The sequence below is a fragment of the Lithobates pipiens genome, unplaced genomic scaffold, assembly GCF_037356315.1.
Source record: "Lithobates pipiens isolate NorthernLeopardFrog02 unplaced genomic scaffold, aLitPip1_a1.2 Scaffold_23, whole genome shotgun sequence".
Taxonomy (NCBI): Eukaryota; Metazoa; Chordata; class Amphibia; order Anura; family Ranidae; genus Lithobates; species Lithobates pipiens.
Window position 1 is genome coordinate 186,130,950 of NW_027507785.1, and position 240,665 is coordinate 186,371,614.

At 43.6% G+C, this 240,665-nt stretch overlaps 1 protein-coding gene across 2 annotated transcripts; it reads left to right on the plus strand.

Annotated features, from left to right (window-relative positions):
• The first annotated feature begins 122,184 nt into the window (after positions 1-122,184).
• Positions 122,185-226,954, plus strand: LOC143928070 (beta-1,3-galactosyltransferase 2-like). Of its 2 annotated transcripts, XM_077452681.1 has the most exons (3): positions 122,185-122,402; positions 175,413-175,591; positions 225,574-226,954. In XM_077452681.1, the coding sequence occupies exon 3, from the start codon at positions 225,671-225,673 to the stop codon at positions 226,766-226,768; it is 1,098 nt and encodes a 365-aa protein (XP_077308807.1). In that variant the 5' UTR covers positions 122,185-122,402; positions 175,413-175,591; positions 225,574-225,670; the 3' UTR covers positions 226,769-226,954. The 2 variants fall into 2 exon arrangements, with proteins under 2 accessions (XP_077308807.1, XP_077308806.1); XM_077452680.1 differs by lacking the exon at positions 175,413-175,591 and having other exon boundaries at positions 122,186-122,402.
• The last annotated feature ends 13,711 nt before the right edge of the window (positions 226,955-240,665 follow it).

A 240,665-nucleotide genomic window follows, 5' to 3' on the forward strand; every position in this document is an offset into this window, starting at 1 on the left:
CCAGTGATGTCCTTATATAAGTCGCCACGCGCATTGTCCCCGTCATTGTGAGCAGAGAGAGCGACGAGGCAACATCTGAAGAGAAGAACAGAAGGTGGCGACAGCGGCGACAGAAGACCGGGCCACCGCCTGTAAAAGAGCTAGAAGAAGGCGTGGTGGCCCAGCAAGAAGAACCAAAGAGGGGGACAAGACCCCCGAAGAGGGGGACAAAACCCCCGAAGTCGGAAGAGGAGGGGGGCGGTGAGGAAGAAAGCCGGGCTCCTCCGCTAGTAAAAGAGCTAGAAGAAGATAGCGGAGGAGTCCGGCGAGAAGACCCCCGAAGACGGAAGACCCCAGGAGCTTTGCAATAAACTATTTTAACCCTTGTGTGTTGTGGACCCACCAGGGCGAGCGCACATCTGCCAATCGGGAGAGCACAACAGGGGACCCAAATACAGACCTACCCTGCCACCGAGGGTGGATGAATCTCCTTTACAGCAACACTGTTAAAAATACAAAAATAATTCATAGTTATAAGGCTAACAACGTATGGGGATAACTCCTACTTAGACATCACTCACAACATAAGGAGTGATATTTGTTCTATCGATTTACTAAAACTGCATAGGATAACCATTTAATTACAAAATAAAAAAGGAGAAAAAGAGGGGGGGGAGTGAGGGATGGGGGGAAAGGAAGGTGGGGGAAAAAAGGGGGAGGGGATAGAGGGAGGGGAGGGAGGGGAAAGAAAGGGGAAGGAGGGAAAAACAGCAGAAAATGTAAAAGGAGAACAAGGGAAGAAACAAGGAGAGTAGTGAACAAAACAATCACTGGAAGAAAACTCAGTCATTATAGAAATGGTTTGTAAGAATTAATTTAGTTGAGGCCCGGAGAGAGGGTGACATTCAGCTGCTCAATCCACAGGGACACCCTCTGTAGGATTGCTCGGTCCAAATCACCCCCCCTAGGATTTGGGTGTACCACCTCTAGAACACAAAATCGTACAACTGATGTATCATAACGATGAAAAAATCCGATACAGCTGCCAATGGCGGTAAATTTGCCACTTTCAGAGTAATAGAGGTGGTCACCAATCCTTTGTCTAAGTTCATGAACAGTTTTACCCACATAAAAAGCCTTACAGCTGCAAGTCATCAGATATATGACTCCCCTGGTTGTTGCAATCTGCAAATGCACGTGGGATAAACATTTACCTGTTGGGTAAAATAAACTGTTTTCCCTAAAGAATACAGGGACATTGGGGACACTCCCCGAATTTGAATGTCTCATATAGTCTGGTTCTTGATGGGTTAACAGACATATAATGACTGCGGGTCAATTGATCCCATAGAGAGCAAGCCCTCCAGAAAACCAATTCAGGCACAGATCGTACATGTTTATTTATAATATGATGTTCTGTCAACAAATGTCATTTTTTTGATAGAATGTTTCTAAGTGTATTGTGGTGGGCAGAGTAAGTAGTAATGAATCTTACAGATTGATTTACAGAAGGTGGTTTGGGACGGCTGTATACCAAGGAGCTCCTGGGTTGTGAAAGGGCTTTGTTGAATGCCTTTCTCAAAGTGGTAGAGGAGTAACCTCTTGATAAGAGTCGTTCTCGAAGAGCATTGGCCTGGGTCCTAAAATCTCTTCCAAGTGTGCAATTTCTACGCAAGCGTAAATATTGCGCAAAAGGTATACTGCACACCAGTGGTTCAGGATGAGCACTGGTGGCATATAACAATGTATTCCCAGAGGTGGGCTTTCGGTAGAGATTGGTGCCCAGGCTACCATCTTCTTGTTTGATAATGGTCAGATCCAAAAATGGGATCTGGCCAGTATCAAACTTGAAGGTAAGCGTTAGTTTAAAATCATTGTCATCCAACTTCTGAATAAACGTCCACCCTCAGTGGCAGGGTAGGTTTGTATTTGGGTCCCCTGTTCTGCTCTCCTGATTGGCAGATGTGCGTTCTCCCTGGAGGGTCCTTGTTTATCAGGGTCCTACTTGCGCTGGATGCGCCTGGATCCTTTGGGTCTATGGACTCCTCCGGCGCACACATGCGCTATGGCGCATGCCCATGTGCCTGCACGATGCATGCACGATGATCTATTGTTCTTTGGCGCATGCGTGTGAGGCAGCGCGGGACTGTGCGCATGCGCAGTGCAGATGAGTGGACCCTCCATGATGTCAGACGCCACCGCTTGGCAGCGTGCACTGATGCCGGAAGGGTTGGGGAGCTGCTTCAGACCACTTTTGAGCAGTTTCCAGGACTTCATATGCTGGGCTGTGCTGGTGGACACCTTTGGATACAGGTTAGTGTATGGCTCATTTAGCACCTTGGGACTAGGACTTCCAGTACCAAATGTCCCTTAGTCTGGCTTTACTATATACTCTTTTTTTTCTATGTTTTGATGGTGATTACTTTACTTGTATTACCACAGATTGTAAAGTTATCCAGGTTCATCTCTGCATCCTGGTTACCTACCAGGATTGCTTTGTTTGCTAATTTGCCACACACCTGCAGTGTCCACTTGCAATATCTGCCCTTGCATATATGCCTACCAGTCTATTTGGTGAGTGTTCTGTATATAGACTAGGTTATACTGGTCTGTCTCACCTCTTTATTCAATAGCATGTTTCTATGTGCACTGGATATTGTAGATTAAATAGCATGTTTGATTCATAGTTTCACCCTCTGCTCCATCCATACCTCTTCACTCTTTCTACTGTGGTGGTTTACCTCCTTCGCGTTTTTCTCTTGCTCATATTTTCTAAACCCTTGTCTTTTCACATCCCTTCCTTTTGCCATGTTTCCTTCTCATTTTTCACCTCTTGGGGACACTTGGATCCACAATTAGGATCTTTTCTCTGGGCTGTTTTTTCCAGTCCTTATGCACTCAGTTCACCTTTAGTTTCCCTCCATTACTATGTCACACTTTTAGGTGTGCATTGATTATTATTATTTTTCCCTAATTATAATTCCCATATTATCATTTTATTTTTATTTTAAGAGTCCTTTACAATCTGCCGCATCTGCCGTGGGGGGAAATCGATGGGTCCTGTGATCTACTGCCTCCATCTTTGTGGGTGAGCTGATCCCCTCGTTGTTTGATTTATTGTAAATTTCCTGCTGTATCACTGTACTATTCGCTGTGGTTATTTGATCATATGTAAACATCTTATTTACCCTATAGACTGTCCTCCTGAAGAAGCGGTTCGCCGTGAAACCGGTAGAGGAAATTTTCCTATAACTCTCTTCAACTGAGACCTCACGGGGTAATCTGTCAGTAGTTTGTTAAACTGCGGTGTATATGATTTTAATATTGTGAATGTTTTGTTGTATAATTTTTTGTCTTTATTAAATCACCTGTAATTTTTTAAACTTTTTCTGTGTATTTTCTACCAAGTACCGAGATAGTCCATATAACAATACGTTTTTGGGTGTGGATGCAAAGGGAGCAGCCTCAGCAACTGCCCCGGCATTCCTAGAACCTTTATTTCTTGACAATCAGTAATTGGGATGATGGTATGTGTATTGTGTCTACTATTTACTTGAGGTTATACTCAGTCTATGGCTATCTTTTATGTTTAAATTAGCTCTGAAAATTGAGACCTATTTATCTAGAATGTCTCAGAATCATTTTGTTGCACACATGCCTTCTCACTTGTAGAACACATGTATGCCTCATTTCTGTATGATCATACCAGCATTTGACTTTACAGTTCTGCAGTTTTTTCTCTGCCTATTGCACACATGGCTCATGTTTCTTTGCCCTTTGTAAATGTTCAGACTTTGTTCTTCATTTGTTTGAAATTGTGAAACGGGCCCCAATGTGTTTGCTGTGCAGTTGTTTGATATGGTCTAGAAAAGCACAAACTACATTTAATTTGACCAATATATATACTTTTTTCCAGCTCCAAACATCCAACATTGAGGCAAAGTTTCCATCAATAGCATAGAGATAGATACAGTTGCGCTCATACGTTTACAAACCCTGGCACAACTTATGATTTCTTGGCCATTTTTCAATGATAACGCAATAACTTTTTCGTTCACTCATGGTTAGTGTTTGGATGAAGCCATTTATTATCAATCAACTGTGTTTATTCTTTTTAAATCATAATGACAAAATAAACTACCCAAATGAGCCTGATCAAAAGGTTACATACCCCAGTTCTTAATTCTGTGTATTGCCCCCTTTAACGTCAATGACATCTTGAATTATTTTGCGGTATTTGTGGATGAGGCTCTTTATCTTCTCAGATGGTAAAGCTGCCCATTCCTCTTGGCAAAAAGCCTCCAGTTCCTGTAAATTCTTGGACTGTCTTGCATGAACTGTATGTTTGAGATCTCCCCAGAGTGGCTCAAAGATATTGAGGTCAGGAGACTGGGATGGTCACTCCAGAACCTTCACTTTATTCCACTGTAGCCAAGGTCGACTTGGCCTTGTGTTTTGGATCTTTTTAATGTTGGAATGTCCAAGTACATCCCATGTGGAGCTTCCTAGCTGATGAATGCAAATGTTCCTCCAACTTTTTTTGATAACATACTGCATTCATCTTGCCATCAATTTTGACCAAATTTCCTGTACCTTTGTAGCTCACACATCCTCAAAACATCAGCCATCCACCTCTGTGTTTCACAGTAGGAATGGTGTACCTTTCATCATAGGCCTTGTTGACTCCTCTCCAAATGTAGCATTTATGGTTGTTGCCAAAAAGCAAAATTTTGGTCTTATCACTCCAAACGACTTTGTGCCAGAAGGTTTGAAGCTTGTCTCTGTGCTGTTTGGCGTAAGCAGGATACTTTGTGGTATTTGCATAGTAATGGCTTTTTTTCTGGCGACTCTACCATGCAGCCCATCTTTCTTCAAGTGCCTCCTTATTGTGCATTTTGAAAGAGCCACACTGCATGTTTTCAGAGAATCCTGAATTTTAACCTGAAATTATTTGTAGGTTTCTCCTTGCATCCCAAACAATTTTCCTGGCAGTTGTGGCTGAGATCTTGGTTGGTCTACCTGACCGTGGTTTGGTTTCAACAGAACCCCTAATTTCCCACTTCTTGATTGAAGTTTGAACACTGCTGATTGGCATTCTCAATTCCTTGGATATCTTTTTATATGCCTTTCCTGTTTTGTACAGTTCAACTACCTTTCTCTGCAGATCCTTTGACAATTCTTTTGCTTTCCCCATGACTCAGAATCCAGAAACGTCAGTGCAGCACTGGTTGAAAGATGCAAGGGTCTGTCAGGAGTCCAAAAACTAATTTACCTTTTATACACACACACTAATTACAAGTAAGCAGTTCACAAGTGAGGATGGCCTTTAATAGCTATTCAAACCCCTTTGTGTCAACTTGTGTGCATGTTATCAGGCCAAAATCACCGGGGTATGTAAACTTTTGATCAGGGTCATTTGTGTAGTTTCTGTTGTCATTATGATTTAAACATAGTTGATTGATAATAAATGGCTTCAGCCAAACACTAACCACGAGTAAAAGAAACGTTTTTGTGTTATTAATTTTCTCTGAAAAATTGCCAAGAAATCATAAAGACTGCCAGGTATGTACATACTTTTACAGTAAGGTGACCAGGCTTTTTAAAATTAAATCTGGGGAAATTTTTTATTGGCAAATGGCACAGAACTACATAATGCACAGAGCACTGGGCACAGGCTATATAATATACAGAGCGCTTGGTTCAGGACTGCATAATAAACAGAGGGCTGAGTTCAGGACTGCATAATACACAGTGTGCGCTGGGCACAGGACTACATAATACACAGAGTGCTGGGCACAGGACTGCATAATAAACAGAGTACTTGGCGCAGGACAACATAATGCACAGAGCTCTAGGTTTCAGGACAGCATAATACACAGAGCGCTGGGCAAAGGACTGCATAATACACAGAGTGCTGGGCCCAGGGCTACACAATACACAGAGCTGTGGGTACAGGACTGCATAATACACAGAGCAATGGGCACAGGACTACATAATACACAGGAGGGTTCTAGGCATAGGGTGCAGGGTTCAGAGGTTCAGAGGACACTTCTGCCCCCACATCAATAGCTCACCTCTGCACTAGGGATGAGCTGAACACCCCCCACTTCAGATGACTTCAGAACATGCAAATAGACCAAAAATTTGTGTGAACACGTGAACCCTGTTAAAGTCTATGGGACTTGAAGGTGAAAAATCAAAAGTGCTAATTTTAAAGGCTAATATGCAAGTTATTGTCATAAAAAATGTTTGAGGACCCAGGTCCTGCCCCAGGGGACATGATTCAATGCAACAAAAAGTTTTAAAAATGGCCGTTTTTTCAGGAGCAGTGATTTTTTTTTTAAATTGTATTTTTTATTGAAAATAGAAAGACAACAAGAATACAGTATCTTACACTTGCATAAGTGTACATAGAAACAGTAAGTTTGACATATGAGACCAATCAAAAACAAGGGAAGGGGGGGGAGAAGGGAGGAAGGGAGAAGAGAAAAAAAAAGGTGGGGAGGCGGGAAGAAGGGTGGGGGTCATAATACTTCAGCATATTTAGTATGTCATCAAAAGATTATCAGTTATTTGCGGTACAGATCAGTTAATGCCACAATCAAATAGCCAAGTCTCAGTGAGCCGGGGGCGTGGAAATTTCTTCCTTTCAGAATTATATGACCTGGTTTGGTCAATCAATTTGAGCATTTAAACTCATCGTAAGAGGGCGTAGAGTAGTAATCTGAATTACACAGCAGTATTCAGTTTGGAGCGGTTCCACAGATCCCAAATCTTAGAGAACTGGAGCATAGTATCGTGGACTATGGCTGTAAGCTTTTCCATACGGCTGATATGTTCTAAGTTCTGCAAAACCTGGGTGAGATCGGGCGGAATATGAGATAACCACCGTGTAGGGATGGCTCTTTTAGCCGCTAATAAAATGAAGGTGGTGAGCTTCTGAGCATGCTTAGAAAGTCCAGGAATCGGTAACCCTTATAGGAAGTACAGAGGATCCAGTGGGAGGGAAATCTCAAACAAGTCTTGGATGAAAGACTGTATTGTTAGCCAGAATGGGTTAATCAATGGGCATTCCCAGAAAATATGAAAATGGGAACCTGTATCTCCTCGGCATCTCCAACAAACCACAGGGGCCATGGGGTCATATTTATGTAGAATTTCAGGCGTTCTATACCAGAAAAGCAATATCTTATAAGCCGTTTCCTTCTGTTCTACACAACGTGATGTCTGAGAGACGGCTGCCCATATTCTCTGCCACTGTGGGAGCAATATGGGGTGTTTTAGCATTTGTGACCACTTCCGCATATATAATGGGTACCGATTCCTGGAGTATTCGGTATATGTCAGAGATTAAATGGGCCTGGTAGGGGCCTTGAGCGCATAAAAGTTCAAATGGGGTTGGCTTGTCGAGACTTAAGGTGGGGGATTTAGAAGCGAAATAATGTCTGATTTGTAGATAGGAGTGGAAAAGTTGTTTGGGAATCTGGTGCTGTGTCTGCAATTCCACGAACGGTAGAAGTTTCCTGGTGGGAGGATGCACTATGTTGCGGAGCTGAAACATACCAGCTTGGGACCAAGGAATCATCCTGGCTGTCCGGGATATCTGGGTTAAACAATATGTTTATCAAAGGAGGGCATTGGGAGGCTAGAGAGAACAACTTTAAGCATTTCCTCCAGACATCCAGGGAGAATAACATCAGGGCTAGACAAATGCTTCGAAGTGGGCCCATGGAGGTTTTAAGGTCCATCCAGAGCATGGCACAAATGTGTGCAGGTCTGGTGATGCTCATCTCAATTTCTGCCCACACTGTAGGGGCTTTCCTGGATGACCAGGTAATAATTGGTTTAAGGTGTGTAGCGTAATAATATTTAATCAGATCTGGGGCACCCAGACCTCCGCGCCATCTTGGAGCTAACATCACCGGACCTGCAACCCTATGCGCTCGATAATGCCATATAAAATTAAGAAAAGTTCTCTGAACCTCTTTTAGTTGGGACATAGCTCGGGAGAGTGTCAAAAAAGTAGAGGAGTCCAGGCATCACCGACATCTTCAGGACATTAATACGGCCCAGAAGTGAGAGGGGAAGCGAATCCCATTGCTTCAATAGCCTATCAATGTCGCGAAACAGTGGAGGGTAATTAGCCAAGTATAAGGTTGAATAGGAGGGCGTGATATTAATCCTTAAGTATTTAATGGAATCTGTACACCAGTGAAAGGTATAATTATCTTGCAGTAAATTGAGAGCAGAAGAGTGAATATGTATGGGTAAAGCTTCAGTTTTACTTGTGTTAATCTTGTACCCTGATATGGAGCTAAAGTCTTTCAGCAGGGATAAGAGGTTCAGAAGTGAGATGTGAGGACTAGTCAGTGTCAAGAGGATGTCGTCTGTGAACAGGGACAGTTTATACTCCCTGTGGCGTAGACAAACCCCTCTAATGTCTGGGTGTATGCGGATGGCCTCTGCTAGGGGTTACAGGCATAGAATAAAAAGAAGAGGCGACAAGGAACAGCCCTCTCTGGTGCCGTTACTCAAAGGGAAGGAGGAAGATAAATAGGATGCCAATTTGACCTGAGAAGAGGGGCGGGAATAGAGGGCTTCAAGGGCTGCTACAAAAGGACCTGCAAAACCATATCTAGAAAGAGTGGTCAACATATATGGCCAACTAAGCCTGTCAAAGGCCTTTTGTTCAGTAGATCAATCAGGTCTATCGTGCATCTGGTATTATCTCCTGCATGACAGGTTTGTACAAAGCCCACTTGGTCTCTATGGATGAGTGTAGGGATTATATGGGTCACCCTGTTAGCCAGGATCTTCGTAAAAATGTTATAATCTGAGTTTAACAACGCTATGGGCCTATAATTGTCCGGTAGGGAGGGGTCCTTACCAGGCTTTGGAATGAACGATATGTGGGCATGGAGGAATTAGGCGTGTGGAGTAGAACCTTTAAGTAGGGAGGCATAGAGTGAGATTATGTGGGGGCTCAGGATAGGTAGGAAGGTCTTGTAATAGGGTAGCCCATCTGGGCCTGGAGCTTTTTGGCTAGGGAGCTGCATGATTACTTCAAGTTCATCGGGTGATATGGCTGAGTTCAGGGTTGCAAGATGATCAGGAAGAAGTTTAGGTAATTTCAAGTGCTTAAAGAAGAGATCGAATCTCTCTTGTGTAAAGTCATAATTTGGGTCCGTCTGTAGGCAGTTATATAAGTTATGGTAGAAGTCTCCGAATATCCGTGACATAGTCAGGGGGCAATATGTAAGTGAGCCAGCAGCTTATGAGCTTTATTAGAGAATTCATAAAACTTCTGTTTGGACCACAGAAGAGACTTGTCTATTTTGCTCATGGCTAAGGATTTGAGCCGATTGCGCAGGGAGACGACCTTCCGGAGCCTGTCCACCGTGGGGGAGGCCAACAGCAATCTCTCTGCCAGGCGCAAGTCAGTCATAATGGCAGAACGCTGCGATGCCGCGTCTCTTTTCAGGCGGGACCCCAGCGCTATACACTGTCCACGGAAAACAGCCTTGTGGGCCTCCCAGAGGGTGGAGGGCTCCGTGACCGAGCCAGTATTAAGTTGGAAATATTCCGTGAGACCATTTGTTAAAAGACTCTTAGGCCGCGTACACACGGGCGGACTATCCATCCAACTAAGTCCGTAAGACAATCCGATAGACAGTCCATCCTACTTTCGAATGAACGGACTTGACCACACACGATGAACAGACAGTCCCCCGAAAGCTTGCGCGATGACGTGTACAGCACGTACGATGGGACTAGAAATACGACGTCCAATACACTGCAATGCAACCTTTCGCCGTGTAAATCCTTTCTGAGCATGCGCCATACTTAGTCCGTCGAACTAGCCTACTCACGAGCGGACTGTCCGCTGAAACCAAGTTTGGACGGACAATATAAGGCCGCGTACACACAGGCGGACTGTTCGCCCAACTTTGTCCGCTGAACAGTGTTTCAGCGGACAGTCCGCTCGTGTGTGGGCTTCAGCGGACAGTTTCAGCGGACAGTCTGACGAACAAAGTTTTTCGGAATTTCCGTAAGACTGTCCGCTGAAACTTGGTTTGAGCGGACAGTCCGCTCGTGTGTAGGCTTGTTCGATAAACTAAGTCTCGCGCATGCTCAGAAAGAATTTACACGGCGAAGGTTGCATTGCAGTGTATTGGACTTCGAATTTCTCGTCCCATCGTACGTGCCGTTCACGTCATCGCGCAAGTTTTCAGCGGACTGTTCGTTCGTCGTGTGTGGTCAAGTCCGTTCATGCTAATTTTGAACGGACTGTTTGTCAAACTGTTTGACGAACCTAGTTGGGCGGACAGTCCGCCCGTGTGTACGCGGCCTAACGGAAAATCCTGAAAGACTTAGTCCGCCAGACTGTCCGCCGAAAAAGTCTGCTGAAGCCCACACACGAGCGGATTGTCCGCTGAAACACGTTTCAGCGGACCAAGTCCGTCAGACAGTCCGCCCGTGTGTACGCGGCCTTAGTCTCTGGAGAATGGAGGAAAGTCTCATTCAGTCTCCAATGACAGGTCTTAGGAAAGGTAGATGAAAGGTGGATATCCAATTCGACTGAAGAGTGGTCGGACCATGTGATAGGGTTGATTTCAGAGGAGACCGCTGATGTTAATAGGGGCGAGGAGATAAAGAAATTATCTAATCTGGAATAAAGCTTGTGGGGATGTGAGAAAAAGGTGTACTGTTTATGAGTAGGATGTTTTATCCTCCAGATGTCTAACAATTGCCTAGATCTTATCAGCTTACGGAACGATTTGGATAGGCGAGTGGCTCGGGGTGGGGAAGCTGAGGGAAATAGAGTGCATCTATCTCTGTCTGACGATATTGTCATATTAAAGTCTCCTCCTAATATCATAAACGGTTGGGAAAAGCGGTCGAGAGTGTCAAAGACTGAGGACAAAAAATTAAGCTGACCCGAGTTAGGAGCATAAATGTTAACTATGGTGAGGGATTTAGCAATTTAGGGATCATTTCAGGATGATAAACCTTCCATGAGGGTCTAAATGGGATGATGTGAGCTTTAACGGGCAATGCTGACTAATTAGTATAGCAACACCCGCCTTACCCGACGGGTCAGATGCCAGAAAGGAGGTTGGGAAATGTTTGCTAGCAAACTTAAGTGAACCTCCAACACGGAAGTGGGTCTCTTGGTCCAATATCACGTCCGCCCTGGAGGCTTTAAACTCCTTCAGAGCCAGCCATCTCTTTTGAATGGAATTTAATCCTTTAACGTTATATTTTAGGAGTTTTAAAGCCATAATAAGTCAACCAAAGGCCAGAGCATGGCAGAAAACCTCACAAGTGCAACAAGTAGGGTATAACAGTGAACCCAAAACAAATCTATATTACATAACAAAGCAATGTGCATGACATAAATATCGGTGCAATTGTTCAAGAAAATCTGTACCAGAGGCAAGTATAACCAGTGGAAGACAGGGAAAGATCCCAGTGTCCCACCCAGAGTGGAAAAAACGTTCCAGAAAAGAAAAAGTGGAAGGGGAGAAAACGGGGGTAAAATTAGGGGTCGGAATTTAACGACCAACCAATAGAAACCTGGATGGCTCGGCGCCACCAGGGAGCCCAGGTCAAAGCCATGGGTCAGAAGTGGAGATTTGTACATCTCCTAAACACGCAAAAAGAAAAAAGAAAAAGGAGGAACAGGGATGGGGGGGGTCCCCCATCTCTCTCCGAAATAAACAGGGTGCCCCCAGTGTGAACAGGAGACCTCGGTTGTGTAAGGGAGAAGAAAAAAAAAAAGGGGGGAGCTATACACATACATGTACAGACCCCCATAAGTGCGCAACCATACACAAAAATACACGAACAAAACATATTAATACTATAGTTTCTATCAGACAAAAATATCACAATCTGTTGAGGGAAGAGGAATAAAATTTAGTTAATCTGGAGGCAGCGTCAGATAAGTCCGGCCACCTACCCCATGGGCCAGGGGGTAGATCTACCCATTAGGGGGCGTTGACTACCCATAATAGCACTTGGGTGTCAAGGTAAATAAGGTATCCAAAGTGAGTCAGAAGGGGACAGTTCAGGTTGGGAGCCTGGAGGCACGACCTTTCCGGGGGGGAAAAGTTGGATTTGGATGTCTTCTGTCGCACTGGGGTCCAGATGCGGCTTGGGGCCAGCGGATGCTTGGGCGTAGCTGGAAGAGGCTGAGAATCTTCTTCTGGAAGAGGTAGAAGCCCCAAGTTGCGTAGGAAAGAGTCACATTCTTGCAGATCACGTAGGGAATATTGGATGCCGTCTTTAGAAGCGGAAAGGCGAAAAGGGAAGCCCCACCGGTAGGCCATTTTGTGAAACTGTAAATGCAAAGTCAATGGTCGAAGGGTTCTCCTCCTCGCCAGGGTAATGGGTGACAGATCACTGAAGATTTGGAGCTTGGAGCCTTTAAATTCAACTCTGGACTGGTTGCGAGATGCTAGAGTCAGGGCTTCTTTGCTGTCATAGTAGTGAAAACGCACAATCACATCTCTCGGGTTGGCCCCCAAAGGAGGTTTCGGAGCCAGCGACCAATGTGCTCTGTCTAGGTGCCAGTCTATGTCTGGGACATTTGGGGCTATAAAGTTGAAAAGGCTTAGGAGGTAGTTGCGCAGGTCCTTGTCTTCCACCGTTTCGGGAATGCCTCTGAACCTAAGGTTCTGTCTACGCTCTCTGTTTTCCAGATCTTCCTGCTGGGCTTGTAATTGAGTCACAGTATTTTTAATGGTGGCATTGTCTTCCTCGAGAACCTGGACATATTGCACCATTTCGTCAAATTTATATTTCAAGGAGTCTGTGCGTTCACGCAGCTGATCAATCTCCCCTCTCAATTCCTTGGCTACTTTCCCTATCTCCTGTGCAATGGTATGGGTGATTGCTTGTAAGAGGGAGTGTAGTTTAGTGTCCAGTAGCTCTGCCGTTAGGGGGCGAGATAGGGAGGATGAGAGCGAGGAGGTGTCATTGAAGAGCATGTTGGTGCACATGTCAGGCTGTTCCGGTGGGAACTGTGAGCCTTCGGGAGCCCCCGAGGCATTTTGAGAGGGTTTGCTCAAGTAGCGGTCCATCGCCGTGGAGGGCTGTGATTTTATAGAAGAGGAATAGGTGCGTCATTGGTCCCCAATTTTGCCCATGGGGCATGTGGCCGGTTGAAATGAGTCAAAAAGAAAACACCCGTGTCTGTATAAGCTCACATGAAAGAAAGACGGGAGTCACGGAGAGATGACGGGGGAGCCAGGTCCCGGCCCTAGTAGTCTATCACATTTGTAGACCTTATGTGGCTAGTATGAGCTGTTCTGGTTTTTTTTCCCCCTTCTTTTGGGGGGGGGGGAGTAGGTGTATAGGTCCGGATGAGGTGTCAAGCTTCCTCAAAACTGTAAAGGGGGGGAGGAGGAGGAGAGGGTGTAGTGTCACCAAGTTATAACGTCTTTGATAGCCAAATGTCTGGATTTAGTAAATGAGGGGCTCGGAGCACAACACTGTAAAGCCTCACAGATACTTTTGTTGAGAGCAGGAACAGGCCCTGCTGTGAAATATTAGATCAAAAATTGTAATTACGCTCCCCTGATAAACAGGGGCAGAAAAATTGGGCCCCAGGCAGTGGTGGTGGTGCCGTGAACCGCAAATATTCCTAGAAGCTATCATCAATAAGATTGAGGAGGAATAGGATAGTCACTCAGCATAATAGAATAGTCACTGTCAGAGAAGCTCTCGGAATGGAATGCTGGGCGCTCTAGGGTGCACCGGTGTGCGCCAGTGTGCCTGTGTGAGTGCCTATGCGGGTGCAGGCACATGCGGGTGTGCGTGTGTGCACCCTGCCTGTGACCTGGACTCTGAACCTGCCTGCTCCTCTGTACTGGGCTGCCCGCCTGTTGCCAACTCTGCCTGTGACCTGACCTGCCTGCTCTACTCCTACTCTGCATCTGCTGCCTATGTTCCAGCTGACTAGTGATCACCAATCCACTTGCACCAGGATCCTGGGCCTCTACTTCCGCAGTCACCCGCCAGGCTCTGATACCACTCTGTGCTCCCGTGCCTCCTATTCATACTACCAGGGGCCTGCAAACCAGACAGGTAAGGGAGACCTTCCCCTGCTATATCGGGCTCATTGGTCAGGTACGTGGAAGTCTGAAGTCACTCAGCATATGCAGTATTCAAGGGATCCCACATCCATTGAAAAATCAATCGGTTACATCAACATCAGGTGCTTGGTAGCTGGTGATCCAAGACTGATTCATTTTTATGAATGTGAGCTATCAACTGAGTCTGTGGACAGTCTGTGATCAGTTACAAAGCCTCCAGCAGCACTGAATGTGCATTCAGAAATAATGCTGGATGCAGGACATGCCAGTAGCTCAATTGCATATTGAGCAAGCTCTGGCCAGTGGTCCATCCTCAAGATCCAGTGACCCAGTGGATGCTCTGTTGGAAAGGTCTCCAAGTCTGATCTTGCCCCTATGTATTCCTGCACCATGTAGTTCAGACACTAATGATGGTTGCCGGAACCGATCAGACCTGGGCGCTGAAGACTGAAGAATTGTCTGAAGGCATCAGTCAACCAGCTACCTTCTCCACTGCTCTTTCTGTGACTGCACGAAGCTTTAGCAACACGTTGTCCAGCACCAGGAAATTGTAAGCTCCCAGGCTCTGGAAACGCATTGCACAAACCTTTCTGCAAGGCCTCCCGAAGATGTTTCATCCTCTGCTCCCTCTGCGAAGGCTGGATAAGTTCTGCAACCTTACCCTTGTAACATGGATCAAGAAAGGTTGCCGGCCAGTAATGAAGCCTCTCCTTGATACCACAAATCCTAGGGTCCTTTCACAGGCTTTGCAGGATCAGGGAGGCCATACAGCATAGGTTTGCATAGGCACTTGATCCTGAGTCCTCTGGGTCACTAAGGATCACATGATCCTCAACCACCTTCTGCTAGCCACATACAACTCCATGGGTTTCTGGGTACTGAAAACAATCCCTTGAAGACTGCTGCTGATGATGAGTGTTATCCTCCACCTCCATGCTGACACAATCCTCCTCCTCATCCTCCTCTTCTTCTTCCTGTGTGATCAGCGGGCCAGCAGGAATATTAGTATCTGGATAAAGGGAGACTTGAGAGGTAAGGAAGTCCTCCTCTTCCCCCCACTTTTCTGCCTCAAGTGCCCTGTCCATTATTCCACAAAGCGTGTGCTCCAACAGGAAGACAAGAGGGACAGTAAATGATGCATGCACTGTCACTGCTCACCATCCTCGTGGCCTCCTCAAATGGTGACAGGACAGTATAGGCATCCTTAATCAGTAGCTACTTGCATAGTGAAAAAAAAAAAAACAAGCTCCCCTGACCTTGTCCTGGTGCCATACTCACACAGGTACTCATTGATGGCCCTCTGCTGCATGTGCAGCCACTGCAGCATTGTCAACGTTGAGTTCCACCTGGTGGGCATGTCACAAATAGGCGGTTCTTGGGCATGTTGCATTCTCTTTGAATGTCAGCCAGCCATGCACTGGCATTATATGACCAATGAGCACAGAGTTTCCTGGCCTGCCTCAGGGGGTCCTGTAAGCCTGGGTACCTGCTCAAGAACCGTCGCACCACCAAATTCAGGACGTGAGCCAAACAGGGAACATGGGTCAAGTTATAGCTCATGTCAAAGACAATATCTGTGTCAAAAACTGCAACCATTAACAGACAAACATATAACCATAATGGGGGATAAATTTACTTCAGGACCCAACCTAGGTGGGACCCCCACTCGATATTAAATGTGGGGGGTAGACCAGGTGAACCAGTAAGTTTAACCCATAGGGCTCCAGTGCAGAGATCTTTAGCCAGTTCTATGAGCTAGTATTTCCCTCAAAGTAGTGTACTGCAGAGATTCCCGCTTCTGGAGGCCAAAGGAGATCTGTCAAACAAATATAGAACTGATGAAGGAGTGTCGGAGGAACACAGGATAGATAACTCCATGTTAAAGGATTTAATCGAATCCAAATGGTTAGTGGTCTAATGTTGAGAAAAACAGATGAAAGAGTTCGGTACTTTGCGGAAGAAGTTTATTCGGGGGGGCATTGTTCGTAGATCTTCTTGACTTTGCCTTGCTCCAGAGGGGGTCAATTGGCTTGGAGTGGTGGTCTTTTGGAGGATCCTGAAGTGGAGGTTGATGTTTCCATATCTGTTTCTTGGGGGATTTTTTTCAGGCTTAGTACAAGTTTTTCTCCTGTTGAGAAGCTGGAGAAGGCCTGATTTTGGCCTTTACATGAGAACTTTACTGAAAAAGGGAAAGACCATTTGTAATTGATGTCCTTCTGGGCTAGAGCAGACAGTAGTGGTTTCGTGGTTCATCTGTGCTGGATAGTAGAGGGTGATAGATCCGCAAAAATCTGCACCAGTTGTCCTTGGCATGTCACCTGGGTCATGGCTCGAGATTGTTTCATGACCGCTTCTTTTTTTTGTAAATTATGTATTTATTAAAAAAATTTTATACAGATACAGAGTAATAAACAAGCAGGTAAACAAGTCCAATTCAAGAAACGTATGTAGAAAGAAAATACAATCATCAATAGTGTACAGATCATATAGAATTAACATAAGAAAGAAAGGGGGAGTACAATGCTGCCTATAGCTGCAACTGCATGGTAAGGCAGCCTGTCTAGTCAGGAGGGGGTAATGGGGAAGGGATAGAGGACCGAGAGAGCAGGCAGCATAAACAAAGTATGGTATTTCACACAAGGACAGTATGGTGCTCTCCAGGTCAGTATTTAGTGGGACCGTCTGGATGTCCGAACAAAAAGAGAGGATACTGCACGGGGGTCCCATCAAGGGAGTAGATAGAAGGGAGGGAGGGAGGGAGGAACTCCATGGTTACATAAAATGAGGAGGGTTAAGGGGGATCAGGATAGGCTTGGGTCAGAGTTTAGTCCAAGTAATCAATTGGGAGCAGAATCTGCAGAGTGAAGTAGTATGGCCCCAGGGTTGAGCTCCGCATGGTCCCACGTGTCCCATATTTTGGAGAACTGAGGGAGGGTGTTGTGTATAGTTGCGGTGAGATGCTCCATTCTACGAATCTGATCCAATAGCTGTAAAACCTGTGGGAGTGAGGGAGGCGAGGTAGAAAGCCATCTCAGAGGTATAGCTCTTTTTGCTGCCAGAAGGACATAGGCAGCCAGTCTCTGAGCGTGCTTGGAGATGCTGGGGAATGGCAAGCCCAATAGGTAATGGATCGGATCTGGGGGAGGGATATTTCTAGAAGGTCTTGAATAAAAGGTTGAATAGTGGGGCAGTCCCAGAATATGTGGATGTGTGAGCCAACGTCACCCAGACACCTCCAGCACACCCTCGAGACCTTATGGTCAAAAGGTTGCTAAAGGTAGCAGTACAAATGTAAATTAAATAGGTCAATCATAAACATTAACATGCAAAAAATTGCTAGTAACAACGTTATGTTAATGCTATGAAGTGTATAGATCGTGACAACCAGATTATTAGTGATATCAAAATGCAAAGTGCCAAAAATAAATGACGAAAAACACTGGGATATATAAATACTAGGTGCATAATAGTGCAAATGGGCCAATCAGTGAAAATAAACAAATAGACTGTGCAGAATTGCAAACAAACAAATAAAAACAATCACCATGCAAAAAGAATGTGCAAAATCAGCAATACATTTTTTTTCTGTGCAAAGTGCAAGTCGCCTGCAAGAATACATATAACTTGTGCATAATGCAAAAAAAAACTGTGCAAAATACAAATAACTTGTGCAAAATGAAATACAGTGTGCAAAATACACGAAATAGTCCAATAGTGCCAAATCCAGTACACAAAAGCTGATCCAAACAAATCCACAATGTGCACAATATAATCAAATTGTGAAGTGCTGGAGGAATACAATACCTGACCAGTGCGATCCCATTGCTCTGATTCTTAGCGACAGGTTACTGTATATCTCGCGCAGGCTGCAATAGGAAAATGTCACATTTTTCTATTGCAGCGAGCCTGAGAAAGAAGCGACAATGTCGCCTCTCTAATAATAAAAATGGCATGGGTTCCCCTCCAGGTGCATACCAGGCCCTTATGTCTGTAATGGATTTTAAGGGGAACCCCCAACGCCAAACAAATGGCGTGGGGGTCCCCCCAGAATCCATACCAAACCCTTATCCGAGCACAGCCGGTCAGGAAAACGGGTGGGGATGAGGGAGCGCCCCCCCTCCTGAACCGTACCAGGCTGCATGCCCTCAACATGGGGGATGGGTGCTTTGGGGAAGGGGGGTGCCCTGCGGCCCCCCCACCCCAAAGCACCTTGTCCCCATGTTGATGAGTACAAGGGCCTCTTCCCAACAACCCTGGCCGTTGGTTGTCAGGGTCTGCAGGCGGGGGTTTATCGGGAGCCCCCTTTAATACCCCCCACCCTATGTGAATGGGTATGGGGTACATCGTATTCATTCACCTACCCATTCACCTAGGGAAAAAAGTGTCAATAAAAAACAAACTAGACAGGTTTTTAAAGTAATTTATTAGGCAGCTTCGTGGGTCTTCTTCTGACTTTGGGGGTCTCTTCCGACTCCTTCACGCTCTTCAGGCTCTTGTCCTGCTCTCCGGTTCTTCTCCCACTCTCCGGACTCTTCTCCCACTCTCTGGCTTCTTCTCCTGGTCTCTGATTCTTGTCCTGCTCTCCAGTTCTTCTGCTGGGCTCCTCCGCTATCTTTTTCCAGCTTTTATTTTTTGCTAGCGGTGGCCCGGTCTTCTCTGTCCTTCTTTCCTCTTCTCTTCTTCCGATGTTGACACAACACTCTCTCCCGCTGTAATGCTGTGTGTGAGGTCTGCTACGACTTATATAGGCATGGGGCTTGGTCACCGGGTGATGTCACACGGTGACCCCACCCCTTATGACGTCAAGTTCCGGGGAATGCTGGGAAGGTGATGTCATAAGGGGCAGGGTCACTGTGTGACATCACCCATTGACCACGCCCCATGCCTATATAGGTCGTTGCAGACCTCGCACACAGCATTACAACGGGAGAGAGCATCGTGTCAACATCAGAAGAAGAGAAGAGGGACAGAGAAGACCAGGCCACCGCTAGTAAAAGATCTGAAAGAAGATAGCGGAGAAGCCCGGCAGAAGAACCGTACAAGAACCATAAACCGGGAGAAGAGGCCAGAGAACGGGAGAAGAACCGAAGAGTGGGAAAAGAGGCCGGAGAGCGCAAAGGAGTCAGAAGAGAGCCCCGGAGCTGATCAGCTAATCCTATTCTTTGAAAATAAAAATATGAACGATAGGAATATAAAACTATCTTGGGATATCTGCGAGAAGAATGTAACGTTCCTGAATTTGGAAATTATACAAGAAGACTCTGAACTTAGGTCACAAACGCACTTTAAAAACGTGGACAGGAAGAGTTATAGGATAGAGACCTGTCACCATAAAAATTGGATTTTCAATGTCCCCAAAGGAGAATTAATGCGGTTAAGACGTAATTGCACTAATTTAGACACTTTTTTGGATCAGGCAGAAGAAATGGGACACAGATTCACCAGGAAAGGATATGACCATCTGTTCATAAAAAAAAAGATAGTAGAAGTGAAAGAAATGGACCGTAACAAATGAATTAAAGATAAAAATAAAATTATACAGGAGTCGGCAATTACAGTAGCTTCCATCATTTTAGACTACAATGTACAGCATAAGAAGATAGAAAGAATAATTAAACAACATTGGCACATACTTCTGGCAGATAAAGAATTACCAGATACTCTACTAATTACCCCTAGATTCATATACAAAAGAGCACCGACCATTTGGGATACAGTTGTGAAGAATGTACTAGATCCACCAAAGAGAGGTTTTACTTTTTTACTGGAAAAGGATTTTATCCTTGCAAAAGATGCTTTGCATGTACAAGAACTAAACACCCGAATGAAAAGAAATTACATTTCTTGATCATACATCACGGGACACAGGAGCTTCATTGCATAGTGGGTTATATAGGCACCTCTGGGGATTGCACACTGGTTAACCCCCAATTAAGGAGAATTCCTCCCCTATATAACCCCTCCCATATGGGAGGCACCTCAGTTTTTTCACCAGTGTCTAAGGTGGTTGGTCACGTAACACATGTGCTCTGAAAATAGCTCTGTGCAAGTCCCTGCGGAGATCTAAGGGCTACGATAACCGGATCCATACCTCGGGCCGATATTTGACTTCCAAGATGATATGGTACCCGGGCCTCGTCATCCGAAGAAACTAGGTTTTGCCTGTAAGTCCTCTCCTGTTGGAAGACTGGGCTCTGGGAAAACCAGACTTGGTGTACTATTTACATAGTGGCACGAAAGTTTCTGGCAGAGTCTTTTACAAGGTCAAGGTAAGAGGTTCCTCTGAGAAGGAACCCAAAAAATCCTGAAGGTTGGCACAACTCCACCCGCCGTGATGGGTGAAGGCTGGAATCTGTCTGTTTTCAGCAATTCCTGCGGCAGGGACAGGTAAGAGAAGTTAATCCTATATAAATCATATATTATGGATTTCTTCATGTGAGTAGTTGTATGTCTTACCTGGTTTCCACCACTAGAGGGAGGCTGATGCATACTTACATGCCTTTCAGATACACATGCTCAGTGAAGCCTGGTTTTTCCAGATGGCTCACGTCTCCACTGCAGACTCTGCCACAATACAGGTAAAAGAGGGGTCCCACGTAGTCTAGGGGTCCCGTGCGGCTCCGTAGGTGGTTATCTCCCCCCTTGGACAACCGGCAGTGCTCGTGCATGCGCGCTGAGCGAGCTCCCATACTTATGGAAGGAGGGGGGGGGTGGTTGCGGGCCGTGCACCCCTGTGTGCATGGCGCTTTACTGTGCAGGCGCCAAAGCGGCAATTTTAAAAAGCCCAGAGCGCCAGGGGGCTGTAAGTGGAAGACACAGGAGCTGTGGGCAGTAAGCATCCCAGGGGATTGGATCCAGGCAAACCTAAGACACCTACTCAGCATCAGGTTGTGCAATTTAAGCATATATATTTATTGTGAGACTTGGAGCACAACAGTGATTGCACTTTTGTACTAGTACCTCTGCTTTGTAGCTTAGGACTATGTCTCCTCGTAAGAGGGTCTCAGGGGGAGGTAACAAGGGCACTGGTAAATCACCGCCTAGGTCTAGGGGTCCTAAAAATGCCTGTAGTTTACCATCCCCCCCTGCAAGACTGGAGCCAGCCTCACAAGATGAGTCAGTGCCCCTGTCAGGTTTTGCAGCCTCTCCTAATGTTTCAGCCCCGGTGTATGTCACTGAAGACTCCCTTAAGGCTACATTGGAGGGTTTTGAAGGGAGAATCATGAATTTTATTTCAGCTTCCCTAAAAGATAGAAGAAAAAGGGGCAGATCCCCTTCCTCTGCTGAGATTCCTCTTTCAGATGACACCTCTGACAATGAGGAGAGATCCCTATCATGGGATAGGGATCAAGAGCAGTTGGATGAGACAGAGGAAGAGGAGAGAGTCCCCTCCTCCCAGGCACTCAGAAAACAGGTTCAATATTATACTGAGTTGGTGTGTACCACATTCAGAATGCCCGCTACTGAGGCCGCCACATCCTCTGTTTCTTCCCTGGGGGTCAGAAAAATCCCACAGACTGCCTTTTCCTTTCCAATTTATCCCTTAATGGATAAATTGTTGTATGAGTATTGGGGACATCCCGATAAACTGTTTGCTCCTCCTAAAAGGTTTTCTATGCTTTATCCTCTGGAGGAAAGTTTCACCAAGAAATGGGGGGTCCCATCTGTCGATGCGGCTGTCTCTTGTGTGAATATAAACCTGACCTGTCCTTTGGATAATGCTCAGGTATTTAAGGATCCAACTGATAAGAAGCTGGAAACGTTATTGAAAGCCTCCTTTTCCATAGCCGGCGCTGTAGTGCAGCCTACAGTCGCAACTGTGCGGTTGTGTCAGTTCCTCAAGGAACAGGTTAAGCAGATTCTTGGCCTCTTTCCCAGTGAGGAAGTGGAGAATTATGCAGAAATTCCTCAAATTCTGTGTTTTATGATTGATGCGATTTTGGATTCGGTCCAACAAGCATCTCGTTTGTCTCTCCTGTTGGTACACATGCGAAGGGCCCTATGGCTAAAAAATTGGGCAGTTGAGCTGTCATGTAAGAAGTATTTGATTGGGTTCCCGTTTAAGGGGGAACGCTTATTTGGAGAAGAATTAGATAAATTTGTCCAAAAAATTACAGGGGGTAAATCTACTCTCCTTCCAATCAAAAAGAGCAAACGTCCATCATTTAGGCGTTTTCTGAAGGATCTGAACCAGTTTTTGCACATCCGGTCTTTCCGAATGCAGTCAATGCGTTCTGTGGTCTCCTCCTTGCTAGGGGGAGAGTTTATGGCTTCAATAGATATCAAGGATGCATATCTTCATGTGCCAATTCTTTCCGCACACCAAAAATATTTAAGGTTCGCAGTAGATCAGCGCCATTTTCAATTTGTGGCCTTGCCGTTCGGTCTCGTTACGGCTCCTCGAGTCTTCACAAAAATTCTAGACCCTCTCTTGGCAAACCTAAGGGCTCAGGGTATAACTGTGATGGCTTATCTAGACGATTTACTTCTCATAGAGAAAACAGTAGCGCTCTTGAACCACAGTGTTACCAGAACGTTAGAACACCTGGAACACCTAGGTTAGATTATAAACCTATAAAAGTCGTTCCCACAGCCTGCTACCAGGTTTGGGTATCTGGGCATGGTCATTGACACCGCTCAGGGTGGGGTGTTTCTACCAAGGCCAAAAGCCATGGCTATAGGGGATCTGGTGCGCCTAATTCTGGGCAGAAGATCTTCCCCCATTCGGATGTGTATGAGACTGTTAGGGAAAATGGTCGCCCCCTTTGAGGCCATTCCATTCGCCCAGTTTCACTCAAGGCCTTTGCAAAGATGCATCCTTGCAGCTTGGAACAGGAAGCCCCAGGCCTTGGACCTTCCTATGTGTCTATCCCCAGGGACACGCAAGAGTCTCGTTTGGTGGTCACAGACCAAGAATCTGCTGAAAGGCAAAACTTTTCTTCCTCTTCCATGGAAGATTATAACTACAGATGCCAGCCTGACAGGCTGGGAGCAGTGTTGGAGGAGATGTGCTCACAGGGGAAATGGTCTGCGATCGAGAAGCTATTGCCCATAAATGTTTTGGAGATCCGGGTGGTTTACATGGCTCTCATAAACTGGTTTTACAGACTACGAGGTCTCCCTGTTTGGGTTCAGTCCGACAATGCCACAGCTGTGGCCTATATCAATCACCAGGGTGGCACCAGGAGTCTGGTTGCGCAAAGAGAGGTGAATCGCATACTTGCTTGGGCAGAAAGGCATGTTCCATTGTTCCATTGCCATGTTCCAAATCTGTCGGACAAAATCTGACGGATTGTGTCCGAAACTGTTGCATACACACGGTCGGACTAAGTTGTCGAAAAATCTGATCTTTCAGAACATGATGACGTAATTTCGTTACGATGGGACTAGATTCAGGCTAGTAGCCAATAGCTTTGATGTAGGAATTTGATCTGAGCATGCGTGGTACTTGGTCCTATCAAAATTCTCTACACATGATCGGATTACGTCCGACCAGCCCAGTTGGTCGGGAAATATTTCCAACATGTTGGAAAATTGGGTCAGACGGAGATTCTGACAGAATCAGTCTGATGCATACCACACACAGTCGGATTATCTGACGACACGGTCCGATAAGACGCATTCCGACGGATTCTCCGACCGTGTGAACGCGGCATAAGACTGCCAAGTTTGCCAGCCAATCATGGTCTGATGAAGAAGCTGTAGCTTCGAAATGCATTACCATTCCTTGCCACTGTGAATAATCACATTTCCTGTTCCTGTGAAATCATGACCAGCTGCTTCTTGTTTCCAGCCTCCTGGTTCCCAGCATTCTCTGGATCCCTGTAAGATCACACCAGTGTCCCAGGCTGCAAAGGGAAGACATTTATGAGACTCCAGGACTGGTGATTTTCACCACATACTGAACTCATCTAATTTAACTTGTGAGTTACTACTTGTTTTTATTAAATATATGATTTATACTGCACTCAGTCTGGCGCCCCTCTGTTCCCATTTCTACACAGTAGACATGTGCAGAGTAAAATATTTTGTTTCGGAATTTCGTTTTCGTCCGAAAACTTAATTTATTTAGTTACTCCCGAAATTCGTTTTTATTTATTTCGTTTTTCGTTCAAAAATTGCATTCGTCTGAAAATCCACATGAATTATGGTCGAATCTGTCTTTGAAGGCTTATGGTGTCTGTCGAATGTATAAAGAAGATTCGACGGAGCTAGTATATAGCATACTTTAGAACCCTATTAAAGTCTATGGGACTCCAACGTTCAAAATCTAAAGTGCTAATTTTAAAGGCTAATTTGCAAGTTACTGTCCTAAAAAGTGTTTGGGGACCCGGGTCCTGCCCCAGGGGACATGTATCAATGCAAAAAAAAGTTTTAAAAACTGCAGTTTTTTCGGGAGCAGTGATTTTAATAATGATTAAAGTGAAACAATAAAAGTGTAATATTCCTTTAAATTTCGTAGGGGGGGGGTTGTCTATAGTATGCCTGTGAAGGGGCGCATGCACAAAGTGTCATTTATGCAGGAAAAAAAAGTCCTTTAAAATCACTCGCAGCTATTATGAATTGTCGGCTCCGTAATACAGAGAACACTCATTGAAAGTCATTCATTGATAAAAAAAATAAATAAATAAATAAATAAAAAAGCGTGGGGGTCCCCCAAATTCAATTACCAGGCCCTTCAGGTCTGGTATGGATATTAAGGGGAACCCTGCCTCAAATTTAAGAAAAAATTTGACGTGGGGTTCCCCCTAAATATCCATAACCAGACCCTTCAGGTCTGGTATGGATATTAAGGGGAACCCCGCGTCAAATTAAAAAAAAAAATTGACGTGGGGTTCCCCCTAAAAATCCATACCAGACCCTTTATCCGAGCACGCAACCTGGCAGGCTGCAGGAAAAGAGGGGGGGACGAGAGAGCGCCCCCCCCTCCCTCCTGAACCGTACCAGGCCACATACCCTCAACATTGGGAGGATGCTTTGGGGGTCTGTGACCCCTCAAAGCACCTTGTCTCCATGTTGATGAAGACAAGGGCCTCATCCCCACAACCGTGGCCGGTGGTTGTGGAGGTCTGCGGGCGGGGGGCTTATCAGAATCTGGAAGCCCTCTTTAACAAGGGGACCCCCAGATCCCGGCCCCCCCCCCCTGTTTGAAATGGTAAGGGGGTACAAAAGTACCCCTACCATTTCACAAAGAAAGTGTAAAAAATGGTTAAATAAAACAAACACACTTTTGAAAAATTCCTTTATTAAAAATAAAAAAAAGATTCCAGCAGCGGTAATCCACTCTTGCTATCCAGCGACGGACGGCCATCTCTCCAGCGATGGCTCATCTCATCCAGCGCAGCGAATACATCCTTCTTCTGTCTCCGTGGAGGAGACACTGCAGGCAACCCGGGGTTCCCCGTGACGTATGGGTGACCCCGCCCCCCTCTGATGTAACGGAAACCTGCCTGTGTTACATCAGAGGGGTGCGGGGTCACCCATACATCACAGGGAACTCCGGGTTTCCCCTTGCGTCAGAGGGGGGCGGGGTCAGGTGACGGGTGGCACGTTTCATATATACGGAGGGCGGGGCCACCCGTCACCTGACCCCGCCCCCCCTCTGACGCAAGGGGAAACCCGGGGTTCCCTGTGACGTATGGGTGACCCTGCACCCCTCTGATGTAACACAGGCAGGTTTCCGTTACATCAGAGGGGGGCGGGGTCACCCATACGTCACGGGGAACCCCGGGTTTCCCCTTGTGTCAGAGGGGGCGGGGTCAGGTGACGGGTGGCCCCGCCCTCCGTATATAAGAAACGTCAGCCGCCGGAATGCCTGCAGTGTCTCCTCCACGGAGACAGAAGAAGGATGTATTCGCTGCGCTGGATGAGATGAGCCATCGCTGGAGAGATGACCGTCCGTCGCTGGATAGCAAGAGTGGATTACCGCCGCTGGAATCTTTTTTTTATTTTTTTATTTTTAATAAAGGAATTTTTCAAAAGTGTGTTTGTTTTATTTAACCATTTTTTACACTTTCTTTGGGAAATGGTAGGGGTACTTTTGTACCCCCTTACCATTTCAAACAGGGGGGGGCCGGGATCTGGGGGTCCCCTTGTTAAAGGGGGCTTCCAGATTCTGATAAGCCCCCCGCCCGCAGACCTCCACAACCACCGGCCACGGTTGTGGGGATGAGGCCCTTGTCTCCTTGTCACAGACCCCCAAAGCATCCTCCCAATGTTGAGGGTATGTGGCCTGGTACGGTTCAGGAGGGAGGGGGGGGCGCTCTCTCGTCCCCCCCTCTTTTCCTGCGGCCTGCCAGGTTGCGTGCTCGGATAAAGGGTCTGGTATGGATTTTTAGGGGGAACCCCACGTCAATTTTTTTTTTTATTTGACGCGGGGTTCCCCTTAATATCCATACCAGACCTGAAGGGTCTGGTTATGGATATTTAGGGGGAACCCCACGTCAAATTTTTTCTTAAATTTGAGGCAGGGTTCCCCTTAATATCCATACCAGACCTGAAGGGCCTGGTAATTGAATTTGGGGGACCCCCACGCTTTTTTATTTATTTATTTATTTATTTATTTTTATCAATGAATGACTTTCAATGAGTGTTCTCTGTATTACGGAGCCGACAATTCATAATAGCTGCGAGTGATTTTAAAGGACTTTTTTTCCTGCATAAATGACACTTTGTGCAGGGACAGTTCTAAGCACCAGAAACATGAGCCCCTTCACAGGCATACTATAGACAAGCCCCCCCCCCCCCTACGAAATTTAAAGGGATATTACACTTTTATTGTTTCACTTTAATCATTATTAAAATCACTGCTCCCGAAAAAACGGCCGTTTTTAAAACTTTTTTTTGCATTGATCCATGTCCCCTGGGGCAGGACCCGGGTCCCCAAACACTTTTTAGGACAGTAACTTGCAGAATCTTTTCTCTCTGTCAAATCTTTTTTCTCTGTCGAATATTTTCTCTATATAATCTTGGACTAATAGAGGTAAGGTTAGGCACATTCGACCACAGGTTCTATAGACAGATTGTTATCCTATTCTATATCGAACTGCTGAAAACGAAAATAAAGCATTTATTTATGTCGGATCTTTCGCTTTTCGGATTTTGTGCTTTCGTTATCGTTTGTCAAAACGAAAACGAAAATAGCTGAAATTCGGACGAAAACGAATGCACATGTCTACTACACAGAGCTCATTGCTTCACTCTAAGGGAGCTGCCTCCAGGTGCTAATCATACAAGATCTCGGATCATTTATGGACATTATGTTTTAAACAAATGTTTTAATATTATGTGTGCTTATTCACACACATTTTATGTATACCTATATTCCAGTTGCTATATAATTTTATGTTATCACCATATCCAGCGCCGCTGTTGACCCCTGTTTTTAATGGAGAAATTGTGAGTGAGGTTCAGTGCCTTTGAGTAGCGAAGTGTATAATGACAAGTGTGGGCTAAGGATTGGGAGGAAAGTTTTGTAATAGGAATAGAGGAGGCCATCTATGCCAGGGGATTTGTGGGTGGGGAGATGTTTGATCACTTCAGCAAGTTCATTGGGGGTAATTGCAGAGTTTAAGGAACAAAGGTGTTCAGTGGTAAGCTTAGGTAAGTGTAGGGATTCAAAGAAAGAGTCAAATTTTTCTGGTGTAAATTGGCAGTTGGGGTCTGTTCGTAGGCAGATGTACAATTTATGATAGAAGTCCCCAAATACTTTGGACATAGTATGAGGACAGTAGGTAGGGGTACCATAGGTCGGCATAAGAGAGTCTGAGATGGAGTGGAAGGGGCAGGGCTTTAATTTATTAAATAAAAATCTGTGTGGTTTATTGGAGAATTAGTAAAATTTCTGTTTAGACCATAGAAGTGATTTGTCAATTTTTTTCTTTTTTTTATAACTTCAAAGTTTATTAATTTTCCAAGTTATACATATGAAGGTTACAGAGGTAGTAATACAGCGGCACATTCTTTGATACTAATGGTATGTATATATCTCGATATATAGGTGTATAAATCATATGTGTGTTGGTGTAATTTTTATAACATACAGTTATGTTAATTAAAGTGGATAACAACCGGAGCAAGAGAAAAAGAAAACGTCAACTTTCAGAGTCAGCGGCTCCTTTAACTTTAAGTCTTGTTATTTGATAGGAGTGTATAAACTGGATAGTTGATAGACAATCACACTTGTAGATTTAGGTAGTTGCGTCATAAACTGAGTGCACAATGCTGTGACTTGTGTGTGCCTGTATATCATTTATAAGGTAAAATAAAGAACATGAGATGAAGAACATAACGGATATTATGAGACTTTTTATGGGTTAAGGAATGTTCAAGACTTATTCAAGCTGTGTACTTCTAGGGTCTTTGATCCAAGGGTCCCAGTTTATAAGGAAGTTCTTTGTGGTGAGATGGGCTTTGGAGAAGCTGTATTCCAGTTTGAAGTTGGTGCTCAAGATAGTGATTACATCTCGGATATCGGGGGGTTGAGTGTTTTTCCACTTCCTTGTGAGTGCCAGCCTTGTGGCGATAAGGATATGGGTAGCTACGGTTTGACATTTTTTTGGCCAGGAGGGGATCATCAGACCCAGGAGGAGGTCTATGGGCCATAAGGTAGTTGTTATGCGGGTGGTTGATTGGAGCGTGTTCCGTATTTGGATCCAAAAGTCTTTAAGACTTGAGCAGTCCCACCAGATATGGAAAAGAGTTCAATGGAAAACTGCACCCTCTCCGACATAAATAAGATACATTAGGGGTAGATTTTGGCAAGTTTTCTGGGAGTATAGTACCAGTGTTGGAAGAGTTTTTGCAGGGATTCCCAGCGTGCTGTGCAATGCGATAACTTTGATGGCAAGGATAGGGCATTGTACCACAGACTATTTGGTGGGGCTGAGGGGATGTGCTTGGCCCATTTCATGATTTGAGATTGGATTGGGTCTTCTGCAGGTAGAGAGAGTATGTTGTAGATGTACAAAATGCCTTTACGTGCGTGTTCCTCTATGGTAAAATGCGTAAGCGTGCTATGCAGCATTCTGTCTTGGTTTGTCCACTGTATTTTGTTGAGTAAGGACCTGACCCTTAAGAAGATATAGAAGGTTTTTGAAGAGATCCCGTAAGAGTTTTGGAGATTTTCAAAAGATTTTAAGTTGGATGTGGAGAAGATTTTTCCGAGATCTGTGAGTACCTGCATCGAACCATGGCTGTAGCTGGAGATCTGGGAGAATGAGTGAGAGGGCTTGAGTTGGGATATATTACAGTATGGAGTGGGATATTCCTTTCGACATTTGAGGTAATGAGGTCCATACTTTGAGAGAGGCAGAAATTGTATCCAATGGGAAATGTTTGGTGGTGGGTGTGAGAAGAGAAGCACCAAGGAGTAATTTTGGTTCTGCGGTCAGTGCTACTGCTTCAATCTGTGCCCAGTTGGAAGGAGTAGTTGTGTTCCACCAGGTTTTAATTTGATCCAGAATGACTGCCTTGTAATAGAGGTTTAGATTAAGAGCCATCAGTCCTCCCATAAAGTACGTGTTGGGGTCATCAAATTTTGTTTTTTGACTCTGGCCCTTTTGTTCTACCAGATAAATCAGTTGACAGGGGATTAGAGAGTTCGTAGGTGCATTGGAAGGAACGGTATTGGAAGAGCATGAATGACATATAAGATATGCGGCAGCATAAACATTTTGGCCAAGGCAATCCTGCCTGCCCATGACACAAAGGGGTGGTTAATTTCACTAGATATTTTATTAAGCTTTTCTACTAGGGCTGCTATGTTTATGCGCAGAAGATTTCTACTGGGTGTGGTTAGGCGAATTCCTAAATAAGTTAGGGATGCATCTTTTGATCATGAGAATGGGGAGTGTTGAGAGATGTGTAGTATAGTTGGCTTGTCTAAACCCGATGCAAGCATAAAGGACTTGCTGTGGTTTACTTTGTATAGAGATATCATGCTAAATTGGTCAAGAATATGTTGTACTTCATCTAAGGATTGTTGTGGGTCAGTGACTGCGATTAGCACGTCATCTGAATATAGGCCAATTTTATGTTCTATAGGGCTGATTTTGATACCTTTGATTTTGGATTCAGATTGAATTTGTTGGGTGAAAGGTTCCATGACCATGGCAAAAATTAAGGGCGATAGGGGGCAGCCGTGTCGTGTGCCATTGGTGATACTGAAAGGGTCAGATATTACACCCGAGGTCCAAACTCGTATGCTTGGGTCTGTGTAGAGGCAAAGGATGGTGTGCAGAAGTGTGCCTGATATGCCAAACTTTTGCAGGACTGATTCTAGGTATGTCCAATGTACTCTATCGAATGCCTTCTCAGCGTCCAAAGAGAGGAGCAGAGAAGGCATTCGGGTATGCTCTGTCCATTGGATGATGTCAATGAATCGTCGGGTTCCATCTGAAGTTTGTCTTCCTGCTATGAAGCCAACTTGATCGATGTGGATCAGTTGGTTCATGACCATGGAGATGTGGAGAGCTAGCAATTTGGCATATAATTTGGTATCTGTATTTAACAGTGAGATGGGCCTGTAGTTTCCTGGGATGTCCGATAGTCTACCTGGCTTGAGGAGAGTCACTATGAGAGCCTTGAGACATTCACTTGGCATTTTGCCCGTAGATGCATATTGGTTAAATGTGGTGCATAAATGGGGCGAGAGGACGTAGTAAAAGTGTTTATAGTACTCCTTAGCAAACATGTCCGGACCTGGTGCTTTGTGTAGGGGGAGGGATTTGGGACTTGATGGCATTATAAATTTCGTTTTGCGACAATGGGGCAGACAGTTCGCTTAATTGTGCATGTGTCAGCGAGTATAGTTGTACGGATGAGAGAAACGTGTCAATTTCCTCTGTCCAAAACATCCCTTACCCTTCATTTTTTGCAATGGGCCATCAGATGGGGTGAGAAATCTGTTAAGGGGACCTTATACTTTTGGCTTTAAATACTCATTTCCAAAAATGTTATACTGATGTTGGCCAAAAATGTTTGTGTCTAATCTGCTTGCAATGTTGATGTGCAAAATGACTAATTTTTTTTTTCTTGTTTGATTCCACAGTTTCCTTCAACGCCATAGGAATGGTAGACTGTGGCCTCCCACTTTGCCACCCGTTGGGACTTTCCCAATTGTGAAGGTGCAACTCATGGGAAACACGTCCGCATTGTCCCAGCCCCCAACTCGGGGTCCTACTATTATAATTACAAGGCTTATAATAGTATTGTGATGCTGGCCATGGTGTCAGCTACTTACGAGTTCCTGTATGTGGACATGGAGAAAAATGGCCAAATGTCAGATGGTGGAGTGAATGCACAGACGGAGTTCTACTGGCATCTCCATAGTGGCAGTTTGGGCTTGCCACCTCCAGAGGAGAATGTGGAAGGACTCCCCTTCGACTTTGTCGTGGATGAAGAGTTTGCCCTGGTGGACCATCTTATGCGGCCATTCCAGATGAGGACCCTCACCCAGGACCAGAGTGTTTTTAATTACCAGCTGGCCAGAGGCAGAAGAGTGGTGGAGAACGCTTTTGGGATAATGGCCAGCCGGTTCTGCCTATTTTTGACACCCATCCACATGGCAGAATATAAACTGAACCATATAGTGCTTTGCTGCTTCATTTTTCACAACTTTTTAAAAAAATACTCACCAAACTATGTGGCCTTAGTTGAGCCTGAGGAAGGCTTTCCAGAACTTGCCAACCTGATGGCACTTGAAGCTGGCCGTCCTGGCTTGCCCCCCAAAGCGACCGCAAGGTCAGAAACCAATACAGGGAGTACTTTGCGGGTAGGGGGCCATTGATATGCCAGACAATGTCTGAGAGGCCTTTTTTTAATAAATGTATCTTTCAAACTGCAATAATAGTTGTTTTCATTTTTTGGGCCTTTTTCTTCAACAGTAGTGATGGACGAACTTCCGACGGGACGTTTCGCGAACGCGAAATGCGAACGGACCCAAACGTTCGCGAAACCGACCGTTCGCCGCGGGCCCCATTGACTTCAATGGGAGGCGAACTTTGCAAACCTTCATGTCGAATTTGCGGCCACGTGGTAATTATTAGGGGGTAAAACGTAGTCCCACCATCTGGACAATGACATAATACATGTATGAGGTGAATTTGGGATCGATAACTACAAGCATTTTTATTTTATTTGGGAAATTGTTCTAACAATTCAGGACTATGGAGCTAATGAAGGCAATGGAGGAGAGGGAAGGTCAGGGACCAGGGTAGGCAAAGAAGAGGGTGCAGGAGATGATCACCAGCAGCGTGACATACCGGAATGACACATGCACCGTGATAGAGGCATCTGACAGCAGCACCGTAATACAGAGCACTGACAGCAGCACCGTGACATACAGCGCTGACAGCAGCACCGTGACATACAGCGCTGACAGCAGCACCGTGACATACAGCGCTGACAGCAGCACCGTGACATACAGCGCTGACAGCAGCACCGTGACATACAGCGCTGACAGCAGCACCGTGACATACAGCGCTGACAGCAGCACCGTGACATACAGCGCTGACAGCAGCACCGTGACATACAGCGCTGACAGCAGCACCGTGACATACAGCGCTGACAGCAGCACCGTGACATACAGCGCTGACAGCAGCACCGTGACATACAGCGCTGACAGCAGCACCGTGACATACAGCACTGACAGCAGCACCGTAAGCAGCCCCAGGAGGAAGTCAGCACAGCACAGGGATGGTGTGATCCCCTCATAATAAGAACCCCCAGGAGGAAGTCAGCACAGCACAGGGATAGTGTGATCCCTTCATAATAAGAACCCCCAGGAGGAAGTCAGCACAGCACAGGGATATCATAAGCAGCCCCAGTAGAAATATGACACCGCTCAACCTCTTCAAAGAGGAGGGTAGGGGCATATAGTACGGTGTGCTTTTTTGGGTCAAGGAAGTGAGCCAAATGAATTAAGAAGGTCTGTGTGCTTGATTAAAAAAATAGTTTATAGACATATACATGGTCTACTGGTCACATGTGTTGAATTCCTCCGAGATCCATGCCTCATTCATTTTTAGAAATGTGAGGTAGTTAACACTGTGGTGAGCTAGGCGAGTACGCTTATCGGTCACAATCCCCCCTGCTGCGCTGAACGTCCTTTCGGACAGGACACTGGATGAGGGGCAAGCCAACAGTTCGATTGCAAATTGGGCAAGCTCTGGCCAGAGGTCAAGCCTGCCCACCCAGTAGTCTAGGGGTTCATCACTCCTCAGAGCGTCCACATCGGCCGTTAACCCAATGTAGTCGGACACCTGACGGTCTAGGCGTTCCCTGATGCTGGATCCGGATGACACCTGTCGATGGGTCGGCTGAAAGAATGACCTCATATCCGAAGTCACCAACACATCTTCAAACCGGCCTCTTCTTGCAGGCGCTGTTGGATTGGTACCCGCAAATCCTTCTCTGGGAGTGGGAATTGCTCCTCTGCCAGCGCACGCAAAAGCAGAATGCAGCATTTCTCGAAGCAAGGCCTGGAAGTGCTGCATTCTGACAGCCCTCTGCGACGGCGGTAACATTTCCGCCATTTTGTGTTTGTACCGGGGGTCTAAGTACGTTGCCACCCAGTACTGGTCCTTGACCCTCATGCTTTTTATACGGGGGTCCCTATTAAAACACTGGAGCATGAAGGCCCCCATTTGCACTAAAGTGGAAGCGGTGTGGTGGCCTGGCTCCTGCTCATCATCCAGGATAATGTCGTCCTCTTCATTCTCCTCTCCCCATCCTCGCACAACAGGGATCCCAGAAAGGTTTAAAGCATGCTCTTCTTGCTCCTGCTCATCCGCCCCGGCACCATCCTCCTCTGACTCCTCATCAGACTCCTGTTGTTGACTTGTCTCAGATAGAGTAGCCCCCCCTGGGAATTCATCCAGCATTGCGACTTCCTCATCTTCCCGCTCCTGCTCCTCCACAGCCTGATCAATGACACGACGCAATGCACGCTCCAGAAAGAAGGCATAAGGTACCATGTCACTGATGGCGCCATGGCTGCGACTGACCAGTTTGGTGATCTCCTCAAATGGCCGCAGAAGTCTGCATGTGTCGCGCATGAGCAGCCACTGGCGCGGTGAAAAAAAACCCAGCTCCCCAGAACCGTTTCTTTCGCAGAGTTCATACAGGTAGACGTTAACTGCACGTTTCTGCTGGAGCAGCCTATCAAGCATATAGAAGGTTGAGTTCCATCGCGTCGGGCAATCGCAAATAAGACGTCTGACCGGCAGATGGTGTCGCCGCTGAATGTCAGCAAGGCGAGCCATGGCCGTGTAAGATCTTCTGAAATGGGCCGAGATTTTCCTTGCCTGCCGCAAGATGTCCTGGACCCCAGGGTATTTGACAAGGAATCGCTGCACGACCAAGTTTAAGACGTGTGCCATGCACGGCACGTGCGTGATTTTGCCCTGTTTCAATGCGCTAAGCAGATTGGCACCGTTGTCACACACCACTTTACCAACTGTCAAATTGAGCGGTGTTAGCCACTCATCTGCCTGTGAACGCAAAGCTGAAAGGAGTGCCGGGCCAGTGTGGCTCTTTGCTTCCAGGCACAACAGACGCAGCACGGCATGGCAACGTCTCACCTGGCATGTGGAATAGGTTCTGGGGAGCTTGGGCGGTGCAGTGGAAGAGACGCTAGCAGCGGAAAAGGAGGAGGCAGCTGAGGAGGAGAGGGAGGAGGATGGAGTAGGAGGAGGAGAAGAAGAGTCAGGCCTGCATGCAATCCGTGGCGGTAAAACCAAATCTACACGGGTGCCACGGGTTACATGCTTGACGGCCGTCAGAAGGTTCACCCAGTGGGCAGTAAAACTGATATACCTTCCCTGCCCGTGTTTGCTAGACCACGTGTCTGTGGTCAGATGTATCTTGGCACCGACACTGTGTGCCAGAGATACATTCACTTGCCGCTGAACATGGCCATATAGCTCTGGGATGCCCTTCTCTGAGAAATACTTCCTTCCTGGGACCTTCCATTGTGGTGTTCCAATGGCCACAAATTTGCGAAAGGCCTCCGAGTCCACCAGTTTATATGGCAGTAGTTGGCGGGCTATGAGTTCTGACAAGCCAGCCGCCAACCGTTGGGCAAGAGGGTTATCCGGCATCATCATTTTTTTACGCTCAAACATTAGGCCCACGGAAGCCTGCCTTTTTGCAGAAAAATGTGAGCTTGGCGTGATGGAAGGTGGAGTGGAGGACAATTGTGAGGAGAGAGGAGAAGGAGAAGTAGAAGACGAGGCTGGACGGTGAGAGCCTGCAGTGTGGCTTTGTGTGTTCCGTTGCTCCCACTGGGCTCGGTGATGGCTGCTCATGTGCCTTCTTAAGGCGGTCGTCCCTAGGTGAGTATTGGGCTTACCGCGACTAACGCGTTGACTGCAAAGATTGCAGATGGCAACGCTATTGTCAGCAGCGGACACGTTAAAAAAAGCCCACACTGCGGAGCCATGTGCCGGTGTCCTGGGAGCGCCAGATGTGACCGTACATGGTCGATGACTCGCTCCTGATACATTTGCAGTCTGCTTTGTCCCTGCTGTGCAATGTAAGTCATTGCTGCTTCTCCTCCCTATCTGCTGGTCCATATCTCCCTCTGAACTCCCCTCCTCTTCCTCTCTTGTGGGCACCCACGTGACATCACTAGACACGTCATCATCAACGTCACCTTCCCCACCGCTATAAGTAGAGATCTCGGAGTAGGCAGCAACACCGGGGACCAACCTCCTCCTTGGGCTGATCTGGGTACTGGCGTCAGACTGCTGAGTAGCGCTTGTTGCTACCTCCTCTTCCTGATCCAATACCAAGAGTGGCTGCGCATCAGAAATGTCCTCTTGATATGGATCGGAAAATAATTCCAGTGACTCAAGCGGAAGGTATGTGGTGGTGGTGGTGGTGGTCGTGTTGTTGGTGGTAGTGTCTTTGGGGGTGCACATAGCAGAGAGTGAAGAAGAGGGTGCAGATCGAGAGGATGAGGAGGGTGCAGAAGAGTAAGGCTGAGCGAGCCACTCAACCAAGTCTGGTGCATCCTTTAAAGTAATTGAACGCACCTTCTGCAACTTCCCACTTTGGCTCAAGCCTGTTGCTCCTGCCCTACCCCTACCACCCCTGCGGAAGGGCCTGCCTCTTCCTCTGCATGTCATTTTTTAAATGACCCTGTGACAAAACTCTTAGTCCCTATACCGCTGAAGGACTGCTGCAGTATAGGTGAGCGGTCAGCAGTGGTGCACGTCAACCCTATCTATTGTGGACCTATAGCGGTCCTTACAGAACAGCAGACTGTACCGCACTCAAGCCTATGTACCGTAGCACCCTATACCAAGTTACCAGTCCTTATAAGAACTTTTGTGGACCAAGCAGGTTGTGTATTAGTGTTTAGCAGACTGTACGTCAGTCCCTATACCGCTGAAGGACTGCTGCAGTATAGGGCAGCGGTCAGCAGTGGTGCACGTCAACCCTATCTATTGTGGACCGATAGCGGTCCTTACAGAACAGCAGACTGTACCGCACTCAAGCCTATGTACCGTAGCACCCTATACCAAGTTACCAGTCCTTATAAGAACTTTTGTGGAACAAGCAGGTTGTGTGTTAGTGATTAGCAGACTGTACGTCAGTCCCTATACCGCTGAAGGACTGCTGCAGTATAGGTGAGCGGTCAGCAGTGGTGCACGTCAACCCTATCTATTGTGGACCGATAGCGGTCCTTACAGAACAGCAGACTGTACCGCACTCAAGCCTATGTACCGTAGCACCCTATACCAAGTTACCAGTCCTTATAAGAACTTTTGTGGACCAAGCAGGTTGTGTATTAGTGTTTAGCAGACTGTACGTCAGTCCCTATACCGCTGAAGGACTGCTGCAGTATAGGGCAGCGGTCAGCAGTGGTGCACGTCAACCCTATCTATTGTGGACCGATAGCGGTCCTTACAGAACAGCAGACTGTACCGCACTCAAGCCTATGTACCGTAGCACCCTATACCAAGTTACCAGTCCTTATAAGAACTTTTGTGGAACAAGCAGGTTGTGTATTAGTGTTTAGCAGACTGTACGTCAGTCCCTATACCGCTGAAGGACTGCTGCAGTATAGGTGAGCGGTCAGCAGTGGTGCACGTCAACCCTATCTATTGTGGACCGATAGCGGTCCTTACAGAACAGCAGACTGTACCGCACTCAAGCCTATGTACCGTAGCACCCTATACCAAGTTACCAGTCCTTATAAGAACTTTTGTGGACCAAGCAGGTTGTGTGTTAGTGATTAGCAGACTGTACGTCAGTCCCTATACCGCTGAAGGACTGCTGCAGTATAGGTGAGCGGTCAGCAGTGGTGCACGTCAACCCTATCTATTGTGGACCGATAGCGGTCCTTACAGAACAGCAGACTGTACCGCACTCAAGCCTATGTACCGTAGCACCCTATACCAAGTTACCAGTCCTTATAAGAACTTTTGTGGAACAAGCAGGTTGTGTGTTAGTGATTAGCAGACTGTACGTCAGTCCCTATACCGCTGAAGGACTGCTGCAGTATAGGTGAGCGGTCAGCAGTGGTGCACGTCAACCCTATCTATTGTGGACCGATAGCGGTCCTTACAGAACAGCAGACTGTACCGCACTCAAGCCTATGTACCGTAGCACCCTATACCAAGTTACCAGTCCTTATAAGAACTTTTGTGGACCAAGCAGGTTGTGTATTAGTGTTTAGCAGACTGTACGTCAGTCCCTATACCGCTGAAGGACTGCTGCAGTATAGGGCAGCGGTCAGCAGTGGTGCACGTCAACCCTATCTATTGTGGACCGATAGCGGTCCTTACAGAACAGCAGACTGTACCGCACTCAAGCCTATGTACCGTAGCACCCTATACCAAGTTACCAGTCCTTATAAGAACTTTTGTGGACCAAGCAGGTTGTGTATTAGTGTTTAGCAGACTGTACGTCAGTCCCTATACCGCTGAAGGACTGCTGCAGTATAGGGCAGCGGTCAGCAGTGGTGCACGTCAACCCTATCTATTGTGGACCGATAGCGGTCCTTACAGAACAGCAGACTGTACCGCACTCAAGCCTATGTACCGTAGCACCCTATACCAAGTTACCAGTCCTTATAAGAACTTTTGTGGAACAAGCAGGTTGTGTGTTAGTGATTAGCAGACTGTACGTCAGTCCCTATACCGCTGAAGGACTGCTGCAGTATAGGTGAGCGGTCAGCAGTGGTGCACGTCAACCCTATCTATTGTGGACCGATAGCGGTCCTTACAGAACAGCAGACTGTACCGCACTCAAGCCTATGTACCGTAGCACCCTATACCAAGTTACCAGTCCTTATAAGAACTTTTGTGGAACAAGTGAGTTGTGAATGTTTAGCAGACTGCAGCAGAAGGGCAGCAGTCAAGTATAATATCCTTTCTATATTTGGAAGAAAGAATATTATACATGTACAAGCCTATTACTGTACCACTGATACCAGTCCTGAAAAGAACCTATGTGGAACTAATAATAACAGCAAGTCTTTAAAATTACCCTCACTGCCTGACAACACTGCTTCCTTCCTGTCCCTATACAAATTGGCAAAAAAAGAGAACGATTAGTGGTTACTGGAACAGCTCTTTTGTGGACCTTGATAGTAACAGCTAATGATGATGATGATGATGATGATGATGAAAGACTAATCTGGCTGTCCCTGTAGCATACACCGTCCTTTCCCTTTCTCTAAACTAACAAAAGACACTCAGGCTGCTGCAAGAATCAGCAGCACAGCAAACCTATCAACACCTAACACCTATACCAGTCCTGAAAAGAACTTTTGTGTACCAAATAGCTAGTGGTTTATCTCTCCCTACTCCACACAGGAACCTGTCCCTATCTTAACAGAAGAAAGAATGTAAAATGGCCACCGGATCGGGTGTATTTATAGGTTAGGGGGAATGTACAAGTGTCCATGTGCTGTCATGTCTCAATTGGCTGTCCTGTATCACATGATAAACGTGTCACCAAAGGTTAAAGTTCTTGTATACATTAAACACGTAAGTCCGCCGCGGCGAACGACGGAAAAAGGCGTTCGAACGTGCGGACCGCGAATGTCGGAAATTCGCCGCGAAACGACCGCCGGGCGAACCGTTCGGCCATCACTATTCAACAGTGCAAACCAAATTTCTGGGCGAGAGGAGGTGAAAGTCTCTTCTTCAGATAATATTATTATGTTGCGGGTCTGCTACACACACCTTGTTTTTGTTGTTAATGTATGTAAGTGCATTACTGGCAAAATATTCCTCATTTTCAGCACCATGACAGAAATGTGTGGAGTCTTGAAAATGGCATGATTGGGGCAAAATAAAAAGCACTGTGGATGTTATTTACTAAAGGCAAATCCACTATGCACTACAAGTGCACTGCAAAAGTACACTTGAAACTGCACTCGGAGTGCAAAGTTGATTTGCCTTTAGTAAATAACACCCATTGTCACAGAAAACAACAACTTTACTACAAATACTGCTTTTGCACATTGAAAAAGGAAGCCACACATTGTTGATAATTAAACTTTTTACTCAAAGCACATTCACATGTGTGTTTATAAAAGGGTTTTACAACAAACCAACATATTTGGTGTATATAACATTATTTTTGGTAACATTAATATAACTTTCCGTTTTTGAGGAAACAGGCATGTATCAAAGCATAACATACAGAATTAAGGAACTTACAAAGTTCAACTTTGAAAAGTGAAGACAATATTAGATATGAGTATGTCCAAACTGTGTTGATCTTGCCTTCATCACATGGGGCGTCACCCCTGTAAAAGACAAATTTGAAAGATGCACACAAATTGTGATTCAAACTGGGCATTTTCCTTCTGATCTCATGCCTAATGTCAACATGTGCCTTCTCCCATCATGGGGGATTAATGTACGTGTTTTGGGGGTGCAACCCCTTCATCTCAGCCACTTTAGTAGCAAGGAAGGGGTTGCAACCACAAAATTTGTACATTGATCTCCCATGATGGGAGATAGCACATGTTGATACACTGTGTGCATCTTCCAAATTTGGCTATTGTCAAAATATAAAACTGTTTTTTAAAAGATAAAATCAATGCTAGATAGTTTTGGGTGTTTCAGATTCTCCATAAAACATCAATAATGTTCTTGATTTTTTGTTGAACCTCATTGATGTTTTTCTTGAGATTATCTAATCACTGGTAAAATGCGATTCTTCTTCCACAACATCCACATCACCTAAAAATATACCAAAAAAACACACCATGCATTATAAAAATGCAGGCATACATCTATTACCTGAAGCTTTGGTCTCAGACACTCATCTATTGTTGTGACAATTTTGGCAATTTCAATAACCTCTCCTTCCTCCTCCTCCTCTATTTCTGGTTCTTGGATTTCCCCTTCTTTGGGAGCTGTGGGGTCCATGGTGTCTTCAGACATTCCGAGTCTTCTCCCCTATGAGAATGTAAAAAATGAATACTTTTAGCACACAGATTTTTGAGGACAGAAATATGAATATGAAACATTGCTTGAAAGTGTCGTACAATTGCCTTTTTTGGCAGAGTTCAAAGCTGAAATCATTATTTTAGAGACTTTCTAAAGCTGGAATACTTACCTGTTTTGTGTAAGTTTGACAGATGGAGACACCCCTATAGTATCCACTGGAGCATGTGTGCGGGACACCCTAATAAGAAAGGTGTCCTGGTGTCCCACACTAGTGCTCCTGAGTTCAGATGTGTAAACAGCTACTGAGTCCTCTCCTTTACACTGAATCAAGTTTGCATTTCATTCTAGTTACAAACCCCTCTAGACAACAAACTTCCTTTGACTAGAATTGAACAAATGTAGTTAACTGCAACTTTCAAAAACATCATATTTTAAGTGGGCGAACAAACGATATTTACTACAAATGATTGTTGAACCCATGAACATGGTTCATTTAAAACTGTGCAACAGTAAAGAAAAGCACATAATAATAATATGAACTAGGACCAATACTTACTTTTTTGAAGAACTCGCTTGATCTTTCTGTACTGATCGTGCTCCCTCAGTTTCAGGTCTGACCAGTGTTTCCTTAGTTGATCCTTGGATCGTCGTACCACAAAATTCTTCTGCAGACTCTTTACAACTTTAGTCATGATCTTGGCCTTTCTGATATTTGGGTTTGGGTAAGGTCCATACTTCCCATCATAGTCGTTCCTCTTCAATATGTCCACCATCTCCAACATCTCTACAAAGGACATATTTGAGGCCTTAAATCTTCTCCTCCGGGATAGGGTCGTTTCTGGCTCTGGGCTTTCATCATCCTCCTCCTCGTTACTGGAATAATTAGCGCGCACCTGCTGTGTCTCCGCCATGTGCTCGCCCCACTACATCGAAAGAGAAGGGGCGGGGAATAGACTAGAAAGAATGTCGGGGCGGACAGAGTTTCACACATGCGCACTGTATATCAAACGTAACGCGTGTGCATCGTACGTATGATCGGTGAGCGGAAGGACTAGCGGAAGCACTGAATATTCGAACGAAGGTACAACTTTAACATGGTACATCACTGGCCTATACTGATTCTAGATTAAGGCTTACAGTATATTGGGACAAGATTAGAAGAGTTTAGCCTGACATGGGTTTGTCTTGTGTTGTGTCTTGCAGAGAATATGGATCCCTTCAAGGACTCAGATTTGCCCTGAACCACCCCTTTTATAAGGACCTAAGAAAGAGGAAGGCAGCGCTGAAGAAACTGTTTGCTTTGATGAAGACGATGGTCTCCACGGCTGACATCACATATGTGAAGGCCAAATGGCCTGAGGAGTACATATCTGAGGGTGTGCATGAAGGTCCAGGTTTCCCTGAGATCAGGAGATGCAGATGACATTTATGTACCCTGGCTGTTGTACTATGACAGGCTGCATTTTCTAGCAGACCAGAGGGAACCCAGGCCAACACTCTACAGTCTTCCTTCAAGGCTTCCTTCCCCCCCAGCTGAAGCTTCCGATGTCCAACCGGGGCCTTCCAGGCAGCAACATGTGGAGGAGCCCAGCTTTAGTCAGGTATAGCGTTGTTCAATATATTTCTTGTCATATATTTAATTATCTTACTAGATGTTATTATTGATCAGTAAGTTATGATTTAACAAAGTGTTTTACATATCAATAGACAGTAGTGACCAAAAATTATTGGGACAAGAAGGAAACATGCTGGGGTCAGAATGATAGTCTATTCTATTTATTAACATTCAATTTGCAACAGTCATGAGCTGCAAATTGTGTGTAATTGATGAACAAAAAACTAAAACTATGTCCCATTTTCATACAAAGGAAGACCTCAGCCGGGAGGAGCCTGTGACAAGTGGCAGTCGAGAGGAGGCTGTGGCAAGTGGCAGCCGGGAGGTAGACCATCACCCTCCTCCTCCTCCGCCTCCTGCCACAACTACAACAGTAGAGCCACAGCCTGGAAGTAAGCCTGGAGGAAAGTGTCTAAGGAAGACCAGAGAGTGATGGCCTGGGTTCAGTCTGGTCTGACAGAAGATGCAGGCTGTTATATGACCACAGCGTGAGGTATTTGGACATTACTGTGGTTTCATACTAGAGCCATCTAGCGACCAAATATGGGTAACACACCTGTTTATCATTACCTCAGAACAATCTAAAGACTTGTACAGGAAGTGATTTTTTGTTTGGATATGGAAGGTTGACCTTGTTACCCAGGAGTCCGTGTGACCTACCCATGAACGCTCTCTTACGCAGTGCATGCTGGGTAGGGAATAAAAGGGACTGGAACAGCCATTTTAGGTCTCTTGGGACCTAGTTACCTGCCTGTGCAGATCTGTGGAGGGGTGTCCCGAGAGACAGAGTGTCATGGTCGTTCCCGAGTTCCAGCGGCCCATGGAAGACCTATCCACAGAATTGGTCCGTTGAGCGCTAATAGGCCTTCCCGGGCGCGCGTTAGCGCGAACGGACGCACGCGGGTGCGAGCAGGTACGATCGGGCGCACGCGGGTGCACGAGGTTGCGAACGTGCGCACGCGGGTGCGCGGGGTCACGAACGGTTGCACGGTTTCACGTGGGCGCGCGCGGGCACGCCGTGCGACCGTTCTTGGCGCCCAGAGGGCTTCTTAAGAGATCCGTTCTAGTGGCCCGGTGCTGTTCTGTCTACAGCGTTCCTGTGAGTTACCTCTGCTAAACCTGATTGTTCCTGTCTCTGATCTACCCGGCTTGTTCCTGATTACCCCTGCCTGCTGCCAGCCTTGACCCTCGGACTTCCTGACCACGCTTCTGCCTTCTCCTTCGGTACTTCTGCTGCCTGCCCGTTGACGACCCGGCCTGTGTTTGACCCTGCTGTTGCCTGCTGATCCAGTTTGTCTTCTGTGACCGCTGCTGCCTGTTGCCCGCCTGCCAGCCGTTCCTGTGTAACCTCCTGCACCTGCTGCCAGCCGCTGACTGCTCTCCAGCTGTTCCAGAACCACCTGCCTGCACCCGCTGCTGTCTGACACCAGCTCCAGGACCAAGCCTACCTACACGGACTTGGCACTTGTGCCCTCTGACCTCCAGAGTCCCTGTTCCCACTCTCAGGGGTTCTCGAGCCAGAGGCTTACGAGAGGCCGCTCCCTGCACTCCGGGCTCCTTCCACCAGGTACGTGACACAGAGGCCGATAGCTATCGAGGAGCACCAGCCTGTTTGTTCTTGTGAGGTGACCTGACGGAGCCTGAGAGACGGTGGCCAGATTAAGAAAGTCCAAAGACACTCAGCGGAGAATCAGAGAACTGGATCGATTCAGCGGAGCGATACAGAGCATCTGGCCCAGCTGACGGAAAGACAAGCTACAGTCACCAGACCAAAGTGATCACGTGGAACTCTGATCCAGTTGGTGAGCATGTTACGGCCCACCGTTTGTTAACTTTTGTACGCAGTTAGACTCACATAGAGGCCTCATTGGAATCTGCAGTTCCACGGAGACGTAGCAGAGCCACTGACACTGAGCAGGCTTAAGGCCTATTTACTTTGGCGCCTCAGCGCATTTAAATTAGTTAATGGAGGTACACCAGGAGCATTTAAGCTTCATCCTCCATGAACTTTGGATTACAAATACAAAGGAGTGACTTTAGCTAGCGAGGCCTCACGTATAGCCCTTAAAGCAGGGGAGCTCCCAGGTTCATACAAATATATTTACATACATCTCTTATATTCTGTTATATTGAAATATATTGTGCTGTTGTCCTATGTTGGGATGACAGCACAATTACTGTAACCACCTGTCGAAATATTTTACAGTAAACAACATTTCTGGTTAAGTATCCAGTTGTCTGCCATATTGTTTTTCCACACCAGGTGGAGTCAGTGGATCATGAGGGTACAATACAGGTACTTTGCATTGTTTTATATTGTACTGTATTACATTGCACCACAGCTGTGCCAAGGGGAGTGAGTCAAGTTAGTGGAGTTTCTAGGCAGAGTGCAGGCCCAATAAAAACCAGCAGCTCCTTTGGGGGTCAGTGCTACACTTAAAAAAAGACAGTTTATTTGGGAGTAGGCAGGTAAATTTCAAAAATACAAAGTCAAATTAACAAGGGGCACCAACAGCAAACAACCTCCTTGAGATTAAAAAATAAAACAATAAAATAAAATGAAAATAATGGTGTTGGGGTAAGTTGACACACAAAACACACAAAAAAATTATGAAGATGACCAGTATTTTAAAAAAAGGAGATCTTGATTAAAAAAGCAGCCACAAAATGTATCATAAATATTAAAAGATAAAAATCCAAAATGATTTGGGAGATCTGACGAATAAAGATATTCTATTCATAAAATCAGGAGAAAGAATAAAGAAATACGTTTCGGAGAAGTCTGTGTGAATATGAGCAGCAAAACAAATTCATTCTTCTAGCATTATAAAGAAAAAGAGAATGAGCTGCATTAAACAATTTTTAATATTGCAGCATGACGAATGTGCTATATCCTTTATGAAAGCTAGTTTTACCAGACTGTGCATCGGACTAGGCTACACACGATTGGAATTGACGCAATCAGATTTTGTTGTCAGACAATTTGAGATCCAGCTCTAAAACTTTTTGTGTCAAAAATTCCGACGGAAAAAGTCCGATGGAGCCCACACATGGTCGGATTTTCTGACAACATGATCCAATCGCACATTTTCCATCGGAAATTCCGACCATGTGTACAGGGCATAATACACGAATGACTCATTCATTGGCTATTGAACACAATACTATCACAACAACAGCAGCCCGCAAGTAAAGTTAAATCTTTTCGCTGACATTGTCATAATGCACAGAACTGCTTCCAGATGGACAGGTCAGTATGCCTTGTATGCCTTACATCAGATGCATTTACTACGCTGCTATATGCTCATTGTTGCTTCAACCTTACTGTCCTGAAAAAATAAATAGCTATGATCAGTGGCTGATAAGGTGCTGACTATAGCTATTCATTCAAAAAGTGCCACCGCCTCCCTGCTGCTATTGACACCACCCAACAAGGCCTGCTACTCTACTGACATGAATTTTCTCCACAGGGAAAATTAAAGTTATGGTCTTGGGCTGGGATGCCTGGGGTAGATTTGCGCCAGCAAATAAATAAATGCTGTGTCCCCTGCAAAACCCAATCCCGCCCACCATCGAGTCTTCCAACCCCCCATCTCCCACCCCCCTGCAACAAGAGAGAAGCAGCTGATCTCCAGCAGGGAGGATATAATAATAAGCAGACATTGGTGAACAACCTCATTCAATATCTCCTGCACAGCTTGTAGTCTCCTGCACTTGCAGCAGTAGAGACAGTGGGTGGTGAAGGAAAGAGAAGTGCTGGATGTTCAGAATAGCTGAACGGCAGAACCATAAATATCACCAGGGTTCATAGGTTAGTGTTCATTCATAAATACTAAATGACCATAAATTTTTACTATATACTCTATTTTTACAATATTTTCTTTTGTGAATGAACAGGAAGTGCACTGTACAGAGTACTTTCTGTTCAAGTGTTACTGAGTGCAGCTGCAGCTGCAATAGAGAAAGTGATTGAGGACTCTAAGATATGTTCAGTCTACTGATATTTCACTAAAGCACCCCCCACACACACACACACAACGGGGCCCCAGATCCTGCCCCCCTCATGTGAATGAGTTTGGGATACATTGTACCCCTACTGATTCACCAAAAAAATAAAAATAAAGACAGGAGGCAGTTTTTTTTTTTAATTCCTTTATTAAAGAGATAAAACAATGTCCCCCAATGTAAATCCATTGGCAATCACAGCGTCCGCCACACCGCTGGTCCTAAAAGGGAAAATTCTGACTGCGACAAAGGCTAACACTAAATGCCTGTTCTGCCGATTGACAGTTCCTAAATAGTTGAGGGGTGGGGCCATCTGGTGACATCACCTGGTGGCACGGCCCCTTGTGATGTCACCGACCCAGCATGCACCCTCTCATGTTGAGGGCATGTGGCCTGGTATGGTTCAGGGCGGGGGGGAGCGCTCTGCCAGGCTTAATGCTCAGATAAGGGTCTGGAATGGATTTTAAGGGGACCCCACACCATTTTATTTTTTACATTTTGGCGTGAGGTTCCCCTAAAATCCATATCAGACCCAAAGGGCCTGATATGCATTGGGATGGCTCCCCCACACCATTTTTATTTTTTTACATTTTTGGTATCGTATTGACAGCAATTTAAATGTCATTTTTTTTCATTATAAAGTTTTTCTGCAGCAGATTCTATACACGGTACAGATGCACCACTTTACAGGCAGACTAAGGGGGCCCCCTAGGCACTACAGTAGGTGACCACGATATTGTTTCCATCTCGCCGCTGTTATCAGCGAGATTGACACCTGCGAGGCACATCATGGGAGCCAATGCCGAGCTGGCTCACTCATCGAGAAAGGAAAATATGTTTGTATGGCATGGGGGTCCCCCCAAAATCCATACCAGACCCTTATCCGAGCACGCCCCCTCCTGAACTGTACCAGGCCGCATGCCCTCAACATGGGGACAAGGTACTTTGGGGTGGGGGGCAGCAGGGCACCCCTTCCCCAAAGCAACCACCCCCCATGGAATTTGGGGGGACCCCCATGCCACACAAACACATGTCTCCTTTCTCGATGAGCGAGCCAGCTCGGCACTGGCCCCCGTGATGCGGCTCGCAGGTGTCAATATCGCCGATAACAGCAGCGAGATTTAAACAATACCCCCTTTCCTGACCGGCCAGGCGGCATGCTTGGTGTAGGGGGTTCCTTTTAGAAATCCATACAAGACCTAAGGGCCCGGTATGCTCTTGGAGAGGAACCCATGCCGTTTTTTTTATTAGAGAGGGGGCATTTTCGCTTCTTTCTCGCGCTCGCTGCAATAGGAAAGCACTGACTCATTAATGATGGAAATAGTCCCACTGGATTGGCGCAGGGCAAACGTGGTGCCTATATTTAAAAAGGGATCAAAGTCTTTACCAAGTAACTATAGACCTGTTAGCTTAACTTCTATAGCTGGGAAGATACTGGAGCGTTTAATAAAAGACCACATTGACGAGTTCTTGCTGAAAAAAAACACTTTAAGCAACAGACAGCATGGATTCATGAAAGACAGAAGTTGTCAGACAAATCAGATTTATTTTTATGAAGAGGTAAGTAAAACCTTGGACAGAGGGGTGGCGGTGGACGTGGTAAACTTGGATTTTGCAAAAGTGTTCGATACAGTTCCCCACACACGGCTCATGTGTAAGGTAAAGTCTACAGGTTTGGAAATATCAGTTTGTAAATGGATAGAAAATTGGATAAAAGACAGAATTCAGAGAGTACTGATTAATGATTCTTACGTTGAATGGTCTGAGGTTATCAGTGGTGTACCCCAAGATTCAGTGCTGGGACCCTTACTTTTTAAAATCTTTATAAATGATATTGGGTCTGGGATCAAGAGTAACATTTCTGTCTTTGCAGATGACACCAAGCTATGCAGTGGAATAACGTCCTTACAGGACGTCTCCAATTTACAAGCCGACCACAATACACTGTCTAATTGGGCGACTATGTGGCAGATGAGGTTTAATGTTGATAAATGTAAAGTTATGTACTTGGGGGCTAAGAATATGCATGCATCATACATGCTAGGGGGAGTAAAACTGGGGGAATCCCTAGTGGAGAAGGATCTGGGAGTTTTGGTAGATCATAAGCTCAATAACAACATGCAATGCTGTTTCCAAAGCGAGCAAAGTCCTTTCTTGTATTAAGAGAGGTATGGACTCCAGAGAGAGAGATATAATTTTGCCCCTGTTCAAATCATTAGTAAGACCTCACCTGGAATATGCAGTTGAGTTTTGGGCACCAGTTCTCAAAAAGGATATCGGGGAACTGGAGAAAGTGCAGAGAAGGGCAACCAAACTGATAAGAGGCATGGAGGAGCTCAGCTATGAGGAAAGATTAGAGGAACTAAATGTATTCACTCTTGAGAAGAGGAGAATAAGGGATATGATCAATATGTTCAAATATATAAGGGGTCCATATAGTGAACTTGGTGTTGAGTTATTCTCTGTACGGTCAACCCAGAGGACACGGGGCACTCTTTACGTCTAGAGGAAAAGAGATTTCATCTTCAAATACGGAAAGGTTTCTTCACAGTAAGAGCTGTGAAAATGTGGAATAGACTCCCTGCAGAGGTGGTTCTGGCCAGCTCAGTAGATTGCTTTAAGAAAGGCTGGATACTTTCCTGAATGTACATAATATAACTGGGTACTAACATTTATAGGTAAAGTTGATCCAGGGAAAATCCGATTGCCTCTTGGGGGATCAGGAAGGAATTTTTTTCCCCTGCTGTAGCAAATTGGAGCATGCTCCGCTGGGGTTTTTTTTTGCCTTTCTCTGGATCAATTGTGGGCATAAAATTGGGTATATTGGATTGTACGATTATTTTTTATTTTATTTATTTGTTTTTAAGGTTTAACTGTATGGACTTGTGTCTTTTTTCAACCTGACTAACTATGTAACTATTGAAGCGAGCGTGAGATGTACAGTACCTTGTCACCAAGAACCAGCACAATGGGATTGTGCTAGAAACACATTCTCGTGGGCAGGTACTGTATATTTAAATACATTTTTCATTTTTATTGTTTCACTTCATGCATCATTAAAATCACTGCTACTGTAAAAACTTAAAAAAAAAAAATTGCATTGATACATGTCCCCCATGGCAGTACCCAGGCCCCCAATATCCCTTTTATCGCCAATAACTTGATATAAGCATTCAAAATGGACTTTTGATTTTTCAAGTTTGGGTCCCATAGACTTTAATAGGGATTGGGTTCAAACTTTTGGGATGTTTGAGAGTTCATTTGAGAACCGAACCAGGGGGTGTTCGGCCCAACTCTAAATTGCAATTATGGGAAAAAAATAAGAAAAAGCATCCTAACATACATTGCCCTGTACTTCCCAAATTTATACATTGGTATAGTGTAAGATTAATTTTACCTATACCAGGTATGGTGTTTCTAGCTAGAAGTCTGGTGTATGGTGGCCTGAATTTACGGGAGGAGCCCGGAGGGGTATTTAATCAGCCCGTCGGCTGTGTTCCTTGTCAGTTCCTGTGCACGATATCTGTTACGTCAGAGATCTAGGGCCGACCATTCAAACCTATATGTTGTGAGGGGGTGTGGCGACCGCGCAACAGGATGGCCGCGTTCTCAGAGAGCTCCGCTCTGCACTCGGGGATTAACACCTCATTCGTCCGCTACACATCGGATACAACCGCGGGAATAACCGATCCGGTCTCTGGAGACACCCGCCGTCCGAAACAATATGCCGCGGAAGTCTCAGAAACCACCGACCGAGATGAAATTGCCGGATTTTTACCCGGCCATCGACTGCGGGCCACGGAAAGATGGCGGAGGGAGACAACACACGTCGCAACTCCCACAGCCTCTAGTATCCACAGAACTACAGGCAAGAGCGGAAGACGCAGCGCAAATGGAGGAAGACGCTGATACTCAGACCTCTGACTCTGATTCCCCGAACTCATCACCATCAACCAGAAGCCCTGTGAAGTCAAAGCCCAGGATGGAACCTTCCACACACCCGCAGGCCTGTATAACGGACCGGGATACGGAGGTGAGTGGACCACTTAGTGGCCGATCAGCCCCTCACTATGCACAGGACCCTATTGCACAGTTCCCAACTACAGGGCAGCCCATATCTGACACCACGCTTAAAGAGCTGTTAATGTTGCTGAGGTCCTCCTTACAAACAGACATGATGACATGCCTACGACAATGCAAAGCAGAAATAAATGAATTAGGTGAGAGAGTGCAACAAGTGGAGTCCAAAATGGGGGATTTCACCTCGTCATTCAATACACTAGTGGACTCACATTCGGTGCATCACGAAGCGATCGATAAACTCCAAAAGAAAATGGCGGACCTTGAGGATCGTTCTCGTAGGAACAATTTAAAACTGCGTGGGGTCCCCGAGGTGATAGCAGCACAACAACTCCTACCCTACGCCCAAGACCTCTTCCGCACCCTAGTTCCATCACTAACTCCACTGGATCTGACGATTGACAGAATCCACAGGGTCCCAAAACCATCCTTCCTACCTCAAGAGATACCCCGAGACGTTCTACTTCGACTCCACTTCTTTACCACCAAAGAAAAAATATTGGAGACACTACGTAAAGGAGACAATGTCCCAGAAGCAATTTCTAACCTCAAGATTCTGCCTGACTTGTCACAATATACCTTACAACTACGCCGCAACATGGCCACGTTAACAAAAGCCATGAGAAACCACAAGATTTTATACAAGTGGAAATATCCCGCCACCTTGCAAACATCCTACAATGGTTCCACACACATTATTCGCTCTCTGGAAGAAGGGCTCATCCTCTTGAGACAATGGCAGATAGTGATTCCTGATTCAACCATTTCTGCTCATCAACAGACGGGACGCCTACCAACCAAGCTTCAAGATGAATGGCAAGTAGTTCAGCCAAGGAGATCGAAAACTCGTCGTACTTGAAGGCTCACAAAGTCTCTCTCTACCATAAGATTTCATCATGACTCCCCGAGTGTATCTGGTACCTGTCATCGTACCATTACCCCCTCACATTGGGCATCTCGATGCCCGGCCTATGGAGGCCTAACTTTTTACTACAGCTTTACTGTTTTGCTTTTTGTTTTTTTAAGTTTTTTTTTTCTTGTTCTTTGCCAAGCTTTACGCTTACAAATCACTGTCTCTTGCGTAACCTCGTGTGACCACTCGCAGCAGAAACTATTTCTATGCATGTTGTCCCCATCTGCTCATTTCATTAAGGGAACTTTACACGTGTCCACCATTTTTTTGGTCGTTGATGTATGTTTTCTGAGCACCTGCTCGGAACTTGTGTTAACATGCTACGTACTGTACACCCCTAGTCCTGTTCTCAGATCTGAACTTCTCCAACGCTCTTCCTTAGAAATGAATGCTCATCCGAGCCCTTGGGAAATCAATCACATCCTGACATTACAGATTCCCTCAAGCGACAAATCACATCACTTTCAACTACAGGGCTATGAATATTAATATCCTGTCACTTAATGCAAGGGGTCTCAACCATCCCGCTAAGAGGAGATCTCTATGGCAAGAAGCGACGAGATTGAAAGTGGACATATTAGCGGTACAGGAAACGCATTTTCAGAAACTGGCCACGCCTATTTGTACCCACAAGAGCTTTCCATTTATAGTGCACTCTTCCATTGCAGCAAAAAAGAGAGGAGTAATGGTCGCTGTAAGAGACTCCGTCGATTTTGAACTCAATGACTCATTTATAGATTCTGATGGTAGGTTTATTATTCTTGTATGCAAGGTGAACAAAATTCCTATTACTTTTGTCTGTATCTATGCCCCTAACTCGCACCAGCTACGGTTCATGAAGAAAGTTTTTAAACGAATAGAGCTGATGCGAGTTGGTAGCATTCTATTATGCGGGGACTTTAATATGATCTTGGATAAGGACGTAGACACATCCTCTGGAGCTAGGAATCATATCCCCAAATTCAGAGAGCTCCTCATAAAGGAAGAGATGTATGATGTTTGGCGTTGCCTCCATGCCAGCGAAAGATCTTACACGTATTACTCCCCCAGATATAATTCCTACTCTAGACTAGATATGTTTGTTGCTGACAAAAATTTACTACATAGAGTTACACAAGCTTCCATTCTTGACATCACGTGGTCTGACCATGCCCCTGTCTTAGTCCATATTGAAGGTGGTAGAACCCATGTCCCAGCCTGTATCTGGAGAAACGATGAAACCATTTTACAAGACCCAAAATTCCACAAGGAAATTGCCCAACAACTTGAGGAATATTTCAAATTTAATGACCCTAACTGCACTAGTCCTTTTACTAACTGGAATGCTCATAAAGTGTTCGTACGGGGGGTCTTAATCAAACTTAAATCCAAGATCCAAAAAATTAGAACTTCCAAACTAAACGATTTATTAACTGAACTACGCACATTAGAGCATCGCAACCAATCAGACCCATCAAGTGACCTTGCGAACCAATTACTATGCGTACGAAGCAAAATCAGAGAGTGGTACTGCGACATACACGACCGTGCTATGAAAAGGCTCCGTCTTAACTATTACGGAAATAACAACCGAGGGGGTAGGTTCCTGGCCAACCGTTTAAAAGATAGACGCACCAAAACATCAATTCCGTACCTGCTCCACCCCAAAACTGCAAATAGATTAGAACACCCCCAAGCAATTGCAGATGCATTCGCAGACTACTATGAATCTCTATATAACCTGCACACAGATCCTGACACATTCAACCCACCTAAAGAACAAATAAATTCTTTCTTAGACAAGATACGCTTGCCCTCATTATCAGGCGCCCAACTTGAAGACCTCAATAACCCATTCACGCTTAGTGAGTTGGGGACAGCCATACACTCATTGCCCTCAGGTAAATCCCCTGGCCCTGACGGACTCTCAAATGCATATTACAAAAATGTCTCCGATATATTGTCCCCTCATCTTCTCTCTATATTTAATTTAGCCAAAACAACGGGTTCATTCCCAGCAGAAATGCTCAAGGCATATGTGATTACTCTACCCAAACCTGGAAAATCTCCCGATGCACCAGCCAACTTCCGTCCCATTTCTCTCCTTAATGGAGACATCAAACTATATGCCAAGATTATAGCCAACAGAATCTTTGATCTTATGCCAAATTTAATATCTCCAGATCAAACCGGCTTCACAAAAGGGAGACAGGCGTCAGACGCCACACAACGCTTGCTGAACATTTTGCATCAAGCGGAGACTCGGAGAACGCCTTCTCTGCTTCTTTCTATAGATGCGGAGAAGGCGTTCGACAGAGTCCAATGGGACTACATGGACGCGGTACTGAAGAAGTTTGGCTTTAGGGGGGAAGCTCTCTCAGCTATACTTGCATTATATTCCAACCCCTCAGCTCAGGTGTTCACCATGGGACTTTTGTCTAAATCGTTCCACATTTCGAATGGCACCCGCCAGGGGTGTCCTTTATCACCCCTTATTTTTAATCTGATGATAGAACCCCTGGCGGAGGCCATTCGCTCGCATCCACATATATCTGGACTTAAAGTCAAGCACAAAAACCATATAGTTAATTTATTTGCAGACGACATCATTCTCTACTTAACAAACCCAGCTGTATCGTTACCATTCGCACACGAAATTTTAGAATCATTTGGACAGATCTCTTATTACAAAGTGAATTTTACTAAATCCCTAATATTAAACCTAGGCACAAACCACCACACGAGTTTGTATCTTAAAAAAGCGTATCCATACGTATGGACCTCCAAAAAGATCCCATATCTAGGTATCCATCTGACGACGACCCTATCCCAAATAGCAGACGTTAATATCAAAAACCTCCTTCAAGAAGTGCAAAAAGCCACGTCTAAATATTCCAAAACAGAGGTATCGTGGGCAGGGAGAATAGCGTCCTACAAAATGATGATCCTACCGAAAATACTATACCTATTAAGAACCCTCCCTATAGTATACAAATCATCTCATTTCCAGGAACTGAATAAAATCCTTAAGCATTATATATGGCAAGGCAAAAGAGCGCGCTGCCCATCAAACAAACTCATACTACATAGAAATGCGGGAGGTATGGGCCTCCCCGATATTAAAGATTACTATTGGGCAGCTGTTTTAGCACAAACTAAACACTGGTTCCTACAAAACCCTGATCCCCTGTGGGCGAAACTAGAAGCACATATAGCGGAAACTCCACACTTGGGTCTCCTTCTTTTGGCAGACTCTTGGAAGCCTAGAAACATAACGCATTTCTCCCCAACGATTACCGCATCTATTCTAGCCTGGAGACACTTAAGCCAGCAGCAACTGAAAAAAAACCTCAGTACTGTAGTCAGAATCCCTATCCAAACACTAGAAGTTCTGCTCCCGTACAGTAAAATAGCTGCATGGAAGGAGAATGGGTTGGAATGGGTTGATGAACTATACTCCGATGCAAAATTATTGCCATTCCACTCCTTACAAACTACCCATAACATTCCCCAATCAAGCGCATTTCTCTATAACCAAGTTTCATCCTTTCTCCTGAAGTTCCCCCCACCACATATTGAAATGGATAGCTCTGTGTGGAAATACTTTTTCGATTCCAACACGGTGGGTAAAGGTATTTCTTTAATTTACAACATACTCCAATACAAACGTGCAGTGGTAAAAACCCCCTCCATGCTCACATGGGAAAGAGATTTGGGCAGATCATATGATGTCATTCAATGGAGCAAAGCCTTTAGATACAACTATAGGGCCACTCGTTGCGTCACTCACTGGGAAATTACCCAAAAGATACTACACAAGTGGTATAGGACGCCCCATCAATTAGCCAAGATGTTCAACACACAATCTCCTCTTTATTGGAGAGAATGTGGCAATGTGGGCACTATTTTACACATATTCTGGCACTGCAAGAGTGTTTCCAGTTACTGGAGGAAATTATTCAGCATCCTAGCTGAAATTACAGGTATATTACAAACCCCAGATCCTGCCCTAGCAATTTTACACCTTGGTATAGATAACTATCCGATTCAATTCCGTACAGTAGTAATCCAAATCTTAAATACAGCCAAACTGATCATTGCTCGCCATTGGAAAAACACACTGTCCCCCAACCCATCGGAAGTTTTAATCCAAGTAAACCTTAACTATCAATATGAAAGGTTGTTGGCCCTTAGGAACTCTTGTGGCAATAATATAGACGCGAGGTGGCAATGTTGGACAGAGTGGTACAAGAAATAACAGATCCCTCTCTATCTAGTGATAGTTAGCTAGAACTCTACTTGGCGGGGCCCTGGGTGGCTCCTCTGTCACAGTGTGATCCCAGTAGGGGTGCGGAGGAGCCACGCAGATGTCCATGCTACACAGCTGTTGACGTCGCATGAGGGTTCGCTCTTTACTTTAGAGCTTAGTTAATTCTAATGTCATAGAGGTAAATGTTGGAAATAAACATAGAGTACTATGATACGATTCTGAAACAAGTGAGAAGAATTGGTTTCATACGTTCAAGCGAAAAGCAACATCTTGGATTTGATCGCATTTTTTACACGGTTATTTTATGTTTTTCTTTCTGTTTCTTTTTTCTTTGTTTGAGATGTAGACCATATAACTGTTTTACCATACTGTTTGAACAAATTGCATTGTCTCAGTTAATGTATGCAAAATTTTGTCAATAAAAATCATTTAAAAAAAAAAAAAAAAACCTATATGTTGTGAGTCCCGTCTCCGTGAGTCTGTGTTACGAGTCTGTCTCCGTGTTCGTAAGTTGAGCGTTCGTGTGTTGTTGTCGTGCGAGTGTCGCAATACTCGAATCATCATTGTCGTACAACGCATCTGGTCCGGCTGTCGCAGGTAGGGCTTCGGCTCCCATTTCTCATTTCATGCTTTTACTATGCCACTAAACCACGATATCCTGAACTCACGAATCACTCACAAACATTTCACTAACGTGTTCCGATCATGTTGCACGCATTCTTTACCTAAACATCGGTTGCTCCTTAGCTTCTCGAAGGAGTCGTTGTTACTCATTCGTGACACATCGGTTATGCCACATCAGGCATTCATTTCGCAAATATTTCATTCATTCGGACAAGTCCCTAGTCATTTCTAAACATTTCGAATCGTTCAAATCATTTCTAAAGTTGTAGGTTGTTGCTTATCATGTCAGAATGTTCTAAACAGTCCGGATCATTTCAAATCATTTCTAAATCATTTCATTCATTTCTGTCACGTACCGCGCTCTGATTGGAATCTAGTCGCATCTCCGATTCGCTTCGGTGCGCCCCAGTTTTCGGCCTCATTTCAGTACATGCTTCAGAGACAGAGTCACTCGCAGGTTCTGGTTCAGTTTCTGATTCTTGTCTTTGTCATGGCATATCTTTTCTTGTCACGTATTACGCTCCGATACGAATCCAGTCGCATTTCAGGAATGCACTGAGTCGCTCCGGTGTGCCCAGTTGTTTGGCCTCATTTCTGTACATGCTCCAGAGACGGATTCTTTGTCAAATTCGTTGGTTCAGTCGCTGATTCTTGTCTCTGTCATGGCATATCATTTCTGGTCACTTATTACGCTCCAATTCGAATCCTGTCGCATTTACAGATGCACCGATTCATTCCCGTGTGCCCAGTTGTTTGGCCTCATTTCGGTACATGCTCCAGAGACAGGATTCATTTGTCAATCATGGGCTTACTCTCTGATTCTTGTCTTTGTCATGGGTATAATTTCGTTGTCACCTATCACGCTCCGATATGAATATAGTCACACCTATGCACTAAATTCGTCCCGGCGTGCCCCAGGACAAACCTCATTTCAATACATGCTCCAGAGTCCGTTTCGTGCTCAGTCGCAAGCTACGGCATGGCGATCCGGGCCTCTGTCATGGCAGAATCATTAATTTCATTGTCACGTACTGCACCCCGGTTCGAATTCAGTTGTTTTGCAATGTTCCGATTCATTCCTGGGGGCCTTGCTCATTGGCCTCATTTCACTTATTGCCTCATTTAAGTACATGCTCCAGAGGGCGGGTTCGTTGTCAGTTGCGTATGCAACACGACCGAGTCGCGCCTCTGTCATGGCAGATGTTTCATTTTAAGGCAATGTTTCATTGTGTTTGTTTGTCTCATTTCATTTCATTTCAAACTCACCACCCCCCATTAAAGTCACCATTTTAGCCAGTTGTCTGTGACAGGTATGGAACTCTCAACAAAGTTTTGCCTTCATATTTGCAGGTCAGTCGAGTCCAGTAGCATCCGCCATGCACTGATTTGTCCAGGCATGTCCCAGTTGTCTTGACCTCGTTTCATTCTGGGCTACACAGTCTAAACTCATCATTAATCACAACATACCAATTCTTGCCTATATCACGGCATACATTTCATTTATTTCATTCCACATACTCAATGCTTTATCAACTCGAATCCACTCAAACCAGCAACGCATTGATCCGCACCCGTCATTTCAGCCTTACGGGTATAACTCAACAATTCATATCAGATTCATTTCATACACTCCACGATCGCTTTGTATCAGATTTATCGCATACAACGAATTTATAGGATTCATTTCATACCTACATCCGATTCATGTCGGATTCATTTCAGACACATCCAAGTACAACTTCGTGCAATTGTTGCTAGCACGCATCCAATCACAAACGTCCTGCAATCACCGCAAGCACACACCCAAGCATAACTCCCTGCAATCATGGCAGACTCACACCCAAGCATAACTTCTTGCAACCGTTGCAGGTACGCATCCAAGCATAGACTTCTTGTAATGGTTGCTAGCACACATCCTAGCATAAACTTTGCAGTTGTCGCTAGCAAGTCCCAGGCACAAACTTATTGCTTCCTTGCTGGTAAGCAGTTCTGGCTGGCTCAGTGCATTGCTCTGGGTAAGGTCTGGATACTTTCCTAAAGTACGTAATATAAATATACTATATTATAGGTAGGTTGATCCGGGGAGAAATCTGATTGCCTCTCGGGGGATCAGGAAGGAATTTTTTCCCCTGCTGCAGCTAATTGGAGCATGCTCTGCGTTTTTTTTTTGCCTTCCTCTGGATAAGCTGTGGGTGTAGCATTGGGTGTGTCGGGTTGTGCAATGTTTTGTTTGTTTAATCATTGATTTATTGTTGTGGGCTGGGTGGACTTTTGTCTTTTTAACCTAGCTAACTGTGCATCCTAGCATAACTTCTTGCAATCGTAGCAAGCACGCATCCTGGCATAACTTCTTCAGTCTTCACAAGCACATGCAGTCATACTGCTCACAGCCACTACAATCACATCTCCAGTGACATTAACTCCCTTGCAATCATTGCAAGCACATGTTTCAGCACAACACTTGCTATCGTGGCTAGGCGCGCAACTTAGCTTAACTTGTAATCGTTGCAAGCACTTTCGGTGGCACTCACACATCATTTTCAGCGGTACTCATTTTGCCTCTTGGCCCCAGTGGCATTTTCATACGAGCCGCTCGCCGTTTCTGTCGGTAATTTCTCCCTTAGGACCCTTGAGTTCAGCTTCCGTTCTACACCAGATGTCAAGTTGCCACACGCAGCTGGCTTCTTGTCGTAACACTATCAGGCTATATCTAGCTAGCATCCAGCATTTCTACCCTTACAGGACCCCGGTGAGCTGTCTCTGTTTACGGCCCATACAGTAAGATCCCCTCTACCTGGCATCCATAAGCGTCAGCCCTTAGCTAACACCAAACGCTTTCCCATCACAACTGCCATGTTTAGGGACATGTAAAATGTCCTTGCACGCCATTTTCCCCCTTGACAAGCTGACCCTATCAGGTCAGTTTTTCAATGATTCACCCATACACAGGAGTGTACCAGGAAGCAGTCTACAGTCTATTTTGAGAATGCTGAGTTTTGCAACATGGTCATTCCCCAGGGTTGATCTTTATGTCATGCTTCCTGGTCTTCCCCTCCCAGACACAGGACCCCTGTCAGATCCTTAATCTGGACACCACAGACCTTTCAATGTCAGAGGTTCCGTACTACATAGATCAGTATATCAATGTTCATACCGTCAGTCCCGCACCTATGACCCCAGGTAGTGACAGATGTAGCAACCATCACAGGCTTCGCTGTAATTTTTGGCCACCATTGGTATACAGGACCATGGCCTCCAGAAATATTCCTAAACCCGGGTTTACCCAGATTTCCTCCCTCTTTAGCTACACCCCGTCATGGCAGCTCTGTTCCATAGTAACAGCCGCACACCTCTGGGGTCATTGCTGTACAGGGCAAACTATGGCCTTCACCACCGACAACCAGCAGAGATTATTGCAAAGACAGGTCTAAATCCCTCACAGTCATGTCCTTCCTGTGTAGGCCGGTACAGCTGTCATTATAAATTCAGTTTAAAGTTGACTGTACATTGTTCCCGGGCAAGAGCAATCTCGCAGCAGATGCGCTATCGTGTTTAACTACACCTGCTTTGCACAGGTGTCAGGAGCCGATCCAGTATCAGCCATTATCCTTGGTCAATCTCAGCTAAACCCCTGTTTAGCACATCTGCAAACTGCGACCAAGCTCATCAACGTCTCACTTTCTCGAAGCACCCTCAACCTACCAGACGGCCTGGAGGGCCTTAAAAAATTCCTGACACACCACTCCTGTGAAACTCCTAACATCAAGCAGATACTGCCCTTTATCTCATACTGTCATACCCAGATAGCCCTATCCCATAACACTATTCGGCTATACCTAGCCGGCATGCAACATTTCTTGCCCTTGCGGGACCCCGCTAACCTTCCTTATTCATGTCCCACGCTATTTAAGGCAAGCTACGTGAAGTCCAGGAACTCCAACCGGTGGTCAGTGCCAAATGCTTACCCAAACGGGTGACATCCTTAAGGGTATACCGACCATCCTGACTACCTCTTCATTTGGTCTCCCCCCTAGCATGGTCCTACAAGCAGCCAGGTGTTTGGCCTACTACGGGTCCCTGCGACCTGGAAAGTTCACCTGCAGCAATCCAGCAGGCCAAGAGCTACGTTGACACCACTTAGTCTGCTACAAAGATCACTTCGTACTTCACCTAGCGGTTTCTAAAGAGCAGCAAGTAGGCTCCAGGGTAGACATCCACTTTATAAAACCGATAATAGCGGGTGTCCAGTTGCCACACTCAACCAACTGTCGACACTACTCCCCCAACAGTCGGACTCCAGTCCCCTTCTTCCTTTCTCGTCAAGCCCTTGAGTACTGGTCAGTTTATGAAACACATGAGGGTACTTATACGCAACTTTCACCTAAACCCTACCCGGTACTCCTGTCACTCTTTCCGCATTGGGGCAGCCTCAGCAGCATCCCATCACGGGGTCCCAGATCATGTCGTTGAAAGGCTAGGCAGGTGGGAGTCTGCCTGCTTTGCCCAGTACAGCCACGAGCCGCAAGTGGAAATGGCTCAGGCATTTATTAAACTCACTCAATGATCAAACTCAATTAATAAAGAACTATCCCCTACCGGAATGTTTTTTCCCCCTTATTTTGGTATACCTTAGACCAAGGCACACTTTCAGGTCCATTTCAAGTGGTAAGTTTGTGTTAACCCTGTTTATCATGCTTATCCGTACCGGCCATAGGGTTCTGAACCATAAATAAGAAGGCCAGTATGGTGGCCTGAATTTATGGGAGGAGCCCGGAGGGGTATTTAATCAGCCCGTTCGGCTGTGTTCCTTGACGGTTCCTGTGCACGATACCCACCCTCTCATCCCCTTTTTAGGGCATTTCTCTTTTTTTTTTTTTTTTTTTTTTTTACTTTCAAAGATTTTTATTTGTTTCAAAAAATAAAATCCATACAATAGACAGCGACAACATGTCGCCTCACATATATATGAAGAACGTGGTGAACATGTCAAACAGTACAGGCAAACAGCATAAACCAGCGAGGTCACATTGCGAACTGTATGGCCTCTGTATTATTAAAAGCAAATGAAGATGACAGGAAAAGGAGCTCACAATGTCTGGTATGGATTGACATGACAATTGGGAGTGATATAAAAAATATAGACGGGATGCCACCTAGCACCCCCAACACCCCAAATGGGATCACACTGTGTCGGGGTAATAGGCGCCCACACATTAGGAACAAAAAAGGAGATAAGTGAAAGGAAATGGTCCATCACATACCAGAGAACTCCTGTTTTACCAGCCGGTCAGCCCATGGGCCGCTCTGAGGCTCCTCTGCTGGGAGAAGCAAACTAAGGCAAATCGCAAAAGATTCTTTGTGCCAACCAACGAACATTGCCTGAGAGACATTTACAAATATTTTTATACCTTTCCGGACTAGCCTTAGTCTACAGTATGGAAACCAAGAGAAAACATGCGAACAAGAGGAAAGAAAAGGGAAAGATAAAGAAAGAGAAAGAAGAGGGAGACAGAGGGGGGTAGGGGTGGGGAGAGCGTCACTACTTGCATCAGGTTTAGTAAGAGAAGTTCATACATATGGAAAGTTGGTCAGGCCCATTACTCGGGCCCAGGGCTCCCAGGTGGCTACGAACCTATCAGACGTGTCTTTAGGGCATTTCTCAAGGCATCATACTCCTCACATGAGTACTCATTTCACTTCATTTCATGTTCATTTCATTTAATCCTCATTTCTTATCTAGGGTATGCCCCCTTATTTTGGTATACCGTACGTTAGACCAAGGCACACTTTCAGGTCCATTTCAAGTGGTAAGTTTGTGTTAACCCTGTTTGTCATTCTTATCCGTACCGGCCATAGGGCTCTGAACCATAAATATATATATATATATATATATATATATATATATATATATATATATATATATATATATATATAAAACCATATATATATATATATATATATATATATATATATATAACCATATATACATATATATATATATATATATATATGTATATATATATATGTATATATATATATATATATATATATATATATATATATATATAGTATGTGTGTCTGTGCATATACAGTACATAAAGTATATGCTGCATAGAGAGAGAAAACTAAAAAAAAGAGAGCGTTAAAGAAATTACATTTTAAGCAGGAATAAAGGTGGTGATAAAAACATGCCTATCCTATTTGTTAAACATCATTTTCTTTAAATGTTAGCTACTCCCCTAAGCAGACTTAACCTTAATCCCCACTTTGTGCTGACTCAGATCAACATTGCTCTCAGTCCCTGCCCTAAACTAATCCCCACTGTATTTTAATTATCTTACTGATAAATACCTCCGATTCAATTTTGAATGTTCTTTTACAGTCATTACACTTAGAAATATTCATTAATTAAGTGAAAAGGCTTTCCAAATCTGAAAATTCAGTGTGAATAGAATTTAATGAAAAAAATATCACCTAAGTAAGCAAAAAACAAACATACATATACAGTACTGGCACTCCATTTTAAAATACAACTTTATTTAAAAAAGTCTACCCTACCTAGCCTCCTAACAGAACTTTAACCTCCCATTAAAAATATGTGCTGCAATACTTAATTTTTATGTGCATATCTCCCATGCAAAGTTCCGCAAATACATATGGATCTGTTAATGAAATCCACCTAATGAAGCTTTCTGTGATGGTGTGGCAAGAATAGAAAACTGTATTCGGGGCATGGTCACTGTGAAGCTGAACAGCGCTAATTTTTACTGTGAGTTACTACGTTATTATAATACATTTTATTTGAATACTACACCATGGATCCCTCTTTTTATTACATGTGAATTGAATATGATGGGAAGGAAGAACCTGTAAAGGAATTTACATCATTAGCGCAAACTGTTGTTATCCATCTGACTGGGTTACCCTGGAAAAAAGCCTAGTCCACCGTGGAACCAGGAGTTAAATTTATACAGAGGTTTGACTCAATCTGTAGGGGTCTCTGTCCCAGGTGAGAGGCTGGGGCCAGAGGCATAGCTTGAAGCTTGTGGACCCTGATGCAAAAATTTACCTAGACCCCCCAACCCCTACTTCCACTGGGCGTGCTGATACACCCACCACACACCAAGATACTCAAAGTGGCTTAAGAGTTTTGAATTCCCAGAGTTAATCCTTACATCAGAGGACAGGAATCACCCCGGAGAATTAGAGGACATAGACCCCCTGGCAGGTCACTTGGCAGAGCTCCTTTCCCATCCCAGCAATGTATACAGCTCCTCCCCCCACACTGCACAGAGCTGAAATCAAATTTCTTTACACACAGTCTTCTTCTTCTTCATCCTTCACAGGGTGTATCTAGCTTTTATGTTGCCGTTCAGACCTGTGAAATTCTCTGATCAGAACCGCAGTTTAGTTGCATTAGGCAGATACACCCTGTGCTGATCGTGGCTGAATGGCTGTGCTGTAAAGAATGTGATTTCAGCGGAGGGGCAGCAGTATAGAGTGCTGCAATGGGAAAGGAGCTCAGCAGCCAGGCATAGCACCCAGGGCTTATAAAGCCATGTGACACAAAATCTGGAGCCTGCAGACCCTCGGGAGGTGTTAAGGGATTTGGTTTAGCAATTTCTGAAGGTTTCTCTGTCAGTGTTGGCAGGTGTTGGGGGAGGTCACTTACCAGAGATGTGTGTATTTTCCCCAGCTGTCAGGGAAGTGGGGTAAGCAGACATCTCTGAGTGGGGGGGGGTACAGAGTAATGGCGGCTGGTGTTCACGGCTCTAATCACGGCTCTAATCAGGCACTTCCAAAAAAAACCCTGCCACTGTAATTCAGGTGCCTGGCACCAAGGGGGTGGCAGTGCCGACCATAGATAGATTCATGCAATGCGTGAATCTATCTATGGTGAGAGAGAGGTGACAGGAGAGAGGGGGCAGCATGCCCTTTATGAATGCACTGCCACTGAAAGCCCCGTACACATGGTCGGACATTCCGGCAGCCAAATCCGTCGGATTAATTCCGACGGATTTAGTCCGGAAGAGGTCCGGAAGTGATGTTGCATACACACGGTTGGACTAAGTTGTCTGAATTTCCGGTTGCCAAGAACACGGTGACGTAAACAGCCGCGTACGACGGGACTAGAAAAAGGAAGTTCAGCACCACGTCCAGCACCCTTTGGGCTCCTTCTGCTGATCTTGTGTTTATCGCGTGTTAGTACAAGTTTGGTGAGAGACGATTCACGCTTTTCAGATTTGTGCTTCAGTTTGGTAGTGCTCTTCAGTTTGTGCTTGTCTTTGCGTATCTGATTATCAGTGCGTGTAGTCAGTAAGCATTTGTTTCTCATTGTGGACTATATCTTGGTATAGTATGCTTTGATTTGCATTGCTTCTGCTTTTCAGGTCGTTCTTTCAGGCATTGCTGTTTATCGGTGCTTTCTGTTGTCCGTTCTGACCAGCCGACCGTTTTAAACCATGTTTCGTGTACGTACTCGTCGTAGAGTTTGTACTGTGCAGGGGCTTGGTGTTGGGCTTTTAGCTTTCCCACAAGCCCGGTCCATGAACAGGGCGAGGAGGCGTTTGTGGACCAAGAATTGGTTGCGCCAGCGTGACCAGTTCTCGCACATGCCTTTGCTCCATGAGATCCGGGAGAATAATCCTGATGATTTCAGGAATTATCTCCGGATGATGGACCCCGTTTTTTGGCTTTGCTGTCCCCTTATATCACCAGGCAGGATACCTGCATGCGGCAAGCCATCACTCCAGAGCAGAGGCTCATCGCCACATTGCGCTACTTGGCGACAGGGAGAAGCCTTCAGGACCTAAAGTTTTCCATAGGCATCTCCCCCCAGGCTCTGGGGATCATTATTCCAGAGACCTATTCTGCCATCATTCAGGTCCTGCAGAAGGACTATATGAAGGTAAGTTTTCTCCTTTAACATCACATTCTATGTATTTAACCACTTTCAGACCGGACCATTTTGCTGGTAAATGACCAGAGGTCTTTTTACAATTTGGCACTGCGCTGCTTTAACTGGTAATTGCGCGGTCATGCAATGTTGTACCCAAATGAAATTTGCGTCCTTTTCTTCCCACAAATAGAGCTTTCTTTTAAAGGTATTTGACTGACTCTGCGATTTTTATTTTTTGCGATATAAACGTAAAAAGACCGCAAATTTTGAAAAAAAATGATATTTTCTACTTTTTGTTATTAGAAAAATCCAATAAACTCAATTTTAGTCATACATTTAGGCCAAAATGTATTCAGCCACATGTCTTTGGTAAAAAAAAAGTCAATAACTGTATATTTATTGGTTTGCGCAAAAGTTGTCACATCTACAAACTAAGGTACGTTTTCTGGAATTTACGCAGCTTTTAGTTTACGACTGCCTATCTCATTTCTTGAGGTGCTAAAATGGCAGGGCAGTACAAAACCCCCCAAATGACCCCATTTTGGAAAGTAGACACCCTAAGGAAATTGATAAGAGGCATGTTGAGCCCATTGAATATTTTATTTTTTTGCCGCAAGTGATTGAATAATGACAAAAAAAATTATTTTTTTTTTTTTACACAAAGTTGTTACTAAATGATATATTGCTCACACATGCCATGGTTATATGTGGAATTGTACCCCAAAATACATTTTGCTGCTTCTTCTGAGTACGGGGATACCACATATGTGGGACTTTTTGGGAGCCTAGCCGCGTACGGGGCCCCGAAAACCAAGCACCGCCTTCAGGCTTTCTAAGGGCGTAAATTTTTGATTTCACTACTCACTACCTATTACAGTTTTGAAGGCCATAAAATGCCAAGATGGCACAAAACCCCCACAAATGACCCCATTTTAGAAAGTAGACACCCCAAGCTATTTGCTGAGAGGCATGTTGAGTCCATGGAATATTTTATATTTTGCCACAAGTTGCGGGAAAATTACAAACTTAAATTTTATTTTTTTCACAAAGTTGTCACTAAATGATATATTGCTCACACATGCCATGGGCATATGTGAAATGACACCCCAAAATAAATTCTGCTGCTTCTTCTGAGTACGGGGATACCACATGTGTGCGATTTTTTGGGAGCCTAGCCGCGTACGGGGCCCCGAAAGCCAAGAACCGCCTTCAGGTTTTCTAAGGGCGTAAATATTTGACTTCACTCCTCACTACCTATTACAGTTTTGAAGGCCATAAAATGCCAAGATGGCACAAAACCCCCACAAATGACCCCATTTTAGAAAGTAAACACCCCAAGCTATTTGCTGAGAGGCATGTTGAGTCCATGGAATATTTTATATTTTGCCACAAGTTGCGGGAAAATTACAAACTTTTTTTTTTTTTTTTTTTTTTCACAAAGTTGTCACTAAATGATATATTGCTCACGCATGCCATGGGCATATGTGAAATGACACCCCAAAATAAATTCTGCTGCTTCTCCTGAGTACGGGGATACCACATATGTGGGACTTTTTGGGAGCCTAGCCGCGTACGGGGCCCCGAAAACCAAGCACCGCCCTCAGGCTTTCTAAGGGCGTTACAGTTTTGAAGGCCATAAAATGCCAAGATGGCACAAACCCCCCCCCCCAAATGACCCCATTTTGGAAAGTAGACACCCCTAAATTTAGGGGTACACTAGTGAGACTAGGTAATAAATGGCGGGTGCCCTGAAACTATAAAAAAATAACTAACCAACCAGCGTCACCTGTAACAGTTATATGGTGATCACTGGTGAAAGGGTTAACTAGGGGGCAATCAGGGGGCTTTATGCGGTAGTATATGGGGGTCCCTGGCGCTATAAAAAGCTGCGGCGAACCTAAATACCTACCTGCCTAACTAGCGTCACCTGTGACACTAATACAGCGATCAGAAAAACGATCGCTTATTAGGCTGGGTTCACACTGGAGCGATGCGGGAACGCCACGAATCCGCGGCGGGTTCCCGCATCGCATGCCTCCCGGCGGCAGTTCACACTGCCCTATGCGAACTGCTGGGAGTGTCAGTGAAATGTTAATGACACCCCCAGATCAGTTCGCATATCGCAGTGCGATCTGCAAACTCGGATCGCATGGTGTGAACACCCATGCGATCCGATTCTGCTGCGGACCAAAAAAAGGGTCCCGTGCGAATTTGCGGCGGGTGCGGCGGGTGCGGTCGAATTCAGCCATACTATCTGTATGGCTGAACTCGAATGGCACAGAGATCGGATGTGATTTGCACTGCAGTGCGGTGCGAATCACATCCGTTCTCATAAACCGCTGAAATGTGAACCCAGCCTTAGTGACACTGGCGACGGGGGGTGATCACGGGGTTAAACCTTTATTGGGGGGGTTAGGGGGGTACCTTAGAACTAAAGGGGGCTAACCCTAACTGCCCTAACAGTTATTACAGTCACAAATGACACCCGCTGGGTGATCAGGGGGTTAAACCTTTATTAGGTAATAAATGGCGGGTGCCCTGAAACAAAAAAATAACTAACCAGTGCGCATGCGCGAGGCTTCCAAGATGGCCGCGATCATCTAAAGCTCCGCTGCCTCGCGGAACGACGGAACCCCTACCGCACGACACGGCTACCCTTCCGCTTCCCGAGCTGTAGGGACGGACTCCCGAAGAGTTGGGGCACATTACCGAATGACCGGTGGACTGGCTAAACGCAATCTGGGCCCGCTGTTCGCTTCATTGGACGGGTGGGAGAAATCCAAGATGGCCACCGCAGCACAGCTCCTATCTCAGGACCACAGATCCGCAGGCACAGTGGATTTCAGGTCAGATACAGACTTTCCTCCTCTCCACGCCACCCCAGGCAACCTCAGGGGTCCTCCCAAGGAAGCCACACCGTCCCCGGCCTCCACGGTCTCTCTGCTGGAACGCACCCTCCAGGAGTTCTCCCCCTCCCCGGCGGGGACATACAGGGCTACCCAGGCCGCCATGGCCTCCCATGAGGCTGCTCATGCAGACCCAGTCTCCCACATGGATGCCCTGTTTGGCAAATTCTCTGAACTATTGGAAAGGGGCCTCTCCCAAACTGCCTTGCAAATCACGGGGGAATTGAAAGCTGACTTTATTAACCTAGGCTCCCGGATCGAAACGATCGAACATAAAATGGAGGATACCATTGCCATATCCATCCAAAACTCCAGGCACATTTACTCAGTACAGGAGCAATTAGACCTAGCCATGGCCCGTATCGATGACCTCGAAAATAGGTCACGCAGATATAACATCAGAATTCGCGGGCTTCCAGAATCAATAACTGATGTGTCCAGGGCGGTGCAAGACCTCATTACACAGCTAATCCCTGACATCCCAGCTCCTAAGCTTGAACTTGACCGGGTCCATAGAACCCTCGGCCCCCCTAGGAAGGATGGCACTCCGCGTGATGTTCTGGCCAAGCCACATCACTTTTCGGTGAAAGAAGAAGTTATGAAGAGAGCCAGATCCCTGCAACACGTCACATACCAGGGCCACCAGGTTCAGATCTTTGCGGACCTCTCCCCCTCCACCATACAGAGACGGAGAGCTCTGAAACCCCTCTTGCTTGCAATGTCACAAAAAGACATAAAATACAAATGGGCATTCCCATTTGCGGTCAGGTTCACGGACAAAGGGTAGTCTTTTGCTTTCTCCACTTTCCCCGAGGGGGAAAAGCTCCTCACCAGGCTGAAAATCATTTCTCAAGAAGCTGATATGGACACTTCCAACCCTGGCCAGAGCTCCAACAAACGGCCCACTCCTAACAGCCCACAATCCCCATTGTGGACCTCCGGAAGAGCCAAGAAGGTCAAGGATAATGCACCCACCTGAGCAACATTCAGACCCCTTTTCAGACTCTCCATTCTGTGTCTGACCGTCCGAGGTCCTGGAGAGGGCCGGAGGACTTCTCCCCAAACATTGAAAGTTTGGCCCTCCACCCTTTTTTGCCCTCCCCTTGCCTAGGACTTGTGCTACCCTCTTCCCCATCGCCTTCAATATCCCGGGACGCTATGCAGTACTTCGTCCATCTACTGGACTGCCCGTAACCCCTCATATTATTTGTGCCCCCTCGAAATGGGCCCTAAGGGCTGCTTTAAGGACTCTTTAGGGGGCTGCAGTCCCCAGCACCCTCCCTGGATATACCATCGTACTTTTTGCTTAATGACCAGCATTCATTGTTTAGCCCCAGTGTCTTCTAATCATTATGTTTAGCCGTGCCTTAAGTTTTTTATTGCTGCTTATCTTCTATTGTTATTTAATGTTGAATCAACAGATCGGGTTGTTACCCGACTAGGGGTCCCCAGTTCCGCGAGGGACCACATGTGTAACTCCCCCTCCCTCGGCCTCTCCCGGGCGCCTGAGGGTCGGGACTTCTGACCTTATGGGTCGGTTGTTTACATTGTTCTTTCTTGGGATTTCGGGGGGTGTCTCCTGCCCTGATCTCCTCTTTCTCTTCTCAGGAACGCTTTCTTTCCTTGCCCTTTCTCCTTCTCTCTCCCCTCTAGGTGGTAAGCTACTCCTGTTGAATGTTTACATGACACTATTTTTTTTCTCCTCAGGTCTGGCTGAGCTAACCCAGTCGGCAATGTATTCTGGGAGAAAACCACGGACCGCCGATCCCAATGCTCTTGCCGAGAACCCCGCTATGGACTGGGTAAGTGAGGTCGCTTTCAGATGCTGGGCTCCCCCTCTGCTCCATGGCTGATCCACAGGCTGCTAGGCTTAAGATAGCCACCCACAACATTCAGGGCCTTAATTCCCCCATCAAACGGAGAAAAGCCCTTGATTACTACAAATCTCTGAAACTAGATATAATTCTACTTCAGGAAACGCACCTTCCTATCCGGTACAGTCCCAAGTTCCTACATGCCCACTTCCCTCAGTTCTATTTAGCCAACGCGGAATCCAAAACCAAGGGGGTGGCCATTTTGATTGCCAAAACGTGCAAATTCAATAAAAGTTTTGAAAAGGCGGATCCGGAGGGCAGGTTTTTACTTGTAAAGGGCACTGTGGGGGACCACCTTTATTCCTTGGTCTCCTACTACGCCCCGAACACGGGTCAGGCCAAATTCTTCGAATCCCTGCTGCGCACCCTTGCGCCTCTTTTGGAGGGAACGGTTATTGTCGGAGGGGACTCTAACGTCGCCTTTGATCAAGGCCTTGATAAATCCTCCCCCTCACATGCCCGGTTAACCAGGCCCACGAAGGCAAGCCTGCGGATCGCCAAATTGCTTCACGCTCATGGGTTATCCGATGTTTGGCGGGAATTAAACCCCACAAAGAGAGACTACACTCACTACTCAGCACCACACCAATCATATGCACGGATAGACCACATACTTGTCCCCTCCTCGCTCCTACCCAGGGTGCTCAAAGCCTCCATCACTGACACAGTGATCTCGGATCACTCGCTGGTAATTGTGACGGCCCTCGGGGGTTCGAGTGGGAGACACCCCAGGCATTGGAGGTTGAATGAATCTCTCCTATCAGAGCCATCACGAGTTATGGATCTCGACAAAGCACTGCAGGAATATTTCTCTATTAATGCGACTCCTGATGTCTCCCCCGAAACCCTGTGGGTGGCGCACAAGGCGTTTATTAGGGGAAAACTCATTCAATTAGGTACTCAAATAAAACGGGAAAGGCAATCAACCATCCTGAAGCTAGAAGAGGAATACTCTAAACTCAGAGCTCTTCACAAAAAGGACCCCCTCCGCACCCCCACCTCCCTGCTTGACAAGATTCGCTTAGAACTTAATCTCGCCCTCACCACGAAAGCAGAAAAATCGGTTAGGTGGTCTGGCCACAAGTTTTACTCACAGGCGGATAAGATAGGCACACTCCTGGCTAATAGACTCTCCCCTAGAACCAAGCTAAGCACCCTCCCTCGGATCAGAAGTGCAGGACACCCGCCCATGTCTAATCCGGTCACAGTTCTGAATGCCTTTCAGAACTTTTACACATCTCTTTACAGCAGCCCCCCATCTCCCAAAGCTAACCTCCTTCCAAAGTTTTTGGAGGGACTCCCCATCCCTGTCTTATCGGACGTTCACAAACAAGTCATGGAATGCCCCTTCCAGGTAGAGGAGATATTGGGAGTCATAAAGGAACTTAAAAAAAGCTCCGCCCCTGGCCCCGACGGTCTTTCGATCCCTTACTATAAAGCCTTTGCCAACACGCTTGCCCCCCACCTGGCCAATCTCGGTAATCATAAAGCTAATGGAAGCCCCCTGGATCCCCACCTTAACACGGCGTATATCACGGTCATCCCCAAACCTGGCAAGAACTTGGAGGATGTCAGCAACTACAGACCGATTTCCCTCATTAATAATGATCTCAAAATTCTCACGAAAGTTATGGCCAATAGGCTGGCCTCCTTTATCGGACGCTACGTACACAAGGACCAAGTTGGTTTTATCCCTGGCAGAGAGGGACCTGATCAAATTCGGAGGGCGATCGATATTATCTCCATTCTGCAGTCTAATTGGGAAGGGGGACCCAAACAATCTGGCTTCCTCCTTTCCTTAGATATTCAGAAGGCTTTCGACTCGGTCTCCTGGCAGTACATCTTCCAGCTCTTTGACAGGTGGGGATTTGGGGCTCGTTTCCTTGGCTTATTACGGGCCTTATACTCCCAGCCGAGGGCCCAAATTCGAATTCAGGGATACCTTTCCACTCCAATTCCCATCACCAGGGGGACCAGACAAGGGTGCCCCCTATCTCCCCTCATATTTGCAATAGCCATTGAAACACTAGCGATCGCAGTCCGCCACAACATAGACATTGGAGGTGTCCAGTGCGGTAGTCAAACGCACAAATGCGGACTCTTCGCGGACGACATACTGTTATTCCTTACTTCCCCCCTCACAACCCTGCCCAACTTATCCCGAGTACTAGACGACTTTGCCAAGGTCTCAGGCTTGCGGGTTAATTACTCCAAGTCTGTGGCTTTGAATATTTCTCTCCCCACCCACCAAGTTCTCTCACTCAAACAATCCTTTCCGTTCCAATGGAGTGACACTGCCATCCAACCCTTACACCTAAAATGGAGATGTTGTATACCCACAATTACCCCAAATTATACAGACAGCTGGAAACTGATCTCTCCTCATGGTCTAAACACGAACTCTCCTGGCTTGGCCGGATTAACTCCATAAAAATTACCCTTCTTCCCAAAATCCTCTACTATTTCCGAGCCCTTCCAATACCAGTCCGGAAGGACCACCTCTGCTCTCTGCAAAGCAAAATACTGAAATATATTTGGAGCAATAAGGGGTACCGTCTATCGTAAAACACGCTCTTCCTGCACAGACGCAGGGGGGGGTTGGGCTTACCTAACCTTCACAAATACTACCTTGCAGCTCGCCTAGCCCAACTCTCCACGATCTACTCCAAATACGAGAAACCGGATTGGCAGTCCATAGAACGCTGTTCCGTACCCTCTTTTACACTAGATTTTCTATTGTGGTGCCCGCCCAAAGCCAGGCCGCCCATCATGTCCCCATCCCTCTCTCACTCCTGCGCCCTATGGGACGGTCTTCGCAAAGAGCCTTCCCTAGTCTCCACTTTAAGACCCCTCGCTCACATGTTCCGTAATCATGACTTCCCCCCTGGTCTGGACATTGAGGCCTTCAGATGGTGGTTGGACAAGGGACTATACCGGATAGGTCACTTTTTCAATTCAAGGGGTCCGATTTCCCTGGCTTATTGTATTGAACACTTAGAGCTACCAGACTCAGAGAGGTTCCGCTTCCAACAAATATCTCACTTCTTAAACTCGCTTTGGAAAAACAAACCCCTTCCTCCTCCCTTTACTGAATATGAAGCCTGGTGTGGTAAGATCGAGGAGCAGAGGGGTGGTATTCAGTAATCTATGCGGCTCTCACTTCCCCAACGGGCAAATCCCCTTATATGACGGCATGGGAATCTGATCTCCAGACCTCTGGCAGTCTTGTAACCTGGCAGCTGGCCCTAGCCAGATCCTTTCATGGGATCCAAAACACCTCACTAATGGAGGCTAGCATCAAATTGATAACCAGGTGGTACCTCACTCCAGCCAGGCTAGCCAAAATATACCCCACGGCTAACCCCTTATGTTTTAGGGGGTGCCAGCTGCGTGGCTCCATGATCCACATCTGGTGGGAATGCCCTAGGCTTCGATCGTTCTGGACTAAAATCTTTAACTTGATTTACATAGTCACAGGCTGCCGGGTTCCAAGAACTCCAGAGGTTGCGTTACTCAATGCCCCTGTTCCTTTGCTGCCTGGTAACACTCAGAAACTAACTTATTTTATCCTATTAGGAGCCAAAATTGCGATTGCCTCCGCCTGGAAGCAACCCAGACCCTCCTTCCTCGCAGTTAAGAGGAAGATATCTTGGATAATGTCCCAAGAAAAACTGTCAGGTATTCTGTCAGATACCACGCCTAAATTCCGAAAGGTGTGGGACACTTGGGCCCATTACATGGGAATTTCTCTGCTGCCTGGGGTACCCCCAGGCTCTACTTTAGTGACCAGACCTCACCCCTAAAGCGCCCCCTCTTACATTGAATGCTAAACATTCTCCCACTGTACCCTTCCACCCTTTTAGGACATAGCTTACCTCCCCTTACCCCTCTGTCCTCCTCTTCTCCTCCTCTCTTCTCTCCTCTGTCCCTCTAGACGTTCTATGTTTATGGTTTGCTCAACAGAGCTATAATTGACAGGTTCACCGTACAGTCCAATTTAGTGTTGCGGTGCCCACTGTGGACGGCCCATCAACTTCTTTATCCCTCTGAGAGGGGAGGTCCCGGGAGGATACTCCCCCATCCTGGCACAGCAAGTTCCCTATTAGGGGTGTCGGGGTGGGGGCTCCTGGTTGCTACCCCTTACGGTTCTATTGGGTGGGCTCTCCTTGGGGGGTTACCCTTTGTTTTTCTCTCTTTTTGTTTAGCCCCTCGCTGAGGAGGGGCATGATGACTGTACCCTTTTGATATTGTTTGTCTTTCACTACTGTCTCCTGTTTTCAATACTTACATTGTGTCAGCGGGCCCTCCCTGCTGCAGATTGTTTATATTCTGGTGTGTGTTTGTAAGTGCCTCTATCGTAAAATAAAGTCTTTTGAAAGTAAAAAAATAACTAACCAACCAGCGTCACCTGTAACAGTTATATGGTGATCACTGGTGAAAGGGTTAACTAGGGGGCAATCAGGGGGCTTTATGCGGTAGTATATGGGGGTCCCTGTCGCTATAAAAAGCTGCAGCGAACCTAAATACCTACCTGCCTAACTAGCGTCACCTGTGACACTAATACAGCGATCAGAAAAATGATCGCTTATTAGGCTGGGTTCACACTGGAGCGATGCGGGAACGCCACGAATCCGCGGCGGGTTCCCGCATCGCATGCCTCCCGGCGGCAGTTCACACTGCCCTATACGAACTGCTGGGAGTGTCAGTGAAATGTTAATGACACCCCCAGATCAGTTCGCATATCGCAGTGCGATCTGCAAACTCGGATCGCATGGTGTGAACACCCATGCGATCCGATTCTGCTGCGGACCAAAAAAAGGGTCCCGTGCGAATTTTCGGGCGGGTGCGGCACTAATTCAGCCATACTATCTGTATGGCTGAACTCGAATCGCACAGAGATCGGATGTGATTTGCACTGCAGTGCGGTGCGAATCACATTCGTTCTCATAAACCGCTGCAATGTGAACCCAGCCTTAGCGACACTGGCGACGGGGGGTGATCACGGGGTTAAACCTTTATTGGGGGGGTTAGGGGGGTACATTAGAACTAAAGGGGGCTAACCCTAACTGCCCTAACAGTTATTACAGTCACAAATGACACCAATGCAAAAAAAAATAAAAAATATGACATTGGTGTCACTGTGACTGGGGGGCAGGGGTAATTGGGGGGGTGATCGGGGGGTGTGAGTGTGCCTGGCATGTTCTACTGTGTAGTGTCGTGTTGGTGCAACTCACCGATCCTCTCTCCTCGGTGTCGGAACGAAAAATACCGACACGGAGGAGAGATTACATCACTTCCTCTCCTGTGTTTACATTACAGGAGAGGAAGTGATGTCACGGAGCATTTTCATTCGTCGGGAGCAATCGCGAGGGGGTGGCCATGAATGAATGGCCGCCCCCTCATCCCGGATCGCTCCCGAACGAATACCGACCGCCGCAGGCACCGGGGGGGGGCCCGATCGGGCCCCCCACCCGCGGGAAGGCAGGGACGTACAGGTACGCCCATATGCCTGCCCGTGCCATTCTGTTGACGTACATCGTCGTGCGGCGGTCGGCAAGTGGTTAATGATTGCTAATGTATTGGATTTCTTTCCTCATTCCCTAATTACCATGATTGCAATATGCTCTAATTGATATGCTCTGCCCCTTTGTCCTCATGCATGCTGGAAGCTTTTCAAGTTCCTTTTTTGTCCTTCATGCATATTTGCCTTCACTAACTTCCCCACCATGCTCTTCTGGGCCCATAAAACTATAGTCTAGTCACTTAGCAATGTCTTTTGTCAGCTCCATAGTATTGCTTTCCCCTAAACACCCCTAAAATGTCTACACATTTTCTATGTGTGCTTGAATTCATGCAGAGTGCCATTTTTTGTTTTGGTTGGGCCAAACTCATTAGGAACCCTCCTCTCCCCAACTGCTAGGTCAGCTGATAGCAATCCTCTATCTGCTGACTTTACCAAATCCAATACACACTCTACCTACCTTTTTTCTGGTCACATTTATGGTCGAATTCCCCAAAGCATGTAGTGCAAGGGCCTGCCTCAATACTTTCAAATGCTATATTTTTTTTCTCCTATTATTATCTTGATAGGTAATAGCAGAATATCAAAATGTGCTTCCTTTTTTTAAAATTTTTGGTATTATGACACTTCTTACCTGTCCGGTGGGCTGCCAATAGTGTAAGTAAGGAGGGGCTGGCCAAAGTATGACACATTATTTATGCATTCAGCTCTCAATGAAGTGGAGAGGGTTACCTGTCCAAAACATCCCCCCTCATTTTTTGCAAGGGCCCATCAGATGGGGGGATGAGGGGGTGATGACTCTGATAAGGGGACCTTATACTTTAGGCTTAAAATACTCTTTTCCCAAAATGTTATACTGATCTTGGCCAAAAATGTTTGTGTCTAATCTGCTTGCAATGTTGATGTGCCAAATTACTATTTTTTTGTCTTGTTTCACTCCACAGTTACCTTCAAAGCCACAGGAATGGCAGACTGTGGCCTCCCACTTTGCCAGCCATTGGGACTTTCCCAATTGTGGAGGTGCAATTGATGGGAAACACGTCCGCATCGTCCCACCCCCCAACTCGGGGTCGTACTATTATAATTACAAGGGGTTTAATAGTATTGTGATGTTGGCGGTAGTGTCAGCAACCTATGACTTCCTTTATGTGGACATGGGGCAAAATGGCCGGATGTCGGATGGTGGAGTGTTCTCACGGACGGAATTCTACTGGCATCTCCAGAGTGGCAGTCTGGGCTTGCCACCCCCAGAGGAGAATCAGGAAGGACTCCTGTTTGTATTCGTCGTGGATGAGGCGTTTGCCCTGGCAAACCATCTGATGCGGCCTTTCCTGATAAGGACCCTCACCCCAGATCAGAGGATGTTTAATTTCCGACTGGCCAGAGCCAGAAGAGTCGTGTAGAACACCTTTGGAATACTGGCCAGCCAGTTTCCACCTTTTTTAAACACCAATACACATGGCTGAATATAAACTCAATCAGGGCTTGCCTGCTGTGTTCTGCACAATTTCTTGAAAAGACATTCAGCAAACTATGTGGTCTCAGTTGGCCAAGATGCAGACTTGCCAGAAAAAGAAAATCTCACGGCCCTTGAAGCTGCTCGTCCTGGCTTGCCTCCCCAAAGCGCCCGCGAGGTCAGAACCCAATACCTGGAGTACTTTTTGAGTAGGGGGGCCATTGATATGCCAGACATTGTCTGAGAGGCATTTTATAATACATTTTTGTTTGAAACTACAATAATCTTTGTTTTCATGTACTGCTTGGCTTGGTTTTAGGTGTCTCCTAGGTATTTTTGCATTTTTTTGTTGGGCCTTTTTCTACAACAGTGCAAACCCAAGTTCTGAGGGAGATGACACCCATTGTCAACGAAAACAACAATTTTACTCCAAATACTGCTTTTGCGCATTGAAAAAGGAAGCCACTCATTGTTGATAATTTAAGTTTTTAATCAAAGCACATTCACATGTGCGTTTAGAAAAGGGGTTTACAACAAACCAACATATTGGGTGTATCAAAAACATTCTTTTAGGTAACTTTTTTGTAACTTGGCATTTTTGTGTAAACAGGAATGTATTAAAGCGTAACATACAGAACACAGGAACTTACAAAGTTCAACTTTGAAAAGTGAAGACAATATCAGACATGAGTATGTACAAACTGGGCTGATATTGCCTTCATCACATGGGGTGTCACCCCTGGAAAAGCCAAAATTGGAAGATGCACACAGTGTGTCAACATGTGCTATCTCCCATCATGGAGGATCAATGTACATGTTTTGGGGCTGCAACCCCTTCATCTCAGCCACTTTCCACAAAACATGTACATTGATCCCCCATGATGGGAGATAGGGCATGTTGACACACTGTGTGCATCTTCCAATTTTGGCTTTTTGTAAAATACAAAAGTTGTTTTTTCAAAACACAAAAATAAAACCCTAGCTATTTTGGGGTGTTTCAGACTCTCCCCAAAACATCAATGATCTTCTTCATTTTATTTTGAACATCATTGATGTTTTTCTGTATATTTTCTAAATTGCAATTGCACCCTATTATCTCCCCAATCAGGATATTGGCACTTTCACTGGTAAAATATGATTCTTCTTCCACATCACCTAAAAAAAAAAAATATGTATTATAAATATGACGACAGACATTGATTAGCTTACCGGAAGCTGTGGTCTCCGACACTCACCTGTTGTGGTGACAATTTGTCCAACTTCAACGATCTCGACTTCCTCCTCCTCCTGCTCCTCTGTTTCTGGTGTTAGAATTTCACCTTCTTTGGGAGGTGTGGGGTTCCTGGTGTCCTCAGACTTCCCGAGTCTTCTCTCCCCTAGGAGAATGTAAAAAAGGAATACTTGGCACACAGAGGGCAGAATTAGGAATATGAAACATTGCTTGGAAGTGTCGTACAATTGTGTTATTTGGCCGAGTTCAAAGGTGAGAACATTATTTTGGACACTTTGTAAAGCTGGAATACTTACCTGCAGTGTGAAGAAATGTAGTGAAGTGTAATTTGTGAAAACATTGTGTTGAGAGTGGGCTAACGAATGATGTTTCTTACGAACGATTGAACCCATGAACTTGAAAGTTACCATTTTAAACTGTACAACATTAAATCAAAGCACATGGAGCAGTATGCAAGCAAGAATAATCATATGAACACCCGACAACTACTTACTTTTTTGAAGAACACGCTTTATCCTTCTGTACTGATCGTGCTCCCTCAGTCTTAGGTCTGACCAGCGTTTTCTCAGTTGATCCTTGGATCGTCGTACCACAAAATTCTTCTGAAGACTCTTCACAATTTTAGTCATGATCTTTGCCTTTCTGATATTTGGGTTTGGGTAAGGTCCATACTTCCCTTCATAGTCGGTCCTCTTCAATATGTCTACCATCTCCAACATCTCTCCAAAAGACATATTTGAGGCCTTAAATCTTATCCTCCAGGATCGGGACGTTTCAGGCTCCGGGCTTTCCTCGCCCTCCTCCTCATTAGTGGAACTCTGATTGCGCACCTGTGTTCTCTCTGCCATGTGCTCTCCCCATTGCGCCAAAAGAGAAGGGGCGGGGAATAGTCTAGAAAGAACGTCAGGGGTGGGTGGAGTTTCACGCATGTGCACTGTATATAAAACGCAACATGTGTGTGTCGTACGTACGATCTTTGAACAGAGTGAGGAGCTGACGCGCCAATTGTGCAAATGATGGTACAAATTTTAACTTGGTACATCACTAGCCTAGACTGCTTCTATATAGGCCTATGTTGGGACAAGATTAGGAGTGTTAAGCATGGCATTATTCGTATTTTAGGGTTTGTCTTGAGTTGTGTCTTGGAGACAAGATGGATGCCTTCCAAAACGCAAATTTTATGGGGCTATTCATTGAACTGTTCAGGGAGTTGCCCTGCCTGTGGCATATGAACAACCCATTTTATAATGACAGAAGAAAGAGGAAGGCAGCGCTGGAGAAACTTCTTGCTTTGGTGCAGATCATGGTCCCCACGGCAGACATGACCTATGTGATGGCCAAAATTGGTGCCATGAAGAGTACATATCTCAGGGAGAGAAAGAAGCACCTGGATTCCCTGAGATCAGGAGATCCAGATGCAATTTATTACCTCAGGATGTTGTACTTCGAGAGGCTGCATTTTCTGGTAGACCAAGGGGAAGCCAGACCACCACTTTACCGTCTTCCTTCAAGGCTTCCTTCACCCCCAGCTGAGGCTTCCAACGTCCAACCTGGGGCTTCCAGGCAACAACATGTGGAGGAGCCCAGGTGGAGTCAGGTATAGCATTGTTGAACATATTTCTTGTTGTACATTTAATGATGTTAACTAGATGTTATTATTGATCAGTAAGTTGTTATTTAACAAAGTGGTTTACATCTCAATAGACAGTAGTGATCAAAAATGTTTGGGACAAGAATGAAAAATGCTGGGCTCAGAATGATAGTCTGTTCTATTTGGTAACATTCGATTTGCAACAGTCATGAACACAAAATGGTGTGATTGATAAGCAAAAAACTAAAACTATGTCCCATTGCCATACACAGGAAGACCTCAGCCGGGGGGGAGGCTGTGGCAAGTGGCAGCCAGGAGGTCGACCATCGCCCTCCTTCCCCTCTTCCTGCCATAACTACAGGAGCCGAGCCACAACCTGGAAGGAAGCCTGGAGGGAAGTGCCCAAGGAAGATGAGAGAGTGATGGCCTGGGTTCAGTCTGGTCTGACAGAAGATGCAGCCTCTTGTAGAACCACATCCTGGGGACATAGATGGCATCTGCTCTTCCTGACCTCTAGGACTTCTGGACCAGACTTCTCTCCCTGAGATATGTACTCCTCAGGCCACCAATTTGGAATTTTTGAATTAGTTCATGTCTGCCCTGGGGGCCAAAGGTTTTGCCAAATTGACAAGTTTCTTCAGCGCTGCTTCTCTCTTTAGTTGTTTGACACCTAAATAAAGGTTTTTTTTTTGTTTGAAGAAATACTTGCGTATGTGTTTTACTTCAAAAAGGACAGTTTATTTGTGAGCAGGCAGGTACATTTCAAAAAACAAAGTGAAATGAATAACAAGGGGCACCAACACCAAACAACCTCCTTTAGATTAAAAAAGAAAAACAAAATACAAAAAAGATAATAATGGTGTTGTTGTAAGTTGACACACAAAACACACCCAAAAAAATGCAAACATGAGCAAACTGTCAAAAAAGGAGATGTTGATTAAAAAAAACAACCACAAAAAAAAACAACAAAAAAAGATTTTGTAGATGTGGCAATTTAAAATATTGTATTGTTGAAATGAGTAAAAAGACTAAAGAAATACGTTCGGGAGAAGTGTGTGTGAATATGAGCATCAAAACAAGTTCATTCTTGCAGCATTGTAAAGAACAAGAGAATGCGCTGCATGAAAGTATTTTTAACATTGCAGCATGACGAATGTACTATATCGATTACGAGCAGTAGTTTTACCTGAGCGAGCGCTTCCATGTCCGAATTTGATTGTGAGCATGCGTGGCACCTTGTCCGTCAGAGTAGGCTACACATGATCGGACTACGTCCGATTGGAGCATGTTGTTGGAAAATTTTATAGACAAGTTGGAAAACTCAGACGGAAAACAGTCCGATGGAGATCACACACTGTCGGATTATCCGTCAACACGGTCCTATCGGACATTGTCCATCAGAATGTCCGACCGTGTGTACAAGGGCATACAGAGAATCCCAGCTGGTGACTAGGAGACACTGAGCAGTGTCTTACCTCACCAGTGACATTGGTTGTATCATGGCTACAGGACGGCATTCTCCTCCTCTTAACTGTCAGAAACCATGAATCAGACTGAGACAGAAGTACAATTAAATCACACTTGTTTATTAATAAAAATAAAAAGGTAAATAGAAAAAACATAGTCAAAGCATAGCCAGAGTCCAGTAACCGGATAGAGTAGTCAGCCAGGCCAGAGTTCAATAACCAGATCGGGTAATCAGCCAGTCCAGACGTCAGGGATCCAAGGAGAGCAACTGCAAGCAGGATAGAAGCCAGGAGGGATGTCAGCAAGCCAATATAGAAACAAACAGCAGGAGATGGTTCCTAGTGATGTGACCAACGCGGAGGCAAAGGAGAAGTGAGTTGGAAGGCTTTAACCAGTTGCCGACCGCCGCACGCCGATGTACGTCGGTACAATGGCACGGGCAGGCATAAGGACATACATGTACGTCCCTTGCCTCCCGCGGGTCGGGGGCCCGATCGGGCCCCCGCCCGGTGCCTGCGGCGGTCGGTATTCGTTCGGGAGCGATCCCGGACGAGGGGACGGCCATTCATTCATGGCCACCCCCTCGCGATCGCTCCCGACGAATAGAAATCCCCGGTGACATCACTTCCTCTCCTGTAATGTAAACACAGGAGAGGAAGTGATGTATTCTCTCCTCCGTGTCGGTATTTTTCGTTCCGACACGGAGGAGAGCGGATCAGTAAGTTGCACCAACACTCACACACACAGTAGAACATGCCAGGCACACTCACACCCCCCCTTTACCCCCCGATCACCCCCCCAATTACCCCTGCCCCCCAGTCACAGTGACACCAATGTCATTTTTTTTTTTTTTTTTGCATTGGTGTCATTTGTGACTGTAATAACTGTTAGGGCAGTTAGAGTTAGCCCCCTTTAGTTCTAATGTACCCCCCTAACCCCCCCAATAAAGGTTTAACCCCGTGATCACCCCCCGTCGCCAGTGTCACTAAGGCTGGGTTCACATTGCAGCGGTTTATGAGAACGAATGTGATTCGCACCGCACTGCAGTGCAAATCACATCCGATCTCTGTGCGATTCGAGTTCAGCCATTCGCCGCACCCGCCGCACCCGCCACACCCGCCGCACCCGCCGCAAATTCGCACGGGACCCTTTTTTTGGCCCGCAGCAGAATCGGATCGCATGGGTGTTCACACCATGCGATCCGAGTTTGCAGATCGCACTGCGATATGCGAACTGATCTGGGGGTGTCAGTAACATTTCACTGACACTCCCAGCAGTTCGCATAGGGCAGTGTGAACTGCCGCCGGGAGGCATGCGATGCGGGAACCCGCCGCGGATTCGCGGCGTTTCCGCATCGCTCCAGTGTGAACCCAGCCTAATAAGCGATCATTTTTCTGATCGCCGTATTAGTGTCACAGGTGACGCTAGTTAGGCAGGTAGGTATTTAGGTTCGCCGCAGCTTTTTATAGCGCCAGGGACCCCCATATACTACCGCATAAAGCCCCCTGATTGCCCCCTAGTTAACCCTTTCACCAGTGATCACCATATAACTGTTACAGGTGACGCTGGTTGGTTAGTTATTTTTTTATAGTTTCAGGGCACCCGCCATTTATTACCTAATAAAGGTTTAACCCCCTGATCACCCGGCGGGTGTCATTTGTGACTAATAACTGTTAGGGCAGTTAGGGTTAGCCCCCTTTAGTTCTAAGGTACCCCCCTAACCCCCCCAATAAAGGTTTAACCCCGTGATCACCCCCCGTCGCCAGTGTCACTAAGGCTGGGTTCACATTGCAGCGGTTTATGAGAACGGATGTGATTCGCACCGCACTGCAGTGCAAATCACATCCGATCTCTGTGCGATTCGAGTTCAGCCATTCGCCGCACCCGCCGCACCCGCCGCAAATTCGCACGGGACCCTTTTTTTGGCCCGCAGCAGAATCGGATCGCATGGGTGTTCACACCATGCGATCCGAGTTTGCAGATCGCACTGCGATATGCGAACTGATCTGGGGGTGTCAGTAACATTTCACTGACACTCCCAGCAGTTCGCATAGGGCAGTGTGAACTGCCGCCGGGAGGCATGCGATGCGGGAACCCGCCGCGCATTCGTGGCGTTCCCGCATCGCTCCAGTGTGAACCCAGCCTAATAAGCGATCGTTTTTCTGATCGCTGTATTAGTGTCACAGGTGACGCTAGTTAGGCAGGTAGGTATTTAGGTTCGCTGCAGCTTTTTATAGCGCCAGGGAGCCCCATATACTACCGCATAAAGCCCCCTAATTGCCCCCTAGTTAACCCTTTCACCAGTGATCACCATATAACTGTTACAGGTGACGCTGGTTGGTTAGTTATTTTTTTATAGTTTCAGGGCACCCGCCATTTATTACCTAGTCTCACTAGTGTACCCCTAAATTTAGGGGTGTCTACTTTCCAAAATGGGGTCATTTGGGGGGGGTTTGTGCCATCTTGGCATTTTATGGCCTTCAAAACTGTAACGCCCTTAGAAAGCCTGAAGGCGGTGCTTGGTTTTCGGGGCCCCGTACGCGGCTAGGCTCCCAAAAAGTCCCACATATGTGGTATCCCCATACTCAGGAGAAGCAGCAGAATTTATTTTGGGGTGTCATTTCACATATGCCCATGGCATGCGTGAGCAATATATCATTTAGTGACAACTTTGTGAAAAAAAAAAAAAAAAAAAAAGTTTGTAATTTTCCCGCAACTTGTGGCAAAATATAAAATATTCCATGGACTCAACATGCCTCTCAGCAAATAGCTTGGGGTGTCTACTTTCTAAAATGGGGTCATTTGTGGGGGTTTTGTGCCATCTTGGCATTTTATGGCCTTCAAAACTGTAATAGGTAGTGAGGAGTGAAATCAAAAAATTACGCCCTTAGAAAGCCTGAAGGCGGTGCTTGGTTTTCGGGGCCCCGTACGCGGCTAGGCTCCCAAAAAGTCCCACATATGTGGTATCCCCGTACTCAGGAGAAGCAGCAGAATTTATTTTGGGGTGTCATTTCACATATGCCCATGGCATGCATGAGCAATATATCATTTAGTGACAACTTTGTTAAAAAAAAAAAAAAAAAAAAAGTTTGTAATTTTCCCGCAACTTGTGGCAAAATATAAAATATTCCATGAACTCAACATGCCTCTCAGCAAATAGCTTGGGGTGTCTACTTTCTAAAATGGGGTCATTTGTGGGGGTTTTGTGCCATCTTGGCATTTTATGGCCTTCAAAACTGTAATAGGTAGTGAGAAGTGAACTCAAAAATTTACGCCCTTAGAAAGCCTGAAGGCGGTGCTTGGTTTTCGGGGCCCCGTACGCGGCTAGGCTCCCAAAAAGTCCCACATATGTGGTATCCCCATACTCAGGAGAAGCAGCAGAATTTATTTTGGGGTGTCATTTCACATACGCCCATAGCATGTGTGAGCAATATATCATTTAGTGACAACTTTGTGTAAAAAAAAAAAAATTTTTTTTTTTGTCATTATTCAATCGCTTGAGGCAAAAAAATAAAATATTCAATGGGCTCAACATGCCTCTTATCAATTTCCTTAGGGGGTCTACTTTCCAAAATGGGGTCATTTGGGGGGGTTTTGTACTGCCCTGCCATTTTAGCACCTCAAGAAATGAGATAGGCAGTCGTAAACTAAAAGCTGCGTAAATTCCAGAAAACGTACCTTAGTTTGTAGATGTGACAACTTTTGCGCAAACCAATAAATATACAATTATTGACTTTTTTTTTACCAAAGACATGTGGCTGAATACATTTTGGCCTAAATGTATGACTAAAATTGAGTTTATTGGATTTTTCTAATAACAAAAAGTAGAAAATATCATTTTTTTTCAAAATTTGCGGTCTTTTTACGTTTATATCGCAAAAAATAAAAATCGCAGAGGCAATCAAATACCATCAAAAGAAAGCTCTATTTGTGGGAAGAAAAGGACGCAAATTTTGTTTGGGTACAACATTGCATGACCACGCAATTACCAGTTAAAGCAGCGCAGTGCCAAAGTGTAAAAAGACCTCTGGTCATTTACCAGCAAAATGGTCCGGTCTGAAAGTGGTTAAATAGGCAGGTCAGACGAGCATCATTGGGAACAGCTGGTAACTGTGAAAAGAGAAGAGAGCTGGCATCTAGCCAACAGCTAAGCAGCCAGCCCATAGGAGGAAGGGTTAAGCCAGCCCTGACAGTACCCCCTCCTCAATGACCCCTCTCCCTTGGAGGGCCACCGAGCTGAGGGGAAACTGTCTATGGAACTCGCGGAGGAGGACCGGGGCATGTACGTCAGAGGATAAAACCCAGGAGTGTTCCTCCGGACCGTACCCCTTCCAATGCACCAGGTACTGTATGTGCCCACGTCACCTACGGGAGGTCAACAATGGATTGTACCTCATACTCCCCATACTCCCTCATACTTTCTTCTTCGTCGTCGCCGCCGTCCGGGGGTCTTCTTCCAACTTCGGGGTCTTGTCCGGCTCTTCAGGTCTTCTTGCCGGGCCTCCACTATCTTCTTATAGCTCTTTTACTAGCATTGGTCCGGTCTTCTGTCGCTGTCGCCTCCTTCTTTTCTTCTTCTCTTCTTCTTTTCAATGTTGACACGACGCTCTCTCTGGCCGCAATGGCAGGGATGTGTTGTGCGGCGACTTATATAGGTATAAGAGGTGGGGTCACCGGGTGATGTCATGTATGAATAGTTTGCACTTAAATTATATATTTAATATTTAATTAAATTATACACATAAATTATGTATTTATAGCCTGCAAAAGTCAAACATAAAGCAAGCGCTAAAATAAAATGCAAAACCACAACAGAGGAAGAATATACAAACCTCTAGCCAGGTATTGGGATTTGAACCAATCAACCACAGTGCTGCTAAGCAGAAGGGCTAGAAAGTTAGCCATTGGGCTTCCACAAGGAAGGAGGCTGCATCTCTGTGGTGTCAAACAGTCCTAAGTTCCAGGGGTGCCACCTGTTCTGAAGGCTGGTTATGGCTGATTACTGTCAGCATGTTGCTAACTGCTAATTTATAATTGTGTTGCTTTTTGCTTGCTAAGAGGCTTCAATTGAATAAAAGAGAGGTGAGAATTGAAAAACACTTATATGACCATATGACATGGAAATAAAGTGGACATGTGCATAAAAGTGCAACAAATATACTTTGCAACAAGGATTAAGGTGAACTTGTGCATGTAGTGCATTATATAAACTTATATATAGTAAAAAAAGATCAAAAGTTCATTAAGGAATTCCTTCACCGTATGTCTAAGCCCTTGTACACACGGTTGGAGATTCCGACGGAATGTGTCCTGTCGGACCGTTTTGACGGATATTCCGACTGTGTGTGGTCTGCATCGGACTGTTTCCGTCGGAATATCCGACAGACCAAGTTTTCCAACTTGCCGGTAAAATTTTCTTTTAGTCCCGTCGTAACTAAATAACGTCATCATGTTATGTACAATCGGATTTTCCGACAATTTAGTCCGACCGAGTGTATGCAACATCACTTCCGGACCTCTTCCGGAATTAATCTGTTGGAATTACTCCGACGGATTTGGTTGTCGGAATCTCCGACCGCATGTACAAGGGCTTAGGGACCACGCAATGCTCTCAGAATTAAGAACTGCTCACCAGATGTCTGCGACCTCTTTAATTAGAAAAAGGTCTAATGTGCTTTTGGGAAATCCTGGAATTGGATACCCTAGGTTATCAGATGGGTCTTCAGTAGTAGGACCTCCTCTCCACCAATGTGGAAAGACAAAGGCTATTACATATACACTACAATACTGCGTTTTATTTTGAAAACTGCATGTACATAAAAGGTGTCTGCTTACATTTGTAGGTGTCTAACCTGGCATTGAGATTAGCTTGCCAAATTGTATGAGGGAACCTCTTGCCACTGGTCTCATGCCCTGTGCTGGTGTGCATTCCACTCAAGGATAAGGAGAAACTGGAAGCTGGGATCTTGAATTGACATGACCAGAAGCACCTTGACACACGTTTCGTAGTTAATACATCATCAGGAAGTGCATAGCGGCTCTATGATATTATGGTCCAGCAACTGCGGTGCCCAGAGAAGGTGCGAAACCTTGTCTGCATGCTCGTCAAACCACTATTTGACAACATCAGCTGTGTGAATCAGAGCATCATTAAATTGCTAAATGGCACTGTCTTCGGGAAACAATGTTTGCACATGAGGTGCACATGATTGGCCAAAATTTGTACATAGTCACGACTCACTAGCAGTGACTCTACCTTTCAAGGTGATGATGGGGCCTGCAGAATACCAATATATGGCTGCCCAAACCACAATTGTGCCACCACCATGCTTTACCATTCACACAAGATAGTCCTGGTTGCAAGCTTGGGACGGTGTTCGGGTATCTTTCTTCATAAATTTTGGGCAAAAATTTATACCGCAACATTTATTTGGTAAAAGTAACCCAAATCAGTGTATATTATTTAGTTTGTAGAACAATTATAGAGTCCACAAACTATGGTATATATATTTGAAAAAAATCTATTAATCCTGATGTACTGATGGCCAGGACAGTACATATACTCCCAAATTACCCCTTTTTAGAAAGTACTGTAGACATTTTTTGTCAAAATTTTTTGCAAAAATAAGAAATCAAAACTATTTGTTGTTTTTTTATGATGTTTTTAATACATACTGTCACAAGCACAGTACAGCATCATCATATAACTGTGATCAATGTGACCAATCACAGAAAACAACAACTTCTTCCTATGCCATGACCTCTAGTCTGATCAGGAATACAGACATTACAAATGAAAATGTCTGGATTTATGGATGAGCACAAGAAAAGTAAGTGACTGTATATTTAATGGAAAGCTTTGATATTTTTGCAAAAAAAAATGCATGAATGCTATTATTGGTGCATAGGGGAGCTGGAATTTAGAAAAAAAGTATACAAAGGTGAACTTACCTTTTAACCCTCCTCCAATAGGAGGAGATGACTAATCCCATCACTCTATATACATCACTATGAGTTTTCTGATGGACTGATGGACAGTTTTAGTAGATGTTGCATTTCTTCATTTTTGTTTAAATAAGCAAGATACAAGGGTATTTGACTATACTTTGCACTATATGAGATATTATATTAGTGTATAATAGCGCCTGAAAGTGCAGTTAATTTTGTCCCATTTGAGAGCTGGGTTCAGGACTACTTGTTATTTCTGATTGGCATTTGTTAGTAAAGTTAGCCCAATTTTTTTTTATGATGTTACGCAGAGAAAATAGATACCTAACATGTCATGCTTTGAAATTGCGCACAATCATGTAATAGCGATGAATTACGGTACCTAAAAACCTCCATATGCGATGCTTTCAAAAAATGTAACAATTACCAGGTTAGAGTTACAGAGAAGGTCTTTTGCTAGAATTATTGCTCCCACTCTGATTATAGTGTCGATACTACACATGTGTGATTTGAACATTGTTTACATTCGCGTTTTCTTTGCTGCACGAGCATTCACTTAAAAGTATTTAGATCGCCAAAATCTGCGATTCTGAATACTGTCATGCAGAAGGTGGAGGGGGGGGGGGGGTGTCCTCTCTTGCTCCTTTAGGATAACAGCCGAGCGGCTTTTAGCCGCATCGGTTGTTATCACTAAAAAGTCAACTGCTGGCTCTAAAAAATGGTACAGGGGTGATGCCTGCAGCTGCAGGCATTACCCCAGTTTACCCTTTCAAGCCATGAATTAAAATTTGTGTATGGTCAGTGTGACAGGGTTAAAATGAAACAATAAAAATTAAAAGTTCATTTAAATATAGTGCCTGGGGGGGATCCCCTTAATCTGCCTGTAAAGTGTTGCATCTGTACCTTGTATAGAACCTGCTGCAGCAAAACTGACATATAAAAAAGAAAAGAAAATTAGATTTGAGTTGATTTTCCTGGCTGCAAGCTTTCTTGAAAAAAAAACATTGCCGGCAATTCAAAAATATATATATAAAAAAAAAAAAAAGTGTGGGGATCCCCCCCAATCCATACCACGTCCTTTAAGTCTGGTATAGTTTTTGACGGAAATCCCATGCCAATTTTTTTTTTTTAAAAGGCATGGGGCCCCCTCCAAATTTCATACCAGACTCTTAGGTCTTGTATTGATTTTGAAGAGAAACCCCACGCCAAAATTGTTTTAAAAAATGGCATGGATTCCCCACAAAATGCATACCAGACCCTTATCTGAGCATGGTAGGTGGGTTATAGAGCACTCTGGATAAGGTAGACTTTTGGAAGGCATGGGTATAAGATGCAGTCATGGACTGAAGATTGGGTGGGCAGGTAGTGTCAGGTACATCACCTCAGCAGCACTCCAGGAGAGAGAAGAATACTCTAAAGCCCCATACACACTATACGATTTTCTGCTGATTTTTGTCTTCGGATTTACCAAAATCATGTCGTGCAAGGACCTGCCTGATTGCATACAAATTGAAACTCATAAGGTTTGACCTCATATTATATGGTTTTGGTAAATCTGAAGGAAAAAATCTGCAGAAAATGTGATAGTGTGTATGGGGCTTAATAGAAATAAAGCAAAAGAGAAGGAGCTTCTAAGTACAGTAAACACTATCTTTAATAGCCCAAACAAGATTAAAATCATTTACAAGATACACAAGTAAAATGCTCATCAATGTGTAATGGCGTCCAATGGGAGGAATCCTTCTAGGATATGACAGCTGCAAATTGTGTCTAGACCAGCCAGCAGTGGAGAGCTGTGTTGGGTGATCCAGGGAGGGCAGCCACCCTGCCGGGACCAGCATGGAAAGCAGGGACCCGGACATGACATCAGAGTGGGCGGGACCCATTTTGAGCATGTCAAATTCGCTCCTTCTTCAAGACCATGAATGTTAGGCCTGGGAAGATGGCTTATGTACTACCTTAGTAGTTTAAAAAGCAAATGAAAATACAGATGCCAGATGAAATATACAAGTAGGAGACAGAATACAGAGGAATGGAGGGACCATATATATATATATATATATATATATATATATATATATATATATATATATATATATATATATATATATATATATATATAAATATATATATATATGTATATATATATATATATATATATATATATATATATATATATATATATATATATATATATGTATATATATATATATATATATATATATATATATATATATATATATATATATATATATATATATATATATATATATATATATATTACACATATACGCATGTATGTACTAAAGTAAAATTAGTATAAGAATATGTATAGGAAATGCATGTGTATATATTACTGGAGAAATATTTTCTAGCATGAATTTGATTGCCAATGTGGTAGAAACTGCACAATGCTAATAACAGCCGGTAATTCATTTTTACATTATAAAACCTGTTATCATCCCCTATGGCTGAACAACATCCCTAAAAGCCAATTCTGTAGGCTCAGAAACAACTGCACCAGAACATCTGACTAATGATGCCTTAAGTGAAGATGCTTAATGCTTGGCCCGAACCGTTTGCCCATCACGATACCCTAGACGTACATAGAGAAAACAGAAAGAAGTACTGTATATTACAACATTTGCATGAAAGTTTAAGTGATTCTACAAGCAAACATTTCATACTAATATTTCATACTTACCTGTTTTGTGTAATGGTTTTTCACAGAGAAGCCCCGATCCTCCTCCTTCTCGGGTCCCCTGCTAGGGCTCCTGACTCCTCCCCTCTTCCTAGTGCCCCCATAGCAAACTGCTTGCTATGGAGGTATTTGTGTAAGCTTGCTCTCAAGCTAGGTATGTGTGTTTGTCCCTCCCTCCTACTCCTTCACCGCTGGCTGTGATTGACAGCAGCGAGAGCCAATAGCTCCCACTGCTGTGTTTGAGCCTACGGGGAGGGAGAGAGTTGAGATAGTCACGCTCTTGTGCACATTGCTGGACTGAGATTGGGCTTAGGTAAGTATAACAGGGGGGGCTGGGGGAGAGCTGAGTGCAGAAGTTTTTTTTTTAACCTTAATGCACAACCTTCTGCCTTTACAACCACTTTAAAAAGTATCTCTATAGCAATTTTGTTTGCTTGTTTTGGAGATACAGATATACTTTGCATTTTTATTTAACTCCAATTGTTATGTATTGTTTCTTAACTTTGAGGTAACACACACTATTTTTCATTCCCCTTTGTGTTTACCCTAATGCTTAAACTTTTTATTAACTATAACAGTCAGCGATATAGTCGTTTGTCCCAAGCTAACTCTATTACAGAGTTGAGAGTACTTCACAATATGAGTCACTCTAATGCTCTGTACACACGGTCGGACATTCCGATGACAAAATCCATCTGATTTTTTCCGACGGATTTTGGCCCAAACTTGTCTTGCATACACACGGTCGCACAAAGTTGTCGGTCAGAACGTGGTGACGTAGAACACGTACGATGGGACTATAAAGAGGGCAGTAGCCAATAGCTTTTGTCTCATAATTTATTCTGAGCATGCATGGCACTTTGTCCGTCGGAATTGCCTACACACGATCGGAATTTAAACGATCGGATTTTGTTGTCGGAAAATTTTAGCTCCATCTCTCAAACTTTGTGTGTCAGAAATTCTGACGGAAAAAGTCTGAGCCCACACATGATTTGATTTTACGACAACAAGATCCGATCGCACATTTTCCGTCAGAAAGTCCGACCGTGTGTATAGGGCATAATTCACAGCCATTCAATTAACATTTTTTTTCCTGTTTTTAGCACTTTTTATTGCTCATTCTTTTAGCTACCCAAAAAAAATGTAATCATCATGTTCAGGAAGCTGTTGTGTCTGTGACAGTAACATGGCCTACTCCTGCTCAACCTAAATATATAATGATGTCTTCCTGCACATCTTCCTCTGTGTTTTTTTTTTTTAACAAAATTTTAGCAGTGAAATGGACATTGCAGTTGGTACTCTTCCTTGTATGACATCATTGATAGGATTGCTGTGATGGAATTACTGTATTGTTGATGATGCTGTTCTCCCTGCTAAAGCTAAATCTTCTCCAGTTCTTCAAAGGACTTCAGCATTCCTTAAAGAGCAGCCAGTACTCAAAGTAACACACGTACCCCTTTTCACTGTTATCTTTAGTGAAGCAATAGTCTTTGCAAAAAATGTTAGGATGTTTTAAATATACCGACTTGGATGTAGACTCTCCTCCTCTCCTCACTGTCTTCAAAACATCTTCCAGGCTTTTAGAAAATGTCACAGCAGAATCCTTAGGAAATAAGCACAGTAGGGAGCATAGATCAGTTTTTTAAAGCACAATCCAATAGCAGCATGACCTGCATCTAGAAACAGAGCAGGAACAGTGCTACAATACATAATCTTGTGTTTTTTAGTGCTAAGAAGGTAGTTGCTGAATACAAGTGGCTCCTGCTGGCTGCTAGCTTGCCTCTGGCTTTATGTTATTCTTTTCAGCTTTGTTTAAAAAAGAGGTCCTGGTTGGCTGTCTCTTCCTAAGCAGCCAACCAGCGATTCTGCCTCACACAAAGCAGTAAGTTGTAGGCCAGCGACCAGAGGGAGCTCTGCATCTCATTCAGCCTCCTTTCTTGGTAAAGCTGAGATCTGTATCAGCCAGCCACAAGAGAACTAAATTAATATCAATGAATTGGTAAAACTGTAGACTTGGACTGCAAAAGGGAGCAGTAAAGTGCAATCATTGTTTAGTTGGTGTTCAGGCTTACTTTCACTTTAAATTCTTCCAAAAGGAATATTTACTTTGCTTCTCCTCATTCACCGAATAAATCACTTTGAAAGTGAACGTTCCCCTTAGCAAAATAAATGGCTACTTTTGCAAATATATATAAAAGCAGGTAATATTATTCTGGTATAATAATATATATTTTTAAGTATATTTGATTGAATTTTCTTCAAAAAGAAAAATACAGTCAATATGGATGGGCGAACGGTTCATCCCTAGCATAAGTTTGGGCTGAACTTTGGTTGTTTGGATGTTCTGCAGAACACCGAACAATATGCTGTGTTCGGGGGAAAATTTGAAAGCCTGCCGAAACACTGTTAAAGTGTATGAGACATTAACATGAAAAATTAAAAGTGCTAATTTTAATGGCTTATATGCAAGTTATTATCATAAAAAGTTTGGGGACCTTGCTCCTGCCCTAGGGGACATGTATCAATGCAAAAAAAAGTACCTGGGGGGTGTCTACAGTATGCCTGTAAAGGGGCGCATGTTTCCCCTGTTTAGAACAGTCCGATAGCAAAATTACATTTCTAAAGGAAAAAAAATAATTTAAAACTACTCGCAACTGTAATGAATTGTCAGTCCACAATACACATAAAAGTTCATTGATATAAACGGCCTGGTATTCCCCCACAGGGGAACCCCGACCCAATATGTAAAAGAAAATGCGTGGGGGCCCCCCCCAAATTCCATACCAGGCCCTTCAGGTCCTGTGGGGGAATCCCATGCCGTTTTTATCAATTAACTTTTATGTGTATTGCAGGACTGACAAATTAAATGACTTTTTTTCCTTTAGAAATGTAATTTTGCTGTCAGACTGTTCTAAACATGAATATTACACTTTTGTTGTTCCACTTCAAGCATTATTAAAATCACTGCTCCCAAAATAATGTCTGTTTTTAAAACTTTTTTTGCATTGATACTTGTCCCCGGGGCAGGACCCAGGCCCTCAAACACTTTTTAAGCCAATACCATGCATATAAGCCTTTAAAATTAGCACTTTTGACTTTTCATGTTTGTGTCCCATAGACTTTAACTGTGTTCGCATGTTCGAACAAATGTTTTGCCTGTTCGCATGTACTGGTGCGAACCGAACGGGGGGGGGGGGGGGGGTGTTCGGCCCATCCCTAACAGTCAAAATCAATGTTCAGAATGGGTAAATCACCAAGAAGAAGTACATATGCAATAATGAATATATGTAGTACACATAGTGGTTGGTTTACTAAATCTGGAGAATTCAAAATCTGGTGCAGCTGTGCATGGTAGCCAATCAGCTTCTAAGTTCAGCTTGTTCAATTAAGCTTAGACAAAAGAAACTGGAAGCTGATTGGTTTCTATGCAGTACTGCACCAGATTTGGCACTCTCTAGTTTTAGTAAATCAACCCCACAGAATGTCTGATGCAGTGGCAGCTGATGCTACATTGGTCAGGGGGGCAGCAAACAAACCTGATACATCTACACCCCCATCACTCCAGCCTGCCACCCCATGCCCCCCGTTGCTGGCTCACTGATCAATTGGCACTTACCCCATCTAGGTTGTGGCTGCAGCCTCCCCCCTCTGTCTCCTCCATGTCCCAGCGGTCGCTGCTTCTCCTCCCGGCAAATAAGGTCTTTGGACTCCCGACCAATGGGGTCTTAGGACTCCTGGACAATCGGGTCACAGAAACTGCTTCCTGATTGGCTGGGAGCATAAACAGGGAGACATTAGCAAATATTAATTTGCTAATGTCATACAACTGGGTGGGCTCAGGGTGCAGTGCTCTGCGCCCCATGCCCACCCCTTTTTTAAGACATGTAGAGCCGCAGGCTCTAATCATGTGCTTAAAAAAACCCACTGAAATTCACGCATTTAGATTAGGGGCCTGGGCGCATGGATTAGGGGGGCCAGGCCCCTGCACTCCTAATGGATGTGCCACCACTGGTCTGATGTGACACACAGAAGTTGAAAAAGATATATAACTGATATAGCTGATAACAAGTTCATGAAATAACTTCAAGGTCAGATACAATGACAATATTCTTGTGAAGGCATGGATGGAAATCAATTTGAACTACATACATAATCCTAATGACCAATTGTAGAAATGCCTAAACAAACTAGTTGACCTTTTTTAAGGTAATCAAACTATGCAAACAATATAAAGAAAAGTGTAATAAAACCAAAGGAAAGGAGGAGGGGGAGGTTAGGGGGTGGGAGTACTCCTTTAGGCACAATGTGATAAAATGGCATCTAAAATCAAATGCGGATGGCTGCTATCATCGGAAATAAGTTGACAAGTAGTTTTGATGCAGAACCCTTATTTACAGTGGTGTGAAAAAGTGTTTGCCCCCTTCCTCATTTCCTGTTGCTTTGCATGTTTGTCACACTTAAGTGTTTCGGAACATCAAACCAATTTAAACAATAGTCAAGGACAACACAAGTAAACACAAAATGCAATTTGTAAATGAAGGTGTTTATTATTAAAGGTGAAAAAAAATCCAAACCATCATGGCCCTGTGTGAAAAAGTGATTGCCCCCTAAACCTAATAACTGGTTGGGCCACCCTTAGCAGCAACAACTGCAACCAAGCGTTTGCGATAACGTGCAATGAGGCTTTTACAGCGTCCTGGAGGAATTTTGGCCCACTCATCTTTGCAGAATTGTCCTAATTCAGTTACATTAGAGGGTTTTCGAGCATGAACGGCCTTTTTAAGGTCATACCACAACATCTCAATAGGAATCAGGTCAGGACTTTGGCTAGGCCACTCCAAAGTCTTCATTTTGTTTTTCTTCAGCCATTCGGTGGTGGACTTGCTGGTGTGTTTAGGATCATTGTCCTGCTGCAGAACCCAAGTTCGTTTCAGCTTGAGTACACGAACAGATGGTCGGACATTCTCCTTCAGGATCTCTTGGTAGACAGCAGAATTCATAGTTCCTTTTATCACGGCAAGTCTTCCAGGTCCTGAAGCAGCAAAACAGCCCCAGACCATCACACTACCACCACCATATTTTACTGTTGGTATAATGTTCTTTTTATGAAATGCAGTGTTCCTTCTACGCCAGATATACTTGGACACACACCTTCCAAAGAGTTCCACTTTTGTCTCATCGGTCCACAGAATGTTGTCCCAAAAGTCTTGGGGATCATCAAGATGTGTTGTGGAGAAATTGATGTTCTTTTTGCTCAGCAGTGGTTTTCTCCTTGGAACTCTGCCATGCAGGTCATTTTTGCCCAGTCTTTTCCTGATGGTGGAGGCATGAACGCTGACCTTAACTGAGGCAAGTGAGGCCTGCAGTTCCTTGGACGTTGTTGTGGGGTCTTTTGTGACCTCTTGGATGAGTCGTCGCTGCGCTCTTGGGGTAATTTTGGGCGGCCGGCCACTCCTGGGAAGGTTCACCACTGTTCCATGTCTTCGTCATTTGTGGATAATGGCTCTCACTGTGGTTCGCTGGATTCCCAAAGCTTTGGAAATGGCTTTATAACCCTTTCCAGACTGATAGATCTCAATTACTTTCTTTCTCAATTGTTCCTGAATTTCTTTGGGTCTCGGCATGATGTGTAGCTTTTAGGCTGGGTTCACACTGCTGCGGGGGGAGATCCGGATGTGATTTGCACCACACTGCAGTGCAAATCACATCCGATCTCCGTAGCGATGAGAGTTCAGCCATACAGATAGTATGGCTGAATTCGCATCGCTCCCGCAGCAAACTCGCACGGGACCCTTTTTTTGGTCCGCAGCAGAATCGGATCGCATGGGTGTTCACACCATGCGATCCGATTCCTGTGCGAGTGTGCAGATCGCACTGCGATATGCGGACGGATCTGGGGGTGTCATTAACATATGATTGACACTCCCAGCCGTCCGCATAGGGCAGTGTGAACTGCCGGCGGGAGGTATGTGATGCGGGAAAACGCAGCGGATTCGCGGCGTTCCCGCATCGCTATAGTGTGAACCTAGCCTCAAGGATCTTCTGGTGGACCTTACTGTGTCAAGCAGCTCCTATTTAAGTGATGCCTTGATTATGAACAGGTGTGGCAATAATCAGGCCAGGGTGTGGCTAGAGAAATTGAACTCAGGTGTGGACAACCACAGTTATAGTATGTTTTAACAAGAGGGGCAATCACTTTTTCACACAGGGCCATGATGGTTTGGATTTTTTTTCACCTTTAATAATAAACACCTTCATTTACAAATTGCATTTTGTGTTTACTTGTGTTGTCCTTGACTATTGTTTAAATTGGTTTGATGTTCCGAAACACTTAAGTGTGACAAACATGCAAAGGAACAGGAAATGAGGAAGGGGGCAAACACTTTTTCACACCACTGTAGGAGATGAGTATCAGCCTCGTTGATGTGGTGATAGTCTATATGCTGAAACAGGGAGGCGATGGAAATTTTATTTATTTTTTTTGGACAATGTTAAAGCACCATTGATAAATATTATAGAAGCTTTAGATATTTGTGCAATGAGACAGCTCCATGTCAAAATTTTCTCTGTAAAACAATAGTGTCAACTTGTTTTTAATGTCAGTTGGAGGCCGAACGGTGTGACTCCTGGGTGGCATGGGGTGCCAAAGAGCTGTGTGCAAACGTCAAAACTTGGTCCCAATAAGTAAAGATAATTGGACAGGTTCAGAAATTATGTAAAAGTGTCGGTTGGGCACTGTGGCACAGAGGGCACAAATACTGGTGTCGAGAGTTTGCAGACCACAAGTAAGAGATATAATGTTTTTAAAATATGCAGAACAAATGTTACATTTTCCCCCTGATATTGTCAGTGAGTGTAAGGTGGAAGATCGATATCAGTGTTAACTGTGTAAACAAAAAGCATGAAAACAGCTATGTATGGAATGGAATTTTGCTAAACACACTTCCAGATAGGAAAAAATTCACAGAGAAAATAAAATGTCTCTGTGCACAAATACTCCAATATGATGAAGGAAACATCATAGGGATTGAATCATATATATATATATATATATATATATATATATATATATATATATATATATATATATCAGTAAAATATTCACACAAAAAAGTTAAAATGTTTCCTCTGGTACTCAGCAAAATGTAAACAGTTAATGATTTGCATTTGTGTTAGCTGGGCAAAAGCGCAGACAATATTTGTATAGACCATTATAGTTTACCTTAAAAGTCATGCACATGATTTTTACATTGTGAAGTGAAATGTCAAGGTCAAATATTTTTATTGAATGGATTTTATTAGGAGCATATATTTGTAAATAAATGTATTTATAAAAGAAATGTCAGCAGATATTTTCTTTGAAGTTTCCTTTGCCAACATTCTTCTCAGAGCACTGAGCAGTGTACTATGGTCCAAATATAAAAAAAAAAAGTGATGAAAGATGTTCAAATTCCAGAAACTGATAATTTAAAATGATAGCAATTTGAGCAGAAACCAGATATATGTAATAGGTTGTGGAATATCTTCTGTACAATAATAAAAATATATTAAATAGGTAGCTAATATTGGGGATTGGCTATGCCCAACCCCTGGCTATATTACTTGGCAGCTCAGCTAAAACACATTGCTTGGGCTTTGCCCATGGAATCGGCAAATCTGGCAGGGGGTCGGACCCAACACGACTCTGCTACGTCACAGGAGTAAACAGTGTTGCAATGGGGTTAGAGTCGCTGTCCTACGCTAAGTCTAATAAACTCTTTCCCACCTATGTGTTAATGCAGAAGGTATGGAATAAGGCCAGACAGCTGCAAAACATCAATGGATTTATGGGTTATAGCCCTATATGGGATAATGGCCATTATGAGGAACTTTGATCATTGCCGTGTGGACCAAGATGGAAGCAGTGTGATATTACACCTATGGCTCACATCTTTTCGAGCGGCAAATTGAACTCCTTTGCATCCTTACAGGCTAAATTCAACCTTCCCCAGTCTATGTATTTCCCATATATGCAATTGCACCATGCAGTTAGGGCCCAGTCAGAGGGAACTGTGTAGATACAATCCCATGCCCCCATTTTCCATTACACGATGGAGGTCTCTCATCTTAAGGGATTCATATCACAGTGCTAGATAACGGCCCTATGGGAAAGTGATGTGGGTGCATTTGAGGAAGATCAGTGGGAGGAGACCCTGCAGGGGGTTCAGATGTGTTCTCTAAATGTGGTGCAACTCCTATGCCAACTGTACATTGTAATGTGGGTACATCTTACTCCTGCAAGACTGCACAGGATTGGTCTCAGAGAAAACGCAGAATCCACTAGATGCTCCAGAGACCATGGCGACCTTATCCACCTACTGTGGCGCTGCCCCAAGCTACAACTTTATTGGGTGGAGGTTGTTGCTACCATCAATAAAGCATTTCAGGTAACAGTGCCAATGGACCCTAAGCCATGCAACTTTGGAATTTTAGACGATCTCTCAATTGAGCATATTCCTAAGCAAGCCAGAGCACTGTTTCAAGCATGTAAGCTTTTCCTCAGAAACTGGAAGGGATTGGAGCCCCCCAAGCAGAAATAATTGATAATGCAAATGGGGGACTCCCTGCGGGTAGAAAAGTATATCTTCCAGCACTGGGGTCAACCTGAAAAATTCAACATGTATGGTCCCAATGGCTGGAAAATCCCGGCCTTAGCCCAGTGGAGTTGGTGCTAGACAGACTGTTTAATGTATGAATGTTACTTTTGCTCTTAGCGTACACTACTACTTATGTATAAATAGCAGGAATAGGGGATCAGTGGCGCTACCTATGTTCGAAAAACATTTCACTACCTCAGTAGTGAAAGTGACAATAGACCAAAAATTGAGCACCTATCATCCACACCTAGGGTGCTTGGCTTCAAAAAGCCCCTATGGGGGTAGCACCTCAAAAAAAAAAAAAAGAAGTAGCGGATAGACAGGTGTGCAGCACAAAGGGGCACATGTACAGTTTGCCCACTATGCAGTTGACACCGCCCTGCTTCCTAGTATGACCTATTACAATATTACCAATCAATCTATATGTGGATTGATCTAGTATAACCAGATAGTGGTGACTAAAGGAATGTGTGTATACCTCATAAGTGAGTCACCCATAAAGACTATATAAGCCATTAACTTTAAACACAAAAAGCAAACGTGCAGTGCAAAAATCACATATTAATAAATATAAAGTGTCCAGACCCTTGCAGGTAATAATAAAAGTCCATAACATGCATCAGTTCAGTCATGCAATTATTGTGCACTAGTGTTGCATCAAAATAAAAAATGTAATAATGATGTAATAGTAATAATGAAAGTGTCCAAATAGCAAGGATCCAAAACTCAAAAAAACGTCAAAATTCAGACCCACACTATAGAAAAGGATATATATATATATATATATATATATATATATATACACATACATACATATATATATATATATATATATATATATATATATATATATATATATATATATATATATATATATATATATATATATATATATATATATATATATATATGTAGGTAAAATTATATAACAGTTCCAATGTAGTTGATAGTCGTGTTGTGCATACAAGTGTAAAAGACACAATCACAGGTGACTTTTGTGCTCGCGGTATCTCCAGGTGACTTCTGTGCTCCACCTCAAGGGTCCCCACTCACTGAATCCTATCACCCCTACAGGGGTAATATGCATGTAATTCCACTCTTTTTAGCCAGTTCAGCCAGGTGTTCCGCTTATGCAGGCTCTGAGGCGTTCCTAAAAGCCTGTAGACACAATCAGACTTTTTGACAACAAACATGCAAATTAGCTGTTTTGGAGCAACATCCGACTGTGTATACGCTCCATCGGACAAACTTTTTCGGTTTTCATCTGACTTTTGTTGGCTGTGTGAACGGACAAACTTTTTGACAACATAAGTCCGATGGAGCAAAGTCTGATCATGTTTACACAAAACCATCAGACTTTTGTACAAAGTACAAACACGCATGCTCAGAACCAGTGCAAAAGATCAGACAACAATACAGAAGTTGACCAAAGGTGACACTGGAGTAATTGAACGTCCTCTTTTGAAGTGTCATCAGTATGTTGAAACGTCACTATGTTCGTGTTTGTTGCCTAAAAAGTCAGATTGTGTGTATGCAATACAAACTTACGGCCAATGCCCTTTGTACAAAAGCCAACGGGAAAGTTTGTACAAAGTCCGATCGTGTGTATGGGGCTTTAAGTGCACTAGTATAATCCTCGTGGAAAAAAGAGATTGGCTCCCATAGTGTAGTTATAAAAACAATACACATAAAACCAAGCAGTATGAGTATCTCCAAACAAATGCCACTATAACTATTAAGTGGCCAAAAACTGATGGTGAGAGCCCGAGCTGGGGATCATCAGCGTGCGGTTCAACTGCGTTCCAGCCGCTCGAGTTCCCGGAAGTGACATATTGTGCATGGCTCCATCGTATGCATTTTGTTATAGACATCTTCAGCAGGGGTGCCACATTGATGCACGCTACTTCATAAATGGGAGAGCGTCTATGTCTGTCCAGATCCCATCACTACAAAGGGCTAATCCAAACCGAAGGAGAGGGTCAAGCCTCCGGACTAACCGAATACATTAGCAGCGAAAGTTTTTTACGGGGCAAAGTATATAAACCATAATAAAAGCATAAGAATTAAAAGTTGGTTAGCTAGGACACCATAGCTAAGCTCTCCCATACTACCTTTAAGATCTACAGCCAGAGGATGATAATAAGTAACACAGATGAAATATGTGTGTTCCAAAACCCAGTGTAACTATATTATACATAAAGGAAGTATACACACCCAGTGCTCACAGGCTCCCCCTATCTGCAGAGAAGTGTAAGCCCAGTTGCCCTGGAGGGTAGTCATCCCATAAGCCATACCAGATATTATCAGGTAAAGCTAATCTGACCGCGCAGTAGACGTGCATTTGTTTTCGTCCGAATGCATTTTCATCCGAATTTCAGGTATTTTCATTATCGTTTTGACAAACGATAACGATAACGAAAGCACAGATTCCGAAAAACGAAAGATCCAACATAAATAAATGCTTTATTTTCGTTTTCGTTTTGACACAGTTTGATACAGATAGGAGATTCGACGTGACTCTGACAATAACAATCTGTGTCTATTGAACTTGTATCATAACAGTCCATTCATTCACACAGGGGCAACTTCCAGCAGCAGTCTTCTGCCTTCTTCCTTTCTTCATCCTTCGGTTTCTTCCTCCATCTTCTTCTTCCCCCGATCCTCTTCTTCCTCCGATCTGCTTCTTCTTTCTCCGGTGTTCTCGTCCGGCATCTTCCTCCACCGTGTCTCTTCTTCGTTCTCGGGCCGCTCCGCTCAATGGGAGGCTCCTGCTGTGTGACGCTTCTCTTCTTCTGACAGTTCTTTTATAACAGAGGGCAGGGCCACCCGGTGACTCCGGCCCCCTCTGATGCACGGTTCCATGCATCAGAGTGGGCGGAGTCACAGCGGGAGCCTCCCATTGCACAGAGCGGCCCGAGAACCAAGAAGAGATGCTGTGGAGGGAAAATGCTGGACTAGAACTCCGGAGCAAGAAGAAGCGGATTGGAGGAAGAAGAAGATGGAGGAAGAAATCGAAGGATGAAGAAAGGAAGAAGACCAGAAGAAAGAAGATGAAAGAAGACTTTAATAAAGGAATTGTCAAAGACTGTCTCCTGTCACTTTTTTGTCACTTTTTTGTGAAATGGTACCCCCTTACCATTTCACACAGGGGGGGAGGCCAGGATCTGGGGGTCCTCTTGTTAAAGGGGGCTTCCAGATTCTGATAAGCCCCCCGCCCGCAGACCCCCACAACCACCGGGCAGGGTTTTGTGGGGATGAGGCCCTTGTCTTCATCAACATGGGGACAAGGTGCTTTAAGGGGCTACCTCAAAGCACCCTCCCAATGTTGAGGGCATGTGGCCTGGTATGCTTCGGGGGGCGCTCTCTCGTCCCCCCTCATTTCCTGCAGCCTGCCAGGTTGCGTGCTCGGATAAGGGTCTGGTATGGACTTTGAGGGAGACCCCGATGCCATTTTTTTTTTGGCGCGGTGGGTTCCTCTTAAAATCCATGCCAGACCTGAAGGGCCTGGTATGGATTTTGAGGGGGACCCCCACGTCATTTTTTTTTTGGAGCGGGGGTTCCCCTTAAAATCCATGCCAGACCCGAAGGGTGACATGTAATCAGTTCTCTTATGCAATACTCTATGATTAGTTCTGGACTTGAAGGTTTGCCTTTTTCGAGGTTAATTTTTACTGACCCTACACGGTAAGCATCTCTGGCATCTGTAAAAACCTTTCATTTCTGAGACTATCTTAATGGTCTTAGGTGGATTGATTACGTTATGAACTAAATCATTCCGGAGGGTAGGGGCTCTCCTATACACAAACTTTGGTTTGTTGGGCAATATTTTTGATAAGACACGGTCCTCTTTCAGGATGGGCCAGTATTTTTTCAGGATATGCTGAAAAGCTTTATATTGGGTGTTAAACCCTGTAATGAAGGCCATCTCCATTTTGTTTTTCTTTTGGATTTGCTGAACACATTTCTTCTATCCGTGCTTGCTATATCTGTTTTCAGTTTTGATAGTTGATCTAGAGTGTAACCTTTTTCCTAAAACTGCTCAATTAGAATATCGGCCTGCATTTGGAAGTCTTTGATTGTGTCACAGTTTCTGCGTAGTCTTAGCAGCTGACCCTTAGAGATATTCCCTTTCCACTTAGGATGATGACAGCTCGATGTTGGAATATAGCCATTAGACATGTGCAATTCGTTTAGTTACAAATTCGTTATTCGTCAAAATTTGCTATATTCGTTAATTCGTAAACATACGAATGAATGAACGGTTTACTAAAATTACCAATGAACAACATATGGAAAAGAACGAAAATACGAAATTATTAAATTAAATTAAATTAAATTAAAAACAGCTAAAATACGAAAGAGTGAAAAAACGAAAACATGGAAACAATGAAAATACCGAACAAATATTCTAAATAATGAAAATTAAAATGAACAAAAACTCAAAAATCTGAAAACGGAAAACAAAACAATGAAAATAACGAACAAAGATTCAAAATAACGAAAATCAAAATGAATGAAAAAAAAATACCGAAATTATGAATATTCGTAAAACGGAAATCAAAACCACGAAATACAAAATAACGAAAATTCAAATGTGTTAGTTCTGAAATATTTCTGGAGGATGGCCAATAAGCTTGTCCCTTCCCCTGAAGAGGTTGTCCCTTCCCCCAATGAACTTGTTTCTTATTCCCTTGTGTGTTTTTCTGTGTTAGACTGCAGTGCATTCCATCCAGAGTCCAGACAGGGTGTGGTTGGGTAGGTGGCACTGTTTTGGTGGATTTGTGAAGTTGTGACTTAAGCTTGTTTCTTAAGCATACTCTGTCTAGATTCTAATTTCTATATTTGTATGTTGTAATATCTCTGACATCTTTTTGTTTTCTCCTATGTCAGAATACATTCTAGACAGAGGGGTGGTGCTGGATTTCCGATTCACTCTCTTGTGACACAGAGAGTGATAGAGAAATTATACATTTCTACTTAGGCATACTATTTATTATTCCTCAGATTTTCTGCAGTTATTTTTTTTTCACATTTTGTGAGACAGTGTGGGACTGTGTTTAATTATCTTGCTGTCTGTCTGCCCTACATAATTTTTTTTTGTTGTGTTAGCCAGTGCCACTACTAGGCCAGCCCAGGCAGCATCTACTAGATATTGATGGTGGTAGAAGTAGATTAGTAGATCTTTGTTGCATGTTAATTCCGACCAATTGTAAGGACCGGTAAATTAATAATACTCCCCAATCCCTTTATTTTCCTGAACCAATTTTTATTTTTATTTTTTTGATAAAAAAAAAAAGAATTAAATACTAATACTATTTAAAAATAGAAATATTGCATAACGGGCTCCACCTCTCCCACTCATCACATTCTCACACAGCAACAACTTCAGAAAAGAGGCCAACTGTAACATCGCCTCTTTTTTACTGTTGCTAGTGTCCATAATTTTAGGCAGCCAAAAATTAAAAATTTACAGCTTGAGGAGGAGGGAATTGCTCAGCCTCCAAATGTAAAAATAGCAGACAATATCACAACAGATAGCAGCAGCTGTTTTGATAGTACTTCAGTATATACAAGTAGGTACCAGGCAGAACAGGCTGCTGAAGTAGAATTACCTGGGAGTCCGACCCTTGAAGGTCTTGACCTAGAAGGTATTGATTTTAATATAGAGGATGAGGCACTACAAGTACACCAATATCAGGATGATATGATTTCTATGAGTCCTTACTCCCCTCTGTTATTTACAGAGTCCTCCTCACCCTGTGTCAGCACCATTACAATCCTCTTCCGACTTTGTTGTTTTGCCTAACTCTCTCTCACATTCAAGTAATGCCACTGCCACCATTGTTAGGCCACCAAGTTCTTCAGAAGCCACGGAAGCTGCACATACCCATCAGCCAGAAGAAATTGTACAACATTCTTCACCGGCCACTAGCAACCGCCGATCGAAAATCTGGGAACGTTTCAGTTGGTGACGGGCACCTAGTGAAATGCAAATTTTGTGGCAGGGAAGTGAGCCGTGGGAGAGACTTTGGGCATTTAACCAATGCAGGAATTAATTTCCATTTCCGTACATACCATACAACAGTGCTGCTGAGTAGGGATGAGCTTCGTGTTCGAGTCGAACGCATGTTCGACTCGAACATCGGTCGTTCGTGCGTTCGCCGAATTCCGAACGTTTGGGCCGTTCGCGGCAAAATTCGTGTGGCCCACAATGCACTGCGATGGCGCAATGCATTGCTGTCTCACGATTGGCCAAGCATGCACTGTGACCCCGCATGCTTGGCCAATCGCAGCGCCAGTAGCGGGAAGAGCAATGGTTGGCCACAGGCATCTTGCCTGTGGCCAATCATAGCTCAGACTGTGTAGTGCACGCCCCACACTATATAAAGCTGCCTTTCAGGCGGCCTCGTGTAGTGTTTGTTAGCATCTGAAGCAGTGGGTGTTCTGTGTACCTTCAACACAGTTACACACCAATCGTTTTTGGCTGATTTACTATTTTGCTCTTGTGTAGTGGTTACTGTCTGTGCCCTGACCGCAGTATACACCACTATATTCACCTCACCTATATAGCTAGTGATCTAGCTTTAATAATAGAGCTTGCAGTCAGTAGTGTTAGTGCGTGCTGTCTGCGTGCTCTGTACCCAGTACATACCACTATATACACCTACATAGCTGTTCTCTATTTGAGCCAGATTGTCATTTGCTGGAGTTATTGGAAGTTGTGTGTGCCTCCAGCACAGCACAGTATACATCTGTATATACCCCTTTAACTCTGCTGTTTTCTTGTTATTGTCTGCGTGCCCTGACCGCAGTATACACCGTGATATTCACCTCACCTATATAGCTAGTGGTCCATCTTTAACAATAGAGCTGTCAGTCAGCAGTGTCACTCAGGAGATAGTGCGTGCTGTGTGCGTGCTCTGTACCCAGTACATACCGCTATTATCCACCTACATAGCTGTTCTCTATTTGGGCCCGATTGGCATCTGCTGGAGTTATTGGAAGTTGTGTGTGCTTCCAGCACAGCACAGTATACATCTGTATATACCCCTTTAACTCTGCTGTTTTCTTGTTATTGTCTGCGTGCCCTGACCGCAGTATACACCGTGATATTCACCTCACCTATATAGCTAGTGGTCCATCTTTAACAATAGAGCTTGCAGTCAGTAGTGTCACTCAGGAGATAGTGCGTGCTGTTTGCCTGCTCTGTACCCAGTACATACCGCTATTATCCACCTACATAGCTGTTCTCTATTTGGGCCCGATTGACATCTGCTGGAGTTATTGGAAGTTGTGTGTGCTTCCAGCACAGCACAGTATACATCTGTATATACCCCTTTAACTCTGCTGTTTTCTTGTTATTGTCTGCGTGCCCTGACCGCAGTATACACCGTGATATTCACCTCACCTATATAGCTAGTGGTCCATCTTTAACAATAGAGCTTGCAGTCAGTAGTGTCACTCAGGAGATAGTGCGTGCTGTGTGCCTGCTCTGTACCCAGTACATACCGCTATTATCCACCTACATAGCTGTTCTCTATTTGGGCCCGATTGACATCTGCTGGAGTTATTGGAAGTTGTGTGTGCTTCCAGCACAGCACAGTATACATCTGTATATACCCCTTTAACTCTGCTGTTCTATAAAAAAGGCATCTGCAGGAGTTAGTGGGTGTTGTGTGCCTCCAGCACAATATAAACTACCCAACTACTGTTTTACCCAACTCCCTTCAGGCCATTACCATGTCTGGAAGGCCAGCAAGGAGAGGCAGACAGGCGCGAGCCGATAAAAGAGGGCAAGCAGGCTCTGTGTCTAGAGACAACAGTGCTGGTCGGGGACGCGGTGCATTGTCATCAGCACGTGGCCATGGGACATGCTTGTCCTTCTTTTCTGCAGCTGGACATGTTGAACCGCAACATGCCAACGACTAGAGTGGATGACCAAGCCCTCTTCATCTTCCTCATCCTCTCTCACCCAGTCTCAGGGTAGTAGAAAAGCAGCTGCCAACACATCGTCGTCCCTCCTCTCAATGTCATCATCAGTGACTCCTTCCCTAGACCCACCACGTCCTCCTGAGGAGTCTCCTGAACTCTTTGAGCACAGTGTTGGGTACATGCTCCAGGAGGATGCCCAGTGTTTGGTGGGCTCTGATGATGACACTCAGCTAGAGGAAGGCAGTAGCGTGAGCACAGAGAGAGGGGATGCTCAAGAAGGACAGCAATCTGGCAGTCATGTTCCACAAGCTGCAGCATACTGCCAGGTTTGCTACAGCGATGAAGAGGGAGGGGATGATGAGGGCACTGACTCCACGTGGGTGCCTGGAAGGAGGGAGGAGGAGGAGGAGGAGGAGGAGGAGGAGGAGGCACATGTCCAACGAGGCAGGATGCCCTCCGGGGGCCAGCTTAGGGGCAGCACACCGACTGAATCACACCGCAGAGCTCCGCCTGCGCAGAGCGCTTCCTCTGCGCAGAGCGCTTCCTCTGCGCGTTATTCTAAAAGTTCTTTGGTGTGGGCCTTTTTTGAGACGAGTGCATCAGATCGCACCGCTGCTATTTGCAACATATGTCTCAAGCGTATCTCACGTGGCCAAAACATCAGCCGCTTGGGCACCACATGCTTGACCAGACATATGTTGACCTGCCATGCAGCTCGTTGGCAAGCATACCTCAAAGACCCACACCAAAGAACAAAGCGGGCCTCTCCTTGCTCCTCATCAGCTGGCATCTCCAACCCCACTAGACCTTCAGTCCTCTCTGAAACCTGCTCTGAGAGGAATGAAGGTGTAGAATTAGGTGTGTCACAGCCAAGTGCTTCCGGGAACTCTGCTAGTGGTACATCCACGTCCGATTATAGCAGACAAATGTCCCTGCCCCAGCTGCTGGACCGGCGGAAGAAATTTACTCCCAGCCATCCACATGCCCAGCGGTTGACTGCTAGCTTGGCTAAATTGCTAGCACTTCAACTGCTGCCTTTTCAGTTGGTAGACTCGGCCCCCTTCCGTGAGTTTGTACAATGTGCGGTTCCTCAGTGGCAGGTCCCCAAACGCCACTTTTTCTCACGGAAGGCAATTCCGGCTCTCTACCGGCATGTGGAAGGCAATGTCCTTGCCTCGCTGGACAAGGCGGTCAGCGGTAAGGTGCATATTACCGCTGACTCATGGTCCAGCAGGCATGGACAGGGACGTTACCTGTCTTTCACGGCCCATTGGGTCACTCTTCTGGCTGCTGGGAAGGATGCAGTACAAGGTGCAGTAGTATTGGAGGTTGTTCCGCCACCACGCCTCCAAAATGCTACTATTGGTTGTGACACACCTCTCTCCTCCACCCCCTCCTCTTCTTCTTCCTCCATGGCCTCTTCCAGTGCTCTGTCCTCAGAACCAGCGGTGCTCCGTAAGCGTTGCAGGGGCTACGCAAGTACGCAGGCAAAACGATGCCATGCCGTGCTTGCGCTGGTTTGTTTGGGGGACAGGAGCCACACTGGGGCGGATGTTTTGTCAGCTCTGCAGGGGCAGGCCGAGAGGTGGTTGACGCCACGCCAGCTTAAGCCAGGAATGGTGGTTTGCGACAATGGCACCAACCTCCTCTCCGCCCTCCGACAGGGACAACTGACCCATGTGCCCTGTGTAGCTCACGTCCTTAACCTGGTGGTGCAGCGGTTCTTGGGCAGGTACCCCGGCTTACAGGATGTCCTGAAACAGGCCAGGAGAGTATGTGTGCATTTCCGCCGATCATTTAATGCCTGTGCTCGGCTGGCTGAGCTCCAAAAGGAGTTGAACCTGCCCAAGAACCGCCTTATATGTGACATGCCCACCAGATGGAACTCAACATTGGCCATGCTGCAGCGGCTGCACACGCAGCAGAGGGCCATCAATGAGTACCTGTGCGACTACGGCACCAGGACAGGGTCAGGAGAGCTTGGTTTTTTCTCACCACGCCAGTGGGGCATGATCAGGGATGCATGCACTGTCCTGTCACCGTTTGAGGAGGCCACAAGGATGGTGAGCAGTGACAGTGCATGCATCAGTGACACTATACCTCTTGTCCACCTCTTGGAGCATACGCTGCGTGGAATAATGGACAGGGCACTTGAGGCAGAACAGAGGCAGGAAGAGGAGGACTTCCTTGCCTCTCAAGGCCCCCTTTATCCAGACAGTGTTCCTGCTGTGCCACCCATCACACAGGAAGAGGGTGAGGAGGAGGAAGAGGAGGAGGAGGATGATTGTGTCAGCATGGAGGTGGAGGCTGGCACTCAGCATCAGCAGCAGCAGTCTTATAGGGATGATTTACAGTCCCAAGAAACACGTGGACTTGTACGTGGCTGGGAGGAGGTAGCTGCGGATCATGTTGTCCTTAGTGACCCAGAGGACTCCGGACCGAATGCCTCAGCTAACCTACGCTGCATGGCCTCCCTGATCCTGCAAAGCCTGCGGAAGGATCCTCGTATTCTTCGGATCAAGGAGAGGGACCATTACTGGCTGGCCACTCTCCTTGATCCACGGTACAAGGGTAAGGTTGCCGACCTTATCTTGCCATCGCAGAGGGAGCAGAGGATGAGACATCTCCGGGAGGCCTTGCAGAAAGCTCTGTGCAACGCGTTCCCAGAGACTGGGAGGTCACAAACTCCTGGTCCTGGACAACGTGTTGCTGAGGCATCAGTCAGAAGGAGCGGTGGAGAAGGTGGCCGTCTGACTGATGCTTTCAGACAATTTTTTAGTCCGCAGCCCCAAGGTATGATTGGTTCCAGCACCCATCGCCAGCGTCTAATTTACATGGTGCAGGAATACCTAGGGGCAAGGTCAGACTTGGACACCTTTCCCACTGAAAATCCTCTGGCTTACTGGGTCTTGAGGATGGATCACTGGCCAGAGCTTGCACAGTATGCAATTGAGCTACTGGCCTGTCCTGCATCCAGCGTTCTTTCGCAACGCACCTTCAGTGCTGCTGGTGGCTTCGTTACCGATCACAGGGTGCGCCTGTCCACCGAATCAGTTGATCGACTGACCTTCATCAAGATGAATCAGTCTTGGATCACCCACAGCTACCAAGCACCTGAAGCTGATGTAACCGAATAATTTTTTTTGAAATACCACATCCCTTCAAGACTGCCTATGCTGATGCTGAGTGACTGTCCTGTTATGTTGATTGTCTATCCTCTTCCTCCTCCGCTGATATGTTGGAAGAACATTTTTGGTTCTGGGTGATGCCAACAGCCCAATTTTTCTGCCCCTGTTTAACAGGGGCGTTTAAGTACAATTTTTGATGCAATGCTTTGCAGCAGGGCTAATTCCTGCAAAAAAACTAGAGTGTATGGCAGAGGTTGCAGTGTGATGGCACCAGTGCCTAAGGCCCAATTTTTCTGCCCCTGTTTAACAGGGGCGTTTAAGTAAAATTTTTGATGCAATGCTTTGCAGCAGGGCTAATTCCTGCAATAAAACTAGAGTGTATGGCAGAGGTTGCAGTGTGATGGCACCAGTGCCTAAGGCCCAATTTTTCTGCCCCTGTTTAACAGGGGCGTTTAAGTACAATTTTTGATGCAATGCTTTGCAGCAGGGCTAATTCCTGCAATAAAACTAGAGTGTATGGCAGAGGTTGCAGTGTGATGGCACCAGTGCCTAAGGCCCAATTTTTCTGCCCCTGTTTAACAGGGGCGTTTAAGTACAATTTTTGATGCAATGCTTTGCAGCAGGGCTAATTCCTGCAATAAAACTAGAGTATATGGCAGAGGTTGCAGTGTGATGGCACCAGTGCCTAAGGCCCAATTTTTCTGCCCCTGTTTAACAGGGGCGTTTAAGTACAATTTTTGATGCAATGCTTTGCAGCAGGGCTAATTCCTGCAATAAAACTAGAGTGTATGGCAGAGGTTGCAGTGTGATGGCACCAGTGCCTAAGGCCCAATTTTTCTGCCCCTGTTTAGCAGGGGCGTTTAAGTACAATTTTTGATGCAATGCTTTGCAGCAGGGCTAATTCCTGCAATAAAACTAGAGTGTATGGCAGAGGTTGCAGTGTGATGGCACCAGTGCCTAAGGCCCAATTTTTCTGCCCCTGTTTAACAGGGGCGTTTAAGTACAATTTTTGATGCAATGCTTTGCAGCAGGGCTAATTCCTGCAATAAAACTAGAGTGTATGGCAGAGGTTGCAGTGTGATGGCACCAGTGCCTAAGGCCCAATTTTTCTGCCCCTGTTTAACAGGGACATGTAATTACAATTCTTGATATAATATTTCACAGGAGGGCCCCTTCCTGTGCCCACCCAGAGTAACTGTGAGGACTTATAGTGTTGTGGCACCAGCACCACAACCACCAAAGGTCAATTTTTCTACCACTGTTCAACAATGGCATGTAATTACAATTCTTGATATAATCGTTCACAGCAGGGCGCTCCAGCGGCCACCAAGAGTCACTTTGAGGGCTTACAATGTTGTTGCAAAACCAACACCTTGTTCCGCCATTTCTGCAGAGCATATAGGGCAGGCCCCTACTTGCAAACATCCAACTTACAAACATCTCCTACTTGCAAACGGAAGGAGACAACAGCAAGTGAGATGAAAAAAGATGGACGACAAAACAAATTATACAGGGGTGATAACCCTTCCCTATGTTTTCCAAAAAGCTTAAAGATATTTTTTTTGACTGGAGCTACACTTTAAAAATGTACCGGTTGAAAATGACAAACAGATTCAACTTAACACAACAAACCTACACAGTCCCTGTATTGTTTGCACCGCCTGTATACTGCTGTTCTGAGTATATAGGGCCTGGGGGCCACACGCATTTCCTTTTTTTTAATATGGGTACGGGGTTCCCCTTAATATGCGTACAAGACCCAAATAGGCTGGTAATGGGCAGGGAGGGCTACCCATGCCATTTTTCTGAATGATTTTCAACCATATTGCAGGAACCAGATATAACATTAAAACCGCAAGCAGTTTTAAATGGTGTTATTTCCGTTTAATGTCATTTTGTGCAGGGACTGTTCTAAACACGGGAAACACGTGGCACTTCACAGGCATACTATAGACACCCCTCAGGCACCATATTTAAAGGAATATTTCACTTTTTTTTTTCACTTTAATCGTCATTAAAATCAGTGCTCCCGCCAAAACGGTAGTTTTTAAAACTTTCTTTTGCAGTGACCCATGTCCCCTGAGGCAGGAGGCAGATCGCCAAACCCTTTTTAGCACACTATCTTGCATATTAGCCGTTAAAATTAGCACTTTCCAATTCGAACGTTCGAGTCCCATAGACTTCAATGGGGTTCTAACGTTCGTACCGAACGCGGGGGTCGTTCGCAAGTTCTGGTGCGAACCGAACCGGGGGGTGTTCGGCTCATCCCTACTGCTGAGAGAAGAAAGTGGAGTTGCAGCTCCACCTAGTAAAAAGAGTGCAAGCAGCAGCACTACTGCTGCCATTAACACCAAAAGACTGAACAAGGGACAGGGAGATCAATGGATTTCTTGTGTAGCTGACACGAGGCATCCCATTATTTTACTGCAACAATTTAGCAGCTTTCAATCAAGGAGGATGTCTCGCCAATAGTCCCATAAAATTACCCGTCTTGTAGGGCAACTAATAGCAGTTGGAGGAGCACCCTTTAATATAGTTAGTTTAAACATTATTAAAATCCCTGTTCTGGAAAAAAATGCTGTTTTTAAAACTTTTGTTTGCATTGATACATGTCCCCTGGGGCAGGACCCGGGTCCCCAAACACTTTTTTATGACAATACCATGCATATAAGCCTTTAAAATTAGCAATTTTGATTTCTCCCATAGATTTTTAAAAGGGTGTTCCGCGGCTTTCGAATTTGCAGTGAACACCCAAAAGTGTTCTCTATTCGGTGGACTGGCACACAGCCAATGTTCAAGTCGAACATGAGTTTGACTTGAACGTAAAGCTCATCCCTGCTTTCACCCTGTCGTCAGTGAGATGTCTTGTCCCATGGGACAAGCAATGACCGAGAAAAAAATGACATATTATGCACCATCGAAGTTTCGGCTTGGAGGCCTTGCACCCAATGATGTGCCAGGTAGCACAGTAGACTTTCAGAGGTGGTTTCAGCAGTAGTTAAATAATCTGCACAGAGTAGGAGTTTGTCTACATACTGGAGGAGAGCTGCTATGCTAGCCATGGCCTTTGCAAACTGGCTCGAGGAATTTTGTGCCCCTTGTGGCATAACTGTCCAGGTATGTTGCTGTTTTACATGGCTGAATGCAAAAGGTACCACTGTAAAGTATGTCATTTTCAGAGGCACCCCCGCAAGTAGAGTGTGAGGGATAGGCACAATTGGTGTTCCTAAGACTGTAACTTCATTAACTGCTTGGAGGTCCTGGACCATTCTGTACTTGTCTGGTTCTCTTTTAGGGGTTCTCTTCTTCCCAGAGAACAGAAGTGTATTGCATGGAGATGTACAGGGTATCAGGGCTCCATTTTACATGGGGGCCTTGACATGCTTCCAAATAGCTGCAGATTGGGCTAACTTTAGAGGGTATTGTGGATTGCGTGGCAGGGGAACTCCAGGTTTCAACTGCACCATGACTGGTGGCACCTATAAGTGTCCTACATCCTCAGCTCCTGTGGACCATAGACAATCTGGAATTCTGTCCATCACATCCGGTGGAATTGCAGTAGTAGGTGATTCTTCTATGGACATTAGCAGAGAGATGGAACACAGTGCATAAGTGTCCTTAATGCCCAGTGGAGAACAGACAGTAACAGATCCATCTTCAGAGAAGACAATGGAAACTTGAAGTCTAGACAGTACATTGGCTCCCAAGAGATTAAGTGGACAGGTGGAAGAGACATCTTGGATACTAGTGGCTTGGTCGGCCAGCCTTTCCCCTGCCCATTCACGCAATTGTTCACAGAACTCCACACCTGAAGTAAAGATATTGTCATTGACAATACTTGCATCCTTTTAACACTTCTCCATGATTGGTCAGTAAGCGTCTCGTGCCTTTATTTCATATAGGCTAACTAGATCTAAGTACGTTTTTTGGATCTGGGCCAACCTTCGGTAAAAGGACATGGGCTGTTTTTTCTGGGTCTGGCAGGGTAGTCACTAGGGCAGATGCTTGGAATGGGGTGAAAGTGACATACATCACCGGTGTATCACCTACCAGCCTAGGAATTATTGTTGATGTTCATGGCATTAGGTGGGATGATGGTTCGTTGTTCCAAGTGATCAACTGCCCCTCATCAGAAAGGGGAGGAAAGCAGTCTGAATGGGATTTCGGACAGTTCACATATGAATGCATACTCCCGTCTGGTCTTGCTGCTGTGTCAGCGAGCACCAGGACTCCCCCAGCTGGGCCGGTGGTGTTGGGGGTTTGGGTCATTGGGGGAGGTATGTAGTAAGTACCAAAATGTGGAAAGTGGGGGAAAAGACTGCGCTAAAACTAGTGCAACAGCTTCTAACACTCAAACAAAGTACAAACAGAATTCGAAAAATTTGTGTAGCGCTACAATCTGTGCACTCTATGGTCGTGCATAACCAAAAAAGTGATAATCACAGAAAAATTCTAAAAGTAAAAACATATATCACTCTTAAAGCGGTAGTAAACCCTACTATATGTTTTAAACAAAGACCATATTTCTAATTAGCGAGACGATTTAAATCTATTTATCTAGACGGTTTTATCTAAAATGTTCTGTTAACTTTATATTCGGAGTTGTTTCAATATCGTTTTTCTAGCACTAAGTCAGTGCCATCTCTGTTGTGGGTCTTCCCTGTTTTCTCCTATTATCATTTCCGCCCACAGTTCGCGCTGCGCTCTGTAATCCCGCGCGTGCGCATCACGGGCACTATATCAAAGCCTCATTTTCGTTTCCTCTGTTAGAAAAAAAAGATGAGCAATAATCGCGGGATGTCGGGGCTGACGTCTACAACAGGAAATGACGCAGCCCCGACATAAACAAGAATCTTTCCAGCCGGGGCTCGGGCTGCCGGATTTCTGAGCTATTACTGCGCATGCGCATTGACGTCACTACTCGTAAATACAGCGATAGTACAGGAAGGAAGCAGGTAGGAAAAAAATTATTACTGCAAATCGATTGGGGATGATTGGAGGAAAATATTACTAGAAAGTTACATTTTTGATTATACAACCACTTTAAAAGTGTATACTCATAGTATTTGAATGTGCATAAATAAGCACACAAATAAAGTGATTGAAACAAAGTGACATTATCCTATAACAAGATAATAATAAACGCTAATATTGAAACAATATAACAGTGTCCAATTAGAAATCAAATAATAGAGTCCAATGAATATCTGAGGTTGCTTGTATGATATCCACAAAATCTCAGTGGGTTTAAAAGCTTCACAGGTGATATTCAAATGAAGAGATCAGGCTGTTACCAGATTTGTTGGACACATCAACCGTACGGCGGTGTGTCATACAAGCTTACAACACTTGACCTTTTGCGCTTAGGAAGAACCAATCAAGCCAGATCCAGGAAAAGCAGCTGCAAAGGGATCCTGTAATCGATCCAGTAGTGCGACAAGCTTACAAAGAAGCACCATCCATCCTGATTGTACTCGCGGTGAAATGGCCCAGCAGGAATCCAAATGAATAAACACAAATTTTGTGCAAAAATGAAACGGAAAAAACACTCCAATGGTGCAGGTCAAAAATGATTTCATAATTTATTCACATCTTGTATGAATAAAAACAGATGAAACATTAAAATGTGATTACTCGACAATATAAAAAACAGCAATGTTACAAGCACATGATAAGCAATCCCTACGCATTTCAACTTAATGAGTTTTCAACTGGGGCATATCTGGATCAGATATCAGATATGTCCTAGTTGAAGACCCATCAAGTCGAAACGCGTGGGGCTTGCTTATCCTGTGCCTGTCAAATGGCTGTTTTTTATATTGTCGAGTAATCAAATTTTAATGTTGCATCTGTTTTTTTCATACAAGATGTAAATAAATTCCGAAATAATTTTTGACCAGCACCATTGGAGTGTTTTTTCCTTTTCCTTTTTGTACAACATTTTGTGTTTATTGATTTGGATTCCTGCTGGGCCATTTCACCGCGAGTACAATGAGGATGGATGGTGCTTCTTTGTAAGCTTGTCGCACTATTGGGTCAATTACAGGATCCCTTCGCAGCTGCTTTTTCGGGATCTGGCTTGATTGGTTCCTCCTAAGCACAGAAGGTCAAGCGCTGTAAGCTTGTATGACATACCATCGTACGGTTGATGTGTCCAACAAATCTGGTAAGAGTCTGATCTCTTCATTTGAATATCACCTGTGAAGCTTTTAAACCCACTGAGATTTTGTGGATGCCATACAAGCAACCTCAGATATTCATTGGACTCTATGATTTGATTTCTAATTGGACACTGTTATATTGTTTCAATGTTAGAGTTTAATATTATCTTGTTATAGGATAATGTCACTTTGTTTCAATCACTTTATTTGTGTGTTTATTTATGCACATTCAAATATTATGAGTATACACTTTTAAGAGTGATATATGTTTTTACTTTTATAATTTTTCTGTGATTATCACTTTTTTGGTTATGCACGACCATAGAGTGCACAGATTGTAGCGCTACACTAATTTTTCGTATGTAGTACCGTTCGCTGTCAGGACCGGGTAGAGGGGGGTTACAGGGCCTGTATTAATTCTGGTGCTCTGACTAGGTGTACTAAGATGGCTGCTGGAAGAGGTCATAGGGAGTCTTCCCAGAATCTTGACTGGGTGTACTAAGATGGCCACTTGGCGAAAGTGCACTGGGCTGGGCAGGAAGTGAAGGTATGGGTGCACCAAAATGGCTGCCACAGGAAGTTGTCACAGTGGTTTGTGCTTGGGCTGAGTGATGAGTAGGAAGTGGGCGTTAGGCAGAGGGCAGGGTTGTCCTCTCCTCCTTTGTTCCAGGCTCCATCATAGGATAGTATATAATCCTATGTTATTCCATGTCAAAATCTATATCATCAGTATAAGGGATGCAGGGAGCCTGATTAAATGATGGCACCAAACATTCAGATAAATCCCAAATGGGGCTTAAAAAAATGCCAAATACAAAGGTAGAAAAATTGGTACGTTTGAGCATGAATAAACAAGCTTGCCTTGCCCAATGATGTAATTAAAGCCAGACAGAGAGTTTACCTGTGCACAAAAGAACTTACCTGATCTGTTAAGGATCCACAGTCAATCACATCAATAGATGAACAGGGCTAAGAAGGAAGAAATGGAGAAAGGCAAACCAACACCTCTAACAAAGAGAGGAGTGTGAGCCACCCCAACCTATAAAAAGACATAGAGTACCAAGTCAATGGGGCAAACGCCCCAAACATCATAAAGTGGTTACATTTACATCCCATGTTAATAGATGATGATGGAGTGCTCCATACATACTCTCACTCAACCACTGCTTTCAGGCTTCCTGGACTTCCACAAAATTGCCGTGACCATGTGGGCCCTTATATACCCCTCCCCATCCTGCCGCAGCTTATAATGTCACGGCATGATGCGGATGAAAGGGGGAGGGGAAACGCCTGCAGGGCCATCCCAGGTCAGCCCCACACAGTGTAACCACCAATCTGCAGGTCACACCGGCATATGGGTGTATTGCCCACAGTTCGGACAACCCACGGGGCAGATCAAAATACCGGGGAAGCATCCCCAGTCCCGACGGTGATCATAATACGGAGGGTAGTGACACCCAGAGGACACACTAAAAGACAATGCCCTGCAAAGCATGAACCCCTCCACCCTCAGGCATTTATACGGGGACCCATTGGCCACAGGGCAGTTCCGACATCTAGTCCAATTAGGCTAATTGGGACAAGACTCCTGTAAAATTATTGAGGAAAAAAAATGATGTTAAAAATAACTGAGAGGAAAGGGAGGAAGGAAAGACCTACCAGAATATACCTTCATCCACATTATATTATGTAACCTGTGATGATAACATGATGGTAGCCTGTGAAAATGTTTAAAGCATCACCTATGGAGATTTTTAAGTTAGTATAAGTTTAATATTTGATACATCAGCCACATGAACCAAAATGTAGGTTTCACATGGTGTAATAAAAGCTGTTTCTTGCTACAGAAATGCAATCCAAAAAATTATTTCTGGAACATGCTCTAAAGGGTAGGAGAATGGTTTCTGCCTGGATATTTTTGTGGAGAGTTAGGAGCATTGATTTCAGAAGGTGCTCAGAAACTGGGTTATTAATAGCTGGTATAGCGGCCAGGGAGCCCAGGTCATCCTCCTCCTGACCAGCAATGGATTTATCATCCCCAATTTTTTTTTTTTTACTCACTGGAACCTTGAGAAGAGATTGAGCTGGTGAGTTAGCACCTCTCATGTGCCTGTCAGTAGCATGAGGAGAGAAATAGAACCGTTCTTCTAGTGAGGCTGCCTATATCAAGTCTTGTGGATTGCAGTCAGGCAGCAGGATAGGGAGCTCACTCTGTATACTTTTTACACTGTACCTTACATTTTTTTAAATCACTTTTATTTCTATAACAATCAATGTAAATGTCACATGTAGGGGACAGATTTGAAGACCAGTTGCTATAGCAGTGGCAGAACTACCACTGACCAGCAGGATAGGTACACAGGCAGTCACCCTGGTGAATGATGATCACTTCAGGCTCACCTGAGGTGCAGAGTCTAAGTGCTATCCAGTGTTCACCAGAGCTCCTGATGGTGGAGATGGATCTTGCTGCATGTTAGAACCAGGTCACGGTCTTCAGGATCGCCCCACCAGGAGATGAGCAGTAGCGGATAAGCAGGTAGGAATCAAACAGAAGGGAAGACAGGATCAAGGTGCTGGCTGGAGAGAGCACAATAACCTGACAAACAGGAAGTGCAGAGACATGGCTTAGATCGTGATGTTCATGGGAGGAGCAATGAGTTCAGGGTTTCAGACAAACAAGGTTCAAGTCAGGATCATTTAAGGAATTGTTCCGGCAGCAAGAAGAGACATTGCTTGACACAGCAGAGGTTACGGGTTCAAATCAAGGCCCTGACAATAAACATCCCTTGTGATAGAAATAAAGGATGACAGGTCCTCTTTATAGAGAGATTTGGTGTCTATAAGACCCCAAAGCTATCCTCTATCTTTGAAAGCATCAGATAAAAAAAAGATTGATCTTATGCTTTAAAAAAAATAGTTTACTTCTGGTACTAGACCGTAAGTGACATCATGACATCGTTCTGGTCCTGCTAGACCATAGAGGTGTGGAGAGATAATTTGATCTTTCCTTACCTCTGCGACCAGCCATGCCAGACACCGGATTGTTTCCCAGGCTCACTGGTAAGCTTGAGAAACACTGTTGTGCACTTCTAAAAGTGATCCAGTGAGTATTCAGCAGCTCAGATCATTTTAATGAAAAAGCGAATCGTCTGCTTGAAAAAAAAACAGGGGTTATGGCCGATAGCTTGTGTTACAACCCCCAGTGAATCACTTCAAAGCAGAAATGTATATATACATATTGCAGTCCTCAAGTGGTTACTTGAATAGCTAGTAAAGCTTATGTAGACCCCTGCTAGTTAGGTTTCAAGGGGAATTTAGTTTTAGCTCACTTTGTAGCCAGAGGAGCTGGATTATTTGCTTTAGCGGCTCCACAGGCTGTGGAATTGATTGTTTCCTCTGGCTTTGTTGAGAAATTTCCAGTGCGTGGGACAGGAAAATGTAGATCCCCAGCCTGAATATTTTATAATCCCTGACCAATCCCTGGGAGGTGTGGCCAGTAGATAGATTACTCCAGTCTGCTACATTTGCTCTAAACTTCATTGTTCATGGCCATCAGTTGTGAACCTAGATACTGTGCTACTGCTGTAGAGAGAAGTGTCCTCAGTCTAATTTGTTACTCAAACATTTTGGAGTATCTAATTCTCCATTGTTTTCAAACTGTTCAAGTTCATCAGCAAAATAATACTCAAAAATACATCCCCTACACTGTTTCTGAGCTGATGTAAGTGAACTGTTTGCTGCATGCCTGGCTCCCTCTGCATTACTTAGGAGAGAACCTGTGCTAAAATCCAGCAGCCCTTTCAGGGGCAGTGCTACACTTAAGTTATATTTTTATTATATAAGAGTTTTCACACTAGGTGCATTGTCTACAATAATATTTCTCAACTCCAGTCCTCAAGTACCCCCAACAGATCATGTTTTCAGGTTTTCATTATTTTGCACAGGTGATTTGATCAGTTTCACTCCCTTAGTAATTACCACAGCCTTTTCATATGAGGGAAATCCTGAAAACATGACCTGTTGATGGTACTTGAGGACTTGAGTTGAGAAACATTGGTCTAAATCAGTGGTTCTCAACCCTGTCCTCAAGTACCCCCAACAGGCCATGTTTGCAGGTTTTCCTTTATCTTGTACAGGTGCTTTAAATCAGAATCAATGGTTTAGTATTTTGTACAGCTTTTTTTATCTAAGAGTATTTCCCAAAACATGGCCTGTTGGGGGTACTTGAGGACAGGGTTAAGAACCACTGATCTACATCTACATTTTTCCCAATGCAGAAGAGACGTTACCTGGATAAATGAAACTGTGTAAATTGTCTACTATTTTTCTACTTACTGTCAAACTTGGAGAGGAAAGGACAGCTCCACAATCCAACAAGCTGCTGTTGCATGCACATGTGCTGACAAGGAATTTACTGAAAGGAGGAGAAAGCAGTTTGAGAAGAGGAATGACATTATACTTACATTTAAAATGGCTATCTCCTATTCAGCCCATCATGAATGCTGCTGCCAATCTCTACCCTACCAACCACATAGCGTCTGCAGCCCTTTCCTGCCAATCACCCTATTGGCTGCCACTCACCCAACAAATTAAATTCAAAATACTAACAATAACTTACAAAAGTCATCCACAACTTGGCCCCAGTTACATCACCAACCTAGTCTCAAAATACCAACCAAATCATTTTCTTTGTTCCCCCCCAAGTCCCCCTGCTCTCTAGTTCCCTTATCACTTCCTCTCATGGTTGCCTCCAGGACTTCTCCTGAGCCTACCCCATCCTTTGGAATTCTCTACTCCCTAATCTGTTTGACTATAGCCTACTCTTTACACGTTTAGGCAATCCCTGAAAACGTTTCTCTTCAGAGAAGCCTATCGTGCCTCCACCGAACAACTGTACTTTAATTTCCCCATCAGCTCATCCCCCACAGTTATTACCTTTTGTATCACTTGACCCTTCCTTTAGATTGAAGCTCTAACAAGCAGGGCCCTGATTCCACACAGGCAGAATGTCGGGAGACATTTGTCGGTTCAAAAAAAAAGGCTGACCTTCTGCTTGTGTGTATGCTGGTCTGTCGGACGTGCATGCTGGCCGTCCCCCTGTCAGAACATCAGAATACAACAACTCAGCTGGGGAGATTGGTAGACTAATCTTGCATGGTTCGTACAGTGGCTCCCACCAGAGCTGCCAGGTTTTTTTCAGGCAATCCCCTGGCATTACTGTACTTTTAGCCCTAACGTTGTAAAGCGCTGGGCAAACTGTTAGCGCTATATAAATCCTGTATAATAATAATAATCATCGGTCTACTGATCCTTTATTGTCCATTCATCAGAAAGGGGTGTCTTCTTGATTAAGCTGTTTGGGCAACTGTATTGGAGGTTGCAGGTTTGGCTGTGCTTAGATTACAAAACCGGCAGCATAATGTTACACATTCTTCTGAGAATAACACACTTTGTTGTATATGTATTTTAGCTGATTGATGGAGTTTAGCTTGAAATATCAAATATGCCTATATAAATAATTATTAATTATGTACTTTTTTTAACTCCTTTTTTGAAAGATGATTAACACGTACACCCATATAAAAAAAAAAATAACAAAGACACATGCCAATTTGTAAAGTAGCAAAATTTGTTACATGACTAAAATATGAAGTTTTCCGCCCTGCCCAGTGTTCTAAAAATAAGTAAGATTGATATGACAAATGTCACACTGAAAAAGAGAAGTACTGTAAAGGCTTGCAAAATGATACTTTTCCATCCTATTGCAAGACTACAATATACTTGTGTGAAGTAACAGTAAGTGTTTTGAAATGTTCCTCCAGTGTCACAGCACAATGCAGGAAAGGTGTGGTTAACAGGTACATTACTAGGACATGTAACCTTCGTGAGATGCTATTCACATGCCGTTTTAAGAGAAGGTGACCAGACACTCCTAAGACTCTTCAAAGAAAATACTTACAGAAGATACAGGTAGGATACAAATACTATACTTTTTGGTACTCTGGTTAAGAATATATTTGATTATAATGTCCGATCTACTGAGGAATCAAATTATTTTTCATGTATATATAACAAGTGTTGTTACATTTTTACACAAAAGGTTAACTTGATACGTCTGTGCTCTCTATTTCCGCAACACTTTGACCTGGCCTTATAGATAAGCAATTGCAGGAGGTCCCACTGAATGTGTCATACTGACTACCAGCTGTACAGGGACATGTTTCATATTTCTAAGAAGGACAATACACTTAAAAAATAGATAATGCAGTCCAGATATCTATCAGAAAATGAATAAAAATGTAAAGCTTAAAAGTGGTAACTGTGAACTCATAGTAAAAATCCCTATTCTTATAAAAGCAGAGAAACTTTTAATCAAAATACCAGTAATTATTGTAATATACATGGGAGGTACAGTTTTACTACAGGAGTTTACATTCTTTATTCATAATATTTTTTTCTAGATTTTATTTGAGAGTTTATTTGCATATAGTCAAGAAAATCTAACCATATATTACAGTATTTACACCTAAGTGTGCAAATAATTATATTCTATAGGCAAGTCTGTAGTTTTCCAATACATAATGGACTCTTGATCAGCTTTAAGTTTGTAAATGATTTAAAATGTATTAATAGTGAGAAATAAATAATAAAAAATCTGCTTCACCAGCACTACACCAAGTTTTTTTTTTTTTTACCATTTTCATGTTTTAGTGTCATTGTGAGCCATATGACATATGGACATATTAGAATTACACACAGACGTCCTCCTATTCTAGCAACCTTTCCTTCTACCATATGGCCTTAAGCATTGTGTGTGTGTGATTCAAAAATATCGGGGTCCTTTGGAAAACATCCATGTAAAAATATTCAGTGCTTGTATTCTGGAGTGCACCACTGTTGGAGCGTTTACATAGGTTACCATCTAACCTCTTATGCTGGTGATTTTATCTGCACTCCTTACTCATTCACTAAACTGACAATAAAATAAATAAATAAATAAAACAAACGATTAACATTATAAATCACTCCCTTAAAAATTCACACCCTTGCTCCCTAATTTTAGAAAAGCCCTCTATAATTCAGAGCACGGGAAATTCTGAGTATTTCAGCATTTATTTATTTATGTATTTGTTTATTTATTTTTTATGATGAATCCATTCTGTCACTAGAAGTTATATAAAAACTAGGTGGAGACATTTTTATTTATCATAGTTAAATCTAGGTGGGGTTTTTGACAAATGATGAAGCATTTACTTATTGTTTAAATACTTTTTAAAGACAATTTGAGAATGGACATGACTATTAAAATGTTACTTTGATACAAGTTTTATTCATAATATTGATATATATATATTAGTACTGGTATCCTTTCGTATAATTGTGTCCTAGTAAATGAGTAAGGGGTCTAACAAACTCCATTTAGGAGTTTATGTGGAAGCGTGTAGCTCAAATTCTTCCTAAAAACCTTTTTCCTGGGGAGCAGAGATGCAAAAAAGACCAAGATCTAAAAGCACAGGACGGTTATTTTAACCACTTCAGCCCCGGAAGAATTTACCCCCTTCCCAACCAGAACACTTTTTGTGATTCGCCACTGCGTTGCTTACAATTACGTGGTCATGCGACGTGGCACCCAAACAAAATTGACGTTCTTTTTTTCCCACAAATAGAGATTTCTTTTGGTAGTATTTGATCACCCCTGTGGTTTTTATTTTTTGCGCTATAAACAAAAAAAGGCCGACAATTTTTAAAAAAACACATTATTTTTTACTTTTTGCTATAATAAATATCCCCCACAAATATATAAAAAAAAACATTTTTCCTTAGTTTAGGCCAATACGTATTCTTCTTCATATTTTTGGTAAAAAAATCACAATAAGCGATTATTGATTGGTTTGCGCAAAAGTTATAGCGTTTACAAAATAGGGGATAGTTTTATGGCATTTTTATTAATAATCATTTTTTTTTAAATGATGGCGATCAGCGATTTTTATCATGACTGAGACATTATGGCGGACACATCAGACATTTTTGACACATTTTTGGGACCATTGTCATGTATACAGCAATCGGTGCTATACAAATGCACTGATTCCTGTGTAAATTACACTGGCAGTGAAGGGGTTAACCACTAGGTGGCAGTGTAGGGGTTAAGTGTGTCCTAGGGGCGTGTTTCTAACTGTGGGGGGGGCGTGGCTGTGTATGACACGTCAATGATCTCTGCTCCGATCACTCGGAGCAGAGATCAGTGACACTGTTACTAGACAGAACGGGGAGATGCTTGTTTATATTAGCATCTCCCCTGTCTTCCTCCCCGTGCAGGACCCGCAAGCCGACTCACAGAGCTTGCCATGGGCGCGCAACACGCCCACTGGCCGCCTCTTAAAGAGCCAGGTACAAGTACGTGATTCTGCCTGCACGAGCCCTTCTGCCGACCTATATCGGTGCGAGGCGGTCGGCAAGCAGTTAAGAGAGAGGCTTATTTTTGCCCCTACCTTACTCAAGCACCCTGAAATTGCAAAGAGTGTATAATGTGTGGTGAAGAGAGCAGAGGAGCTTTCTGCCCCTCTTTGCAATAAGATATGTTCTTGCATGACTAATGCACTGAACTGTAAAACACATTTTTATTTATTTAATTTGAAGAGTTAGCTCACCTTTTTGGCAAAAAATGAAAAGGCGAATTAACACCCTCACCACCCTCTGGTCCTTGCTAGACTAAAACAGACTTGTTGGTATCCTGGAGTGTGTCCTTGTGGAAACAGTTAAATTGTTAAAACCTACCCTCTTATGCTGGTAATGGGTTTCTCTGCACTTCTTACTCATTTCCTAAAGGGCCAGTTCACACCAGTTCACATATACCATGCGATCCGGTTGCTCTGTGTTTTTGTAAAGTCAAATGAATGGGCTGTAATTGCAATACACCCGAATCACATGTGAATAGCACTGGAATGCACAGCTTGTACCTGTGCAATTCAAGATGTAAAATTACGCAAACTGAATGTAAAAAAATGAATAACAGTTTATTAACCACTTCCCGCTCGCCATATAGCAATATGATGTGCGCAAAGTGGTTGCATAATTCTGATTGAACATCATATGATGTGATCAGGATAACAAGCCGGTGTGCGCCCGGTCTGTCTGACACACCGCAACACTGATCTTGCTCTGACGGAGGCTCTTCACCACATTATTAGCTGTGTCCAATCACAGCTGATTACAATGTAAACAGGAGAAGCCATGTATCAGCTTTTCCTCACTCGCTTCTGACAGACGCAAGTACAGGAGAGCCAATCGGCAGCTCTCCTGATGGGAGGGTCTGCGCTAATTGATTATCAGCGCAGCACCCTTGAGGACCACCAGAGATGCCACCAGAACCATCAGGGATGCCCACCACTGATGACCACCAGGTATGCCACCAATGGCCACCAGGGATGCCAATCGGTGCCCACATAGGATGCCAATCAGTGCCCACATATGATGCCAATCAGTGCTCATCAGCAATGCCTTCCAGTGCCTCCATATCCTTGATGCCCATCAGTGCCATCTATCAGTGTCCAACAGTGCCGCCTATCAGTGCCACCTATCAGTGCCGCCTATAAGTGCCCATCAGTGTCATCTATGAGTGCCCATCAGTGCCACTTATGAGTGCCTATCTGTGCCGCCTATGAGTGCCGCCTATCAGTGCCTATCATCAGGGCTGTCTTTAATATTGCCTGCACTTCATTTACTGGGCTGGTGAGGGGACCCATCAATAGACAGAAAACTCCTAGGGATCCTAGAACTTCTGGGATCAGTGGAGGTGCTGGGAAGGAGGGAAGAGTGTGATTAATGGCAATGCTGATTTTTTTTACCGACTACAAATAAAAAGAGGAGTTTCAACTCCGGTCAACAATGTAATAGGGGTTTATACTGACCACTAATGTAATGGAAGCATTCACAGTAACCACCAATGTAAGTAGGGGGACCTTCACACTGGCAAGAATAAAATGATTGTACACCAAGCCCAATGTAATGAGAAGATTTACAATGACCACCAATGTAAAGGAGATTTCCATTGACCACTAATGTAATAGGAGCATTTACAGTAACTACCAATGTAAGGAGCAATTTACTCTGACCAATGATGTAAGGGAGACCTTCACACATGTCACTAGTGTTAATGAAAGGATTCTACACCTACAGCTAGACCTGTAGCCCCAATGTAATGAGAAGATTTACACTGACCGCCAATGTAACTGTGACATTCAGCCTGTGTTCACATTTGTTTGTCTGGAACGCATGCAAAATCGATTTCCTGACACCACAGAAATGTGTTGCTCTTTAGCAGATACGCAGTAGTTCCATTAATTGTTAATGACACACTCACACATCTGCTGACATATCCTGTGTGACTGATTTTGAAAAAGTGTTAGGCACTTTCTAGCACATAGAACAGCCCATTGAAATAATTGGGCTGCCCTACATGTGACCTACATCTTTATCTACCCTGTCAGTACACGTTTTCATCCTGAAACCCCTGCTAAACTCTGCACCCCAAACCGCCACCCCTTTAACTCTCCCTGCCTCCTCTTCTCATTTTTTGCACCCACCTTCCTTAGCCCTATTCATTCCCTCCTTGCTCACATGTTCACCCAAAATGTATTTCCTTCTCTGCCTACCTCTGCACACCCCACACTACCCTCCCTCCCCCACCAATTTGCTTACCTTTGCAGAACAGGCTGATGGTAGGCTGAATGACCACAATTGCAGGCAGGACTTTAACGCATGCCCCTTTTTTCTCCCTAGTGGGTAGCATTCAATATAGGTGATGGTGGATATGACCTCAGGGGGGCATGATATACATATGAATGCCACCTATATTTACATATGAATGCCGCTGGTCCGTGGATATTTACATATGAATGCAGCCACTATTTACATATCAGTGTGTAATATGTAATATATATATATATATATATATATATATATATATATATACACACACACTTTTAGAAATAAATGTAAACAAACATTTTAAAATGTATTAAAACATTAATAAAACACTAATCAATGTAAAAAAAAAAAAAAACTTGGAAGTGCAGTTGCCATTAATCTAAGGGGTAGATCTGAAATGAGTGGAAGCTCTGCTGATTTTATCATCCAATCATGTGCAAGCTAAAATGCTGTTTTTTATTTACCTTGCATGTCCCCCTCAGATCTACAGCGACTGCACTTTCAAGTGCACTTGCAGTGCAAAGTGGATTTTCCACTAGCAGTTGAGATGCAGTAAAACCCTGCTGTTGAACTGTGCTTTTACTGCTCCTCAACCACTACCGTCTTTTAGCTTTAGAGGCAGCGGATGGGCATGTTCACATGCCACAGCTGCAAATACAACCCTTGTTGCTTTCAGCAGGTGTAGCGTCCACTTGCCGTGACCCATTCAAGTGAAAGGTGGCACTCTGCAAGCAGCCCACAACTGCATGCAGTGTGGAGCTCAAGGAGTTAAAGCAGTTTGTGTGGAGCCAATACAATGTCTCCTCACCAACTCTCAAATGCTCTCTGCATGCGCAGGAGTGATGTCACCATGGCTCCAGCCACTCGTACAGCTGGAGCCTGCGAACCTGGAAGGAAAGCCGTGGGAGGAGGTAAGCCCTTTTAGAATGCTTCGTTCTAAGGCAAGTATTTTTATAATGTTATAGTATGCAATGCATACTAGCACATTATGCAATCGCCTTACAGGGAAAGGTGTTCTGGAAATTTTATAGATAGGCAACTTCTATCTCCATATTGATTGGTGGTTCCAAATTAATAACAACTATTGCAGTAGGGGACAGACACAAAAGATACGCTCAGCTTCTTTCCAAATAACTGTTCTGCTTTATTTGACGCAATTTAAGGTTTTTATACACATGATTATGTAGGTATCACATTAATATTACTATTGTATTTTATGGTACAAGAGGCATAACATAGGCAGGCTAATTCTAATCAGGACTCAAAAGCATGCAAACATGTAATGAAAATAGTATTAGTGCTGTGTGCACAGTGAGTGCAGTGCGCAATACTACAAAATAGGATACAATATTATACAGAATTTACAAATTTACTTTAAAAAAGGTTTTATTTTCTTTAACTGCCATGGTTTACAACTGCTTTAAGTTGGTACATGGTTTTTTGGTTAATATCGCTACCTGACAGGTTCTTGCACCTACACAAGTGATGTGGATGCAGGAAACCCGCTTGCGGGGACACTGTATTCTGACAGCAGGGACTCTCCACCGTCAGAATACACTGATTAGTGTGCTTTTGTTTATGGCACAAAAAATAAAAACTGCAGAGGTGATCAGATACCACCAAAAGAAATCTCTATTTGTGGGAAAAAGGATGTCAATTTTGTTTGGGTACAGCTTCGCATGACCACGCAATTGTCAGTTAAAGCGACGCAAGTGCCGTATCGCAAAAAATGCCCTCATCATTGTGCAGCCAAATCTTCTAGGGCTAACGTGGTTAAGGGAAAAATAAGTTTAAATGTATTCTTTTACAACAGTAAAATAAATTGGCTTGAATATTTCACTAGCGTGTGAAAATATACAAAAAAAAATTGTTTCCATGTGCAATTATATATGTACATGAGGCGGCCATAATTGCTAAGTACATACTGTATATTAGCTTTGCTTTGTAGTACTAGACAGTGGCTGTGTTTGAATGCTCCCCTTTGCACATGCCTCATGCTCACTGGACTTTGCAGCTGCTGTTTTTGGCTTCAGGCATTTTTTTTCTGCAGCCAGTAAACTCCCCAGAATGTTATCCAATGCGTTCATCCACACAAATGCTTTTATCAGCTTTTGGCATGGGCATTTTCTGGCTGGAAAAAAAACAGGACTAGTGGCCTTTCAGAGGAGTTTTTCAGCTGTAAATACACTTTGGGGGTTATTTACGAAAGGCAAATCCACTGTGCACTTGAAAGTTCACTGAAAGTGCACTTGGAAGTGCAGTCGCTATTAATCTAAGGGGTAGATCTGAAATGAGTGGAAGCTCTGCTGATTTTATCATCCAATCATGTGCAAGCTAAAATGCTGTTTTTTATTTACCTTGCATGTCCCCCTCAGATCTACAGCGACTGCACTTTCAAGTGCACTTGCAGTGCAAAGTGGATTTTCCTTTAGTAAATAACCCCCTTTAACTCTGATAAAAGTTTAAAAACACTGAAAGAAGCTAAAAAAAACTGTTATTGGCAGTTTATGAGCAATAAGCTTTTGTGGGAGTATAGTTTTGCTAAAAAAAAATGTTAAACGCAACAGCTCAAAAATGCTAAAAAAAAACTGAAAAACTCATTCTATAGCTATAGCTTTCTACAGCTAACGCTACTGGCTTTTTTTTTATAACATCCAGTGTGCATGAGACCTTACAATGCAAGTCTATGTCTACATTTAGTTAAAAAAAAAAAAAAGTATGAAACAAACATTTTCACCAAAAACTATTTTAAGATAAACTAAATGTGCTCATTGATCATACACTATAAACACTTGACACATGCAGGGAATAGTTAAGCATTGGGTGGTAAACATTCACAAACTATGTTTGAAATATATTTCAAAGCCTTCCGTTCAAATGATTTGTAGATTTCATACAGCGGAGGTATTTGTCTCTGACTTATTAATCCATCTCCATCATATTGTATGAAGAACACTGAACACTGATCACCGCCATGTTTATGAAGAACGCATGTACGTCAGTCTCTGTGCAGCTTGCAATCCAATGTTCGTATCGCACTCTTTTCGATCTGAGTCATTGCCTTGGTTCTTTAGTGACTGACCAGGAAACCAGGGTGCTCAAAATGACACGCTCAATACCACGTTTATTACCCCTACATCTAATATTTTATATCCTATTCTACAAAACTGATATAGGATTTAAGAAATACAATGATACTTAGAAATGTATTTTTTTGTTCTTTTTAATCATATTGGGATTAAGCCTAGATCTCAGACTATTGTCTTAAACTTTTAATAACTGTAATTTTGTGAATATAATGATATGGCTAAAGTAAAATGGAAACATATTGCAATTGCTTAAATTAAAAACTGAAAAAGTGGAAATATAACTACGTGGGTCTGGGCTACTTGATAGATGATTCATAAAATACAGGAACCAAGACATAGTTTGCCTTTTTTTTACAGAATTACCTGTAGTCATAGCTTCTTGGACAATGGTTCACATGGTTTCAATAACAGATACACCCTTGGCATCAATTACACATACAAGTCACTGGTGTAACAAGATAACCTAAAGAATATAGACATGATAAAAATATAATTATTGAAACATACAGCATAATGTAAACTAGATATGAAATGTAGTATACAAAATACAAAAAAAGTGTATACTCAGCTACAGTAATATTCCTGGGGTAATGTACTTCTTTTGTTGTAATAATGCCAGCCCTTTTCAAATCTGTAACACTTTAAATCAAAAAAAAAAAAAAAATAGCTTGGTCATTATGAAATTGTATAATGAGTTTTAAAGCAGGACTATCATAATATCCTTCCCAATATTACTCATACACCTTGCATCATGTTCAAGAACTAAAATACATAACTGTCGTGGCACCACAAAAAAAGTTTTGCATATAGAAACATTATAGAAACCTAGAATAACTGTGAGGTATCAAATAAACAATTTCAGTATTGAATGTATTTGTGAAATGAATTCTAGTGCAACGAATGCCTGGCTGTGGAAGAGGGTTGTGAAATAAAGGATTACATAACAGCAGTAACAAAGACTTTTAACACTCTATGTGTGCGTGTTAGAAAAAGATTCTCGGAGTCTCTTCGAAAGAAAGACAAACAAGTATCAATTTTCAAGTCCTTATAAATAATATGTTTGTTAGAACAGTGTAAACACACAGTCAGCAATTCTATTCAATGTGGGAAATGGTGATTAGAAAGCTTTAATTTGATGGGATGAAATTAAATTCTAAGGCAACTATTCTTTTAGATGATTTTACTGATACAGCCCATTGAAATAATTAATTCCTACCTGAATAGCATGAACAATTTAGTGTTTTTTTTTTTTTTCTTAGTGTGCATACCTGTATTATAAAGATGTTTTACTAAAGGGACAAAAAGAAGATATAATCAAAATCTACCCAACGAGTAGTGGGCCGCACAAGGCTATACAAACAGTTCTTATTTAAGCCTTGATTTCCTAGCAAGGCAGATTCAACTATTTCATTATTACAATGAATAGGTATATAGTTCCGGTTCTTTAAGAGTGATATTTGTATATTTTCCCAGCACTGGGTTTTTTAACTATTAATTATGCGATTTTAATGAACATGGAAAAATATAATTTTTTTTAACCTGACACAAATTGTACCTGTAAATTCCCTTTTCATGGAGTAGCATTCTGTTCCTCCATTTATTGCCAATAATTCAGTGCTCTGCAGCAGTCCAGCCAGCATAGTATGTGGATTTCTAGGAGAGATCTAGAATAGATGGATGCCTAAGCAAATATTTGAGAACCAGTGTACCAGTGTACTTGGGGATATCCTGAACAGGGCCTAGGCAAATATTTGAGAACCAGTGTACTTGGGGATATCCTGATCAGGGCCTAGGCAAATATTTGAGAACCAGTGTACCGGTGTACTTAGGCATATCCTGATCAGTTCCTCACCCTCATTCCCATATTGCCATGTATAATGTATTTCTGAATAACCAGAGAAAAGTACCAGTTGAGACTAATGTTTTTGGGCCTTTATTGTAAGTAAATTATCATTCTTAATCTATAGTAAAAAAAAAGTATACCCCATGACAATTACTGAAGTTTTCAACATATTTTGAACAGACAAACAATAGATCTTTATTCAAATAATGGCTACAGAATAAGATGATTTAAACAAATGAAACATAAAATGTGCCTGACCAAAATGAACAACATGCATGAAATAAGAAACCAGTGTTTCAGATTAGGTGGCAATGATTAGAGTCTCCTTAGGTAGTATACAGATTGAGCCTGGCTTTACCCTGTGTTTAAATCACACTAGAAGCCTAGGGTATGGTGTTCTCTTTGCTACTGCCATGTGTGCTGTCACCTTGTTAAGGTTATCAGAGCTCTCTAAGGCCCTCAGAAGAAATGTGTGGACAAAGATCCTAATAGTAGATTTCTCACAATCCAAGGACTTATACTTGGTTGAGCACTGACAATGGCAAATGTATGTGCTCCTAATGAATCTCAGGTCTCATTTTTTTTTTATTTGATGTCTTTGATAGATATCACTCTGACCATTTATTGGTTTTTTACCTACTTGCACATCCTTTACTCGATAGAAGAAAATATGTAGAGTCTGCTAAAGTCTACTTAAAAACTCTGAAAGGGTTGCTGTCAGGGCTGGGCTCTCTGTGCTCAGGTTGCTCAGCTGTCAGTTAATTGCAAGAACTCATTGTTCCACAGTGGCTCACTTGTTGATCATCTCCTGCTCAGTCAAGCCCACAGCCAGCCCCTCCTGGCTATTTAAACTGCCTGGTTAATTTCATAAATTACCCTAGCCTTGGTCAAACATATCTAGAGACTCTCTGCTATGTTCCAGTTGAAGACTTGCCTGGCAGACGTCCCTTCTGGTTCCTGATCCTGTCTGCTGCCTCTGACTACGCTGATCTCTGGCTCCCCGATTTCCTGGCTTGATCTGACTACCCGATTTGGCTACCAAACCCTGGCTATGTTCTGACTACGTTTACCAGTTGTACCATTTTTACCATTTTATTAAAATGTGTGATTTTTACTGCCTTTTTTGTCTCCATATGTTTCATGGTTCCTGACAGTAGGCAAAGGACATGAATTCAGAAGATGCAGGAAATACACCTAGTGGAATTATTTTTCCGAGGTTGAATGAGCAGGATCACTGTATGGATCAGTTAGCCATAGTATCACAGACGCTCCTCATTAGCACTGCTCACCTGGATCCTCCCACTGTGGCTGTTCCGGTACAACTTGTGTTGCAGGCAGTCCCTGCTGCTGTTCCAGTTTCTGTGCAGGCACCCGCCTCGAATATTACCTCTGTAAGAGGTATGTTTGGTTCCCCTCCACTTCCCCAGCGATTTGGGGGTGATCCAGTTCAATGCTGAGGGTTTCTGAACCAGGTTGGGATATACTTTGAGATGCTGCCCCAGGCATTCCCCACAGACAGAAGCTAAGTAGGCTTCATCATTTCTTTGCTTTCTGATAGAGCCTTGGCCTGGGCAAACCCACTATGGGGACTTAAAACCCATTGTCCTGAGTTACCTAGAGTTAGTGGTTTCCTTTAAAATGGTATTTGATGTTTCCACATGCTCCACTTCTGCTGCCAAGAGCCTTATATCTATCAAACAAAGTACGAGAACTGTTGCCGATTATGCCATTGAATTCCATGCTCTGGCAGCAGAGGTCACATGGAACAATGAGGTCCTCATGGCTGCTTTTTCTCATGGTCTCTCAGATGACATCAACAATGAGATAGCATCCCGAGATATACCTACAGATCTGGAGAAGTTGATCATGTTTGTCATTCTCATTGACTCCAGACTCCGAAAGAGACCCTCCTTTAAGGAGCGCTTATGGAAGCCTCCTATATGTTTGGCTCCGAGCTTTGCAGTCCGACCCTTGCCTCCCTCACCTCCCATGCCTCCTGGTAACGAGTCTGCCAGTGAAGTAGAATGCATGCATTTGGGCTTCACAAATCTCTCTCTGCAGATATGAGGGTCTTTAGGAGGAGGGAGAGATTGTGGCCAGGCAGGTCACTTTTTGAAGTCTTGTTCTACCTGTCTGGGGAGACGTTTGCACCTGAGGTCCTGTAGGGGACAGACCCTAGGTGGCATTATTATGTCCCCAGGTACCTTAAAGGATAAGCCTCTAGTTTCAGTTACCCTTTTATGGTTTGAGTCATTCAATTCCACTGCAGCTTCATGCCACTCCACTTGCCATTGAGCCATTATTGATGGGAGACATCTAAAGCCTGCTCATATGGCTCATGAGACTGCTCCATTTACAATGGCCACAGGGGCTCTTCACCATAAAAATAATCCAATTTCAAGTATTTTTCCTCTCCTCATTATCCAGCGGTTATTGATTATCCTTGGTTACAGAGGCACAGCCCCTCTTTGATTGGCTTCGTGCTGAGGTTCTTTCCTGGTCACACAATGAAGTAAGACATGTTTTTGGAAAGTGTCTAAGGTCTTGTGCACTTCCCTCTCCTCCTGGCCAGAAGAGTCCTGCAAATTTAGCAATGTCTTTGACAAGGGTCAAGCCGGTAGTTTGCCTCCACACCAGTCATATGATTGCTCAATTAACCTTCAACCTGGTGCTATGCCTCCTCGTGGCCAGGTTTACCCTTTGTCTCTCTCAGAGGATAAAGCTATGAAGGACTATGTTGCTGATGCACTTTTGCGAGGGTTCATCCACAAATCCTCATCTCTTGCTGGTGCTGGCTTCTTCTTTGAGAAAAAGAAGAGTGGTGAACTGAGACATTGTATTGATTATAGGGCCTCAATCACATCACAATTAAGAATGCCTACCCGATTCCGTTGATTACGGAATTATTTGACCGCCTGAAGGGAGCAATGGTTTTCACGAAGCTCGATCTGGGAGTGACATACAATCTTGTGAGGATCAAGGAGAGCGTCAAATGGAAAACTGCGTTTAACACCAGGACAGGACATTATGAATACCTTGTAACGCCGTTTGGCCTTTGCAACGCTACTGCAGTTTTTCAGGCGTTCATCAACAATGTCCTCAATGGTATTCCCATATATTCTAAATCCTAGAAAACCACCACACAGATTTCTCCCGTGTGCTACAGAGGTTGATAGATAACCTGTACTGTAAGTTTGAGAAGTGCGAGTTCCATCGTGAACAGGTAAAATTTATTTTCAATGGACCCAGAAAAATTATCTGCAGTTCTATAGTGGCCTTGACCCGTAGGTCTATGTCCATTACAAAGTTTTCCTTGCTTTCCCAATTATTATCTGAAAAATATTCGGAAACTTCTCTGCTCCTGTGTTGGCACATCCTGATCCTACTCTACATTCATTCTTAAGGTTGATGCATCTGAGACTGGAGTGGGCACCCTTCTGTCTCAACATCCTACCTCTGAGAGTGCTATGAAAGAAATTGTCTCCTGTGGAATGCAATAATGAGATTGGGGACAGAATTGTTAGCTATCATTTTAGCTCTTAAAGAATGTAGGCATCTCCTCGAAGTTACCACTGTGCCGGTCCTCATTTTTACTGACCATAAGAATCTCACATTCTTGTCTGAGGCTAAATGCTTATCTCCCAGAAAAGTACAGTGGGCTCTTTTTCTGTCAAGCTTCAATTACATAGTCTCATTCTTAGCCGGTACCAAGAATGTAAGGGCTGACGTATTGTCGCAATAGTTTTTCTCCTCTTCTAAAATTGAGTCAGTGCCTGTTCCTGTAAAACCTCCAGATCACATTCTGGCTACTATACACGCCAGTCTCACCTCACCTTTGGGTGACAGAATTTGTGTCATTCATATCCAGTCTCCTCCCTAGAAACCTAGGTTGCTGCTTTGTCCCTGAGAATCTCCCCACTGCTTTGCTCCAGACTTAACATTCTCCCAAGACGGCTTGCCACCCAGGAAAGAATCAACTCATTTGGGCTATTCCTCAACAATTCTGGTGGCCTAGGCTCCGTGCTAATGTAACTGCCTTTGCAGCTGCTTATTCTGTGCAGTATTCACTCACAGAGTTAGACACCATGAAACCTTCCAGTTGGCCTCCTATAACCCATACCCAATGGAGAGAGGCCTTGGACCCACCCATCTATGGATTTTATTGTGGAGTTACCCAACTCCTAGGGCAACACAGTTATTGTTATGGTGGTTGACTGGTTCTCGAAAATGTCACATTATATTCCAATAAGGAAGTTGCCCACTTCCAAAGAACTAGCATTCATCTTTGCTCAGGAGATTTTTCCATTGCATGGACTATTCAAGGTTATCATCTCTGACAGGAGTAGCCAGTTTGTCTCCAGGTTTTGTCAAGCCTTTTCTGCACAGTTGGGAATTCAACTTTCCTTCTCTTTTGCTTATTGTCCGCAGTCTAGTGCAGCTGCAGAACGAGCCAACCAAGCCTTGGAGCAGTTTTTACGCTGCTATTTTTCCAACCACCATAACAACTGGTCAGACCTCCTACCTTGGGCAGATTTTGCTCACAATAGTGCCATCAATACAGCTTCCCATGTTGCCTGACTCATATGTTCCTCAAAGAATTCCTGCATTAGAGGAGCATCTCCGTGATCTTTGCTCCACTTGAGTGCAGGTCCAGGAGTCCTTGCAACATGCCAGTGAGCGGTACAGACTCCATGCTGACTGTCTAAGCCTTCCTGCACCTTCCTACCAGGTTGGGGAGAGGGTATGGCTGTCATCTCATAAACTGACTCCGTGTTCCCTCACTGAAACTGGCACCATGTTTTATTGGGCCTTTGCGTATTCTATGTAGGATCAACCCAGTGGCTTACGCATTAGACTTTCCATTTAACATGCGTATTTTAAATCTTTTTCATGTCTCCTTATTGAAACCTTTGATGTGCAACCGTTTCACCACCTTGGTACTGCGTCCTAGCCCGGTGCAGGTTGGGAACCATAAGGAGTATAAGATACAATCGATCATTGACTCCAGTATGTTCCGTGGGCAGATACAGTACGTGATTTATTGGAAAGGGCACGGTCTGGGGAACACTCTTGGGTCTTATCCTCAGACGTATATGTTCCTGTCCTCCTCCATGCTTTGCATAGACGTTTTCCCCTCAAACCTGGTGGTCCTTCGAGGGGGGGGGGCATTGAGAAGAGGGTACTGTCAGGGCTGGGCTCTCAGTCCTTCCTTCTCTGTTAATTGCCAGAACTCATGGTTCCACATTGGCTCACCTGTTGATCATCTCTTGCTCATCAATCAAGCCCACAGCCAGTCCTACCTGGCTATTTATCTGCCTGGTTCATTTAATTAATTCCCTTTGCCTTACCTGGTTGGCATTCCTTCTGGTTTCCGATCCTGTCTGCTGCCTCTGACTATGCTGATCTCTGGCTCCCCGATTTCCTGGCTTGTTATAATTACCCAATATGGCTACTGAACCCTGGCTATGTTTTGACTACGTTTACCAGTTGCACCATTTTTACCATTTTATTAAAAGGTGTGATGTTTACTGTATTTTCTGTCTCTGTCTGTTTCATGGTTCCTGGCAGTTGCTTCATTCACATCAGCTCTTGAATGCTTGGAGAGTACTTAATATCGGGTCCAAAGAATACAGTGCCTTGAAAAATGTCAAGAATTCATAACCCTTGACATTTTCCACATTTTGTCATGTTACAAACCAAAAACATTAATGTATTTTATTGGGATTTTCTATAATAGACCAACACAAAGTGGCACATAATTGTGAAGTGGAAGGAAAATTATAAATGGTTTTAATTTTTTTTTACAAATAAATATGTGAAAAGTGTGGCGTGCATTTTTATTCAGCCCCTCTGAGTCAATACTTTGTAGAACTACCTTTCACTGCAATTACAGCTGCAAGTCTTTGCACATCTAGAGAGTGACATTTTTGCCCATTTTTCTTTGTAAAATAGCTCAAGCTCTGATTGGATGGAGAAAGTCTGTGAACAGCAATTTTCAAGTCTTGTAACAGATTCTCAATTGAATTTAGGTCTGGACTTTGGGCCATTCTAACACATGAATATGCTTTGATTCAAATCATTCCATTGTAGCTCTGGCTGTATGTTTAGGGTCATTGTCCTGCTGGAAGGTGAACCTCCACCCCAGTCTTAAATATTTTGCAGACTCCAATGCCACGTACACACGATCGGACAATCTGGAGGACTTGATTCGGCAGACCAGAGTCCACCGGACAATCCGCCCGTGTGTGGGCTACGGCGGACTTTTTCTTTCTTTCCAAACTTAGAAAGAAGTTTTGACTCAAAATTGTCTGCCGGACTCGGCAGCCCGGCGGACAATCCGCCCATCTGTGTGCTAGTCCGCAAGACTTTTGAAATGAACGGACTTGCCCACACTGAGAAAAGTCTGTTCATTTTGAACGTGGCTCCAGGGGCCAGCGAGTTGTCAATCTCACCAATGGAGGCGGTGACATTGGCTTCCTTCGCTAGTCCCGGCTACCATAACAGGTTTTCTTCTAAGATTGCCTTGTGTTTGGCTCCATCCATCTTCCCATAAACTCTGACCAGCTGCCCCCGCTCAAGAAAAGCATCCCCACAACATGATGATGGGGTGATGTGCAGTTCCGCCACACATAACATTTAGCTTTTAGGCCAAAAAGTACAATTTTGGTCTCATCTGACCAGAGCACCTTTTTCCACAGGTCTGCTGTGTCCCCCACATGGCTTCTTGCAAACTGCAAATTGGACTTCTTATGGATTTCTTTCAACAATGCTTTCTCTTTGCCACTCTTGCCAGTCTTTCATAAAGACCAGATTTGTCCTGTGCACAGATTCTTCCACCTGAGTTGTGGATCTCTGCAGCTCCTCTAAAGTTATCCTGGGCCTTATGGCTACTTCTCTGATTAGTGCTCTCCTTGCCTGGCCTGTCAGCTTAGGTGGACAGCCATGTCTTGGTAGGTTTGCAGTTGTGCCATACTGTTAACATTTTTGGATGATGAACTGAACAGTGCTCCTGATGTTCTAAGCTTGTTCTAAGCTCCGGTGTGTTCCTTTGCCTGCATGATGCTGTTTGTTCACTAAGGATCTCTAACAAACCTCTGAGGGATTCACAGAACAGCTGTATTTATACTAAGATTACACAGGTGGACTCTATTTACTAATTAGGTAACTTCTGAAGGCAATTGGTTCCACTAGATTTTAGTTAAGGGTATCAGAGTAAAGGGGGCTGAAAACAAAAGCACGCCACACTTTTCAGATATTTATTTGTAAAAAAAATTGAAAACCATTTATCATTTTCCTTCCATTTCACAATTATTTGCCACTTTGTGTTGGTCTATCACATAAAATCCCAATAAAATACATTTATATTTTTGGTTGCAATGCAATAAAAAATGTGGAAAATGTCAAGAGGAATGAATACTTTTTCAAGGCACTGTACATTTTATTCTCACCCTCATGATACTTACACTCGCAAGAGACTATATATTTTTTTTCTCTCCTATACTATTAGCCAAATCCTTGTGGCCATTTGTGTAGGTCCATGGTCAGACCATCAAATTGTATCCTTCCATATGTCTCAAACTGGATTTCCATCATTCCTAATACACGGGATATGGATAAGTTAATACTATCTGATCCAACTATTCTCAAACACCTCTCTGACAATATGGAAGAGTATTTTTGGTTTAATGAATAAGATAGTCTAGCTGCTGCAACCACCTGGTCAGCTCAAGAAGCTATGATGAGGGTCCACATGATAAATCTAAGCTCATTGATATATGATTATTTATGATTGCCTTAGATAAACTATTGTATATGATCTTCGTAGCCAAAATCACTCCCAGGACCACTTAAATAAATAGTTACATATTACATAGTAGGTAAGTAAATCAGAAAAAGAGTGTCTCTAAACACCCTTCTGTCAGAGAATGTAGAGAAGGCTTTGAGGCGGCCTAAAGTCAAGTTTATATTACATAGCAAACCATTCCATTACTGTGTATGTAAAAGGAAAAAACTGTGCCTATTGCCTAATTAAACTAAAACTAATACAATCAATATTGAAAAAACAGCTGCACGCAGAACACCAAATACAAATGTTTCAATAACAACAAATCAAAACTGTTGTACTGTCATATTGACATTTCCAAAATGAAATCTAAAAACACAGTGCTGTTGTACATAGAAACACAATTAGAAACCAAATTCCATTAATCCAGTGAACATGATGGATAAACAAACACCGCTGTGACAAAAGTGCATGAAAACAGTCTCTAGATATATCTGCAAGCTGTGTCCATAAATCTCTAAATCTTTATCATTTGATATTGTAATGAAAGCGGTCATTTATATCCAAGTTTGATTTATTTTTGTTTATTTTAATAATATTTCTTATAACCATTCATTAAAGTATGATCATTCAATAATTTTTATTTAATAATTGTAAAATTTATACACCAACATTTTCTATGGATTGTGCAAGAGCCAAACATACAGCATCTATCTCATATTATTGAATGAGCTTAGATATTGAGGCGACTCTAATAGATTAGGAGTTGTCTATGTCATCACTTGCCGACCGACTCATACTGATATTGGTCGGCAAAGTGGCACGGTGCACAAAACAACATACTAATGAAAAAAAATAATAATAAAAATGCCATAATTCTATCCCCTATTTTGTAGATATGATAATTTTTGTGCAAACCAATCAATATATGCTTATTGCGTTTTTTTTTTTTACCAAAAATAGGTAGAAGAATACATATTGGCCTAAAGTGAGGAAGAAATTAGTTTTTTTTATATTTTTTTGGGGACATTTATTGTAACAAACAGTAAAAAATATAGCTTTTTAAAAAAAAAATGTTGCTCTCTTTTTGTTTATAGCGCGGAAAATAAAAACCACAGAGGTGATCGAATACCACCAAAAGAAAGCTCTATTTGTGGTAAAAAAGGACATAAATTTTGTTTGGGTACAATGTTGCACAACTGCTCGACTGTCAGTTAAAGCGACGCAGTGCCCTATCACAAAAAAGGGCTTGGTCAGGAAGAGGGTAAATCCTTCCGGGGCTGAAGTGGTTAAACATGTAGCAAGTCATCACACACAGTCTTTCCCCTTGAGAATGTCCATTTGAAGGAAGCGTACATTGGTGCAAAGTCTGTGCTGTCCCTCACATGTTAGAGTTGGAACCAGTGGCGTTTGGCTTGTTTGAACTGACAAGCACTTGCCATCTGATACTTTGTAAGCAGTTCTACTATTTTATACTTCAATTAACTGATTGGTTTTACACTATTGGAGTCTTCATTTGTTCTTTTGCCTGCCATTATCCTGACTGTGTAAGAGAACGAAGCATTGGAATCCTCAGCTGTGGTGTTTTATGTCATCCCTGTGATTGTTGCTCCGGTCATTACAGACCCATGCATCCCTGTGCTTGTCTGACCACCTATAATTTGGGGTCCTTCCTTATGGTAAGAGGCTGTGTGTGCAGGTGGACAGAGTCACTGTCGACAATTCACAGGATATCTCTCATCAGCTTGCAGATATATCTTAGAGACTACGCATTCATGCATTCTATTAAAATGCCAAAGGACAATTGGTGTTCCACCCCAAAGAAGAGACACTTACTTTTTTACTCCCTATAAAGAGGAGATATTTACAAAATTTTATAAACAACTACCGGTACTTTCTCCCCCTCTTTATAATTCCACTTTATGCTCATTGGATTGGCTAGAGGTGTCCCTTTCCAAGTTATCAACAACACAGGTCCGGAGCCTAAATCCCCATACACGGATATAGAAGTAGAAGAAGTCATCAAATCCTTACAAGCATGCAAAGCACCTGGTTTGGACAGACATTCCATAACTTACTTCAGGAAATTTGCTCCCATATTGCTCCCATCCATTTTTTATAAGATATTTAGCAAAAAAAACACATTGAGGTTTTGCATGGGTTTTTCTAGCAGCAAAAATAAGTCAAAAAGAGAGATTTTTCATAAAAATTGATTTTATTGACAAAAACTTTGGACATGGGTTACACAGCACAAAAGTTTAAAACATGAGCTCCGGTTTACATAATACGAGACAACTTGGATTGGATAGCAGATTGAACAGTAAATGGTATCATAAAAGGTTTTTGTTATAGGGAATATGCATCAAAATATGCTACCCACAAAATTGTTTATGGTTATACTGTCCGATGCTGGAAAAACCGCAATACATTTCGACCTTTTGGGGTTATGGTCTTCCTCAGGGGGTTCGTATATTTTTTTCCACCAAATGGACTAGTTTATCCGGAGACTTCTTTAAAAAGACATAGAAAAAGCAGAAGATTCCCCCACTGGTGATCCTGGATGCTGCTCAGAAGTCGTCCCTCCTGCACCCTCAAAGGGGAGGCAACCCCGACCTGTAAGGCTTACAAGTGGTCACACATTTAAATGTGCCCCCCACATAGGAAACCGGAGGAAAGAAGATGGAAACCAAGGAATCTGATTTCTATGTTGGAATTGTTTGACTAGTGTGATATCCAAAGGGATACACAGTGTCTAATTACCAGAATCAGGAAGCATATAGATATATAATCCAATAGCTTGTGCGTGTTGCCATGCTTGTGTCAGAAATCAACAATTTAACTACATTTTGCAAGGTAGTGTATTTCCTCTATATATGTTATTAGCAAACATGTCTTAATAAGGATAATGCCTTTCCTCAAAACTACCCCCAATTTCTGGTTATAAATAACAAACTAAAATTCTTTGGTAGACTTTTAGACAATAAATTGGCATCTGTTAGTATAGCTCTCATTTATCCTGATCAAACGTTTATTATACCCTCCAGGCAGATTACAGACAATATTCATTTAGCCACTAATATTATTAAGAAGGTATCTACTCACTTAGTACTTTTGTAAAGCCCTGATATACATAAGGAATTTTACATTGTTACATGGTATTATATTGAAAAACTCTTAACTAAGTTTGCTTTTAAAGCCAACTTTGTGAATGGGCTTTTGAGCTCTGTATCATGCCCCATGTACTAGAGTGAAACTCATTGGCTTTAACCTTTTTCACCCCTCCTCTTCATGCTGGCCATGGAACCTTTAGCTTATGCAATTAATTATAACTCAAATATCAATAGCAACACAAATCCCTCACTAAATTAGCAGGTAAGTCAGCAATACACTGGCAGACAAATAATCATTTTAAAATCCATAGAAGACATATGCAGGGGGGGGGGGGCTTGTCCTGGCCACTGAGCAGCATGATCTCCCACTGCTCTGCTTTATAGGGTGACACCAGAGGCTCACCCCATCCCAGCCCAACAAATCTAACTCCCACAAGTAGGGGAAGGTCCCTGGAAATCAGCACAGCATGACCGAAGAAATCAGCAGGCAACGGGTCCCTGCCGATTCACTGATTTTTTCAAGAAGACGCTGCATGGAGCAAGCCAAAATGGCACCGGGGAGTGCGGCCGCCCTCCACCACTGCCTTCCTCACAGGACATGGCTGCAGATTAAGACTCAAGAGTCCTTACATGAAGCCACCTTCTCTTCCTCGACTGAAAGAGGTAAGAGAGTTGCAGTTTCCCCAGCCTCCTATCCCACTAAACTGCCTTCAACAAAGAAACAGTATGGGGTCTCTCTGCCTGCACAGGACTGGGAACATGAGGAGAACTGTGCTGATTCTCAGCAGCAGATGTTCCAGCTACAGAAGCCACTCTTAAAGCAATATTGCTTTCACTCCAGACAGGGCTGCAGAGGGAAAATAGGTCCTCAGTTAACCATTTATCCACCAGAATAGACAATTTGGAGGACAGATCTGATTATGTGGAGTATCAAATATCCAACATGGTGGCAGCTCACAATGAAGTTGTGCCCATGAGCTGCAAACTGATGCGATCCACAAATTACAGTTGAAAGTGGTGGACCTAGAACATAGGTTCCGCTGTAACAGCATCACATTTAGGGGATCCCCAAATCGGTCAATCGCATGAGCTCATTCCCTATCTGAAGCAACTTATCTTAAATTGATGCCTGCCCTTCTGTCTAGGGACCTCCTTCTTGACCGTACACATAGGATACAAAAACCAGTGCATCTCCCACATATAGTTCCTAGCAATGCTCTGGCATGGGTCCATTATTACTACATCAAAGATCAGCTCCTGGGGGCTGCCAGCAATGTTCACACACTGCCTCCCCCCTACGCAGGGGTAAGGCTATTTCAAAATCTATCTGCAGTAACTATTCAGAGGAGGAAGGAATTTGCTCCGATCACTAAAGTTCTCCAAGATAGCAAACTGATATGTAGATGGGGCTTTCCAACCAAGCTACTAGTCACACATCAGAGTCAACAGGTGACCATTACCTCACCGAAAGAGGGTTATAAACAACTCCAAAACTGGGGTCTTTTTCCCACTCATGCACCACATAAAGCATCATCATCAAGAGAGGCTAACAAGTGGAGAAATCAGAGCACCTCACCCCCTAGAACCAACGCTATACTCCTTGCCAGCAGTCTCATCATCTAGGAAGTCTTATCTTCCACATTGACTCCCTGAAAGCTTGGCCAACTATCTCATTGATTCCTGCCCTCAGTTAAGAAGTGTGCTAAGCACATGCTTTGTTGTTTTGTAACTATTCATTGCACTATTGTACCACATTAATACTCACTGCTTTTGTATCTCATATATGTGATTTTGTACCTCTCTTTTTCCATACAGGTATACGGAAGTATAGTATCCTTTGGGCTCGTTCCCTGGGCCTTGTAAGCATTGCCTATACTTAATGCGGAGTTCCACCCAAAAGTAGAACTTCTGCTTTAAGCACTCCTCACCCTCTGACATGCCGCAATTGGCATGTCATTTTTTTTGGGGGGGGGGGGTGTACCTTCTTTTTAGTGGGACTTTCTCTTTCCCCTTCTTGGCTGCCTAGGTGACTCCTCCTACTAACAGCTATCTTCTGTGACACCTCCCAGAAGATTGTCTGGCCAATAGCAGAGCGTAGCATGACTTGCCCATGCGCAGTGCGTGCCCCGCCCTAAGCCATCACGGCCGGGTGCCCACAGTTGCTATGACGGCGCAGCAGAGAAGAGGGGGAGAGGAGCAAGGCTCTGGGCGCCCGCATTGCTGGACCGTGGGACAGGTAAGTGTCTGTTTATTAAAAGTCAGCAGCTATACTTTTTGTAGCTGCTGACTTTTAATGAACTAAAAAACAGGTGGAACTCCGTTTTAATCACTATGCCACTTAACATCACCACCATCAATGTAAAGGGTCTGAATAGCCCTTTTAAGCAGTTTAGACTCTGGAGGGAAGCGATCTCCCAGAAATCTGACATATTATGTGTCCAGGAAACACATTTTATAAATACTAAATCTCCCACATGCCATCACAGACTCCCCCCCCCCCCCCAATTCTTTGCTAACACACCTAATAAGACCAAAGGTGTCATGATTGCTGTCCACACTTCTGAAGCATTCCAACTTGATCACATATAAATCAACCCAATGGGCAGATATCTAATCCTGTCTGCCACCTTCAACTCTCCCTTAGTAATAGCTAGCATAAATGCCCCTAATACAAAACATAAACATTATTTAAAATCTGTAATGTCCAAACTGCAACTTTTCCCAAAAGAACAAATTGTTCTATGCAGAGATTTTACCGACATCAACGGTCTACTGCCCTGTCCTCCTTGTTTCAATCTGAAGACCCTGGCGATGCTTGCATGGCTCAGAAAAGGATTACGTATTCTAGTCGGCAGCTCAAAAGTCCTATTCTAGGATTAATCTGTTCCTGGTACAGAAATCCATTCTCAAATCCATACCGCATGCAACCATAGTGCTTATTACTTGGTCGGATCATGTGCTGGTCACCATCATACTTAATTATGGCCCTAGAACTAAACGTAGCTTACTTTGGTGCATGAATACAGCCATCCTTTCCAACCTAGAGTACCAGGAACAGATCAAACCATAAATAGAGACATATTTTTCTCTCAACTCTGGCTCGGTTAGCAATGACGCAGTCCTATAGAATGCACATAAAGCCTATGTGAGAGGCCTCTTTATTAAGCTGGGTGCCCAAGGGAAGCGGAGACGGTCGGAGGATATAAACTTCTTCTCAGAGAAAATTAGACAACAAGAACAATTTAATAAACAAAACCCTAATGACACGTACAGGGCCTCCTTGCGTAAATTGAAGGAGGAACTCCACACCTACCTATACTGTGTTTGATCACCATATTAAAAGACTCTGGCTCACATGGTATATGCAAGGTAACAGACCTGGGGCGTGAAAGGTTAAACGTAAAGAGGCGCTGGTCAGGATCCCCTTTATGTACACTACCCAGGGACACAGAGTTTGTAACCCTAAAGACATTGCAGAAGACATAACAGGAGGGTTGAAAGCTTGATAGGAGAAAAGACAAGTGCTGTCACCGGCAGCTGCTCAATGGGTATGGGGTCCCCTCAAGACATGTAAACAATAAAGGAGGGCGCCAGATGAGTATATTTCAAACATAAGTGACAATTTAACTCTGAAAAACTTACATCTAAAAATGCTGTATACTGCACACAGGGCTGATGGAATGAAGCAGTGGTCTCGATGGACTGGCCTGTGCTATGGTGACTATTCTCCACACCATCGAGACCACTGCTCCATTCCACCAGCCCTGTGTGCAGTATACAGCATTTTAGATGTAAAGCCTCATACATACGATCGGATTTTGTATAAACCTGTGGATTTTCGTACAAAGGGCTTTGGCCGTGAACTTGTATTGCATACACACGGCAGGACTTTTTCAGCCAACTTTCACCAAAAAATTTTTTTTTTCTGCTCTTTACCGTTACTTTGGTCAACTTCTGTATTGTTGTCTGATCTTTTGTATTGGTTCTGAGCATGCGTGTTTGTACTTTGCACAAAAGTCCTATGGTTTTCTGTACACACGATCAGACTTTGCTCCATCAGACTTTTGTTGCTGGAAAGTTTGTCTGTTCGCACAGCCAACAAAAGTCCGATGAAAACCGAAAAAGTTTGTCGATGGATCGTACACACGGTTGGCTGTTGCCTTAAAACAGCTAATTTGCATGTTTATTTCCAAAAAGTCAGATCTTGTGTATGGACCTTAAGTGTTTTCAGAATAAATTGTGATTTATGTTTGACATATACTGATCTGGCGCCCTCCTTTATTGTTTAGCTATACCAAATGTCACTGTGAAGTTACGCTGGACACACAGTATACAATTTTCTGCAGATTTTTTTCCTTTAGATTTACGAAAACCATAACCATGAAGTTAAACCTAAACACTTTCCATTTGTATGCAATCAGGCAAGTCCTAGCACTGCATAGTTGAAGGTATATCTAAAGGAAATCTAACAAAAAAGTTGTATTGTGTGTATCAGCTTTAAACTTAGCATGTATGCTGATAGTGTTTTACTTTATTTTAGTAAGCCCAGGAATCTCACTTCCTAACATTATTAAGGTGTTGGAGATTTTGTGTGACCACTCTGGCTTAGGTGTCAATCTTTCAAAGTGTGCGACTCTGCCAATCAACCTGATAAACCATACCACCACAGAAATTCCACATATCTTTTTGTTTTCCTGGTGTAGGGATAAACTGCCATATTTGGGTATTCAATTAACCCCATCTCTATACTCCCTGTACCATGTCAATTATTTACCAGTATTTTCCCGCATTAAGAACCTATTGAAATTATGGTGTTAACATCAAATTTCTTTCCTATGCAGAGTTACTGTATGGTGACCAAAATGGCAATCTTGCCTAAATTTCTGTTCTTTATTGAGCAATCCTGATTTATGTTTTTAATATACCATTAGAATCTACTAAATCTGCAGGTAATCACTTTGTATGAATGGGCAAGAGACCCACATTTGAGAAATTGTTGTTATATAAACCTCAAGTTATACCCCCTCCTCTGAATGGTTAGATATTCTCTGAAATCTCCATAAATGCACACACTCTATTGGGGTTTGGGAAACAGCTATTAAGTTTCATACCATGTCAAACTCTATACAATCTACCCCTCAGTTCACTTGCTTTTGATGATGCCCAGATTGTGATACTCTTACTCACGTACCAGGTGTGAGGCTGAGACACTGAGAGAGCTCCCCTTGTGGCTAAGTGCAGTGCTTCCCTGGAAGTGGGACAGGGAGAGCAGTGCCCAAAGAAGCACAGTTTGCCAGGTATGGTTGTTTGAAGAGCTGGCCGCTGAAAGGTACTTGGAAGAAAGGTGGATAATAGAGCACGTGTGCTTAAGAGGTACCAGATAAAATTGTAGCAAACTGGAGACAGAACCAGGAGCAAGGCCAGGGGTCTGAGGAGAGGTTAGCAAGACTGGAACAAGCCGAGGTCATACACCTTGGCTTGGGACAGATTTGCAGCAGAGTCGGTAAGCATAGCCAAGATCAAACACAGGGAGCAGACAGGAGGAAAGTCAGTAGTACAAGCCAAGGTCAAACTGGGAGATCAGGATCACAGGTCAGAGCAAGCCAAGTTGGTAATGGAGAATAGAGTCAGGAACACAGAAGCACAGGGGAGCAAACAATAATCCAGCATTGCACAGATCTCGGCAGCAGGTTTATATAGGCCAGGTCATGCTGTGCATGCGTAATTTTGCCTACGGGCTTCCATTTGCACCATTGGGCATCTGTGTGTGCCAATGTGCCTGGAAGTGCGCCTGATATGGCCATGATGGCCATTGATACAACTGCCAGTTTTTTTACCTATTCCCCGACACTCACACATCTTGAAGCTGCACTAAATTACACTCATAGTGACAACAATCAGCTAGTAAAACTGCACAAAATACAGGCTCCCAACTCACATTTACACTATCTTCTGTGCGTGCCCACTGTTTGCCCTCATTTTAGATGTGCTACCCCCCCCCCACAACGCAATGTGAAAGGTTACTACACTCTTTATTTAGTGATGTTCAATGGGTTATTGCACTTAATAGGAGATTTGACTCAATTATGTGGTTTCACATTGTTTCTCGTATGGAATCAATTCAAATTATGGAAACAAATATACCACACCATTTGTGACATCATACCATTATTTAAAAGCAAGTGAGAATACTGGTCCTTGTTTGGCTATTTTTATACCACCTCCAGTCATTCTAAGCTCCATAGGCTCTCTTACAGTTTATTTGTTTTATGTATTAACAAATATACCATCTGCAAGAATTGTGATCCACCAGGATATGTCATTTGTTTTCTAGATGTTATTTATTTTACCATTTTGGAATAATCATTTTATAGGCATTCTTGATTCTTAATTATATTTTGTTTTCTGCAAAATTGAATACCTGGTTCTATGGCATGCTCTCTTTGAATGACTGTCTTTTTACTCTGCCAGGGTGTAACTACATAGATTGGCAGTTGTTTTCCTGGCTCTGTCTTAAATCCAAAAAAAATCACTTGTAAATAAAGTTGACATGAAAGCAGACATGTTTACTGCAATCCACATTTTAGATAAACCTAATAACAATTGTGAAGCATGGTGATGGAAATGTTATACATTGGGTTTGCTTTGCTGCTTCAGGGCCTGGGCAGCTCACAGTTATCAACTCATCTATACATTCTACATCATATCAAAGTATGCTTGATGAGGTGTGAGGCCATTTTCCCAAAAGTGGAAGTTGAACAGGAAATTAGTCTTTCATCATGATAATGATCCAACACATACTAGGAAATTGATCAAGGAATGGCTCAAAGAGACAAAGAGAGGGTTTTGGACTGCTTTAGTCAAAGCCCTGAGTTGATTGTTATGGAAATTTTGTAGGGAGATGTTGAAATTGACGGTTCATACAAGGAAACTTACAATCATCTTGCAACCACAAGCATCTTTACATCTATTGATATTTTTCTATTGTTGAACTATTGAAAAAGCATATTTCAATATACAGTTACCTGTATCTGTAGGCATTCTTTGAATATAGATATAATGCTTGGGAGAAGCATCAACATGTGTAATGTTGAAGATCAGTAAAAAGAATGCTACTATTATAAATTACTTTTTTTTTATCATCATTGTTTTGTGCTCTGGAGTTTATGCTATTTATTTGCACTTGCAGCATATTAGACCAGACATTAATATTAATATTATTATAACTATAAAGGATTTATGTAGCGCCAACAATTTGTGGAAACAGCAAACAGAATAGAAGACAGTCAGACAGATTGAGGTAGAGAGTTCCATAAAATAAAGAGGCTCGGAAAAAGTCCTGGAGGTGAGCACGGGAGGAGGTGACGAGGGAGCTCGAGAAAGTTTTGGTTGGTGCTTCGAGACTAGGTTAGTTGAGCATCAGTGCTGCTTGCTTGTACAGTATAGTCATACATTTTTTTTACAGTTTTTCATCATTGCATTTGTGATGTGGGGCTTATACTCCTGCATTTGCTATTGCATTTTATTAAACCAGTCATTGTTGCTTTGTGTTGTAGAGCTAATTATACTGCATTTGCAGCATACAGGGCCAGACATTCATTCAGCACCAATGCTACATAGTCAGCACAGTATAGCCACAACTGTTCATTGCTGTGTGCTCTGGGACTTATTGGATTGCTAAATGTTATAGAGTTAGAAACTTTGTTTTACTAGTGATAAAAAAAAAAAGTTAAAAAGCACACACGTGTATATACTATAAATAATTAAATAATTATAGTTTCTGTAGTTATAAAAGGGGTCTATCATTTCTTTGGTATAAGACTTCTCACAACATGTTAGTTTACCACTGTAAAAAATAAAAAAAGTACACAGCTTGGGTGTCTATTTTCAACCATTTTGCTATGTTAATATTGCAACAGTGGGACAAAGTGCATGAATGAAACTCTTGTAAGCATATGTACAGTATTTATGTGTGAAAATTGTATTTTCTGTTATTTAAACATTTTTTTTGGGGTGAATATAATATATAATTGTTGAATTAGGAATTCTTTTAGGTAAGAAAAACAAAACAAACAAAAAAAGTGCAAATATTTGTATAAAAGAATCGAAAATTTAACTATACAACTCATTTGCTTTACACTGACAAACAGGTGTAGACCTGAACATCACATATTGTCTAAAAGCAGAAACCCTGAAGAAAAAAATAGTGATGGTTTACTTTTTTTCAAACGCTATTAGCACAATGGTTTACTAAGTGCAATTATTCTGAAGAAAATACACTAAAGTAAATTTTAGGGCATGCAAAAACAACATATTACCCACTTTTTTGTAAAATATAAGAGATTACGGTAACTTTGTTAAGAAAATAAATACCCAACATGTCAAGTCTTAAAACTGTGTGTGCCCATCAAACAGACAAATTTCAGTACACTACATTTTTTATAGGCAATGAATGCACACAGGGCGTTTGAGTTTCTACTCTGAATGTCTTTTACTCCTGGCAGAAAAAATCAGATTAAAAAATGTGCCTAAATCCATGTATTGCACACACCATTAGGTGCGTTTAAGGTGTTTAAAAAGTTTATGGATTCCATTGGCCAGAATTGGAATTTATTCTGGCTATTGGAATGAATGAACAATATGCATCTTCTTCTACCTAAAAGCTCTGCTTCTGAACACATTGGAGATTTTTTTTTTGCAGGCTGTGAACACTCCTTTTCTAATATGTCTGTAAAAACCTATTTATGCATGGCATTTTAAGCCCTGTGTGCATGAGACACCAAAACCCCCTACAGGTCATCAGTTTGGTGTTACCATGAATAATGGTCTAGATTTATTGCCTTCACCCTGGTTAGTGGAGTGATATGTCCCATATGTAGTGCAATCAATATTTTCATGCATAGGTACACCTGATGCACGTATTTACGTTTGCATGTACATGTATGTGCATGTATGTAGGGGTTTGGTGTTTAAGTGCTTGGGTGTACCTTTCATTTTTTACAAATTTTTTCATTAAACTTTATTTTTTATCACATGGTTTGGCCTGCAGACACATCCAGAGCTTCAAAGCAGGACTTAGATGGCTCCAGAGGAACATATTTTTATAAGGAGAAATAATGTTGAACAATACAATTAGCAGTCTCACAAAGAGTGTGATTATTCACTCAGAATGACAATGCGTGGAAAAGGAAAAGTGTACTTTACAAAAGAGGGTACTTGATTTATCCTGTAGCTTGTGTGTGTCATATTTACATTCAGTGGAAATACGTTTTGGTATACACTCTCCCCTGTTAGTTATTAATGCAACTAAATTAACATTTTTATTCTAAATGAGCTGTATGTAAACCTTATCTCTCACTTTTTCATAGGCACCTACAGGGGTTGGACAAAATTAAGGAAACAATTACGGTAAAAGAACGAAAGCGTTACCTAATATGGTGTTGGACTGCCTTTGGCATCCAAAGCACCCTGCGTTCTACTAGGAATGTAAAAAGCAGGCACAACCATTTGGGCCCGCTTTCTTGGGACTGGGGCCACCCCGGCCCCATTTTAGTATAATTTTATTAGGTTAATGTTAAAAGGTAAGGTATTAAGTGCCCTGTCCCTTTAAATATTTCTGAAGGGGATATGAGTATCTAATGGGAAATCTTGGAAGCTTCTGGATTTCCCTGGGAAGGCTATATATGGGCTGCAGAGGGGTTATGGCTTCCTCTGCAGTGACCAGGAAGAAGAGTGTAAGAGCTCCCTCCCTTCCCGTCGCTGCATTTTGTGTGGTTAGGTCACCCTGGAATCTGGGGGAACGTATTCATTGGTAATAAAGTTTAAGCTGCCCGAGTTCTGAAAACTAGGCAGATACTATTTGATGATATGATGTTTATGTTATGCAAGTTGGATTATTTATAACGGTTGTTTATAACGGTTGCTTAGATCTGAGACCTAAATCTTGTATGTGGAGACTGAATCCCTCCTTGTTGACTGATGCCGACTTGCTCCCTTCTTTGACGGAGGCCTTGCGCAACTATTTTCTAGAGAATGAGACAGAGGAACTGTCCCCCCTAACCATTTGGGAAGCGCACAAGTGTGTGATGAGGGGGGTGTTCATTAGAGCTGGGGCGGCCCGGAAGAGAGCAGCGGAACTACAGATTCAAACATTGACCTCCAGGGTGGCGCGGTTAGAAACCCAACACAAACGGTCCCTGGACGCCTTGAAAGCCCAGGAGTTAATTCAGGTTAGACTAGAGCTGCGCAGCGTCCTGGAGATCAGGAGCAAACGCACCCTTTTTCTTAAACAGAAGATTTACTATGAACATGGAGATAAAGGAGGGAAATTCTTAGCCAGGGCCCTGAAGGAAGCCTCTCTAATCAATAACATTTTGGCAGTTAGGATGGGAGATGGTACCCTGTCACATCGCACGGATAAAATCGCCGAAAGTTTCCGCCAATATTACACTAAGCTCTACAGCACGCCCCCACAACACAAACCTGGCTCGCTGAGTGGCGACCGGAGCCAAATTATACGGGATTATCTAGAGCAGAGCGGTATGCCCACGTTATCCCCTGAGGATGCGGAATCCCTAGAGGGCCCCATCACGTCTGCGGAGCTGTTGGCCACTATTAAAGGTCTTAAACCGGGGAAGAGCCCCGGACCTGATGGGCTTACTGCACATTACTATAAAGTGTTCTCGGCCTTGCTAGAAAAACCGCTCTTGAAAACTTTTAATTTCCTTAGAAATCCGCATCACCTCCCTGCTTCGTTCCTAAGCGCGCATATAACTGTTATTCCGAAATCAGGTAAGGACCCCACTGAATGTTCTAGTTATCGCCCGATCTCGTTGTTGAATTTGGACTTAAAAATCATGTCAAAGATAATTGCGAACCGGTTACGTCTTTTTCTTCCCCAATTAATTGGTCCCGAACAGGCCGGTTTCATGCCGGGGAGGGAATCCAGGGACAACGTGACCAAAGCACTGAATATGATCCACCATTGCCATAGGGTCGGTCTGGAAGGCTTTCTCCTATCTACGGATGCGGAGAAAGCCTTCGATAGGGTGGCCTGGGACTACCTGTTCGCAACTTGTCAGCACATAGGTCTACGCCCGGGAATGCTCTCCTGGATTTCCTCCCTATATCAGAACCCGACAGCACGCTTAAAAATCAATGGAACCTTGTCTGAACCGGTGGTAATCCATAATGGGACGAGACAAGGATGTCCATTATCCCCCTTATTGTTTATCCTCACCCTGGAACCATTTATCCGCACAGTTAACAATTCTCCTTCAATTACTGGATTCCACATTGGACACAAGAGCCTCAAAATTGCCACATACGCGGACGATTTATTATTTTTTTTAACTCGCCCGCACACTACCATTCCCAACCTACTGATGGCTTTCCCCCTGTATGGATACATCTCCCATCTTAAGATAAACTACAGCAAGTCGGAGGCGATGAATTTGTCGCTTGCGCCGGAGGCATTGGCGCAAGTGCAAACGAATAACTCTTTTCAGTGGGTTTCAGGCGCTTTAAAATACCTAGGCATTAGACTCACCCCCCAGATACACCTTATATACGCTCACAACTTTCGGCCCATGCTGCGACAGATAGACACTGACCTGAGTAGATGGTCCCTAGGTTTTTTCTCTTGGTTTGGCAGGGCTGCCATAATCAAGATGGTCACGTTACCACGTTTGCTATACCTCTTCCATACTTTGCCCATTTCAATTCCAGCCTCTTTTTTTAAGCAGTTGCAATCTATCTTATGGAAATTTTTATGGACCCACAAACGCCCACGCATCAGTCTTCGTTTACTGATGAAACCCAAATCGGAGGGTGGGGTGGGATTTCCGAATTTTTAACTTTATTACTATGCTACGCACTTAGCCCGAATTATAGACTGGAATTGTCATGCAGCACGCAAGGATTGGGTAAGGGTGGAGGAGAGTATGTCTAAGACTCCCCTGCGCTTCTCCCCCTGGATACCACGGGACAAATGCCCTGCTGAATTGATCCAACACCCTCTTATTGGAGCCACACTGAGGGTCTTGCATAAGCTTGTCGCCGGACACAAATTCACGTCCTCTCCGGGCCCTCTCACACCTTTTTTACACAACCCGGATTTCCCTCCTGGGATGGACTCAAATAGATTTATGTTAGATACAACCACTCCTCTCCTGGCTACACACTTGACTTGACGGGGGCGGGTTCTCTCATTTGAGGAATTGGGGGATGTTTTGCCCTCAGGGACACTGTCGTTCTGGAACTACCGTCAGGTTTGCCATTACATGTTGGCGTCCGACAGAAGGCAGGCTGTCCTGAGAGAGCTCTTACCTTTTGAGTCAGTTTGCCTCCAGGGTGATCCGGTTGAGAAAACGACCTCCTTTATGTACACGTGTCTCCAGCAGCTTGACCACACTGAGGCCTCCAGGTTCAGGGAGAGCTGGGAGAGGTTACTTCAAACCTCTTTCACTGATACACAATGGCGGAACGCATGTATTTTAGCCTATAAATGTACAGTCAGCACTAGACTGCAAGAAAACTCGTACAAATTACTTTCTCAGTGGTACGCTACACCGGTTAAGGTGAAACGCTGGTATCCGGCTTCGTCTGACTTGTGCTGGCGGTGTGGGGAGGCGAAAGGAGACATGCTGCATATCTGGTGGAGCTGCCCCCGAATAGTAGATTTCTGGAGTCGGGTCCGAGGCCTAATATCTCACATAACAGACACTAAAATTAAACTCACCCCGGGCTGTTGTCTCCTGCATATATCTAACGTTTCTTTGGGCAAATATAATAGATCTCTAACAAAATATTTACTGATCGCAGCTAAATCTTTGGTACCTAAATATTGGAAACTTTCGACTACCCCCTCTATCCGAGAATGGGTGCACTCAGTTAATCATATCTTTGCCATGGAAGAGATGTTGGCTACCGCTAAGGACACAGCTGACAAATTCCACATTACATGGTCTCCCTGGGTTCAGTTCAAATACTCCGCGGCTTTCGAGAGTTTGACTAATGGCTGAACTCTCCTCCCTCCCGGATGTGTAGCTGATTGGGGTGATGGAGTCCAGGGTTGGGCCGGTCTGGCGGGGATGTGTTACAGGATCTCTGAAGCTCTGCAAACTCACTCTGTCTTTCTTTCTATTTTTATAGGTTTTTTTTCCTTTTTTTTTTTCTTTTTCTTTCTTCTCCCCTTTTACCTTATTCTACTCTTTTTAACTTCAGCTTGCTTCCTTTCCTTTCCCTTGACATGAGGATGTGTTGTCTGTTTTAAACACTGAAGGGTTCATAGGGCTCTATTTGGGCTCGTCACTTAATTTTCATGTCACTTTTCATATGCGTAATTTGTTGTTATGGATAAGTGCTTTGCGTATTATAGCCTGTAACTTTTACGCTGGTTTGTTCTCCTGCTAACGCAGGCTCCCTTTACATGTATTCGTTGACTCTGTAACCACATTGTGACATTTGCTTAATAAAACTTATTGTTAAAAAAAAAAAAAGAATTTCGTTTTTTTTCGAAATTCTGTCCGTCGTACTCGCATTTCGGCGGACAATCCGGCCGTGTGTATGCAAGTCCGCCGTACTTTTGAAATGAGCGGACTTTTCCCGCCCGGAGAAAAGTCCGCTCATTTCGAGCGCATCTCCAGGTAGGCGGGGCCCGCGAAGGAGATGTCGCTGGCCCCGCCGCCTGGTATGGACTTAAAGGCGAACCCCAACGCCGAAAAAAATCGGCGTGGGGGTCCCCCCAAGTCCACAACAGACCCTTGTCCGAGCACGCTACCCGGCCGGCCAGGAAAGGGGGGCGAGCGAGCGCCCCCCCCCTCCTTAGCCGTACCAGGCCGCGTGCCCTCAACATGGGGGGTGCCTTGGGGAAGGGCGGGCCGTGCGGCCCCCCCACCCCAAAGCACCTTGTCCCAATGTTGAAGAGGACAAGGGCCTCTTCCCGACAACCCTGGCCGTTGGTTGTCGGGGTCTACGGGCGGGGGGCTTATCGGAATCAGGGAGCCCCCTTTAATAAGGGGGCCCCCGGATACTGGCCCCCCACCCTATGTGAATGAGTATGGGGTACAATGTACCCCTACCCATTCACCTGTAAAATAAAAGTACAAAAAAAAACACAACACACGAGATAAAATACTTTATTGCACAGCTCCGGGGGTCTTCCGTCTTCAGGGGTCTTGTCACCGGACTCCCCCGCTATCTTCTTGTAGTTCTTTTGCTAGCGGAGGAGTCCGGCTTTCTTCCTCGCCGCCGGCCTCTTCTCCCCCTCTTCGGTTCTTCTGCCGGGCCACCGCGCCTTCTTATAGCTCTTTTACAGGCGGTGGCCCGGTCTTCTGTCGCCGCCGCTGCCTTCCGTTCTTCTTCTTCTTCTTCTTCTGCTTCTCCTTCTTCTCCTGGAGATGTTGACTCGACGCTCTCTCCGGCCACAATGCCAGGGACGCACTGCGCGGGCACTTATATAGGGACAAGGGGCGGTGTCACATGGCTTTATGTCACATGGGTTGGTCACATGGGTTGATGTCACATGGGGACTGTGACATCGTAAGGGGGTGGGGTCACCATGTGACACCAACCCATGTGACATAAAGCCATGTGACACCGCCCCTTGTCCCTATATAAGTGGCCGCGCAGTGCGTCCCTGGCATTGTGGCCGGAGAGAGCGTCGAGTCAACATCTCCTGAAGAAGAAGAAGAAGAAGAAGAACGGAAGGCGGCGACAGAAGACCGGGCCACCGCCTGTAAAAGAGCTATAAGAAGGCGCGGTGGCCCGGCAGAAGAACCGAAGAGGGGGACAAGACCCCCGAAGTCGGGAGAAGAGGCCGGCGGCGAGGAAGAAAGCCGGACTCCTCCGCTAGCAAAAGAGCTACAAGAAGATAGCGGGGGAGTCCGGCGAGAAGACCCCCGAAGATGGAAGACCCCCGGAGCTGTGCAATAAAGTATTTTATCTCGTGTGTTGTGTTTTTTTTGTACTTTTATTTTACAGGTGAATGGGTAGGGGTACATTGTACCCCATACTCATTCACATAGGGTGGGGGGCCGGTATCCGGGGGCCCCCTTATTAAAGGGGGCTCCCGGATTCCGATAAGCCCCCCGCCCGCAGACCCCGACAACCAACGGCCAGGGTTGTCGGGAAGAGGCCCTTGTCCTCATCAACATGGGGACAAGGTGCTTTGGGGTGGGGGGGCCGCGCGGCCCCCCCTTCCCCAAGGCACCCCCCATGTTGAGGGCATGCGGCCTGGTACGGCTCAGGAGGGGGGGCGCTCGCTCGCCCCCCTTTCCTGGCCGGCTGGGTAGCGTGCTTGGACAAGGGTCTGTTGTGGACTTGGGGGGGAACCCCACGCCGATTTTTTTCGGCATTGGGGGTTCCCCTTTAAGTCTATACCAGGCGGCGGGGCCAACGACGTCTCCTTCGCGGGCCCCGCCTACCTGGAGACGCGCTCGAAATGAGCGGACTTTCCTCCGCGTGTGTGGGCGAGTCCGTTCATTTCGAAAGTACGGCGGACTTAGTCCACTGAAAAAGTGCCGTGTGTGGGCAAGTAGCCCGTTCGAAAATTCCGATGGACAGTTTGGCGGACGTCCGTCAGACTAAGTACGTCGGACAGACGGCTGCGTGTGTACGCGGCATAAGACACATAAAAATGACACTTCGATTTACGAAATAATATGCAAATTACATATGCAAATCATATTGTTTGTGAAGTTCAAGCATAACATGATTTAACTGCTTGCTGTTAGCCCCATAGCAGTAGACAGCTGTGCATCGGATCAAATATATATATGTGCAGACTCGATGGCACAAATCTGCATGATCAGATTGCTGCTCTGTCCGTAGGATAGGTATAGATCCTGTGTTCCTGCAAAGCAGGGACATGGATCCATGCTTTCCCCTAGTAACAGCACCTCCCACAGTACACTGAAACACAGGCTAGGCACACAGTTAATCCTTTTATCCTCCCTGGTGTTAACCGACAAGGCATTTCTTTTGTGCCGATTACTGTATTTGTGTCTATGGTCACCAAAAAGTGTCAAAAGTGTCAATTAGTCTCAGAATTTCAATCGCAGTATTGCAGTCCCACTTTAAGTAAAATAAAAATATATATATAAAAAAATATATATATATGTTTAAATATCAAAAAACTTAAATAAATTATGCCACATTGCCTGCTTCTGGGTGAGGCTTGTAGATTTGGCCCTCTCCTCCTCCTCCTTGGTTTTCAGATTAGGTCCATGTTATTTTTTTCATGAAGCTGTCCTCTGGCTTCCTTCTTGGAGAGCTGGAACATGTTTTGATTTCTGTCTCATTGATGTTTATGATTAGGCCACCACGTGTCCTCTCCCAAACTGAGAATGTACACTGGAAGCTCCATAGTATTCTACATACCTCACAACTTTAGAAATTGAGAATGAGGGACACTTCAGGGAGGTAGTGACCCAAGGTGCACTATTCTCGCTGCAGCAAACGTGGGTGTGGCCAAACTGTTTGTAAAGTAATGCTTAAGGGACATGGTTAAACAAAACCCGGGCTTCCTTTAACCCATAAAATATGTTTTGTTTGCTATGCCACAAGTAAGAGTCTCACAGACACGTACTGTATATACCCTAGAACAGTCATTAAAAAAGGCTTCTATTACATACAGTATAATTGTGCACAAGCTGAAAATAGTCAGAGAGCTAACACTCTGTCTATGCCTACTAGGGATGAGCCGGACACCCCCCGGTTCGGTTCGCACCAGAACTTGCGAACGGCCCCCACGTTCGTTACGAACGTTAGAACCCCATTGAAGTCTATGGGACTCGAACGTTCGAAATGGAAAGTGCTAATTTTAACGGCTAATATGCAAGATACTGTCCTAAAAAGGGTTTGGGGACCTGACTCCTGCCTCAGGGGACATGGGTCAATGCAAAAAAAAGTTTTAAAAACGGCCGTTTTGGCGGGAGCACTGATTTTAATGACGATTAAAGTGAAAAAAAAAAGTGAAATATTACTTTAAATATGGTGCCTGGGGGGTGTCTGTAGTATGCCTGTGAAGTGCCACGTGTTTCCCGTGTTTAGAACAGTCCCTGCACAAAATGACATTTAACAGAAATAACACCATTTAAAACTGCTTGCGGTTTTAATGTTATATCTGGTTCCTGCAATATGGTTGAAAATCATTCAGAAAAATGGCATGGTTAGCCCTCCCTGCCCATTACCAGCCTATTTGGGTCTTGTACGCATATTAAGGGGAACCCTGTACCCATATTAAAAAAAGGAAATGCGTGTGGCCCCCAGGCCCTATATACTCAGAACAGCAGTATACAGGCGGTGCAAACAAGACAGGGACTGTGTAGGTTTGTTGTGTTAAGTTGAATCTGTTTGTAATTTTCAACTGGTACATTTTTAAAGTGTAGCTCCAGTCAAAAAAACTATTTTTAAGCTTTTTGGAAAACATAGGGAAGGGTTATCACCCCTGTATAATTTGTTTTGCCATCCGTCTTTTTTCATCTCACTTGCTGCTGTCTCCTTGCGTTTGCAAGTAGGAGATGTTTGTAAGTTGGATGTTTGGAAGTAGGGGCCTGCCCTATATTATAGCGGTATGTACTGGGTACAGAGCACGCAGACAGCACGCACTATCTCCTAACACTACTGACTGCAAGCTCTATTATTAACCACTTGACCACTGGGCACTTAAACACCCTTAATAACCAGACCAATTTTCAGCTTTTGGTGCTCTCACATTTTGAATGACAATTACTCAGTCATGCAACACTGGACCTATATGAAATGTTTGTCCTTTTTTTCACACAAATAGAGCTTTCTTTTGGTGGTATTTAATCACCTCTCAGTTTTTTTTATTTTTTGTGCTATAAAAGAAAAAAGACCGGAAATTCTGCGAAAAAATGAATTTTTCTTTGTTTCTGTTATAAAATTTAGCAGATTAGTAATTTTTTCTTCATAAATTTTTTTTTACTGGTTACATGTTTTGAGTTGCAGAGGAGGTCTAGGACTAGAATTATTGCTCTCGCTCTAACGTTCTCGGCGATACCTCACATGTGTGGTTTGAACACCGTTTTCATATGTGGGCGGGGCTTACGCATGCGTTCGCTTCTGCATGCGAGCACATGGGGACATGGGCGCTTTAATTTATTTTATTTTTTTTATTGTTCATTTTACTTTATTTATTTTAGTTTGACATTCTTTTCCCCAAAAATATATTTTTGATCACTTTTATTCCTATTACAAGGAATGTAAACATCCCTTGTAATAGGAATATGGGGTGACAGGTCCTCTTTACAGTGAAATCTGGGGGTCAATATGACCCCACATCTCACCTCTAGGCTGGGAAGCCTGAAATAAAAAATAAAAAAAAGATTCTGGCTTTAATCGTACTGGCGAGTTGTTAGAAGCATCGGAGGGCGGTGAGGGGTGGGGGGCGTCTATGGCTGGGTATTTCAGGGTATCACCGAGTATGGCTGGGTATCTCCGAGTATGGCTGGGTATGGCAATTTATGGCAGGGTATTGCAGAGTATTGGCGGGGTATTGGCAGGGTACTACAGAGTAATAGCAGGGTACTGCAGAGTATTGGGGAGTACTACAGAGTAATGGCAGGGTACTGCAGAGTAAAGGCAGGGTACTGCAGAGTAATGGGGGGTACTGCAGAGTAATGGCAGGGTACTGCAGAGTATGCACTGGTATTGCAGAGTATTGGCGGGGTATTGGCGGGGTACTACAGAGTAATAGCAGGGTACTGCAGAGTATTGGGGAGTACTACAGAGTAATGGCAGGGTACTGCAGAGTAAAGGCAGGGTACTGCAGAGTAATGGGGGATACTGCAGAGTAATGGCAGGGTACTGCAGAGTATGCACTGGTATTGCAGAGTATTGGCGGGGTATTGGCGGGGTACTACAGAGTAATAGCAGGGTACTGCAGAGTATTGGGGAGTACTACAGAGTAATGGCAGGGTACTGCAGAGTAAAGGCAGGGTACTGCAGAGTAATGGCAGGGTACTGCACTGCAGAGTAATGGCGGGGTACTGCAGAGTAATGGCAGGGTACTGCACTGCAGAGTAATGGCGGGGTACTGCAGAGTAATGGCGGGTACTGCAGAGTATTGGGGGGTACTGCAGAGTAATGGCAGGGTACTGCAGAGTATGCACTGGTATTGCAGAGTATTGGCAGGGAATTGAGGGGTTAAATTCGGTGAGTAGCGATGTGGGCACTGCAGATGCAGCCCACATCGCTGCTGACACCGATCTCTTTCCCCTCCGCTGTACCGATCGGTACAGAGAGGGGAGGGAGGAACCGGCGTCATAACATGACGCCGGTTTGTTTACAAGTGATCACTCCGTCATTTGACGGAGCGATCACGTGGTAAACGGCCGCGACGAGCCAGCGGTCACGGATGCTCTCGAGTGCGCGCCCCAGGGGGCGCGCAAGAGCAGAATTCTGGGAGGCCGTTAATTAACGGCCTCTCAGAGTTAAACAACCACCCTGAAGCCGTTAATCGGCAATGGGCGGTTGTTAAGTGGTTAAAGATAGATCACTAGCTAGCTATATAGGTGAGGTGAATATAGTGTAGTGGTGTATACTGCGGTCAGGGCACAGACAATAACCACTACACAAGAGCAAGATAGGAAATCAGCCAAAAACGATTGGTGTGTAACTGTGTTGAAGGTACACAGAACACCCACTGCTTCAGATGCCAACACACTACACAAGGCCGTCTCAAAGGCGGCCTTATATAGTGTGGGGCGTGCACTACACAGCCTGAGCTATGATTGGCCACAGGCAGGATGCCTGTGGCCAATCATGGCTCTCCTCGCTGCTGGTGCTGCGATTGGCCAAGCATGCGGGGTCACAGTGCATGCTTGGCCAATCATGAGCCAGCAATGCACTGCGCCATCGCAGTGCATTGTGGTCCGCGCGCGCCATACAAATTTTGACGCGAACGGACCAAGAGTTCGGATTTCGCCGAACGCCCGAACAGCCAATGTTCGAGTCGAACGTACGTTCGACTCGAACACGAAGCTCATCCCTAGTGCCTACCTTAAAGAAGAACTTCATTAATATAGTCAGGGACTGCTCAGCACCCAGTAACTGTAGGAACAATTAGCTCTTTAGTGAGAAGTATATCATGTACAATATAGTGCTATCATCAGTTCCCGGGTTTAGAAGTACATGACACATAGGCAGCAGGGGTCAGTAATGCACAGAATGCAGGGGACAGGAGTATAATAAACAGAATGCAGGATTCAGCAGTACATAATGCACAGAATGCAGGGGTCAGTAGTACATAATGCACAGAATGCAGGGGACAAGAATGCAGGGGACAAGAATGTTATGCACAGAATGCAGTGGTCCAGGAGTAGGTAATGCACAGAATGCAGGGCAGGAGTGCTATGCTCAGTATGCAGTGGCCCAGGAGTATGTAATGCATAGAATGCAAGGGACAGGAGTGTTATGCATAAAATGTAGGGGGCAGAAGTGTTATACACAGAATGTTGGGCACAGGAGTTTGTCATGTAAAGAATGCAGGAGAAAGAAGTGTGTAATACATAGTAGGAATCAGGAGTACAAAGCAAAAAGAATGCAGGAGTCAGGGGTGTGTAGGGGTCAGGAACGTGCACAATTCCCCTGCAAGCTACAGAAATCCTCACTACCTCTCCTCCAAAAACCCAGTACTAATTTGCACACTCAACCTTCCCAAAGCAAATCTTTGCCCCCTCCCCAGCAAAAATCATCCCTCCAATCTCCCCCTTTAGCACAAATCCTCCTCTACTCCCCAAATCACCCCTTCCAGCACAATCCCCCATTCCAGCACAAAACCTAAGCTCCCTCAATTCCCCCTTCAATCCCAAATCCTCTTTCCCTCCCAGAAAAAAATCCTCTTTCACCCCACAAATCCTTCTCCACAACCCCTATTCCAATATAAATCCTCCCTACCCAATTACTATTTCCACCCCCCCAACAAGTGTCCTCCTTGCCCCCAAACCCCCCTCCTAGCACCACAACTCCTCCTCCCAGCTAAAATTCTCTCCCCCTTTTCAAGCACAAATGCCACCCATACAAATCCTCCCACTCTCAACATAAATCGTTTCCCCACTGCCAGCACAAATCCTTTCCCCTAAATCCCCCATCCCAGCACAAATATTCTTCCACGCCCCCAAATCCCTTCCCAGCACAAATTCTCCTTCCCCAAACCTCCCTTCCCAGCACAAATCCTCTCCCTATTCCTATCACAAATTCACCCTCTCATACTGGCACAAACCCTTACTCCCCCTCTTCAACCATACCCCCATCACAAATACTCCTTCGCCTACTCACTCCTCCCAGCACAAATCCCCCCTCCCAAATCCTCCTCCCAGCAAAAATCCTATCCCACAAAATCTCCCCCTCCCCCATCCTGGAACAAACTCTCTGCCCCCAATCCCCTGGATTTTTGTCCCCAGCATAAATTATCTTATACCCCCCAAATACACCCTAGTTTAAACATAATCCCTGCATCCTGCAATTCCAGGCTGAGTCTCAGAGTCCAATGCTAGAATAAATTGTGGCACTTGACTCCACTAATCCACCTGGCAGGGGTGTGCTAGCATGGAGATCCAGAACTACTACTCTGCATCTCTTGTAGAATGTCCAGGGTCCTAGATGCTGTGATGGCCCCCAGTATGTCAGGTGGTATCTCTGATCTCTGTGAATTGGGAGGGGGGGGGGGGGTAGGGTTCATGTACACTGGCTGCTCCTAAATGTGAGTTTAGCAGCTTTTGGCTTTTTTTTTTTTTTTTGCCAAAGTTCCTAAACTCAACCCAGTATAGACTTTTAGCAGAGTTTAGGAGCAGCCGCATTTAGGGGAGGTTAAATCTCCCTCTCCTGAATGAGGAAGAATCACGTTTAGGAGAGGAACATTTGGCAAAGTCTGATAAACACTGCAAAAATGCATGTAAACTTGGGACCAGGTTTACATGTGATTAGCTTTTGTTTATGCAACCAGCGCCCAAGGGAAGTTAGTGTACATGAAGCCTGAGAGGATATGTACAAGGAGTTCCTATGGGAGGGTAAAGGAACAAAAAACTGTCCCCTCCTTCTAGCACAAGCCCTCACCCCTCCCAAAGTACCCTCTAGCACATATCCTCTACCCCCCCTAAAATCAGTCCTGGAAGCATGAAAGGTTGCTGCCTGCCAAGAGCCCCCCCCCCCCCCAGACACCTTCCGGTTTCCCATTCTCCCCTACTCTGATGAACCTGTTACAGACCTCAAATCAGTGCAGATGCTGTAAAGCGGTGTGCTGCCTACCCGACTCCTCCTCCTGGCCTGTGTACATGAATTGTCAGAGCCAAGGAGGAGGGTGCTTTACAATGTAGTCTGCTCCTTGGTGAGTGCTTGTGCAGGCAGCCGGCAGGGAGAGTAATGATGGCTTTCACGGAGAGATGTAGTTGTGGCGGTCATGTGGGACCCTGGGCACACCATAGGAAATGTGTCCCAGGTGCTTGCGCTAGCGCTAACATATCAGGTAGATTAGTGGAGACTTGTTCCAGCACTGGGCTCCGGGATTAAGCCCAGACTCATCGGACACCAGGATTTAAATCAAACGCCAGGACAGTCCCGGCGAGTCCTGGGCAGTTGGGAGGTATGTGTCTATATCAGCAAATTTGCTTACCCTTTTAAGTGTAATAACATTTTTGCAGTCAAAGTTGAGGAAAGCTCACTTTATATTTGTATTTGTTATGTGTTACATAGTAGGTGAGGTTAAAAAAAGATAAAGAGTCCATCAAGTCCAACCTCCTGTGTGTGATTATATGTCAGTGTTCCTGTATATATATATATATATATATATATATATATATATATATATATATATATATATATATATATATATATATATATATATATATATATATATATATATATATATATATATATATATACAGTGCCTTGCAAAAGTATTTGGCCCCCTTGAACTTTTCAACCTTTTGCCACATTTCAGGCTTCAAACATAAAGATATAAAATTTAAATTTTTTGTGAAGAATCACCAACAAGTGGGATACAATTGTGAAGTGGAACGAAATCTATTGGATAATTTACATTTTTTTAGCAAATAAAAAACTGAAAAGTGGTGCGTGCGAAAGTATTCGGCCCCTTTACTTTCAGTGCAGCAAACTCACTCCAGAAGTTCAGTGAGGATCTCTGAATGATCCAATGTTGTCCTAAATGACTGATGGTGATAAATAGAATCCACCTGTGTGTAATCAAGTCTCTGTATAAATGCACCTGCTCTGTGATAGTCTCAGGGTTCTGTTGAAAGCACAGAGAGCATAATGAAGACCAAGGAACACACCAGGCAGGTCTGTAATACTGTTGTGGAGAAGTTTAAAGCCGGATTTGGATACAAAAAGATTTCCCAAGCTTTAAACATCCCAAGGAGCACTGTGCAAGCGATCATTTTGAAATGGAAGGAGTATCAGACCAGTGCAAATCTACCAAGACCTGGCCGTCCCTCTAAACTTTCAGCTCAGACAAGGAGAAGATTGATCAGAGATGCAGCCAAGAGGCCCATGATCACTCTGGATGAACTGCAGAGAACTACAGCTGAGGTGGGAGAGTCTGTCCATAGGACAACAATCAGTCGTACACTGCACAAATCTGGCCTTTATGGAAGAGTGGCAAGAAGAAAGCCATTTCTCAAAGATATCCATAAAAAGTCTCATCTAAAGTTTGCCACAAGCCACCTGGGAGACACACCAAACTTGTGGAAGAAGGTGCTCTGGTCAGATGAAACCAAAATCGAACTTTTTGCCCACAATGCAAAATGATATGTTTGGCGTAAAAGCAACACAGCTCATCACCCTCAACACGCCATCCCCACTGTCAAACATGGTGGTGGCAGCATCATGGTTTGGGCCTGCTTTTCTTCAGCAGGGACAGGGAAGATGGTTAAAATTGAGGGGAAGATGGATGCAGCCAAATACAGGACCATTCTGGATGAAAACCTGTTGGAGTCTGCAAAAGACATGAAACTGAGACGGAGATTTATCTTCCAACAAGACAATGATCCCAAACATACAGCAAAATCTACAAAGGAATGGTTCACAAATAAATGTATCCAGATGTTAGAATGGCCAAGTCAAAGTCCAGACCTGAATCCAATCGAGAATCTGTGGAAAGAGCTGAAAACTGCTGTTCACAAACACTCTCCATCCAACCTCACTGAGCTCGAGCTGTTTTGCAAGGAAGAATGGGCAAGAATTTCAGTCTCTCGATGTGCAAAACTGATAGAGACATACCCCAAGCGACTTGCAGCTGTAATCGCAGCAAAAGGTGGCTCTACAAAGTATTAACGCAAGGGGGCCGAATAATTTTGCACGCCCCACTTTTCATTTTTTTATTAGTTAAAAAATTTTCAAAAATCCAATAGATTTTGTTCCACTTCACAATTGTGTCCCACTTGTTGGTGATTCTTCACAAAAAATAAAAATGTTATATCTTTATGTTTGAAGCCTGAAATGTGGAAAAAGGTTGAAAAGTTCAAGGGGGCCGAATACTTTCGCAAGGCACTGTATATATATATTTCTTACCTTTTAGGCCGCGTACACACGGGCGGACTGTTCGCCCAACTTTGTCCGCTGAACAGTGTTTGGGCGGACAGTCCGCTCGTGTGTGGGCTTTCAGCGGACAGTTTCAGCGGACAGTTGGACGGACAAGGTTTTTCGGAATTTCCGAAAAACTGTCCGCTGAAACCTTGTTTCAGCGAACAGCCCGCTCGTGTGTAGGCTTGTTCGTCAAACAAAGTTGCGCGCATGCTCAGAAAGGATTTTCACGCCGAAAGCTATAATGCAGTGTATAGGACGTCGTATTTTTCGTCCCGTCGTACGTGCTGTTCACGTCATCGCGCACGGTTTCAGCAAACTGTTCGTTCGTCGTGTGTGGGCATGTCCGTCCATGCTAATTTTGAGCGGACTGTTTGCTGAAACTGTTGGACGGACAAAGTTGGGCAAACAGTCCGCGCGTGTGTACGCGGCCTTAGAAGTTTGGTGTCATGGCTGATTCTAGGAATTTCTGCAAAAAGCAGTGGTAGAGGAGCATTGGATGCAGATTTTCACAGGTTATCAAAATCTGGACAAATTACTTGAGCCCAAGTTACCTATATTTGGCAGCTCATCACAAAGATGGGAATCCCGCAAGAGAGGACAAGTTCCTAAATTGAGAAGTCTAAATGTATTAGGTCAAAGAAAGTGCCAAATGAAAAACCCTTGGAGCCCAAAGTCTTTATTGTTCAGCTCTTCAACAAGCAAAGAAAATATAAGCCAATGCATTTTGGTGAATTGTGTAAAAAAAGCGAGGTGTGCTACCATTTAACGTGGTTGTAAACCCTTACAAACCACTTTGACTTACAGGTAAGCCTAGATTAAAAGGGGTTGTACTGCGCTGATTTTTTCTGTATTTATATTAAGCCTAGATTAAAGCTTACCTGTAGGTCCAAGAAATATCTCCTAAACCTACACGGTTTAGGAGATATTTAGTAAAAGACAGTGAGAGCTGTCTATGGCGCATGCTCCATAGACAGCGGCACGCAGGTGCACTATCGCTGTTAGCAGCATGCCGCTGCTAGCGGTGATATGCCGTTAGTGGCGGTTCCAGTACGCATGCGCAGGAGTGTATATTATGCAATGTATCACTGATTATACACTGTTAGCACAGTGTTTATATGAATTATTGATTCTTAAAGAGGAAGTAAACCCTGATGGGTTTACTTCCTCTTTGTCTCCCTGCAAAGGTAAAGCATAATGGACTACTATGCATGTCACCACCTGTAGTCCGGAGCTGTGAGTGGCGATACCCAGAAGAAGATGGATGCTCCGGACTACAGGGGACAGCGGTGACATCATGCTTTACCTTTGCAGGGAGACAAAGAGGAAGTAAACCCATCAGGGTTTACTTCCTCTTTAAGAATCAATAATTCATATAAACACTGTGCTAACAGTGTATAATCAGTGATACATTGCATAATATACAGTAAATAGTAGAATAAATATGCAAAGTGCAAATCAAAAGAATAGATAAATGAATTTGAATAAGTGTGAATGTGAATAAGTCCCAAAAGTGAAAAATACTAATTTCAATTGGATCATTCAGGTGCCTCAGCAGTGTTCACACTGCAAACAAATTGTGTTTCAATAAACCTTCCACTGGTGTCCACACACTTATTACTGGATAAACAGATCTCCAAAAAGAGATCGGTATGCGCCTGGCTGCCTTGCAGCTATAATAAATCCTTCTGTCACAATCACACAGTAATTCTTGGATGACACAATCAGCAGAGATACAAAAAACAAGGCATGAATCCCATAGTCTAGCAGTAAAAACAATTGCTAAGTTTATTCCAAAATTGCACTTACAGTGACAGGAGACAAATCAGAGCATGTGTCATAAGCAGGCACAGCAGAATCCCACATCAGCATGCATGATGACATCACCTATCGGGCACTGCCCAACGCATTTTTCCAAAAGAGGCATCATCAGTTTTATGTTTGGCTCTCTCTTTGATCTATTACGCAAAAAAATTCTAGACAGTCTCAAAGTGTCATTGTCCCCACATAGACTGAGTGATTGCTATTTAACACAAGGCATTAATATATTAAATGCAGGAGTGAGGTTTCTAAATTTTTAACCCTTTTTTAGGACAGACAGTGTTCAAATCTAGTTTACAGCTGATAATGAAGACCTGTGAACATAGTACACAGAATAGTTATATTAATCATTACTCCAAATTTTATGTATACTATGTTAAAAAGAACATGAGCAAATATAAAGGTATCCCAATTTGGCTGTGAAAATTCGCTTTAATCCTGATATGTTTTATATATATATATATATATATATATATATATATATATATATATATATATTTTTTTTTTTTTTTTTTTCAGGCCTCAACTCTGCCAATCACCTTACTACAGTTATGCCAGCTTAAAAATACATTTGTTGGAGAAATTACTTTTTAGTATTTATATGTTTTGCCAAAAAGCTAAGCTGAGTTTTTTGTTTGTTCTGGATCTTACCTAACCCACATCACCCTGATTAGCTCCATTCTTATCTAGCTCTTGCAGCTGCAGTACACCACAGTGTTTACTTCCTGCAGGCTGATCTCTTCCTCCTAATGTGCATTGCACAGAAGAACCCCATAGGGGACATCTACCAAGTGCAATCATTGCGGCAGACCGCATGTACTGTGGTCATTACAGGTCTGATAGGAAAATATAGGCACTGCTCTCAATTGCTCATCCTTCCTACAGTCCTACCAGCTAAAAAATAAATACATAACAATGTTGCTGATGAAGAATGTGACTTTAGTATTCATGTGTTTTACATACTGTAAAAACTAAACTTGGTTTTAATGTGTATTTCGGGACTATATAAAAAAGCTAAATTCTGCACAAAATAAGAAATCTCCGATGCCAGTCCACATATATAAAATGATAGTTTATTACTGTCCATGAGTAAATCATTTATTATTGTAAAATTTATTCGAAAGCATTCGGTGTGACTTTCACATTTTTGCATACTTTCTGTTCAATAATTTAACGATGAGCCCTCCTCGAGAGGTTGTGTGCATGTCAAATGCAATCAGCAGCCTAGATAAAGGAATGGAGTAGCTTACTGGATAAGGAATTGCATTAATTTCAACATGTAATCTTAAATATAGTAACTACATTTAACTGAAAGTCTATATAATTGTAACAGTGTGAAAAATTTATTTTGCCAGTCTCTGTTGCTGACATGGAAGCATGCTTGGGCTAAATAAGGGCATGCTGTAAAATCAAGGGATTGGTTCTGTAATGCTGTAACTTGTGAATCAAATGTTATGTATCAGACTTTACTGTAGTGTAGCCTTACACATCAGCTATGTTCCCTTTCAGCATTATTTTTCTTGTCTTATCATCTCTTACTAATCAGCCTCTTTCTGTCTTTAGTATTATTTTTCTCTTATTACAGGCAGTCCCTGGGTTACAATCAAGATAGGGTCTGTAGGTTTGTTCTTAAAGTCAGAGGCAGCTCTCTAATTAGGCATATTAGGTGGTTGCCTTAGGCCTCACACTCCCAGGGGCCTCGCGGCCGCCTAATTTGCCTGACGTGTGTGGGAGTTGGAGGGAATATGCTCCAGTCGGTGTCCCCAGGGCCGTCTCTTTGCTCGCCACTACTTTTACCCCTGCCAGGAGCGGACTGTTTACTTCTGCACTGCGAGAAATCCCAGGGTCAGTGGGTGGCTCCATGTACTCCCCTCCCCCCTTCTGCCAGGCTCTGCAGATCTCCTGCCATGTGCAGAGCCCGGATAATGCCAGCAACAACCAAGCAGCTCTCACTCTGTTCCACTCTCTAGGATGGATGTCTGTAATGGAGGACCTGCCACTGCCAGACCAGGCGTCTGGCAATCATTGGGGAGACTGTGCGCTGCCAGAGCTTCCAGGTACAGAATGATGACAGTCCTGCCCAATACTGACACATCCTGTGACGTCAACCCTGACCATGGGGGCTCTGATAATCATTGCTGCCAGCCGCCCCACACAGAGCCCTGATGATGCCATATGATGGCACCTACTGACCCCCTGCCATCACTATTGTCCTCCTAATCATCTTCCTGTGCCTGACATCCCACCACCCCACCCCTTAGCATCTTAATTCCCCTGCACAAATCTTCCAGCTCCCCATCACCCCATCCCTGTCATCTTCATCCCCCTGCGCCCATCTTTCAGCCTCACACCACCCCACCCTGTTTCATCTTCATCCCTCTTCACCCATCTGCCAGCCTCCCACCACCCCACCCCCTGCCATCTTCATACCCCCTGCACCCATCTGCCAGCTTCCCACCACCCCACCCCCTGTCATCTTCATACCTATGCACCCAGAATTGTAAGAGTAATTGGTTATAATTCTAGAAACTGTGAATTCAGAGTTCATAGGATTTAAGGCTCTTAATATATGCAATTTATACAGTTTTTTTTTTATCGCTTGAATTATTTTTGCCATTTTGGGCATGAGTGGGGCCTTATGTCTGAGATTTGCCTAAGGCCTCACAAAGTCTAGAGCCACCTCTTCCTAAGAATTGTTTGAGGGCTTTGTATCAAGTTTATCCACATGTTCGTGTAGAAATTGATGTGAGTTAGCCTTTTATGCTTTTGTAAATCTATTTGTAGTTTTTTTTTTGCATATCCTATGTGTGTAGAGTACATAAAAATAGAGGTTGTATAGCATATGCATTTTTGGGGCATTAAAGAGATACAATGGCAAATAGATTGCCCCTTTTACCCCAAACTTTGTCTGTGGTCATATAAAACTGTATATCAGTATTAGGCCTCATTCATGCAGGGCGATTACATCCATGCCCCATGCAGGCCTGTGTTTTAGCAACACAAGGAGGCACAAGTGTTGCCATCTATTGGGACGTAGCAGCTGCATGGGCACAGCTGCCCTCAATGTGACAACTGCATGGGTACAAATGCACCCAAGTTTAGGGTGACTTTGGGGACATGCACCCCCAACCCAGATGGGTGTCATATTGGGACACAGCATTTGTGCCCATGCAGCTACTGTGTCTCAAAAGACATGAATGGGACTAGGCGAATGTGGATGCATGCAACACCTGTGCATCCCCATGCAGGTAAACATGGCCCTGTACATTTTACACTGGTTTTAGGTCCGCTCCCATTAACTTCTATTAAACCATGTATGAAAGTGCATCAAAGTCCTGCATGCTCCAAGTCTATTAGAACTCAAAATTGTGCATAAAATGTGTTGTACCCAAACCTCAGCTCATTGATGTGATATGACTCTTATACCCTGTACACATGGTCAGACATTCCGGGGACAAAATCCGTCTGATTTTTTCTGACGGATTTTGGCCCAAACTTGTCTTGTATACACACGGTCGCACAAAGTTGCTGGAAAATCCGATTGTTCAGAACGAGGTGACGTACAACGTGTACAATGGGACTCTAAAGAGGTCAGTAGCCAATCGCTTTCGTCTCGTGATTTATTCTGAGCATGCATGGCACTTTATGCGTCGGAATTGTATACACACGATCGGAATTTAAACGATCGGATTTTGTTGTCGGAAAAGTTTAGATCCAGATCTCAAACTTTGTGTGATGGAAATTCCGACTGAAAAAGTCTGATGGAGCCTACACATGATTGGAATTTCCAACAACACAGTCCGATTGCACATTTTCTGTTGGTAAAGTCCGACCGTGTTTACAGGGTACAGTATAACAGTAACACAAACATAATTACATGTTTACATTATTTGAAGGAACACAATGATCTAAAAGAAAAAATGTACATCTAAAAATAAATAGACTCTAATTACATGATAATACATTAGATCAAGACATTGTACTTACATTGCTACATGAACATTCAAAGGTCAAGATGTTAAGATAAGAAAACCAAAACCTTCAGATATATAATCACTGATTGCACGTGTGTACTTCCTTTTATCAAGGACTGTTAGAAGCAGCAAAAAGTTTACACAATTCTTCCGTTTTCTGTTTCTTATTAAGAGGGTGACATACTTGTACTTCCTAATGACCATGGAAGAGGGAACACACTGAAAAGAGAAAGATAAAACCTGCCAAGTGTTTCAGACTGCTGGCATCCACCCATGACTATTAATCAACTTTAGTTTTGATTGGTGATAGCCTTTAATTTATAGGGACACTAAAGGTTTCTTTTTTTTCTTTTAAAATAACAAACATGTTATACATGTCTCCTCTGTGCAATTGGTTTTGCACAGAGTGGCCTTCCTCCTCTGGGGTCCCTCCTCAGTGCTCCATTGAGTGGACCGCTCAGAGAAACGCTCTCCTTCGGGGGAACCCATGTGGTCATGCTACCGTGGCCTGCTGCTGTGTCACTGACACAGACAGCAGGAATCGGCACCGCCCCCAGCACCCACATCATTGAATTTGATTGACAGAAGCAGGAGCCAATGGCTGCTCTGCTATCAATCTATCCAATCAACAGCCGAGACACTGGCCAGAGAGGGCATGAGCGTCTCCGGCATGGGAATGAACGGGCTCAGCTGAGTAAAACGGGGGGGGGGGGGGGGTTGGGGGGCTGGTGCACTACAATAGGTTTTTTGCATTGGGGTGAAAAACCGGGAGGGTTAGCTATCTTCTGCTGATGATATCAATTCAGTGTGGGAGCTTTATTGAAAGTGGTGCACACAGAATCTGGTGCAGCTGTGTATAGCAACCAATCAGCTTTAAACTACTGCTTGTTCAATTAAGCTTTGCGGTACCACCCACCCCACGTCAGCAAACCAAGCACGCCTTCCTGTTGAGGTCATGTCCGGCCCATCACAATCTTGCATTCTATGTTGGTTATGGCAGCAATCAGCCGCTTCCTGCCTCTACCAGCAGCACAGCTTGAGGCTGCCACGACATCAGGATGGCTTAGAGAGACTACTTTTTGTGCCTGTATTACATGTTCACTTTGTGAGGTTCTATTTCCTTTTATTCATATTAAACCAACCATCTTAATGCTGCATTTAGTCTGGCGCCCTTCTTTTCTTGTTTTAACCTACAGAGTCACCTGCTTCGCTCCAAGGGTGCTGCCTCCAAGTGCTAATAGAAAATATATTATGGTCTTTTTCCACGGACTGTTATATCTTATTATGATGTTTTAATTATTATATATTTACTATATATTAGAGTTTCACTGCTAGGCACTGCCTGACCCTCTTTCATGCATGATCATATATTGATTTCATTCATTGCTTTTTTTAAAGTTGTTATAAATATTTCCACACATCCCTCTAGCGCCACTGTACACTTTGTTCTTGTAGAATCTAATGTAACCAAAGGTGGGTGGGCTTACATTAGTCATATTATGGGAACATTTTCATTCATAATTCTGAATCAGAATTTGGCTCAGTCACTCAGTTATGGAAGGCAAAGCCAAAATATTTAGATTTGCCATCAATCAAAGCAAGAGCTGAGTGTAACTCTTCCAATGAGGACACCTGTTTCAGTGACAGTTGTCCAAAAAGGGAACTATCTGGACTTTGTGGAATTTTTATCCACTCGTTGCTGAATCTCTAGGATAGGAAGTGTTCTGCCTCTCCAAACTAAGTACTGCAAGTGTTATCTCTATAACTGATCCAGTCGTGGCAAGATAGCTGTAAATTAGAGTCTTAGTAGAATTAGTAGACAGTGACTCGATTCAAATGACATCCTGCACATAATATTCCTGCAGATCTTAATCCAAAAACTTGTGCAGATCATAACAGATGAACACCAGATCAATACATAGTGACATTATGAGGTTGATTTACTAAAGGCAAATATGTTGTGCTCTAGAAGTTCACTTCAAGTGCAGTTGATCTAGTTCTAAGGGGAAGCTCTCCTGATTTGTATCATCCAATCACGTGCAAACAATAATGCAGTTTTTTTATTTTCCTTGAATATTCCCCTCAGATCTAGAGCAACTGCACTTGCCGTGCACAGACTACTTACTTTTAGTAAATCAACCCCAGTGTGTCTAGCTCCAGAAGAATGGAGACTAAACATGAAGAAGAAGAAAGTTGGGACTAACTACATAGAGCATCTCCTAGCTTCCTATCTATGAAGTGTGGAAAGGACACAATTATTTAAAGGTAAACACACAACAATGCATGTACAACATGATAGGAAGTGAAAGTAAATATCCTCACCTTGACACAAACAGCAAAAAATATATATATATAAAAAATAAACCCACAGAAATGTTATTTCTTACCCACAGTACAACAATCAGGTATTTTCAATGTACAGTACAATTAAAAGTGTACAATGGTTAGGATTATGTAGTTCAAAGTACAACGTAAAGAGTACAATGGTCAGGACAAAACTTAGAAAGCACAGGGCTCAGGATTATGTGAGGCAAAGCACAGCTAATAGAGTACATCTCTCAGAACTATATAAAGTATAGCACAGTTAACAGATTGCAGCAGTGAGACTGATGGTATGCACAGAGTGCAATAGTCTAGAGTAGGGATGAGCCGAACATCTCCCTCCTCCCCCCATTAGGTTAGCACAAGAACATGTGAACAGGCAAAAAATTTGTTCGAACATGCGAACACCGTTAAAGTCTATGGGACATGAACATGAATAATCAAAAGTGATAATTTTAAAGGCTTATATGCATGGTATTGTCATAAAAAGTTTTTGGGGACCTGGGTCCTGCCCCAGGGGACATGTATCAATGCAAAAAAAGTTTTAAAAACTGCAGTTTTTTCAGGAGCAGTGATTTTAATAATGCTTAAAGTGAAGCAACAAAAGTGTAATATTCCTTTAAATTTCATACCTGGGGGGTGTCTATAGTATGGCTGTAAAGGGGCACATATTACCCGTGTTTAGAACAGTCAGACAAGGAAAAAAAAGTCATTTAAAACTACTTGTGGCTACAATGAATTGTCAATCCGCAATACACATAAAAGTTCATTGATAAAAACGGCATGGGGATTTCCCCACCCGGGAACCCAAACAAAAATTTAAAAAAAATGCGTGGGGGTTCCCCTAAATTGCATACCAGATCCTTCAGGTCTGGTATGGATATTAAGGGGAACCCCGCGCCAAAATAAAAAAATGGCACGGGGGTCCCCCTCAAAATCCATACCAGACCCATCAGGTCTGGTATGGATTTTAAGGGTAACCCCACACCAATTTTTTTTTTTAATGGCGTGGGGTCCCCCCAGAAAATCCATACCAGACCCTTATCTGAGCATGCAACGTGGCAGGCTGCAGGAAAAGAGGGGGGGGCGAGAGAGTAACCCCCTCATGAACCGTACCAGGCCACATGCCCTCAACATTGGGAGGGTGCTTTGAGGTAGCCCCTCAAAGTACCTTGTCCCCATGTTGATGGGGAGAAGGACCTCATCCCCCTATGGCTTTCCCCGTGATGTCAGAGGGGGTGGGGTTACAGGTGACCCCCTCCCCCTCTGACAACATGGGAAAAGACATAGGGAAGCCAGAGGAGAGCGGAGTACGGTTCAGGAGGGGGGGCGCTCTCTCGTCCCTCCCTCTTTTCCTGTGGCCTGCCAGGTTGCGTGCTTGGATAAGGGACTATTATGGATTTTTGGGGGGACCCCACGCTATTTTTATTTTTTTTTATTTGGTGTGGGGTTCCCTTTAAAATCCACACCAGACCTGAAGGGTCTGGTATGGATTTTGAGGTGGACTGCCACGCCATTTTTTATTTAAATTTTGGTTCGGAGTTCCCCTGTGGAGAAATCCCTATGCCGTTTTTATCAATGAACTTTTATGTGTTTTGCGGACCGACAAATCATTGTAGCCGCGAGTAGTTTTAAATTACTTTTTTTTCCTTTAGGAATGTCATTTTGCTGTCAGACTGTTCTAAACACGGGAAACATGCGCCCCTTTACAGGCATACTATAGACACCCCCGGTACGAAATTTAAAGGAATATTACACTTTTATTGTTTCACTTTAAGCCTTATTAAAATCACTGCTCCCGAAAAAAAAGCCATTTTAAAACTTTTTTTGCATTGATACATGTCCCCTGGGGCAGGACCCAGGTCCCCAAATACTTTTTATGACAATACCATGCATATAAGCCTTTAAAATTAGCACTTTCGATTTCTCCCATAGACTTTTAAAGGGTGTTCTGCGGCTTTCGAATTTGCCGCAAACACCCAAAATTGTTCGCCGTTCAGCGAACTGGCGAACAGCCAATGTTCGAGTTGAACATGAATTAGACTCGAACATAAAGCTCATCGAAGCTCATCCCTGGTCTAGAGTAAATCATGGGTATGCCTGTGTAGAGTGTTTACTGTGGGACCCCTTTAAACATTGATGTTTAGTGGAGAGTGAAACCTTAAGAACTCATGAGTACAGGGCTTAAAAAAACTTCACTTTTACAAGCGTTTGATTTTTTTTTTTCTGCAAGTAAACACACTTCTATGTTAGCCTATGTGTCCATACGCACATAGGTGTTTACAGGCGTATTAGAATAGTAGAAGAGACGCATTTACAGGCAGAAAAGAAAAACATCACCAGTGTGCTCAGGAGCATACTTTTTATCCAGAACAAAATTTAAATGTGTAATCACACCTAAATGCCAAATGTTTAGTTAAGCATTTATTCTTTCTAATGGCCAGAAAAAAAAAAAAGAATAATATAGCTAATAAAATCCATTAATGCTCAAACACTTCAAACACTGCCTGAATGTGTCTAAATGTGTATAAATTCATGTACAAAATTCAGGTTTAGGCATTATGTTTTCTCCTACCAGGAGAAAAGGCATTCAGGAGGGCTGAGCAAACGCTCAGTATGCATGAAGCCTAAATATGAATTGCAGGCATGGCACGTCTTTACATAGTTAGGTTGGTCCTACTTAAACCAATAAAACTAGGTATATACAATACCTGGCTGGTAGTTGGAAACCACTGAATTAGACACCGCTACTCCAATGATCTCCGTTTGCTTCTGGGGCCCATGCCGAGTGGGTGGCCTGATGCATTGTGAATACAGGAGGTTGGCTGCTAGGCATGAGCGCCAGTCAGAATGCTTTGTCTTTTTTGAATGAAAGCAAAGCGTTCTCTGATTGGATGAGGGGGAAAGCATGATGTCACTGCCCCGCCCCTCCACCTCGTCAAATCAGATAATGCTTTCCATGTACATGCATCTCCAAACGATGGCACGTGGGCAAAATCAGGTCTATTGCAAGATTTTATCGGGCCCATTGCTATAAGATATATTCTGATTGGGGCGTTCATGGGGAATCTCATGTAAAAGGGGACTCTGATGTAAGGAGGACTTTGATGGGAAATCTTATGATATGGGGGACTCTGATGGGGAATTTCATGTTAAAAGGGACTCTGATGTAAAAAGGTCTTTGATGGGGACTCTATTGCAAGTGGGTACTCTGATTTAAGGTGGCTCTGATAGGACTTTGATGGGGACCCTGATGTGAGGGGGGACTCTCATGAGCTTAGTTTTTTGGGGGGATTTATTTTTTTTTTTTTGCTTTGCTTTACTTTTTTTTCTAAATCATATCATGCTATTTATAAAAAAAATCCAAAAAAAGTTAAATGTATTAATTAATTTACATTTTATTTGTTCGTTTTTTTTTTTTTAACATTAAAAGTTTTATTGATATCAAAGGATGAGTACAAGAGAAGAGATTACAATTATGAAAGAAAGCAAAAAAAGGGGAAATTACATGGTACGGTAGGCAGTGTCGTTAACAAAGAATTTCCTGGTAATACTATATTTAGGTTCTAACATATAGCAAAAAAAAAGTACTAGGAAGTCATCTTTGCTCTTTTGTATATTATATATAGCAGAATACAATAATGCTGATCAAAACTGCTGTGTAGAGCAACAACAGCTTAACAAGTGTAACAGCACCGTAGTTGAAGTACAAGTAGTCATCTATATTTGTAGAAAGGGAAAGTAAGAAAATAGTAGGGAAAGAACGATAAAAGAGGTGGAGAGTTTTGTGTGAATAAATACATAAGTACAAAACCTGAGTTACAGTACATCCAGAAATCAAGACAATCAGTAGTTAAAAGTTAGACTAAATTGTCATTATTTTGATCAGTAATAGTGGTAGTATATTCCTGAGAATATTTGAAGGAGAACCATGGGTGCCATGTTTTATGGAGCCTAATCACAGGATTGTGCTAGGGTCTCTCACATATGTGCAGCCAATCTTGTATCAAAGGATCCCGGGGCAGGGGCGGATCCAGGGGGGGGGCAACGGGTCAATTGCCCCCCCGAGAATGGTTCCGCGGGTCCAATCGCGGCCGGTTCTGCGGGTACCAGCGGGCCGGTTCCGCGGGTCCAATCGTGGCCCGTTCCGCGGGTACCCACGCGGCCTGTTCCGCGGGTCCAATCGCGGCCGGTTCCGCGGGTACCCGCGCTGAGTGGACGGTGAGGGGGGGGGGGGGGGGGAGCTGGGCGGCTTAGGAGGGCTGCTGGCCAATCAGGAAGCCAGCAGGCAGGGGAGCAGGGAGATGACATCATCTCTCACTGCCCTGCATCCCTCCAGTTCCGCCCTCACTGTGTAGGAAGCTGTGTGCAGCAGAGAGATTGCATCATCTCTCTGCTGCCTATCTTCACTCTGGGACCCAAGAAAAGACCACCTTAGCAGAAAAGTGACACAGTAGGTGACAATCCGCAATGTGTGGCAGGCTACATGGCAATCTGCAATGTGTGGCAGGTGACGTGGCAAGTGACAATCCGCAATGTGTGGCAGGTGACAATCCGCAATGTGTGGCAGACTACGTGGCAAGTGGCAATCCACAATGTGTGGCAGGCTACGTGGCAAGTGGCAATCCGCAATGTGTGGCAGACTATGTGGCAAGTGGCAATCCGCAATGTGTGGCAGGCAACGTGGCAAGTGACAATCCGCAATGTGTGGCAGGTGACGTGACAAGTGACAATCCGCAATGTGTGGCAGGCTACGTGGCAAGTGGCAATCCGCAATGTGTGGCAGGCAACGTGGCAAGTGACAATCCACAATGTGTGGCAGGTGACGTGGCAAGTGGCAATCCGCAATGTGTGGCAAACTACGTGGCAAGTGGCAATCCGCAATGTGTGGCAGGCAACGTGGCAAGTGACAATCCGCAATGTGTGGCAGGTGACGTGGCAATCCGCAATGTGTGGCAGGCAACGTGGCAAGTGACAATCCCCAATGTGTGGCAGGTGACGTGGCAAGTGGCAATCCGCAATGTGTGTCAGGCAATGTGGCAAGTGACAATCCGCAATGTGTGGCAGGTGACGTGGCAAGTGGCAATCTGCAATGTGTGGCAGGCTACGTGGCAATCCGCATCTGGTGGCAGGCGACGTGGCAAGTGACAATCCGCAATGTGTGGCAGGCTACATTGCAAGTGGCAGTCCACAATGTGTGGCAGGCTACGTGGCAAGTGACAATCCGCAATGTGTGGCAGGTGACGTGGCAAGTAACAATCCGCATTTGGTGACAAGTGACGTGGCAAGTGACAATCCACATTTGGTGGCAGGCGACATGGCAAGTGACATCCTCAGGGCTCCCACTGATTCTGCATTATGGTGAGTTGAACCATTTAATTTTATATTACAATGTATTAATAGAAATAATACGCTTCAATCATCCTGACACCATAACAACCATGGTGCCGTAATGATTGAAGCGCAAATACCAGCCATTTCCCATATAAATTGCCCCCAAAAAAACATATTTTATAGCAGTGCCCCTCCCGAGATTAGACTCTGGATCCGCCCCTGTCCCGGGGTGAGTTCCAGTGGATCGGAATGGTTAGGGATTTAGCATCATTTAATAGATGCTTTGACAGCAAGTGCTTATACTGAAGTTTGTCACATAAAATAAACAACATGCCACATTGAGCATGAGTTTGGTCTCAGTGATTAATGTAGTTATTTCCCTTATTTTGTTCCAGAAAGGTGCTAGCAGTGCCGGGACAAGGTCACCCAGTGCCCAGGACGAACATACCAAATTGTGCCCCCCCCCCCCCCCCATTTACAGTGTAAGGTGATGCAGAGCTCAGAAGTGGGACAAAAACATTTTTTTATTAAGGATTGTGGAAATGGGGGTCAGAAGACTGGTATAAAACCCAAGATGTTATATATTGCAGCTTAACAATCATTAGATGTGGTGGCTGCATTAGTTTTATTTTAGGCTTTTCCCCTCTGTTTTCATCTGGTGATCTAGCCAGTGGCACACGTCCTGTATTAGAGTACCCCCAATCTGGATAAAGAAGCACAGAAGAACAGAAGACACAGCCGATGGCAGCATAGTCAGTCTGGGAAGGAGGGTAGTGTTAGATGTACTAGCAGATTTAGCAACACTAACAAGTTGAAACCAAACTCACTAGCCTATGGAAAACACATTCTCCACACTTCAGCACACTGGACTCCTCTACTTTCTACTCTGCTGTCTAAAGTCAACATGGGAAAGAGAATGAGGAGGACACACTCTGACACACAGGGGGGATCTGACACACTTGTGGGGCTCTGACACACTTGTGGGGCTCTGACACACATGGGGGCTCTGACACACAGGGGGGATCTGACACATGGGGGGATCTGACACATGGGGGAGGGATCTGACACACAGGGGGGGATCTGACACACAGGGGGGGGCTATGACACACAGGGGATCTGATACACAGGGGGGGCACTGGCACACAGGGGATCTGACACACAGGGGGGCTCTGACACACAGGGGGGCTTTGACACACAGGTGAGGGGGGCCTCTGTCACACAGGGGGGGATCTGACATACAGAGGGGGCTCTGACACACAGGGGGATCTGACACACAGGGGGGATCTGACACACAGGGGGGCTCTGACACACAGGGGGGCTCTGACACACAGGGGGGCTTTGATACACAGGGGGGGCTTTGACACATGGGGGGCTCTGACACACAGGGGGGCTCTGACACACAGGGGGGCTTTGACACACGGGGGGCTCTGACACACAGGGGGTCGCTGACACACAGGGGGGGCACTGACACACAGGGGGGTCTCTGACACACAAAGGGTGCTCTGACACACAGAGGGGGTCTCTGATACACAGGGGGATCTGACACACAGGGGAGGGCTCAATAGACTGACAGGAGGCTGGGCTAATATGGACAGGTATTTTTTTTTTCATTGCACCCAGCTTATATTAGGCAAATAATATAATAAGTACACTGCTTTTATTGAGACATATCCTGTGTTCAGGATGGGAGACAGCTGGGGGGGGGGGGGGGTAGTTAAGCATTGGATCCCCTCCCCATACACAAGTACTAGATGGATCAGCAGAGAACATTAACAACTGAAAAGTCCCAGAATATTCCCAACATAAGATATAAGAATTGTTCTTCTCTTTTAGTAAACCTGCTCAGCAAAGTACAAGGTGGGTTTACAGCACAGCCAGGTACAGTTTGGAAGGCAATACAGTGGGGACTCACATGGAAGAAAACTGACACCCATCCTGTGAGATCTTCATGTTGGGAGAGCTGTGTGATGTATGCAGGGGGCAGGACTGCACTGTTGTGTTATCATCTTGCTCCGCCCACCTGTACAGGAGCTCTCAGTGTCACAGTCCGATCCAGCCAGCCAGACTGATGAAAAATTAAGCCCAGGAGAGTGAATTATTTTCCCTCTGTGCCAGGATGGGGTTGCCGCTGTAGAGAGGAGGCAAGCAATATGTATGGCACATCCTCACCCCACGTTTTGGGCAGGCTGTAGCATTGAGTGGAGCCATAACCTAAATATTCTCTGCCCAGATTCCTCTGCATACTGCTGCCGGCTACCTAACGCCCCCTCCCACACCCACCCAGGGCAACTGTCCCTCCCGTCCACCCCTTGTACCGGCCCTGGGTGCTAATAATGGACAATGCCACCAAATTTCTCATTCTGACACCTCCAGCATGTGTCAGGAGTTTGAGGATTCCATTTATGCAGTTTTGCTGCTGTCATATACCAATGGGTCTAGCAACTTGTACACAGTTTCCTTTGTTTTAGTACTAACAGAGCATATGTGTTAGAATGCACACGTCCCTCCATTGTTTATCTGTTATACTCATCTGTAAGGCTTCAGACCATTTCCTCCTGAGTCCATCCACAATAGGTGGTTTGGCATCCTGCAACCATGAGTAGGTGTCTGAGGTCGCCCTCGGAAATTGATCACCAGTGAGACAAATCGATTCAAATTCCGTCAAGGATCTATTGAGGTCGCCCACCTGGAATTTACCATAGAAATAGCTACACAACTGTAGATAAGACCAAAAGGGTAGTTGGGGGAGATAATTTTCTTGTTTTAAAACAGATAAATCTTTGATTTTACCCTGATGAAAGCAGTCCCGGCTAGTAGTAGTTTGTTAAGGTGTGCTGGTTTGAGAGTTTCGTTGTCCATACCAGGTGTGAAGTCAGGATTGATTTTTAGAGGTGTAAGGGGGCTGAGTGAAGAGGTAACATGTGTATGCCTGGCTAGCCTATGGACCCATCTCTAGGGTGGTTCCTGTTAATGAATGGTATTTTAGGCTATAGGGGTAGCTATGCTAAAATAATAGATCATCAGCATAGGCAGCTGTCTTGAACTCTCTGTCAAGCACTTTGAAACCGCTTATTGAGATGTCAGCAATGATTGTTCCCATAAAGGGTTCCAAGAAGAGGGTGAACAGCAGGGGAGATAACAGGCAGCTATGTTTCATTCAATTTGTTATATAGACCTCAGAAAGAGCACAGTTAATTTTTAATCTCGCCAACGGATTTTGGTAGAGAGCCCAGATCCAAGCCAGCATATGAAAACCCAATCCTACAGTCTACAAACAGCCATCATGAAATCCCAGATTACATGATCAAAGGTCATCTCCGCATCCACATCTCCGTAAGAAGGCCCTTAATATTTAGTGCACGTGCTGACTGAACTAAAAGAAGGGATTTGGTCATGTTCTCTTTAGCCTCTCTACTGGACATAAAACCCACTTGCTCTGAGCAGATAAGCTCCTGCATGAAGGGTGTCAGTCTGTTGGCAAGTATCTTTGCAAATAACTTAACATCTAAGTTTAGTAGAGATTTAGGATGGTAGCTTGTACATTCTGATGGATCTTTATCGGGTTTTGGGATGACCATTATGAAGGCTGAAAGAATGTCTGGGGTAACCTCCCTAGGTTGGGACAAAGAGTTTAAGGCTTTTGCAAGTGGGTTTGTTATGATGTTTACAAATGTTTTGTAATAGATAGAGGTAAATCCATCAGGGCCTGGACCTTTACCTGATTTCAAGTTTTCAATGGCATGTCTAATTTCTGAAGTTTCAATCTGGCCTTCCAAAATCTAGGTCACCTGGAACAGGGAGACCACTTTGGTCCAGATAGCCTTGGATAATCTGAGTAGATAGTTACCAACAATATTCCGTATAGTATTGAATAGTATTCCTATAAAATTAAGCCACACTTTAACAATACACACAGCCTTAAGGGCAACAGTAAGAAGGTGTTACTAAATCGACCTAACGATATGTTGAAAGAGTTGCTCATAAATGAGCAAAGGGGCAAAAACTACAAGCTCACAATGGGTAGTTTACAGCCATCTTCACCAACCCACACCCACAGGGTGTAGATCCGGCAAGCGACAGGGGAGCAACCCAGCCTGTCTCCTGAATATGTCGCGAGGTAGGCCAGCAGTAAGGCTTTTTTTTAGTTTAAGTGCCTGCAGCGGTTAAATAACGATATTTTCTGTACCATAGGGTAGGGACATCTGCTATAAATAGGTGGAGTCCTAGGCTACAGTGAGGGATCCCATAGTCACTTTCAATAGGGCCCCAGTGTAGGGGTGGTATGGAAGTCAGTCACCAATTCAATGCTGCGGTATAAAAACTGAAGAATAGTGCAAACATGGAACAAAGAGTAGAATGAGAGCAAACGTGAAAGTCTAATTCCACCCATTACCCATCCTCCTGATGTCACGCTGCTGCAGATCTTGAGTTGGGAGTACCAGCTTTAGAGGCTCTGCTGTGATTATGTTTCATTCTCTTGTAGATCCTCTTTTCTGGTGAGGAGAATGGAGACTGGGGTGGACTTCTGGACAAAGAAAGCAGTGTAAATTTGGGGTACCAATGTGGGAGATCCACTAGGCCCAAATTCACATCACAGAAATCTGTCAGGTCTTCTGGGGTGCGCAGAATATATTGATGGCCATTAGCAGCGACAGTAAGGGCAAATGAAAATCACCTGGCATATTTCAGATCCCTTTCTCTCAATTTTTCTAATAAAGGTTGCAGCGCTCTACGATTTTTAATGTGATTTGGGAGAGATCTTGAAACAACATGATAGTTTCTCTGTTAAAAATGATATGGTCATTTCTCCTGGCTTTGCACATTATATCTTCCTTGAGGGCAAAGTTCTGTAATCAGCATATTATATCTCTGGGGGGGGGGGGGGGGGCAGAGTCTGATCCCCGTGGCCTTAGAGCCCTGTTGGCCCAAACAAAGTCTATCTCCATATCCTCCTGTCTCTCTAACAGGCTATTGAAAACTCTTTGTAAAGCTGGAACTATTTGATTATTCTCTACAGTTTCTGGTATTCCCCTCACTTTAATGTTGTTCCTCCTGCCTCTGCTGTAGAGAACCTTCTGGTGCCTATTCATGTCAATGAAGTGCTGGTATTGTGAGACAGTGACCTTCTCCAGTCTGTGGATAGCCTTGTCTATCTGCTTCCCTGCATTCTCAGCAGAGGCCAGCTTCTCAGTGAGTACCGTGAGGTTTGTTTTTAAGTCCATGATGGCAGCTGAAAAGGTGGGCTTAATGTCTGCTTTAAAGCTGGACATGTCAGCATAGGTCAGGAGCTGAAGTTCTCCTCTTGGTGAGCTGCAGCCATCTTGGAGCTGGCTACTCTGTTGCGAGGTTGGGATTTAAATTTTTTTTTCGATGTTCCAGACTGAAGAGGCCGCCTGTCCGTGCTGGGAATGAGAGTGAGAGCTGTTATATAGCTGTTTGCCTGGCATTTGTGGGTGGAAAATCGGGTGTCAGGCGAAAAGGCTGTGTAAGCGCCAGAGCTCCGTCAATGTGCTGCCATCCAAGCCTCGCGCCAAGCCACATCCCCTTTATTTGTTAATTTATACAACTGTTTGTTTTTGACCCACACATATTTGTAAAATATGTAATGTGACCCTTGTACTGAAAAGTTCAGAGACCCCTGGTACATATAAACTTGCAGAAAGCCCAAGACTGAGGCACAATTAAAAAAATGCCAGATCAGACAAATCTCACATGGAACTTAAGACAAGACTGAACATGGATTGCAGATGATTAATAAGATACAAAGGGGTTAAATCAGCAAGGACAGAAAACAAAGCACAAACACAGAGGAAACAAACACTTCAAAGGGGAAGTAACCACAGAGCATTAGCAGAGAAGTGAGAATCAAAAATATTGCAGGAACAGGCCAAACATCTACAATGTGCTGATTTTCCTGAATTTCAAATTGGTTTACTAATCACTTCTGTGCACCACATACTTTATGTTAATATATTGAAAAGCTAAATGGATACCAAACTTTGAATGCCCTCTCTGCATGTATGAATGTGCTGGTTTTAAAGTCCTCGTTCACACCTGTACAATTTTATGTGCGTTTTGCAGCTCATGAAAATACATTGATTCCAATGAGGTCATTCACATCTTTGCACTGCTTTGCATTGTGTTGTAAGAAATAAGGCATTGCATACCATATTGTGAACATCCTTTTTTTGTTGGGACTTTAAGGGAAACCAATACAACCAAAATCACCATTAAAACATAACATCCTTTGTTTTTTCATGTTAAAAACAATCTCATTAAGACATAATTATTTAGTATTCCTGTGTCTTTTCAATGTTCAAAAATAATTAAACCACAAATAAATATGGGATTCAATGAACTGTAGACAACATATATAACATGTAGCATATACAGTATACAGTCACATAATACAAAGTGGTATTCCCAGGTATTCGTTTGTCAAACCCTATAGCCACATGGCTTTGGATTAATGATGGTTTGTGAGCAGGAGATATCCAAAGTGCCAACAGGTCATTTGTATCTTCTTCAGGAATATATAGTACCACTCTGCAACATAAATAACCTTTTTTTTTTTTAAATTGTGATTTTTGCTGAAAGGTAAACATTTCCACATAGACAAAAACATGTGTAGAAACATTCAAGTTTTGTATACATTATATAACATATCTGAGAAAGAATTCGTTCAAAACAGTCACATCGCTACCAATACAGCAACAATCTAGACTTTAGCTATATATTACGATGGGTATATACGTAAATGAAGAGGATCAGGTAAAAAGAAAACAGGAAATCAAATCAATAATAATAAATAAAGGGGCATCAGGTAGAAAAATATGTACCCTCAGGGACATGATATTTCAGCAGATGATATGGAACTGATACCAGGATTAAAGTGGTTGTAAACCCTTACAAACCACTTTGACCTAGAGGTAAGCCTAGATTAAGGCTTACCTGTAGGTACAAGAAATATCTCCTAAACCTACACAGTTTAGGAGATATTTGCCGAAAGACAGGCACCGCTGTCTACGGCGCATGCGTCGTAGAAAGCGGCACGCAGACGCACTAAGCGCGCCGCTGTCAACAGCGATATGGCACGAGTGGCGGCTCCCGTGCGCATGCGCGGGAGTGACGTCATCGCGGCTTCGCCGAATGGCAGCGGCGGAGCAGCGAGACCCACCGAGAAGATGGATGCTCCGGACTACAGGGGACAGCGGTGACTTCGCTGGCTCCTGTGTCAGGTAAGTGACACATAATGGGCTACTATGCGATGCATAGTAGTCCATTATGCTTTACCTTTGCAGGGAATCAAAGAGGAAGTAAACTCATCAGGGTTTACTTCCTCTTTAAGGTCCGAATGATACCATAGATCCCAGGTTTTGGAAAATTGCCGGAGGGTATCATGTATTATTGCAGTTAGCCCCTGTACACACGGTCGAACAGTCCAGCAACCAAATCCGTCGGATAAATTCCGACGGATTTAGTCCGGAAGTGGTGTTGTATACACATGGTCGGACAAAGTTGTCGGAAAATCCGATCGTACGTAACGTGATGACTTTATTTCCTTACAACGGGACTACGTTCAGGCTAGTAGCCAATAGCTTTGGTCTCGGAATTTAATCTGAGCATGAGTGGCACTTTGTCTGATCGGAATTCTCTACCATGTTGTCGGAAAATTTTATAGCCCAGCTCTAAAACTTTGTCGGTCGGATATTCCGACGGAAACAGTCCGATGGAGCCCACACACGGTTGAATTATCCGCCAACATGGTCCGATCGGACATTTTCCATCGGAATGTCCGACCGTGTGTACAAGGGGGTAAGACGTTCCATTCTACATATCTGCTCCAACGTAGGACCTGTGAAAGGGAAGGCTGGAAAGGGGGAGAGCCACCATAAGGGTATAGCTCTTTTTGCAGCAAGTAAAATGAAGGTAGCCCATTTTTGGGCATATTTGGAGAGTCCGGGGATCGGTAGGCCTAACAGAATGTGGACAGGATCCAGTGGGAGGGAAATACTGAACAAATCCTGTATAAAGGTCTGAATGGTTATCCAGAATGGGCGTATCAGGGGGCAAGCTCAAAAAATGTGCAAATGCGAGCCAATGTCTCCCCGGCATCTCCAACATACCCGAGGAGTCTTGGAATAGTATTTATGCACAATTTCAGGGGTTTTATACCAGAATAATAATATTTTATAAGCCTTCTCTTTTTGTTCTACACATTGTGATGATTTGGAAATAGCTTCCCAAATCTTCTGCCATTGAGGGAGGGATTCACCAACTGAAACCATTTTTGCATATAAGAATGGGATATGTCAGTAATAGGGGTTGCATTATGTAAGAACCCATAAATGTCAGTAATGAGATGAGTCTGATACGGTCCTTGAGCACATAAGAGTTTGAATAGGGTAGGTTTATCAAGGCTAAAAGTAGATAATTTAGAGGCAAATTAATGTCTAAATTGAAGATAGGAGTATAATAATTGTTTAGGGATATGGTATTTCTTTTGCAATTCTTCAAAGGGTAAAAGCATACGGGTAAGGGGGTGTACAATGTTTCGAAGCTGGAATATGCCTGACTGTGTCCATGGAAGCATTCTATTGTATGATAGGCTGTCAGGGATATCAGGCTTGAACAGCATATTTAGCAGCGGGGGACATGGGGATGCAAGAGAGAACTGACGTGAGCATTTCTTCCACATGTCAAGGGAGAATAACATTGGGCCTAGACATATGCTTCTAAGTTGGCATGAGGAAGAGCTTAAGTCTACCCAGACCATGGCACACACATGTACCGGTCTAGTGATGCTCATTTCAATCTCTGCCCAGATGTTGGGTGCCATCCTGGAGGACCAAGTGATAGTTGTTTTAAGATGTGTATCAAAATAATATTTAATAAGATCTGGGGTTCCCAACCCACCCCGTGATTTGGGGGCAAACATTACTGAGCTTGCGACCCTATGTGCTTTGTAGTGCCAGATGAAATTAAGAAATGTTCTCTTCATGGCTTTTAGTTGTGACATGGGGATAGAAATCAGGAGTGTGTCAAATAGCTAAAGGAGTCTTGGCATAATAGGCATCTTTAGGACATTGATGCGTCCCAAGAGAGAAATGGGATATGCATCCCATTGTCGCAAGAGTCGATCAATGTCCCAAAAGAGTGAGGGGTAGTTAGCTTGATATAAGGTTGAGTATGAGGAGGTTATGTTTACACCCAGATATTTGAGAGAGTCCGGACACCAATGAAAAGAGTCATTTTGTTTGAGAATGGTGAGATCTGAAGGCTGGATATGTAGAGGTAGAGCTTCTGTTTTACTTGTATTGATTTTATATCCAGATATAGAGCTGAAGTCCTTCAAAAAAGCTGTAAGATTAGGAAGAGAGATATGAGGCCTAGTCAGAGTTAGGACATCATCTGCCAACAAGGACAGCTTATATTCTTTTTGGCGTAGTAGAACTCCTCGAATATCAGAGTGCATACGGATAGCTGCAGCTAGGGGTTCTAGACAAAGAATAAAAAGGAGGGGGAATAAGGGGCATCCCTGTCTGGTCCCATTACTTAACGAGAAAGGTGACAATAGATAAGAGGCTAACTGAACTTGGGAAGAAGGACAGGAATAAAGGGCACTTAGGGCTGCTGTGAAAGGACCTTCCAATCCGTAGTTGGAAAGGGTAGCAAACATATATGTCCAAATGTGACTCAGAGTCATCTGTGGTTTAGGAGTAGCTGGGAGAGGCGGAGGATCCTCGTCAGGGAGGGGTTGTATACCCAAGTTGCATAGAAAGGTGTCACTCTCCTGCAGATCACGTAAGGAGTATTGTATGCCATCCCGGGATGCAGAAAGGCGAAAGGGAAACCCCATCGGTACATTACTTTGTGGGATTGAAGATGCAGGGTTAGAGGGCGAAGATTTCTCCTTCTAGTTAGAGTAATAGGTGAGAGGTTGCTGAAGATTTGGATATTGGATCCCTTGAAATCAATTCTGGATTGATTGCGGGTTGCTAAAGTCAGAGCTTCCTTACTATCGTAGTAATGGAACCAGACAATCACATCTCTGGGGTTGGCTCCTGATGGAGGAAAGTGACCTGTGAGCCCTGTCCAAACGACAGTCTATGTCAAGGATATTGGGGGCAAACACATTGAAAAGGCTTAAAAGGTAGGAACGGAGATCTCTATCTTCTACAGCTTCAGGAATACCTCTGAATCTCAAGTTTTGCCTGTGTTCTCTGTTTTCCAGGTCTTCCTGCTGGGCTTGAAGCTGAGTGATTGTGTTTTTTATTGTAGCATTGTCTTCCACCAGCACTGACACATACTGCACCATCTCATCGAATTTATATTTATATATATTTATATATATATATATATATATATATATATATATATATATATATATGTATACTAATATATCTTAGACTTTCCTAAGGGATGTCTGCTGGATGAGTTAGTTCCGCTTTGTTAAGGCCAAGAAACCGTTCTGTTTAAGGCAGGGACAGGATCTTGGACAGGCAGCTACTTCTGGGGAACTTGACTGTGGAAAGGTAAGTGGTCACTGGAGAAGTGTCTGCAGCCAATCATGCAGTTCAGGCCTGTGAGGATCCAAGCAGCCCTAGCCACACTGCTGCTGGGTGTAGCAAGATGGCTGCTACACGTGGATGTGAAGACAAGGCCTCGGCTGTCACCAGGGCTGTGACTGGTATGAAAGTCCCTCTAATCCCCAATCCAGGTCTCCCCTCCAGTGAGCAGGGCATTTTAGAAGTTCGGTGGGGCTTGAATCTGGAACGGGGGGATGAGGAGGCAACTAATGGGCCCGAGGTGTAGCAAGATGGCTGCCGCTCACTTGTGTCCCTGAAGCTCTGTCAGAGGTGCACCTGGTTAGGGCTGTCTCGTCCTGTGGAGTGCTGCACCCGAGTGCGGAGGATGTGGATGCCTCATGGATGGAGCCGGCCGTGGGCCGGATAACGGAGCGAACATCCATCCGTGACACCTAATACAGGTACCGGTCTGTTCAGGAGATGTCCAGGATCAAGGATGAGTGGCTAGGAGGCCTCTTATGAAAGCGTGGACTCCGGATGGCAGTGGATTTTAGCAAGCTCAGCGAGTTCCACAATGGCACGTCTTTTCCCTTTCGCCTCCATAAATAACCTTTTTAAGAATTCAGAATTGTTACATCATTATTTTCTGCAATTCCCAATCAAAAACCTTTGTAATTACAGTAAAAAAAAAAAAAAAAAAACTTACATAGTATGCTATCTTAGTAGGCCAAGATATCCACCAAGAATGCCAAAAGCTAATGCCATGTACACACGGCCGGACTTTTCGACAGCAAAGGTCCGACGGAATGAATCCGTTGGACAATTCCATCGTGTGTGGGCTTCATCGGATCTTTGCTGTTGAAAAATCAGACGGATTTTAGATTTAGAACATGTTTCAAATCTTTCCGACGGACTCGAGTTGAAAAATCCATTCGTCTGTATGCTAGTCCGATGGACAAAAACCGACGCTAGGGCAGCTATTGGCTATTGGTAGGGATGAGCTTCGTGTTGGAGTCGAACATATGTTCGACTCGAACATCGGCTGTTCACCTGTTCGGCGAATTCCGAACGTTATGGGTTGTTCGCGCCAAATTCGTGTGGCGTTCACAGCCCACAATGCACTGCGATGGCGCAGTACATTGCTGGCTCATGATTGGCCAAGCATGCACTGTGACCCCGCATGCTTGGCCAATCACAGCGCCGGCAGCGAGGAGAGCCATGATTGGTCAATCATAGCTCAGGCTGTGTAGTACACGCCCCACACTATATAAAGCCGCCAGCACGACGGCCTTGTGTAGTGTGTTGGCGTCTGAAGCAGTTAGTGGGTGTTCTGTGTACCTTCAACACAGTATACACCGATCGTTATCGGCCGATTTTCGTTCTTGCTCTTCTGTAGTGGTTGTTGTCTGCGTGCCCTGACCGCAGTATAGACTGCTATATTCACCTATATAGCTAGCGATATATCTATCTTTTATAATAGAGCTTGCAGTCAGTGTTAGGAACTTGTGCATGCTGTCTGCGTGCTCTGAACCCAGTACACACCGCTACATCCACCTATATAGCAAACTATCTTGCTCGTTTTAAATAGAGCTTGCAGTCAGTGGTAGGAGCTTGTGCGTGCTGTCTGCGTGCTCTGAACCCAGTACACACCGCTATATCCACCTATATAGCAAACTATCTTGCTCGTTTTAAATAGAGCTTGCAGTCAGCGGTAGGAGCTTGTGCGTGCTGTCTGCGTGCTCTGAACCCAGTACACACTGCTATATCCACCTATATAGAAAACTATCTTGCTCGTTTTAAATAGAGCTTGCAGTCAGCGGTAGGAGCTTGTGCGTGCTGTCTGCGTGCTCTGAACCCAGTATACACCGCTATATCCACCTATATAGCAAACTATCTTGCTCGTTTTAAATAGAGCTTGCAGTCAGCGGTAGGAGCTTGTGCTTGCTGTCTGCGTGCTCTGAACCCAGTACACACCGCTATATCCACCTACATAGCTCTTCTCTATTTGAGCCATCTGCCATCTGCAGGAGTTATTGGAAGTTGTGCGTGCCTCCAGCACAATATACACTACCCAATTGCTGTTTTTCCCAACTCCCTTCAGGCCATTACCATGTCTGGAAGGCCAGCAAGGAGAGGCAGACAGGCGCGAGCCGATAAAAGAGGGCAAGCAGGCTCTGTGTCTAGAGACAACAGTGCTGGTCGTGGACGCGGTGCATCATCATCATCAGCACGTGGCCATGGGAGACGCTTGTCCTTCTTTTCGGCAGCTGGACATGTTGAGCCGCAACATGCCAACGACTTGGTAGAGTGGATGACCAAGCCCTCTTCATCCTCCTCATCCTCTCTCACCCAGTCTCAGGGTACTAGCAAAGCAGCTGCCAACGCATCGTCTTCCCTCCTCTCAATGTCATCATCAGTGACTCCTTCCCTAGACCCACCACGTCCTCCTGAGGAGTCTCCTGAACTCTTTGAGCACAGTATTGGGTACATGCTCCAGGAGGATGCCCAGTGTTTTGTAGGCTCTGATGATGATACTCAGCTAGAGGAAGGCAGTAGCGTGAATGCAGAGAGAGGAGATGCTCAAGAAGGACAGCAATCTGGCAGTCATGTTCCACAAGCTGCAGCATACTGCCAGGTTTGCTCCAGCGATGAAGAGGGCGGGGATGATGAGGGCACTGACTCCACGTGGGTGCCTGGTAGGAGAGAGGAGGAGGAGGCACATGTCCAACGAGGCAGGATGCCCTCCGGGGGCCAGCTTAGGGGCAGCACACTGACTGAATCACACCGCAGAGCTCCGCCTGTGCAGGGCGCTGCCTCTGCGCGTTATTCTAAAAGTTCTTTGGTGTGGGCCTTTTTTGAGACGAGTGCATCAGATCGCACCGCTGCTATTTGCAACATATGTCTCAAGCGTATCTCGCGTGGCCAAAACATCAGCCGCTTGGGCACCACATGCTTGACCAGACATATGTTGACCTGCCATGCAGCTTGTTGGCAAGCGTACCTCAAAGACCCACACCAAAGAACAAAGCGAACCTCTCCTTGCTCCTCATCAGCTGGATTCTCCAACCCCACTAGACCTTCAGTCCTCTCTGAAACCTGCTCTGAGAGGAATGAAGGTGTAGAATTAGGTGTGTCACAGCCAAGTGCTTCCGGGCACTCTGCTAGCAGTACACCCACGTCCGATTATAGCAGGCAAATGTCCCTGCCCCAGCTGCTGGACCGGCGAAAGAAGTTCACTCCCAGCCATCCACATGCCCAGCGGTTGAATGCTAGCTTGGCTAAATTGCTAGCACTTCAACTGCTGCCTTTTCAGTTGGTAGACTCGGCCCCCTTCCGTGAGTTTGTACAATGTGCGGTTCCTCAGTGGCAGGTCCCCAAACGCCACTTTTTCTCACGGAAGGCGATTCCGGCTCTCTACCGGCATGTGGAAGGCAATGTCCTTGCCTCGCTGGACAGGGCGGTCAGCGGTAAGGTGCATATTACCACTGACTCATGGTCCAGCAGGCATGGACAGGGACATTACGGCCCATTGTGTCACGCTTCTGGCAGCTGGGAAGGATGCAGGACAAGGTGCAGTAGTGTTGGAGGTTGTTCTGCCACCACGCTTTCAAAATTCTACTACTGGTTGTGACACACCTCTCTCCTCCACCTCCTCCTCTTCTTCTTCCTCCATTCCATGGCCTCTTCCAATGCTCTGTCCTCAGAACCAGCGGTGCTCCGTAGGCGTTCCAGGGGCTACGCAAGTATGCAGGCAAAACGATGCCATGCCGTGCTTGCGCTGGTTTGTTTGGGGGACAGGAGCCACACTGGGGCGGATGTTTTGCCAGCTCTGCAGGGGCAGGCCGAGAGGTGGTTGACACCACGCCAGCTTAAGCCAGGAATGGTGGTTTGTGACAATGGCACCAACCTCCTCTCCGCCCTCCGACAGGGACAACTGACCCATGTGCCCTGTGTAGCTCACGTCCTTAACCTGGTGGTGCAGCGGTTCTTGGGCAGGTACCCAGGCTTACAGGATGTCCTGAAGCAGACCAGGAAAGTCTGTGTGCATTTCCGCTGATCATTTAATGCCTGTGCTCGGCTGGCTGAGCTCCAAAAGGAGTTGAACCTGCCCAAGAACCGCCTTATATGTGACATGCCCATCAGGTGGAACTCAACGTTGGCCATGCTGCAGCGGCTGCACACGCAGCAGAGGGCCATCAATGAGTACCTGTGCAACTACAGCACCAGGACAGGGTCAGGGGAGCTCGGTTTTTTCTCACCACGCCAGTGGGGCATGATCAGGGATGCATGCACTGTCCTGTCACCATTTGAGGAGGCCACAAGGATGGTGAGCAGTGACAGTGCATGCATCAGTGACACTGTACCTCTTGTCCACCTCTTGGAGCATACGCTGCGTGGAATAATGGACAGGGCACTTGAGGCAGAACAGAGGCAGGAAGAGGAGGACTTCCTTGCCTCTCAAGGCCCCCTTTATCCAGACAGTGTTCCTGCTCTGCCACCCATCACACAGGAAGAGGATGAGGAGGAGGAAGAGGAGGAGGAGGAGGAGGATGATTGTGTCAGCATGGAGGTGGAGGCTGGCACTCAGCATCAGCAGCAGCAGCAGTCTTGTAGGGATGATTTACAGTCCCAAGGAACCCGTGGACTTGTAGGTGGCTGGGAGGAGGTAGCTGCGGATCATGTTGTCCTTAGTGACCCAGAGGACTCCGGACTGAATGCCTCAGCTAACCTACGCTGCATGGCCTCCCTGATCCTGCAAAGCCTGCGGAAGGATCCTCGTATTCTTCGGATCAAGGAGAGGGACCATTACTGGCTGGCCACTCTCCTTGATCCACGGTACAAGGGTAGGGTTGCCGACCTTATCTTGCCATCGCAGAGGGAGCAGAGGATGAGACATCTCTGGGAAGCCTTGCAGAAAGGTCTGTGCAACGCGTTCCCAGAGACTGGGAGGTTACAAACTCCTGGTCCTGGACAATGTGTTGCTGAGGCATCGGTCAGAAGGAGCGGTGGAGAAGGTGGCGTCTGACTGATGCTTTCAGACAATTTTTTAGTCCGCAGCCCCAAGGTATGATCGGTTCCAGCACCCATCGCCAGCGTCTGATTTACATGGTGCAGGAATACCTAGGGGCAAGGTCAGACTTGGACACCTTTCCCACCGAAAATCCTCTGGCTTACTGGGTCTTGAGGATGGATCACTGGCCAAAGCTTGCACAGTATGCAATTGAGCTACTGGCCTGTCCTGCATCCAGCGTTCTTTCGGAACGCACCTTCAGTGCTGCTGGTGGCTTTGTTACCGATCACAGGGTGCGCCTGTCCACCGAATCAGTTGATCGACTGACCTTCATCAAGATGAATCAGTCTTGGATCACCCACAGCTACCAAGCACCTGAAGCTGATGTAACCGAATAATTTTTTTTGAAATATCACATCCCTTCAAGACTGCCTATGCTGAGTGACTGTCCTGTTATGTTGATTGTCTATCCTCTTCCTCCTCCGCTGATATGTTGGAAGAACATTTCTGGTTCTGGGTGATGCCATCAGCCCAATTTTTCTGCCCCTGTTTAACAGGGGCGTTTAATTACAATTTTTGATGCAATGCTTTGCAGCAGGGCTAATTCCTGCACTAAAACTAGAGTATATGGGATAGGTTGCAGTGTGGTGGCACCAGCACCAGTGCCTAAGGCCCAATTTTTCTGCCCCTGTTTAACAGGGGCGTTTAATTACAATTTTTGATGCAATGCTTTGCAGCAGGGCTAATTCCTGCACTAAAACTAGAGTATATGGGAGAGGTTGCAGTGTCGTGGCACCAGCAGCAGTGTCTAAGGCCCAATTTTTCTGCCCCTGTTTAACAGGGACATGTAATTACAATTCTTGATATAATATTTTCACAGGAGGGCCCGTTCCTGTGCCCACCCAGAGTAACTGTGAGGACTTATAGTGTTGTGGCACCAGCACCACAACCACCAAATGTAAATTTTTCTACCACTGTTCAACAATGGCATGTAATTACAATTCTTGATATAATCGTTCACAGCAGGGCTCTCCAGCACCCACCAAGAGTCACTTTGAGGGCTTACAATGTTGTGGCAAAACCAACACCTTGTTCTGCCATTTCTGTAGAGCATATAACGCAGGCCCCTACATTCAAACATCCAACTTACAAACATCTCCTACTTGCAAATGGAAGGAGACAACAGCAAGTGACATGAAAAAAGATGGATGACAAAACAAATTATACAGGGGTGATAACCCTTCCCTATGTTTTCCAAAAAGCTTAAAAATCGTTTTTTTGACTGGAGCTACACTTTAAAAATGTACCAGTTGAAAATTACAAACAGATTCTACTTAACACAACAAACCTACACAGTCCCTGTCTTGTTTGCACCGCCTGTATACTGCTGTTCTAAGTATATAGGGCCTGGGGGCCACACATATTTCCTTTTTTTAATATGGGTACGGGGTTTCCCTTAATATGCGTACAAGACCCAAAGGGGCTGGTAATGGGCAGGGAGGCCTACCCATGCCATTTTTCTCAATGATTTTTAACCATATTGCAGGAACCAGATATAACATTAAAACCGCAAGCAGTTTTAAATGATGGTATTTCCGTTAAATGTCATTTTGTGCAGGGACTGTTCTAAACACGGGAAACACGTGGCACTTCACAGGCATACTACAGACACCCCCCAGACACGATATTTAAAGGAATATTTCACTTTTTTTTCACTTTAATCGTCATTAAAATCAGTGCTCCCGCCAAAACAGCCATTTTTAAAAACATTTTAGGCATTGACCCATGTCCCCTGGGACAGGAGCCAGGTCCCCAAACCCTTTTTAGGACAGCATCTTGCATATTAGCCGTTAAAATTAGCACTTTTAATTTCAAACGTTCGAGTCCCATAGACTTCAATGGGGTTCTAAAGTTCGTACGAATTTGGGGTCCGTTCGAAAGTTCTGGTGCGAATTGGACTTGGGGTGTGTTCGGCTCATCTGCTGGACTTTGGTGTGATTGTGTGTAGACAAATCCAATTCGAAATCCATCGAAAACTGAGTCGAAAAGTCAGAGGGAATGAAGTCCGTCGAAAAGTCTGATCGTGTGTACACGGCATTAGACCACTGTTGGGAACATTGTCATAGTACACAGAACCGCCAACTTGGTACCTCTACATACCTGCTTCATAGAGAAAAAGGGAAATATTTAAGATTTACCATTTAGATCCCTTTCACACTGAAGACCACCCCGCGCCAGCAGTTAAGCATCATTTGTTTTAGTGGCGCTTTACCGATGCTGTGCGGGCGGGAGCGGGACTCTTTTAACCCCAAAGAAGGGGTCACACACCTAGGTAAGTATAAATATGCAAAAAAAATAAAAAATCCTTTACTTCTCTTTTAAATGTGGTGGCTGAATTTGTTTTCTTTTTAAAAAAATTTTTTTTTATCTGTCTTCACCTGCTTATCTGACCTGTAACACCCCTCCTGTATTAGGGTGCCTCCGCTCTAGATGAAGGAACAACAGAGACACCTTTGGATAGAAGCACTGTCAGTCTGGGGGGAGGGGAGTGTTAGATGTACTAGCAGATTAGGATACCTACAAAAAATTGAAGCCAAACTCCAGCTCACACGTTAACCACTTCAGTTCTGAAAGATTTACCCCCTTCATGACTAGGCCATTTTTTGCAATATGGCACTGCGTTACTTTATGAGTAAGCAAGCAGTACAAAACTCTGGATAGCCGCATACTGGAAAAAGACTTAAAATCCTGTCTTTAATTGAAACAACATGGGTCACATCAAAACAAGATCAAATAATCCACAGCAAAAGAATAACAGGGTACAAGGAAATGCTGACGCGTGATCAGTGCTTATTCATAGCTAACCTTCTTTCAAACAAATATCAAATATATAGCATAAAACAGAGAAAAAGGCAAGTCATGTCACATGATTGAAAGATTAGAGGTGATTACATACAGCTGAATCGCAATTGCAATCAGATCTTAGCATGTGCTACCAAGCAGTGAAAGTAATCAAAAGAAGGCAAAAAAGACCCGACCAAAAATGTAACCAAAATTGTAACCAAAAATGTAACCCTAGTGGGTGTGAAAATGTGAAAATGCTACAGGCATGTAACACCTTATATAGACATGCATGTCTGTATGCTGTACCATGCATAAAATATAATGGATCTGCTTTTAATATCATGATCCTCCTCTGCCATGTCATTTTTGGCTCTCTGCAATGTGGCTAATGGACAGTAAATGTGCCAGTCCACATTTTGTGGAATGTTTTAGTCATACAATTTAATATCTTCCATTCTTCCTTTGCCTATGAAATTCTCGAGCGAGAGTGCAGAGGAGGAACTACGACCAATACATTCATTTTGTTTTTTATGTCATATGTGTTATTATAAGAAGAAAATAAGAACAATTATGATAACAATAATGTAAGGGAGAGAGGAAAAGATGAATATAAGAGAGGGTTAACATTTATTTATGAAAGACAAATCCACTTTGCACTACAAGTGTGAACTACAAGTTCAAAGTGCATTTGAAAGTGCTCTGAAAGTGCACTTGGAAGTAAAGTCGCTGTAGATCCGAGTGGGACATGCAAGGAAAATAAAAAACAGCATTTTAGCTTGCACATGATTGGATGATAAAATCAGCAGAGCTTCCCCTCATTTCAGATCTTCCCCTCAGATCTACAGTGACCGCGACAGCGAGTGCACTTTCAGTGCAATTTAAAGCCGCGTACATATGTAGCGGTATGTCCGACGTACTTAGTCTGGCGGACTTCCCGCCAGACTGTCCGTCGGACTTTCCGAACGGGCTACTTGCCCACACACGGCACTTTTTGAGCGGACTAATACGGCGTACTAAGTCCGCCATACTATCCGCCCTACTTTTGAAATGAACGAACTCACCCACACACGCAGAGGAAAGTCCGCTCATTTCGAGCGCGTCTCCAGGTAGGCGGGGCCCGCGAAGGAGACGTTGCTGGCCCCGCCGCCTGGTATGGACTTAAAGGGGAACCCCAACGCCGAAAAAAATCGGCGTGGGGGTCCCCCCCAAGTCCACAACAGACCCTTGTCCGAGCACGCTACCCGGCCGGCCAGGAAAGGGGGGGCGAGCGAGCGCCCCCCCCTCCTGAGCCGTACCAGGCCGCGTGCCCTCAACATGGGGGGTGCCTTGAGGAAGGGGGGGCCGTGCGGCCTCCCCACCCCAAAGCACCTTGTCCCCATGTTGATGAGGACAAGGGCCTCTTCCCGACAACCCTGGCTGTTGGTTGTCGGGGTCTGCGGGCGGGGGGCTTATCGGAATCCGGGAGCCCCCTTTAATAAGGGGGCCCCCGGATACCGGCCCCCCACCCTATGTGAATGAGTATGGGGTACAATGTACCCCTACCCATTCACCTGTAAAATAAAAGTACAAAAAAAACACAACACACGAGATAAAATACTTTATTGCACAGCTCCGGGGGTCTTCCATCTTCGGGGGTCTTCTCGCCGGACTCCTCCGCTATCTTCTTGAAGCTCTTTTGCTAGCGGAGGAGTCCGGCTTTCTTCCTCGCCGCCGGCCTCTTCTTCCGACTTCGGGGGTCTTGTCTCCCTCTTCGATTCTTCTGCCGGGCCACCGCGCCTGCTTATAGCTCTTTTACAGGCGGTGGCCCGGTCTTCTGTCGCTGCCGCCGCCTTCCGTTCTTCTTCTACTTCTGCTTCTCCAGGAGATGTTGACTCGACGATCTCTACGGCTGCAATGCCAGGGACGCGCTGCGCTGCCACTTATATAGGGACAAGGGGCGGTGTCACATGGGTTTATGTCACATGGGTTGAGGACAAGGGCCTCACCCCGACAACCAACGGCCAGGGTTGTCGGGAAGAGGCCCTTGTCCTCATCAACATGGGGACAAGTTGCTTTGGGGTGGGGGGGGCACGCGGCCCCCCCTTCCCCAAGGCACCCCCCATGTTGAGGGCACGCGGCCTGGTACGACTCAGGAGGGGGGGCGCTCGCTCGCTCCCCCTTTCCTGGCCGGCCGGGTAGCGTGCTCGGACAAGGGTCTGTTGTGGACTTGGGGGGGACCCCCACGCCGATTTTTTTCGGCGTTGAGGTTCCCCTTTAAGTCCATACCAGGCGGGGCCAGCGACGTCTCCTTTGCGGGCCCCGCCTACCTGGAGACCCACTCAAAATGAGCGGACTTTTCTCCGGGCGGGAAAAGTCAGCTCATTTCAAAAGTACGGCGGACTGGCATACACACGGTCGGATTGTCCGCCGAAATGCGAGTCTGGCGGGAAGATTGGAGTGCAACACAGCATTCTAAGTCCGCCGTACTTTCGGGTCAAAAAAGTATGCCGGAGGCTACACACGGGGGGATTGTTTGGCGGACTTGAGTTTGCCGGACTTTTCCACCGGATTGTTTGATCGTGTGTACGCGGCATTAAGTGCACTTTGCACTTGTAGTTTGAACTTGTAGTGCAAAGTGGATTTGCCTTTTATAAATAACCCCCTTTTTGTTTTTATCTCACTGAATTAAGCTTTATTTGTTATGTGTCAGCTGTCAGTGGCCTTTTTGGGATCTGTTCTTATACCAATTGTATTTTGTACCTTGAGATAATGAAATGTTTCAGATTGTAAAATAAATATTTTTTCTTATGTATCCTTCTATGCGATTTACATTGTTACTTTTTCATTTGTGACATGCCTCATTCAAAGTCCCATGACCAATTTCTCTCTGAAAATGAACTGTGCACTTTTGCAAGTGCAGTTGCTCTAGAGATTAGTAAATTAGGGGGAGCTCTGCTGACTATCATCATCAAATCATATGAATTGTCACTGTACTAATAACACTTGCTGGTAAGTGGGTAAATATGTTTCTAAAATGTGCTTGATTACTGTGTGTGTGTGTGTTGGGGGGTGGGGGTGCTTGTGCTATGGGAAGGCAGAGATCCGTGTTCCTGATTAGCAGAAACACAGGATCATTACCTTCCCTACTGACGATCTGCCTTGTTTGCATAGCGGTTAAAGTGCTTACAACAACTTCTCATTTCCCTTTTGGGATATAGGTTTTACATAAATAAATAAAAGTTATTAATTGTAAGCACCCCAGTCAGTGGTAAATGTATTATCTCAATCCTCTAGACTTAAGCAGCCCATACATTAATCAGCCCGATACACATTGATATGACAGAGGGATCTGGGTTATCTAAGTGATCTTTCCCACTGAGCTATTGTATTCTGACAGTTGGGAGACTTTCCTGCCATTAGAATACACTGATAAGCACTGCTGGCCATAGATAACAGGACTGATGGATCAGGAAAATCCCAACAGAGTGGTTTTACAGAAGTTAATCAGTAGATCAACTTCTGTATAACCAGCGTGCCCATACATGGATTGAAATCAAGCCAGTCCCTAATGAACTGGTTCAAATTGCGACTCATGTACAGTGATTGAAAAAGTATTCATACCCCTTGAAATTTTGTGATAGACTAACACAAAGTAGCACATACTTGTGAATTGGTAGGAAAATGATAAATGGTTTTCAAACTTTTTACAAATAAATATCTGAAAAGTGTGGTGTGCATTTGTATTCACCCCCCTTTTACTGATACCCCTAACTAAAATCTGGTGGAACCTTCATGTTCATATATATATATATATATATATATATATATATATATATATATATACAGGCATACCCCACTTTTAAGTACACAATGGGGTTTATTTACTAAAGCTGGAAAGTGGAAAATCAGGCTCATTTCTGCATAGAAACCAATGAGCTTCTATCCCCAGCTTGTTTAACTAAGCTTTGGTAATAAAACCTGGAAGCGCATTGGTTTCTATGCAGAAGTGAGCCTGATTTTTCACTTTCCAGCTTTAGCAAATAAACCCCATTGTGTACTTAACCCTTTCATGACTAAGCCTATTTTTGGCATTTGGTGTTTACAAGTTAAAATCCATATTTTTTGCTAGATAATTACTTGGAACCCCCAAACATTATATACCGTATATTATTTTAGCAGAGACTCTAGAGAATAAAACGGCGATTGTTGCAATATTTTATGTCACACGGTATTTGCGCAGCAGTGTTTTAAATGCAACTTTTTGGGAAAAGGGACACTTTCATGAATAAAAAAAAAAACTTGATAGTACAAAAAGAGCAAATAATGGCTACTGTAAAAATATTACTTTCACTGTTCTACAGTAAAAAAATAAACCCCTACAGTAGTGATTATCTGCTTTTTTCTACTATAAAGGGCTCATTTTCATTTTTTTAACCCCATTATGTTACTAAACGTCTTAGACCTGGTTCACAGCTATGTGTTTATTGGTGCTTTTTGCAGAAATGCACTACAGTTCATTTACATGGTTTCCTATGAGACACGTTCACATCTGAAAGGGTCAGGGACTTTCAACGCAAAATGGTGCTTTATTGGTTCAACATACTTCAATGGAGAAGCTGCAGAAAAAGCATGTAATGCGTTTTTGCAGCAATTTGTGTTTTTTAATCTGCCCAAAAAAATGCAAAAATGCGAATTGCATTAAAATCACATGCTCAAAAATCAAAACGTACTGCAAAAAGCACGGCAGAAACAGATCAAAAGCAAACTGCATAGGTGTATACCGAGCCTTATGCTGGCCACACCGATCAATTTTCAGATGAGAATATTCAGACGAAAAATCTTTGTACATTCGCTGAATGAAAGAATTTTGTTTGAAAATTTCACTTGTTTTTTACATTCTGTTTTTAAAATGAATGTAATTTCTGAACAAAACCACAAACACCGTCTGAGAATTCCTTTTGACTAAGAAGTTTTCTATGATTTCCAAATTTTCCTGTCACTGTGGTTGAAAATGAACGTCAATTTGACACACTTTTTTTTTTAAGGTTATTAACCGATTAATCGATTAATCGAAACAATAATCGGCCAACTAATCGATTATAAAAATAATCGTTAGTTGCAGCCCTAGTCACAAGGAATATAAACATCCCTTGTGACAGTAATAGGCGGTGACAGGTACTCTTTATAGAGGGATGGGGGGTCTAAAAGATATATATCTATATCTATCTGTGATTGCCTTCCTCCTGTTCTCCTCTGTTAATGCTTCTCCATTTTTTTACATATTGTTTTCTCTAGAAATGGGAAGTTACTGGTTGGCCGGTACTTTTGTTTAGAGGAAAGGAACTAAATGTTTGAATAAAAGTGTATTTCAAACATTTTTTAGTGACTTAAGCCTCGTACACACAATCTGAATTTTCAGCAGACAAAGCATCAAACTTTTGTCTGAAGAGCGCGTGCCTGGATTTTTGGCTTGCATACTAACGGCACACAATTGTCAGCCAACAAACACGAACATAGTGACATACTACGTGGAATTTCAGCTCTTGAGTGCCACCCTTTAGGCACCTTCTGCTAATGTTGAGTTTGGTGAGCATTGATTCCCAGCATGCGTGTTTTACTTTGGATTTTTTTGTGACTTGTGTACAGATGATATGAAAATCTGACAACAGACCTTTGTCCGCTGAAAATTTACTAGCCTGCTAACCAACATTTGTTGGCCGAAAGTTGGACATCAATTGTCTGATGGAGTGTACTAATGGTCGGATTTTAGGCAAACAGTCTTTCATCACACAATTCCCTCCTGAAAATCCAATTGTGTGTACGAGGCTTTAGAGGACATTTTTCTCAAACCATTTTTTCTTTTTTATCTATAATATATTAAACATTCGGTTTTGATGAGGCCAACTAGCCCTTTCCATCCCCTCCATTTCATATGTGCTGCTCACTACAAACTGCCGATCAGCTGGTGACTTTGACCACATATTGTAGACTACAACTGCTCAGTGAGGCTCTTAAGGCCTGTACACACGATCGGATTTTCGGACGGGAAATGTTCGATGTCAGGCTGTTGGCGGAAAATCAGACCGCATGTATGCTCTATCGGACAATGGTTGTCAGACTTTCCACCAACAAATGTAACAAATGTTGGCTAGCAAGTTTTTAAATTTTCCACCTACAAATATGTGTTGTCGGATTTTCTGATCGTGTGTCCACAAGTCAGTCGGACAAAAGTCCAAAGTACAAACACGCATGATCGGAAGCAAGGACAAGCCAGAAGCGGTCGGTCTTGTGAACTAGCTTTCGTAATGGATAATTAACATTCGTGATGTGGCAAATTAAGAAATCTTGAAATGCAGTGTATATTCTTTTCTTCTTTAACCACTTCATCCCCGGAAGAATTTAACCCCTTCCTGACCAGAGCACTTTTTGTGATTCGGCACTGCGTCGCTTTAACTGACAATTGCGCGGTTGTGCAACATGGCTCCAAAACAAAAATTCCTTTTTTTCCCACAAATAGAACTTTCTTTTGGTGGTATTTGATCACCTCTGTGTTTTTATTTTTTGCGCTATAAACAAAAAAAAAAGACAATTTTGAAAAAAACACATTATTTTTAACTTTTTGCTATAATAAATATCCTCAAAAATATTTTAAAATTTTTTTTTCTCAGTCTAGGCCGATACGTATTCTTGTACATATTTTTGGTAAAAAAAATTACAATAAGTGTTTGATTGGTTTGCGCAAAAGTTATAGCGTCTACAAAATAGGGGATAGTTTTATAGCATTTTTATTATTATTATTTTTTTACTAGTAATGGCGGCGATCTGCGATTTTTATTGGGACTGCAACATTATGGTGGACACATCGGACAATTGTGACACATTTTTGAGACCATTGGCATTAATACAGCGATCAATGCTAAAAAATTGCATTGATTACTGCAAAAATGCCACTGGCAGTGAAGAGGTTAACCACTAGGTGGCACTGTAGGGGTTAAGTGTGTCCTAGGGAGTGATTCTAACTGTGGGGGGGAGGGGCTGTGTGTGACACATCACTGGTCAGCGCTCCCGATTACAGGGAGCGCTGATCAGTGACACTGTCATTAGGCAGAACGGGGAGATGCTTGTTTACATTAGCATCTCCCCGTTCTTCCTCACCATGAGATGATCACAGGTATCCCCACGGACATAGTGTCCACGGGACCCGCAATCACGGTGACGGAGCTCCCGGCTGGCGCGTGCCCTTGAGCCGCCTGTTAAAGAGCAACGTACAGATACGTTAATCTGCCTGTATGTGCCCTTTTGCCACAGTATATCTGCGTGAGGTGGTCGAGAAACGGTTAATGGAATAATAATGAAGCTGCTTTGCTGGAGATGCCTTTTTTTCTACTGATATCAAGAATAATATTATTATGCTTTTTTTTATTATTTGGGCAAGTTAACACAACACTATTATCCTGTAGTTTTTAAGATCAAAGATATAACTATGTTGCTGTCTAAGGATGAGCCGGTTCGCACCAGAACCTGCGAAACAGACCTAAAATTTGCGTGAACTTTAGAACCCTATTAAAGTCTACGGGGCTCAAACGTTCAAAATCAAAAGTGCTAATTTTAAAAGCTAATATGCAAGTTATTGTCCTAAAAAGTTTTTGGGGACCTAGGTCCTACCCCTGGGGACATGTATCAATGCAAAAAAAACTTTTAAAAATTGCTGTTTTTTCAGGAGCAGTGATTTTAATAATGATTAAAGTGAAACAATAAAAGTGTAATATTCTTTTAAATTTCGTACTTGGGGGTGTCTATAGTATGCCTGTAAATGGGTGCATGTTTCCCGTGCTTAGAACTGTCCCTGCACAAAATGACATTTCTAAAGGGAAAAAAGTAATTTAAAAGTACTTGTGGCTATAATGAATTGTCGGTCCCAGCAATACACATAAAAGTCATTGAAAAAAATGGCATGGGATTCCCCCACAGGGGAAACCCCAAACCAAAAAATAAAAAGGCGTGGGGGGTCCCCCCAAAGTCCATAACAGTCCTTTCAGGTCTGGTATTAAGGGGAACCCTGCATCAAAATAAAAAAAAAATGGTGTGGGGTCCCCCGAAAAATCCATACCAGACCCTTATTCGAGCATGCAACCTGCCAGGCTGCAGGAAAAGAGGGGGATGATAGAGCACCCCCCTCTTGAACCTTACCAGGCCACATACCCTCAACATGGGGAGGGTTCTTTGGGGTACCCCTCAAAACACCTTGTACCCATGTTGATAGGAACAAGGGCCTCATCCCCACAACCCTTGCCCGATAGTTGTGGGGGTATGCGGGTGGGGGGCTTATTGGAATCTGGAAGCCCCCTTTAACAAGGGGACCCCCAGCTCCTGGCCTGCCGCCTGTGTGAAATGGTAACGTACCCCTACCATTTCATAAAAAAAGTGTGAAAATGGTAAAAAAAAAAAAAAAACACAAGACGTGGCTTGGGACAATTCCTTTATAAAAAAAATTAAAAATAAAAGTGTCCCACGAAGTTCATTCATCTTCTTCTTCTCTTGCTCTGACGGACTGAAAAAGAATATCAAAAAGTGTAATTTCTGCAGGAAAAAAAGTCATTTAAAAGCACTCGTGGCTATAATGAATTGTCGGCTCCCCGTAATACAGAGAACAGTCATTGAAAGCCATTGATAAAAAAAAGCATGGGATTCCCCCAAATTCAATTTCCAGGACTTTCAGGTCTGGTATGGATATTAAGAGGAACCTCCTTTTAAAGTAAAAAAAAAATGATGTGGGGTTCCCCCAAATATCCATACCAGACCCTTCAGGTCTGGTATGGATTTTAAGGGGAACTCCATGGCAATTTGTTTTTAAAAAATGGCATGGAGTTCCCCCCAAAAATCCATACCAGACCCTTTATCCGAGCACGCAACCTGACAGGCCACAGGAAAAGAGGGGGGACGAGAGAGCGCCCCCCTCCTGAACTGTACCAGGTCACATGCTCTCAACATTGGGAGGATGCTTTGGTGGTCTGGGACCCCTCAAAGCACCATGTCCCCATGTTGATGGGGACCAGGGCCTCGTCCCCACAACCCTGGCCGGTGGTTGTGGGGGTCTGCGGGTGGGGGGCTTATCAGAATCTTATCAGAATCCCACTCCCAGATCCTGGCCCCCTTCTGTTTGAAATCGTAAGGGGGTACAAAAGTACCCTTACCATTACACAATGAAAGTTTAAAAAATTGTTAAAAAACACACAGACACCATTGGGAAAAGTCCTTTATTCAAAATAAAAAAAATAATAAAAAATTATTCCAGCGGTGATAATCCACTCTTGCTATCCAAGGCTGATCTCTTCCCCGGGGTCCAGCGATGGGTGATTTGAGCTCTTCTCCGGGGTCCAGCGATGGGTGATCTCTCCCGATGGTCTAGCGCAGCGCATCCTGTCTCCACCGGAGACACTGTAGGAATCCCACCAGCCTGACAGGTCTTAGCTGAGGAGGACAGGGCCACCGGTCACCTGACCCTGCCCCCTCTGACTCTAGGGGAAACCCGGGCTTCCCCAGTGATGTTCAGGTGACCCCGCCTCCCTCTGATGTAATGGAAACCTGCGTTACATCAGAGGGGGCGGGGTCACCCGTACATCACTGGGGAAGCTTGAGGTTTCCCCTTGCGTCAGAGGGGGCGTGACCCCGGAGAAGAGATTATCCATCACTGGATAGCAAGAGTGGATTACTACCGCTGGAATCTTTTTTAGAATTTTTTTTATTTTTAATAAAGGACTTTTCCCAACGGTGTCTGTGTGTTTTTTAACAATTTTTTACACTTTCTTTATGAAATGGTAGGAGTACCTTTGTACCCCCTTACCATTTCAAACAGGGGGGATGGGATCTGGGGGTCCCCTTGTTAAAGGGGGCTTCCAGATTCTGATAAGCCCCCCACCCGCAGACCCCCACAACCACCGGCCAGGGTTGTGGGGATGAGGCCCTTGTCCCCATGAACATGGGGACGTGGTGCTTTGAGGGGTCACAGACCCCCAAAACATCTTCCCAATGTTGAGGGGATGTGGCCTGGTACGGTTCAGGAGGGGGGCACTATCTCATCATCCCCTCCTCTTTTCCTGCGGCCTGCCAGGTTGCGTGCTCGATAAAGGGTCTGGTATGGATTTTTGGGGGAAACTCCATGGCATTTTTTTTTTACATTTGGCGTGGAGTTCCCCTTAAAATACACACCAGACCTGAAGGGCCTGGTAATTGACTTTTTTTTTTATCAATGACTTTCAATGACTGTTCTCTGTATTACCGGGAGCCGACAATTCATTATAGCCACGAGTGCTTTTAAATGACTTTTTTTCCTGCAGAAATTACACTTTGTGCAGGGACAGTTCTAAGCTTGTGAAACATGCGCCCTTTTACAGGCATACTATAGACACCCCCCAGGTACGAAATTTAAAGGAATATTACACTGTTATTGTTTCCTTTTAATTATTATTAAAATCACTGCTCCTGAAAAAACGTCAGTTTTTAAAAGTTTTTTTTGCATTGATACATGTCCCCTGGGGCAGGACCCAGGTCCCCAAACACTTTTTAAGACAATAACTTGCATATTAGCCTTTAAAATTAGCACTTTAGATTTCTCCCATAGACTTTTACAGGGTGTTCCCAGGCTTTTCGAATTTGCCACGAACACCCCAAATTGTTCGCTCTTCGGCGAACAGGCGAAAAGGCAATGTTCGAGTCTAATATGAGTTTGACTTGAACTTGAAGCTCATCCTTATTGGTGTCCCTTGTTAATTTTACATTGTATTTTTTTAAATGTAACTGCCTATTCCCAAAATAAACAAATTAAGTAACACACATAAGTATTATTCTCCACAATTTTGTTATTGTGAATTAAAAAAAGAAAACAAATATAATTAGACATGCTCTCTGCCAATATAACTTAACCAAAAAGTGCATTCTATGCATCCAAAAATATAGAAAATATACCAAATCAAATTATTATTCAACCAAAAAAATAATGTCAAAGCAATAACTCCAAGGCCAATAATAAATAATACGTTATCTCCTCCGACTCCGCAACATGTCTGTTTGACGAACGGCCATTCAGAAACAAACTGAAAAGTGCTAAATGAAAAGCGCAAAAAAAGAAAAATGCGAATCAACACTCACCAAACTTCTACTAACATGAAATTAGCAGAAGGAGCCCAAAGGGTGGCGCTAAGAGCTGAAAAACAATGTAGTACATCACTACGTTCGTATTTGTTGGCCAACAATTGTGTGGCCGTGTGTATGCAAGACAAGTTTGGGCCAACGCCCTTCGGACAAAATTCCACGTTTTTTTTGCTGAACAATGCGATCGTGTGTACGAGGCTTTACCCTTTACTGAGTTGTGGCCAAATTGAGTACTGCACATACATGGACTTTTCTCCACAGACCCTAATCTCAAAGCCATTTTGTTGCAGGCTAGTTGTATATATGACAACAGAATTTCAAATAAATACCAAATTGTAATTATTAGTCTTAATATAATTGTAATTATTAAATAAATTGTGTCTCACAATGTGCAAAGATGGTCATATAGGAATGCAAATTCTGATGAGTAACGTAAGCATAAAATAAAGAGTGCTTACTAGTAACATAGAAGAAGATTGCTGCCAGAGGTTTCTAACTCCACACTTTTTCATAAAATGTCTGTTTCATAGTTTCATAGTTAGTAAGGTTGAATAAAGACACCAGTCCATCCAGTTCAACCTGAGTGTCTACAATTGTCCCTGTACATTGCACACTCACATCGGTCCCTACCCTCAAAGAGCCCACAATCCAAGGTCCCCCATTCATATACTAGGGCCAATTTTGGACAGAAGCCAATTAGCCTACCTGCATGTCTTTGGATTGTGGGAGGAAACCGGAGTACCCGGAGGAAACCCACGCAGGCACAGGGAGAACATGCAAACTCCAGGCAGGTAGTGTCGTGGTTGGGATTTGAACCAGCGACCCTTCTTACTGCTAGGTGAGAGTGCTAACCACTACACCTCTGTGCCGCCCTGTTTATCTATGTCAAGTTAAGTGTTTCTAAAGGTTTAGAATAACTGCCAGGTTTTTGTTGCTGGTGAGTTTGAGGAAAGCCCCAGACACATTTTCATAAAACATAACTCTCAATAAATCAAATTTCTAGTCTCCACCAAAACATGTCGCTGCTTTCCTCCCTACACACCAACCTACAAGTGTGGCTATGGACAATTCCATGGCCTTTCCTGGGGAACTACCTATGAGAGAAAATATATTCTTTAGACCTGGGCTCTAGCTCCTAGACCTCTTTTACATGGAGTTTATCAATGTGTACACGGGTGGGCAAACATAGCAAGCACGCAATGTTTGAGACTGTGAACCCGCACCTACATGGATGTCAAATTGAGAGCAGCGCCTGTGTCCGTGCAGCCACTTCTTCCTAATAGACATCAGTGGGACTTTCTGCACGGGGATGCATGGAACACCTATGCATTCCCAATGTGTGTAAACATGCCCCTTGCATGGGGTACACATTGATATGCTGCATGTGAACAAGGCATTACTGGAACAACTTTTTGAAACAGCAGTCCAGTGCACCACATCTAATTTTTTTAAACAGGTTTGTATTGCTTTCTGTGTCTTTGTTAGGGAAAATTACCTTTTCTGTTTGTCCTTGCGTCCATTGTCCAAATACTAAAACTGAGAGGAAATCCAAAATGTTAAGTTCTTATAAGAACCGGAATTGAGGGTAATAATCCAATGAGGACACTTGTTCCATTGATACCTTTGTAATAACAGATTGCGCTTATTTTGGAGAGATGTTTTGTTATATGTACTGGACAAAATAGAAGGTAATTCTCCCCAGTCGGTTTGTAAATGAAAAAAAAAACTGACAGGGGTCTTAACTATTACCTACTCTATCCAAAACTATCCAAACAAATGAGTTTGGCTATTATTACCATGCAGCAGTCGTTCTCACAGCTGAGCTCCTGTCAGCCCCATTCACTTGATGCTAAAAGTCCATACATAAGTCCACAGAGTTTATTTTGCTAAGAAAAAAGTCATCCAGTTTACAACGGGTTTCAGCTTACAAAGCTTTAAGGTTGTCTTTTTTTTTTTTTTTATTCTTTATTTCTTTGCAAGAATACAAAACACAAGTTACCAATAACAATCACATATAAGAAACACCTTCCAGTAACCAGATATTCCATTAAACATCATCAATAAAGTACAACATAATATATTCCTGCCATTTTTATAAACAAAACAAAACAGTATCAATACGGTATCCTAATACACTATAATACACTATCCATTCCCCATAGCGGTCCTCCCCCTACTCAAAAAAAAAAAAAAGGGTGAAAGCCGATCCCACCCAACAGAGGGTGTGGTTTACATCACTCAACCAGTTCATCTAATCCTCCGTTTCTTCTCCAATCAACCTCTTCCCCTCCTCTGACTGTAAAAAAGTTTCCCACGGGGCCCAGATTTGCGCTATAGCTTCCCTTTCCTCAGGAGGCATAGGGATCAAATTCTCCATGATCCCAATTTTCCTTACTTTGTTTAACCATTGCGAAATTCGCGGTGCCCCCATTTCCTTCCAACAAATGGTTATGCAGCTTTTAGCTGCATTCACCAGATGGCATAACATTGAATTCTTATATCTCTCTAATGGGATATGTGTACATTGTAATAGGAAAAACGCTGGATCTTCCTCAAGATGATATTCAGTAAACAGTTGAGAGATTTCCCGAACCTCTTCCCAGAACTGTCTAATCACTGGGCAATGCCAAAAAATATGGACAATAGTGCCTCTCTCCTTACCACATCTCCAACATCTATCTGATGTTTCTGGAGAAAAGGTATGCATTCGTGATGGAGTATAATACCAACGCATTAATACTTTATAATTTAGTTCCTGTATCTTGACGCATCTAGATGATTTCAAAGTCAGATGTATTATTTTCTGATGTTGAGTCGGGGTAAAGGTTTGTCCGAGATCTCTTTCCCATTTATCCAAACTTACTATGTCATTGTCCTCCAAAGGAGAAATTAACAATGCATATATTTTGGAGATAATATGGGAGAGGGACTCCTTCCTCTCTCAGTACTTTTCAAACTTAGTAAGAGGCCGATCAAAATCCTTAGACGGTCCTAAAGTATCCAAGAAATGTTTAACCTGTAACGCCTGCCAAATGGGTAGTTCATATTGTCCTCCTTATTGCATTAACATTTCTATTGATGGCCATTTTTTAGATCTCAAAAAATGTAATGCCTGAAAACATCCCTTCTCTCTTAAATTTCTAAATATTCCTGGTTCCAGGCCAGGCTGGAATTGAGGATTCCCAAGAATAGGAAATAAAGGAGATTTTACTGTTGAGATTCTGGGAATCCGCACGGCTTTAGCTCCCATCTGGGGCGTAGGTCCTATTAAAGGATGAGCTCTTAATATGGGAGGTATAGCCGTGCCGCACCACATGGCTCTATCTAAAGGAATGGGGTTTACTTGTTTCATAGCAACCCACCTTTTACTGTCTCTATGACAGCACCAATCCACAATTCTACCAGCTTTAAGGTTGTCAATAGAGATCTCATTTATAAACTCGATCATTTCAGGAATGAGCATTAAAGGGATTTTATTTTTTTAAATAACAAACATGTTATACTTACCTCCACTGTGCAGCTCGTTTTGCACAGGGTGGCCCCCGAACCTGGTCTTCTGGGTTCCCTTGGCGGCTGTCTCGGCTTCTCGCAAGTACTTCTCATGTTCATACAAGCTCCCTCGCATGGTGACAAGTGCTTGCGGACATGCTCCCGTGATACAGCCGGCAGCTATATCTGCTCACTGTATCACTCAGCCCTGCCCCCGGAATGCTGTGTTATTGGATGTGATTGACAGCGGTGCTAGCCAATGGCTGCGCTGCTTTCAATCCATCCACTCTAGCCAATCAATGGCCAGGCTGAGCGGCAAAGAGGATGTTGGAGGCGAGCGCGGGACTTTCAAGGGTTCAGGTTAGTAAAACGGGGGGGCTGGGGGGGAAGCGGGATTGTCTGTCTGATGTTTTTTCACCTTAATGCATAGAATGCATTAAGGTGATTTTTTTTTTACCTTTACAACCCCTTTAAATACAAAAATTACCTCAACTGTGTATATTTAGCTTTCATTCTGTAAAACTAAGTAGCTTATGTTACCGAAAGAGATCCCATACAAAAGATAAACTTTGAGACACATCTTACATAATAGCTACACAAATAGTAGAACTACAGTTAAAGCTGTTATCTCTAACAACTTGCCACCCACCCACAGTACATTTCCTGTGGGTGGACAGTAGCTTCAAGCTAAGTGACCTACTCAGTAGGCTGGCGTACAGCTGTTACATGGTACCTGGGCAACTCACAGCAACCTGTACCATGTGATTATCTGTAGCCAATCACAGCATCAGAATAGTAACCAAGCTGTCATGAATAAAAACTATTCATGACAGTTAGAACTATGGTGATATTGAACTACTCTGATGACAGCATGTGAAAAAAATAATAAAGAAATAAAAAATGTAATGGAATTTTTATTTTAACATACTGTCACCAGTTAGTATCCCTGATCACTGTTAAACAAGTTATATGATACTGCACGGGTGACAGTATGTAAAAAAATTACAAATTCAAAAACTTGCCATGCCTCTTACTAAATACCTTTGATTGTCTACTTTACAAAAAAGGAAAGTGTACTGTCCTGGCATTTTAAAAATGGCAGGACTGTACATCACGATTGACCACATTTAAAATATACACTATGCACCATAGTTTATCTTTATCTATGACTTTCACACAAATTAAATATTAATAATATACAGTGAAAACATATTTTATTTTTATTTTCAAAATTGTGTTGTGTTCAAAATTCAAAATGTTATTTACGTAAGTGCATTATCGAGCAATTGCAAGTAGCACAGTGCTAAATAGCAAAAAAAAATGCCCCGGCCATGAAGGAGGTAAAACCTTCCGAAGGAAAAGTAGCTTAACAGGGGGTGATCATTAACTAAAATGCAAATTACTCTTTACATCTATACAGGTCACTAGAAATTGGCTTCCACATGATAAATTATATACAGTTCCTATTACTTTATATCTTTTACAATCTTATTTACCCATCTATATCTTATCCCTGTCCTTCATTAACAGAGAAAATCCATACGAGCAAGGTTATTTGGAAAAATTTCTACATTGGCACACCTTATCCTCTGCAGTGAGTGATCAGTTGCAGGATGGGAATGGCTGCTGGACATTGATACTCTTACCTACCCGGATATGTGAGGGATCAAAATGATCTCCTTACATGTATCCTTGATCCTTTAAACTTGGAAACTAAACATGTGTCTACGTGAACAATAGATCTGTAGGGATAACCCACATTGGATTTGAATTGACTACAGAATTAAGTGGGATATATATATATATATATATATATATATATATATATATATATATATGGATAGATATATAGATATATATATATATATTTTTTTTTTTTGAAAAATAATTCTCTTCAAGGTGTCAGCTGTATATTGAGTACTTTTTACCATCAAGGGCTTTTTTGTGGGCTTGTGTGTGCTCCTCTCCATTTCCTTACATCCAGCAGATGTGATTTTTTTCGTGGGTTCCTTTGGACCTTCTGTACACTCTCCGGAATAGCTCACCACCTGGAAACCACACTGTCCCTATGTTTTTAGTTGGCTCTGGTTACACACGATATTCCAATTTGAAGATGTCTTCATCCTCCTCAGGAAGATCAGGACAGAATATGATCGAAACGCATTGGAATTTCTGAGCAGTAGCATCCAGGGTTGAGAAATACACTTTGTATTTCTTGCTATCTACATATGTAACATTGACATCTAATTTTTTGAATATCATGCATACCAGAGCTCATGTAGTTTTTCATTCATGTTCCATATATATTTGTACACAAATATTTTTTTTTGATATATTTGATCTAGTTCAATTTTATTTCAGTTGCCTATAGGTCTTTGGGAGCACTTTTTTCAATTTTACGGTTATTTGGGCATTTGCCTGTTGTTAAACCTTAACTAAATCTCATATAAATGTTAGCGTGACTGTTTAAAAATAGGTACAGGGACACAGAAAAACAACAGAGTCAAAAATATGTAATGCTAATGTTAGTCAGTATGCTGGAAAATATAAGTGTATTATTATTCCATATCTCAAGATACCAGACTATTCCAAGGTATATATGTATGCAGAGGAAAGGACTGTGAGAGACAAAAATGTACCCTCAGACTGGAAAATATAAAAAAAAATGGTTATTTATATATATATATATATATATATATATATATATATATATTTTTTTTTTTTTTTTTTTCATGTTGCAATGTGTCTTATATATAACAAGGAAAGGGACTACATGTCAACAAATTACAAAAAAGACAAAAAAAAAAGTTTTGGCTTTAGATTTACTTTAACCCTAAGATAACCCTGAGATATTTTCAGAGATAAAATGTGATTCTATAAGAAATACTAGAACTGGAAATACTAGAACTAAAATGGGAGAATAAGGTTGCTTGCAGTAGAGAGGGGCAGACTCTTTTATTTATTAATATGCATAGAATATACTTTGTAAGATTAAAAAAAAAATGGAGTTGTGCTCAGATCAGAAACCTTTTGGAGCCCTACCATTTTTCATTCCTAAAGGTCTCTAGCTGCCATCTTTATGTTCTATGCCATCTCTAAGTTCTATGTGATAAAATTGTTGTAGAGTTCCTATTTTTTAAGTCCATTAGACACCTTTCTTGTATATATTGTCCAGTTAAAAAAAAAAAGAAAAAAAGAAGCATATAATCTCAACCCATTAGTACTGTTGGATTACTGCTTTTTTTTTTCTTTTTTTTTGTTAAACAAATGCTCTTTTGTGTTCTGTGATTATTTTTCCACAAAATAACTAAATTAAAAGTAAACTATAGTATTACACAGATATACTGTATATTTCGATTTTCAGACAGAAGGGACAAACCTGTTTCTGCGACAGTTTCATTTATACCATTTCAACCATTAGTGTCTCATTCAATCAGATAATAAATCTACCACAAAAGAGTTCCCCTACAGAAAAAAAAGTTAGTTTCAATGGGGAATAAATGTTAGCTATGACGAAACACATCTGAGGGGGGTATGTGCTGATGTCACCATGCCATCTCGTTGAGGAGGATGGGAGTTGTTTTACTGTAGCCGGCCGGCTTCATATCTTTATGCGTGATTTTAAACACCTGTTTGTAAGTGTAACTTTTTTATTATATTAAAACTTTTGTTAATGGTATTACGCTATGGTGTATTATATCCTCCCTTGGGTCATTATCAACTGATACCTACGGATTTGGATTGTTTGGTTTTTAGCTGAGAATTTTTTCTTTCTATCAATCAAAAAAAGGGCATGCCGTTTTCCTGCCGAGGATCTATTCTCTTAAGGAGACATCTGTCTTTTTTGGTTTGGCATCTGGTAAGGAGGCCCTCTGTGTGGTGGTGGTACATACAATTTTGAGAGATACTCACTGGGTTTTCTATCTGTGCAATATTTGTTCTTCACAATTTGCATGCCTGTTTCCTGACGAGGATTTATTATCTTAAAGAGACATTTGCCCTTTTGGTTTGACGTCTGGTAAGGAGGCCCTCTGTATGGTGGTGGTACACTCAATTGTGATTTATTTACTGGGTGTTTTTTCTGTTTGTGCTGATTTTTTACACTGTAAGTGCAACTGCATATATTGTTCTTTTATTCAATAAGTTTGGCAATATTACGCTATGAGGCAAATCTTTTCCTTTTTTGGGTGTTCTGAAATTATGATTTGTTTAATCAACGACAATCTATACTAAGTGGCTTACAACTATACATCGCAGTACCACAGTAGAGTGTCTTCCTGCAAAACCACTAGCCCGGGCTGGGTTAAAGCCCCCTGCGCATTTGGCTTACTATCTGGTGAGCATGTTTTTCATAAGTTGACGGTGCCCTCCCTTGTGGTTTAGTTATTAGGTGAAAGTTGAATTCATCTCCAGCTGTTCAAACATTTGGAATACCATTTAATATATCATAACACATTTTTTGGACTATAATAGCACAATTTTCTCTATCCTATTCTATTTGTGTTTATCCCACATTAATTGCTGCTGTATGACTTGTTCCTCTTAATTAGTTCTGTTTTGATTAGTGCAGTTTTTCACCCTCTAGATTTTTTACATTTGTTTTATTGGACATGTTTTATAGCAGAAAATAAAAAAAAATATATATATATTTTTTTACAAAATTGTCATTCTTTTTTTTTGTTTATACTGCAAAAAAAAAAAAAAAAAAAATGCAAAGGTGATAAAATGGAATCAAAAGAAAGCTCTATTTGTGGGAAGAAGTTACATGATTTTTATTTGGGTACAGTGCTGCACAACTTCAACTGTCAGTTAAAGTAATACAGTGCCATTTGGCGAAAAAATGGCCTGGTCATGAAGGGGGGTAAATCTTCTGGAGCTGAAGTGGTTAATACAGGCTCCGGGGTTCTCAGTGAGAGCCCCAACCCTGTGCTGGGAGCATGCTGTTCAACGTGCTCCCAGCAAAAACACAGGTATGCATATAAAGTATGTGGCCTCCCGGACAGAAGATCCACTTCAGTGAGGGGGCAAATAATATGAATACAGTGTTTTTTCTTTTCTCTGATGGATATTAGAAGTCTGCAGAAAGTGAACAGAGGTGCAACCAGACTGATAAGAGGCAAGAGGCATGGAGAAGCTCATCTATGAGGAAATATTTGCTGAAATGAATTTAAACCTGACTATGTAACTTTGTAACTATGATGTTCCATTAAAAAATCCTATAAAAGCCCATAGTAATAACATTTGCAAATAGCAACAGATTTTCTAGTATCCTGCCCAGAAGGTGGATTTGTATACATTACTTTCTACAAATATCATTTTGTTCTATATAGTAACAAGGAAGTATAACGATACATGTCTCACTGAGTCCCAGGCCTTGCTCCACTGAAGCCATGGTTTTCATACATTGCTTTGATGATGGCCAAATAGCATGAAACAGCTGCTGTATTTTGGTAAAATAATACTATAATATTAGGTTATAATTTGCAACATACACCCTCTAGATGGCTCTAGATGTCCATTGGCTGTCAGGGCATTAAAGAATGTTTTCATGTCCTGAAATGAGGAATAGTCCTTTTATTTTTAGAACAAGTGATAGCATGAGATATAGGAAGAGCTATGGCACTTTCTGACTTTCTGATTCCAAGGTTGCTTGCACCTGCCTGATTCCTAAACCTATTGGTCAGTAAGGAAACATTAAAAAAAAGGAATCACGTATCTGATAGGAGACTGAAATGATGAGGTTGGCACCTTTCTTGTATCTCCACCCCAAGCACCACTGAAAGTAAGTGCCAAGGAACAGGAGTAATACTAGTAGATGCTCATAGCAGAACCTAGGGCCAGAGATGCAGACTCAGAACATCCAGGAGAACATCTGGTCAGAAACAGCAGCACTGCAAGAAGAACCAGCTGCAGTTAAAGATGGGGTTACTTCCTCTTTGATTCCCTGTAAAGGTAAAGCATAATGGACTACTATGCATCGCACAGTAGTCCATTATGTGTCACTTACCTGACACAGGAGCCAGCGAGGTCACCGCTGCCCCCTGTAGTCCGGAGCATCCATCTTCTCGGTGGGTCTTGCTGCTCCGCCGCTGTCATTCGCCGAAGCCGCGATTACGTCACTCCCGCGCATGCGCACAGGACCCGCCACTTGTGGCATATCGCAGTTGACAGCAGTGCCTGTCTTTCAGGTCAAAGTGGTTTGTAAGGGTTTACAACCACTTTAAAGGGGAACTCTGGTTTCACTGTAGATTCAGAATGCAGAATCCACTACCACTCCCAGTGAGCTTGCGATAGGAACTCACAGGAATAACTGGAGCTGATGCCGAATGCAGTCAGTGCAAGCATTGGGATTGATTTACTAAAACTGGAGAGTGTAAAATCTGGTTCAGCTGTACATGGTAGCCAATCAGTTTATAATTTATTAGCTCGTTTAATTCAGCTTTGACAAAAAAACCTGGAAGGTGATTGGTTTATGTACAAAATTGCACCAGCTATTGCACTCTCCAATTTTAGTAAATAATCCCCACTCTGTAATAGCATGGGTCCAAATCAGAGACAGAAGTATAGTCATAGAGAAAGCCCAGGTGAGCAGTGAGCAAGCAGTGAAGTACAAAATCATAGGAGTCAGAAATGTGGATGGAGCTGAGGTCATGAATTGGTAAGCAACTGTCCTCCACATATGAACCTTTGAGTTGTATTTGCATAGTTTTTTTTTTTTTCATTTAACCCTATGGGATGAATGCGAAAAAGCGCACAGACCTTTGTACCAACACAAGCAATGTTGGTGCAGCCCCCCCCCCCCTGTCAGAACACACTGATCAGTACTCACAGCCTTTGTCTGCAGGCACTTATTGTTGTTGGACTTACAAACACGTTGGACTTACGAACAAGCTCAGGAATCAAACCCGTTCACAAGTAAGGGACTTGCTTTACAGGACTAGAGATGAAAAATGTTGACGAAATTTTGAAACCATGAGAAAAAAATGCCTTTTCACTTTTTTTTGGAATAAAATAAAAACAAATTCAATGTGCAGTAGTTTTACAAATTGAGAGTTTTATAACACTGGGAATGTGAAATGCAGTCTATGTAACAGAATTATGCTTTAAATAAAGGTACAGCTTATTCAAAATGTTATCTTTTATTACAAATTGAATAACATCATTGTATATGTTAAGAACATATATACATTAAATCTATACATGAGAACGGGTACAACACTCCCCCCCCCCCCCCTCATTCCCCTTTCCCTAATAATATTATACAAAATTCCTGCCAATATGCATGTTCAGTTATTGGAAATGCTGATCCAGAAGCATATATTGCTATATTAAGTGCTTGATCAATTTTCTCCTGATCTTTAAGTATCCTTTTATCTATAAACAAAGGGATTTTGTGAGGCCGTGGTTTGCAACACTTCCTTACTTGAAGATGCTGCTGGAAGAAACACTTTGTGATGATCCAGAAGCAGCAGAGTGAGTGTTTCTGGAATGAGAACTCAAGAGCAAAAGCTACGCACACTTCCATTATGGTCCTCATGATTTCTAACGCCGCGTACATACGACCGGACTTTCTGGCAGACTAGGTCCAACGGTCTTCCCGATGGACTTTCGGCAGAGTTCCAACAGACTTTCCAAATGAGCGGACTTGCCCAAACACAAGAAGGTCTAAGTCCGTTTGAAAGTCTGTTCGTTTTGAACTTGATGACATAAGACGGGACTAAAAAAGGAAATTTTTTTAGCCAGTAGCCAATAGCTTCCCTTGCGTCGTATTTGGTCCGTCGGACCAGCATACAGACGAACGGTTTTCCCAATAGGAATTAAGTCCATCGGAAAGATTTGAATCATGTTCTATTTCTAGGTTCATTGGATTTTTTCAATGAAAAATTATCGGATTAGCCCACGCACGATCGGATTGTCCGACGGACTGATTCCATCGGACCTAGTCTGCTGGAAAGTCCGGTCATGTATACGCGGCATATAAAGTATTTTTAATGCCATTAGTGCACCTCTGCCATGCAAATGTGTTTGGTCATCCTTGTAGCATTTAGAAAATAATATTTCTTCTCACAATATTTGCAAATCATTTAAAGATTATAACGATAAATTAATCTGTCAAACAAATTTACCCTCTTACCTGTCAATTAAGGCCTGAGTGGACAGAAACTATCATCTACTGTATCCCAACAATCACTGAACTGTAAGCAAACTAAACTGGAACCTTTCCCTTGCAGTGCCCCCTAGTGGCAGAAATGCAAATTTATCTTGTTTGAGAACTGCATTGAGAAGTACAGTGTTACTTGAACTGTATTCCAGGATTTGCTTGTCTTCAGCTGAGAGAAATTACAATAATTTAAGACTTTACATAAAGTTTCAGAAATCTTTCATTAAGGTCTTCATGTTACATAGTTTGCTTTCAAAAGTTTATTAAGAAAGTTTACAAAGCGTAAAAGAAGTGTAAAACAAAAGTGACATAGGCCCACAGAGGTCTGTAAAGAGCTTAAATCAGTAGTCAAAATAAACCAGAAAGAGAAGAACAAGATAAATGATAATTGATCAGGCTGGAGACATAGAGGAGGCTTGTTGATAACTAGTGAGAGTAGTTCCTGAAAAGGGGACAACCATAAGGAGAAAAACACATAAACCCCCTTGAAGAAACGCAATGAATCTAGTTGAAAAGACATGGCAAGCTACAACACTACTAGGGAGTTTTGAAGATTTTCCTGTCAGAGCCAATCATGCAGGAAAACCCCCCTAAGGAGAACTTCTTTAATATAATTAAAGAGATGTATACATTATTCGCAGTCTAGTAGATTGTACATACATCTTATTGTATACATAGGTATTAATTATAGTTTCCCATAACTGTAGTTTGCATTGACAGTTGCAGTGATGTTCCTATGGTTTATCTTCCATAAATGCCCATCTTCAAAACAGTTTCCTATAGATATATATATATATGGAGAATCTTCCATTGGGTTTGAAAAGGTAAACATATAACGGCACCTATTAAACAGTTGCAGTTATTAGCTAATGAATAATGAAATTTCTGTAAGACATCTAAAGGGCAGCCACACAGTTGGTCTTGTTAGGAAATAAAAGAAAAGAGCAGCATGGTCTAAGCTATACAGCTGGCCCCAGTGGGAGGCTTCAGATGATTTAGCAGACTGTTTAAACATTTAACTAATGTGCATATGTCTTTGTTGCTATATGTGTGTATTTCAGTGTTTAGAGAAATCTGTTAGAAACAGAGGAAGTAACCGCAAACCATTAGGCAGTGGTCAAAGCACACACTTCTTAAGCAGTAGCTCAACAGAAACAATGTCTATGAAAGTAAAAAAAAAGAAAGATGTGTTGTAAAATTGGGCAGTTGTGGCATAACATATTTTGAAACAAAGAAAACGTTCAAGAAACTTTCGTTTGGCTTAGGCATTGCAGTAACCTACTTGATGGTGCTTAAGACATCACATATTTGAGTATTTATAATAACCAGTGCCTATTTACTCCCTTATCCATTCATTCAGATATCTTATCTATTCATCTGCTTATTACAGGTTTTGGGAACCTTTTAATAATTTAATTTTGCAGTTTACTGCATTTACTTAATTTTGTAACTGTTCATAAAACTGTAATGGGACACACACACTACAGCATATAGTTGATTCTTTAAAATTTTGGTAAATGGTATTTATCATATTTTTTTTACCAATAATATGGAAATTCCTATAATGATAAATGCCATCTAGTGGACAAGTCCAGTCATTTGTTCTAAATCAATGAAAGACACTCAGCCAGCACAGGAAATATCCAACTAATATAACATTTTCCCCATTTTCACACTGTACTTTTACTAGGTGAATTGCTATGCAAATTTTTTCATAAATACACTCTATAGAGTAGAAAAATGCATGTATACATGAACAAAAATTAAGAGGCAGATTTTACTGAAGGATTATAATTTTTCTAATATTGTATTGGGGCTGTGTTATATGAGCATTTTTTACTGATACAATTATTCCTCAGGGGAATCCTATTTAACATAGGATACTCCGAGTCTTAGATAGGTAAAACTAGTTCTGGTAATTCCCTCAATTTGGAGGTATTACTCTCACTTCCTGTTGTGGCTAAGTGACAGGAAGTGAAGGGAAAAATGCAGATGAAAAAAGAATTATTACATCCCCAAAAAAAAGTTTTGTCTTAAGTTAAAAAAGTGTTTGTTATGAACTAAACGGTACTGCAATTCAGGTGGCTTATACTGAAATGTTTCTGGTATGACAGTTTCCACACAGCCTATTATCTGGTATAAAAGTCAATGCTCTATATTTGCATTCTATCTATCTGAATTTCTGATAATTTAAAGTGAAATTCCAGTCTAACACTAACTATGCTTAAAATGTCCCCTCTTCCTTCCTGCTACCTACAGTATCTTGCCTAACCTATGTAAAAAAAGATCTGTATACTTACCTAGTTTTAGTCTGCTCTGGTCCGGTCACATGATCCCATGTGTCAGTGAGTAGTGGCTGCTGGGGAGAGGAGGAAATGCTCAACAACAGCTGGGAATTCTGGGAGCTGTGACGTCACTCATAGGCTCCCATGTTCAAAGCATTGACAATGCTCCATCTTCTCCCCTGCAGCCGCCGATCACTGACACAAGGGAGCCTGAGCTGTAGATCACATAACCAGACTGGATCAGACTAACATTAAGTAAGTATACAAACCTTTTTTTTTTTTTTTACACAGGCTATACAGGATAAGCAGCAAGAGGGAGAAAGGAAAATGTGTAATTAGTTAGCCTGGAAGTTCACTTTATATCAGAGAGGACTGTTTGAAATGGTTAAAGTAGAATAATTAAAACTAAATCACTATAATCTCATATATACTTTATATATATTCGTTTATCATTTAAAAGTTGTTTTTATTAAGCTCCATGTTTACGCACTTTCTGTTAATTGGTGACAACACCCTGTCCCTGTCTCCTCTTTCATTGTCACCCTGATATAGCCTTGTGGATATTACAAGTGGCCATCTTTCAATGAGTGGCCACTTCCCACCACCTAGTTCTCACTCACCAGAAACATGCGCAGCATGTAATAATAATGTGCAGCAGACACAGATTGATTTCTCTGAGTAGATTGCTTCCTCCTCATAGTCCAAGCCACAATTGTGTAACCTGGGAAAAACATCTATAGTCTCTCTTCACATCAGGATTGAAAGCCAGCATAAGTTGTATCAATGGAGCTCTCAAACAAAGCAGACAAGGTGCCACCATAGTGTAGTATTTTTTTGTCAGTACAATAGATAAAATATCAGCACACACAGTCAAAAAGCGCTAGGTGGACTCACATAGGAAGCTGCTGCTTGAGACTCAATGCAGTGGTTTGACATCAGATCACATAGACTCCTCCCTATGTGTTTCATCCAATAGGACATTATCAGGGGCCTCAGTTATGGTTTTGATCTTCAAATGAATCTTTTCAAATTTTGTGTAATACTTAAATTTAGCATTTTTATTATTAATCATTGCCATTCTCATCATCATGATATCTACTATTGCAGTTATACTAAATACTTTTTATATTTGTTTATTGTAGGTCATGAGCAAATAACTGTCACAAAACAAAGCTGCACCAGTGGAATAAAAATGACAGACCTGCCTTCGCAATTTCATGTTGAATAACCTGGAGATCCATGATGGCATTACATAGGAAAATTTCATTTTGTTCCATTAAGACATTTATTTTGCTTTTAATATACTTCATTGTTTCTTGCAGTGCTCTTATTGTATATCTTGTTTACCACCAACTACATTCAAAATATCCCACAGAAAGAGTGAGAAAGAAAGAATTTTTTTCTGGCAATGATCAAATGGCTGAAATTACTCAAACTTCCTTTGAATGGAATAGAAAGATGCTTCTCAGCATTCCTAGTACCATGTCACCACCTGCTGAAGGATATTTAAGCATCAATTTCTATCCGTATGTTCTTAATGAACCAAACAAATGTAAGACTGTCAGTCCTTTCTTAGTCCTGATAATTGCATCAAGTGCAGTAGACATTGAAAAGCGACAAGCCATAAGACAATCATGGGGAAATGAGTCCTTGAGAGTCGGCATTCCTATTGTCCGTCTATTCATGCTAGGCATTGATAGAACGGTGGACCAAGATGTAATTGTGCAGGAAAGTGAGAAATACCATGATATCATCCAGAAAAACTTCCAGGATACATATAAAAACTTGACTATTAAAACCATGATGGGCATTGACTGGGTCTCTGTCTATTGCCCAGGAGCAAAATATGTCATGAAGACTGATTGCGATATGTTTGTCAACACTGAGCGTTTGCTGGACTTCTTAGGACCAAATGAGCCTATCAAGCAAAACTATTTTACTGGTTATTTGCTAGAGAATCACCAGCCACACAGAAATACGGATAGTAAATGGCACATGCCACATTCCCTCTACCCCTATGATGTCTACCCAACCTTTTGCTCAGGAACAGGCTATGTGTTTTCCGGGGATGTTGCACCAAGGATTTTGAGGGCCTCTTTTAATGTGAAATATGTTTACCTTGAAGATGTTTTTGTAGGAATCTGTCTTGACAAAGAAGGCATAAAAATAACTCGACCTGTTGATAGCTTTCTGTTTAATAATTATAGAGTTCAGTTTAATCCATGTTTCTATAACAGGATTATTACTTCTCATGAAATAGGTCCAACTGAACTTATTTCTTTCTGGAAACTTGTGCAGGAACATAAAGAGACTTGTAAAAAACAATGGGTGAATTGATCCAAGTAATAACTGCCTTCAGTTTAAATCATTTGTACCATTAATTTGATAATGTGATAATAATTATGCTAGGCACTGCATCAGTGCTGTATGCTATTGGTAAGAAAAATGTGCAGATGTACTATATCTAGCTTCATTTTGCATTACATTAGATTTGCATGAATTAAATTGCATAAAGTAAAAATATATTATGGCTGTCAGCACTGTTTAATGCCACACATTGAATAAGCATGGGCTCAGGTAGCTAGCCTTTAACCTCCCTGGTGGTATGATTAGTTCTGGTTTTAGGTGCTGAAAGCGGTACAATTATTTTACATGGAAATTTGGCGTTTTATATTGTAGTCCTGTAATTCTTAGGAATAACTCTCTTAAATCTGTTCAAACCAGAGTCTAGCAGACATCCCGGGTATGATAAAGTTTATAATATAATAAATAATAATAAAAATTATTCAATAATGTAATCAAATCCAAAAACACTGAAATTTGTTCATTTGCAGAATTGTCGCTGTCATTAGATTTAGTGTTTGATGATGAATTTCCCCACAAATCGCTATCGCTCAATTCTGCAAGTGATTATAATTTATTATCGCTGTTTTCTAGTTGGTCTAAAATCACTTTTGACATAAAGGGACACTTTTTGGTTGCTATGGGCAATCTCCAAATTCCAGGCAGAAAAAACTGTATTTATAATATAAAAGTGCATGCAGGGCACTGCACAGACTACTAGGGACAAAGGGGGTGTGTATTTTTTTTTTTTATACAGTACTGTAATCTGTAAGATTACAGTACTGTGTGTGTTTGTGTGTTTTGTGTGTTTTTACTTTTTTGAATTTGGTGCCGATCTCCGCTCCCGTGCGCCGTAATGTCGCAGGGAACGGAGATGGGCGGCACTCGAGCACTGTGTGAATCGAGCGGAGGACAGCTTGATCACACAGCGTGGAGGACATCGCTGGATCCAGGGGACAAGGTAAGTAACCTCTCCCTATATCCAGAAATGCAAATCGGAGTCTGGCTCGGGGTTACCGCTTATGGTACTGAAATCCCAACCCGAGCCAGACTTGGGATTACCGCTAGGGAGGTTAAATCTAAATTTAGTTAAAGTCTTCTTCCTCAGTTGCCCCCAGCCCCTGCTGCTGTAAACTTCCAATGCGGCAGGGGTTACCAGAGATGACCAACCTGTCCTACACACTCATCAAGAATTTCAACTACGAATATGTGTCCTTTCAGCCCCCTCTCTTCAATTCATAGAAGCTCTACTGTAGCTTCTATGAATTAAATGGGATCTATGAATAGTGGCGGCTTACCGTCCTTTTATATGCCTGTCCTTCATTCATAGATCATTTTTCATTCATATAAGCTATAATACATATTCTATGACTGGAGGAGGGGATCTGAACGGACAAACTTAGTTGGCACACTTGATAAATGCATATGACAGATCCCTGTCCACACCCAAAGATTATTGCATCGGGCGTAGGAGGGAAGATTGGAGGAGAAGGACCTCAACTGAATCAGGAGCCAACAGCGCAAGAAACACTTCACACTGACTGTAAGTACTGTGTATTGTGCTAATTAAAAAAAAAAAAAGACGTAGGTTTTAAATGAAAAAATCTGAATTTGCTACAATACTATGGCAGGCAACTATTGTCCTAAAGATTCATGTGACAGGAACACTACAACTAACTACACAAACAACTAGCAACCGAGGCTACATACACACTTTACAAATTGTGGCCAGTTCCTGACTGCCCAAAATTCACTACTTGGGTGTTCCTGCTGGCCACCTCCCGCCCATCATCTATTGATTGCAAGCGATGAATAAAAATACCCTATGGAGTTAATTTACTAAAACTGGAGAGTGTAAACTCTGGTGCAGCTCTCACTAACTGCTATGTTAACAGTTCTATGAGTGTCTCTGCTGTTGGAGATAAAGTATCAATAGACATTCATCTTTCCTCTGTAGCTCTAGAAACCACCTATTTTAGAAAGGAAGGAAGTTGTGGAAATGAGGAAATGAAGTATACTTGAGATACATTCTGAAGCTAGTAAGGCAGAACTCAACAGAAGGGCAAATGAATATGTATAATAGATATAGTGAATGACTTTGTAGACTATCTACAGTAAAAACATTCATATCTATTCCTGTAAAACAGGCATTTCCACTGTATTGCCAGTTCTCACCAGAAGACATACTATTCCCGGTTTACCTAACTACCTACACTTGGTCAATATGTCTGTCATAGAAGAGAAATATTTTGCATTAGTCAAGATAATGCATTGATAAGGGGGTGTTGTTTTGTAAAACCAGAAATATGTATTTGAAATGCCCTCTGGTGTTGTCCACTGTAGAAAAATATAGGCATGTAAATTGTTGCATTATACAGTACTTCATTGAAATTACTCACTAATTAAAGTTGTGGATAGCAAGTCCACACAGTCCTATACAGTGACAGCTACTGCTCAAATTTTTTGGGAGGCACAAAATAAAAAATTCAGAAAAAACCCCATCAATTGCAGCCTCACTGTGCCCATCAAACGTAACCACTGTGCCATCAAATGCAGCCACTGTGCCCATCAATTGCAGCCACTATGCCCATCAAATGCAGTCACTGTGCCCATCAATTGCAGCCACTGTGACCATCAAATACCACCACTGTGCCCACCAAACGCAAACACTGTGCCATCAAATGCTGCCACTGTGTCCATCAAATACTGCCACGGTGCCATCAAATGCAGCCACTGTACCCATCAAATGCTGCCACTGTGTCATCAAATGCTGCCACTGTGCCTGTCAAACGCTGCCACTGTGCCCATCAAATGCAGTCACTGTTCCCAAACACAGCCACTGTGCCCATCAAATGCTGCCACTGTGTCATCAAATTCTGCCACTGTGCCCATCAAATACTGCCACTGTGCAAATCAAATGCAGCCCCTGTGTCATCAAATGCCACCACTGTGCCAAATGCTGCCACTGTGCCCATTGAATGCCACCACTGTGCCCATAAAACACTGCCACTGTGCCATCAAATGCTGCCACTGTGTCAAATGCTGCCACTGTGTCAAATGCTGCCAATGTGCCCTTTGAATGCCGACACTGTGCCATTAAATGCTGCCACTGTGCCATTAAACAAACTGAAAAAAATCTATTGCAGCCACTATGCCATCAAATTTTGCTACTGTTTCCATCAAACACTGCCACTGTGCCCATAAAATGAAGCCACTGTGCCCAAACACTGCCACTGTGCCCATCAAATGCTGCCACTGAGCCCATCAAATGCTGCTACTGTGCCCATCAAATGCTGCCACTGTGACCATCAAATGCTGCCACTGTGCCCATCGATTGCTGCCACTGTGCCATCAAATGCTGCCACTGTGACCATCAACACAGCCACTGTGCCATAAAATGCTGCCGTTGTGCCATCAAATGCTGCCACTGTGCCAAATGCTGCCACTGTGCCCATCGAATGTTGCGACTGTGCCCATCAAACACTGCCATTGTGCCATCAAATGTTGCCACTGTGCCCATCAAAGGCCACCACTGTGCCATCGAGTGCTGCCACTGTGACCCCCTGCCCGCTTGCCATCTGCCTGGCACTTACCCTGTCTCGGTGGGGCAGCAGGTGATGGCCACGAGTGGTGTCCTCCATGCATCTCCTCCCGTCCTCTCCTCCTAATAGGCATCCAATCACAGCCCCTGTCGTTTCAGCCAATCAGGTGGTGGGTAACAGACCCGAACACCTGATTGGTGGAGAGATGGTTCAGTGTTAGGAAAGCGAATATTCATTCGCTTTTCTAACACACCTGGGTGGACTGCAAATGCCAAGCATGGTGCTCGCAGGTTCACCTATTTTGAAGCCTATTAGAGCATATGGCTCTAATCAGGTGCTTCAAAAACACCCCCCGCCGCTCTTATTCAGGTGCCCGGATAGAGGTACGTCCCCTTTAAGAAGCGGGGACGTGGGGGTGCTCTTGCCATGGTCTCTGTGACTGTGACCGCGGGTCCTGTGAATTTGATGTCTGCCGGGTGCCCGCGATCATGTCACGGAGAGTAAGAACGGGGTAATGCTTTTATAAACAAAGCATTTCCCAGTTCTGCCTAGTGACAGGACAGAGACCACAGCTCTCTGTCTTTGAGATCTGTGATCTTTTTTTACCAAAAATATGTAGAAGAATACGTATCGGCCTAAACTGAGGAAAAAAATATTTTTTTTATATATTTTTGAAGGATTTTTATTATAGCATAAAGTAAAAAATATTATTTTTTTTTCCCAAAATTGTCGCTATTTTTTTGTTTATAGCGCAAAAATAAAAACCATAGAAGTGATCAAATACCACCAAAAGAAAGCTATATTTGTGGGAAAAAAAGGACGTCAATTTGGTTTGGGTACAACGTCACACGACCACGCAATTGTCAGTTAAACGAAAGCAGTGCCGAATCGCAAAAAGTGCTCTGGTCAGGAAGGAGGTAAAATCCTCCAGGGCTGAAGTAGTTAAGGAAGTTTTAATTTTATTTAAAACAAATATCATATGTTGTCTTATGTTTACTATTAAAATAGTGTAATAATAATAATATATAAAAGAAACAAAACTACGTTCAGCAAACCACATATACATTATCTTTTACACCAGAATACAAATAAGCATGCATGCAATTTCACTTAATAGCTCATGCTCTATAGCAGAGAATGGATCTACACATCTGTATGGCCTTCATTGAATACATTACTAAATATTTTTCTATTTTTCAGCCCCGTAGGCACTTAAAGAAATAACCAAGGTCATACATCAGCAAATTCTGTCACAATGTCCATTTGTTAAAGCAAATTATAGCAACAGTGTCTACAGGCAGCATTATGTCATGCACATTACCTACTCTATTGAATAAAATATAACAAATGGCTTTGATATCTTCTTTGAAAACTTTTTAGTTTATGAACATAAAATACAGATGAGATATGCAAACGCCCACAAACACACACAGACGCACTAAAGGTGTAGAAGCCCTGAGCACATTTGTCATATTTGCGGTATAAAGTCAGAGATGCAGACAAAAATCTTTTTTGGTATTCAGATGGTAATGCAGTGTAACGTAATGTTGCCATCTAGTGTTCTCATAAGTCTAAAATCCAAACCATTGCACAAACCATTATTTCGGGTTCTAGCAGGGCTTATAACACTAAACTGTAATGTCCTTTTCTAATATTGTGATTTTATTACCTTTATAACTCCGTAAACAACATGACTTAGATGTTTCAGAGACCCAAAATAAAAAGATTACATTTTGGTCAAGCTTTGTGTCCATAAAAAAAAAAACACCACAACACAAAATAGGCAGATTGATTTTTATTTTACAGGGTGGCAGAACTCATTTTCAGTTTTGTTGAGAGCTTATGATGTATACATTATAATGAAAAGTAAATTTTTAAGGGGGTTTCCACTTTAGTTTTGCAATATGATATCTATAAAAAATTATTCAAGATTATAATTTTCTCAGTGACAACTATGTACAGGCATACCCCACTTTTACATACACAATAAGGTTTATTTACTAAAGCTGAAAAGTGCAAAATCAGACTCACTTGTGCATAGAATCCAATGAGCTTCTAACCCCAGCTTGTTCAATTAAGCGTTTGTAATAAAACCTGGAAGCTCATTGGTTTCTATGCAGAAGTGAGCCTGATTTTGCATTTTTCAGCTTTAGTAAATAAACCCCATTGTGTACTTAAAGTGGTTGTAAACCCTTACAAACCACTTTGACCTACAGGTAAGCCTAGATTAAGGCTTACCTGTAGGTCCAAGAAATATCTCCTAAACCTACACGGTTTAGGATATATTTGCCAAAACACAGGCACCGCTGTCTAGGGCGCATGCGCTGTAGACAGCGGCGCACTGAGCGCGCCGCTGTCAGCGGCAATATGCGGTCATCGCGGCTCCGTCGAATGACAGCTCCGGAGCAGCAAGACCCACCAAGAAGATGGAGGCTCTGTACACAAGGGCACAGCAGTGACTTCACTGGCTCCTGTGTCAGGTAAGTGACACATAATGGACTACTATGTGATGCATAGTAGTCCATCCATTATGCTTTGCATTGAATCAAAGAGGAAGTAAACCCATCAGGGTTTACTTCCTCTTTAAAAGTGGGGTATGCCTGTATCTAGTTTTAGAATTAGATTTAGAATTTCTGACTCTTTGTAAAACTAGCAGTGGAATTTAAGTTAACTTGTCTTAAAAAAAGTTGCCTTGCCCATCCTAACACCTATGCTGACTAATGTGTGTAAAAAAGACGTACTATATGTACTTACCTAGTCTCAGCCTGTTCCAATCCGGTCACGTGACCCCATGGTGGCTTCAAAGGAGAGTGCAGTTCACAAGGACCAGTAATGCCCGGGAGTGGTGATGTCACCCATAGGCTCCCATGTCCCAGTCATTGTTGGCGCTCCCTCCTCTCCCCTGCAGTGGCTGCTGGCTGACACAGGGTAGCTGGATCATGTGACCAGACTAGAATGGGTTAACCCCCCTGACGGTATTCCCGAGTCTGACTCGGGGTGGATTTTTTATACCAAAAGCGGTATCCCCGAGTCAGACTCGGGACAGCGTCGCTGGATCCAGGAGGAGGTTTCCTTACCTTCTCCTTCGAATCCAGCGATGTCTCCCCGCTGTACGAGCGAGCCGTGTCTCGCTCGATCTATCACATCGGCGATCTCCGTGCCCTGCGAGCGTTGCGACGCACGGGCACGGAGATCGGCGCCAAATTCAAAAAGTGAAATAAACAGTATACATACAGTATAATGTAATCTTACAGATTACATTGCTGTATGTAAATATTTCACATCCCCTTTGTCCCTAGTGGTCTGCCCAGTGTCCTGCATGCAGTTTTATATTGTAAAAACTGTTCTTTATGCCTGGAAACTGGAGATTGTCCATAGCAACCAAAACTGTCACTGTACATCAAAAATGATTTTAGACCAGCTAGAAAACAGCGATAATAAATTAGAATGACTCGCAGAATTGAGCGATAGCGATTTATGGGGAGATCCGTCATCAAATACTGAAAAGTAATGACAGTGACAATTCTGCAACTCGGCAAATTTCAGTGTTTTTGATTAGATTACATTATTGAATAATTTTTATTATTGTTATATTATTATTTGGTACAATTATTTATAATTATTTATTATATTATAATTTATGATTTAATTTTTCAAACTTTATCATACCCGAGATGTCTGCTAGACTCTGGTTTGGACAGATTTAAGAGAGTTATTCCTAAGAATTGCAGGACTACAATATAAAACGACAAATTTTCATGCAAAATAATGGTACCGCTTTTAGCACCTAAAATCCGAAATAATGGTACCGCCAGGGAGGTTAAAGAGGGGAGATCGGACATTTTTAAGAATAGATAGGATTATGCTGGAATTCCACGTTGAGGCTAAATAGGAGAAAAACACATCAGTTATTGGTTAACACAGGAATTTATTTATTATACGCAAATTTGACAACTGAAAAAAGGAACATTTTGCAGAAAACTCCTCGTATTCTTAGATGCTCTAACATATAAAGGGTTAACAAGGTAAAGTGGGCCAATATTATAAGAATCTCCCCTCTTCCCTGCTAATACAAACTGCTCTAACAAGATTATTTTACATCCAACCACAAAGCTTTGCTTTGTCTGCAAACCCAAAATAGGTACCGTTAATCCCAAACCCTATATCATTTTTATACAAGTTAAAAAGTAACAGCCTCAACACACTGAACCTTGCAATAAATTGCTAACAACCTTAGAGCACTCCGAGTATGAATCATTAATCACTACTCTCTGAATGTTTTGTAGGCCAGGTTTCTGTCCATTTACTGAATTTTCTAAGACAAAAGGGTTGATTTACTAACCGCAAATAGACTGTTCACTTTGCAACTACAGTTGGACTTTCTAAATGGGTCAAAGCTCTGCTGACTTCAATCATTTAATCATGTGCCACCAAAAAGGTTGTTTTTCACCTTGCACATGTATGGATATTCTTTGCAAAGTGAAATTTCACCACATTCTCTAAGGTCTGGGAAAAATTCCCTTGCAAATACAACTTCACTTGCAAAAGGGGTCAGTTCATGTGTCTTTAGTGAATCAACCCTGAAGTCTTTATCTTCGGGACCCATTGGGGTTTATTTACTAAAGCTGGAGAGTGCAAAATCTGGTCCAATTCTGCAAATAAGCCAATCAGCTTCCAGATTTTATTGTCAAAGCTTAACCACTTCCAGACTGGCGCACGACGATGTATGTCAGCAGAATGGCATGGGCAGGCAAATTGGCGTACAGGTATGTCCATTTGAAATTGCCGCCCTGTCATTGCTTGTGCGCCACCAGTCGGGACCCCTGTGAATCTGGTTGCGGGTCCCGCGGACTTGATCTTCGCAAGGATACCCGCGATCGCCTCATGGGTAGGCTGAACGGGGAGATGTGGAAGTAAACAGCATCTCCCCGTTCTGCCTAGCAACAAGTGACACTGATCTCTGCTCCCTGTGATTGGAGCAGAGATCAGTGTTCACTAACACACAGCCATGCCCCCCACAGTTATTAACAAGCACCTAGGATACACTTAACCCCTACACTGCCACCCCTGGTTAACCCCTTCACTGCCAGTGTAATTTACACAGGAATCAGTGCTTTTGTATAGCACTGATTGCTGTATAAATGACAATGGTCCCAAAAATGTATCAAAAATGTCCGATGTGTCCGCCATAATGTCGCAGTCACAATAAAAATTTCTGATCGCCGGCATTACTAGTAAAAAAAAAATATTAATAAAAATGCCATAAAACTATCCTCTATTTTGTAAACGCTATAATTTTGCGCAAACCAAACGAGCCTGAGGCCGCGTACACACGGGCGGATTGTATGTCCAACTTAGTCCGCTGAACCGTGTTTCAGCGGACAATCCGCTCGTGTGTGGGCTTCAGCTGACTTTTTCAGCGGACTGTCTGACGAACAAAGTCTTACGGAATTTCCGTAATTTTGTCCGTTCAAACTTGGTTTTGTCCGTCCAAACTTGGTTTCAGCGGACAGTCCGCTCGTGTGTAGGCAAGTTGGACGGACTAAGTATGGCGCATGCTCAGAAAGGATTTACACGGCCGAAGGTTGCATTGCAGTGTATAGGACGTCGTTTTTCTAGTCCCGTCGTACGTGCTGTACACGTCATCGCGCACGCTTTCAGCGGACTGTCTGTTCATCGTGTGTGGTCAAGTCCGTTCATTCAAAATTTGGACGGACTGTCTGTCGGATTGTCTGACGAACTTAGTTGGCCAGACAATCCGCCCGTGTGTACGCGGCCTAAGAGAGGCATTCTGTGTACTTCAGATCTCCTCCTTCTTTCTTCTCTAGCTCTCCCAGGATTGGCTGCTCCACACCTCAGCATGATTGGGCATGCTGAAGTCATGTGGTGACTTTTCTGGGTTTTGACTGGATGTTAGTGATCATAGCAGAAGTTCAGTGTAAAGCCTCATACGATCAGACTTTATACAAACTTTCCCGTGGACTTTTGTACAAAGGGCATTGGCCCTGAACTTGTTAAGCATACACACGATCTGACTTTTTCAGCCAGCTTTCACCAAATCACGTGGTTTTTCTGCTCTTTACCGCCACCTTTGGTCAACTTCTGTATTGTTGTCTGATCTTTTGCATTGGTTTTAAGCATTTGTGTTTGTAAAGACCGATGGTTTTCTGTAGACACGATCGGACTTTGCTCCATTGGAATTATGTTGTCGAAAAGTTTGTCTGTTCATACAGCCAACATTTGTCTGATGAAAACCGAAAAAATTTGTCCAATCGAGTTTAAACATGGTCAGATTCTTCCTTAAAACAGCTAATTTGCATGTTTGTTGTCAAAAAGTCTGATCATGTCTATGGGCCTTAAGAAATACACAGGAGAAAATGCATATTTGCAAGGGGAGTGTAGAGGTGGGAGGGGAGTCTACTGAATTTGTTACTCCACCCGCCAAGCTCCGGACAACAGACCCACCCACAAAATCTGCAGTTGTTCGAGTCTCATAACAGATAGAGGGGAGACATTTGACAGGTAAGGATACATGCAGGAGGCATATATATCCTTATAGACCACCACTATGGCAGTAGTTTAGAAAGGATACTTTAAAGAAGGTATTTCATATATTTACAACTTTTTTAGAAAACCTATGTGTTTAGACAATCTTTATTATATATATACACCCCTCATATTTTTCATTTTTTGTAAATATTTTATTATATATTTTCTGTGACAACACCGAAGAAAGGAAACTTTGCTATACAATGTAAAGTAGTGAGCGTACAGTTTGTATAACAGTGTAAATTTGCTGTCCCCTCAAAATAACTCAACACACAGCCATTAATGTCTATACTCTAGCAACAAAAGTCAACAACAACTCTCTGTGGTATGGAGTTCACCAGAGCTTCACCTTTACCCTCACCATCTTTAGAAAGGCAGTGGTTATCTTGGAGGTGTGTTTGGGGTCATTATCATGTTGAAATACTGCCCTACGGGTTCAGTATGTCACAGTACATGTTGGCATTCATGGTTCCCTCAATGAACTGTAGCTCCCCAGTGTCAGCAGCACTCATGCAGCCCCAGACCATGACACGCCCACCATCATGCTTGACTGTAGGCAAGACACACTTGTCTTTGTACTCCTCACCTGGTTGATGCCACATGCGCTTGACACCATCTAAACCAAATACGTTTATCTTGGTCTCATCAGACCACAGGACATGGTTTCAGTAATCCATGTCCTTAGTCTGCTTGTCTTCAGCAAACTGTTTGTAGGCTTTCTTGTGTATCATCTTTAGAAGAGGCTTCCTTCTGGGATGACACCCATGCAGACAATTTGATGCAGCGTGCGGCGTATGGTCTGAGCAATGAAAGGCTGACCCCCCCACCCCTTCAACCCCTGCAGCAATGCTGGCAGTACTCATATGTCTATTTCACAAAGACAACATCTGGATATGATGCTGAGCATGTGCACCTTAACTTCTTTGGTCGACCATGGCGAGACCTGTACTGAGTGAAACCTGTCCTTTTAAACCACTGTATGATCTTGACCACCATGCTGCAGCTCAGTTTCTGGGTCTTGGCTAGGGATGGGCCGAACACCCCCCCCCCCCCCGGTTCGGTTTGCACCAGAACATTCCGAACAGGCAAAAAATTTGGGAGAACACACAAACACCGTTAAAGTCTATGGGACACGAACATGAATAATCAAAAGTGCTAATTTTAAAGGCTTATATGCAAGTTATTGTCATAAAAAGTGTTTGGGGACCCGGGTCCTGTCCCAGAGGACATGTATCAATGCAAAAAGAAAGTTTTAAAAACGTCTGTTTTTCAGGAGCAGTGATTTTAATAATGCTTAAAGTGAAACAATAAAAGTGTAATATTCCTTTAAATTTCGTACCTGGGGGGTGTCTATACTATGCCTGTAAAGGGGCGCATGTTTCCTGTGCTTAGAACAGTCTGACAGCAAAATGACATTTCTAAAGGAAAAAAAAACTACAAAAACTTTAAAACTACTCGCGGCTACAATGAATTCTCGGTCCGCAATACACATAAAAGTTCAAGTACATGTCCTCAATATTGGGAGGGTGCTTTGAGGTAGCCCCTCAAAGCACCTTGTCCCCATGTTGATGGGGAGAAGGGCCGCATCCCTATATATATATATATATATATATATATATATATATATATATATATATATATATATATATATACACTATATTGTCAAAAGTATTGATACACCTGCCTTTACACGCACATGACATTTAATGGCATTCTTAGTCCATAGGGTTCAATATTGAGTTGGCCCACTCTTTGCAGCTATAACAGCTTCACCTCTTCTTGGAAGGCTGTCTGCAAGGTTTAGGAGTGTAGATAAAGGAGAAAAAGGAGAGAAAGGGGCGCCTCTGGGTGCAGATTTTTTTAAAAGGTTTTATTTTCAGTGTAAAAAACATAAAATTTTGCACTCACATTTAGTAGGCAAAAAGTAAGCATTAAACACCAGGGGTCATCTGGTATATCTGATTTTTGGGACGTCAGCCAGTGGTCCGGTCCACATCTGTCATCTCATCGCGTTGTTCCTGTTCCTCTCACATGCTGTCCACTGCAGGTGTTTTGTATGAAGCAGCCAGCTTGTGGTGGACACGAGATGTGCGGTCTTCAAAACGAGGCTTGGGAGGCAGAGACGACCAGGGCGCGGGGCTGTGACGTCAGCGGGTATGCGACGCGTTTCTTGAGCGTGCGGGTCGAGATTGTCGGACGACCGCGCTCTTTCATCAGGCAGAATCAGCTGATCATCCTGATTCTGCCTGATGAAAGAGCGCCCCTTTCTCTCCTTTTTCTCCTTTATCTACAGCAATCCAGGAGCTCAAGTTTCAGCTCTTTTAAGGTGGCAGCCCTGCATGCGGATCCATCCCCCCCTCCCCATCCCTTTTCCCCTCCCCCTCTCCATGAACTAAAGAACATTTATTCCCTCCTTTTTTTTGGTCTGGACAAAGTAGTGCATTCCCTGCACTCACCATATGTAACCTTATAGACTCCTTTTTTTCAAGTGGGAACCTAATATCTTTGATTTGCGCCAAATACTTGTCTTAAGGTTTAGGAGTGTGTCTATGGGAATGTTTGACCATTCTCCCAGAAGTGCATTTGTGAGATCAGGCACTGATGTTGGATGAGAAGGCCTGGCTCGCAGTCTCCCCTCTAATTCATCTCAAAGATGTTCTATTGGGTTGAAGGCAGGACTCTGTGCTGGCCAGTCAAGTTCCTCCACTCCAAACTCGCTTATCCATGTCTTTTTGGACCTTGTTTGTGCACTGGTGTGCAGTCATGCTGAAACAGGAAGGGGCCATCCCACAAAGTTGGGAGCTTGAAATTGTCCAACATGTCTTGGTATGCTAACATCTTAGGAGCATTCTTTCACTGGAACTAAGGGGCCAAGCCCAACCTCTGAAAAACAACCCCACACCATAACACCCCTCCACCAAATGATTCGGACCAGTGCACAAAGCAATGTCCATAAACACATGAATGAGCGAGTTTGGGGTGTCAATATGACCTGTTGGAGATACTTGAAGACTGAAGTACTATAGCAAGCACATGGCAAAAAAACAAAAAACAAAACAGAAAGTGTGTTGAAATCTTTGACATGTGCAGTGAAATGTGTATTGACTAACCAATTTTTTGATTTCTCAATAATAGTGGAATGACACTTTAAAGTCTATATAAAACTGAATATTCCTCTACAGTAAGCCACTGTGTGCAATACAATCTGACAGTAAAATATTTGTACAATATTTGTACAATCAATTTTAGATTTACCAAAACTATTTAATATAACAACCTAGCTAAACCATCTAATCAATTGGTATCTAAGCAGGTAGGCCCTTGAAATGCATAGCTACTGGTAATAGAAGAAATAGTACAATCAGATTGTAATGTGTGTGTGTTGTGCCATATGCCCTGTACTGTACACATGGTCAGAAATTTCAATGGAAAAAGTCTGATCGGATTATGTTGTCGGAAAATCCGATTGTGTGTGGGCTCCATCTGACTTTTTCTGTCGGATTTTCCACCACACAAAGTTTGAGAGCAGGATTTGTGTCTAGACAATTCTGACGGACAAAGTGCCACGCATGCTCAGAATAAACTAAGAGACGAAAGCTATTGGCTACTGGCCCATTTATAATCCCGACATACGTGTATGACGTTACCTCATCCCGAACTATCAGATTTCCCCACAACTTTTTGCGACCGTGTGTATGCAACACAAGTTTTGGACAAAATACGTCTGAAAAAATCAGACGGAGTTTGTGGTCGGAATGTCCGACCGTGTGTACAGGGCAATAGACTACTCCTGCCCCACA

Bases quoted from the DNA above. Each gene is read 5' to 3' on its own strand.
- LOC143928070 (XM_077452681.1), top strand. From the start codon at position 225,671: ATGATGGCATTACATAGGAAAATTTCATTTTGTTCCATTAAGACATTT.